This window comes from Schistocerca cancellata, chromosome 2, assembly GCF_023864275.1.
Source record: "Schistocerca cancellata isolate TAMUIC-IGC-003103 chromosome 2, iqSchCanc2.1, whole genome shotgun sequence".
Taxonomy (NCBI): Eukaryota; Metazoa; Arthropoda; class Insecta; order Orthoptera; family Acrididae; genus Schistocerca; species Schistocerca cancellata.
Genome location: NC_064627.1, coordinates 570,812,358 through 571,100,715, shown reverse-complemented (window position 1 = coordinate 571,100,715; position 288,358 = coordinate 570,812,358). Strand labels below are relative to the sequence as shown.

General features: G+C 40.1%; 1 protein-coding gene across 2 annotated transcripts; it reads right to left on the bottom strand.

Moving 5' to 3' along the window:
• Nucleotides 1-99,239: 99,239 nt before the first annotated feature.
• LOC126162177 (serine/threonine-protein kinase Pak) lies at nucleotides 99,240-255,648 on the bottom strand. 2 transcript variants are annotated; one of them, XM_049918488.1, is made up of 10 exons: nucleotides 255,212-255,648; nucleotides 254,916-255,114; nucleotides 177,250-177,409; nucleotides 161,649-161,881; nucleotides 150,132-150,415; nucleotides 149,599-149,785; nucleotides 144,831-145,023; nucleotides 142,510-142,706; nucleotides 129,164-129,301; nucleotides 99,240-109,689 (listed from the first exon to the last, which is right to left on the bottom strand). In XM_049918488.1, exons 1-10 carry the CDS (start codon nucleotides 255,265-255,267, stop codon nucleotides 109,606-109,608), a joined length of 1,731 nt encoding a protein of 576 aa, XP_049774445.1. In that variant the 5' UTR covers nucleotides 255,268-255,648; the 3' UTR covers nucleotides 99,240-109,605. The 2 variants fall into 2 exon arrangements, with proteins under 2 accessions (XP_049774445.1, XP_049774446.1); XM_049918489.1 differs by having other exon boundaries at nucleotides 161,649-161,875.
• Nucleotides 255,649-288,358: the final 32,710 nt, after the last annotated feature.

The window sequence follows — 288,358 nt, the reverse complement described above, 5'->3', positions numbered from 1 at the left end:
CCAGTACCCATTAGGAGGTTATGGTTCTTCCCCAGCAATGTTTCTTTCCAGATAGTAAGTAATATTTGCACCAAGTTTAGTTAAAATCAGTCCCGTGGTTTAGAAAGAGAGGTGGGACGTACATACAAACATACACCACACGTACATTGATATTTATAATATTTGTCGTTGAATATATAAGAATGTCTGAATGAAACATGAAAAAGAAAAAAGCTAGAATAGCTAAATGCGTTATTTCGCTGCAAGTAGTCCGGACAATTTCGGCATTATCTGTCAGCCTTTGAAGTTAAACTGGTAGATATTCAGGTCCCTTATTGAGAAATATACTGAAGCGCCAGAGTAACTGGTAGAGGCATGCGTATTTAAATACAGAGATATGTAAACAGGCAGAATATGGCGCTGCGGTTGGCCACGCCTATATAAGACATAAATGTCTGGCGCAGTTTTTAGATCGATTACTGCTGCTAGAATCGCTGATTATGAATATTTGAGTGAGTCGGAAACGTGGTGTTATAATCGGAGCACGAGCGATGGGAAACAGCATCTCCGAGGTAACGATGAAGTGTGGATTTTTGCATAGGACTATTTCAGTGTACCGTGACTATAAGGAATCCGGTAAAATATCAGATCTCCGACATTCGTGCGGTCGGGAAAAGCTCCTTCAAGAATGGGACCAACGATGACTGAAGAGTATCGTTCAACGTTACAGAAGTGCAACCCTTCCGCAAGTTGCTGCAGATTTCAAAGCTGGGCTATCAACAAGTGTCAGCGTGCGAACCATTCAACGAAACATAATCGATATGGGCTTACAAAAGCCAAAGAGCCAAAGAGCTGGTGTACCCTTGACGACTGCACTATACAAAGCTTTACGCTTCGCCTGGGCCCGTCAACACCGACGTTGGACTATTGATGACTGGAAACATGTTGCCTGGTCGGACGAGCATCGTTTCAAATTGTATCGAGCGGATGGACGTGTACGAGTGTGGAGACAACGTGATGAATCCATAAAACCTGGATATCAGCTGGGAACTGTTCAGACTGGTGGAGACCCTGTAATGGTGTGGGGCGCGTGCAGTTGGACTGATATGGGACCGCTGATAGTCTAAATACGAGTCTGACAGGTGACAATTACGTACGTATCCTGTCTGATCACTTTCATCCATTCATGTCCATTGTGCATTCCGACGGAACTGGGCAATTCCAGCAGGACAATTCGACACCGCACACGTCCAGAATTACTACAGAGTGGCTCCAGAAATACTCTTCAGAGTTTAAAAACTTGCGCTGGCCACCAGACTCCCCAGACGTGAACATTATTAAGCGTATCTGGGATGCCTTTCAACATGCTGTTCAGAAGATATCTCAACCCCCTTGTACTCTTACGGATTTATGGACAGCTCTGCCGGATACACGGTGTCAATTGCCTCCAGCATCACTTCAGACATTAGTCGATTCCATGCCACATAGTGTTGCAGCACTTCTGCGCACTCGCGGGGGCCCTACCAGTTTATTTGGCTCTTCAGTGGATATTAGGCAGATACGGGATGAAATGCCCGCTAAACCCGCTGAGCAGAACAGGTGATCAGGATTGTGGAAAACGCCAAATAAGGTTTGGGTCTGTTTCACCTTAAAATTGTAATTTATTGTAATTTAATAACACATCAAATTCCAAATCTTTCACGGCTGAAGGCCTCCAAACAATATATATACAAGATGCAATACAAGCAAGGCCCACAGTAAAATTTACAAGATTTTTAAATAAATTACTATAATCTTTCTATGCCAGAAGGCCACAATGTTTTTGTTTAAAAGGTAACTTAAAGAATAAGGTTTTAAGTCGCTGAAGGCCCACAACTGATTTTCCAAAATTCAAAAAACCATAAAACTTTAAGGGCAGAAGGCCGCATTATTTAAGCTTGAAAGGTAATTTTAAGAATAAGGTTCAAAGCAGCTGAAGGCCCACAGTTAATTTTTCAAAATTAAAAAAAAACTATAACCGTAAGTCTTAAGTTTTAGGTGGCTGAAACTCACTAAAAGAAAAGGCAACACAATGACAATAACCTTTCAGCAAATATCCACTTGCCGGAATTCAAACTTGCTTATACGCGGCTGAAGGCGTTTAATTTACAATAATACAATAAAACTAAGAATTTTATAAATCATTGGCTATGATAGATTATAAACAGACAATTAAACAACGGTGAGAAAGACAATAAAGACAGCCGGCCGCAGTGGCCGAGCGGTTCTAGGCGCTTCAGTCTGGGAACGCGCGATCGCTACGGTCGCAGGTTCGAATCCTGCCTCGGGCGTGGATGTGTGTGATGTCGTTAGGTTAGTTAGATTTAAGTAGTTCTGAGTTCTAGGGGACTGATGACCTCAGAAGTTTAGTCCCATAGTGCTCAGAGCCATTTCATTTCAATAAAGACAACAGCACTCAGAAGCCTCCATGGGGTCGGTCTGCCCTCGTTCACTTAGGTGAGACAGGTAGTGAGCCCAACTACACTTGATCCGTCGGTAACCCAACCAAGGGACAGCCACAGACCGACCGACAAAACGACTTGCTTGCCACCAACTGGTACATGAGAACTCAAACACAAAATGTTCAAATGGTTCAAATGGCTCTGAGCACTGTGGGACTTAACTTCTGAGGTCATCAGTCCCCTAGAACTTAGAAGCACTTAAACCTAATTAACACCTAAGGACATCACACACGTGCATGCCCGAGGCAGTATTCGAACCTGCGACCGTAGCGGTCGCGCTATTCCAGACTGTAGCTCCTAGAACCGCTCGGCCACTCCGGCCTGCTCACAAAATGTTACGAACGTGATTATCCACAATGAAATATGTATTAAGCTGTCAAAACTACACACCATGTTGGACAGCGACAACAGGTGAGGAAAGGACGCAGCCTGAAATTATGTTAATGGCCAGGACAGGTAACCGGAACACTAAGGGCCAAAAGGCAGAAAATTCCGCTGGTACACTTGAATTTGAAATACGGTGACTTAGTTAACTTCACCCAAAAGGAACACTGCTTGAATTTACGTCAGTGGCCAGTGCAGGTAACCAAAACACTAACAGACTCAAGGCAGAAAATTCCGCTGGTGCACTTGAAATGTAGTCAAATAATATGGTTAATTCCACCGCATGGCGTCTAAATTTCAGCAATACAAACACTCAGTGTTGCCCACAGGAAAACCTCCCCAATAGCGAAACGCCGAAACGAACAACACAACGTAACTGGACGTAGCGTGGGTACTTAAGACACCACTCAAATTTGACGTCCTGGGTCGGTGAGCCACGAAGCTCCTAGCGATCGGACAGCTTCACACATGCTCCGACACTGCGCAGGGACCGCCAGCGGACCCAGCCGCCTGCTCCGCGAGATTATCTTCCCTGGTCCGCAGCAACCGACCGACTCCCCTCAGAATGCCGACAACATCTAAAATAGTCGTCAGTGTAAATATCACCAACTACACACACAACCTGACAAACACTTGCACGAAGAACTGAACAATATCCAACAGCAACTAAGCACGCACGTACACAAATCGGGAGTTGAAGCACATACACACAGCCGACTCATGAACGATCGGCGAGGCAAAACGCGTCGTCCGGTAGGAAGACCGACCGACGATCCACCAAGATCGTGGCCCGACTCAGGTGATGCGTGGTGGCAATGGTCGGGAGAGCCAGGCTTGTGACAAAAACTGGGGCCTAAGCCCCAGGGGTATGCACTGGATATACACCACAGTGGTTAGACCTAGGATTTCCTATCGGGCCGTAGTGTGGTGGAAGAAGGTAGAACAGCGGGTTGCTGCTAAAGAGCTTGCTAAGGTGCAGAGATTAGCCTGCTTAGCCATAACGGGCGGAATTAGCAGCACACCAACCGCTGGAATGGAAGCCATGCTGGATATGCCTCCACTTCACCTTTGGGTTAAGATGGAGGCAGCAGGTGGGGCATACAGACTTAAAACTGGCCAAAACTAGGTCTCATTCGGATATCCATAATCACACACTAACATAGTGAGTGAGGTAAATATACTGTAGGTATGGCTGGGAAAATGCCCGCTGACTATATAATAACTCCGAACTGCTTCGACAAGCCTTACAACATAATAATTGGAAGCAGGGAGCAGTGGGAGAAAACATTTCGACACCGTACGGGGGACATCGTTTGGTTCATCGATGGGTCAAAAATAGATCAAGGCGTTGGGGCAGGGTTGTAAGAGGTTCAGCCAAGATTGGAGAGCAGTATCTCTCTAGGGAAACTGGCCTCTGTATTCCAAGCCGAAATTACTGGAATCAGGGCACGTTTGGAGGAGAATGAGTAGGTGCAACAATGACCGTAGCATCTACATCTATTCAGACAGCCAGGCAGCCCTGAAATCATTGGCAGCTCCTGCAACAAGATCTAAGATTGTTGCAGATTGCCACAGGGCTCTGGTGGAGCTAGGGGGAAGCAACAGGGTGTACCTAGTGTGGGTCCCTGGCCACTCTGGGATCTGTGGCAATGAACAAGCCGATATATTGGCTAGGATGAGGGCAACAACTCCATTTATTGGACCGGAACCTGTCTTGACAATCACCAAGGCTATGATCAAATTAGAACTACGGAACAGGCTTAGGAAACAGCACGTAGGATATTGGACCAAGGTCCATAAACAAAAACATGGTAAGGTAGTGATGCCCAACTGATGTTTTAAAAGAAGCTCTTTAATCCTGGGCCGGCTGGTGTGGCCGTGCGGTTCTTGGCGTTTCAGTCTGGAACCGCGTGACCGTTACGGTCGCAGATTCGAATCCTGCCTCGGGGATGGATGTGTGTGATGTCCTTAGGTTAGTTAGGTATAAGTAGTTCTAAGTTCTAGGGGACTGATGACCACAGATGTTAAGTCCCATAGTGCTCAGAGCCATTTGAACCATTTTTTGTAATCCTGGGATTGAACAGGAAAGAGATAAAACTTATGACTGGACTGATGACCGGCCATAGGAACTTCAAAAAACACCTACACACAATGGGTATAACGGAAGAGGACCCTAAATGTAGGATCTGTGATGAGGGTGAAGAAACTGCATCACACCTAATCTTTGAATGCATGGCATTGGAGAGTAAAAGATACAGAATCTTCGGGACAGCTAGACCTGAAGAAATTGTGTCTAACGAAAAACTGGTAGAGGGACTCCTTGCACTATTTAAGGGCACTGGTTGGCTTTACTAGATATACAGGGAGCGATACAGCACAATAAACCTAATTTCGGTGCGGGCAGTGGCGGGTTAGACCTAAGCTGTTTTAGCTCTCCTGTTAAAATCAATCAATCAATGGTCGGGCGAGCCATGTCGACGCAGACCTCACTGCTCCAACCTGACTGCGCTAGTGCCGCATTGCAACTTCCCGACCGGCAGGCCCGGACTGCGCTCCAGACGCGTTCCAACTGACCGGCAGCCCGAGCTCGCGATCCCAACTGGTCTACGACAGACAACGACCGGGAAGTAATAGCAGCCGAGCAAAGATACTGCGAGAGGGGATGTATCGATACGCACTGCTACGGCCGGTCACGTTCAGGAAAAAGCAGCAACTCAGTGACACCAGTAATTTAAATTAACGTGGTGAGGTGGAAGTACGTTAAAAACAGGGTGCAAAATACATGATTGCGGGAACATGAGCCACGCACGGTTCACGGGGGTTCTGCAAAAAGTAAGTTACACTTCATTATGGCAGGCTAAGTAACTTTTACTGATTACTGCACTACACTTCAAGTCTCTGTAATCACCGGTCGAAACGCTCTAAGCATTTTTCGTGACCTTCGTCTCGGAGCCGTTCGACAACCCACGTGTGAACATCCTGATCGTTGGAAAATCTCTCTCCCTCACAAGTTCTTTTGGCTTGTCGAGAAGATGGAAATTCTGTGGTGCAAGATCTCGACTTCCAGATCAGCATCAACCACGTCTTTGCGGCCTCGGCCAAGCTTTGGCACTATGTCACTACGGTTGAACGTGACATTGCATTTAGTACGTATACCGCCCGATTTTCGTGGTGAATCCGTGTGCAAATTAGAATTTTTTTCCCCGAAAGTGCTGTAACATTGAACTACGTTTCCAGTTGCCACGCCATTTGAGTGCGCCTATTGCCTGCGCCACAATAGAACTGGCTCTACAGGAAACCTGAGGATGCTACTCTCTTCTGACAATGCGCCACTCTTGTTATGTAATGATCTTAGCGTGGGACAGATAGTGTAACTTACTTTCTGAATTCCAAAGTAGTTACTACCTTGGAACAAAGTGGGCCTGGTGTACTGTCCCCAAAAGACAACTAAAACGTCTTAGTCTAACTGCCAATAGTGAGTTAACAAGATAGTTTCATCCCACAAATAAAAATACAATATACCACACTGACCCCCATTTGTAGGTGATTATTGCACTCATTTCTGTGGCACAGATTCACTGTGCTGATCATTTTGCCTTCTAATATTGTAATAGTAAATTTTAAGCGCTTTCCGTAATGGATAGATGATAATAAATTTCATGAGTGAATAAATATGCTGTAAGACCGTAGTTAATATTCCCAACTACTGAAAGGGATGCCTGCAAGAAGAACGTGTGTGAACTTCTTATACAGTCTAATTTCTTTATTTTTAGCCATTAATAATTTTTCCAAGTCATCATCGGGGCTCAGTTCGAACCGGGACTCATCACCAAACAACTCCAGGCCGAAGATGTGCCTACTCCAGGTCGAAGACATGGCTGGAGACGCCTCGGACTGCGATGGGATCCCAACTTGACTGTCGCCCACCATACGGCCCGACAACTAGTAGCGATGGTCTGGAGTGCCGTTTCTTTTCGTAGTAGATCTCCTTTGGTTGTCGTCCACGGCACCCTTTCAGCACAGCGGTATGTCGACGATATTCTATGCCCTGTTTTGTTGCACTTCATGGCAAGCCATCCTGGGATTACATTTCAGCAAGATAATGCCCACACGCACACTGTGAGAGTTTCTACCGCTTGTCTTCATGCTTGCCAAACCCTACCTTGGCCATCAAGGTCGCCGGATCTCTCCCCATCTGAGATCATTTGGAGCATTTGGGGAGGACCCTCCAACCATCTCGGTATTATGACAATCTAACGAGGCAGTTGGACAGATTTTGGCACGATATCTCTCAGGAGGTCACCCAACAGCTCTGTCAATCAATGTCAAGGCGAATAACTGCTTGCATAAGGGCCAGAAGTCGACCAACACGTTATTCACTTGCTCGATTTTTTATGCCCTTTCTCTTGAATAAATCACCCAACGACCAACACGTTATTCACTTGCTCGATTTTTGATGCCCTTTCTCTTGAATAAATCTCCCAATTTCTCTGCAATTGTAACCACTTATTTGTGTGTACATGTACATCATATCTACCGATTACGTCCAATTCGGATAATTCCTTCGTGGTGCGCCGTTTCCTTTTTTTTATTACTTTTTTCTTTTTTCTTAGAGTGTAATTCCATAACAGGCACTGCTCTTGTGTACTTCACAGCCCCACTTTAATGGCCATTAACAGGGGAAATGTCACCACGTTTCTCATTGACCTGTAAACCAGACTCGCGAACCAAGACCTTGCTCACCTTTAACTGTGTAACGCCCGACTCTAACATTTTTTAACCTCATTTCACCAGGTAAATACCGCGAACCACTTTCATCACGACAGGCAGCTCTCTACCGCCCTATAGAATGCCCGCGCCCCCGTCTGCGGAATCAGACGTCACATTAGCCCCAGCTGCCCTCGCTGTCCACCGTGGCGATGAAAATTTCTCAAAGCATTCTTGTTACATTTAATGAAATCTCCAAGAAACGGAAAAAAAGACTCTGCCCCCAATTAAATTTATTTCTGTCCTCTTTTTAATGTCACGCCCTGTGAAACTTAAAGGTGGCGCGATAAAAAGGAGAGACTGTGTTTGTTCAAAGAGAAAAGGCCCAATTAGAGTTTGGAACAAATAACCAGATGTAATTAAAAGAGGAATGCAATTACCCACCCGAAATGATGTCGGTCGCAGCACGTGCGACAGTTTTTAACGAGCTCCGCTCCACTCTGCTTCTTCCTTCCTCCCGCGTCTCCTCTGCCCTCCCCCCCCCCCTCTTCCACTTCAATCGCCTTTCTCCTTCCTGCGGTCCGTTACCGTCTCTCCGCCCCTTGACGCCTCACAACACGGACATTCGCTAAACGTCCCGCGGTTCGCGCCGTCCCACCTGGAAATTTCCCTACGACAGACCGCGCTCCGTACAGGACGCGCATCCAGGGAGGAAAAAGAAGCGAAGCTCAGAAGTTCAGCGTGCCTCCAGTCCACGGCTTCCTCAAATAATTATACAGTTTTCAGCAGAAGAAGGGACAGCTTCCGGTAATCTTGTCGGGCGTCAGAGAAACAAAACTCCTTCACGCGTTGCCCTACTTTCTGTGCCCGGCGGGAATTTAATTTACCTTCTGCCAGAAGAATGCGAAAGCGGAGTAGGAGGGAGTTAAGTTTCCATTGGCCGCGCGCGCCTTGAAGTGGTGCGAGCGGCGAGGAAGCCATTTGGAAGACATTTCGCAATATCGCAGCTTCTCCGGATCCACTTCCGCGGCGTCGGGAGAGCACTGAGAAATATCAAAAGAAAGTGTAAAGGCCGCACCCGTCGCAGCGCCATCAGTGCAAAAATGCCTGCGGTCGGAATCGTACCTATACCCTCCATAAGCATACGAAGTTCACATATTAATACATTGTTATCTGGCGCCAAGTCTTCAAGTTGACACTAAAAATAAAAAGAATGTACGTTCCGTAAATAGACGAAAACATTCGACGTCATTTGACCACAAACAGTCAAGAATATGCAGGATGCCATTCTCCAGCTGCAAAACCAAAATATTACAATAATAATTCTGTGTGTTTCAGCGGTCTGGTGCAAGTCTTTCAATTGGGCGCCACGTCGGCGACTTCCGTGTCCCTAACCTACCTGACTAATCTTAATATGGAAAGGGGACGTGCAGTACAACGTGGAATCCGAACCACATACCGTTTCAGGTGAATCGTTACATCACTGAGAGGTAATGGCTAGGTTAAGGACAGACTGAATAGCCTTTCAGTCGAAAAAGTTTCGAGACTGGATTAATAAAAAACGCGGAAAACTTAAGATGGTCGTTTTAATGCTTCAAGTATTTTACGTAGTCCCTCCACCCATCCCCTACCCTATCCCCACTTGGGCACAACGCACTGAACGTTCGTACAGTAATGTGAAACTGCCATAAAAAGCCTTCTCTGGGATATCTTCAATTCGCACGTGACACAGACTTTAATGCCGCTTATGTCGCCAAAGCGTTAAACCGTCAAGTGAATTTCTGCACTTTGTCGTTTTGTGAAATAGGTTCGTAATGACAACACCAACTCTTGTCACCCTATGACGATTTTTGTAAGAAAAGATATGTCCGCATTTTGCCTTTCAATCAATGACAACACCAACTCTTGTCACCCTATGACGATTTTTGTTAGAAAAGATATGTCCGCATTTTGCATTTCAATCAAGTCGTAACAGGCGTCCAAGCGTCGTTGTTTCTGTTCGGGAGTCATGTCCGGGACCAACATCGAACACACTTTGCCCTTCTTCGAAACACTCTGGACAATGTCTTGAACACTTGATTTAGATCGAGTTACCTTTCATTAGGAACGTAGGTGTACTCAACGAGTGTGATATGACTTTCAAATGACGTACTAGAACATGCAGTGATGCTATGAAATGGTGCACTGATAATGGCTAGGCACAAGCCGAAATCTAGATTTGCCGAATAAAACCTGCAATAAAGGACGACATATTGCTGTACTCTATCATTAGAAACATGAATTAGAGATATTTCTGCATTGCGATTTGTGACTCAACAACGTTGACGCACTAAGGCCGCACGCCCAGTATTTACCACTGCCTGCTCACAACTGACTGGTCGAACGCACAACCGTTATTTATGTTGCTAGATGAAGTTGTCACTGCGGGTACTACGCTGACGCCGGCTATACGCCAGGAATAAAAGCAGTCTCTGAACTTTTTCGACGGACGGTGTATCCCGCGGCCTTTCAGATTCCAGGCACGCGCTTCACCATGAGACCGCCAGACCTGGCTGCAAAGCCGAGAGACTGTCATTATAGGGGTTGGACGGAGGGGTGGGGTACTGGAACAAGTGCGAATCTATGGAACTGAGCCGTCCTAGGAGACATGTGCCGTACACAATGTGACCCAAAGAAGTGCCATATTGTCACTGATGAGAACGTCCGTAATGCGACTAGGGGTGGGGCAGAGTAATTGCAGGTAATGGAAGACTGGAAGATAAGCTGTGAACAATAAAAACACCTGTAAGAACGTGTCGCATCTCCTTCCGGCCTGCATAACAGTTCTTCGAAGAAGGTGACATATACACTACTGACGTTAAGGAGTGGAAGGACCGGGCTAAATAACGGTTGAAAATCTTTCGTATCAAGGATTTTAGTAGCACTTCTCAGCAAAAATATCTTTAACAATTGAAGCAACAGGACCTTCACATATTAAGACAAAACTGTTCAATTAGATTAAATTATCTGAAAACACTTAATGACAATTGATCAACAATTTTATCAGATATCTCAGTGAGATCATATAACAAAAGGTTGTAGTGTTAATTGAAATACTTGCTCTCAACTATCCAAAAGTCATCCACGGAAACATGAAATACGAAAATTTAAATTTACGAAAATTTTTATTCTTTCTCCAAAAATGTGCAAGTCTTGCGTGGCAAATGTTAGTATCGTTGAAATATTTACACTACTGTTCATTAAAATTGCTACACCAAGAAGAAATGCTGATGATAAACGGGTATTCACTGGACAAATATATTATACTAAAACTTACATGTGATTACATTTTCACGCAATTGGGGTGCATAGATCCTGAGAAATCAGTACCCAGAATAACCACCTCTGGCCGTAATAACGGCCTTGATACGCCTGGGCGTAGAGTCAAACAGAGCTTAGATGGCGTGTACAGGTACAGCTGCCCATGCAGCTTCAACACGATACCACAGTTCATCAAGAGTAGTGACTGGCGAATTGTGACGAGCCAGTTGCTCGGCCACCATTGACCAGACGTTTTCCGTTGGTGAGAGATCTGGAGAATGTGCTGGCCAGGGCAGCAGTCGAACATTTTCTGTATCCAGAAAGGCCCGTACAGCACCTGCAACATGTGGTCGTGCATTATCTTGCTGAAATGTAGGGTTTCGCAGGGATCAAAAAAATGGTTCAAATGGCTCTGAGCACTATGGGACTCAACATCTTAGGTCATAAGTCCCCTAGAATTTAGAACTACTTAAACCTAGCTAACCTAAGGACATCACACACACCCATGCCCGAGGCAGGATTCGAACCTGCGACCGTAGCAGTCCCGCGTTTCCGGACTGCAGCGCCAGAACCGCTAGACCACCGCGGCCGGCTCGCAGGGATCAAATGAAGGGTAGAGCCACGGGTCGTAACACATCTGAAATGTAACGTCCACTGTTCAAAGTGTCGTCAATGCAAACAAGAAGTGACGGAGACGTGTAACCAAAGGCACCCCATACCATCACGCCGGGTGATACGCCAGTATGGCGATGACGAATACACGCTTCCAATGTGTGTTCACCGCGATGTCGCCAAACACGGATGCGACACTCATGATGCTGTAAACTGAACCTGGAGTCATCAGAAAAAATGACGTTTTGCCATTCATGCACCCAGGTTCGTCGTTGAGTACACCATCGCAGGCGCTCCTGTCTGTGAAGCAGCGTCAAGGGTAACCGCAGCCGTGGTCTCCGATCTGATAGTCCATGCTGCTGTAAACGTCGTCGAACTGTTCGTGCAGATGGTTGTTGTCTTACAAACGTCCCCATCTGTTGACTCAGGGATCGAGACGTGACTGCACGATCCGTTACAGCCATACGGATAAGATGCCTGACATCTCGACTGCTAGTCATACGAGGCCGTTGGGATCCAGCACGGCGTTCCGTATTACCCTCCTAAACCCACCGATTACTTATTCTGCTAACAGTCACTAGATCTCGACCAACGCGAGCAGCAATGTCACGATACGATAAACCGCAATAGCGATAGGCTACACTCCGACCTTTATCAAAGCCGGAAACATGATGGTACGCATTTCTCCTCCTCTCACGAGGTATCACAACAACGTTTGACCAGGGAAAGTCGGTCAACTGCTGTTTTGGTATGAGAAATCGGTTGGAAACTTTCCTCATGTCAGCAGGTTGTAGGTGTCGCCACCGGCGCCTACCTTGTGTGAATGCTCTGAAAAGTTAATCATTTGCATATCAGAGCATCTTCTTCCTGTCGGTTAAATTTCGCGTCTGTAGCACGTCATCTTCGTGGTGTAGCAATTTTAATGGCCAGTAGTGTATATCAAATTTCAATAAGAGAAGCAAGATAATACTTCGCCAACTGAAGTTACATAACAAATTCCTCAAAGGCGCTCAGAAACATTCTTTAAATACAAAGGCCACAATATCTTCAGAATATGCTTCACTAAAATAAAACTAATAATTCAGGTCTATCTAAAAAGGAGTTCATTAAAAGGAAACAAAAACAATTAAGCGACCACCACGCGGCGGACAATGCAGTCCGTACGGCAGAGCATACACGCTGCTCACCACACTCCTTTGCCGTGTAATCAATGGGAACTCGCCCCAAGCACAAACATACAATGATAACCTGATGAGCAGAGAAGAAATTTTTAATTAAAACTTAAGTCAGCAGATTACACGCTGGCAGCATAGACAAAACATTTGTGAAAATCGTTAAAAGGTAATAAGATAAATGGCCGAGGCAACCACCGTCATTTACACCTGATAGTGAAGAAGTTCAGGGGCCAATCGAGATTCAGATTCAAATCACGCCACAGGGGGTGGAAATGGTAAATACTTATCTGTTGTGCAGGACGGAAAACATAGATGGAAGGAAGACGCGGAGAGTTGGCTGATGAACCTCTTCTACGTAAACAGAAGCTTGGCTTGGAAGTGTAACCCACCAAAATACAAGCAACAAGCTTTACTCCGGTGCGAAACATAATCTTGCAGCCTCCCTATACCTAAAGAAAGCGATTTATGACAGAAGGTACTAGGTAAGAAAATGGTTCAAATGGCTCTAAGAACCATGGGACTTAACATCTGAGGTCATCAGTCTCCTAGACTAACTACTTAAACCTAACTAACCTAAGGACATCACACATATCCATGCCGGAGGCAGGATTCGAACCTACGACCGTAGCAGCAGCGCGGTTCCGGACTGAAGCGCCTGGAACTGCTCGACCACAGTGGCCGGCACTAGGTAAGAAAAATGTTTTGGACGTCATGGTTAGTGACATTGAACATTAAAGAAATTTACATAACCTCATTAAATTAAAGCACACAATCAAAACGTAACTCTATGAGAGATACCAAATGGAAGCTATTATGTCTTGAAATGAGCGACACGCTCCTCAAATCGCCTGACCAGACACGAACAGCGAACAACACCACCACCAACAATAACAACAACAACAGGAGGCTGAACTGAGTCCGATATAAAAGCGGCACCGGACAAACATGCCCAGGAAGCGAACAAGTCGTAATTATCACGTTCACAGTGGAAGGCGTGGGAGGGAGAGTGGGCGGATCACTCTTTACGAAAGCCGCATGGTATTGGCACCGAAGCAACTAACTAAATGTACCTGACCGAGCATACGAAGCCGGTGTGGGATGACAAACAGTGGTCAGTCAAACAAATAGTCGGTCAAACGAATAGTGTCCACTCCCGTTTCCGGTGCACGTCCCTCATGTCTGGAAGATGCTCAGTCAGACCAACTTGGAAGTCACTCGAGTGGTAGAACAAACAGAACTGCGATGTCCGTGCTGCTTCGCTGACTGCCTCTTCCTGGAAAACTACTCTCTATGGCACTCGTGGCAAACGTACCGCGAGGAATGACTACTGGTCTGACACACGCTCGGTGCATTTAGTACGAGAGAGCATACTGTCCGTTGTACAGTGGATAAGGTGCGCGATCTGAGTTTGACCGAGGGCAGATTGTCATGGCCCATAGGATCGTCACGTGAAATTCGGGAACTGCACGATTCGTCGGGTGTTCGAGAAGTGCTGTGGTGAGTGTCTTCAACATATGGCGAAACCAAGAATAAACCACGTCCAGACGTCGTGGGGTTCGGACATCGTAGGCTGGTCAGACTGGCAAAGCAGGACAGACAGCCAAATGTGGCGGAACTAACATGCCAGGTAGAGTACACGTATGCCTGAACACACAGTGTACCGCAAACTCCTACCGATGGGCCTCCGTAGCCGAAGACCCATGTATGTGCCAATTGTAACACCAGGAAATTGGCAACTACAACTGAAAAGGGCACGTGACCATCAGCGTTGGACGTTGGCGCAGTGGCAGAGCGTTGCATGGCCTGATAATCTCGATACCTTCTTCATTGTGCCGGTGGGAGGGGCGAATCCGTCGTCTTCCAGAGGAACAGCTCCTTGACACATGTACTATGGGACAGAGACAAGCTGGCTAAGGCTCCATTATGCTCTGGGGAACATTCAGGTTGGCATCCATGATTCCAGTGGAGCTCGTGCAAGGCACCATGACGGCCAAGCAGTATCGTACGCTGGCTGCATACTAGTACACTCCTTCATGGCGATCATGTTTCCCGATGGCAGTGACATTTTTCAACAGGATAATGCCCCATATCACAAGGCCAGCAGTTTGATAGAGTGATTCGAGGAACACAGTGGCGAATTACAATTGATGTGCTGGTGTCCCAACTCGCCAGATCTGAACCCGATCGAACTGGATGTGATTGAAGTGGCGCCAGGGCTCACCGCTCCCCTCCCGGGAATTTACAGGGAGTAAGATGACTTGTGCGTGCAGATGTGGTGCCGACTCCCTCCAGCGTCCTACGAAGGCCTCTTTGCTTCCATGCCACGACGGGTCATCGCTATTATCCGTTTCAAAGATGGATGTACCAGTTATTAGGTAGCTGGTCATGATGCTCTGGCCGATCAGTAAATTAAATATCAAAACAAGGCAACAGATGCTACTTTATCATAAGACCTGTCTTCAGTTTTTGGTGATGACAAGGTGGGTCATAGTACTCGTTGTGTTGTTTCTGTCTCACCCCAGTCTTAAAGAGCTGAGAAGGAGGCTGTAGCGTGCGCAGAGGATGACTACATCATGCACTTATTGTGTAAGTCATCAACCAAACAAAATTCCCGTACTCGTTGTTCAAACTGTAACAGACGGGCTTGCCACAGGTGCACTGCCTTGCTTGTTTTCTGTCGCCGAGGCGAAAGTCAAGCGTTGCCGGCTAGAGTGTGCTCTCAGCCGCAAGTTTGTCAATTAACGAGAACGGAACACAGGGCTCGTTGGAGTGCCTTGGGTAGCAGCCAGCTTATGTACTGAAATTATGCCACGATCACGGAGAGACGAGGGCAGTCCTGATCTGCATGGCTCAGTTCCGTACGCGGAAGGCGGTACCCGCATGGATGTTGTGGCGTAACCGACACTGGATGCAGCATGTTAGTCTGTCACTACCTCATGCCGGATACGGTAGCGTGGAGCCACCAGCAACAATTACAAGCCGTCCCTTCCCATTTTCTCGCTGCTGTAAGATGTCAACGTACAGTCGTGCTCAAAAGTATCCGAACGACCTGAATTGCATTTCGCCGGATTCCCATGCAACCCACATAACGCAGCTGTCTAGTAGGTCCTCTAATCGCTCCTTGGTACAGTCGTTTGACTATTGAAAATGGTTCCAGCAAGTCACCAATAGAAAACACTGCTCTGTATCGCAATAACTCAAGATGTAAAGTAATACTACGATACTACAAATATCAGGGAACCCCTTATCACAGATAAGACTGTCCTTAAGGATTGTAAGCTCACATTTATTACAATAAATGACATACCTGAAACGTTACCACTCTAACTATTACGTCAGATAGGTAATGCACGTAGTAAGTTCGTCGTATTCATGATTTCCTCTTCAATGTAACATACCGTACTTATTATTAAACACAAAATGACATTAAAAATTTAAGTTATTCACGCACAGCTAGTTGAGAATATGTATGAAATTCAAATGTCACGACGAACCGTCTCGTTCTGCATATGGATTCAAACCCAGGTCATGCAGACTAAGCAAAGATTTCGTGACTGACGGAAACTAATACAGAGAGTCATATACTTCGATTTTAGACAGTATCAATTAGCAAATATCAGCTTTAAATTACATAACGCAAACATTTTTAACGGACGCGAATTCCTATCCAGCACCTATTGTCCCTCTTAACGAACTACGAGAGATGTTAAATATTGTTTCTCAACAAGTAACTTACCTGGAATGCCGTGAGGTAAACCTTTATGTTGGACAGGGGTACGAACCCGGAACCTAATAAGATAGTGTAAGAGGTATGCGCTGTCTGCGATATGAGAATCGCTGACCAGAGAGCAGTGTTGACTGCAGTACGAACTGTGTAACTGTAGCAGTTAGTTGTTGCTAGTCGCTTGTCTGAGGTGGTCTGCGCTTGTCTGCAGTCTGCTCTGGTCGGGAATCTGGAGATGGAGTATTTTTGTATAAGGTAAAGAAGCAGCGTCGCGCATATCTAGTAATGTATCTGAACTGTCACCCAAATGTTTTAAATAATGTCCTAATAATAATTTTGGTAATATAAAGTAATTTTTTTTAAAAAAAGCATTCATTTCAAAAAAAATCAGTTGCTTCCTTTCACAAATCACAAATGTATAGGGCAGCATTGCACGGAGCTGTGCCGGAAAAATGTTAAGCAAGAGCAGATATATTCGTCGGTTTTATTGAGGTAAGAATTTTTGCTTTTTATTCAGAACGATCTTACAAGGCCACGACGCAGCACTGCTGTCGTCCAAATTTTACCAGGTTACTGAATTTATTTCTTTTTATTATGAGGTTTAGGAATTTTTCTGTTTCGAGCTTACATTAAATGAGTAAAGAGTTTGAAAGGTCTCTGTTGGATTCCTTTCATGTTTAATTTCTTAAATCTGTTGCCATTTATGGAATAAATTCCTCTTCTAAATGTACTGTGGCGTTTCTGACTATCTGGGAGGAGACTGAGCAGTGGAACGTGTTACTTTTACACATAAACAAGAACGATCTGTCACACTACTACACTTTAAAGCACAGTTTATATGTAATTCTTATATGTAATTCATGTCACACAGTCTCATACGGAACCTACATCCGCTTTCTTTTATATACTGTATATGATAAGATACTGTCATCCCCCTTCCCTTTTGTGTGAGAGGATGAATGAGCATATGTACTTCTAGTTGCATGCTTGAGGGTAGCAGACAAGGCTGTCTGCTAGAGAACAGTAGGACCAACGTCGGAACAGGTAGCTACGCTTCCTAAAAGCAAAGAGGTTTCTATTCTTAGTATGGTCCTGTCCGTCCGTTGTCATGTTGGTATAGGAAGCTGCCCCTCTGGGCACTTCCGTTGGTCTTTGTGAGACCGAGGAAGCACGCTCGGAAGTGGGCAGTTGCAGGGTGGCCGTGGCGAGCGTCTGAAGTGGTAAGATCTCCGGCTAAGCGCGTGTCTGTTAAGTCCGTAGGACAATGGATTTCTTAAGTTCAGCCTAACTGAAAATTTAATCACTTTTATTTCGGGTTTAGGTCTAAAATATCCGAGGTTATCTTAAATTGCAGCGCAGTGGAATTATCGTGTGAAGTTCAGATTATTTTTCGGTAGTTGCTTTGTTACTACTTTGTGAGTAAAGTGGAACCACGTGTTGATCAGTAACTCTAACTAAGTTCATCAATCTTAAATCCGAATGTGCGTGAGATTATAACGTCTCGTCTTGAGAATATTTTTTTTAATATAGCAACTTTTCTTTATGCTTTTCTTTATGTTCAACCCACGTGGGGTGTACTTTGCGAGACCAGTACCACGTGCTTATATAACTGTTTGACCCATCAGGTTAATAGTAAGACGTTAGTAACCAGTTCAAGGTTTTTCTTTTGTCAATTGCTTTTCGATCTAATTTATTTTAATTATCAAAATTATTGTGGAGTTGTACGCTTTGTGTAAACCAAGTTGACCACGTGAAGCATGTGGTGTAATCATCAAAGTAGCCCTCAGCTATTCTTTTTGCGAAGATTTCACAAAGAGTTAATATGAATTTAGTATACCAGTGTGTGGTAATTACATGACGGACAGGATTGTGGTATGAACGTAATTTCTTTGGGTAAAAACTGAATCTGTTGGTTGTGCTTAATTTCTTCTTGCTTATGTTTCAATGTTCTTCGTGTGTTATTTTATGAATGTAGTGTGTATGCAGTCTCGCAATCTTGGCTCCATATTTTATGTGTTCCGTAAAATTACAATCTCACATTTTTTTAAATCGTAAATAAGGCACCAGCTCAGTTATAACTCACGTATAATACGCTGAAATTTCAATGAACAATCTTAAAATAAATTTCCAAATATAAACTGATTTCTTTCTTTTTATTTAAATTCTCCTTTTTATATATATATATTTTACCGGTTTTGTATGACTATTAAAAGATTATCATTAATGTTAGTCTACTTGGTAAACCTAGACTAAATATCTGATGAAACAGTTGCCCAGTAATCCACGGTTAACGTCCCCAGACAGATCACGGCTTTTAACCCACTTTCATTGTCAATTAGCACCGATTTCAGGATACCAAAATTAGAGTAACAATCTTACACATCAGGATAGCAAATTAAAGTAGCAATCTTACACATGGCGACCCTGTTCTGTGATTCCGCTAGACTCTGGAATCTCTGAAATGTTAGATTGCGAGCGTGTTATAATCTTAATTTTTTTTCCCTACAGCGCTCAAACAACTTCTGCGTTGTTTCCGAGCAGACTTTCAAAAGATTCACGGCGTTGTTGATCGGCGTTGCGTTGTTTGTCTTGTTGTGTTTTTTTATATTTGTGTGTTTTATATGTCTGTGTGTTTTTTTATTCTCGCTTGTAAATTCCACTGTTTCGATCAAAGATAAAAATTTGTTTTGCGTGTGAAAAAGTGTGTACTAGGTTGGGTATCTTTCGTGTGACTCGTAATTTTTGGGGGACACATTTATTGTGATTATTGTGTTGCGTACTGAGTATAAATTGCACTGATGCAAACACGTAACCAAGCTAAAAGTAAGCGGTCCAACAACTTAAGCAACATGGACCAAGGGGATAAGTTGATTTCCAATATTAACGCGTCGGGCGGTTCCGAAAATGCAATGGGGAATACTTCAGACGAAATGCAAAACAGCACGAACGGGCTCACATCAGAGCCAGAAATTAATTTGCCTCTAACTAACCAAATTGATGTAGCAGAACTCATGAAAGCCTTATTGCAACAAAATAAAGAAAACGCAGAGAAATCCGAGAAATCGATCCGCGAGCTAGGCGAACAAATGACGCAGAAATCAAAAAAATCGTTCCGAGAACAAAAAGAATCATCCGAAAAATCGATCCGAGAGCTAGGCGAACAAATAGACGAAAAACTAATCCAACAGACAAATAAAGTCGACAAGTCGATGCAGAGAGTGTCCGATGATATCTCACAAAGAATAAACAATCTGGCAAGTGAAATAAAAAGTGATATTATGAAAGAATTAGGCCGTACATTTGAACAAATCGATGATCGTCTGCAAGCTTTAGAACAGAGCAAGCGGAGGGGCGATACCGAATCTAAAGAAAGCGAAGAACGGCTGCTTAGGAATTTCCAAGAGCTGAGGGAAGAATGCCAAAGGGAACACCAGCATGTAATCTCGAGAGTCCAAGAGGCGGAAACGCATTGTCCCACGTCCATTAGCAACACAATAGCGGACAACAGTTTAGCGATCCACGCGTTGGAACAGCAAATAGAACAATTGAAGCAGACTGGGGCGGAGGAGAAGAGACAAATTGATGATAAGATTGCGGCATTAGCGGACACTGTAGGCACGATGAAGCTGACGGAAAGCGAGAACAATACTACACCGGTAGCGGCCGCAGAGACCGAAGAAGTGCGTTCGCTTCTTAGATTTCAGAAGGGACAGTTTGAAGTGAACAGACAACACAAAGCTGTAACAGGCGAATTACAAGAACGCGTGGCGCATCTGGAAAACCGCATGGCGTGTGATTCCGAACTCGCCAATAGCACTAAAAATAGCCGTACGAACAGTGCAGAGAGGGACTCCGGCCACGAGGGAGATTTTGACGACAGGGAAGAATGTAATTTGAGAGGCAGACATGAGAATAATAGAAACATTCAAGGGCCTCGCCAGGAGGAAATGCGGGGATTTGATTTCAAACATTTCCTCATGGTGAGAAAGTTTGAGATATTCCGAAATTCGCAAAAAGGAATACATCCACGAGCATGGCTCGAGCAATTTGAGTTCTGTCTTCCTCCCGACTGGGCAAGTTCACATAAGATAGAATATATGTGTGGCTATTTGGAAGGCGAACCGGCGATTCGCATGAGGTCGGCAGCGCGTCACTGCAACTCCACTCGGGAGTTTCGACAAGCCTTTCTCTCCGCCTATTGGTCGGAAGCGGCACAAGATAGAGTCAAACATGGCATAATTATGCTGCCAAATTTGAACCAGTCTGGTTTCGGCAGCCCTGCACGCCTATTCGACCACATGCTGCAGGCAAATCAATTCCTATACGACCCATACGGGCCTGTGGAACTAATTAGGATATGCATCACCAAATTGCCGATGCACTTGCGGCACGTCATTCTTGCGGGACGATGCAAAGAGGACGTGGAAACGTTTAAGACGCTTCTCCAAGAGTTGGAATACAATACAGGAGAATGCCCGCCTAATCAGGCACAAAGTTATTACGGGGCACAGCAACGCGATCGCAGTCGTGGCCGTATTACTAATCAACGGCGTGACTGGTCGTCGCGACGCGAACGGAACAATAATCGGGACCGGCCGTATAGAAACTGGGGTGACAGTCGCGAACACAGGTGGAACAATAGAAATGATCGAGGACGTAGACAGAATCGTGAAAGGAACAATAATCGGGACCGGCCGTATAGAAACTGGGGTGACAGTCGCGAACACAGGTGGAACAATAGAAATGATCGAGGACGTAGACAGAATCGTGAAAGGAACAATAATCGGGACCGGCCGTATAGAAACTGGGGTAACAGTCGCGAACACTGCTGGAACAACGGTAATGATCGGCAACGTGGACAAGATCGTGAACGCTACAGGTACGGCAACCAGAATCGATACTACGATGAATACGGTGGGAATAGGACTGTAGGCGGAGCACCTCATGATGTCGAAATTCGGCCGGCCAACCCTAGAAATAATCCGGCAAATGGAAATGAACAAAACCGGCAATGACAAACGATCAGCGCAGAAGGCACCCAATCGGAAGAAATGAGCGACATGGCAAATGACTAGAAAGGACAGTGCGAAGTAGAGAGGACGGTGAGGAGAAAGAATTGATTAGTTTTCATTTGTGATAAATGCATTTTGAATAATATGTTGATAAAAAATTAATGATAAAGCTGTTTCTGTGTGATGTATTGAAGTGATGTTTTAATTTTTTTTCTCTCCTTGTGCAATTAGGATTTAGTTTGATTCAAACGTGAAGATAAAAGGTTTCTTTGTGAACGAGTAAAATGCTGTTTATGTTTTTTTTTTGTGTGTAAATTGAAAAGAGTCGCTCCTGAGGAAAGCAAGATCGTTGCTGAATTAGTAAATAAACTCAGGGGAATATCCGATCTGTGGGTATTATGGGTCTGGCAAACCCAGGTCCCCAGCTGTTAGTAGCCTTGTTTCCGATTTTCTGCTTTCAGTGCTACTATCTATCTATTACTATTCTATATCTGCCGGTATAAATGAGGATCTCTTACTATAGTATGCGTGCTGTATGAATATTTTAAGATAGGAGAACTCTGAGAAAGGAATGAGTAAGTTTGGAATCTTGAAAACAGGATGCGATAATAAGATTGTTGAACCATTGGCTTCCAATATGCGATGATATATTAATATTGATTATATATGTCTTTTTTGTTCTTTATAGCTGAGTACGTAAAGTGCTGTCTGTGGATTTCGTAAGTATATTGATTCCCTTCAAGGTGAAATAAGAATTGTGGTTTGTGTAATTTACGTGGCTCTGAAACATTATTGTGGTAGTGAAATACGAGCAGCTTTTCAGCAAATGGAGAATGGAGCGGAAATATGGATCCTTTTTGTTGTCTTGATTGATGTTGAGCCAAAGCCTAAAAAATTATTCTGCGTTAATACTTGTCCTAGAAAAGCGACGTTTATGTGTTTTGCTGATGCTGTGAGCATTACAGCTTACTGTTTTCGCTGGTGCGGGATGCACTGCAGCCTATATGATTTGTACTGAGGAAATTTCCCTCTTGAAGGTAGAGGATGATTAAATAATTTGATTATGGGAACGAAGGAAAGCTTGGTTTAAGGTAATAAGGATAAAGCAAAACATTTGTCATTTAAACTACAGGAGGATTCGGATCTTTTGCGTCTGTTGTAAGTTCAATATGTTAAGATGATACTGTTTTACAGAATAGAGGTGACCACAATTTTGCCATTCATGAGAAATGAATCCAGAATAACCACCACAGGCGAAATAACTGATTTGGAAGCGAAAGGTAACGTAAAGAAGGAACGAAATCGCAGCAAAATGGGTAAGAAAATGTAATATAACCTGTATAATGCAAATATTTTTAACCTTCTCAGAGTCATCTGCGTGATTAATTGTTGTGATAACGTAATTTTAGGTGAAATTTTCTTACTGTTTTATGTGTGAATATATGAGTATGATAAATGTATAATTGCGAGTCTCTTTTCAGGTGTGCGAACTGGTATAAATGTTTTGGCGTGTAAATAACCATTGTTCTTTTTAATGTGTATGTTTAAGGAAAGTTCTCCATATTTATCATGTGACAAGACATATGCCGCGAGCGTCAAGAAGAGGACGAATTAGAACAATGTTGTAGTGGTATATACACGGTGTTGAAATAGCATTGAAGTAGCTTATTGGGTTAACTAGTAGTGGATAGAAGTAGAATATTGAGTAATGCATGTTTATGGGTAGTTAGTTTGTAGAATAGACAACAGGTGTGCATGTATGTGTGTGTAAATAACATGTGAACCCTATGCTGTCCTGACCTATACTTGCACAAGGCATAATCCTATTCATTTTAGTGAATTAATAAGTAGCATTTGATTTATTAAAACGTAAGTGAACCACATTAGTGATGTGGATTTAAATATTATATTGTCAGTTTATTTAACTTTTATTTTTTTTTACATTGTAAAGTCATTTCACTTTTATTTTTTTTTACATTGTCAAGTCATTTAAACTTTATTTTATATTGTCGATTCATCTAATTTTTTTTATTTAAAAAAAAATTAAGTCTCACTTTGTTCTTAAAAATTGTGAAAGACAATACTAAGTGGTATTATGTATGACATTGTGTAATCACATAAGGATGATGAAAAATTTCTGTGAATGCAGTTGAGAACGTGAAAGCGAACCGGCAAAACTCTTAAGAGACAGCGGGAGCAGCCGGACTAGTTGTAAACTGGCGGGTTTCCCAGCAGGACACGCTGTCAGCCAGGCCACTTTGGGAGCGCGGCCGACAACAAAAGAAGGTACGCGGCAAACACTTTCCCTTGTACCTGGAGCTAATGGGCGGCCGCCCCGGGCGACCCTTCCTCGAGGCGATGACCAGAGATGGGCGAGCGGTCCACCGCGCGGAAATCCATCTGCTGGCAACGCACCACACGCACGCGACCGTGACGAGACGGCCGCGGTGAAACAACACAAGGGGCGTGGAGCCTTTTGACAGGTACTGCCCAGAGAAACTTGCAGACGTCAACGACGCCTATCGACATTTCCTGATGGATGCCTACTGTCAAGCGACAGTAAATCTTGGTTCGATGTTCTCTGGTCGCTAAGGGTGGCACAAAAGAAGAGCCATTAAGTGTCATCCTTGCCCGAGAATATCAACCTGGCGTGTCAAACGAGGATACCGCACGAATTTGACAATACAAACATGGAACCAAATCGATATGTACGTGACACGAGAGAAACTTCATGAGAGGGCAGAGACGGCGGGATCGCACGCAACAGATGGACAAAAATCCCTACTGACAGCTGCGGCGACGAACCCCCCCCTTTCCCTTATATTGTGCCACGGAACAGTGGAACTACTGAGTGTGTCAGTGAACAGTGATTATACGGTTCTTAGTCCAGTGCATATACGTGTGTTTCTGTCAGAGAAACTCTGACTCGTGTGTTTTGCAGGAGTTCGATTTATTGGTGTTTATTAGACTGACTCTTGTATTTTGCAGGTGTTCTATTTATCTTTTTTTAGTCTTTGACTCTTGTTTTTTGCAGGTGTTTTATTTATAGGTGTTTTTTGTTTTAGACGTGACTATTGAACTTTGAGAGCTGTTTTATTGATCAATGTTTGTTTTTGTGTGATGTATTAGATTTGTGATATGTTTCGTAAATTCATTGCTGTGGCATTGCTTCGTTTATCAGTCAGATAGCTTTTTATTCTCATTGAACTGTGATCGATTAGCCTTTGCATGGGGCATATTTACTGTGAGGAACCCCTTAAGGGTAACAATCACATAATGATTGTTGTTTCAGTATAATGACAGTGCTCATTGTTTGCTAGCTAATTGAAATATAGTAGAGTAATTAAATAAGTGCCACATAGTTATTTTAATTCTACAAATTATTAGTTTTATACGATATAGATTTTTTTTTTTTTTGCGATAACCACTTTGTAAAACATGTTTTTTCTCTTATCATTTTGTTGCTTTTGCAGATTGTGCATAGTTATGTTCTGCTTTTTAATACCGATGTTATTTGATGTTCTTTTTTTTTAATTGCTGTGGCACCTTTGCTATTTTCATAAATTTTGCTTGTTAATAAACAGTCATAAATTTTCCTGTGATCAGTTGGCTCTTGCAATGAGCAAATACTGGTGAACTCCATAAGGGTAACAACCAGAAATTGTTTTCATATTAATGACACAGGAACCATTGTTTTTACTTGCTGACCGAATTAGGTCTACACTACCTTTTAAATAGGTGTCACAGATTGTGTTCTTTTTTTCTGTTTGAAATTGGTAGATTCTAAAGATGTGTTGAAATTATTGTGTTTTAGCAAGTAGCTGGTGTCCTTTTGCCTTTTCTTTTACACTTTTGGTTTAAGTAGGGTGTGAGAAGCCTGCTTGGGAATGTCCTAGCATGGCCAGAAAATTCCCTGCACAGTCTTTTCCCGGAGCGTTGGGGTTATGAAAGGTCTCTGTTGGATTCCTTTCATGTTTAATTTCTTAAATCTGTTGCCATTTATGGAATAAATTCCTCTTCTAAATGTACTGTGGCGTTTCTGACTATCTGGGAGGAGACTGAGCAGTGGAACGTGTTACTTTTACACATAAACAAGAACGATCTGTCACACTACTACACTTTAAAGCACAGTTTATATGTAATTCTTATATGTAATTCATGTCACACAGTCTCATACGGAACCTACATCCGCTTTCTTTTATATACTGTATATGATAAGATACTGTCATCCCCCTTCCCTTTTGTGTGAGAGGATGAATGAGCATATGTACTTCTAGTTGCATGCTTGAGGGTAGCAGACAAGGCTGTCTGCTAGAGAACAGTAGGACCAACGTTGGAACAGGTAGCTACGCTTCCTAAAAGCAAAGAGGTTTCTATTCTTAGTATGGTCCTGTCCGTCCGTTGTCATGTTGGTATAGGAAGCTGCCCCTCTGGGCACTTCCGTTGGTCTTTGTGAGACCGAGGAAGCACGCTCGGAAGTGGGCAGTTGCAGGGTGGCCGTGGCGAGCGTCTGAAGTGGTAAGATCTCCGGCTAAGCGCGTGTCTGTTAAGTCCGTAGGACAATGGATTTCTTAAGTTCAGCCTAACTGAAAATTTAATCACTTTTATTTCGGGTTTAGGTCTAAAATATCCGAGGTTATCTTAAATTGCAGCGCAGTGGAATTATCGTGTGAAGTTCAGATTATTTTTCGGTAGTTGCTTTGTTACTACTTTGTGAGTAAAGTGGAACCACGTGTTGATCAGTAACTCTAACTAAGTTCATCAATCTTAAATCCGAATGTGCGTGAGATTATAACGTCTCGTCTTGAGAATATTTTTTTTAATATAGCAACTTTTCTTTATGCTTTTCTTTATGTTCAACCCACGTGGGGTGTACTTTGCGAGACCAGTACCACGTGCTTATATAACTGTTTGACCCATCAGGTTAATAGTAAGACGTTAGTAACCAGTTCAAGGTTTTTCTTTTGTCAATTGCTTTTCGATCTAATTTATTTTAATTATCAAAATTATTGTGGAGTTGTACGCTTTGTGTAAACCAAGTTGACCACGTGAAGCATGTGGTGTAATCATCAAAGTAGCCCTCAGCTATTCTTTTTGCGAAGATTTCACAAAGAGTTAATATGAATTTAGTATACCAGTGTGTGGTAATTACATGACGGACAGGATTGTGGTATGAACGTAATTTCTTTGGGTAAAAACTGAATCTGTTGGTTGTGCTTAATTTCTTCTTGCTTATGTTTCAATGTTCTTCGTGTGTTATTTTATGAATGTAGTGTGTATGCAGTCTCGCAATCTTGGCTCCATATTTTATGTGTTCCGTAAAATTACAATCTCACATTTTTTTAAATCGTAAATAAGGCACCAGCTCAGTTATAACTCACGTATAATACGCTGAAATTTCAATGAACAATCTTAAAATAAATTTCCAAATATAAACTGATTTCTTTCTTTTTATTTAAATTCTCCTTTTTATATATATATATTTTACCGGTTTTGTATGACTATTAAAAGATTATCATTAATGTTAGTCTACTTGGTAAACCTAGACTAAATATCTGATGAAACAGTTGCCCAGTAATCCACGGTTAACGTCCCCAGACAGATCACGGCTTTTAACCCACTTTCATTGTCAATTAGCACCGATTTCAGGATACCAAATTAAAGTAACAATATTACAAGTTTTGTGGGTACATTAAATGTGAATGCATTTGTGCACGGAGATTATAAATGGGAACCAATTTTGTTCTGAGGTCACACAAAAATGAGAATCGCTATCCATAATAATTATTTTTAATTTCAATTTTAAATTTTTGTGGGGAGGTTACACTTGGCGACATCCGGCCAGGATCGTATTTCTTTGTGAATTTCTGAGAAGTAGAGATATATCTGCTCTTCTTTACTTAAATGTAGTTTGCATCTGGCGCAACGCATTTACTAATTTGTCACTCTTGCTTTCACAGATCATCGGCAATATATTGCTCTTTGTTGTAATTGTGTTTGTTCCATTTTTTTGCTTCGTCTTTGTTTCGTTTTGTGCTTAATTTTGATTTGTGTAAAAATGCCGCGAAAAACTGTTAACAGTACATCGCGATGTGCAATGAGTGAAATAGCCGAATCGAATAATTTGACTGATAATACTTGCGACACTCAGTGTCTTAATGATAGTCCTGCATTTACAGACAATCAGTGCGTACCGATCACTAGTAATGATTTTAATGCTAATGATGAGCAAACAAATTCAACTATGTCCACCATAAATGTAACAATTGATGACGCGGCATGTTCCGATACAATGAACACTGCGCAGTTTGACACACCCGGTTTGCAAAATTTGAATAGTGAACAGATAAATTTTTTTCACGAAGATGAACAATGTAGTCAAAATACGTCAGATTTATTTGATTCCGAGATAGTGACCAACAGTGCACATCCGATTGGCAAACCTTTTTGTGAATTACAGAATGACCAAATGGTTACAGAAAACGTGACAAATGCACATACACCATTACACAGCATAGAAAATAGAGTCGCTAATTTTGGCTTGGACAAGTTATGGCATTATTACTATAAAATAATGAAAATGTCAAACAAATTAATGAAAGTCTTAAACAGTCGAATGATAAGCAAGACAACAATCACAAACAACTTAATGAAAATTTCAAACAGTTGAATGAAAAACACGATCACCTAAATGAACAGAACAAACAACTTAATGAAAAATTCAAACAGTTGAATGAAAAACACGATCACCTAAATGAACAGAACAAACAACTTAGTGAACAGATTGCAGCCGTTGCCGCGCAATGTCGTGGTACTAAAGAACAATTACGTGAGGAAATTAAGGCTTGTGCTAGGAACAATAGTGAAGAAATTCGATCTGTGGCTCAAGAATTATGTAATACACATGCAGTCACAACTAAAGTACTTAGAGACGAAATTAGTGCAGTCGCTAAACAATGCTCTGAAAACGCAACACAGTTACGCGACGAGTTTAAATTAATGTCAGCAGAACTTTCACGCACACTGGATGCAAAAGTAGACCGAAATTTGACCAACAGAACAGCCAAATTGACGAACGCTTTAATCACCACTTGCAAAACAGTGAAACGCGTTACCGTAAATTTATACAGGAACAGAATAAAGTAAAGCGACAAGTCATGGAAACAATTACTGCACAGAGACAGGAAGATAAGCGTAAATTGTTTACGAAAGCAAAAACATACGTAGACAACAATATTGCTACAGTATCAGACGAAATTAATACTATCAAACAGTTGAACACCGAATTGCATGATGAAATCTCCGATCTTAAAGCAAAAACAGACACACACACACACACAATAGACTTTCAGACAGTGACCGACAGACTTGAACAATTAGAACTAATTCAGGATCTCGATGCCATCAAAGTAGACGTTAAAAAGTTGAACAAAACCACACGTAAAATACAAGAACAAATTAATGCTTGCGAGACTAAAAATGATGATCAGGTAAAAATACTGACTGAAAAATATGATGAATTGGCCAGTCGTATTGATGTTATCGAAAATAATAATGACACCAAATCGGACGATACTTCACCAGTTTCGTTTAATCAAACACCCGAATTCCAAAATTTACAGCAAACAATCAGTGACATAGGTTCGTCCAATAATACATTACGTAGAAAATTGTCAATTTTACAGCAAGAAGTGACAGAGATGAAAAATGTTTCAGCCTCTAACACATCACAGCATACGCCACTTTGCGAACATTTGTCAGACTTACACAGCCAGTATAATTTAGGTAATTTACAAAGAGTACGCGACTTAGAATCCGAAGAGACACAGACAAACAGATTCTCATTCAATCCTGAACCTGTTGACACATTCAGAGACGATAACGTTGATTATAAGCAATTTTTATCCGTAAAAAAATTTAAGGTACTTAATAATGACAGAACACAGAGTCACGCTTTGGAATGGATACAACAATTTGCTCTTGAATTTTCACCGGCATTGCCTGTAACGCAGAAACTAAAATTTATTTGCAGCGCGTAATTGACCTCAGGGGATTCATTACACTTAGATGAATATGTGCCGTAGCGTGCACAGGGCCCCGAGCCGTAGTAGTGCTGTTTCATCTTTAGTTTTCTGCACTGCTGCCTTCTCTTCTACTATCCTTTATATCTATCAACTCTTCAACTATCGATCTATCTAGAATTAGGAACGCGTAAAGAAAACCCGATATGACAAGTTTTACCGAAAGTGACAATTTTCATTAGACACTCCCGAAATGACAACTACCGCCGTAATTTTAATAACAGATAAAATTGTAATCATCAGTATGTACAACATTTTCAGCAATCGTCAAAATTATCAGCAACCGCATTTTTGTAACAATAGAGGTTTTTCTCAACAACAGCATCAAAACCAGCCGGTTAGCATACCTAACCAACAATGTAATGTACAAGGTCAACCAAGCTTTAATGTTTCGCCGCCTACACGTATAGCGTCAGCTCCAACAAATAGTAACGCACAGCAACAAGGTAATCAGTACGTACAGAAAACACACCATTTCAATTCCTATCGCAATGCACCGTATAGAAATGACTATCATGACATAGTTGAAATGCCACAGCATCCTCCCGAAAATAATAGCACGTCAGATAGAATTTGACTAGATACAGTACAGGTTGCATCTTACAGTAACGCAAGCAATGCTTTTGACACGCAGTATCTTGTTCACGAAAATGTTATTAATTTTGACGACATCCGAAGCACACTTTTGCATGAAAGACAGAATCACAACGTATGTAGACGACATTCTTATTGCAGAAGATAACTGGTCTGGACACAATCTTATTCTTGAACAACTGTTACGAACTTTACGTGCACAAGGACTCACAGTTAATCTTAGCAAATCGCACTTTGGCAAAACTTTTATAAAATTTCTTGGACATGTAATCTCAGTAGAAGGCATTGCGCCTGACCCGGAAAAATTTCAAGCTTTACGTGACATTACTGTTCCTACGACGAAGAAACAACTACGCAGCTTTTTGGGTTTAATTAACTTTTTTCGTAAATTTATTCATTACTCTGCTTTAGACACCCCTAGATTATGTCAATTGACGGGTAAAAACACTATTTGGTCCTGGGATAGGCAAGCACATTCTGAATTTATGAACCTGAAAGAAGCTTTGTTGAATGCACCACTTTTATCACATCCAGATCTTACTAGAAATGTTTCCATTACCACCGACAGTTCTAACACCGCTTTAGGCGTACACATTTTTCAGGAAATTGAAGAAGATGGCACTACAGTAATTAAAAACATCGCCTTGGCAAGTCGCTTTCTGTCACCTGCTGAACGCAATTATTCTGTTACAGAACTTGAAACACTATGTGTTGTTTGGGCATTTACGAGATTTCGGCATTTTCTTTATGGAAGACACACTACTGTTTACACAGATCATAGAGCTATACAGTTTTTACTTTCCGCTAAATTTACACACGACAAATTAAGCAGATGGAAACTTTATTTACAGGAATTTAATTTTACAATTGTTCACATTCCCGGCACACAAAATATTGTAGCAGACGCACTATCCCGTTTTCTCAGCAACAATCAGCAAGACATCGCAACCAACTTCTGCAAAGCAAATTTCAGCGTCATGTACATTCAACAAGTTGCATTTGAAAATTTCATTTTGTCGTCATTACAAGACATAGCACAAGAGCAGAGTAAAGACAACGTATGGAAAGAAATTAAACACCTTTGGCAAGATAGGAATAATGTTACCATTAGAAACCATTACATTATACGGAATAATATTCTGTGTCACCGCTCTCACCCTGACAGCAACAATTGGTTATTATGTATTCCTGACGAGCTTGTTAACAAATTAATTTGGTATACTCATTTAAGTTACGCACATTACGGAGCCAGAAAATGTTTTCTTATACTGAGACAGAACTGTTATTTTACCAACATGGAGAAACGTATTCGACGAGTTTTAGCGTCATGTAAAATCTGCCAGAAAGCTAAGTCAGATACGACTTCACATATTCCTCCGTTACATCCCATTGTACCTGTTAAATTGAGACACATGGCTGCTGTAGATATTTTTGGTCCGATTCCCAGAACTAATAGAGGTTTTTGCTACATCTTTGTCGCTGTTGAACTCACTTCAAAATTTGTTACCTTCACTCCGTTACGCAAAGCTACTGCTAAAACTATTTCGAAAGCATTTGTAAAACATTTTCTGTTCCATGTAGGGCATGTATTGAAAGTAATTTCCGACAATGGATCACAGTTTCGATCTGCTATATGGACACGTATGTTACGAGCTAGAAACATTTCTCCGATCTATATATTCAGGTACCATGCTTCTTCGAACCCTTGTGAATGATTAACGAAAGAAATTGGTAAACTGTGTAGAATATACTGCCATAACAAACATATTGATTGGGACACACACATACTCACATTCCAGGATGTAATTAATTCCATACCATATGAATCTACCTCCGACTGTTATACTGAAAAATGTTGAACCACCTAACAAAATTAAAGAATTAGTAACCTTTCCTACATCTCGTCGACTACGACACCATGAAATAATTGACATTGCGCTGAACAACATCAAACGTGCCGCAGAGCGCCGGAGTAGACAGCAAAAACAGGTTTGTACACGCCGTGACTTTCACATTGGACAGAAGATATTAGTATGCACACATTATTTATCCAACAGAGGAAAGAATAGGTGTAGTAAATTTGAGCTTCTATACGCAGGTCCATATCGAATTCGCAGCATTCCTCACCCCAATGTAGTACACGTCGAAACTTTGAGAACCAGAAAAGGTAAAGGAAATCACCATGTCTCCAATATTAAACCCTTTATTAAATGAATATACTTTATGATTTATCACACTGTAATGCCATTTCCTGATTTTTATATGACCAATGATGCAATTATATTTATGTGACTACTTACTGATGATTATCGTATTTTTTTTCTTGGCAAGTGCCCGGCAAGGTACGGTTAGCAGGTCGCTTTTCTTGTCGTTACACATCAGACCGTGCACATTTTTCCAGATAAGCTTACATATTTTATGACCAATTATGCAATTCTATCTAGTGACATATTAATTTTATCAAATTCTTTCTTCATTAAAGTCTTCAACTCTCGCCTCTATCAACTACACAACATACAAGCTGAACGAAGAAAGGCATTTCTTGTCGTTACACATCAGACCGTGCACATTTTCCATTCTTCATGTATGTATGATTGTTTTCCTGTTCTGTTCGTATGCACTATGAAATATTTAAGATATAACAAACACCAGTTGACTTTGACATTTTGCCTTATGATATCTCAACATCGTGACTATTAAAGATTTTTTTTTCTTTTTTTTTTCTTTTTTTTTTTTTTTTTTTTTTTTTTTGCTGCTACATTGTGATACTCGGTGTACATTTTTGCACCTGCACACTGTCTATGTTTTTGACATATTACGTTTTCTGTCATGCTATGCTGTATGCTCAATTATATCACTAGAAACCAGTTTTTATTTAATGGGTATATGATTTAAATGCAAGACATTAATCATTGTTCATCATTTTCAGAAAGCAATAACGTGTAAAAGAAATAAATTAAACAAACCACAGTGGATTGCTATGAAACGGGAGTTTCACCTTCGGAATGAACGAAAGAAGATGCAATACCTCGTCACGAAGAGTAAATGGATCAGAATTAACAAGAATATACTATACACATCGTATGATAGCGGTCTTAACTAATTTTTTTCTTTCAGAATACGAGGCGATTGATGCAGGCTGTCAGACAGAACTACACATCTTAGTTTTAGTGATGAAATATGCTAGAAATAAGGAACTCTATACTATGAATAGTTGTATGATGAAGTGTCTTTTTGCAGATGATAATGAATGGTGATGAATAGTGATGAAGAATATAGTAATATGAATAATGAAGTTTTTCTTTACAAGTGATGATAATAATGGAGTTATGGTGATATGAATAATGAAGTTTTTGTTTACAGGTGTTCATAGTGATTAACTTTATATGGCCACTAAAGGCACCACTTTTAAGTTTTTCTTTGCAGATGAGGATAATGATGAAGTTTATGTATTTATGCTATGTGGTTATTTAAGTATTTGTTGCAGTTCGTTTTGACAGTATGTCTTATGTCGCATGGTATGATGAAGGTTTTGGAAAGGACAGCTAGAGAACATACATACTTAATACACATTTCATTACCTGGTAATTCGAAGTTCACTACTTTTCAGCATAATATGCGTTTCTTCTTTCAGCTTAATAGTCCATTTTGTATTTTTTTCCAGGAGAAGCTATTCATGAAATTAATGTGCTATAAGCAGTTGGTCATTAAACCTGTTCTAGTACTTGCATTTTTTTTTACCCATTTGTGTGTGTCATTCATGAATGTGATCACATATACTTTATTTGTTTCATAACCTTGCTACAGCTGACTCATGACGAATGACATTACCTATTCTCATTTGCATCAATAAGTCAAGAGTAAATATTGTTATGCCCCAGCAATGCATTGCTAGTATAAAAAAAATGCATTAACAGTCCCAAATAATGCTACCAGTTTAGGAGAATTCTGAGTAATACTGAATGATGTTTTTCTAATCACAGACCTTTAGTAATAGTTACAGTGTGTTACATTTTAAATATGTCATATGTCACTTGAATGATGAGTTCTGAGTAATAGTGAATGATATTTTGTAATAATGCGTACATGCTCTACACTCTTTAACTCCTGTTTTGAAGGATGACTTCTGATGTTTTGTAACTGACCAATGAGTGCCAATAATTATTTTTAAATATGTCGTATGTCACTTGAATGATGAAAAATGTTTTGTAATATTCCATACTTGCTATATTTTTAGTAACTGGCCAATGAATGCCAGTGTTTCTTATATTTGTATTATGTCACTTACATGCTATATATGTGAATACTAGTAGCTTGATGCTACACTCATTAGCTCCTGTTTTGAAGGATGACTTCTGATGGTTTGTAACTGGCCAATGAGTGCCAATGATTACTATAACTAGCTGAATTATGTAAATAGTATGCCATTAATTAACTCTTGTTGAATGATCACTTTTGAATAATGCATAAAATGGTTTGTAACTGGGCAATGAGTGCCAATGTTCACTATAATCAGATGACTTATGAACATTATTCTGTAATACTTCATATATAGTACAGAAATGTTCAGTAACTAGGCGATGAGTGCCACCAATTACTCAAATCAGTTGATAGACTAGTGTAATTCTCAATGATGACTGGCATAAGACTTAATGTCCTTCACCTTCTGACCTAATTACCAGGAATTACTGCAATATCCGTTTGTCCTGTCTATCCTCATGATCATGGAGCACTATATCTGGTTTTTGCACTAATTCTACGTTGGTGTACCTTACAAGAACGTGGTGTTGACATGACATGCTGTCCACGACCTTGAGCGATGGAGATGTTATTATGGTCCCACTGTTTGGTGTACCTAATGTACTACCAAAATGATAACATTGAATATTAATACGACATTTCAGTGTCTTGGCTACACTGATTAATTCTTCAGGGAAGAGAACTTCAGATTGTCTCACTTGGTGTTGTGCTTCTGTAGAAAGATATGGACTTTCAGTGCAGCTACGTGCAACCTACTGTGCTACAACCATGATGCAATCCTTCCCTTTCCTATCCTAGTTCTTGTAAAATGGTAAAAGAAAATACTACAGTGCGTGTGCACTTTATGTCATTTGTTATCATGATTTGTACTCATTGCGTATACATTTTGTGATTTCCTGATATGTTCTGTACTCAGTGCATGTGCACTATATTTTATTTCATGTTCTGCAGTTATATATATGTATATATTCTGTGACTGTAAACTTAGTTAATTAAGAAAAATTTGTTGCTCATGGCAAGTCCAATTGACTCACCATCGCTGCCAAATTTTTGCCCCCCCCCCCCCTCAGTGGAGGGTTATGTAAGAGGTATGCCCTGTCTGCGATATGAGAATCGCTGACCAGAGAGCAGTGTTGACTGCAGTACGAACTGTGTAACTGTAGCAGTTAGTTGTTGCTAGTCGCTTGTCTGCAGTCTCCTCTGGTCGTGCATCTGGAGATGGAGTATTATTGTATAAACTAAAGAAGCAGCGCCGCGCATATCTAGTAATGTATCTGAACTGTCATACAAATATTTTAAAAATGTCTTAATAATAATTTTGGTAATATAAAGTTACTTTTAAAAAAAAGGCATTCATTTTTTAAAAAATCTGTTGCTTCCTTTCACAAATCACAAATGTATAGGCCAGCATTGCACGGAGCTGTACCGGAAAAATGTTAAGTAAGAGCAGATATATTCGCCGTTTTTTATTGAGGTAAGAATTTTTGCTTTTTTATTCAGAATGATCTTAAAGGGCCACGACGCACCACTGCTGTCGTCCAAATTTTACCAGGTTACTGAATTTATTTTTTAATTATGAGGTTTAAGAATTTTTCTGTTTCGTGCTTACATTAAATGAGAAAAGAATTTTGTGGGTATATTAAATGTGAATGCATTTCTGTGCGGAGATTATAAATGGGACCCAATTTTGTTCTGAGGTCACACAAAAATTAGAATCACTATCCATAATAATTATTTTTAATTTCAATTTATAAATTTTTGTTGGGAGGTTATAATAGATATCGAAGCACAATCAACTGTGACATATCGCATTTTCTCGGCAGTAGCTAGATGTTTTAACTGAAATGACGAGACGAAACATTAATTTTTATCTTCGCAGGACTCCAGCCCAGCACCTATCGCTGTTACATTCTAGAGAAAACGAACGTTAAATATGGGTTTGTTGCACCAGCAGCGACATGTGAGCATGTTTGAACTAGAAATAATGTGACGAAGAGTTCAGTGCTGACTGGGAATAGAACTCCACACATATCATTGCTGAAAACACACAATGAGACGCCAGCTACAAAATTTTTCTCCACCAGCAGCTCGGAATAACATTTTAGAACTTACAGTGATCTCGCAAATAGTTCTGTGTCTCATTGGGGGTCAAAAACGTCAAATATCGTTAGTGTGGACAACGAATGAAAATACATTAAACATCGAAATTATTCTCCACCAGCAGGTAGGTGTCCTCATGGTAGATCTTGAAAATACATAATGAAATCTTTAGTGCCAGGCCAGGATTCGAACCCATTCACGCGCAATATGTGGAGATGTTGAGGAATCTGCAGTTTTGAACAAACAACAAATTGCGGCCGAGCTGTATTGTCACGAAGGGAAAAAATTCCGCGCTAAGGGCGGTCTGAGTTGCATTTCCAGTTCAGAACCAATTTTATCGACATACAGAAGCACAGATAAAAGATGGAAGAAGTGTCATGTGATCCTAAATAGCGTTTGTTTCGTTACTAGAAATAAATAACTAGTACAAGAAAGGTTACTGGCGATAGAGTTTCTATATGTCGCCACTCTAGACTTTATTGTGGCTCAACCTAACGTCTACTTGGTAGAGAAGGAATATCATTTTTAAAGTGAATTTCAAACCACAATGCCATTATATCTTCTTCACTTGGTGTAGCCAGAAGAGAATGGAATGTCTCTCCCTATCTAAAATCACTGACCGAAGTTGGACTCGAACCCATACCATAGATATATGAACCTATCATCAGCACAACAGACCACCAAATCCTCTCCTCACTGGCTCATTTTTCTATCATAACACCGTTGTGCCACACTGGTTGAGAATTCTGACACACGGGCTGCCTGTATCAATTTGCAGCATGTTCAGTAAATTCATTTACTTGGTTGACCGAATCACCATGAACTAGATGCCTCGGCTACCCAGTGCATACATTCAACTTTATTTTGTAATCACCGAAATAAAATCACGTAACTGCCACCTACACAGAACTGCCAACAGTGTAGGATGCAGAAATTTAAATAGGAAGTGTTCCTTTCCACTTGAGCTAATGAGCGCTATCTGTTTGTTGAAAACGTCGTGTAGTGCAAAAGAAAAGGTGTAACTGTTTGTCTCTCATAAGTATTGACGTGGCCATATGCATTATCCCACAGCGCTGTGGAATGCAGAAGTTCTGGAGGAATTGTTCCTGACTTCTGGAGCCGTTATAGCTATGTGTCAGCTAGTAGCGTAATGCTACGTATCGCGCGCGGTAGACAAGGTGTATCGAGTTCGAGTGCATTCAGTGCTGTATTTTTTTAAAACGCAATTCTGCTGTCTGCTAAAGTTATCAATCTAATGGAACTTGTAGCATAATTCTCTTCACTTCTCAACCCAAAATAGTCGCATGTGGGAAAAGGGCTAACTTCTGTGACATTTTATTATTTTCAGGTTTAATAGACAACCAGGCAGCAGACACATCTCGAAACTTTTGTATTATGTATGGGGAGAGCGCATCGTGCCAAAATACGTCGGAAAAGTATTTTCTACATTAGCTGTCGTCTGGTACTGGCATTTTATTCTTCTTCAAACCTTGTTTGACAGCTTTAACTCAGAACAAGTTTTCTACATGCATGTAATCAATAAACCGCATGTGCATTTTCAGACTGTTATAGATAACATCAGAGAATTCGCATATATCGTTTATTATTAATTTCTCTCTCATGTTTACTATTGTTTTAACAACAGTAAAGGAAACCTTCGGAAAATTGTGAGCTGTATTATAAGAAATGTAATAAAACTACCCACAATAACCTTTCGACGAAAGTCTGTATTTATAAAACTGAGTACTTGCACACGAGCGTGCGTCTATCGACACGAATTGGTAAAATACTGCTCACTTAGATTTTGATTGGGTCTGTGTTTAATTGGTATGCTGTGTCATACTCAAGAGGTATGCAAATGAGGCATTTCATAAATAAAGTTCTGTATTCCTAGAAACCCAAAATTTGCTTGTCAGCAGCGGAAAGAGGCGTTACCTGCTGTGCAGCATTGTAAGTTTTACAGCATTGCACTATGAGCCGAAAATATTTTCTTGCGATTTCCTTATCGATGTTTGATCTGACTGTCTGTAGCTCTTTCACAGAAGGGATAAAAACGCTACACTCAGTGAGACTGGAACTGCGAACCATATCAGACACCTTTTTAGACGTCAGGACGTTACCACAGAGCTGGCGGAGAAGTATGTGGCTTAGCTTCCTCTTACAAGACCAATGGTGGCTAGAACTCGTAAACCGCTATTTGAAGGTCGAAATTAGTTGCGATTTCCACGTGCAACGACTTTCCTGGGCTGAAAACCGTAAATTTACAGTCTTTTGTTACACCTCAGGCGATAATAACTCAGATTATTCAATGGAAATGACTGATAAAATCAAGTGAACTTTGAGGCCTAATTCCGTGCGCACCATGAAGTAGCTCGTCGATCACAGAGTTGCCAAACATACATTGCCTTGTTGCTAAATCTGAGTTACAATACCAGCAGGAAGAAGAGGAACTGAGGTGATCTTATAGCGGGCTGGGAAGTGACCATAGCTGGTGTCTCCAAGTCGCGGCTGCTACGGCGTGGAATACGTAATGCGTCTGATTCGCATTTCTGTAACTAGGTTTAGGGACTGGAGCGTAGTTACTAATAATACTAAGAACTGACTGCAAACTAAGCATCATAAATCAGTAAACTGGTATTAGCAAAAATTTTGGTAATTCATGACTCTTCATGTCTAGTCATCAATATGATATGATTAGATTAGATTACATTAGACTAATTCTTGTTTCATAGATCATGAATACGATATTTCGTAATGATGTGGAACGTGTCATTTTAATGAATGATTTCTTTGCACACCATGATTCAATTTCTTTACAATTTTTTACTCTCTCTCATTCTATTTGATTTTTATCTCTCTCTCTCTCTCTCTCTCTCTCTCTCTCTCTCTCTCTCTCTCTGTACACACACAAACACACACACACTTTTTTCTTTTATTAGTTTGTTGTGCTCGACCATCGGCGAGGCACGAAAACGTCTGTGAATGAGTTTCTTAGTTTTGAGTACCCTTACGAAAGAAATATAAAAAAACTATGAGAGTTACTGATTTATGATGCTTAGTTTGCAGTCAGTTCTTAGTATTATTAGCAACTACGTTCCAGTCCCTAAACCTAGTCACAGAAATGCGCATTCGGGAGGACGACGGTTCAATCCCGCGTCCGGCCATCCTGATTTAGGTTTTCCGTGATTTCCCTAAATCACTCCAGGCAAATGCCGGGATGGCTCCTCTGAAAGGGCACGGCCGACTTCCTTCCCCATCCTTCCCTAATCCGATGAGACCGATGACCACGCTGTCTGGTCTCCTTCCCCAAACAACCAAACCAAACAGAAATGCGAATAGACGCATTACGTATTCCAGGCCGTAGCAGCCGCGACTTGGAGACACCCGCTATGGTCACTTCCCAGCCCGCTATAAGATCACCTCAGTTCCTCTTCTTCCTGCTGGTATTGTAACTCAGATTTAGCAACAAGGCAATGTATGTTTGGCAACTCTGTGATCGACGAGTTACTTCATGGTGCGCACGGAATTAGGCCTCAAAGTTCACTTGATTTTATCAGTCATTTCCATTGAATAATCTGAGTTATTATCGCCTGAGGTGTAACAAAAGACTGTAAATTTACGGTTTTCAGCCCAGGAAAGTCGTTGCACGTGGAAATCGCAACTAATTTCGACCTTCAAATAGCGGTTTACGAGTTCTAGCCACCATTGGTCTTGTAAGAGGAAGCTAAGCCACATACTTCTCCGCCAGCTCTGTGGTAACGTCCTGACGTCTAAAAAGGTGTCTGATATGGTTCGCAGTTCCAGTCTCAATGAGTGTAGCGTTTTTATCCCTTCTGTGAAAGAGCTACAGACAGTCAGATCAAACGTCGATAAGGAAATCGCAAGAAAATATTTTCGGCTCATAGTGCACTGGTGTAAAACTTACAATGCTGCGCAACAGGTAACGCCTCTTTCCGCTGCTGCCAAGCAAATTTTGGGTTTCTAGGAATACAGAACTTTATTTATGAAATGCCTCATTTGCATACCTCTTGAGTATGACACAGCATACCAATTAAACACAGACCCAATCAAAATCTAAGCGAGTAGTATTTTACCAATTCGTGTCGATAGAGGCACGCTCGTGTACAGATACTCAGTTTTATAAAAACAGACTTTCAAAAAAAAAATATGGTTCAAATGGCTCTGAGCACTATGGGACTTAAAATCTATGGTCATCAGTCCCCTAGAACTTAGAACTACTTAAACCTAACTAACCTAACGACAGCACATAACACCCAGCAATCACGAAGCAGAGAAAATCCGTCACCCCGCCGGGAATCGAACCCGGGAACCTGGGCGTAGGAAGCGAGAACGCTACCGCACGACCACGAGATGCGGGCAACAGACTTTCGTCGAAAGGTGATTGTGGGTAGTTTTATTACATTTCTTATAATACAGCTCACAATTTTCCGAAGGTTTCCTTTACTGTTGTTAAAACAATAGTAAACATGAGAGAGAAATTAATAATAAACGATATATGCGAATTCTCTGATGTTATCTATAACAGTCTGAAAATGCACATGCGGTTTATTGATTACATGCATGTAGAAAACTTGTTCTGAGTTAAAGCTGTCAAACAAGGTTTGAAGAAGAATAAAATGCCAGTACCAGACGACAGCTAATGTAGAAAATACTTTTCCGACGTATTTTGGCACGATGCGCTCTCCCCATACATAATACAAAAGTTTCGAGATGTGTCTGCTGCCTGGTTGTCTATTAAACCTGAAAATAATAAAATGTCACAGAAGTTAGCCCTTTTCCCACATGCGACTATTTTGGGTTGAGAAGTGAAGAGAATTATGCTACAAGTTCCATTAGATTGATAACTTTAGCAGACAGCAGAATTGCGTTTTAAAAAAATACAGCACTGAATGCACTCGAACTCGATACACCTTGTCTACCGCGCGCGATACGTAGCATTACGCTACTAGCTGACACGTAGCTATAACGGCTCCAGAAGTCAGGAACAATTCCTCCAGAACTTCTGCATTCCACAGCGCTGTGGGATAATGCATATGGCCACGTCAATACTTATGAGAGACAAACAGTTATACCTTTTCTTTTGCATTGACGACGTTTTCAACAAACAGATAGCGCTCATTAGCTCAAGTGGAAAGGAACACTTCCTATTTAAATTTCTGCATCCTACACTGTTGGCAGTTCTGTGTAGGTGGCAGTTACGTGATTTTATTTCGGTGATTACAAAATAAAGTTGAATGTATGCACTGGGTAGCCGAGGCATCTAGTTCACGGTGATTCGGTCAACCAAGTAAATGAATTTACTGAACATGCTGCAAATTGATACAGGCAGCCTGTGTGTCAGAATTCTCAGCCAGTGTGGCACAACGGGGCTATGATAGAAAAATGAGCCAGTGAGGAGAGGATTTGGTGGTCTGTTGGGCTTATGATAGGTTCATATATCTATGGTCTGGGTTCGAATCCAACTTCAAACGGCTCTGAGTACTATGGGGCTTAACTTCTGAGGTCATCAGTCCCCTAGAACTTAGAACTACTTAAACCTAACTAACCTAAGGACAACACAGACAACCACGCCCGAGGCAGGATTCCAACCTGCGACCGTAGCGGTCGCGCGGTTCCAGACTGCAGCGCCTAGAACCGCTCGGCCACTCAGGCTGGCAATCCAACTTCGGTCAGTGATTTTAGATAGTGAGAGACATTCCATTCTCTTCTGGCTACACCAAGTGAAAAAGATATAATGGCATTGTGGTCTGAAATTCACTTTAAAAATGATATTCCTTCTCTACCAAGTAGACGTTAGGTTGAGCCACAATAAAGTCAGGAGTGGCGACTTATAGAAACTCTATCGCCAGTAACCTTTCTTGTACCAGTTATTTTTTTCTAGTAACGAAACAAACGATATTTAGGATCACAGGACACCTATTCCATCTTTTATCTGAGCTTCTGTATGTCGATAAAATTGGTTCTGAACTGGGAATGCAACTCAGACCGCCCTTAGCGCGGAATTTGTTCCTTTCGTGACAATACAGCTCGGCCGCAATTTGTTGTTTGTTCAAAACTGCAGATTCCTCAACATCTCCACATATTGCGCGTGAATGGGTTCGAATCCTGGCCTGGCACTAAAGATTTCATTATGTGTTATCAAGATCTACCATGAGAACACCTACTTGCTGGTGGATAATAATTTCGATGTTTAATGTATTTTCATTCGTTGTCCACACTAACGATATTTGACGTTTTGTCTCCCAACGAGACACAGAACTATTTGAAAGATCACTGTAAGTTCAAGATGTTATTCCGAGCTGCTGCTGGAGAAAAATTTTGAAGCTGGTGTCTCTTTGTGTGTATTTAACAACGATATGTGTGGAGCTCTATTCCCAGTCAGCACTGAACTCTTCGTCATGTTATTTCTAGTTCAAACACGCTCACATGTCGCTGCTAGTGCAACAAACCCATATTTAACGTTCGTTTTGTCTAGAATATAACAGCGATAGGTGCTGGGTTGGAGTCTTGGCAAGGAAAAAATTAATGTTTCGTCTCATCATTTCAGTTAAAACATCTAGCTACTGCCGAGAAAATGCGATATGTCACAGCTGATTGTGCTTCGATATCTATCTTATTAGGTTCTGGGTTCGAATCCCTGTCCAACACAAAGGTTTACCTCACGGCATTCCAAGTAAGTTACTTGTTAAGAAACAATATTTAACATCTCTCGTAGTTCGTTAAGAGGGACAATAGGTGCTGGGTAGGAATTCGCGTCCGTTAAAGATGTTTGCGTTATGTAATTTAAAGTTGATATTTGCTGATTGATACTGTCAAAAAACGAGGTATATGACTCTCTGTATGCGTAATCAGGAATGACTGTTAGTTTTCGTCAGTCACGAAATCTTTGCTTAGTCTGCATGACCTGGGTTTGAATCCATATGCAGAACGAGACGGTTCGTCGTGTCATTTGAATTTCATACCTATTCTCAACTAGCTGCTCGTGAATACCTTAAATTTTTAATGTAATTTTGTGTTTCATAATAAGTACGGTATGTTACTTTGAAGAGGAAATCATGAATACGACGAACTTACTACGTGCATTACCTATCTGACGTAATAGTTAGAGTGGTAACATTTCAGGTATGTCATTTATTGTAATAAATGTGAGCTTACAATCCTTAAGGATAGTCTTATCTGTGATAAGGTGTTCCCTGATATTTGTAGTATCGTAGTATTACTTTACATCTTGAGTTATTGCGACACAGAGCAGTGTTTTCTATTGGTGACTTGTTGGAACCATTTTCAATAGTCAAACTAGTGTACCATAGAGCGATTAGAGGACCTGCTAGACAGCTGCGTTGTGTGGGTTGCATGCGAATCCGGCGAAATGCCATTCAGATCGTTCGAATACTTTTGAGTATGACTGTACATGCTATGACTGCAACATCTCGCATGGTGAGGATACAAAGGTTACGACATCACTTCAGCATGGTGCTCAGACGAGGCTGCAAGAGGTCGATCATGTGTGCGAGCGACTTTGTTTGGTTGGTCATTTCGGTTCGTAGGGAGTTGTGCGTTTTTCTACTGTTTTTTATGTCATGTCTCCATCATCCTTTGAGTGGTGTTAGTGTTACCTCTGTGAACTGTTTATGTGAGTTCTTTCGTCTCTGGTACAAGTGAGGGGCCTGTTTTTTTAATGTTGAGCCTCATTCTCGATCACTCCTGTTTTTGGAAGTTAGTGTTATGTTTGGCTTGTGGTTTGTTCGCCAATGCCTGTAACTAAGTGTTTTAAGTGGTGCAAAGGAATGTCATTTTTAATATAATCTTAAATTTTGAAGCTTTCCACCATTCCAGTACCTTTAGGTATTTATCGTGTTGGTAGCGCTGAGATTGTCTATCAGATGGTTTGACGTATGTTATCGCATTCAGGGTACCACCTTTCGATTCCGTAAAGTCTAGTGTGCCACTTGTGCCAACGTTATGTAAACACCTTGGTGTGTGTCAAGCTAATTGATGTACATTTCATGTATGTCCTTTTACTACTATAAAGATTTTGCTGATTGCCCCTTCACGATTCACAGGAAATTACTTCCATGGTACTAGAGGGAGCTGTAGAGGGCAAAAACTGTAGAGGAAGACAGAGATTGGAGTGCATCCAGCAAATAATTGAGGTCGCAGCTTGCAAGTGCTACTCTGAGATGAAGAGTTTAGCTCAGGAGAGGAATTCGTGGTGGCCCGCATCAAACCAGTCAGAAGACTGATGACCCAAAAAAAAAGAAAAAAAAGGCAGCAAAATAACCATTGACGGACGGACGGAGCAAGCAGGAAATCAAAAGCAGACTAGAACTGGTAAAAAGGGCATTTCTGCCCAATAGAAGTCTACTAGTATCAAATATCGGCCTTCATTTTTGAAGAAGAAATTTCTGAGTATGTACGTTTTGAGCACAACATTGTATGGTAGTGAAACATGGGCTGTGGGAAAATCGGAACAGAAGACAATGCCAGCATTTGAGGTGTGGTACTACAGGTGAAGGTTGAAAATTAGATGGACTGGTAAGGTAAGGTATGAGAAGTTTCTGCACAGAATCGGAGAGGAAAGGAATATGTGGGAAACACTGAGGAGGAGAACGGACAGGATCATAGGACATGTGTTAAGACATGAGGTAATGACTTCCCCTAGACTTAGAACCAGTTAAACCTAACTAACCTAAGGACATTACACAAATCCATGCCCGAAGCAGGATTCGAACCTGCGACCGCAGCAGCCGGGTGGTTCCGAACTGAAGCGCCTAGAACCGCTCGGCCACAGCGGCCGGTGTTCCGCTTTTTCTACATGATGAGCATCCCGTGGATACTTCAGTCTTGCAAGAACCCAACAACCATGTTCAGAAGACTGCACGCACGCATACATACCTAGTTCGAGGAACACTGAGACATCCTATTGCACGTCGATTGCCCGATCAATCACCCGATACTAACCCTACGGAAAACATTTTGAACTATGTTGACGGAAAAAAAATTTGAACACCAACAAGGAGTTGGGCGACATAAGCGAAAGATGGTAGGCGTGTTTCTCCATCTGAAAGATGATGTCTACTCAAATTTCACGCCAGTCGCATAAGAATCGTGCTGGGAGCGATCCTAGGCGGATGCAGATCAGTTTTGCTTTAAATGCACTCTGTAAAGGTCGTGAGCGTTAGTTATCTTTGAGATTGTATGTCGTGAGTTGATGTTAGTCTGCATTAAAGGCGACAAAGACGCCACTATCAACACCTCACTGAGTTTGAACGACGTCGAGTAATAGGGCTACGAGAAGCTGGATGTTCATTCTGCGATGTTCCAGAAAGACTTGGCAGAAATGTAGCCACTATACATGATTAGTGGCAGCGGTGGTCACGAGAATGTACGGTCGCTGGAAGACACGACTCCGGACGACCTGCCGGCCGGAGTGGCCGAGCGGTTCTAGATGCTACAGTCTGGAACCGCGCGACCGCTACGGTCGCAGGTCGAATCCTGCCTCGGGCATGGCTGTGTGTGATGTCCTTAGGTTAGTTAGGTTTAAGTAGTTCTAAGTTCTAGGGGACTGATGACTTCAGAAGTTAAGTCCCATAGTGCTCAGAGCCATTTGAACCATTTGAACTCACGGGAGGGAAAGCCATCGTGCCAACGTATGACTCTGCCACATCGTACTGCATCTGCAGCAACAGTCTGGGCAGCAGGTGGCACCACAGTCACACAACGAACTGTTAAAAAGCTGTTTCTTCAAGGACAGCTCCGTGCCAGACGTCCTGTAGAGTGCATTCCACTGATCCCAAACCATCACCACTTCTACTTCAGTGATACCAAACAAGAGCTCATCGGGGGGCAGCTTGGAGGTCTGTTGTGTTTTCTTATGAAATCTGGTACTGTTTCAGTGCCAGTGATGGTCGTGTGTGGGTTAGGATGAAGCCAGTTGGGAGCCTGCATCCACCCTGTCTGCGTGCTAGAGACATTGGACTTCTTGAATTTTGGTCTTTCGTTTGACAGCAGGAGCACTCTCTTGCTTATCCTACTTACCCTGACTGCAAATCTGTACGTCAATCTGGTGATTCGACCTTTCGTGCTGCCATTAATGAACAGCATTCCAGGGGTTGCTTTCCAGCTGGATAACGCTCTCCCATATATCACTGTTGTAACCCAACATGCTGTAGACAGCTGACATGTTGCCTTGGCCTGTTCGATCACCAGATCTGTCTCGATTCGAACACATTTGGAAATCATCGGGTGACAACTCCAGCGTCATCCACAACCAGCATTAACCATTACTATATTGAGCAACCAACTGCAACAGGCGTGAAACTCCATCCCACAAACCGATATCCGCCACCTGCACAACAAAATGCGTACACGTTTGTGTGTTTGCATTCAACATTCTGGCGGTTACGTCGCCTATTAGTGCACCAGCAATTCACATTTGCAATGACATATCTCGCGCTTCAATTAAGCTATGCTCTTCCAATGTTAATCACATAAATATGTTACGTAGACAAATGTATTCCCGAAATTTCATTACTCCACATTATTTATTTTTTGATGCTGCGATTTTTGCCTTCAGTGTGTTTGGATCAGAGTGTGAGACATAGCAATCAACAGCCCCCCAATTCGGTAACTTAGCCGGGTCTAACCGTCAGAGTGTGGTTTTAGGTGCATAAGGACTATCTGAAGTAACTTGCGGCCTCTTCCTCACCGAGGCCAGAGGCTAGAGGTGATGTTATGTAGTATTAGCGTAATATATCCGGGGACAAATTAATCATTTTGTCTGATGTGCTTAACAAGTGTGACACTATCTGACATTACACAGAGAGCAATGGACAGTGTTTTCACAGAAAGTGGCCACCTACCGTCAAAATGTAGCGATTCTGATTGTTTTGTTCAATAAATCCTACATAGGTTACACATGTAACAGCAGCTAATTCGCACCCATCTGAAGAGTTCGCCAACATCCTATTTCCCTGGTAATTTCGTTGCTCCTCAAGCTAGTGACATGCAGAGACACGAGGTGGGCATCGCTACCGCAGCTCTGAACCCATCCCGCCGACGAGCCACGGGCGCCTCTCCAATTACAGGCCACAGAGCAGACGTCGCACTAATTAGCGACACAGATGCACGCACTGTGAGAGGAAGACCGGCAGGGAAGGAGGATGAATTCTGGGGAGGGAGAGAAGAGGAAGAAGAAATAATAAAAAAAAATGGAACGTTGCTGTACATGCGGGCGCACAATCCTGTAGGGCTTCTGGTAGCTACAAAAATAGCAATTATCCTCCAGAACAGAATTTCTTTTTTTTTTTTTTTTTTTTTTGTAGAGTAGGAACTCATTATCAAGTCGACAGTGAAATCATCAGGAATGTGCAACGGACAGAGATAGTGGATGGCACAGATTATTAGTTAAGTACCAGTACACTCCCCGTTCTTTAAAGAATCCAGCTCTGTGTATAAAACACCTCCAAATTTCTGAAAAGTTACGAATGAGCTAACGTGTTAAATATTTGAAGTTAAGCTCGTAAGCTAGATAAATTTTAGAAAAGGTTTTAAATTATGTTTAAAGTTTGTTAGAAATTACTAAGTGCCATCATTGTCAAACGTTGGATGATTATAGTCCACGTAATTTGTGCTCCGTGTTGAGCACAAACTAGTCTTTCACGCATCTTAATGTTTATGATGTCATTCAGTGATACCAGTGCGTGCTCGCCACTGTACGATAACAATAAATTCCAAAAAGCCGCGAGCGAAATTTTAACTCTGTGGAACTTCGGTTTCAGTAAACTGGTGTAGCGAAGACTGTTTACCACAGCTCTTTCTCACCTGAAAATAGGCATGTGACTTATTGACCTCTATAACTGTACTGCAACAGTAATTTCTTTAGCAAGCAATGCATACTAATTACAGAATTTAATAGTGCCGTGGCTTCCAGGTATGTTTTTCCTGATGGCTCTGGTTCACTTCAGGACCCAGATACTGCAATATCATGCTGACACCAACACTGTACTCGTACTGGCCAACTTCATTGGCCTATCACTGGATTTTGTTATCACTGAAATGAAAGTCACATGAGCTGCCAGCACGAGAGATTTCAGTTGTTTCATACTTTCTTCCTGGGGGATTAGTTTTCTGGTCAGTAAGCTTTTCTCCTTCTAACGAGAGAAATGCGGCAAAATGCGGCCAGTAATCGCTTCACAAACGGCTACTTACTGTTCAAGATTTTTTTAACGTAGTCGTAGGTGAAGGACTTTAGTTTAACCTTAAAATATCTTAAGTAGCAACATTCACAAACTTAGTGAAAAAAAGTGCCTATTGTCCAGGTAGGAAAAGGTTTAAAAACAAAATTCGCACAGTCTGGGCCAGGTCGATCTGTTTCTTCTGATAGCACTGCATTACAGTTTCCCATGCTAAGAAGTACCACACGTTGTGTTCCTGTAGCTGTTGCAACTGAGTTTAACATCTAAGGGTGTGGTACTGCTAAGAATACAAAACGATTAACAGCCGATGGTCGAGTTCATTCTCAAACTGAGGTGTATTTGTAATTGGAATCCAGGGGGAGACCGTTTGTCCTCGCCTTCCTCCAATGAGCGTTGGAAGCCATACACACAAATTTTTACAATATTACGAGTACTTTGAACGTTGCGACTGACGTTTTCCTCCTGAACTAACAGTCCTTTGTTTACAACGAATTAAAATTCGTAGAACCGGCGGAACGTGATCCCGATAACAAGAGATTACAAACTCACTTTTTTATTTGCTCACTATCCTCTCGACGATATGAAGCGCTGTTACGGACTTCTGTGGTGTAATAAGTGAGGTAACACAGTTGACTAAAACACGTTAGCCGGAGCCGGCCCCTGTGGCCGAGCGATTCTAGGCGCTTCAGTCCGGAACCACGCTGCTACTACGGTCGCAGGTTCGAATTCTGCCTCGGGCATTGATGTATGTGATGTCCTTAGGTTAGTTAGTTTTAAGTAGTTCTAAGTCTAGGGGACTGATGACCTCAGATGTTAAGTCCCATAGTGCTTAGATCCATTTGAACCATTTGAATGTTAGCCGGAGCAACATGACATGCATCACAACGTTAATCTAAATTTTACTTTTAATCTCTGAGAATGGTGCCATCATAATAAACTGAAATACCTATTTTTAATATTACTTTTACATAATTCGAAAGGTACTTTGCCGTAGATGTGCACAAAGAAAAAGATAATGTGTATATATAGCCGTTAAGTGTGCTTAAAGGAAGTCGAACTTTCACATTCATAACACTGATGTTTCAATCTCTATCACGGATTGAAATCTTCAATTCCTGAATATCGAAAATGAAGAGCTACCAAAATGTGCGCTGCACACCGATCAGGTGCTATGGTAGAAATGACACACGAAAGTAACAACATTTCGTGAAATCGCATTCTAGGGGCTTTCATGTGTACATGGTTTATTTGCAGTAAAACATGCTTACCGAGCAGCTACAATGCGATAACTGTTAGGTCGATGATGTTGTCAGTAGTGAAAATCAACATGTAGAAACGAAGTCTGTAAATATCGTTGTATTTTGGCGTCGTTATTTCGCTTAGTTTTTTGCCAGAATAGCTGTGTGGTCATTCGCTGCCATTACCAGAAAATCTGAAATAAGTCTCTAATTTTTAATTTCTTCATTTTGAATAACTACGACTTCCGTCTTACCATATTATGCGGCAACTATATTTATTTTAGGCTATGCCCAGAAGGAGAACGCTAACGGGTCGAAGTGAAAGATGCAGAGCTACACATACACAATTTTTGCGTAGAGATAGCACTAGCAGTATGGACATTCATAATGATAATGCACCCGTTTTACTTAACGATCATGATACAAGCATCAAAAAACGTTTTGCGTCACCCCGGTTCCCAGAACTTCTGAAGATAGACGTTGTCTGTGGATATTGTATCACAGACACAGACCCTTTGACTATTCAGAGATATCACTAAACCCGCCCAAAGATATAACAACCATGCATTAGCAGCGCCTATTAGACGGAGGAGGTCCGACAGCCGATCAGTTCCAGTCATTCCACCAGGAAGGGCGTACACGGCTCGTGTTGTCTGTAGCTCACCATGCCTAGACGGTCAGTAGCGCGGTTCGATCGCGCCCACATTGTTACTTTGTGCCAGGAAGGGCTCTCAACAAGGGAAGTGTCCAGGCGTCTCCGAGTGAACCAAAGCGATGTTGTTCGGACATGGAGGAGATACAGAGAGACAGGAACTGTCCATGACATGCTTCGCTCAGGCCGCCCAAGGGTTACTACTGCAGTGGATGACCGCTATGGCTCGGAGGAACTCTTACAGCAACGCCACCCTATTGAATAAGGCTTTTCGTGCAGCCACAGGACGTCGTATTAGGACTCAAACTGTGCGCAATAGGCTGGATGAGCGCAACTTCAATCCCGACGTCCATGGCGAGGTCCATATTTGCAACCACGAAACCATGCAGCGCGGTACAGATGGGCCCAACAACATGCCGAATGGACCGCTCAGGATTGGCATCACGTTCTCTTCACCGATGAGTGTAGCACATGCCGTCAACCAGACAATCGTCGGAGACGTGTTTGGACGCAACCCGGTCAGGCTGAATGCCTTAGACACATTGTCCAGCGAGTGCAGCAAGGTGGAGGTTCCCTGCTGATTTGTGGTGGCATTTTGTGGGGCCGACGTACGCCGTTGGTGGTCATGAAAGGCGCCATAACGGCTCTACGATACGTGAATGCCATCCTCCGACCGATAGTGCAACCATATCGGCAGCATATTGGTGAGGCATTCATCTTCATGGACGAAAATTCGTTCCCCCATCGTGCACTTCTTATGAATGACTTCGTTCAGGATAACGACATCACCTCGACTAGAATGGCCAGCATGATCTCCAGACATGAACCCTATCGAACATGGCTGTGATAGATTGAAAAGGGCTGTTTATGGACGACGTGACCCACCAGCTACCCTAAGGGATCTACGCCGAATCGCTGTTGAGGAGTGAGACAATCTGGACCATCAGTGCCTTGATGAACTTGTGGGCAGTATACCACGACGAATACAGGCATGCATCAATGCAAGAGGACTTGGTACTGGGTATTGTGTACAGCAATTTGGACCAGCACCTCTGAAGGTCTCGCGTTATGGTGGTAGAACATGCAATGTGTGGTTTTCATGAATAATAAAAAGGGCGAAAATGATGTTTATGTTGATCTCTACTCCAATTTTCTGTACAGGTTCTAGAACTCTCTGAACCGAGGTGATCCAAAACATTTTTATGTGTGTATTAGTACGCTAGCAACGAAAACTGAAGTACCAGTTTGTAAAATTAATTGTACAAGGAGACCAATGAAGATATATAGTTCCAAAGGAACTTTGTCGTACATGTATACAACAAAAAAATCATGTGTATACACAGCAACCAGAAACCTAAAAGGAAGTGAAATGGTTCCCTCTGTCTCTGACATTGCTACCAACTTCCACCACGCGTAACGATTATATGCTATGGTGGCAACGACACACGGAAGTAACAACTTTCGTGAAGTTGCATTCTATGGATGTTCATTTTTAAATGTTTCAGTCAGTGCATTTGCAGTAATACACGAATACCGTACAGCTACAATGCCGCAACTGCTACGACAGTGGGAAACGAAACGTATAACGAAGCCTTCGAGAGCAGAAAACATTGTTTATTAGCGTCGTTTTTCCACTTGATTTGGTTTAAAAATCGATGGTACTAACATTGTGTTTGTTTGCCGCCGTCACCACAAAATGTAGAGTTTTCCTATTTTCAGTATCTTCAGTTTGAATCGCTACAGCGTCCCGTATTATAAGGAAACTGTATTTGTTTTAGGCTATGCCTCGAAGAAGAACATTAACGGGTTGGACTGAAAGACGAAGAGCTAGAGAGAAACAGTTTTGGCGCAGAGAAAGTAATAGGAATAATGCAGATGTTGATAACGATAATTCTATTGTCACTCTGAAACATACACTGAAGCGCCAAGGAAATGGGCATAGACATGCGTATTCAGATACAGAGGTATGTAAACAGGCAGAATATGGCGCTGCGTTCGGCAACGCCTATATAAGACAACAAGTGTCTGGTGCTGTTGTTAGATCGGTTACTGCTCCTACAATGATAGGTTATCACGATTTGAGTTTAAACGTGGTGTTGCAGTCGGCGCATGAGCGTTAGTACACAGCATCTCCGAGGTAGTACTGAAGTGGGGATTGTCCCGTATGACCATTTCACAAGTGTATGGTGAATATCAGGAATCCTGTAAAACATCAAATATCCGACATCGCTGCGGCCAGAAAAAGAGCCTGCAAGAACGGTACCAACGACGACTGAAGAGAATCGTTCAACGTGACAGAAGTGCAACCCTTCAGCAGATTGCTGCAGATTTCAATGCTGGGCCATCAACAAGTGTCAGTGTGTGAACCATTCACCGAAACATCATCGATATGGGCTTGTGTACCCTTGTATACCCTTGACGGCTACAGGACACAAAGCTTTACGCCTCGCTTGGGCCCGTCAGCACCGACATTGGACTGTTGACGACTGGAAATATGTTGTCTAGTCTGACGAGTCTCGTTTCAGATTGTATCGAGAGGATGGACGTGTACGGGTATGGAGACAACCTCATGAATCCGTACAAATGGTTCAAATGGCTCTGAACACTATGCGACTTAACTTCAGAGGTCATCAGTCGCCTAGAACTTAGAACTAATTAAACCTAACTAACCTAAGGACAGCACACACATCCATGCCCGAGGCAGGATTCGAACCTGCGACCGTAGCGGTCGCCCGGTTCCAGATTGTAGCGCCTAGAACCGCACGGCCAGAAGCCGTATACCTTGCGTGTCAGCAGAGGACTGTCCAAGCTGGTGGAGGCTCTGTAATGGTGTGGGCCGTGTGCAGTTGGAGTGATAGGGGACCCCTGATACGTCTAGTTACAACTCTGACAAGTGGTATGTATGTAAGCATTCTATCTGATTACCTGCATCCATTCGTGTCCACTGTGCATTCCGACGGAATTGGGCAATTCCAGCAGGACAATGCGACCCCACACGTCCAGAATTGCTACAGAGTGGCTCCAGAACCATTTTTCTGATTGTAAATACTTCCGCTGGCCACCAAACTCCGCAGACATGAATATTATTGAGTATATCTGGGATGCCTTGCAATGTGCTGTTCAGAAGAGTCCTCTACACCCTCGTACTCTTACGGATTTATGGGCAGCCCTGCAGGATTCATGGTGTCAATTCCCTCCCGCACTACTTCAGACATTATTCGAGTCCATGGGCCCTTGTGCGTGCTGGCATGTCCCTACACGATATTGGGCATATGTACCAGTTTCTTTGGCTCCTCAGTGTACATTTAAATGTGCATTGAACATAATTCTAAATAATTTTGAGAAACGTTATTGTTGTTTGATGAGTTTACATTGCCTATTTTGTGTGGTAAATTTACGCGATCAACGGCATTCACGTTGTGTTGTCATAAGGGTAAAGTTAATTTACCGCCAGTAACACAAAATTTATTTTTCATCGCAGTGTATCAAAAGAGACCTTCAAATGACTGAACAGTTAAAGAGAAATAAAAGAATTATTTCAAGAAGACATGTAGCTACAATGCAGCATTTGCCACGGATCAGTTTTGCGCCCAAAATTTCAAACACTTTAAGATACATCACATTTCAATGACAGATCAGGTCCACTGATACAATTGATCGAATTTCCACCACAGGCGATATTAGTTATAATTAGTACATGTGATGTTTAGAGACATAATACAAACAGTACTCGTAATGAATTAATTTATGAAATCTTTTTTCAAGGCACGTAATCGGGAATGAATTTGACTTCTGAGGCGGTGGAAGTACTTTCCGCCTTGTATAGCACTTCGTTTCCTCCTTTCTGGTCAGAAGATCCTTACTTCAAAATGTTACAGCCAAGGAATTTGATAAAAGTCGCAATGTTGCACTTTATGAAGATTGATACTGTACCAGCGCCATTTCCCGCGCCCTACGCTACAGAAAATCAACAGTACATCCTTAGGTGAAGAGGATGGCGGAGGAAGGCCACGCAATCGCCGTCGTTGCCCTCAACCTCCACGGGCTACCTCGGAGGATCAAGACAACAGTATACGCCTCTGCTGTGATGACGACCCTTTCAGGACTAGCAGAGAAATTACGATCATCCTTCAGATAAGTGTTAGCAGGTCGACCATCTGTCGTCGTCTCAACGAGAAAGGAAGATATGTACTAAAATCAACGGTTAAGGAACTGTTGAAGGAGGAACATAAGGCGGTCACATTAAACAGGCACTGCGACAAATTATATTTAGGATCGAGAAGGTGTTTTCCACTGCACCAAATACTTCAGTGCATGTTATCGACCAAGTGGAGCGAGATTCGAAAACAAATACGCCCATTAGAGGCAAAAGTGTGGCAGAACTGCTGTCATAATTTGAGGATGGATATCAGCCTGTGGTTGAGGTGTTCTGTGGCAACTGGACCATCCGTTTTTCAATCTTTACTACTGTGAAATACTGGATAACGGAATGTTTCCTTCTGTTCGTCAGAGATTTTCGGGAGGCACAAAATCTTCCAACATGACCTTCTCCTTTTCACACAGCGAACCTTGTAAAACATTGGTTTCGAACGAATGGAGACACTGAGCAGTTGGCCTTGCCTCCCACAGGTGGTGATCATAGAACACGTGTGGGCAGAGATGGGAAAAAAGTTATTAGGTGTAGAAGACCCGCACCGACAACCAAGCCAGGGTGTCCGAAGCAGTTCATGACGCATGGGAAGAGTTGTCACACTATAACAGATTCATCCGGAAATTTTTGCCTCAATTCCCCGACGGCTAAATGCAGTTGTAGAGGAGGACGGAAACTGGACACTTCACTGAATTATGTGTTGCTGGGGAGAAAATTTTATTTATGAAAAATGAATGTTTTGTTTTCCCACGAAGAAGACAAGCAGCTTATACATAAAAACTAGGCTGCCTATTTCACTCTTTCCGTCGATAAATAGACTCATGTCAGATGCCGCACGACTTTAATGCCAATGAAGGCGTCAAACAGAAAAAATGGTTCAAATGGCTCTGAGCACTATGGGACTCAACATCTTAGGTCATAAGTCCCCTAGAACTTAGAAATACTTAAACCTAACTAACCTAAAGACATCACACACACCCATGCCCGAGGCAGGATTTGAACCTGCGACTGTAGCAGTCCCGCGGTTCCGGACTGCAGCGCCAGAGCCGCTAGACCACCGCGGCCGGCGTCAAACAGAAAGTATTTAGTTTTTTTTAACTCGAGAAAACCATCATATTACTCTGTGTTCTTTTTTTTAGAATCAGGCAGGACGCCGATACCGACGAAAGGAAAGGAGATATCATTTTCTTTTAATGCCAAGCAGAAATCACGATAAATAAAGAGAAAAAGTGGTTCAAGACCGGCGACATAGACGTAGTCGAGCGTTTGAGTCCACTTCATCCTCAGTTATATACATACGAATTCTGTAAAATTATTAATACTTAATAGCTCTCGTTGTCCTCCTAAAGTAATAACTCTTGCCATGAATTAAAATTCGTGAAAGAGATATGAATCAGACCCCCTAACTGAAGATTAGAAACTGATCACCTTAACTATTACACCACTCTACCAATCACGGGCGTTATACCTACGGAATAGTATGATATGGTCTGCGATGTCACACATTTTCCATGGAAAAGAAGTCATATACCGAGTGAAAGCGACGCAATGCGTCTTCGGTGGAAATGCAGGCAGTGCATCTGACTTTTATTTCCATTACCGGAGTTATCAAGAATATAAGCAAACTGAAAGTGACACAGTAGATATCCTGCTAAGTTTTGTCAGATCTACTTGTTTTGGAGATGCCGTGTGTGTGATACCGTGGGGCCTTAATATCTGCTAACGCGAGTGTCATAAAATTTCGACACAGAGATAGCATAGTTACACATGTGGTAATATCTCATCCAGGAGCATATATTCTATCACCATGATTGAAATGGATCATAAAATGCAGTTGAATTGCGTACTTATCATATCTATCGTAAGGCGAAAGTGTGGTGTAAGGATAGAAAGCTCAGTGTTTGAGTCACGGTTCAGGGAGTTGGCACCATATCTGCACCTAATTCCCGTGAATTCCCGTGATGGGGACGACGAGCTCTGACGCCACGTTCAGTCACGTCCCAGATGTGTTCGATCGGGTTCAGATAAGCCGAGATGGGGGGCCAACACATCAGCTGGTATTCGCCACTATGTTCCTCGAACCACTCCATGACCCTCCTGGCCTTGTAACAGGGCAAGTTATATCGTTCAAAAATGACACTGCCGTCGGAAAACATGATCATCATGAAGAAGTGTACATGGTCTGCAACCAATGTACGACACTCTTTGGCCGTCTTGGTGACTTACACGACCTCCACTGGACCCATGGATGTCCACAGGAATGTTTCCCATGTTTCGCAGAGCATGAGCATAATGAAGTCGCCGCCGGCTTGTCTTCGTTCCACAGTATAGGTGTCAAGCAGCTGTTCCCCTGGAAGACGGCGGATTCGCGCGCATCCGTCGGCATGATCAAGAAGGTATCGAGATTCATCAGACCATGCAACACTCTGCCACTGCGCCATCGTTCAGTGCCAATGGTCACGTCCCATTTCAGTAGTAGTTGCCGATATCGTGATGGTAACATTGGCACATGCATGGGTCGTCGGCTGCAGAGGCCTATCGCTGGGAGTGTTCGTTCCACTGTGTGTTCACACATACTTCTAGTCTGCCCGGCATTAAAGTCTGATGTTAGTTACATACGACGTCCGACATATGTGATGAGGTTTGGCCGCCCAACCAGACGACGACCGGACGTGGTTTCATCTTGGTTCGCCACATGCTAAGGAAGCTCACCACAAAACTCCTCGAACGCTCGACAAATCGCGCAGTTTTCGGAATCCTCGGCCGAGCCTCCGGCTCATCACAATCCGCCCTCGGTCAAACTTTGATATATCGGGCGCCTTCCCCATTCTACACACGGACAGGACGCTCAGTGATACTACACTCCTGGAAATGGAAAAAAGAACACATTGACACCGGTGTGTCAGACCCACCATACTTGCTCCGGACACTGCGAGAGGGCTGTACAAGCAATGATCACACGCACGGCACAGCGGACACACCAGGAACCGCGGTGTTGGCCGTCGAATGGCGCTAGCTGCGCAGCATTTGTGCACCGCCGCCGTCAGTGTCAGCCAGTTTGCCGTGGCATACGGAGCTCCATCGCAGTCTTTAACACTGGTAGCATGCCGCGACAGCGTGGACGTGAACCGTATGTGCAGTTGACGGACTTTGAGCGAGGGCGTATAGTGGGCATGCGGGAGGCCAGGTGGACGTACCGCCGAATTGCTCAACACGTGGGGCGTGAGGTCTCCACAGTACATCGATGTTGTCGCCAGTGGTCGGCGGAAGGTGCACGTGCCCGTCGACCTGGGACCGGACCGCAGCGACGCACGGATGCACGCCAAGACCGTAGGATCCTACGCAGTGCCGTAGGGGACCGCACCGCCACTTCCCAGCAAATTAGGGACACTGCTGCTCCTGGGGTATCGGCGAGGACCATTCCCAACCGTCTCCATGAAGCTGGGCTACGGTCCAGCACACCGTTAGGCCGTCTTCCGCTCACGCCCCAACATCGTGCAGCCCGCCTCCAGTGGTGTCGCGACAGGCGTGAATGGAGGGACGAATGGAGACGTGTCGTCTTCAGCGATGAGAGTCGCTTCTGCCTTGGTGCCAATGATGGTCGTATGCGTGTTTGGCGCCGTGCAGGTGAGCGCCACAGTCAGGACTGCATACGACCGAGGCACACAGGGCCAACACCCGGCATCATGGTGTGGGGAGCGATCTCCTACACTGGCCGTACACCACTGGTGATCGTCGAGGGGACACTGAATAGTGCACGGTACATCCAAACCGTCATCGAACCCATCGTTCTACCATTCCTAGACCGGCAAGGGAACTTGCTGTTCCAACAGGACAATGCACGTCCGCATGTATCCCGTGCCACCCAACGTGCTCTAGAAGGTGTAAGTCAACTACCCTGGCCAGCAAGATCTCCGGATCTGTCCCCCATTGAGCATGTTTGGGACTGGATGAAGCGTCGTCTCACGCGGTCTGCACGTCCAGCACGAACGCTGGTCCAACTGAGGCGCCAGGTGGAAATGGCATGGCAAGCCGTTCCACAGGACTACATCCAGCATCTCTACGATCGTCTCCATGGGAGAATAGCAGCCTGCATTGCTGCGAAAGGTGGATATACACTGTACTACTGCCGACATTGTGCATGCTCTGTTGCCTGTGTCTATGTGCCTGTGATTCTGTCAGTGTGATCATGTGATGTATCTGACCTCAGGAATGTGTCAATAAAGTTTCCCCTTCCTGGGACAATGAATTCAAGGTGTTCTTATTTCAATTTCCAGGAGTGTATATGCACCGTGTGTTTGTGTCTGATTAGCAGTCATTTCTCGTAGGTGACGCTGCTATCGCCTGGACGGATTTATATCGGTATGTGGGTCGGTGGTCATAATGTTCTGGCTGAACACTGTAAATACACCTCAGTTTGAGGTTGAATTCAGCCTTCTTAATCGTTTTGTAATTTTAGCAGTACCATACCCTTAGATATTAAACCCGGTTAAACTGTTGGTGTCAGTATGTTACAGTACCCGTGGCCTGAAGTGAATCACAGCCACTTTACGTCAGGATTATACGGCACTATTAAATTCTGCAATTCGTATGCATTGCTTGCACATGAAATTACTGTTTCAGTATGGTTACAGATGCCAATAAGTTATATGCATATTTTTCGGTGAGAAAGAGCTGTGGTAAGCAGTTTTCGCTACGTCGGTTTACTGAAACTGGTATTCCACAGAGTTAGAATTTCTGGTTGGCGACTAAGTGTAAGGCCTCTGAGTCGTACGTCAGTTTTTCAACATTGAAATATTTTTTCTATCTTGTGGAAGTGGATACTACAGTTACAGTAATTCCGCGAAAATGTGAACTTTATTTTATTTAATGAGCCAATGGTCACTTCAGGTCACAGGGCTCTTATTTTGTTTGATCTTATGATGTTGAAAAACTTGGTGCCGGACTGGGATTCGATTTCGGATTTCCTCTTTCGTGGTATCTGGCCCACGCGGAAAAATGTAGCTCGATCTTTTCGTTGTTTTCCTCAAGACTGCAAACTCATCTAGGTCTCCACGAAAGGCATAAGTGTGGGTTTGACTCCTGGCCCAGCACAAAAATATTCATGGTTTTATTTGAAGCCCTAGTATATGCACAGCGAACTATTAGTGATACATAATTTTCACTTTCAATGTCTCTTCGTGTGTTGTCAACCATAGCGGTAGGTGCCGTTATTTCTAGTCAAACACGCACACATCTCACTACTGATGAGCAAACAATTCACGGACAGTAAATGGCGGCGGTAAGTACCGGATTCGATTCGCGGTCAGGCAAAAAAAAAAAAAATTGTTTCCACATTTCCAATTCAGACATCTGGCTGCTACTGAAAAAATTCGATATTTAATATCTGATTTTACTTATTTAACAACATGATTACGTGCTGGATTCGAGTCCCCACCACGAAATTTATCATGTGCAAAATCTGTTACTTGAAATTATATTAAACGTTTTCCGTGGTTAGTTAACAGGGAGATAAGGGTCTTGACAGGATTCCAGAGCGTGCAAAATAATTTCCAAGTTCAGATTTGCTAACTGATACTGGTGAAAACTTAGAAATTTCAAGATTCTTCACGCCTAGTTACCAGTGACGAACGTTGCTGTGACGGAGTCTGGATCAGGCACGAAAAGTTTGCTTCGCTACAGTGGCTATAGGTGCTAGGTTTCAATCCAAATCCAGAGCAAGAAAGTTCGTCACGTCGTTTAAGTTCAGACATGTGGACAAATAATTGCTCACTCACAAATACAGAGAAATTACTGGTGATACGATGTCAGTTCTGAGGTTTCCAAACAGAGCTTGCCGCTGTTAATCGGCGTCCTTTTAACTGGATAGTTCAACATCCAGTTTACGACAAATCGGTCGTATCAGAAACGCCGTTTCACGGGTGTGGGAAAAGAGCAAAGAAACTTCGAATTGTCAGAGAACTGTAGCTGTCCAGATATCGTCTCAAAATAGCGTGTTCATAAAAACATTTATTTTTGCCTAAAGATCGCTGTATTGACTTATGTGGCGGAGTTAGTTAACAAAAATTCTAGTGAGTGCGGTAGTGATCTTGAAATATCACTTAGTGTAATAAAATTGAGTTTCCAAGCGTTAAGGCCTTTCTCATCTCTAATGACACGTTTCCTAGTATTTACAACATCGTGATTTTGTTTTACCTTAAGATTACCTTTGATTACCTTAAGAAACAATGTTCTGTAGTGATCTCTTGTTGTATCCGTTTTGTATAGTCAAATGACTGTACTGCAAAGAGCTTAGAGGATCTGAAAGACAGCTACATTATGTGGGCTGCATGCAAATCAGGCGAATCGCGATTCAGGTCGTTAGATACTTTAAGGGATGACAGTACATAGTTTCTAAGCGTAATACTTGTTTTGCGGTGTTAAACCGTCAACATAAAATTATAGCTGTTAATAAGTGCATCATGACAGAATTTTAAATTTTTAAATTCGATAAATAAGTACATGAAATATTGTAAATCAAATTTTTGTTGCACCTGGATGCCGTTTGCTAGGCAACCTGAAACCGAGACTGTGCAGCATAAGCTTTGAACCAGGTTAGCTGTGTAGTGCTATAAATAGTATATACAAATCTAACTTTTCACTTAACCCACTTTTGAGTACCTGAGAAGAGCTCAAACATAAACATTAGCCCAGTCCAATCGTCATAACCACAGTATCAGTAAAGTATCTCTTTCTTCATCACATAATTGGCAACAATCAAGTTCTTTCAGTTAATCTAATGCGAAATGGTAAACATATATTAATATCCAAAAATAAATACAATGAACAAGAAATGAGACCATTCGAGAGCAAAATGAAAAAGTTGGTAGCCAGGAACACAAATGGCGTTAATAAAGATACAGTTTTCTTTTTGTTATGCTGGTACATGTTGCACAATAATGTAAAATAAGCTGCTAGAAGTGATGTCAGTTCTTCCCCGTATTCGATATACAAGATGTATCATAATTACTGACACAGCTGAAAATTTGCAATAATAGAACCAAAAACATTCTAGTAAACATGGGTCCGCATGTGATTACGAGCCGCCACTGACGTAAGTGTGAAATATTTTACTAGTTAGTACAAACGTGTTTGAAATGTATATCTTTCTCTCAAGTCCTTAACGAGAGTGACTTTAAATTTCTCCCGCAGCTGTAATATATTGCTCCTCCCTTGGCTTCGTCACGTCTCTTTCAATTTATTTTCGTGGTTTTACGCAGCGTTTTCATCTTCATTTTTTCTGCAGGTATCTTTCCTATCGATTTGACACTCACTCGATTAATTTTGTCTCTGCTGCCGTATCATTTTCAGTTGTCTTGAAATTGAAAACTGCAGATACAGATGTAACTAGTCTTTTCCTGGCGGACGCAGAGGGACATGCGCTCAGATTTTTGTAACAGATTTGCTTAAATAAATAATGAGTTCCAAAATACTTTGATGTAGATTACGTTAACTGGTAACCTATCCAATGATTCTATCTTGCCATAAAGACAGGAGTAAGACAGGGATGTAGTCTTTCGCCCCTACTGTTTAATCTATACATCGAAGAAGCAATGATAGAAAGAAAAGAAAGGTTCAGAAATAGAATTAAAATTCAAAGTGAAAGGATTTCAGTGACAAGATTCGCTAATGACATTGATATCTTCAGTGAATGGGAAGAAGAATTACCTGATCTACTGAATGGAATGAACAATCTAATGAGTACAGAATATGGACTGGTCGTAAATAGAAGAAAAACAAAAGCAATCAGAAATAGCAGAAATGAGAACAGCGAGAAACTTAACATCAAGCTTGATGATCACGAAGTAGATGGAGTTAAGGGGGTCTATTACCCAGGCAGCAAAGTAACCAATGATGGACGGGACACGGCGGATATCTAAATCCGACTAACACTGACAAAAATTGCATTCCTGACCAAGTGACGTATGTAACATAGGCCTTAATCTGAGGAATAAATTGCTGGGAATGTACGTTCTGAGCGCAGCATAATGTGTTAGTGAAACATGGACTGTGGGAAAATCAGAGCAGAAGAGAATCGAATCATCTGTGATGTGGTGCTACAGATGAATGTTGAAAATTAGGTGTACTGATGAGGTAAAGGATGAGGAGATTCTACACAGGATCGGTGAGGAAAGGAATATGTGGAAAACGCTAACAAGAAGAAGGGACAGGAAGACATGACATGTGTTAAGGCATCAGTGATTAACTTGCACGTTACTAGAAAGTAAACACCGTAGAGGAAGACAGAGACTGGAATGTGTCCAACAAATTACTATGGACGTAGGTTGCAAGTGCTATTCTGAGACGAAAAAGTTGGCACAGGAGAGGAATTCGTGGCGGGGTGCATCAAACCAGTCAGAAGAGAGATAACTCAAAAAACGACGCAGTCAGTTACTCTGAAGGGGAAGAGAATATTTCTACCGTCAGTCACAACATGTTACATGAGATGGTCTGATATATAATACAGCTTCAGCACATTACATGTTTCGATTTACATCTTCTGTACACTGTTAAGAAGAGGGCTCTTCCACTAGTCGTCCGTCATTGCAATTACATGTACACAGTCTAGTCACATTAATGTGACCATTGCCTGCGTTCGAAGTCAACATACAATAACCAGTCACAGACAGCAGGTAGTAGCGCTAGGCTTTAAACTCAATCGAAAATCTGTGTGACCTGGGGTCGGTATGGCTCCACAGCCCTTTGAGTACCTTCCAGAAACTCATTGACTCTCTTCCAGGACGTCCAGCAGCGGTCGGCGCTGCAAAAGGTGGCCATTCAGGCTTTTGACTGGTGGCCACAATGTGCTTGGACAGTGTATGAGATGGACTATCTTAAAAATAAATACATTACTGTTACAATTTACGTATTCTATTCCAAGTGTCATCCTCGCATTTGGATGTAATACTGAACTCATTTCTGCAGTGAGTGCCAAGCACAAGCTGCCCCCAGATTATCTTGAACATCCTGACAAGGCTATAAAATTTGCTGCTCTGTTTCTTCACCCATATCGATGGGAATGTCGCTCATTTTAGTTTTGAGATACCCCATACAGAAAAATCCACAGAACTGACGTCAGCTGATCTTGGAGGCCGAGGTACAAGGCCTATTTAACCTATCCATCTTGGAGTGTTAGATGTCGTGTTACATCAGCCGCGAAGTGTGCCAGTACAGCACGATGCATCTACCACATTCCCCTGTTATGAGCCATGGCTGAAATTCGAGCCCAGTTAGATGATGACTTTATCGGAAAGTTTCCATTTTAAATATTTTTGTACTAACTGCGACAATATTTCGTACTGAGCTCAGTGCTGGCTCGTAACCACACAAACATAATTATCCAGCAGACAGCTTGCATGTTTACTTCAACGTTTATGCACATATTTGCAATTCGCGACCGTGTATGCTTTCGTATGCTACACCCTGTAGGGTCTGAAGCACACCCTTCCAGATCATACAGTGTTTCCTACGGTCGAGAGACTTCACTTGAAGGCACAATCGACAGCAATAGCTTCATTGTGATCTTCGATGCAGTAATTTTAAAGACCTAATTTGGCATATTAGCCTTCATTCTACAATCTTCTGCTGTTGGTGCCATCACGATCAACGAGCAAGTAGACAAATTACAGTCACACTTACAGACGTTACGTAAGATGAAAGCTTTTGAGGTTGTTTTGACATATCAGAAGGCAAGATTTTGTTGTTGTATGTACTGAACGCTTCTCGCATAGCTGTCATACCGTTTTGACATCGTTATGATTTTGTTTTTCAGAAAGGTGCAATTCCGTTAGAATTTTCCGTGTTGTTCTCTTTTTACAGCAGCCTTGTAACATTGCCACAGAATCGTCGTAGATCTTTCCGATCCCAAACTACCTTCCATCTTAGAAATTTGTCTAGCATATGGACAAAAATTTCACCTGAGATTTTCAGTTTTTCCTTCCATGTTAAGCAGCTATCCTTTTATTTCAAGCCATTTTTTTCGCGAGTTCCATACCTTTGTTTGTCAGTCAAATCACATTCCAGAGACGCTTGCACGCGTAGTTCAAACATTGCTGCAGTAATTTTCGTTCTACTCGCTGACTATTAGGAAACATAAAAGATATAAACGCCATATCTCTCGATAGATTTTGCCTATGCATTACTTTAGCATTAAATCTTATTGATTCGATCAGATAAAATAAGTCTTGAGAATTGCTTCGTGGCAAATGTTTAATTCATCACTGTGCACGTAGCTATGCAAAATGCAGCCTTAGGTAACGCAAGTTTGCAGTAAATAAAAACCACAGATAATTGAGAATTATTTGAGGAATGAAAATAATTATAATTTAAAGCAATTATTAACTTAAGATATAAAGTGCAAATTTTCGTAACCGTCCCTGAGAGGCTAGAATTTCAGAGTTGATATTCAGACTACTTAATTTTGTTGCTCGATGATCCTGCTGGAAGCGTCAGTTTTAAAGATTCAGTTTAAAGCCTACAGTAAGTAGAAAGTTTATACAATGTCAACAGCCACCAGATAAGGCAGATGTTGTTATCATACACGTTAGCACTCGAAACTGAAGTACAGTCACCGCTACTTTTGTAGTAGTCTTATATTTATAATAATGCCTGGCAAGCACTATTAAACAGATACATTTCTCTACCTTCCTCAACTTTTCTTTGAACGCCAGTGACTAAAGTTCCCATTATATTCTGGATTGGATAAGCTCTTGTAACTGTACACCTATTAAGGGTACCGATAGCAGGAACAAAAGCGATAAACCTTTGTCTGCACTTTTCTTTGGGCAATTTCCATTGATGCTTCCAAAGGGCTTGTTGTTTCCTCAATAATACCATGTCGTATTTGTTGGTTAAAAAATTCTTCCACTGGTTGTGGGTGATGTGGTATATGACACTGCTAATGATACAATGGTTGTTCGTTCCCAGCTGGGTAGTATGCTGTGTCACTGGTGCCACTGGCTAAGACCCATGAAAATTAAACAGATCCTCATATTCTAACTATTGTCGATTGTTATATTTTCTGCTCTTTCCAAGTGCACTACCCTCTCCCGTAATGCAGCTAAACTGATGGCTTCCTTTAGTTTTTAGTGTTCACTGTCGCATAAATTGATCTTTAGTGGCTGTGCACATAGTCTAAATGTTTCCAATTGCAGCAGTGCAGCAATATCGCTAGTTTACCCCACATGGAACGACGTCCCATCAAATTCTACCATGCAGTGATCAAGGTCAATTTTAGAGTGATATTCAAGCAAGAAATCTAGCCCTAAGATTGTGCAATAATCATTGCCCATATGAGGCAAAACTTCCACACAAACCAGGAAATTTTTTGGCTTAATCCGAAAATTCAAGTCCCCTGAACCCAGAAAATGCACATCGTTCCCACCTCATCGTGATGGTCCCAGCCCCCTATTCCCCATGAGGTCCAAACTTGCCACGAATATCTGTGGACCAGTGTGTAATAAAAACTTTTGTTTCCTACTACTCACTAAGTTTTCTAGGCCAAATTCCGCCACGGCGCACGTTTCAGCTGTGTTTATATTTAATGGTTCAAATGGCTCTGAGCACTATGGGACTTTACATCTATGGTCATCAGTCCCCTAGAACTTAGAACTACTTAAACCTAACTAACCTAAGGACATCACACAACACCCAGTCATCACGAGGCAGAGAAAATCCCTGACCCCGCCGGGAATCGAACCCGGGAACCCGGGCGCGGGAAGCGTGAACTCTACCGCACGACCACGAGCTGCGGACTATATTTAATGGACACGACGCAAAGTGGTTCAGGAGTACCAAAACCATTTTACCATGAGCTATTAGCCCTACCCCGCCTTCCACTTGCCATAGCCTTTGTTACACTTTTGTCTGAAATCCCGAACTGGATGCCGTATTCACCTTCATTTCTCACAATGCAGTTCACAGCATTCAAACCATGTGGGATCCAGTCGTCTACACATACAACTCCTGCAGCAAATATTCCCTTTCTATTCCAAACTCAGGTCACCTTTTAGTTGATGGGAGGTTCCTCAGAAAACCTGGAGAGAAGAAAAGGAAGGGAAAAAAAAGCAGAAAACCGCTCAAATTTTAACGGTATATTCTTTATGCATTTATTTAGAAGAGACATCTTCCAGTTTTCAAACACCTTTATCTGTTATGAGCACCCCAAAATAGTGGCTTTTGGGTACCAAAACCGTGCCGCAAATTCTAAGACGACTATCACACCAAATGGCTAAAATGTTTACGGTATACTCCTAAGATCTCGATCCCCTACAACCCTGAAAATTTTCTTGATATCCTTATCCGTTTCCGAGATATTTACCCTACTTGTACACGTAAAATAAGCACGTAAAATCCGGTGTGAGCCGTAAACGTAGTTTAGCACTACCATTTGGGAACCGCATTTTGTAGTACTGAAACACATCTAAAATTTCTGTGCACATAAAATCCAATCTGAGGTGTAAAATTGCTTTTGCGTTATTTAAATTTCACTTGAATTATCTATCAAAATTTTACTGGTGCAGCAGGAAAAAGAAGGGAACCAGCAGAAAAAATACTCCTATCGGAGCACAAGAAAGACAAATATTTTCCTGTTCAGAACACTCCAACTGAAAAATAGGGGGGCGGGGGCAGCTGTCTCATTCTACCTTCCATAACCCCTTTAAAATTTTCCCCAAAAATATTGGCATGTAAACATATTCGCGCTTTTTTATGCCGGAAGAGAAGGAGACAGAGTCAGTGGGAAGGAGAAGGAAAAGTAATAAATACTGGAGGTAGTAGTGGTTGTGGTATTGAAAGAGTGAAGAAAACAATACCTGTGTCTGAGACAGAGAATCCCCATGGCAAAGCAGTACCTCAATTTCAACGCAGATTCAGTTACAATATTTGGTGCGGTGTTTTCTGTAACCAGTTACTAGGACCGTTTATCCTCCAGGGAAATTTAAATGGTCAGATGTACGGTAACTTTTTGCGATAAGACTTACAATAGCTTCTTGAAGATGTTCCTCTGGAAACAAGGCGCCACATGTACGTCCAACATGACGGGGCAGCTGCACACTTCCACCTTGTGGTAACAGCTTATCTTAATCAGCAATTCCCACATCGATGGAATCGATGGATAGGCCGCGGGGGCCCTATCAACTGGCCTGCCAGATCCCCGTATTTGACACCCCTAGATTACTGCATCTGGGGGGTGGATGAAAGACATTGTGTACGAAGTTAAGGGGGAAACGTGAGGAGAATAGATGCAACGTATTTTTGATGCCGCAATGTCAATAAGGAACGAGCATGTGAAGTTACGAAATACTACTCGCGCGGTTCACTCCCGTGCGAATCTTTGCCTTCAAATTTTGAACACTTGCTTTAAATCCACTCTGAATGCAAGAGGCTGCTACAAAATTCTTTAAATTAATTATTACGTGCATTTTTGATACTAAAATCCTACAATAAAAGTCTTTATTCTGCTATTTTCCTGAGTTTTTCCATTACTGTAGCTTTTTAATTATGCATCTGATCCCATTAGTTTATTTACTTTTTGTTCCAAATAACCTGAGTAGTATCCTGTAGAAACCGGGGGAAATCCTTGTGACTCACTCTGTATTTTTTCCAAAGTATTACGTGTACAATGTTACCGAATCGTGAGATCACACGGTTTCCAAACAATTCTCGCTCATATGCCATTCATTGCCGTGCAGTGTGTGATGTCGCTCCGTCCTGTTGAAACCGGGTTTCTTGAACTTCTGGAAAGTTGTTCAATGCAGGTGTAACGAAAGTTCGTAACATCTCCACGCAATGATCGGCACTGACAATTATGGTTTTTCCCTGTTCATTTGCGAAAAAATACGATCCGTTAATCCGATGTGATGAAACGTCACACCATATTGTCACTTTACTGGCGTGTAAAGAGCGCTCGTGAACGTCATTAGGATTTGTGTTTGCCAAGAACAGCAGTTCTCTTTACTCACATAACCTGTGAGATGAAAATGTGCCTCATCTGATACCCACAACTTGTTTAGAAATTCATCGGTATTCTTTATTTTTATGATCATTTGTTGACGGAATCCAAATCGTAACCGGTAATCGTTGTCCTTAAATTGTTGCACCATCTGTGGTTTGTAAAGATGAAATTTTAAATCAAAATGAAGAATTCTGCCAACACTCTCTCGGAACATTCCAACCACTGCTGCTTGCTTACGAATTGAGCGCCGTGGGCTCCCCCTAAGACGGACCCGCGTACATCATCAATGTTCGCTGGAGAACGCACACTTCTTGGTCGTCCTGTTGGTTTCCTCTTGAGGGTAGATCCAATCTCTTCAAAGTTTTGAATCCGACATTTTACCGCCAGTTTCGACGGAACGGCATCATGACGTCCTAAATTACAAAAACGTCGAAATTCCCTCTGCGCCGCTACCAAACTATCATTGTATTTATAAAACATTTTTATGACTAACGCATGCTGTGTCCGTTCCAATAATCCATGATTATTGAAATGGCGGACTGCTTACTCGCTGTCACAAACTTGCAGTGCTGCCACCTGCCCATGGCTGCCACTACTCATTTCAAACATTCCCGTTATTCTGTGTCACCCTGTACTACATCTGATTCAGAATCTCACAAAATAGGTTTTTCTATCAGTATACCTATAACATATACTGATGTCTGGTCTAATTTACTATATTGTGAGTAAAATGGCATATCTGTGGAGTGTGCTACCACCTAGCAGGATTTATGCCAAGCGAACGTGATAATAGTACGCTACAGTGTGCTATCAACTGCTGGCATTGACGTAAATTTGTAGTTGAGTGGTAAAGGCTAACAGTGCACGTCGTGAACCGCACACATCGTTTATCAAATCCATATGTATATGACCCATAAGGCAATTACATAACGCCAGTTGCGCATGCGCAGACGCTCCTTAAAACGTGCATAAGTGAAGGTGTTTGGGACCTTGATGCTAAGTTTCACCGAGACTGGAGCAGCAATGTGGCACAGTGCGGCAGATTTACTGCCGTGTATTTCAGATCACCGCATCTACATTGCGTTTAATAGCATTCAAAGAAAAATAACCAATAAATATGCAAGGTGTCAAAAGTTAGGGTGTTCACGTGCTCTTGTGATCTTACACAAGAGCCACCACTGGTAGTCACAACCATTCTATTATTTCATTCAGGCTATCATATTATACACGGTGAAAAAAATTTGCGCACTCGGACTTAGTAGCGAGATTCCTCAAATAATATACAAAAATACCTGTCACAAAATTTCGTCCTGCACATATTTTCGGCAGTAAAGCGACGTTAAAAATCATCAATATGGCAACACTGTAATCACATGTATGATAACTACCTCTATCAGCATGCTATGCGGTTGGTGCAGTGGATAGCGTTCTGGGTTAGTATGCACATAAGGAGACCAGGTCGTCTTCTAAACTGGAGGTATGTAAACTGACCTCGTCATCTGACATAAATTAATTAGAAACCTTCCAAAATAATGAATCAGAACTTCGATGACTATAATATGAAACAAGAATTACCATGAATTCGGTTTATTCTGTTACACTGACTCGTAAAAGGCTTGACATGGAACAATAATATCAAAGTAAAACCATGGCATATCTGATAAAAGGATCTGTGGTAAGTTTGTGATAATTGCGTAAATGAAACAACTGCAGCTGTGAAGTTGCAACGCGATGGTCGTAATGTCCGTATAAATCACAAATAGTATTAAAGAAGGGAATGTGTTGCATCTGTGTCCAGAGTTGAAAGCAAACTCATCATTTGAAACTGTATGCAAGTTTCAAACTGAAGCTTGAAATTATTTAAATTCCGTAAAAACGACTTTACTGTGTCCACACATCATCTAGTGGTCGTGGCTTGGTCTCGCCATATCAAACTGTAGGTGGAGGCTGAAGCAGCGGCAGAATCAGTCGTTGATGGCGCACCCATGACAATCGTCTGCAGCTAAGTCAAATCAGACAGAAAACTTTCTAAGCCCGTCAGCTCATTAGCACTGGAATAGAGGCTCCTGGATATCAAGCGATGAAGGGAGGTTCTCAGCGATAAAGACTTGAGGACTCCGAGTGAAGAAGTAATTTTGTATCGAATGCTTACTCAAAGGAAAACTCGTTTTTCTGCATTTTGCATTATTTACTCTGTTAGATTGTCCAGGCTACAGGCCTTCAAAGTGTCGACCTATAAAAATATTCCTGAGAAAATGATGGTCCCCTTCCCTGAGTGTTTTTTCGGGTGGTTAACCAGTCACGCATGTCTAACTATTTATCGAAGGAAGGCGCCGTCTCACACATTTCCTACTTCTTCCTTTGGCTAGTGAGGTGAGTCCACATCGGCACAGTTGAGTTTCTCTCCTTAAGCTACAGTTTATTTACATTAGCCAATTCTCGTGTGCATGAACATTTAGTTTTTGTGAAGTCAACGTTCAGTGGCATCTCATGCTTTCAAAGGCACCCCAAACTATGGGTTCTCACTCCATCACTCCATTTTCTATACGTTGCCTCAAGCGATAGAACGAAACACAGCTTTCTACGTTTTGTGTGCAGTAATACATTCCTGGACGTTGCTAAAAACAGAGCTCCTTCTCTTTCCATTTATGGGCCCTGAAACGATAGCTACTTCGGGCCTTACGTCAGATGATATCGTATCTTTGTTGCCTGCTGTGGGTCCACTACCTAAGGACGATACTAACAAAGAGTGTCTGGTGGACTGCATGGAACTGACCTGCCGCCTTCCCGCCAAGTCCTTAGAAAACTGCTTTGAGGGTAGTTCCTCTGTTTGCCAAATAACTCTGCTGCTCACCCTCATCCAACTGTGCTTTTAACGTCCTCGTATATGAAGCATGCAAATTCGAGTAAAATATACATTACGATAACTGATTGCCGACAATCACTAGTACTTTTATTTCTCGATGCCGATTAATTAAATATTCTATATACGTATTCAGATTGTATTTACGCTACAGAACAGTTTTGGAAAAAAAACAAGTCACTTAACATGCGGTATAAATCTTCGATATGGTGCCTCATGAATCACCGAACTCTTGATTATGGAAACACTCACCATACTAACACCAACAATTTGCCCACGTTCGAATTCACTTTGCTCATAATGCACACTGCATAATGCATTATGCACTCGCAACTACACACAACGTTGTCCTGACAGCCACTGACACTTGCAACGCACTGAAGACACAGGGCAATTGCCGTTCGTCGTGAAGTAGAACAGTGCAGGCTTGGCTAGCATGTCCAAGCATGCATTTTTCGCAGTGTTTACATATTTTCGTCCAAACCCTGTACATGCTGTCGACGATAACTTAGCCGATAAAAATAAGCCCCTCACGAGTTAAAAAATACCAACGAATTTAAATGAAACGAACTTACGCTGCACTGTAGTATTGAGGTATTACATCTGCGGCACGCACTTGTGGACTGTGCATATGGCGGGCGTGGCGGCGGCGGCGGCGACGGCGGCGCGGTGCATGCGATCGTCGATGTCGGCGCTTCTCATCGTTTTCACTAAAGGAGTACGGAAAATTTGTGTGTAGGAGAGCGTGTAAGCCTGCTTGCCCCTGCTTTTTAAATAAAGGGCTACTATCAACGATTCATTCGTTCTTAAAGCTCTGTGTTTTCCAGAGTACTCTTATTATGTGATTGACACATGAATAGAAGCGTAAACTCACCAAGTTAGCATTTTGCACTTTACAGCTGTTCTATGAGTGGCGCCAGTACTTTTTGTAGCGCTTACAATACGTAAGACCGTAGTGCCCATACAGGTAAAGCCCAGAATTTAGGCTTTAATCACTCATCACATTATATCTAAGTCATGTTATGAACAGCTTAATATGTGTAAATTCCCGAATGAGAGTTTCACTCTGCAGTGGAGTGTGCGCTGATATGAAACTTCCTGGCAGATTAAAACTGTGTGCCGGACCGAGACTCGAACTCAGGACCTTTGCCTTCCGCGGGCAAGTGCTCTACCAACTGAGCTACCCAAGCACGACTCGCCCCGTCCTCGCAGCTTTACTTCCGCCAGTACCTCGTCTCCTACCTTCCAGAAGTAAAGCTGCGAGCACGGGGCGTGAGTCATGCTTTACTTCCGCTAGTACCTCGTCCCCTGCCTTCCGGAAGTAAAGCTGCGAGGACGGAGCGTAAGTCGTGCTTGGGTAGCTCAGTTGGTAGAGCACTTGCCCGCGAAAGACAAAGGTCCCGAGTTCGAGTATCAGTCTGGCACACGGTTTTAATCTGCCAGGAAGTTTTATGTGTAAATTCCTGACTTCCATTTATAAATAAGGTTGAATTATAATATGTAGTTTTGTATGGCGCTAATATGGATAATGCCTTTGCTTCAGATATTTTTACTCTGTAATTTACGTACTTTATAGTAGGTATAGTATGTATAGTATGCATAGCATGTATAGTATGTATAGTATGTTAAGTAAGTGTTTGCGAAAGTGTGCTTTGCATGAGTATTTGATTAGCAGTAATAGTAAAGTTGTATTGTAGTATCAATGAGTGCTTATACCGTGGGACTGTGTGTGTGCACTGCTTGGGCAGCGCTATCTAGTGGCCGATTGTGAACCAGTAGAATCGCAACAGGTAAACCTGCGCGGAATAGGGCAGTGTGATGCCGACTGTTGTTAGTCGAGCACTAGTCATGTACCAGATAGTTTTATCTTGTGACTTCGGTTTTACATATTTTATGGAAAAGAATGGCCATGAGAGCAGTTTTTTATTTTTGTGACAATGATTTTACATCAGCTGGTCTGCCTCATGTATCGTTATATCCAACTGGTTTATAAATGTCAATCTACATTCAGGTATGTGGTACCATACTAATGGTAATGTATATAGTGTAACTCGTGAAAGGGCTCCCTTAAACCTGTCATGTTGTACCTTCACAGATCCGATGATGGCACCTTTAGTGTGTTGAAACCGGTTATCCAGTAAACAGTATTTAAGCGATCTTGGCTTTTGAGATATTTCTACAACAGAGTGATCGCCTCACTACGCAGTATGCATACACAGCGAATTTAATGTACATTGTTATTTATTTTCTTTATTATTCAGTACATTGTCATTGTTTACAATGTACGACAGTGGTGTAGAAGAAGTCGAGACGAATAATTTGATATAGGACAAGTGGGTTATCAACTCAGGAAAGTACCTCAAATTGGCTTCCAAAATGCATCGCTTGAGATCATTATTTGGTCGCTCTCTTCATATAAGTTACAAGTCCTAAATAAAGAATAATAGGATCTTTTTATAGGAAATGTAATGTAGTTTAATTTGCGACACATTTTCGCTACAGGGCGCGGATTTCGAGTAACTTTAAATGTATTCCATCTCAAAAAAACTTTGGAATAGGGCATACGTCCATACTTAGCTCTCTGCTTCAAATTACCATTCCTCCTGAGACAACCTGTACACATTGACTAACACGTATGTCAAAATAATCGTGTGTTACACATACTGTTATTTTTATAAAAAGCTGAACTTGAATGGAGAGGTGTTTAGTCAGGAAAGCAAGCTGTAAGCTGTCTGACTGTGCCAAATCACAGAGAACAAATTGACACTTGAAGCCACTGCGTGATCTGCTCCGCGCGAGCTCATCTGTGAACATGGTGCGGAGCAGTGAGCTACCTTGCAATCTGATCCGCAAGTGTGCTGGAGAGAACAGAGCTAGTGAGCTACATTGAGATCTGACCCCTGAGAATGGCGGGGAGCAGTGAACTAGTGAGCTACCTTATTATCCAATCCCTGAGAGTGGTGGAGAGTAGTGAACTAGTGGATGGCTTGTGCCTGATTGATGAGTGTGGTGGGAGCGCCGAGCTTTTGGGAGGAGAGTAATGCCCGGGTCGCCTTGCGATACTCTCCTACAAGGCGATGGCTGAACACCGAAGCTTATATGGTTGCTGATAACGCATTCAGAGTTCAATGCTAAGACATAAGATAAGACGTATCAACTAACTCAAAAGTATGTAAACGTTTATTTAGCTTCCATATTTACAGGTTTTCTTTTCAAATGAAGCATGGAAACATGATGCTGGAAGTGATTTCTACGTTAATGTACCGTTCTAGAGCGCACTCCTCATTAGTCTCAGTAGCTGCGTGATTAGCGTGATGGGTTGCCAAATGAAAGGACCCGAGTGTGATGCGCAGCTGGGTTGGAAATTCTTTTTTCACTCGGGGACTGAGTGTTGGGCTGCACTTACTTCCGTATCGTCATAACTGGAATTACTATTCAGGTGGCTGAAGAAAAAAAACTGGAACTTTCTTCATTTTCTGCTGTTTTCATGGACGAGAAAAGCTTCACGAACTAACGAGGTATGCAAATCCACATGTGGACATTGTCTATGGCACATTTTTTGTATTCTTCCTGCCCAATATTTCAACTGCGTGACTCACAGTCTTTTTCAGGTGCTGTGTGACATTGATTCCAGAGTGAAACGAGTTCAGTATTTATGCATTGCAGATATACCTTGCAAAAGGTGGGGTAGAAGATTTTATTTTTTCAACTCGTTCATATGGTTGGAAAGATTAGAAAACCGAGTTTTGCCAACAAAATTTCGCTTGGGAAAACTTTCTGCAGTCAAAAAACTTGGAAATTTTCGGCCTTTTTCAGTTTTTTCAAAATATCTCAGTTTCATTTGCTCCTATCGCTTTAACGTCAATTTTCTTTTTTAAAGAGCACAAAATTCTCTACAAATTTGATTCTTGCCATTTTTTTCTACTCCCAATATCTAAGGCGCTACAGCGCCTAAAAAAATACCAATTTTTCAAATTTTGAGCATAGTGGCAAGGTATCTTATTTTTGAACACTATTTTTTCTGTTCCTGTTTGTGTAGTATAAATACACTCCTGGAAATGGAAAAAGGAACACATTGACACCGGTGTGTCAGACCCACTATACATGCTCCGGACACTGCGAGAGGGCTGTACAAGCAATGATCACATGCACGGCACAGAGGACACACCATGAACCGCGGTGTTGGCCGTCGAATGGCGCTAGCTGCGCAGCATTTGTGCACCGCCGCCGTCAGTGTCAGCCAGTTTGCCGTGGCATACGGAGCTCCATTGCAGTCTTTAACACTGGTAGCATGCCGCGACAGCGTGGACGTGAACCGTATGTGCAGTTGACGGACTTTGAGCGAGGGCGTATAGTGGGCATGCGGGAGGCCGGGTGGACGTACCGCCGAATTGCTCAACACGTGGGGCGTGAGGTCTCCACAGTACATCGATGTTGTCGCCAGTGGTCGGCGGAAGGTGCACGTGCCCGTCGACCTGGGACCGGACCGCAGCGACGCACGGATGCACGCCAAGACCGTAGGATCCTACGCAGTGCCGTAGGGGACCGCACCGCCACTTCCCAGCAAATTAGGGACACTGTTGCTCCTGGGGTATCGGCGAGGACCATTCGCAACCGTCTCCATGAAGCTGGGCTACGGTCCCGCACACCGTTAGGCCGTCTTCCGCTCACGCCCCAACATCGTGCAGCCCGCCTCCAGTGGTGTCGCGACAGGCGTGAATGGAGGGACGAATGGAGACGTGTCGTCTTCAGCGATGAGAGTCGCTTCTGCCTTGGTGCCAATGATGGTCGTATGCGTGTTTGGCGCCGTGCAGGTGAGCGCCACAATCAGGACTGCATACGACCGAGGCACACAGGGCCAACACCCGGCATCATGGTGTGGGGAGCGATCTCCTACACTGGCCGTACACCACTGGTGATCGTCGAGGGGACACTGAATAATGCACGGTACATCCAAACCGTCATCGAACCCATCGTTCTACCATTCCTAGACCGGCAGGGGAACTTGCTGTTCCAACAGGACAATGCACGTCCGCATGTATCCCGTGCCACCCAACGTGCTCTAGAAGGTGTAAGTCAACTACCCTGGCCAGCAAGATCTCCGGATCTGTCCCCCATTGAGCATGTTTGGGACTGGATGAAGCGTCGTCTCACGCGGTCTGCACGTCCAGCACGAACGCTGGTCCAACTGAGGCGCCAGGTGGAAATGGCATGGCAAGCCGTTCCACAGGACTACATCCAGCATCTCTACGATCGTCTCCATGGGAGAATAGCAGCCTGCATTGCTGCGAAAGGTGGATATACACTGTACTAGTGCCGACATTGTGCATGCTCTGTTGCCTGTGTCCATGTGCCTGTGGTTCTGTCAGTGTGATCATGTGATGTATCTGACCCCAGGAATGTGTCAATAAAGTTTCCCCTTCCTGGGACGATGAATTGACGGTGTTCTTATTTCAATTTCCAGGAGTGTACATTATCCATCATGTTATATGTTGGAATTTACCACCTCACTTTCAGGTATTCAATTTCTCTGTATGCAACATGAGGATTGCTGGGCACTCAACTATTGTGATTCTTACATCACTACCTCAAGTTCACTACGGGGCACCTCTGCCCTGGTATTTGTAAAACTATAAATATAAAAATACATCATTAAGACACACACACACACACGCACGCACACAAAATAATTTGTCTCAGGAAATTGAACTATTATTAGCTGCAATAGGCAACCTAATTAGGTTGGTAATTATTCTTGTGTATAAAAGCCACGCAGCTGACATTAAAAATAAGTAGCTTTATTACAATTAAAATGGATTGTCAGTTACTAAAAAAATGTTGGCGATTCTGGGTGTGCAATACTTGTAATATCGCACTTTAGCACACTTGAGACAGATATGAGCATCACTTCCAACGTTTTGATGGGCCAGGTTCCTCAGTGTCACCAGAAATACCTTGAGTTACGGATTCAGGGTCTGTACATAGAGTTGATCCCAGATTGACCTCTTCTTTAAACAGCGAGTCAGCCTCAGCAAGTTCGTTGATTTCGTCAGCGGTTTCCTCAACATCCTCCGTAACATCTTCTTCACTGTCTTCATAAAAAAAAAAAATTTTAGCACGTTTTCACAGTTGACCCCAATACATTTCTTGCAAATTTAAGAACATTTCAAACCCGCTTTTCTACAGGAGCACGCTCCGCCACAGTTCAGCTTGCATGAACATGAAACAATGTGAAGAAGTGCTTCAGGTGCTCGATCTTGGCTCATTATAATGGGTATTGGACCGTGGTCACTGTGATTCCAGCCCCATTTCTCAGGAGGTTTCCAGTTTCCCATCCAACTTTGGACTTGTTGGTGAGTCCGCAACGAATGATGTTGTGCAGCATCTTCTGTAGGTGGCATGCGTGCAAGATTCAGTTTGCTTTTTGTGGCAGACTTGGCGAATAGCAGGTACCGCAAATGGTCTAGTGTGTGGGAACTGCTGACACCTCCACTATACAATGCGATAGTAACCTGTTCTCCTGCTGTTATTATTTCTACACGGGTAGCATGTGGTTTACTGAACGTGCAAAGCGCTGAGGTTAGGTGTTCATTTTTCGCAACAATATTGCAGCACTTAATTTTTCCTTGACCAAAAAAAGCGGATGTTGTATCACATCCACTAAAGGCGTAAGTGAACAGAATATATTCATTGTCAAACTTGTAAGCTGCAGTGGAAAACGACTTGTCTTCTGCATTTCTTCTTCCTGGCTTTAAGAAAAATAAGTTTTCAATGCCTTGCCCCAAACCGGCCATGAGCACAAGAAGGTCAACATCTTCTCCTACAATGACAACACTTCCAAAATCTTTGGTTCTTGAAATGGCAGATGTTACAATCATAACGTCAGCATCTTCTTGTGCCTGGAGCAATTCAATGCTACACTCCAGAAATTCCTTTTTAAGAAGTGTGGTCAAACGCATCTTGTTTCGTTCGTTGTACAAGAACTTATTCTGAGGGACTTGGTTCACCATCTCTGATTCAACCACAACGTCAACCGAAAAATGTTTTTTGGAGCTACGACTCCTCTCAGCACTCTTTGTGCTACATTTGTTTCCCTCACATGGATACCCATCAAATACAATAGCAAATTGAGATGCAAAATGACGTTGCAGGTAAGAAACATAGCTTTGGGCTATTGACTTGATGCAAACATTTCGAGTCCAAGTCACTTTGTGGATAAGGTACCCTCCATCAATGACAAAAAATTTACTCGGTCCACCTGACTTCACATCTTCCACTGGAACGAAAGCCAAAGAAAAAATACGCTTTTGTCCGCTAAAGAAGAATTCCTACACACTTTTTCTTATAAATGATCATTAACGTCAATCAACTGTAGAAAATGTACGGCACCTGCATGCAATCGTATTAGATATTGTAACACAAACTTCACGCAATCCGACGTGAATGTGTTCGTAGTGACTGAATATGATGCTGTTTGTCCTGGCCCTGCAGCAGAGTGAGATGGTAAATTCCAATGAATAACATGATGAGTAATATGTTTATACTACACAAATAGAAACTGAAATAACAGTGTTCAGAAATTAGGTAATTTGCCACTTTGCTCGAAATTTGAAAAAAAATGGTATTTTTTGACGTGCTGTAGCACCTTAGATACTGAGAGTAGAAAAAAATGGTAAGAATCAAATTTGTAGAGAATTTTGTGCTCTTTGAAAAAGAAAGTAGACGTCAAAGCGATAGGAGCAAATGATACTGAGATATTTTGAAAAAACTGAAAAAAGTCCGAAATTTTCGAAGTTTTTTGACTGCAGAAAGTTTTCCCAAGAGAAATTTTGTTGGCAAAACTTCGTTTTCTAACCTTTCCATCAATATGAACGAGTTAAAAAAAATAAAATCTTCTACCCCACCTTTTGCAAGGTACAGGAATTTTTTCTGACAGTTTCACTGGACTATATGTTGTGCTAGGCGCTCCCTCTGCGGTTCGCGCCGCGTCTGGCGGTCTGTCAGTGGCGTGCGCCGCGCTGTTCGCGAGGAGAGTGAATGCGCAACTGCTGCGACGCCGCCTCCAGCTCGCCTGCGACGAGCTAGGAGCATGGGCCGCCAAATGGTGGCTCAAATTCAACGCAGGCAAGAGCCAGGCGCTGATTTTCACGCGGAAGAAGGTGCCAGCGGACGTCAGGCCGGTGCAGATCATGGGTGGCCCCATACCATGGTCACTTACTGGTCGATAACTCGGTGTTGCCCTCGACAGGCGCCTGCCGTGGAAGGCACATATTCGGGAGGTGCGGGCAAAGGCGCTGGCCAGGATGCGCCTGCTGTACCCGCTGCTGAACCCAGAGTCGACACTACCTCCAGACTGCGGCAGAACACTAACACTAATCAGGCCAGTGTTGGAGTACGCTGCCGTTGTCTGGGGAAACGCAGCCGACACCTCAGTGAAGATGTTCCAGACCGTGCAGAACAAAGCCCTCTCGCTCGCACTGCAGCTGCCACGCGATTTCCCAACGAGGGAACTGCACGAACTTGCCGGAATACCGCCGCTCGAACGGCGCTTCCGACAAGCAGCGGCAAGTTTTTACGCGGCAACGAGTGAAGCCGACAAACTCGTCAGGGGACTTGGAAATCAAGTCCACTAACGACCGACCACACGCTGGCCGGACCTGTTGCGCGAGTAGCGACCACGCACCAGCAGCAAAAGAAGGAGAAGAAGGAGAAGAAGAAGAAATCACTAGTGACAACCAGACGACAATTCAAGAAAGAGATGGAGGAAGAACACATAGGAAGCTGTAGGAACAGCAATGTAGGCTGCTTAACCTACGTATCAACTAGGCAAGAAGCCTAATAGAAGTCACGGCAGCGCCGACCAATAGCAGTGGCTGTAGCTTTTTTCTTATAACCAAGGCTGTTCCTAACGCTGTGCGCGTACTTTGTGGTTATTGTCCGTTGTCAGTATTGCTGAATGAAGTTCTGAGTGACGTCCAAGCCGTGCTAGATGTTTCATCTTCCGGTTGTCGTCATTTCAGTCCTCCTGTGAATTAGGACTTTCTGTTGCATGGTGTGCCGTGTTAGGCGTCCCGTCCGAATATCTTGCCTCCTAGGAGCGGCTGCAGTGTTATTTTCAGGCCGATGGCGTTTAAATTGCCGCTCGAGACTCTGAAGAACGTCCTCAGATATTGTGGAGGAGGATATTGGTGTTTAACGTCCCGTCGACAACGAGGTCATTAGAGACGGAGCGCAAGCTCGGATTAGGGAAGGATGGGGAAGGAATTCGGCCGTGCCCTTTCAAAGGAATCATCCTGGCATTTGCCTGGAGTGATCTAAGGAAATCACGGAAAACTTAAATCAGGATGGCCGGACGCGGGATTGAACCGTCGTCCTCCCGAACTCAGATATTGTGTCTGTTGTCTGAGGTACTATTTCACGTGCGTCCTTTTGTTACATGTACTAATTCCATCTTCATACTTGTGTCCCTCGGTGTCTTGATGGTGCCTCCGTTTCGCCTTCAGAAGATCTAGTGCCGGGTTTCAAGCCGAGATCAGCTGGAAACTGGTGTTCCGAGATTCTCCGCGACCTTAATCTCAATAGATTCTTTGAGGCCGCTTAAAATCTTGGCTTTAATATACTTCGTAGAATGATTGAATCTATTAAGGTCGCGGCGGGATTGTCGAGTTGTGGCAGCCGCAGCGCGCGGGTCAGCGTAGCGCGCGGCGCCCCGCTATTGTGGGAGAGTTGGCTGTGAAGACCGCACTGCGCGCGGGGTGGCAAGTTGTCGTGCTGCTGTTTTAACAGCAAGAAAAGCAAGTTGTCGTAACCCCAGCGCGCGGTATGGTGAAAACGAAGGAAGCAAGCTAAATATCTCAAAAATTCTGCAATTAACTTGTCTCCGGGTCAAAGGATGCAGTAACTGTTTTATTGCCGTTGAACTACAGCTACCTGAGAAGACAGTAGCGGATTGGATAAGCTTCTGCGAGAAGTATGTATTGAGATGTGTGTCACACGAAAGTGAGAAACTTGGTGGGGATGGAGTCATTGTCGAGATCGACGAAGCTTTACTTGAGAGAATAAAATGTCAGAGGTGCAGTAAAAAGAGAGAGAGAGAGAGAGAGAGAGAGAGAGAGAGAGAGAGAGAGAGAGAGAGAAGGTGGGTTTTCGGAGGAATCGAAAGAGGAACCCACAAGTGTTTCTTCAAAAACATACGAAGGGCGGTGCTGTTCGGTGACATAGAGAGTACATCTTTCCACGGACGACTTTGACTTCCGAGTGTTTGTACGATGAAGGATTGAAGCATTTTACTGTAAACCATAAAGTGACATTTAAGGATCCCGAAATGGTTACACACATCAGTAGTATCGAACGCACCTGGAATGCCATAAAGCAATCTCTCCACGGCACCAGTCAGTGGAAAAAAAACTTTTTGACAGTTACTTGTTTGAAAACGTGTGGCACAGAACGTACTCTCAAAATCAGGATTTATTTATGCATTTTATGAAGAGTGAAGCAACAGTGTGCAAGCCCTTGTGTGATTTGGTGGAATTAAAAAAATCAAGGTTTTATTTTTATGTTTTTCTGGAATTCCTTCGTTGTTCCTATATTTTAATTTTCTTGGAGATGTAGTTAGTCTACGTAAGCAAATAATAGGATTTTTTGCCATACACGTATCGCTTCCTTTTATTTACGAAGTGTCATTTGTGACTTGTGATACATGGCGTTTCTTAAATACAAAGAAGCGGAACATGTATTCGATAAAAATAAGATCTTGTTTTGTTTCACAGACACGTCAGATCTCCAAGATTATGGTATACCACTTGTGATAAATGGTTTATTTCGTGTTTTGTGTATTAATGTTCCTCTGTGAAACGCACTACTTACACGTACAATGCTAAGGATGTTGTAAAAAATGCTATATTTGTTTCTCCCGCGTTTGAAACCAGCACATCGTTCCTATTGGCTACACAAATCAGCTCTTCCGCCATCTTCCATTCCCGTCACCGCTTGCGGCAAGCGTTAGCAACATAGCATTGACTGCTCTTTTTAAAGTTTCAATATAATTGCCACTATTAACGCTGTCGTGGGAAGAATTTCGACTACAGCTGTTATTGACACAGGTGTTGCCGTAAATGTGATGTCAGCAAGTCTTGTACTAGATGCAGGGGCAGTTAATCAAATCGGTGTTGTAGTTCGTACTAGATCAGAAAATTTAGACAAACGACTACAAAAAATTCATGGTGTTAAGTTCCTTAGCCACTCCTACATGGAAAGAACATATTGATTCTCTAGAGAGGACATTACAGAAGTTTTCGAACGAAGGAGTCACAGCAAATCTACAAAACTCAAATTTTGGGAACGACGAGCTCCTATTTCCGGGTCATGTTTCTTCGGCAGGTATAACCCGTGCAATTTCTTCTACAGGTATAGCACCAGATCCTGATAAGTTTAGTTCAATGAGGAATTTTCTCATTCCAAAAACTAGGTTCAAATGGCTCTGAGCACTATGGGACTTAACATCTTATGTCATCAGTCCCCTAGAACTTAGAACTACTTAAACCTAACTAACCTAAGGACACCACACACATCCATGCCCGAGGCAGGATTCGAACCTGCGACCGTAGCAGCAGCGCGGTTCCGGGCTGAAGCGCCTATAACCGCTCGGCCACCACGGCCGGCTCCAAGAACTAGGAAGCAGCATAACGCATTTCTAGAGTTATGTTAATTTTTAGACGTTTTCTGTCTGATCAACTTCTCATCAAGTTTATTAAAAACAAAAGTGCACTATGGAGTTGATCAAAGAACTGTCAAGAGGACTTTGATGCAATCAAACATACCCTAGCGAATTCTGGCATTTTACATCACTCTGACACGTCAAAAGATTTCTGTATTGTCACTGATGCCTCTTACTCAGAATTGCGGGCATCTCTGTTTCAGTTTTGTGAGGAAAATGATAAATATTATGTCCATGTAAGAAGTTTTCCTATTCATACACTTCCTGAAACTGAATGAGCCTGTTCTGCTGGAAACTATGTCCATAGTCTGGGCATTTAAAAAAATTAGTTATGTTTATGGGAAACACATTAAAATTTTCTGTTATCATCAAGCTAAGTTTTCTTGCGACGGGTAAAGTGCTTCACGCACACCTGACACATTGGTCCTTATTCATGCATTAAAAGATTTTGAAGTAGTATATGTTTGTGGACAATGTGATAGGGGATGCTTTCTGTCCATTACCACGGGTTCTACCAGAATTTTCAGAACTTGTAGTACAAACCACAGATTATTGAGTGTTACTGATAAAAAAAAAAAAGACAGCAATTATAGAAAATATTTCTTGTACATGTGTAAGAATATGGCAGCTTTACAGTTGTTGAACATCAGTGGAAGAAAGTTAAATTACTCCACAGAATCCCACTGAAAAACTAACCCACCATTACAGAATACATAATGTATTGTTCTAGTTGTGAAATGAGCAGTCTGACACTTTATACATCTACATCCATACTCCCCAAGCCACCTAACGGTGTGTGGCGGAGGGTACCTTGAGTATCTCTATCGGTTCTCCCTTCTATTCCAGTCTCGTATCGTTCGTGGAAAGAAGGATTGTCGGTATGCTTCTGTGTGGGCTCTAATCTCTCTGATTTTATCATCATGGTCTCTTCGCGAGATATACGTTGGCGGGAGCAATATACTGCTTGACTCTTCGGTGAAGGTATATTCTCGAAACTTCAACAAAAGCCCGTACCGAGCTACTGAGGGTCTCTCCTGCAGACTCTTCCACTGGAGTTTACCTATCATCTCCATAACGCTTTCGCGATTACTAAATGATCCTGTAACGAAGCGCGCTGCTCTCCGTTGGATCTTCTCTATCTCTTCTATCACCCCTAACTGGTACGGATCCCACACTCGCGATAAATATTCAAGCAGTGGGCGAACAAGTGTACTGCAATCTACTTCCTTTGTTTTCGGATAGCATTTCCAATGAATCTCAGCCTGCCATCTGCTTTACCAACGATCAACTTTATATGATCATTCCATTTTAAATCACTCCTAATGCGTACTCCCAGATAATTTATGGAATTAACTGCTTCCAGTTGCTGACCTGCTACGTTGTAGCTAAATGATAAGGGATCTATCTTTCTATGTATTCACAACACATTACACTTGTCTACATTGAGATTCAATTACCATTCCCAGCACCATGCGTCAATTCGCTGCAGATCCTCCTGCATTTCAGTACAATTTTCCAATGTTACAACCTCTCGATATACCACAGCATCATCCGCAAAAAGCCTCAGTGAACTCCTGATGTCATCCACAAGGTCATTTACGTATATTGTGAATAGCAACGACACTCCCCTGCGGCACACCTGAAATCACTCTTACTTCGGAAGACTTCTCTCCATTGAGAATGACATGCTGCGTTCTGTTATCTAGGAACTCTTCAATCCAATCACACAATTGGTCTGATAGTCCATATGTTCTTACTTTGTTCATTAAACGACTGTGGGGAACTGTATCGAACGCCTTGCAGAAGTCAAGAAACACGGCATCTACCTGTGAACCCGTGTCTATGGCCCTCTGCGTCTCAAGACGAATAGCGCGAGCTGGGTTTCACATGATCGTCTTTTTCGAAACCCATGCTGATTCCTACAGAGTAGATTTCTAGTCTCCAGAAAAGTCGTTATACTCGAACATAATACGTGTTCCAAAATTCTACAACTGATCGACGTTAGAGATCTAGGTCTATAGTTCTGCACATCTGTTCGACGTCCCTTCTTGAAAACCGGGATAACCTGTGCCCTTTTCCAATCCTTTGGAACGCTACACTCTTCTAGAGACCTACGGTATACCGCTGCAACAAGGGGGGCAAGTTCCTTTGCGTACTCTGTGTAAAATCGAACTGGTATCCCATCAGGTCCAGTGGCCTTTCCTCTTTTGAGCGATTTTAATTGTTTCTCTATCCCTCTGTCGTCTATTTCGATGTCTACCATTTTGTCATACGTGCGACAATCCAGAGAAGGAACTACAGTGCAGTCTTCTTCTGTATTCTCACTGCAGACCAAGATGTTTTGATTTGGTATACACATGCCCTTATATAGGATTCCTGATGCCCAGAAGCATAGCTGTATTTACCTGTAAAAATACATCGTCGGCAGCAGTGCCTTTGCTGAATCTGTCTGAAAAGTTTGTAGTGGAAACTACTAGGACTGAAATGGGGCCCACAGAGGATATGGAGTTCAAACACTTTACTTTCACTTTGATTGCTGAATGAACTACTGCTTATGGCCAGACTGAGTATCATCTACTACAATTTACGTACAGATAAACGGCTAGCCAACATACTACACTTGATTGATATCCTAGAATGTGATTGAACGAGTGCAGTAACCTAACACTGAAATGACACTATAGTTTATGTGTGGAAAATAAATCATTAATACATTCACTAATTGCACTGTCCATCCAAGTGGACACTCATATCTAAACAAACATGCGATGCACAGTAAGCATAATTTGGAAATAATGCTGCTAATATTCTGTTCCTATTATTACAGAGAGCACTACTGGTACCGCCTTTGATATTAATTACATATTCACGTCCAATCAGTAATTTAAAACAATCTCTAAGTTACAAAATGACCTCCCGAATGCGAAATTATTGGGAATTATGCTAACTTGTCTGCAATACGTTCCCGAATTGATAGACAAAGATCTTGTACTTTATCAATCTTCTGCACTGACTACAATGTCTTCCAGCAGCCTCTCTTTAAACTTGCCGTAATAAACTGAAGTGAGCTGCTGTTGTTTGCGTTTTTTTTTTCCTAAGTTACAATTAAAAATTCACATTCCTGATTAACCAAATAGTGGAAATATAATTTTTTTAACAGGGATTTTTAGACGTAACCCTGATTCCTATTGCATTACACAGCCTAGTTTGCCAAAATATGGGATTCTATTCCAAAAATACTCCAGAGCTAAATGAGCGCAGAACATGCTAACATATTTTCAACATTAGCTGTATAAATGCCACAGTCCTCTGCATGGCTTTATCATCTATATAATCAGGGAATTAGCAATCAGATATATGTTTACATATGAAAATTGGTAACAAAGTTTTATATTAGTGGTATTTGTAATCAGCCTGGTCTTCTAGGTAATTCCAGTTAACAAAAAGAATGTAATGGATAATAAAGTTAAGTTGGCTAAGCCCCAAGTTAACATTCAAGAGTTTTGGTACCGAGCATGCTATGAAAAAAACACTACTGAAGGTATCTGAAGAAGATTTTTTTTCTTTTTTTTTTGGGGGGGGGGGGGGGTGGAGGAGAGGGGATGGAGTGGCGGGGGAGGAGAGGAGCGAGAAACCCACCTGCTTTGTTACAGTCCCTGGGCAAAAAATCTCTTGATACAGTGTCATACAATAAATACAAACACTATAATTGTGCTTTTATTAAAATTAAAAACAGAAACAATAAAAACAACTTACATTACATTTAGAAAGATACCAAGGTCTAAACACTGATTATTTAAATAACAAGCAGTTTTTCCACTTCTCCTGTCATTTGCAAAGAAGTTTATGATTTCTTCATAGCCTAATATCACTGTCAAGTCTGATTCCATAGCAAGGACACCAAGATAACTAGGATTATACTGCCTTTGTGATGTCCATAAATAATTATTTATGCATCTTATACTTGAAAATTACCTTTCTGTTGAGCAACTGGAAGTAGGGAGTACCCAAGTATATTTGAAGGGCTAAGTTTAAATTTGCATAAACATTCTGTAAATTGCTACCTTCCAGTATCTTGGACAGTTCTGAAAAAGAATATGATTCATTTTGATTCTTTACATCAGAGGTTAGCGTAAACATTCAAGTATAAATGCTGGGTCTTCTAGATCCAAACTGTTAACTTGCTGAAGCCTGGATGAATCTTCCAAGATTTCAAGTGGATTTATATTTTTAAGATCTGAGAAAAACTTACATGGTTTATTAAATCCTGTAAGGAGACACTCTTTTTCAGTTCTCAGATAATTTATGCAGAAATAAAGGAAAAGATATCTCCAGCTCATCTGATTCATTGTTTTCTTCAATATCAGAGTCAGATTCATCAAAGACTGTTCTGCTTTTCTTATTGCATTTCTTATCCTGAACTTCACTTCGTTGAATTTTAGCAATATTAAAGAGAGATTCAATTTTTTTCTGACCTAGACTCTTGAGAACTTAATATCCCATTTTCATTTCTTCCAAGAAATCAACTAAGGAACTGTAAAACTTTAGAACAGTGGCTATGTCCATGTCTGCTGCTTGTAATTGCTTACTGACAACACAATATTTCAAGAGTTGAACCCCAAATTACAGTTATAAAAGATGTTTCAAAACCACACAATTTCTTCATTATGCCTCTAGCTTCAGATTTCCACAAAGACTTTTCACTTTCATTCTTAATGACTAACAACAGTGATTCGACAATTGCCTTGTCATCTTTGTTCAAGCTCATGCAAGCTGCTTCTCTAATAGATCATCAGGTTGTAGAGAGGGATTTAACAGTTAAATTGCCTTTACTGAAAAGTTTGCGTAAATGATTCCATATCACTGGCTAGAACCACTGAAAAATTAAACATTTCTTACATTCATGTTAAAACACACACATACACACACACACACACACACACACACACACACACACACACACACACACACACACACAGAACACATTGAATGACTACAGATAGGACATCCATATTCACAGGACATGTACTTTAGTATGTTCTGCAGAAATGATTAGCATTTCAGTCACCACAGTTTACCATGTGTCCAGCCTTCTAGTAGGCATAGGGTTCGCCATCGGCCCTGATAACTTGTTCCACGCGTGATGTTATCGATGCATATGAGGCGCAAATGGAGCCCTGTGGTGTAGCCATCCATGCTGCATTCATCTCGTTCCAAAGTTCATCTTTGGTGGCTGGCATTGGATCACAGCGCTGCACGCATCATTTAACCATATCCCACACATTTTCGACAGGCGACAGGTCTGGTTATTTGGCAGGCCAGGACAGAAGGCTGGCATCCTATGAAACCAAGAAGACACGAGTTGATGCAGCAACATGTGGTTGTGCATTGTCTTGCTGAGAAGCAGCGTCTGCGGTGTTATGCAGAAAGGGTATGGCTACAGGTTACAAGATGTCATTCATGTAGGTCACACTTGTTACAATGTCCTGGACACACAAACAACTATGATTTTCTGTTGTATCCAATAGCACCCTGTACCATAAGGCCTTGAATTGATGCTTTATGTCTTATGCGAATGCAGTCACTTGTGATGCCACTCCCACTGTCTGCGACAAACCAAAATGCGGCATCATTTGCAAACAAACAGAACTTGGATTCTCCTGAAAACACTATCTGATGCCATTCCCGTCCCCAGTGACATTGTTCCCTACACTATTGCCATCTAGCACGTCTCTGCTCATTTTTCAAAACTAGGCAGAGTAGTGGATAGCGTGCATATAACCCACAGTCTAATAAACAGCAGTGGACTGTCACCACTGATAGTGAATTATGTGTACACTGTTGCGCTAGAGCCAAGGAGGACGCAGATCTGTCCTGCAATGCCATTCGGATGAGATGTCAGATCTTGTTGGGTGGTCACCTGGGTGGTGCGACCTGGCCCTATCATCATGTTCTATGGCCTTCTGTGAACCATTCTGCACACACCTGTTGCACTGCCAAAACACTTTGGCCTCCATGGATGCATCACATTGAGTCAGCAAAGAATAATATTAAGCTCCAATAATTTCTGCCACTATTTATTCATCTATTCTCTCCCCCATGATTTTGATTACTTCCTCATACGTAGCAAGAGACAGGTATGTTGTTTTTCCATTTCCAGAATCCTTGTATTGTGACATGCGGCTAGAAGAAATGGCTCAACATCAGCAGTTAGTTCCACTTGTATTAAAAAGTTACCATTAAAAATACTTCCAAGTACTTCATCACCACCAATAACTCTTCGTAACGCATTACGCCAGTACTGCACTTCATTTTCAAGTTATGTGAACAATTTTCCAGCTGCCCTGACAAGAGCCGAGCTTCTGTTTTTAAAACTATAAACACAATCTCGGTGCCTCGAACAGTTTTCATGAGCTGCAATTACTTCTAAATGCTCCCAGTCTGAGAAACCATGAGGTCCCACGAAGTGTGATGTTCTACATCACCTAAATGGTACACAAAATAATGTCCTCCGACTTTCTGAATACAATAAATATTTTCACTTTTGTGTTTTTTTCTTCATTTTTGGTGGACGTGTTTTGTCTTGGCCTTCTACAGTTTCATTTGAGAAGTGTTTCTTCCCTACCTGAATTCTCTGGGCATTTTTTAAAAAAATGTCATGGTGTAGAACTTTCTTCAATGCTTCTTCTTCTCTTTTTATTTTTATTATTTATTTTATTTTGCCAGCGATTGATACTGAGCCCCACTTATTCACTTTCTTCCAGTCTTTTTTTTTTCTTTTCTTTTTTCATTAATGATGGGTAGGAATAATATTTGAAGTCACTTGCCATTTGAATTGACGAACTAAAGCAAATTACATTCAGTTATCTGCAAGAAAATCATACAGAATGCATCTGCTACTGTCTGCTATTACAGGCATGTGTGATATAAATTAGTTTAAAAAAATTTGATGGTAACATAATTCATCGTTTGACTCACTGAAGTCATAAAATAACAATATTATGAAAAGGATAGATTGCTACTTACCTTATAGCAGATATGTTGAGTCGTAGACAGGCACAGCAAGAAGACCACTGAACACACAAGCTTTTGTCGAGAAGGCCTTGTTCTGAAATAGACACACACACACACACACACACACACACACACACACACACACACACAGTTGCCATAGCAACTGCCCATTTGCTTTTCATTCTTCCAAGCATTCTGATGCTCAACACTGTTAGGGTGCATATAACCGTGAGCTTCTTGCGATCTACGAAGCTGTTTGGTATTTCCAACCGTCATTCGAAGGAAGAGTCTTTACGGACCACAGCCCCTTCCCCACAAGATTTTGAAGCAGGCATTTGGATCAGATCCCCTCCATAACATTTTCAGCTGAATGAGCATATTCGCAGTTCACTACCAACATCCGGCACGTCATCAGCATCAATAACATTGTGGCAGATCGCCTGAGCCATTCCTGTGACATTAAAATACTCTAACTTCCCCCCCCCAGCTTTCCGAAAGCAGGCCTCTGACAGCGTTCACCCGGTGTCACATGCCCTGGCATACTCACATATCTAGCTCTGATGAAACATTATGTCTGCTCAGGCATTGCACGACTGGAGCAACTGGGCCCGAACCAGTATTCAGTGCCGGTGTGCCAAGGTCAGCTGATACGTATATGCACCCGTTGCCGCCTTTTCTTCCATACAATACCAATTCACACATATACGTTTTGACATCGGTCCACAACCTTCCTCCAATGGCTGTCGATATTTCTGACAGTTATTGACTGATTTCTGCACTGGCCACAGACAACCCCGAACACTGGAACTTCAGCTGAAACCATTGCTGATGCCTTCATTCAGACCTGTGTCTCCAGTTTTGGATGACCCCACCACAGCACTTCAGATCACGGGTGCCAATTCAGCTCTGCACTTTCCAGTGCTTCGGCAGACACCTGTAACTCTAGTACCCATTTTTCTACCAGCTATCACCATGCTGCTAATGACATGGTATAACAATTCCACCACACACTTGGTGCCGTCCTACCCCTGGCACTTCTGGGCCTGCATATTGCACACAAAGCTGACCTAGAAACTTCTGCCACTGAGCTAGTATATGGACAACCACATGTTGCCCTGGTGGCTTTCTGGGAGCAGCCCCTCTTCCTCTTGACAGCATAGTCTCAGGCATCAAGCAAAAGCTCCAAAATTTCATGGCTCAGCTGCAACCCATACCTTTGCAGTATTATGGCAAGCACCACAGTTTCATTCACTATGACCTCTCAGCATATACCAACAATATACTTCAGGTGGACGAGCACCAGCTACCACTTCGCCCACAGTACTCACGCCCACTTGGTGTTGCAATGTAGGGACAAGACGATCTCCATTCCTTTGAACTGTCTCCATGAACAAGATCAAGCCAGTCTATGTCATGGAGTTATCCCTGGCCAACGAGGACAGCACCATTAACATGGATTCTCTCTCACCTACTGCAGGCCTCAAGCTCAATGCAGATGATGATGGCATGTCCAATGCTGCTTCCAATAAGCCACCACCCAGTACTACCTCTGATGTCGCTCCCAACCCGTCACGAGTCTCCTAACTGACCAATGAGTCTCCAAGGCTGGGACTGCAATGCTGCCAGCACTCTGCCCTTCACCCAGCCTCTGGCCACAGGTGCCCAACACGAAGCCTCTACTGCAGTTGCCACCAGTGCACATGCCTTTGAAGCTATCTTTATGTGCACCCAGCGACGCAAACAGGAGCTGCCCGTGTCCAGTTTCTGCTCTTTTCAAGAGGGTGTATCTTCACTACGACACTACTCAAAGACTAAATTATTGCCACAGTTTCCTCTCTGTTGGCCTCCATTTGTGCCATCTCCTGTTTCCTTCTTCTTATGTAAGAAATCTTTGTTAAAATGATGATGTACACAAAGTATTTATTCAATTTACCAACAACTGACAAGTTATGATTGATGGAGATTTTGCAAATAATAGTCCTGTAACATCTTTACTCTCTCATTTACATTCATTGATAATATTACAACATTTAAAGCTTCACATAAATTATTATTTCTTATGTATGTACAGGGTATATTATTTATTTAAATTCAAGTGGGGAACATTTTGGTAAAAGAAGTAAAATTACAAATACTGGTAGTGCAGCTAATAGTTTAGAGAACGGGGTGTAATGTTAGGAATATCACTCCTATTCACCATGGCAGCGATGTGACTGGTCCATTGCCTCACCCACCCCCTTCCTGCTCATACAATAATTTAATAACTTATAGCCAGTTATTGGTAAATTGATTATTGAGCAATTATTAAAATAACTGTCTTCTCCCCTCCCCCCAGCTGAAAGGAGCTTCACTGGCTGCTAATGTTTGGCGAGTACAGCGTGTCTGCTGCTTTAAGTGGAGGCAAATGAATACTGTTCTTCATTTCGAGAGAAACCACCACCAAGAGAGTAGGAGGTGCTTAAAACTGGCTGAGGATAACTGTTGAGCATCATCTTGATAACAGCTGAGCAGTGCTTTCCACCAACACACATCAGCGAATTAGATAGCATCCTACTGAGATACTTTAAATTGTAGTGTTCTCATGGTTCCACACTAAGGCTTTTTCTTTCCCTAATACACATTATTTGATTACAACTGTAGCATTGACATTAATATAATTACACATACTTGCTTTGAGAGCTTAACAATACAGCAAATTGTGTTTTCCAGAGATGTGGTTCATAACTAAATCTGCAAAAAAACAGTATCGCCTAAGCATTCCACTTTCAGAAATTTCTGTGTTGCATAAAGGTGTGGCCTATGAAACAGTATTTCTGATACAGTTGTCCAATTGCAGAAAATACTTTAATTACATTCCTATGAATATGAGTACACAAAAAACTAAGTTCCCTTATTAAATTACGCAAGTATTACCTTTGTTTTCAACATTTATATTGAGGAACTGTATCTCTGAATTGCCTTCACAATTTATACCATTCCACATTCAGACTTATCATTTACTAGGGTGAAACTTCCTGGCAGATTAAAACTGTGTGTCCGACCGAGACTCGAACTCGGGACCTTTGCCTTTCGCGGGCAAAAGGGCGAAAGGCAAAGGTCCCGAGTTCGAGTCTCGGTCGGGCACACAGTTTTAATCTGCCAGGAAGTTTCATATCAGCGCACACTCCGCTGCAGAGTGAAAATCTCATTCTGGATTTACTAGGGTGTTTGTCATCTATTCCTGAATTTCAGGTATTACTGGTGTCTCTTCATATGTCTAACATTGTATTGGTGTGTCTCCCTTAGATAACAGTGTATTACAGGACAACTGCAAAATATTACTGGAGATGATACTGATAAATGTGTGGACATAATTTTCAATCAGTATGTTTTACTATTAGCAGTTTTCTGGAGTAAGTTACCTCAGTGCAAATGTTAGCAACTATTCTATCTACTTGTATTTAATGAAACTGATGTATAAGATGCTTCCCACATACACAAGTATGCACATGCTAATTGTGTATGATACAAATAGATTTTAATTCCATAGCTTTTGTGGAATAATACTGATCATTCACTCCCTTTGTTTGCCTCCACTAACTGCAGCAGACAATGTGCTGCATTCACCAGACACGCAAACAGTGATGCTCCTCTTTCAGCTAGCATACCATCACATCTTCCATGCCCTGGTTTTGAGCTGCCTTTTCTCAAGAGGACTTCTCACTTTTCCAGGAAAGTCTGATTCCAGATGCCCTGTTTGTCCTTCCGGTATCAGCACTGGATTGATAAGTGAGTGTTCACCAGTTCAATGTAATTACAACCAAGTACCATAAAACTATTTTACCAGTTTCAAGTCAAGTCATCTGACATTCCTTTACTGCTAAGTGTGCCCAAAAACAAATTCTTTTCTGACTGTGCTACTCTCCTTCACTGAAAGAAGAGTCCATTTTCCCTTCCTTTTCTCGCACTTTTGAACTTGCTGATAGGCACAAGTATGAACACTAACCAGTGAACCTCTGTTCTTCCCCAAAGTAACAGGCTTCCTACATAGTGATTTCAATTTAATATTCTCTTCATGTTTCGGAACTACGAGATTTGACCACTGTCCCAATGATATATTTCATGACGGTTTTATTCAGTGTTCACTCTTATATATTACCATAGCGCAAGTTGCAATTACCAGATATTATCTCATCAAGCATTTGTAGTGTTCACCTAATTTGTTTCTTCGTTCATCATTTGTTGTCCTTGGTATCAATGTACTGGCTGAAAAACTATGGTGTGTCTACTGTCTACTGTAAATGATGTAGCCAACATATGCACAGTTGCGTTTCACAATCTTCTACTTTAACTTTTCACAACCCCCTGATAATACACAGTTATTTGGCCAGTGCACTATTGTCCTAACTTCCCATAAGCCTCATTAATAGTTACCAGGCAAACATCCACTTACTGCTACAATAGTTTCCTGTTGAACATCAACGAGCAGTAAAAACGTAACCACGTAATTTACAGTTCTTTTGGAATAATCAGATACATATGGAACAGACACTGTCATTGCTTTAACACAGGGCCTATTGGCATACAATTATTTCACTGTTAAGTTGATGCATTGTTGTTGTTCTAACCAACACAGGTTCCTCATCTGGAACTTGGATGTGGAATGACTGTCTCAGGACCAAAAATCGGGCCCTTATATATCCTCACAATAATAGGTACTGGAACTACACATTGCTCAAAGTTAAATTTACAGAAATTGCAATAAAAAAGTAGCTCATTAAATTAACTGAATACAGCGAAAAATTTGTTCTTTTTAACAATTTCTTCTACTACAAGGGTTAAGCCAAATTATTTGTTTAAATCATAAAATTAACATATAAAGTTATGCAAACAATACTTTTGACAAAACTGTTAATTACTTTAGAATTAATTAAGTGCTGGCTTTGGTAACATGTTTTCAAATAGTGTCAAATAGATCCTTTAGGAATACTTAAAACTTGTTCCTCCAAATGTTTATAATTAATACAGAATTTAAATTTGTTTATAAGTCAACAATAGAATTTAAGTTACGAAAGAATTACTGATTTTGCCCTATAATGATACTAATTAGTAATAGTTAAAATAAATTAAAAACCAATTACATACATAAAACTAAGCACATAATTAGATCTGGTGTATATTCTTTAAAACTGAGGGCCAACCTTTCTATTTTACGAACATGCAGATTATAATCACTTATGCTAATGGTAGTTAGTTAAAGGTGAAAAAACGAATTTAAGGATGCAGATGGCAAAACAAGAGGGGAACTAAAAATATCCCAGTTTGCTTCGTCACACATTCAAATTTGTCACTAACATCTACCTTGTTTCTGAACAGCAGTTCCAAGATTGAAGACTTAACTCCAGGAATTAAATTCATTTCTCTTATGAACTTCCTATTTTGTTGTTGTATCTAGATCTATGGAATAAAGTTGAGATCACTTTCATCAAAACCAACCTTAAGTTTCATTTCTACACTCATGAGATCATTTCATTTAGCTTCCATGTTCCTTTCAGTGTTTTATTGTTATGTTATTTTTTTGTACTTTAAATTTGTGTATGTTTGGAAGCATGCTTGCAGTGCTTAGGACATGGGACTAGTTTCCGTATTGCTAGTCACAAAAAATAACAGAATTGCTGTTCAATAAATATTTGTCAGGACATGCCATACTCTGAATGGCACTGGTACACACACATCTGATTACAAGTCAAATGAATGAAATGTACAAGAAAGGACACCCATTCTTGAGGGCCATTATAGGCCTCCTATAAGCCAAGAGCTCTAGGTAATCATCACATTTTTCCAATCATAAAATTCAGTGCAGAATCCACATTCATCCAAAAATAATTCAGTAGTATTGGAAACACATTTATAATTAATTTTAATTCATTTCTCAATCAACAAGGCTAAACTTTACGGACAATTACACCAGTTAACAAATGTACCTTTCGTGTTTCATCAAGACACAATGCAAAAGCTGTACGGAGACTGTGTCCACATGCATCATTATGTTTTTTCAGCATGACTGAGTTAATCCTTTGAGTACCAGTGGTTACTGCCTGCAACCACCATTTTATTAATTTTTTTTAAATCCTACCACTGCCTTTCACATGAAACTCTCAATGCTGTTGCAAGCCAGCAACCTCTAGTGGTACATAAGGTACTTCTAGGAATATAGCGCATTGTAGCAGTCACAGTGTTCAATGCAACCGTCGACATGGAGATTGTACTACGTGATTGTAGGACATTGTAACATCTTTTAGTTTTTAAAGTGATCATACTGAGATCACAAACAATTAACATAAAAATACCTTAAGTTAATATAACATATATTTGGGTTTGTACTACTGCTGTTACAAATGGTTTCAAAACTAAACCACTGGAGCTATATGTATTTTTTTTTATATAAAAATTAAATTTTAGGCCCATTTTTGCTTCTTATTTGTGATTCTTAATTGGCTTTTGGCATTATGAGTTTATAGCAGTTTTTAGATGTGGGACTGAGTCTAGTAAAAATGCAAAATTGCTTTAAAATATAGCTCACATAAAGATGAGTTGTTGAAAATTGCATGTCCAAGGCTTCCAAATTTAAGACGATTGTTTACTTTGTGCCAATTTCTTCTTGTACTCATTGCTTTAGTTTGATGATAAAGGTCAATTTTGTTAAAAATTTATTTATTTTTTTATTGCAGGGTTGGAGCTTAAAATGTTAAGTATCATACCCAAAAATACATGAAGATTCATTATTTATGTTTTTAAAAAACCTCATTTTCATCACTGATTTTAGAAAGTATTTATTTTCACCACTGCAATTTCTGGCTTGGCTATTGTCAAGTGATATGCTGCCAATGACTGTACTTTCCCCACATATCAAACTTTACAATTTCTCCAACATTTACACATCATCATGATATCTGAGACTTATAACAATGTTAAATACTTAGCATAAATCCCAATAAATCATTGTTTTTGATGCTGTTTAAGCTAAACTCCCTTACGTATATTTCTTGCAGAAGTGCTAGTCCCTAGCCACCAACAGCCTCCCGGATCACACCCCATTTCAGATTACCATTTAGGAAGACAGACTGAGGGTGATGCACACATATAGAAAATTAAAATGTGTTGAACTACTTGCTCACATGACAGGTGCCTTTACTGCTGCAATGACTTCTGAGGGACAACATGCCACCTTTCATGAGCTAAAAATGTAGCTAAGGGAAAAAGTGAAATTTTAAAAAAATCTTCTGTAGCATGTTTTTAGACTATTTGTGTTATTGTTGCCATTCTCCGAACTCTGCATGCCTTGGGAAATTTTGCCACTTGACTGTTTTGCCACTTGACTGTTTTGCCACTTGACTGTTTTGCCACTTGACTGTTAGTTAGAGAACAAAAAGTGATTTGTTAACACTTCCATGCAAGCAGTTAATGTACTCTACCTCAAAGAGTTTTCAAGATTTCATATCAATTTTCATCACAAAGAGGATCAGTGTCAACTCTCAAGGTGTCATATTCCACTCAGGCCTTCTGATGCACCCACAATAGTTGTGAAAGAGAATATTGTTTTACCCTGACTTCCGAATCTCCTTCAGGAAAGCTCCAGAGATGGAAAAGGAAGTCAGTACTGTTGAAACTGAGAACAGAGTGTCACTGAAAACCATGTGACACATAGAACAAGAGGTACAGCTGATGAGCAGAAAGATGTAATATTTCATACAAAATGTCAAAGAGTTAACATAACTAAAGTCAAGAAACCATTAGGTGAAATGTGGTGCAGTATGGACAATATGAAATCAACTGTAACATGTTCTAGGAAATACACTGAACCTAAACTTGTAGTTTCAGATGCATGCACACTACCTACTAAACCATACAGTATCACAAACTGGAGCTTATTCTGTAGGTGTTACGTCACACACAAACTCAGTTCACATCTGCACACATCATAAGAGCTGTAGTTGTTATACATATATTCTCTATTAGCAAGAAAAAGGAAAGAACCCCAAAGCACAAAAGACTTGTTTTTGTTATGTATTCACAAATTAGCAAGGACTTCATTGTCCTCTGGTGCACGATGAAATACTTGAACTTAAGATGTGAGAAGAAAAACAAGTAGAAACAGTAAGGAGGAGGGGCACTGCTAACAATTAGAATGGAAAGCATTAAACAAAAAAGTGTGCATACATTATACAGGTAAAGAAAGCTTACCAGTACAATAAATAAAAATCTAATCCGCATGTAATGGAAATACTTAACCCAGAACCACTCAGTAATTTTAATTGAAATATATTTTCCAGTATATTTTTCTTGAGATGAAAGAAACCAAAAATTATCAACAATCGAAGAGACTGTATTATGCTTATGATGGTTTCATGTACGCTGAAGGTGTCATGACAAACAACAAAAAATTCTAACATTCAGTCACATGACACATACCTGCAGAAATCAGCTCTTTATTTCAGTTTATACACTTACTAAGCCCTTGTCTCCATGGCTAAAATCATTACTAGACACAAATTTTACTTAATGAACTCTCTACAACAAGAGTTACCTGCTGTCTTAAGGCACAGATGTCTACAACATTCATTTCAAAATTAAAGAATAATTTTAATACTTTTAAGACAGTCAGATACTATTGTGTATTATTGCTTCAAACATTCTTAGAAGTAACTGTAGTAGTTGTGAATCAGCAAAACAGGAGATGAATATTTGTGCCAAAATAAAACTCCGATATATATTTTTGTTCTATTTAAATATGCAATGTGTCTTTTTTCTTTCATTATAACAATACATACCTTTCATCATATAAATTGTTTTGAAGTTTTATTTTATTTCCAACTATCAACAAAACATTAAACAAGAAAATTAAATCCAGTGTGATATTCAAAGAAAGAAGTGAGCATTCTTTAGTGGAAGGTCAGTAGCAATTAGAAAAAGAAAATATATCTCAATTGCTCTTTCAGCATTCACCACTTTTACTTACACAATGTGCTTACAAAAACAAGAACATAATAACTCATCAAATTTTCTAACAAATGTGAAATCAATCATGCTCTTCACTCATACATAAATAAAACATTATCCACACCACCTGTGAGGCATGTTAATTGATAGCAAACATGTGCAATATGCACATGAGCAACTGAATAATATGTTCTTAGTATACATAATCTAAATAAATGTATTAACATACCTTCTTTTGTCAAGTAAGTTACAATGTGACAAAACCGTCAGACTCAACTTCAAAATACTCAAAATCCGAAGCAAATATAGCACGTACACACAAAAAGATTACGAACCTATGACAAAACCTTATTTTGAAATAATTGATCATAAATTGAAAAGTCTGACAACAAACAGAAATACGGTGATATAATAAAAAATAGCACTATGAATTCCATAAGCATGAAATACCACATATTTAATTCAAATAAAATTTTTATAAAATGAGGCCTTAAAACTTTGGTCAGGCACTGAATGCAATTAACAATTTAAAATATTGCTGTCTATGTACAGATTCACGGCTGTCTTTATAAAGTGTTTTCAGTAGACAATTTATCGATTATTCTGCTGACAATTCTGATTTTTTGTAATTCATTGTAAACTGTATTAAGTAAACTAATCTATTATCATTAAATTCTTCTAGTAGGGAATTTCTTATCTTATTAGAGGCACAAAACTATACTGAATCTGACCAAGTAATGACACTGGCCAGGACTGCAATGTTACATGAGACAAATGTTACATACTGCAATTATAGACTTCCAGACGATAAACAAATAACCAAATTATTCTTAATATTTGTATTTCAGACCTCTCCTCAAAACGATTTCCAAATAATACAACTGCATTATTCTAAAAAGAAAATCCTTATTGTCATTTTAGATGTTTGTAATCCCATTAACACAGTGCTTTTACATTAAGGACCGGTAGAGATTTACCTTGCTGGTTTCTTTCAATATTTGCAGTCTCTACCTCTTAACTTAACATGGAAACATTCCACAAAAACTGACACTTAATAAGGAATATGCTGCAAGATCATTCAGTTATGAACTTGAGTATCTCTGTCAGCCCCTTCTACTTGGTGAGATTACCACAGTTCGTGACTACTAAAATATCTTTATAATCAGTATGCCTCAAATCAACAGGTGAGTTAATGTTCATTTGCTTCCTGCACAACCTAACATCTCATCATGTAACAAAGTTCCCTAAGGCTTCAAGCAGTGTGAGCAATTCGACACATGCAATATTCTGCTAATCATAAATCAATCTCAACAGCAAGCAAATCAGACATTGTACAGTTTTTGGGGTTATGCAGCAGCTGTGTTTTGCTCCTTAGGAAATAATTATAATAAATTTCCAAATCAGGGCATCAGTTTCAATGGTCCTACAGGGGCAACTGCCTGGATTTTTGCTGTAACCTCTCCTAAAATAGTATAATGAGGTTAACAAATGGTGCTTGTGATGAGCAAAAGCCTCATACATCAACTGCCAAATAATTATGTAAGATAAATGAAAGCAGGCTATATTTATTATTTGGAAAATTAGCTGGCAATACACAACACAAACAGTGTTATCACCAAGAATTTTCAACCAACAGGTACTTCATGTTATTGCTTGTGGCTTAACCCAAAGATAGTTGTTCATGACTACGATTCCAAAACTTCCTTCAGCATAGCTTACAAAAATATTTCAACATTAACTTCACCACTGCTTGACAGGAAGTGTTAAATTTTTAGCACACAGGTTGTGACGCAAAGCAAATGAACACAAGTAAATCACCTTAAGAAAGACTGTTTCACACAAGGTTAAAAAATATAATGGCACATCATCATATATAAAAGTAGATTTTTCTACTATATATTTCAATAGGTAATAACCAATTATTGAACTTTTATGTTCATATAGATTTCTGAAGTCTAATTTTAATATCGCTCACATGAATACAATGCTTTATCAAATCAGAGCAATGCATTCACATGGAAAGACAAAAATAAAGTATGGAAGAATTTCAAAGAAGAAAGTGGAAAGACTATTCTGTCAAATGACAAATGGAACCATGAAACAGTTAATGACAGCACAATGATGCAAATAATACAATTTCCAAAATTTTTAAGAATAGTGGATTTTTCACCACACAGATAAATGCTGCACAAACTACTGAGGAAGATCAGGTTCAATCCATTGCTGAAAATAATTCACCCTCAGCCTATTGTTTGTTATAAAGGGATATTTCACTTTGGCAAAACATAGGTTTTTTGAAACATTACATCATATACCAGTATGGGCCTCATTGCGTGTCTTCTGAGCCATCCCTACCACTCTTCCAATTTGCACAATTGTCCATTCTAATGCATATGCTGCAGCAGAGAAAAAATTAACTTATACTATGTTTATTAAACTTATGCTTGTTAGATGACATTTTCATATTGACGGACTGTGCACTGCAATAATCATTCATACAAGTTTAAGATCGAGGCTGAATTGAGGCTCATACATTGATCTGCCTTTGCAGCTAGTGTTCTTCCGGCTGAGGAAGGTTTAGAACGAAATAGAGTGAGCCACCAGCAAGTTGAAGGTTTGAGTCAGCCTGCAGCACACACTTGGGTGTTCAACTGGAAGAGCACTGCCTATCAAAGGTCAGTATTAAGACAACCACCCTGATCCATCACAGTTTGCCCTCCCACAAATCAACCAGCTAACTTGTACAAATTACCTCTATACATTCCACTGTTATTGTAACATTTCAAGGCCCAAGGGAGTTCACCAAAAGAACTTACAAGGGTACTCGAGATGTAGGAAGTGTCAGCTAGGAGGTTTAAAGAATGGTAATCGTATCCCAGTTTTTGTTAACTATCCTTACAAGTTTTTGTTAACTATCCTTACACTTCATTACCCCACACTTACATTATCCATCTCCCTTCAGACTGCACACTCATTATATCTTATCCCTTGGGCCCCTAACCATGCATATATAAACTGCTTACAATATGGTGTTAAACACCTCAAATTTCAAGTTCACTTCTCATTCCCTGTATTTTTAGCAACTTTAAAGCCAAATATTTGTTCCTATTATCTTCACTTTTCATCTGATCAATCAGATTTACATATCCTGATAAAATCATGAATACTTACACTTTCACTGCATTATCATTACGCATCATAGTTCCAGTTACCAAAGAGGATGGAAATTTTCCTGTATTGATTATTATTAAAGGTACGATGAGTCAATGTAAAAAGGTGTGTGCATATCATGAAATACACGTTGTTTGCAAATATCAAGATATATTCTATCTAGTTACCAAAATGTTGATGAAGTTACTATCTTTAGTACTCTTAAGATAATAATATTGATTCTTTACAGTGTACATCAGTACATTTCTGTGTAAGAAGCAGCTTATTACCTTCTAAATTGAGATATTCATCGCATCCCGGCCATGTCATTAAACACACCACCCTTAACAATCAAGACATAAGAATTAAGCTTTTAACCAACAATGTGCATGCCTCCAAGCACAGCCTGACATAGTGCACAGATCACGGATTAGAGCACTACTACATTACTTTACTTTACTTTACATACAACATATTACACTTATTCTCTCACTGAAAATGAAATACTTATATCACTAGTGATACCAGTTAAGAAGGAAAGGAAGAAGAGCAACGCCTTTGTAAATAATAATACTGAATAAAATTCACATAACAGTTTCAAAGATTAAATTGTTGGTATCAAATTCACCACAATAGAGCTGACTATTAATACTGGAAGTCACTGTTCGTGTTAAACTATAGATTACTTCACTTATGCATCTGACACTCGATTTACATTTATTTCATGCAGGGTCGACAACTCCCAATATAGAAGCAATATTTTACACAAATGAGTTTATAAAATTGCTGAAAATATTCTCCAAAATTACTGACACTGTAGATATTCATAAAATTACATTACATTACATTTTCATATAATAATGTTATGTTGTCTACTGGAACTTCAGAGGACTGTGCAAATATAACAATTTACGTTAAGGCCTAATACCGTTAAACTTACCACTACATAACTAAAGTGTTAGGAGGCAACATACTTTCAACAGGAAATTTCCAGCTTTATTTATTATATTACACACAGAACCACTATTTGCTTTCAAAGTGGAGCAGGGCTTTTTGAGATAAATAAATCATAAAAAGCTCCGTAACCAAAAATGTGTATGCAAATCTTCCTTTAACATGACATGTAGGGAAGTACAAGTCTATAAAAGGGAATGGACGGTTGTTATGACAGTTCAGAGAAGGTATTTAAAGTAAAAATAGAAAAATAGTTAACAGAATATGAATGATATTGTGACATGCAACTAATTAGAGAGAGAGAGAGAGAGAGAGAGAGAGAGAGAGAGAGAGAGAGAGAGAGAGAGAGAGAGAGAATAAGGGAGGGGTGGGGAGGGGAAGGGGACAACCTCCTTACAAGCCACCTGAGTGTAATGGTATTGTTCTCACAAAACAACAGATTACCATTGCTTCTTTCACATCCAAGATGGTCTTGTGCAGAAATATTAGCATCTTTAACATATCAGATATTACTATCATAATGTTACACTAAACAAGAAAGTAATTACAATGGACTTATTTCACTTTTGAAAGGCACTTGCTGACATCAGACACTCAGCACTTCAAGTTATTAAGACTGGATGCTCAAATAGCGGATGGAGAAAAACAAATACCAAAAGCAATAAAAAATAAAAATGGGAAAATGCAGTTTCAATAACATTTCTTGGCTACTGACGATAGCCAATTAATACATGAAAGAATTTAGAGAAGGTGAATGGCAGTAAGGCAAAAGAAGAAAAAACAGCCAAGGCCATCAGACTGGTTCACAGTTTAATATACAACCAGGATAGTTAATGATAAACTGGCAGAGAGGGTTGACATCATTAATCAAAAATACAAATGTATGTCTGTGCCTCCTGCAGCATTTCGGCGTTTCAAATTTATGAATATTTAATGCAACATTGTAAACCATGTTTTGATGCAAAATAAGGAATCTGATCAAGCAAAATGACAGATCATCATCATCTCGTGGCAATTAATAGATCACAATTCTGACATGTTCCACAGCCACAAGAATCATCTCATTTTTTGGGTCTATGGAACAAAAACTGAATCTAATCTAAAATGATGAAACTATGCGACAGGACTTCACAAAAAAACTATTTGACAGAACTTCACAAAGAAACAATAAATCTCATGGACTCAAAGAGAGCTAAGTTGGTAAGTTTGTGTTGCAGAATTTACCTGCACAAACACAAATGTATAAACCAAAAGTCAAAATTTTCAGTTAACATAAAGGGCCATGCTCCATGAATCTGAAAAAGCATCACAGAAAACCTCGTAAGGTCCAATTTATCCAATTACTGAGTTATCTATTACGTATTACGGTAGAATCCTGAGTGAAGTATCTACCACAGCTCATATTTCTAACAGTGCATAGCACAAACACGAACTGAAGAGAGAGGAATAAAAATAGAAATAGGGTGAATATCAGTTTTTTAAAAAGCTTTTAAACAAGGAAAAGGTTTCAATAAGACTATGAACACTATACCACTCATAAACACACACTGTATTGTTTACTGCACCCTAAGTTTCGGACATGGATAGGACAGCAACAATAATTTTAAACTAAGAAAGTATTAAGACTCAATAGGATAAACTGGAATCAGCACCAGACAGTGTTTTGTCTGCCAGTATAAGATCTAATAAGAATATGATAGCAAATGGAATTGGGGAAAAAATATGCATTCAGAGTACACTGAAAGGACTGAAGAGTGGATGAGTTTGATAGCTGCACCATGTCACCACCTTTCCATAAGGGCAACATTTTTTCATGTTGAAAGTAAAGGAAACTAGATGTACTATGCCCTGTTTTGGTCATAATAATCACTTAATTTGCAGTTCACTTGCTTTTTATTGTAATGCTGCATAATATTTCAGACGAGCACCAGAGAATTTATACTATCACATAATCAATGGCAACCTACATTCTCTATAGTGATGATTCTGAAAAACTGACTGTCAAATCAATCTCTCAACATCACACAGATTTCCCTCCAGTTCTTGCTGTAAGTTGTGCTACCAGTCATGAAAAACAATGTACAAACATCATCACTTCAAAAGAAGACAATTATTGAAAGAAAAAGCACCAAGTGGATTACTCTAAATCTATTTAAACAATTTCTCATTTTTGGACGATTGGATTCTCTGTTGAGAAAATTCAGCACATAAGAAAGAGATACAGCACTTGTGGGAAAGAGGGAACCAGGTCACATGGGTTAATTTCAGTCTCATTTTAAGTACCTTACAGTTTTCCTTCTGATGTGGTGTGATTCTTTCTAGCATTTTCCCTTTGTATTTTCTTGTATACAAAGTCTAATCCAGTCATATATTTCTCAGCAATTAGCTGTGGCATTCATGATCAAGAGCTCTCTGTATGAAGAAAATTTGAATAAAAACAGGAGAGGTTTCATTTTGTGAGTGTCAAGTTACTCACCCTCCTTTGATTAAAATTACACCTTTTCCAGATAACCCACACACTAGTATTTCATTGAAACAGGTCCCACAGAGAAATCCAGCATCTGTCAGCCCCTTGTGATCTGTGGTGTAATGAGAGAGGCTATGAATTTGCCTTATCTATACATATACATGAAATCAATTCATTTTTATGAATACTTTTATTTGTTGTTCTTGCTTAGATGAAGCAGAAAGCGTTAATGATAGTGTTTGTCACGGAGACAACACAATCTTAAGTTGGACTTACTGGAACCAAGAAAATAGAACTATCTTCCTCTGTTATTATTTGAGATTTTCATACCACAAATACTGGTACTCTGGCAAAACTATGCAGAAATAAACTGTTGTCACTTTTAAAAAATGTCACAATTGACATTTGCAACTGACATCTTAAATTTTAGGTGCTAAAACTAAATGCTCACTCACTGACTCAAATCACAGGCTACTAATTTTCATTTGAACAATGTAATTCCATTTTCAGAAAACAGTTAAAAAATAAAAGACCTTTTTCTTCTTTCTGCAAGCACCTAGTGGCTACTGAGTTAATCTGGAGACTTTTTTTCACACTTCATACAATGAAACATAAGCACAAATGCAAGTAAAATGACAACCAATTCACCACAATTCAATATAATTGTGACATGTAAGGAACCACTGAACAATGTTGTATTGTTAGCAACATTATTAGGAGAATGAAATGAGCCCTTACACAAAAAGCAACTACCGCTCAGCCAGTAGGATTATTACCATCGTTTTGTTAATGTGTTATAGAAGCCCAATCCAGGAAGCACGCCTTCGACAGGAGCTGATTGAAAATTTTATTGACTGCTGAGTAAAAGCACATACATAAACAGAAAAACAATTATTTTCTGAAAATATATGGTACAACTGTTTTATTTTTATGACTACTTTGAGAAAAAGCTACTGAATTCCAGAGCTAAAGCAGTTATTCGTCTCCTACTTACTCCATCCAATATGTTCTACGCTTCAGTTCACATTTCTTAAGTTCTGTGTTCTTCTGTAATATTGTATTGCTGTGTATGATGGTTAACACATCCATAAAGACATTTTTGATACCCTTACACATGGTATGAATTTACAATAAAATGGAACTTGAGAAAGATATAAGATGTTGGTAGACCCCTACATCATGAACATGACTGGGAGGTAGGTAAGGGTATTAAATAATTAAATTAATTTCTTTGATACAGAATGAATAGTGGCAATCTTTTGATCAACTTTTGTTTACAGGCATAAATGTTTTCTTCAAAAAATGTATCAACAAGAGCTTACTCACAGTACGAAGTTACATCTATGACATTCTCCTGAATATAATATCACGGTGATTAAGGTACTTTTGAAACCTGTTAACAAAGCAGACTGTCACGTGAATGTTAATCCATGCTATGAGGGGGAGGTTGAATCTGGATTTCATTCAAATTCCCAACACCAGAGTACAATCACAGTAGTGAATGTACATAAATTATTTACACATGCCACAAACATTCAAGACATTCAGTACCAACAGCCTTGTGGCTACACTGTTAAACAACCTGTCACCTAAAAGTCAATTTGACAAAAAAGGGAACAACAATAAATCAGAAGATATACTTCATATCACCAATAAAATTTCAACAAATCCAAAACAGAGGAAGATTATCTTTAGGTGACATCTTCCACAAGCCAACAAATATCTGCATACTGCTGAAGCAACTGCTATTCCTGAACAATTTAGGCATGTGCAATTTCTACATTCAAACTGGCCACTGAGTGACTTCTACCTTTTTCTGGATGAAAAGTGTTTTAACTTCAGCTCAAATGAGAAACTGCAGAACATATCATCAGAAGGCAAGAGACATGACAGCAAGCATCTTTGTAGAGGGTAGTAAGGGAAAACAAGTTCACTAACACAAGTGTCTAACACCACAGTAATTACATTCAGAATTTGGTTATGGAAGTACTTTTCCTACTGCATATGAACTCTGGTTGATAAACTCCTGTTTTTAAATTTCTGCCTTTCAAGTGATTAGAGAGAGAGAGAGAGAGAGAGAGAGAGAGAGAGAGAGAGAGAGAGAGAGAGCAGCAGCAGCAGCAGCAGCACAACATGTTTATAATTAACTTTTCTTGATTATAATTACTTTCTGAATACTTTCTACATTTGTAATAAGCATATCTCATCTTTAAAGTCTTAAGTGAGTTGAAGGTAGTCACTTTATCACTAAATGATATTCTGAAAGTAGAACAGCAGTACTGTGCATGCAAATGCTAGGCACAGGAACTACAGAGCAACCATTAAATTACAGGCCATGAAATTCTGTTTATTTTTGTTGTGAATATTCTCTAACACATCAAACAGAGTAGCAAGTCAGCAGGAACAGTGTGCACTCTTGGTCATCCAATGTATCCAGAGACAACACACACTGCACAATCAAACTGCTGACTTAGAGACACTGTAAGGAAATCACAAATGTCAATATCACATTCTTAGCTGTTCCTGTCATGTTTATTACATGATCTTTTTCTGGAGCAAAACATTTCACATTATATTATCATTCTGTCTAAACAGCTTAAAAATTATAATCACAAGAGGACAAAATATAAAAATATTTTGCATTTATTGCTGTTTGCAAAAAATAGTCCCAAATTGTTCACATATTTTTGAATGCAATGGCAATTATCTTTTACTCACATTGTCAAAATTATAAAATTCTGTACTAGCATCAGAATTCAGCTGATGATAATGACTAGGGCACATTTTCAGTCATTGTGTTGCATCCCTAAGCTGTTCACCAAGAAGCACGGAATGACTATTTTCCGTTATTTTTTACCAAAATCTGTATACAAATTGAAGTGTGTGATGGAGATATGACTGTCCAGAAACATTTAAAACCATAATAAAATGAACTTCCTATAACGTTATCATAGAATTATGTAACACTACTAGCTTTCAGGGATGCCTTTCCTACACAGATAATATAATACTGGTTTTTAGTATTACTGCAAAATTACAATCTAAAATAGTCAAGGAAATAAGAACTTATCTTTAAAAGTAAAGAAAAAAAGGCAGTGAATACGAAACTTAACACATCTACATCTCAAATATGGTTACCGACATGTTAATGGTACTCTTAAAATAGCAGCTCTCTCATTTCACACATTAAAATATTGATTACAGAACGTAGTGCACCTCCAAAACATTCCAATCAAAGATTTACCCAGCATGAACAAGATGTTAACTGGGTCAGAAGCCTTACTGTTTCAGAAAACACCTTGCATATGACCATTAATAAATCTAAATGCACCTCTTTGGTTGGAAGAAAAATAAGAACACATCTGACACCCGTGATCTGTGCTCCACATTTTAGTTACTCACACAACTACAGCACTGTCCATTCTCTCTCAACAGCATCACAGCATAAAAATGTGGCCTAGATGCAAAGCTATTTAAATATGTAAAATAACTGCATTTAGCTGCACAGACCCATGATCAGCTTTTGCATCGAGGGTCACATTCATTTTTCTCTGTGGACTACGTACCTCACAGCACTGGGTTCTCCAAAAAATATTCACAACAAAACTTTACACTAAGTGAAAAATGTCCTTGTCACCCAGCACAAAAAGCCAGGTACACAGAATTGCAAGAATTGTTCCCAGTGGCACAACACACAATCGACTGCTTCTACTTAAAGCTCTGTGGTCGCTGCATGTCAAAAGTCAAGTTCCATCATACGGCTGTGTTCCTGGTCTACAGCTCTAATGATTCCTGGCTGCATCTTTTGCAGCCATTATGAGAGGTGTCAGACTTGCTAGCGGCCGGGCAATTTTCAGGAAAGGGTGCTGTGGATAAGAACAAATACTATATCAATTAATACCCTCCTCTGTAACTAGATCTAAGATATTCTGAAAAGAGCCACCAAAATAAACATCAGCCACATTTCATTTACAACACAATAAACTGTTACTTATGTGCATCGTTCTATTCACTACTGCTAGGTGTGTCCACAAAGTAAAGCAATTATATAAGAGGAGAATGGTATCACTACGAACTAGACCTCTTTGGCACATAACCACTGATCAGCCAAAACATTATGCCCACTGCCCACGGTGACGTTGCATGCTGCCTGATGCTATTGCGGGCACCGACTCTTTGGTGAACACAACCAAATTCACTATCTTAGTGTGCCAGCTGGATCAGAAATATACACCAGAGATTGAAGATGTAATCACCACTCCACCTACAGCCGACACATATGAGAAGTTAAAAACGGAACTGATAAGACAGGTTTCACTTCAGAGAAAGAGCACCTCAGACAAGTCTTAATCCAAGGAGATATTGGCAACAGAAGACCCTCACAATATTTTAACACCTGCAGAATAAGGTGGATACGAGAACTGCTTCTGACAGTCTTTTGCACATGCAGTGCAAACATTGACCAAGTTTCATCAACTCTGTCCTATGAGGGCTGACCTTTTACTTCTATTATCTCTATGCCATTTTCGTTTCTTCTGCCTCTCCAGAGCAACACCAGCAGCATCTTACTCAACTCTACAGAAAACTGCAACCATGTGGTGTCACTCTAAATATGACCAAGTCTGTCTTTGGTCACACACAAGTTGATTTTTTGAGCCACAGGATCAAGACGCTGGGCAGCTACCCTTGTCGGAGAAAGCTGAAGCCATCCTGCAGATGTCCCTGTCGAAGACCTACCAGGAACTGCATCATTTCCTCAGCATCCTCAATTTCTATCACCGACATTTACCTCATGAGGCTGAGTTGCCTGTGCCATTAACACTGAGTCCCAAGCCCGAGTGCAGCTTGTGTTACAGGCACGCTGTGAGCATCCCACGCCCGAGCTCCGCTCGCCTTCCTCCATTTTTTTTTTCCTTCCATTGCGCTCACGTCTAATATTCAGGCGTGGCATGCTGTGATCTGCCCACTGCATGGTGCTGCCATCGTGTGGAAATTTCTGAAACTATTTCGGCACTGTCAAGGGCAATCCTCAGTTGTTCAAAACCACTGTACTGTCACGTAACACCGTAGTTATCGTGTATTTCTTGTTGCACTTGCAGTGCGTTTTGCAATAAATATGTCTAAGTTTTTGACTAAAACTGAGATTGAGAAGCTTTTGAACGAGACATTTGAAGATTCCAGTTCCCAAGGGGATGTTTCTGAAAGTGAATACAGTGATTTTGCTTCTGAAGCAGACTCAGGTACAAAAGTAACATTATTTTCCTTTCCATTGTTATACATTGTTCGGTGTACTAAGTCTGCTATTTAGCTTACATGTCCATTGTATTTTCAGACGAAATTTCACCTCCGTCGGTATATAATGTACTGCCTAATACTGAAGGCAGTACTTCAAATGCAGTGCCATCTACAGTATCACCACGCAAGAGGCGGCGTTCTAGTGTTCCAAAATCTTCAGGTGTGGAATTAGGGTGGACTACATTAGACGTGCAACCTTCATTGCCTGAATTCAAAGAGGAAAGTGGATGTGTGGCAGAAGTGGATGACAGCAGCAGTCCTTTCGATATTTTTTTTTCAATTTTTATTCCTGAATCAATGGTAAAACACATCAAGTCAGAAACTAACAGGTATGTGAAATCTATTGCAGATAAAATGAGAGGATCAGGCAAAATGAAACTCAATAGCATGTGGAGCTTATGGACTGGAGTACAGCTTCATGAAATGTAATTGTTCTTTGCTGCCATAATCCACATGTGCCTGGTGAAGAAAAATAGGCTGTGTGATTACTGGTCCACACCTTTTCCAGGTTCAGTTCTAGTTAGGAAAAGATTTTTTGCTATTCTCCCTTGTCTACATGTAAACAACAATGCCTCATACATTCCAAGAAACGAACCTGGCCATGATCCCATGCACAAAATCAGACCATTCCTGATTCATTTACTCACATAGCTGCCAGCATCGTTTTCACCTGAGGAAAACCTCACTATGGGTGAAGGTGTCTGTGGATTCAAGGGAAGAGTTATTTTTCGTGTCTATATAAAAAACAAACCTGACAAGTATGGTATCAAACTGTTTACCTTGTGTAATGCAAAGACATGGTATGTTTTACGCACTGAAGTTTACACAGGTAAAGGGCAGGAGGACAATTCAGTCACTGCCCTTTTTCAGAGACTTCTGTCTGGCTACCTCAAAAAGGGACATACTGATTATATGGACAGATATTACAATTCACCTGCTGTTTTTGATTTCCTGTGGGAGAATAAGACTAAGGCTGTGGGAACGTGCATGCCTAATCGTGGAGGACTTCCTAAGCAAGGTGTAGTCAGCAAAAAACTGAAAAAAGGTGACTGTATATTTATGAGGAAGGAACAATTGTTGTGCCTGAAGTGAAGGGACACAAGAGATGTACTGTGTCTTCACAAGATGACCAAAACAGAAGTAGAAGTGCGTAGCAAAATGGGGCTGACAAAGAAAATCAAACCTGATGCCATTCTAGACTACAACCTCGACAAGACAGGTGTAGACAGAAATGACCAACTATTATCTTACTACTCTTTCAAGAGAAGGCAAATGAAATGGTGAAGAAATTGTTTTTCCATCTTTTTATAAAGGCAGCAGTGAATGCTTTCACCTTGTACTGTAAAACAAGAAACACTTGGAACAAAGGCTGCCATTTGGCAAATTTTCTTCTGCAATTAGGTGAAGAATTTTCAAAGAAAGGTGCTGTATATCAACATACTGCTACTCCCCAAAATGTGTGTAGCAGCAGACTTCTAGGAAGGCATTTTGCTGACAGGATTCCTGCCACTGAAAAGAAGGCATATCCCACAAGAGTGCAAAGTTTGTGCAGAAAAAACAAATACGTCCAATGGAAAGTCTCCAAGAAAAGAAACAGTATGGTGGTGCCCTTACTGTAAAATTCCACTGTGCATGCCAGAATGTTTCAAATTGTACCATACAAGGGCAAATTATTGTTAAATGTACAGATAGATAAGAATCTGCACAGAATTTTTTTCCACTAAATATATACTGAAATGTAAAAAAAAAATTGTGTCCTAAATTTGTATTTAAATGAGCTTTATTTTACAAATGGATCACATAGGAACCTTTCCTTCTAAAAAGAAAAAAAAATGATTCCATATCTTTAAATAAGGTTCCAAGAATGAAATGGTAATTAATTTAAGAGAAGCCAAAAATGCCCGGGATTCTGTTATATGCGTGCTCCAAAGGGTTCTGGACTCAAAGTGTTACCAGCAGCACTCACTGGTCTGAAGAAGGGAAACTCACCAGTTTCATGGATGGATGAAATGATCTCAGCTCTCGAAGAAGCCAAGCACAGTGTAGTGGATGGACATTATTCGTATAACAACAACCGAGTGCACCATTAGCATTGGTAGTTGATGCGAGTCAGATGGCAATCGATGCAGCACTGCTACAATTTCATGATGGAGCATGGCAGCTGTTAGCATTCTTCTTGCACAAGCTGTGTCCAACTCAAAAGCAATGGAGTGTCTACAATAGAGTGCTTTCAGCAATGTACAAAGCCTTTAAATATTCCCAGTCTCAACTGGAGGCCAGACAATTCATCATCTTTACCTACCAAAAACCACTCGCATTTGCCTTCTGACAAAATAACGAATTGTTCACCTTGGCAACACAAGCAGTTAGTCTTCATTTCTCAGTTCAGTGCATACAGAAAGCACATACTGGAATAGACAATACAGTGGCTGACTGCCTCTCCTACATTAGCAGCATCACTTGTTTGATGGATTTCACAGAACTTGTGGTGACACAACAATCAGACAGGGAGCTGCATAACCTGCTTGAAGACTCTTGAATCACAGCTAAAAATTCAGGCAGTAGAGATTCCTGACACCAATGCAAAGTTGTGTTGCGATGTGTCTAATCGCGACAATTGCAAACCCTGTCCTTTCCTTTTGATAATATACATAACCTGTGCCATCCGGGAGTTTGTGCAACAACACAATTAGTCTCCAATCATTCTGTGTAGCCAGGAGTCAAGAAAGACTGCCGAGACTTGGCCCAGGCAGTATTAAATGCCAATGTAACAAAGTCTAGAGACATGCATACATGCTAGCAGGCAACTTTCCTGATATAACAACCACTCAGTTTGCACACATTCTATTGATGTGGTCAACCCCTTACCTTCACCCAACAGCCAGTGTTATTTATTAAGAATGACAGAATGTTTCACCTGCTGGCCAGAGGCCACACCAGTAGACAAAAGCCACACCAGTGGAGAACATCTCGGCAGAGGTCTTGGCTTCCACCTTTGTTTCTACATGGGTGTTATGTTTTGGCTACCCTTCACAGTTCATGATGCATTGCGGAAACCAGTTTGATTCTGACTTGTTCACACAGATGACTAAATTCTGTGGCACTGTGCATCACAGAATAATGAGCTATCATCCTGCCAGCAATGGGATGATAGAATTCTGGCAATGATTGCTGAAAGCAGCCCTGATATGCCGTGACACAAGTTGAACCGCAGCCTTACCAATGGCTTTGCTCGGTCTGGGAAACACTTACAATCCGGATTTGGATGCTTCAGCTGCCGAACTTCTGTACGTTGAAATGTGATCCACGGTCCTTGAAACTATCCAACTTGACAAATGGTGATTTTGCAAGTCCACAAGTAAGTTCTGTTTGGTTATATAAAACAAATGTGTACAGATACAGAAAAAATATTTATTGTACAAAAATCTGCAACTGTTAAACTACTTTTCTACATAGCTTCCAAACTTTTGTAGCCACTTGTCATAGTGTTTTTGTATGCCTTCTTCATAGAAGGTTTCCGCCTGTGTATTCAACCATGTAGTAACATGTTCTTTCAGCTCATCGTCATCATTGAAGTGTTGACCACCAAGGACAGATTTTAGGAGTAAGAAGAGATGACAGGCACTAGGAGTGAGGTCCGGGCTGTACATCAAATGTACAGTGAATGTGTCCCAGTGAAATTCTGGTAAGAGTTGGCAATTTATTAATGGTCTCTCAGTAACCATGTGCATTGATTGTTTGGCCTCGTGGTATGAAATCAATCATCAAAATGTCTTTTCTGTCCCAAAAAACAGTGCACATGACTTTTCGAGGTGTCAACATTTGCTTAGGCTTAACCTTCATTGGTGATGAGGTGTGCCTCCATTCCACTGATTGCCATTTTGTTTCAGGGATGTCATACGACTCCCAAGTTACATCTCCCGTGACTACCCGAGAAAGAAAACCATCGCCTTCTTCATTGTAGTTTGTCAAAAACTGAAGTGCACAGCCCATCCGTTGTTTTTTGTGTTGTTCAGTAAAAATTTTGGGTACCCAACGTGAGCACAGTTTTCGAAATTTCAGTTTTTCAGTAACAATTTCATGAATTAGTGATCGTGAGATTTGCGGAACTTCCATAGCAAGGGCACTAAGTGTAAACTTACAGTTGTGCTTAATCTTCTCTTGAATTGTGTGAACCAGTTCATCAGTAACCACAGACGGGCGTCCACTTCGTTCTTCATCGTGTACTCGTTCACATCCTTCACTGAACAGTCCGACCCATCTTCTAAGCATTGAATCACTCATAGCATTTTGTCCATAAACAAGAACCTTCAACATCGCAGCACGTCATCACTCATTGGTTAATATATTCAAAAACTAGAAACCCGCCTTAATTGCAAAAAAACACCTAGTGTTAACCTAGGTTTTGGCGTAGATAACTACACCTTCTTCAGAACAATAAAACTCACAAGTGCCTAAGAAGACCTTTGTCAATGATTAAAAGAACACCATAGCTATACATTTATAAACGAAAAAAAGGAAAACACAAACAGTACATAGTATAAAGTCTAAACCGTTTCTTAACTTAATGGTGTAACCTCCACCTCACACCTGCCTATGTTCGATGGGCCATGACCCACAGCTGCAGTTTATGGCGGGTCATGGCCCATCAAAAACAGGCCGGTGTGAGGTGGAGGTTACACCATTAAGTTAAGTAACGGTTTAGACTTTATACATATGTACTGTTTGTGTTTTCCTTTTTTTCGTTTATAAATGTATAGCTATGGTGTTCTTTTAATCATTGCTAAAGGTCTTCTTAGGCACTTGTGGGTTTTATTGTTCTGAAGAAGGTGTAGTTATCTACACCGAAACCTACGTTAACACTAGGTGTTTTTTTGCAATTGAGGCGGGTTTCTAGTTTTATAATATATTGTCCAGAAACATCGCAGATTTGGCAATGAATTTCCTTTTGTTTAATTTTCTTTGCATTCAGAAAACAAATCACAAATCTGATTTCACATGCAGCGGCAATTCCAACTACAGCTGACATTATGAAGAAGGACTACAAAGCACCTGTAAGCAGCAGCAATCTCAAAATGGTGTACATGTCTTCTCCTTGAGTCAGAGTAGCTGCCACGCATGCTCGGAACTGCGATCGTAGTGCTGCCATGGATAGAAATAGAAACAGAACTTACTTTGTGGACGACCCTTGTATTTGTCAGCTGAGAGAACACTTCTATCACATCCTTTCCAGGCAAACACCCAGACATAGCACAAATCCTACATATGTACACTGAGACCTTCACAAGTGCACACACACAATTCTATGCTCTGAAGGTGTGAAACCCCCCTTACAACCACTTTACCGCATAAAGTGGTACTATGAGAAGATTGTATGCTTGACTTTATCGTTAATGCAAAACCACTCCTTTCTCACTGGACAGTGTGAAACGGGCATACCTCTGTCCAGAAAAATGGCTCACAAGTACAACACAGCACAATCCCAACCCAGTTTCAACTGCTTCATCACCGCCGGCTCTTCTAACGGCCAATGAGAAGAAGCCGTTAGGAGACACAACATACTAAAGTTGATGGGTCCATTTGGCTACAAGGTTTTTAGACACTGCTCTGTTTTTCTGGTTGAGGCTGATAAGCAGGCAGAAGTGACACGACAGTGCAGTGCATGTTGCGTTGTTTTAGCACATAATTTTGCAACACTGGTGCTTCTGCACCAACCTCCAAGAGGTACTGTATTCTGTAACACTTGCGTGTTTACTCTTAGAATAGTTTCTCATTCTGCTGTTAATTAGTTACAGAGTTACTTTTTGACTATTGAACATTCTAGCTGTCGGGTTGGTTCCACTGGTATTCATCGTTAACTAATGCCCTGCACAACACAATAAAGTGTTTACTGATTTTGACATGAAGAGTCTCTTTTGCTACACTGGCAGCTAATAGCATGCATCAGTAATTTGTTTGGACACCCACAGACACAAGGTCACTCCACCAATCTTTTAACTGGTAGTATCTACCAACTATTGTACAGTTATTTTGTTAAGCCCCTATGGTATCAGAATTTTAGTTTGTGTATTTCGTATCATCGAGAACATTTTTCTGATTGTTCATCTTTTATGTATTATGGATATTTTGAAAGTGAGAATGATATATCTAGAGTGTCCTCCAATCTAAGTGTGTCTGAAATCTGATCTGCAGGAAGTTTCAAAGGATGAGGACTTGTTTTAATATGTAGTTATGCCTTCCAGAGTAGCTTTTCTACAGAATTATCCCTCACAATTGTTGAGTGCTTCATTTTGCTACTAAGTACGGAATAGGAAACCCATCTTTCCACAGAATCTATTCAGTCTGACAACATTCTCAACATTCCACATAGCTAACTGTAATTGAAATTCTCAGTGATCTGCATTAATTAATGTCGCATTGCTCTGACGTTAAAGTCAGTCTTTCTCGTGTTATGAAACATCTACTTTCACTCTGTCTTCAAAGTGATACTGATAAAGACTGAAAATATTGAGCTTAATTTTGATTTCTACATTCTCTGTGACTTCTGAATTGACGATTCTGTCCTCCCTCACTAGCTAAATAGTATAATCCAAGTTGTAATATTTTTAAGTACCTGTACTTATTCATATCAAAACCTTCTCATTTGTTGTGCATCTACTGTGTGTTCAATGCTGATGACAAGTTCCAAAGACGATGGCCAACATCTTTCGAATATCTTATTTGTTGCAACTTCACCCGTAAAATTATTGAGTCCCTGAGTAGAACTTAAACTGATGCAGTAGCTGAAGAGTTTTTGATTCATATGCGAAGTTAATATTACAGGTTCATGACCAAAATTGATGTTCCTTTTTCTTAACAAACAGGAAAAACATGCAGTTCTTCAACGTCATTATTGTATTGCATGCTCCTTCTGTGACGTAGCACTTCCCCCCTTCCTCATACACTCCACAGCAGTATAGTGCATGTTAAATGCCTTGGCCACTAGATAAGCATTCCACTGGGGATCCTTGGGGAGAGCGACAGTGGTGGGGGATCACTCAGAGCACTGTAGGGGCAACGCCAGGTGCTGGAGGGAAGCATCATTCTAAACTGAAGCCTACACCCACATTTCTGGTAAATATTAAGCATGGCCACTCTACATCCACACTTGCATGGTGACCATTCAAAGAGATTGCCACCTCTTATTTGGTTAATATCTACAAACAATTCCACTGAAAATAGAGAGATTTATTTTTGCTTGGTTTGTTAACCATTTACAACTTTCAGAGCTGATTCACGAGTGGAGGATTTTGAATACAACCTACACATTTCTCTTGTTGCCATGTTAAAATTTTCTTATTTTGCCAAAACTCAGTGGAGCTTAGACAGTCTCACCTCACTAACATGTTATGCAGACACAATTGTGACAAAATTCTGAAATCGTGGTTTATTATGATTATTAAGTGAGGAACTGAGGAAAGGTAAGGTCAGCATCTTAGGAAAAAGCACATCCTCAGTACAAAATAAATGGGTAATGATTTCACTTAGGTTGTTCCAAACCCACAGTATTTCTCGTTTCACCAGTTACTGATGGCTCTGAACTATTACATTCTTTCATCGAATAAGTTTGTAGTTACTGCAATAACACAATAGACAACGAAGTTTTGCACCATAACCCTATGGCAAAATCCTCTCCTCTTTGTGTGCTATCATTTACCAAAAGCTCATTTCAATATGTCGAAGCGTTTATAAAATATGAGGAATGTTGTGCATATTTCACCACGGATTTTTCACTGGGACGGTGCGACCGTAAATGAGTGTGATATGTCAGGTCAATTTTCTCGATACTGGTGACTGTTGGAGACCTCCAAGCAAGTGTAAAGAACAATTCAATATGTAAGCTAAATTTCATACATAGCAACATATTATGCAATATGTACCAAGACACAAAATCATAGTGAGCCCTATTTTTACTCATGAACTTTTTTGAATTTTGTGCAGTGTTTTACTTCCATGTACATGTCTCAATAATTAGTGCCGTTAACAAAATGACAGGCACATTGTAATGACCCTGACTTATAAAGCTACAAGTAAAGAAAAATGAATTTTTTTCTGCCCAATAGCTTACATAAAATCGTTTGAGAAAGATTGCAGGGTGTGCGAGTCGATTCTGCATTGATGACTGGCCGAAAGGTAGCAAACGCTTGGCGACCTGCCCTTCCGGGGAAAAAAAAAGAAGAAGAATGAACTTGCCCAGCTCTGGTGACCTCCCCTTCTGAAAAAAACGAATGAACTTGCCCACTTCTTTGGACAAAAACTGGTCACTGCACATCGACCACTGTATCCTGTGCAACCTGTACACCACTTTATCCACTTTACCCCTCTCCTCCTGCCTCCTGTGGAGCCACAGCTCATCAATATGAGTAATCTTCTCTCCCTTCTCCCTCTCCTCAGCAGCCATTATAATTTTGTGACATATGATGAGCTACAACTGCTGCCCCCAATCTTAAGAAATTGGGGGCTTCAGCACAGGCATTTTAGCCTAGAAATGTCACTCTGAATAGTTCTAAAGATCCTCAAACCGAGACACTTCTCAGTTGCCCAGCTACAGCAACGCACAACGTGTTTAGTGGGTATGCGTATTTGAAAAAATGTTTTGAGAAGGAGCTGAAGGAGCATAACAAAGTTGATGTAATCAAGGTTATTTAGGGCCGAGCGAAGTGAATACGAAACATTTGCCAAACATTGCTTGGATTTATTGTGGACAACAACAAACAATGCTGATACTGAGAGAATTCTGTTGTTGTTGTTTTCAGTCCTGAGACTGGTTTGATGCAGCTCTCCATGCTAATCTATCCTGTGCTAGCTTCTTCATCTCCCAGTACTTACTGCAACCTACATCCTCCTGAATCTGCTTAATGTATTCATCTCTTGGTCTCCCTCTACGATTTTTACCCTTCACGCTGCCCTCCAATGCTAAATTTGTGATCCCTTGATGCCTCAGAACATGTCCTACCAACCGGTCCCTTCTTCTTGTCAAGTTGTGCCACAAACTCCTCTTCTCCCCAATTCTATTCAATACCTCCTCATTAGTTATGTGATCTACCCATCTAATCTTCAGCATTCTTCTGTAGCACCACATTTCAAAAGCTTCTATTCTCTTCTTGTCCAAACTATTTGTTGTCCATGTTTCACTTCCACACATGGCTACACTCCATACAAATACTTTCAGAAATGACTTCCTGACACTTAAATGTATACTCGATGTTAACAAATTTCTCTTCTTCACAAACACTTCATATGCCATTGCCAGTCTACATTTTATATCCTCTCTACTTCGATCATCATCAGTTATTTCGCTCCCCAAATAGCAAAACTCCTCTACTACTTTAAGCATCTCATTTCCTAATCTAATTCCCTCAGCATCACCCGACTTAATTTGACTACATTCCATTATCCTTGTTTTGCTTTTGTTGATGTTCATCTTATATCCTCCTTTCAAGACACTGTCCATTTTATTTAACTGCTCTTCCAAGTCCTTTGCTGTCTCTGACAGAATTACAATGTCATCGGCGAACCTAAACATTTTTATTTCTTTTGTTTCCTTTACTCCTTGCTCAATATACAGATTGAATAACATCGGGGACAGGCTACAAACCTGTCTCACTCCCTTCCCAACTGCTGCTTCCCTTTCATGCCCCTCGACTCTTGTAACTGCCATCTGGTTTCTGTACAAAATGTAAATAGCCTTTCGCTCCCTGTATTTTACCCCTGCCACCTTTAGAATTTGAAAGAGAGTAATCCAGTCAACATTGTCAAAAGCTTTCTCTAAGTCTACAAATGCTAGAAATGTAGGTTTGCCTTTCCTTAATCTTTCTTCTAAGATAAGTTGTAGGGTCACTATTGCTTCACGTGTTCCAACATTTCTGCAGAATCCAAACTGATCTTCCCCGAGGTCGGCTTCTACCAGTTCTTCCATTCGTCTGCAAGGAATTCACGTTAATATTTTGCAGCTGTGACTTATTAAACTGATAGTTCGGTAATTTTCACATCTGTCAACACCTGCTTTCTTTGGGATTGGAATTACTATATTCTTCTTGACGTCTGAGGGTATTTCGCCTGTCTCGTACATCTTGCTCACCAGATGGTAGAGTTTTGTCGGGACTGGCTCTCCCAAGGCCGCCAGTAGTTCTAATGGAATGTTGTCTACTCCCGGGGCCTTGTTTCGACTCAGGCCTTTCAGTGCTCTGTCAAACTCTTCACGCAGTATCGTATCTCCCATTTCAACTTCATCTACATCCTCTTCCATTTCCAGAATATTGTCCTCAAGTACATCACCCTTGTATAGACCCTCTATATACTCCTTCCACCTTTCTGCTTTCCCTTCTTTGCTTAGAACTGGGTTTCCATCTGAGCTCTTGATATTCATACAAGTGGCTCTCTTTTCTCCAAAGGTCTCTTTAATTTTCCTGCAGGCAGTATCTATCTTACCCCTAGTGAGATAAGCCTCTACATCCCTACATTTGTCCTCTAGCCATCCCTGCTTAGCCATTTTGCACTTCCTGTCGATCTCATTTTTGAGACTTTTGTATTCCCTTTTGCCTGCTTCATTTACTGCGTTTTTATATGTTCTCCTTTCATCAGTTAAATTCAATATTTCTTCTGTTACCCAAGGATTTCTACTAGCCCTTGTCTTTTTACCCACTTGATCCTCTGCTTCCTACAATACTTCATCCCTCAGAGCTACCCATTCTTCTTCTACTGTATTTCTTTCCCCCATTCCTGTGTCAATTGTTCCCTTATGCTCTCCCTGAAACTCTGTACAACCTCTGATTTAATCAGTTTATCCAGGTCCCATCTCCTTAAATTCCCACCTTTTTGCAGTTTCTTCAGTTTTAATCTACAGTTCGTAACCAATAGATTGTGGTCAGAATCCACATCTGCCCCTGGAAATGTCTTACAATTTAAAACCTGGTTCCTAAATCTCTGTCTTACCATTATACAATCTATCCGATACCTTCTAGTATCTCCAGGATTCTTTCATGTGTACAACCTCCTTTTATGATTCTTGAACCAAGTGTTAGCTATGATTAAGTTATGCTCTGTGCAAAATTCTACCAGACGGCTTCCTCTTTCATTTCTCTCCCCCAATCCATATTCACCCACTATGTTTCCTTCTCTCCCTTTTCCTACTCTTGAATTCCTGTCACCCGTGACTATTAAATTTTCGGCTCCCTTCACTACCTGAATAATTTCTTTTATCTCATCATACATTTCATCAATTTCTTCATCATCTGCAGAGCTAGTTGGCATATAAACTTGTACTACTGTAGTAGGGATGGGCTTCATGTCTATCTTGGCCACAATAATGCGTTCACTATGCTGTTGGTAGTAACTTACCCGCACTCCTATTTTTTTATTCATTATTAAACCTACTCCTGCATTACCCCTATCTGATTTTGTATTTATAACCCTGTATTCACCTGACCAAAAACTTCACTAATTCCCACTATATCTAACTTCAACCTATCCATTTCCCTTTTTAAATTTTCTAACCTACCTGCCCGATTAAGGGATCTGACATTCCACGCTCCAATCTGTAGAACACCAGTTTTTTTTCTCCTGATGACGACGTCCTCTTGAGTAGTCCCAGCCCGGAGATCCGAATGGGGGACTATTTTACCTCCGGAATATTTTACCCAATAGGACGCCAACATCATTTAACCATACAGTAAATCTGCATGCCCTCGGGAAAAGTGAAGGCTGTAGTTTCCCCTTGCTTTCAGCCATTCACAGTACCAGCACAGCAAGGCCGTTTTGGTTAGTGTTACAAGGCCAGATCAGTCAATCATCCAGACTGTTGCCCCTGCAACTACTGAAAAGGCTGCTGCCCCTCTTCAGGAACCACACGTTTGTCTGGCCTCTCAACAACCTCCGTTGTGGTTGCACCTATGGTACGGCCATCTGTATCGCTGAGGCACGCAAGCTTCCCCACCAATGGCAAGGTCCATGGTTGATGGGGGTAACCAAAAGGTGGCGTTACCTTGAAGAAAGTACTGCAGAAATTGTACTCTTCTTCCTTTTGAGTAACAGAATTTGGTGTAACTGTACCAACAATGAAACTATTGCTGAAATTTGCACTCTTTTGAGCAATAAAAATACATATTTCAAAAACTCTGTTGTAAAGTACCCGTTTTCTTTCATTCCTCCAGCACACTGATGACACGGTAGTATTAAATGAAACATTTGCCAAGAATAGGATGTAACAGTGTGTACTCAGATTATTTTATCCATCGCATCACCGCCAGAAAAATAGACACTACTTTGGCCAAAAATAGATGCTAATTTGCGAAAAAATATATGGTTTTTCATCAAAAATAGATGCTACAAATTCTGGTCCCTACACAAAGCAATGAATGGGATCAGTTTTCTGTATTTAGTGAATCAAGTTTTAATGACCAAGAACAAGATTTAAACCACTGTTGTGGAATTTCACCACACAAATTAGGCTTTTGCCTGTGGGATCTGAGTAGCTTAATTGATATTTGTTGTCCCGAACATAATTTTTATATAATGAAGATCATTCCTATGTAATGACTTTAATAGAAGGTTACTAAATTGCTAAGAAGGATAAGGGCTACTACCTTCAATTCTCACTTCTACGGTCAACAACTGCATACAGCCAATGTCTGGCCAGTAAAATATTAGCTGATCGGGCCTTTGATATTCCTAGCCTTAAGCTCCCTAGTGCTTCAACACCCCTTCTCCCTCTCTCCACTATGTTTGGGCCTTACAGAAGAGGGAGCAATATTCATCTCACCTAACCAGTCTGATTGATATATAATTTTTTTAAGTTTATTTGTAATTTTTTATTCTAACCATTTCCTGTGATATTCACGTACAATTCATTGTAATCTATGTGCTGAGTAGGAGCATTTCTCAGCAAATTTTGGTTGTTCCTGTGAAATGTGATTTGCCGACAAGATGCCCACTATGCACCTGCTGAGGGCAGCAAACAATGAGCATGGGAGAGAAGTCACATGTTAATTGCTCGCTGTCATTTGGAGCATTCATTCCATACTGGATGTGCTCTCTGGCACCAGCTTCCAACTAGCAATGTCATGAATCCTCTCCTACACATCTTTTTCTCAGACTCTGTTCCAACACCAAAATTTTCATCATGTTATGACTGCACGACTGGCTAATGGTCTCTCAGGCTAATTTAGGTACATGTGTGTATCCTGTACACAGAACACGGTGAATTTATTAACTTTGAACCAACTCTTTCATTGAAAAAAATTCCGCCAACCTGACCAGCACCCTGTGCGCCTGTACACTGGTAATGGAGGGAATAGTTTTGTGTGTGTGTGTGTGTGTGTGTGTGGGGGGGGGGGGGAGGGGGGAGGGGGGGGGGGACAAGCTCGCACTTTTGGGAACCGTAAGTCTAGTGAAGATCTGCATCAAACTAGGCTTTGGACTAAAGGCTACAACAACATAAAAATGGCTCAAAATGAAACTATACAATACAAACATGATACACATACTGAAGGCAAAAAACTCACAGTGACAACTGCTACTGAAGTTAATAAGTCCGTCAAGAAGGCTAGGAGAATGACCTGCAAGAATATGAGCATTTATGCTGTTGTTAGCGTCCCACCTAGATAATGACTGGCTATCATTCAGTTCCAGTGTGATGGACATAGCAAAATTGTGGGGAAAGTTTAAACTGATTGTAAATCATGCTCTGGAGAAGTATGTGCCAAGTAAATGGATTAAGGATGGAAAAGATTCACCATGACTTAACAACAAAATCTGGAAAATGCTGGGGAAGCAGAGACTGTCACAATCTACGTTCAAAAGAGCATGTGCAAATGATCTTGCCAAAAACCTGAGAAAATTCTGGTCCTATACATAAAACTGCTGCATGGGTCGAAGACTTCTATCCAGTTACACACTGACCAATCTGGTATGGCAATGGAAGACAGCAAAAGGAAATCTGAACTTTTAAATTGTGCATTTATGGAATCATCTAAGCAAGAGGATGACCACCACCCAAACTCTCAAAAGAAGGACATAGTAACACACATCCCTGGCGTAGAGGAGCAACTGAAAGAGTTGAAGACAAGTATGTTCTCAGGTCCAGATGGAGTCCTCATTGGTTTTACAGAGAGTACACTTTGGCATTGGCTCCTTATTTAGCTTCCATGTATTCCAAATCTCTCATCTAGAACAAAGTCCCAAGCAACTGGAAAAAGTGCAGGTGATTCCTTTACATAAGAAGGGTAAGAGAATAGGCCTGCAAAATTACAGACAGGAAAGCATCTGTCCACAGATCAACATGGATTTAGAAAACATTGCCTGTATGAGACTCAATTTGTCCTTTTGTCACATGATACCCTGTGAGTCATGGATGAAGGGCAACAGACACATTCCATTTACCTTTATATTTTCAAAACCGGTTCAACATGGCACCCAATTACAGACTATTCATGAAGGTTCCTGCATATGGAATAGGTTCCCAGATATGCGAGTGGTTTGAAGACTTCATAAGTAATTGAACCCAGAACATTATCCTGTTAGCGAGTGTTCATCAGTGACAAGGTTATCATCAGGAATGCCCGACAGAAGTGTGATAAACATAAAAATCTGACGGACAGGATGGGCAACAATCTGTGGCTGTTTGCTGATGATGCTGGAGTGTATGGGAGTGTGTTGTTGTTGAGTTACTATACAAAGATACAAGACGACTTGCACAAAATTTCTAGATACTGTGATGAATGGCAGCTAGCTCCAAATGTAGAAAATTATAATGCAGGTGAGTTGGAAACACAATCTCATAATGTTCCAATATAGCATTAGTGATGAACAGCTTAAAACAGTCACATCAATTAAATATTCAGGCACAACATAGCACAGAAATATCAAAAGCAATGAGCACAAAAAGACACTAATAGGAAAGGCAAATAGTCCACTTTGGTTTATTGCGAAAATTTTAGAGGAGCGCAACTCATCTATAAAAAAAGAGAACATTTACAACAGAAGTGCAACCCTTTCTTGAGTACTGCTCTAGGGTCTGGGATCCCAACCAGGCTGAATTAAAGGAAGACAGTGAAACAATTCACAGCCATAATGAGATTTTCACTCTGCAGCGGAGTGTGCGCTGATATGAAACTTCCTGGCAGATTAAAACTGTGTGCCCGACCGAGACTCGAACTCGGGACCTTTGCCTTTCGCGGGCAAGTGCTCTACCATCTGAGCTACCGAAGCACGACTCACGCCCGGTACTCACAGCTTTACTTCTGCCAGTATCTCGTCTCCTACCTTCCAAACTTTACAGAAGCTCTCCTGCGAAACTGCAGAACTAGCACTCCTGAAAGAAAGGATATTGCGGAGACATGGCTTAGCCACAGCCTGTGGGATGTTTCCAGAATGAGATTTTCACTCTGCAGCGGAGTGTGCGCTGATATGAAACTTCCTGGCAGATTAAAACTGTGTGCCCGACCGAGACTTGAACTCGGGACCTTTGCCTTTCGCGGGCAAGTGCTCTACCATCTGAGCTACCGAAGCACGACTCACGCCCGGTACTCACAGCTTTACTTCTGCCAGTATCTCGTCTACTACCTTCCAAACTTTACAGAAGCTCGCAGGAGAGCTTCTGTAAAGTTTGGAAGGCAGGAGAGCTTCTGTAAAGTTTGGAAGGTAGGAGACGAGATACTGGCAGAAGTAAAGCTGTGAGTACCGGGCGTGAGTCGTGCTTCGGTAGCTCAGATGGTAGAGCACTTGCCCGCGAAAGGCAAAGGTCCCGAGTTCGAGTCTCGGTCGGGCACACAGTTTTAATCCGCCGAAGTTTCAGTTCACAACCATGCTACTAAATTAGTTACTGGTAGGTTCGATCAACACGCAGATATTAGGGAGATTTCCCATAAACTAATGAGAAACAGTGGAGGGAAGACTATGTTCTTTTCATGAAAGACTATTGAAAAAGTTTTGTGAGACAGCGATTCTACTGCAGTCAACATATATTACCTGCAAAGACCAGGAAAGAAATTCAGAGATATCAGGACTTTCACAAAGGTATATTTTTCCTTTGCTCCATTTGCCACTGGAATAGGAAAGGAAATAACTCATAGTGGTACTAGGTACCCTCAGCCAAGCACCATACAGTGGCTTGCACAGTATTATGTAGATGTACGAGGGCAAGTCAAAAATTATCTACACTTTTGCCATAATGTTTGTTACACTGCGCACCTTGTCTTCTGTCCTTGCACATGACATTGTTATACTGTGACAGTTTGATCTTATTTCTGCTATTGTTCTTCCTTCTGTTGCAGACATAACACGGCAGCTCCATTAGAAGTGGATCACCGCCCATTGTCCCTCTTTGGTGCACGACTCCTCTGGTCGGAGGGTGTCAAAGGGGCAGACATTCATCACAATATGGGAGAAGTGCATTATCAAGTAAGATTGTTTTTATGGATCGAGAAGTTTGAAAGTGGTCGAACAAGTTTAATACATGAAGAGGGAGCAGGATGGCCATCAACCTCCACTACAGATGACAACATTCAGTAAGCTTAAGAAATGGTTCTGGCGAACAGGTGAATCACTGTCGATGAGGTAGCATCTGCTTTGAATATCAGCCATGGCTCCACCCATCACATCATCCACCATGAGCTCGGTTGACAACCATAAGCTCACCCATGTTAGGGTCTGTCAACGCTTACTCACTCCAACAACGAAGGTGATGCATTTTTAAGCAGAATTGTCACTAGAGATGAAGCATGGGTGCATCACTACGAGCCTGAGTCAAAGCTCCAGAGTATGCAGTGGAAACACCCCAAATCACCAATGAGGGAAACATTCAAGATGGGGCCATCCACAGGAAAGGTTATGTTAACTGTGTTTTGGAACTCACAGGGGCCCATACTGGCAGAGTTCGTGGAAAAGGAAACTACTATCAATAGTGCTGAGTATAGTGAATTGTTGGAAAAGAAGCTGAGGCCAACAATTCACACCAAATGCTGCGGTTTGCTGTTGAAGGAGGTGTTACTGCATGACAATGAACAGCCACACACGCGTCACACTATCGAAACCATCAACAAGATGAAATTTCAGGCATTGGAACAACCCCCCCCCCCCCTTCAGCCCACATCTTGCTCCTTGTGACTTTCACTTGTTTGGGCCACTCAAGGATGCTTGGTGTGGTCGCAGATTTTCCTCAGATGTGGACGTGCGAAATGCGGTGCAAAAATGGCTTCATGACCAACCGAAAACCTTTTATTTGGAAGGAATACGTATGCTCCTTGACCTTTGGGCCAAGTGCATTGAGAAGGAGGGAGATTATGTAGAAAAATGATGTGCAATGTATATATGTAGCTTCATGTTAATAAATGGTAGAGTGAAAAGTGTAAATAATTTTTGACTTGCCCTCACAGAAGACTAACTGGGTAACAGAGGTACTATTGGGAATAAGTAGGACACTCTAAAGGTTAAGACAGAGAGAAACAGCCTTTCAGGACTGAATACAAATTCATAACAAAATGCCACCAGCAGATGAATACAGAACTGCTCAGTATGAAGTTTTGTCTAAACATCATATGCTTTGTCCTCTCAACAGACACTAATTTCTCCTGTTATGTCATTTTTTTTTTTTCAATTTCTTCCTGCCCTTTCTTCATTGTGCCTTTGCAATTCTCAATTTCCCTTCAGAAGCATTTATTGCTGCTTTTCATGTTTCATTTATTATTTATATAATTTCATATCCTCTAATCTCAGAGTCTCATTTGAATCCTTGTCTGATGCTAGCATTTTAGTAATTTTATAACCACTTTGCTTTTTTGTATAGAAAAATGAAATAAAAATAAAATATTGATGATTAAAAGTCATATTTTGTTTCGGTAAAAATACTAATGAGTAAAATTTCTGATTTGTAACTAAAACTACATATTGTACACAATTTTATTCTGGGTGCCACGGCCATCATCAGTTTATTTTCAAAGATGCAGAAATGCATATATAAAATATTGGAACATGTTACCTGGTGCTTACAAAAGAAAAAAATAGTCATACCTTCAATAATTCTGAGGCCGCTGCCCTTTTCTCTACCTCCACTTCAAGACATTGATCTAGAAAGTCCTGAAATATCTGAGAGAGTTTTTCTTTCTCCTTTATCTCAGGTTTTCCATTCGTTGCTATAAGATACAAGGCCTGAAAGTTGATCAACAATTTTAGAAACCAAGAACTGATACACCATTATGTTTTTTTTTAAGTGTACATTAAGACCATCTTATGTTGGAAAGATTTCAAAGACTTTCCTTCCAATGTTTCATTCTGTATCTCAAGCATGATTTGCATTACAGTTACTTAAAATTGAACTGTTGGCTTCCAATTCTTATACTACATATGTATCAAAGCATACAACACACACACTGCTGCACCAACACATCACACAACAATGAGTTCAGTTTTCTGCACATTTAACAGCATTAAAATTAGTCATCTCACATACAAAGGATAAACACTTTCACACTAATGTGTACTCTACGTATTTCCAGACATTTACAATGGCACTTCAGCTACCACACTCTGATCTAGTAATTTACCCTTATGCAATCACTGAAGATCTTACCTTTTATCTTGTGCTCACCATTATTTTCTAATAGAAGTTCTTTAATTCCAATAACATTTGTTTATTAATTATTTTTTATTTGTTTATTGGCTGGTACAGACATCTGGTCTGTTTCCTGTGTACTATAGCAGGATGATGTACTTTTGCTCGAACAACATGAGGATAGCATACAGCTCTGCTATGTGTTAGTACTTTCACACACTACACACATGTAAGTTGAAGAACAAAACAAAGAGATAGCAAGTGAACAAAACAAAGCAGCCGTCAGTTGCTATATATATAGCAACCGACGGCTGCTTCGTCAGGAAAGAGGGAAAGACGAAAGGATTGGGTTTTAAGGGAGAGGGTAAGTAGTCATTCCAACCCCGGGAGCGGAAAGACTTACCTCAGGGGGAAAAAAGGACAGGTATACACTCGCGCGTGCGCGTGCGCGCACACACACACACACACACACACACACACACACACACACACACATATCCATCCGCACATACCCCCCAGACACAAGCAGACATTTGTAAAGGCAAAGAGTTTGGGCAGCGATCTCTGCCCAAACTCTTTGCCTTTACAAATGTCTGCTTGTGTCTGTGTATATGTGGATGGATGTGTGTGTGTGTGTGTGTGTGTGTGTGTGTGTGAGCGAGCGCGCGCGCGCGCGTGCATCTACGGGCGTATACCTGTCCTTTTTTCCCCCTGAGGTAAGTCTTTCCGCTCCCGGGATTGGAATGACTCCTTACCCTCTCCCTTAAAACCCACATCCTTTCGTCTTTCCCTCTCCTTCCCTCTTTCCTGACGAAGCAGCCGTTGGTTGCGAAAGCTAGAATTTTGTGTGTATGTTTGTGTGTCTATCGATCTGCCAGCGCTTTTGTTTGGTAAGTCGGACCCTGCCATGGAGATGCACTCGCTCTTCCTACAACCTACAGACTGAGCATAAAAGGGGTCAAATTGTGGCCTTCTGAGTGGTGGGATGGACCTTTCAAAGAATTACCACCCAAGTTGGATGTGCTGTGTTGGTTGTGCAATGATGCTGGTGTCAGTGCTAACATGAACATTCTCACATCCATGAACAAGGTTCTGGAAATCCATGCAGCACCGAAGCCCACCAGAATCACTGTAAGGGTGGCAGTGGCAGATCGTACAGCTATCACAGAACAGGTAAGAGGGCTTGTGAGCCCAGATGTATCAACAAGAGTTGTTGTGAATCAGTTATTAGCAGTGGAACTACAGTCAGGTACACCTCTAGCACGTCTTTCACTCATGCCACAGCATTGACGTGCATGGCTTGACTGGTGTGATCAGAAAATCACTTGAAAGATGGAATCCCGTACTGTAGTCTTCAGCGATGAAAGCAGCTTCTGCCTGCAAGCAGGTGTTAGTCACTTGTACATAGACCACCTGGTGAGTGCTGTCTCATATGTGCATTCACCCACGACATACAGGCCCCAACCCAGGCATTATGGTTTGGGGTGAGAAAAGTAACAACACTCATTCACCTTTGTTGTTTCCAGAGGGGACACAAACCCGAGCATGGTTCATGCAAAATGTTGGACCCGTTCCTGCAACGGGAGGTGATGTGTTGTTCCAACACGATAATGCTCGCATGCATTCTGCCTGAGAAACTCATCATGCTCAGCAAGACGTGCAGGAACTTCCTTTGCGAGCAGTATCTCCAGACTTGTCTCCAACTGAGCATGTGTGGGATATAATGGGACAAGAAGAGACTCATGAGATTTGTCAAACAACATCTCTTACAGAACTAGGTGAACAGGTGGAGCAGGCATGGCATAATGCATCCCAGCACAGTATCTGTCATCTGTACAATCGCCTGGATGCCGGAGTCAGTGTCTACACTGCCACTTGTGGGGGCTACACCACATACTACTAAAGTGCGTGTCAATTATGTTGGCGGCCGAGTTTAGGTTCGTTCTGCGCATCTGACGTCACAAAACACAGTCAGCCAATGAAAAGAGAACGACATTGCCAGATCTCAACTGCAGTGCAGAGCATGGACGAGTGTCTTCAGTTTTAGAAACGCTCAGTCATAAATAAAGTAATAGAAAAAAAAGCAATGTCTTGATAGCAGACTTTCTTTTATAGAAAGTTTGGAAAAAGCATTCTTTATACCAATTGCTTCATATTCTATTAATTAATTAAACCAAACAAGCAATAAGACTCCTAATTCAGGCGATAGCAAGGAGAGGTATTTGTATCAATCTCACGAACCGCTTTTTCGCAATAAAGAACAGCGGTAATTGTTTATTTCCTACTGTACTTCGACAAAGCACGAGTAATTCATAGTCATACCAACAGTGTTTGTCAGTATTTTGCGTTTCGTGTTAGAGTCCTCATGGCGTTCTGTAGTCAGCTGCGTTAGCGTAATGGTTAAGGTGTTGGGCTTCTATGCGAAAGGTTATGAGTTCAAACCTTGTGCGGTACTTAATATTTTCATTATTTAAAAACAATATCGAAGTGCCTTACTTCACGAATTATATTCGTTTGAATGCAATTTTTTGAAATTTCTAGTGCTTTGTCTCTTCATTAACCCTTTCGCTGCTGCAGACACGTGCTCCCCGCATTGTCATCACTGCACTGCTCCCCTGTGCAGACACATGGTGTTCCCACTGCTTTGACACACTTATCATTTGATTTCACAAAAACTATTTGACCCAAAAATTTGATTTTTACACGTCTTCTTGACTGATACCTTCCCCCCATAAATGACTTAATTTTGTTTTGATGTTCAACGCAGTTATTATGCAGCATTAAATGTATTAAACCATTGCACGAAATTTTGAAGAGTTTGCAGAGGTAGAAGTCCATAGCGTATACTTTCTGTATGGTCGATTTTAGTTGCCACAATGTTGAGAATGAAATGTGGACAAGATACTTAAATTTCATATAAAATTTACTGTATAACAGTATATCATTTAATTTAAGTACCACATAGGTGTCGTATGTAATATTGAGAAATATTCCGTCTTTCGTGACTGTAATAAAAGTTTTATTTACACCGGACGCATTTGGCTTTATTTTAAAGCACTACAATCAATGAAAGGTATGGCACATACACAATGGTACTCATGTTCTCTTTCTTGTTTTTGTTCCACAGTCACAGTTTTACCAATGGTACTGAAATATATTCCTCTTCTGCAACTGTAATAAGCGACTTATTTAGACCAGACGCGTTTCTCTCTTTTGAAGCATCTTCAGTGGACAGTATTTTGTCTCCTCCATTGCCAAATCACCTTTCGTAGTTTTGTGCTGTTGTAACACAATATTCATCGTTTGTGTTGGCTGATCAGTGTTTTAGCAAATAAATGATGTTTGTGTGTGCCACACACAAAAATTATATTTGACATAGCTCAGAGCACTTCACTGATAGACGGTATATTCAAGTCCTGATGTTTTTGTAAGTCCACAGTTTTGTTTAATGTATTTTGTCTACTTCCTTTTGATTGATTGAAGTGATTTAAAATAAAGCCAAACGTGCTCAGTGTAAATAAAACTTTTGTTACAGTCGGGAAAGACCAAATATTTCTCAATATTACATACGACACCTATGTGGTACTTAAATGAGATATTGTTATACAGTAAATTTTATATGAAATTTAGGTATCTTGTCCACATTTCATTCTCAACATTGTGGCAACTAAAATCAACCATACGGAAAGTATACTCTATGGACTTTTACCTCTGCAAACTCTTCAAAATTTCGTGCAATGGTTTACTATATTTAATGCTGCATAATCACTGCATTGAACATCGAAACAAAATTAAGTCATTTATGGGGGGAAGGTATCAGTCAAGAAGATGTGTAAAAATCTAATTTTTGGGCCAAATAGTTTTTGTGGAATCGAATGATAAGAGTGTCAAAGCAGTCTGAACACGATGTGTCTGCACAGGCGAGCAGTGCAGTGACAAAATCGCGCACAGCGCCGAATGCAGGGAGCACATCTTTGTAGCAGCGAAAGGGTTAATGCGGCCGTGGTGGCTTTACTTCATGAACTGCACGCTCCCCCCTAAACGTAAGCTTGCGAACTATGCTATACTATGGCGCTGATTCTATTGGCGCGTGCTTCGTGTGCAACTGGCAATGCAGCAATCTCCCGCGTCAGGGCGGGCATGCGTGAGCCGCCAAGATAAAAGAATTGAACTATAGCATGTTTCAGCATGGGTCAGTATCTGGTAGCTCAGAACTGCTTGTGCTATTGATCTATAAATGTAACCATTTCACGTAATCCATATGAACTGTTGCAATAATAAATCTTTGGTGTATTGTAAGCCTCTAAAAGGGTGTGTCAATTTTTATTCGGCAGTGTATATTGGTACATATAATGACCGTTTCAACTTCGAAGAAAATACCCTGTGCAAAATAATATACAGACATAAGAAACTGTGAAAATTTTTTGTAACAATGGATAAAAATCAATATCTTCCACTGCCAATCCAAAAACGCTGTGTACCCGAAAACTCTATCTCTCAAGAATGCCATAATAGCTATTATAGCTACACTTTCTACAACTTGTTAAATGAAGTATGTAATTTGTTTATGTATTGTAATTTAAAGTAAATATACAACAACATTATTGAAATGAAATGCTGGTTGCCTCACGAAGTGAGTAGGTGGTGATGCCTGACCTTAGAGAGGCACAATTCACTCTCATACAAATCATAGATTTAAAGCTGTAATACAATGCATGTTTTCAAAGTTGTGCAACGTAGCAGTGTGGCACATTGTAAAATTATTTTGTCTTTGTGGAATCTACAGATATAAACTAGGCAACTGTTAAGTGTAAGTTTTTGTTTACTACTAATATAACAGAAAATCACCATACAATTCCAGAAGCAATACTATTGAGATGGATAGATTTACAGAATAACAGGTGCTCCAGGATTTCACAATGTCACAATCTTCAGCAAATGTAGCAGAACATGTTTGACAATGATGATGATGATGATGATGATGATGATGATGGTTTGGTTTGTGGGGCACTCAACTGTGCGGTTATTAGCGCCCGTAAAAATTCTGAACCTTTGCTCAGTCCAAACTCACCACTTTCATGAAAGATGATGAAATGATGGGGACAACACAAACACCCACTCATCTCGAGGCAGGTGAAAATCACTGACCCTGCCGGGAATCAAACCCGGGACCACATGCTCGGGAAGCGAGAATGTGACCACAAGACCACGAGCTGTGGACGAGAACATGTTTGAGTTGCAGCAAAATATACAGAGGTGCATTGTCCAGAGTCTGATCAACATTGTGTACAAGTGTTTTTGTAAAGCAGTGAATAGTGACATGGACTGTAATTTCCTTTTATAAATGACATGAAAACTGTCAGACATTACAGACAATGTTTACTGAGTATTGTTCCAAAATGACTAATACTAGTGAAAATCTGTGAGTAACTGAGTAAAGAGGACTAGCTGTTAGGAAATTAATTGATATAAAAACAACTAATGATTCTGAATTTCCAATAACACACATCTGGAAATGTGCAAATCCGGTAACCGTTTACTGAGCTCAACATGAAGGTGTCAATTGCAATGCCCAGGCAAGGTTCTACAGTAAACAGTAATGACACACGGTTGTAATTAATGATGGAAATGCATAAACTGTTCAAAGAAACTGAGGAGGAACTTCAAGAATCTTTCAAGGAACCACTAAACACAGCATGAACTTCATTACACATTTGAGTTCTTGAATGAAGCATTTCAATTAATTACTTCCAATAAAGCAAACTAAATTGTGATCAGAGTTTCTGGGCAAGCATGATGTGGTACAAAAAAGTAAAAGTCAAAATGCAGCTTTCCAATCATCAGCTACAACCTCGCAAATCAACTGAGAACATCGATGTTCAAGTAAAAACACACAGTGTTGAATTTGTTACTGTAAAAGATGACTGCATGTGAATCAGATGCACCTCAATTAAACTGGTCAACTATATTGTCTGGAAATCACAAAAGAACTGCTATTAAGAATGTTTCTTGTTCATTAGAAACCATCTAAAATGTATTGTGTGTGGAGGTAGATTCTGCCTGAAAAATAAATCTCATGAACTCTGATTTACAATTCCAAATTCAGTAATGGATAATGGAATGAACATCCTAAAATTTCAGGACCAAGTAAGGGAAACCATCCAGCAACATTTATCAAGTACTTTTGAAATACTTTGTCCAAACTGTGCCTGGAGTGGTAAGAGATTGTTTATATGAGCTACGTTACGACAGCATGTTTATATGGAAATATGCATAGTGTAACATTTTTCCTGTTGCAGGGAATTTGAAATTTTATAAATAAATACAAGGTGCATATGAAAAGTATGGTCATATGTTAACTAAAAAGCACATTGATTAGGATGAGGTGCACGCACACATGCAGTGAGACATGTCACCTAGTGCCACCATCATGCAGATAACTGAAGTGAAGTAGTGTGCACACTCTAACAAAGCTAATACTCAGGTTGAGAAAATGGCTCAAATGGCTCTGAGCACTATGGGACTTAACTTCTGAGGTCATCAGTCCCCTAGAACTTAGAACTACTTAAACCTAACTAACCTAAGGACATCACACACATCCATGCCCTAGGCAGGATTCGAACCTGCGACCGTAGCAGTCGTGCGGTTCCAGACTGTAGCGCCTAGGACCGCTCGGCTACCCCAGCCGGCAGGTTGAGAACTCTTCACTGTAAAATCTAGTGCAAAATGAAGAGAGCCATTTCATTATGAATTTGTGATGTGACACAATAAGTTACGAAAGACTCAAATTATTTTAATGAATAGTTGCATGAGAAAAATAATGTAGTGAAGAACATGTGCATATCCCAAAACAATGGCTTTAATTTTTTTTTTTTTTTTTTTTTTTTTTTTGCACGAAAAGGAATAGTTTTTGTGAGAATCTAACCGCAGAGATTTGTATCATCTGCATTAAAGCTAGAACACCATTATTGTATGAAGAAGACATGATGCCACAAAGAAAACATGATGCCACATAGCTCACTGAATCGCATCTGTTACCACTGAGTCACACACACACACACACACACACCACGGTGCACATCACATCACTTGGTACACCACGTCAGTGGCTACAGATAAGCTTCCTAAGTACCTTTGTGTTGAGTTAAAGCTAACTTCTCCCACATAGTCAATGGCAATAATATAACAATAAGCTCATCACCTTCGATTGGGTCACTGAGACAATTTGTGGATGGTGACGCCATTTCTGGTCTAATTAAGTTGTGTGAGTAAGGGTTGTCTCACTACTCAGGACTATTTGTGCGATTAGTACAAGATGCAACTGAAAAGTTTGGTGAATGATCTCGAGAAAGAAAGGAAATAAGAGTTACAATGTGTATTTACTGATCTTCAAAGTAATCACCATTAGCTACAACACAAATCTGACAGCTGTAGAGCTGTTGGAAACTGTAAGCAAATGCTTCTTGTGGAAATGCTCAAAGCACGGTGAGCAAGCATTGTTGGATACACCCAACATCTGCAAAGTGTAAGCCTTTCAGGGCTAGTTTAAGTTGCTAAAAGAAGAAGTAGTTTGGCAGCGCCAAATTTGGAGAATAAGAAGGGCATTGAAGAACAGTCACCTTGAGTTTAGTGAGAAAGTTGAGCATGTGGACTGCAATGTGCTGACAGGCATTGTCATGGAGGAAATTCAACTGTCCACAAAGGTGAAGTTCAGGGCAAACCCACCAGTTCTTGCTTAAAAAAAAAAACATCATGTTAAGCTTGGATTTAGTAATCTGATATTTTTGGGAGGCAGGGAAGATGATGAACACTACGCCATTGACTGTTGCTTGGTCTGATGACAGTGTTGGTAGCATCAGATCTCTTTTTTTGTAGAAGTAGTTTCCAAAAACTGCATATTCCAGTCAGACATATCAATGAAATCCCAAGACATTTGTATATGAATTAGCTTCTGCTCATCGTTCAGCCTGTGTGACTGAAACTGGTCACAAATTTTTTGCCTTTTCAGATGTTCATGAACAGTAGTACTTATACTGTCTTTGCTTATCTTCTACTCTCCTGCTCAGTTTCAATGACAGCTGCCGATGTCTGTAAACACCCGTCACACTTGTTCGGTGTTGTCTGGGATTGTGCTTGTTGACAGTTGACACAAACATGACTTACCCTTAACACGTACCATTCCATCTCCGAAGTGTTTAAACCATTTACACACACCTCTTTTACTCACTGCTTCAGCAGCGTACACTTATCAGTTACTTAAGGTTACTCCCAGTTTCTCTTCACACAGTGCCAGGTCGGGCTAGTAAGGTACATGGGGCAGTGGGATCATGCCATTTTTAGCCAAAAACTGTTAACAGAGATGGCTATGTGTGCAGGCGCATTGTTGTGGTTGAAGAACCAGTCTAGTCCAAGTTGACGCAAGGGGGGCCATGTTCAGTGACATACATTGCTGTTCAGTGTTTACCTCGCCTTAGCCTTACAGATGTCAACTCATAGCTAGGACAGTTAGCTTTGTGGAACTTCGACTTTAGTCAGCTGCAACAGAATTATAGTAAGGAGACTTACAATTGTGAATGACAATGCCTTTAGTAGGCAAAGGACTTTGTACTGCACCACATGCAGATATCAATGTATACATTGAGTATTCTCAATATAGCTGTTTTACAGCGATATTTATTTATTCACTCCATGTTTGATTTGTGCTTCCACTTCCATGCACCTTCCTGAACAGTACTGTATTTTGTATGTATGTCCACTTGGAACCATACGAGGGGGTACAAAAGAAAACCAGCATCATTTATTAAAAGTTACATTGTTTTCAAAACAACTTTATCCTCTTGAAAATGCTCTCCATTGCAACTAATACATTTGTCCCAACGGTGCTTCCAGTGTTTGAAACTTTTTTTTTAGTTATCTTTAGAAACGGCTGACAGCTCCTCCCTTGTTTTTTTCTTGACTTCTTCAATGTTGTCCAATCGGTGTCCTTTCATGCCCAGGAATAAGACAAAGTCACACAGAGCCAGGTCAGGTGAGTAAGGTGCATGGGGCAGTGGGAGCATGCCATTTTCAGCTAAAAACTGTTAACAGAGATGGCCGTGTTTGCAGGTGCGTTGTGGTGGAAGAACCAGTCTCGTGTTTGCCATAAATTGGGTCTTTTATGACAAACACTGTTCCATAATCTTCTTAAAAGTTCTTAAAATGGTCTTTGAGCACAAGCTCTAGAATTTTTTCAATATTTTCATCAATTCGGGCAGTTGATGGACATCCAGAATGAGGTTTGTCATCAATCAACATGTCGCCATTTTTGAATTGAGCAAAATACTCTTACACTTGAGTTTTTCCAATAGTGTCACATTGGTAAGCTGTTTTCAGCATTAAAATAGTTTCAGCAGTATTTTTAGTGAGCAGGAAACAAAATTTCATAGCTGCACATTGTTCACCTAAACTTGCCATCATAAAAAATGAAACAAGAACAAACAGTGCTAGCAAAAACAATCACTGCAGACAAACAGAGCTAGCCAGGTTGGTGGCACTGAACTGGCAATGAGATGGGCTATGCCCACGTAGTGGCACAAATGCATAGTACACATGCCCCCAATATGGAGGGGTACCCCCTCATATTGCTTGGCACTAACACTAAGCGCTATAACAATGATGATGACAATCTTAACATAAATCTTTCAGACATGCTGAAGAATACAATATAGCACCATCTCAATGTGTGGCAAATTCAAAAATAAGAAACTGTTCTAATACGCCAATGCTAACAATTCCTGTAGATCCAAAAAAGTAAGAATATTTGTACATCTACATTCAATGATGTGGAAAATATAATTGTAAGGAGTTTCAAGGATCAAAGTCGAAACATTGCTTTAAGCAGAAACATACTGCAAGAGAAGACTCGTGAAACTGCTCTGAAGATTGGCATTGAAAATTTTAGTGCATCAAACAGCTGGTTGAATAGTTTTGAAAAACAACATTTCAAAGTTCAAGTGGAGAAAGTGAATCTTTGGTCAAGGAAAGTGGAAACTATTGGAAGAAAATCACATTTCCATGAATGGATACGAGATTATGAGCCCAGATACATGTTCAATGCTGACAAAACTGACAACTTTTATAGTTGACTTCCTGCATAAATATTATTCTGTTAATGGAGAGAGAGTCATGGAGGTAAAGAAGTTAAGAAAACATCATAATGCTGTTATGTGCAAATAGAAATGGAAGTGACTTCCATTATTAATTCCCAGGTGTTTCCCAAACACAAAAACACTATCTTGTACTTATGAGTACAGCAGTGTTGAAAGCGTTTACAACTTTTTTGGGTGTTTAGATGCCAAGAAGGGTACAACAGGAAGGAAAATTGTATTTATTATAAATCTATGCTTTGTATGACAATATTATGGAAATGGAAGAGGATGTAGATGGAGATGAAATGGGAGATACGATACTGCGTGAAGAGTTTGACAGAGCACTGAAAGACCTGAGTCGAAACAAGGCCCCGGGAGTAGACAACATTCCATTAGAACTACTGACGGCCTTGGGAGAGCCAGTCCTGACAAAATTCTACCATCTGGTGAGCAAGATGTACGAGACAGGCGAAATACCCTCAGACTTCAAGAAGAATATAATAATTCCAATCCCAAAGAAAGCAGGTGTTGACAGATGTGAAAATTACCGAACTATCAGTTTAATAAGTCACAGCTGCAAAATACAACACGAATTATTTACAGACGAATGGAAAAACTGGTAGAAGCCAACCTCGGGGAAGATCAGTTTGGATTCCGTAGAAATGTTGGAACACGTGAGGCAATACTGACCTTACGACTTATCTTAGAAGAAAGATTAAGGAAAGGCAAACCTACGTTTCTAGCATTTGTAGACTTAGAGAAAGCTTTTGACAATGTTGACTGGAATACTCTCTTTCAAATTCTAAAGGTGGCAGGGGTAAAATACAGGGAGCGAAAGGCTATTTACAATTTGTACAGAAACCAGATGGCAGTTATAAGAGTCGAGGGGCATGAAAGGGAAGCAGTGGTTGGGAAGGGAGTGAGACAGGGTTGTAGCATCTTCCCGATGTTATTCAATCTGTATATTGAGCGAGCAGTAAAGGAAACAAAAGAAAAATTTGGAGTAGGTATTAAAATCCAGGGAGAAGAAATAAAAACTTTGAGGTTCGCCGATGACATTGTAATTTTGTCAGATACAGCAAAGGACTTGGAAGAGCAGTTGAATGGAATGGACAGTGTCTTGAAAGGAGGATATAAGATGAACATCAATAAAAGCAAAACAAGGATAATGGAATGTAGTCAAATTAAGTCGGGTGATGCTGAGGGAATTAGATTAGGAAATGAGACACTTAAAGTAGTAGAGGAGTTTTGCTATTTGGGGAGCAAAATAACTGATGATGGTCGAAGTAGAGAGGATATAAAATGTAGACTGGCAATGGCAAGGAAAGCGTTCCTGAAGAAGAGAAATTTGTTAACATCGAGTATAGATTTAAGTGTCAGGAAGTAGTTTCTGAAAGTATTTGTATGGAGTGTAGCCCTGTATGGAAGTGAAACATGGACAATAAATAGTTTGGACAAGAAGAGAATAGAAGCTTTCGAAATGTGGTGCTACAGAAGAATGTTGAAATTAGGTGGGTAGATCACGTAACTAATTAGGAGGTATTGAATAGGATTGGGGAGAAGAGAAGTTTGTGGCATAACTTGACTAGAAGAAGGGATCGGTTGGTAGGACATGCCCTGAGGCATCAAGGGATCACAAATTTAGCATTGGAGGGCAGTGTGGAGGGTAAAAATCGTAGAGGGAGACCAAGAGATGAATACACTAAGCAGATTCAGAAGGATGTAGGTTGCAGTAGGTACTGGGAGATGAAGGAGCTTGCACAGGATAGATTAGCATGGAGAGCAGCATCAAACCAGTCTCAGGACTGAAGACGACCACCACCACCACCACCACCACCACCACCACCACCACCACCACCACAACAACAACAACAACAACAACATTTTCCAAATCATTGAATGTTGACACGCGAATGTTCTTCCTGTTGTATCTGACAAACCTCTAGTTTTGACATTTAAGAACACTTCCTTGTTTCTGAGTATGCTGCACAATAAAGACAGCACCAAATCGTAGATCTTCACTATTTTTTTTTTTTTTTTTTTTACTGTCTTCGCCATTGTGGATGATGGTAAGTTTTCACTGGACTGCAAGCTTGCCGTGTTCGCAGGGCACAGCTCTGTACAGGCGAAGCTGACAAAATTGTTGGTACAAGACTACATTTCTCAGGTCACACTTCGTACACTCTGTGACTTCTATGCCAGATCAAGTGCCCAATGTCGCAAGCTACACAGGACCGTACCCAGTCAGTTTCCGATTCATTAAACTACAATAAAGGTATGCGTCATCTGAAAGAATAGATTACCATTTGCTGCCATCACTACACACAAGGTATGAACTGCATGAAACTGAAATAAACTGGAAATTCACTTTGACATATTAGGAATTGCGTAAAAAGTGGCTTTTAATTTGCAGAATGATTCATGTTTATTCCTTAAAAGTAGACTTCTTCTTTAAACAGGGAGGAATAACATTGTTCTCAAGGAAGTTTCACGGGAACCAATGGAAATATTCATTAAACGCAAGATTTCTTTTAAAGCGGTTTGTTAATTCAGAGTTTCAGTGCAACAGTTAGACTGCGTATATTACAGAAATTAACTCTGAAACACAAAAGATAATTCTTGATAGAACAGTTATCTTTGCTTAAATTTGACAAGCAAAATATATAAAATATACGTACCCGGAGAGGGTTCTCATTTAAATATGGAGGTTCACCTTCTATCATCTCAATAGCCATAATTCCAAGAGACCAAATGTCAACTTTGGGCCCATATTGCTTCCTAGTTACAACTTCTGGAGCCATCCAGTATGGTGTCCCTACCATAGTTGTACGTTTTGACTGCTCTGGTGAAATTTGAGCACAAAATCCGAAGTCAGCTGTTGAAAACATAAAAATGTTTTTTAGTACATGTAATACATGAAATAAGTGAGATTACTATCAGAATTAAAGATTACAAACTCTGTCCAACAAAATTCCAAGCAGAGTTCCAACAACAATGAAAAACTTCATATAGTAGCTTGTCCACTCACACACAAAATAAAACCATTCAGCAAATATCACAAAATACATGATAATGTACAACCTCTTATTTCAGAGAAGTCATGATTCAAAAACAGCATGTTGTTGGTGAGAAATTGATTTTATAGGCATGTATTGTTATTTAGGGACATTAAAGTGTAGAACTCTAGTTACCTGAAGATGGGTTATTTTACCTGGAAGAATTTAAAATAAGATCGTGCAAATATGAAATTAAAAAGGATGTAATGACCCTAGACCATTATAGCATTAGAAGTCACCATAGACTCTTCAGATTCAAAGCGAAAATATACATACAAAGCTATAAATAACAGAATCATCATCAGGTAGGAAGCCAGAAATGGTAAACAAAGATAATTTATTTATGGATGAAAAATATGTTACATTATGATCCTACTTTAGCAACTTAGACAATGCAGTTATGCATAGACAAAATTGGCAGTTTTTTAACTTAATATAAACAGTGGAAGTTGCAGGAAGTTCACAGGAAGAAAAAGAGGAAAAAATCTAACATGGAATGTGGCAAGCAATTGGAGCTATTATAGAAACAGTAAGTGTTTCCAAGCAAATTGTAATAGGTAAATGATACAATATGTTGGATTGGGGAGAGAGGTGTGCAAGGTTAGTCTGTGCAGTTGTGCAAAGCCACTACTATGGCGTAGTGGTTAGCACATCTGCATAGTGAGAAGGAGACCCAGGTTCGAATCACAACCTTGGTACAAATTTTCATTCACTGCTTCAATCAGCAAGATACTTCACTATTTTATATTTTCTGCCACACATTTTGAAATATTATATCACCATCATTAGGTAGAGGCATGTGAATTAATATGGCATGGATGTATTGTAAGCATAACTTTTGGGTAATCTGTGGCACTGCCTTTCAGCAGTCACAGGCTCATTTTCCAGTTGCATTTATATAATATACTATACATTGCAATTTGTATTTTCGCACTGTATATTTAGAATATAGGACATTCAGTTCAACAGCAGAATCAAACCACCAACACAACAATCACTTGACACAGAGAACTGGATAAAAGCCAAGTAGAGCCATCTTAATGAGTCACTGTCTTTAACTATATGTATCTATGTTGTTCCCACATATCTCTCAGGTAAGTTTCTTGTTACCTCTTGGATTCCATCTAAAAATTTCCTTACTTGATCTACTATTCACTATACTAGATCTACTATATACTATACATGCTCTGCCTGCCTCCACTTCATTTTTGTTGGAGTATTAACATCTTCGACTAGTCTGTTCCCTGATCAATTCATTCATCTGCCTGTTTCTTATAGTAACTACATGTATCCATTCATTGTTAACAGACTTTTCTATGTCTCAAGTCCTCCAAGTTAACTGGTGGGGAAATACAAAGTTATCATGATGAATTATATAAGTCAACATGGGTGAAAAAACTATGCATTCTGGGACTAACGAAATACAAGGAAATAAAATCAAGTACAGATGTTTTTCTAAAGCCACAGGTTGAACAAATTTTGTATTCCATCCTGCATTTGGCAATGATATATTCCACCTTATAGGCATCTGTAAATAAATAGATTTTTTTGTCATCTTAATAAAGGTCAACATGTTAATCATTATGTGGGATGAAGAATCATTTTCTGTGTATAAAACTTCTTTTTTAATTTATTTGTGACCTCAGTTACAAATTGTTGTGCTATTTCTGGCAATCCAGATCAGCAGAAAACTTTCTAAGATGTATCAAGTTTTTACTTGGATCTGAAGAAGGCTAGTGAGTAACCTAGACAAAACTGGTAACTCCAAAATTTTCTGTTGCAATTAACACCATGAATAAATTTTATATACAAGTGAAATCACTGTCGAAACAGAAGAAACACAATGACAGTTTGTAAATTTCACAATTAATTTTTAAGAATATTATTAAAAAATACAAAATAACTTATACATATAAACAATTACTGAGTTACAAAATACTTACTCAGTTTAACACTGCCATCCAGACCTAACAGTATATTGTCTGATTTAATATCACGGTGTATGACCTGATTACTGTGCAGAAACTCTAAGGCTTGAAGAACTTCCCTACAGACAGATGCAATCTGTCCTTCATCCATACAAGTTTCTGTAACCACGTCTGTCAATGAGCCGCCTGGCAGGTATTCCATCACCACCTGTAATAAAATGACAAATCGGAAATAGAAATCACACTCTTTGCATTACAGAAACTTTTTTTTTAATAGCTTACATTCCAAGTCCTCTACATATTCCACCTGCCCACTGCGTCTACCTCTCCACCCTCCTCTGACCCTCTTCTCCATCGCTCTTTCTGTACATCTCCTCTCCCCCTCTCTCCATCCATACCTCCTCACCCTTTCACTGTCCATCTCCCCTACACCATCTCTCTGTCCATCTTCTCCCCCATACTCTGTCCGCCTCACCCCCCCCTACCTACCTACCTCCCCTTCTCTCCTTCCTACCACCCCCCCGCCCTCTCTCTCTCTCTCTCTCTCTCTCTCTCTCTCTCTCTCTCTCCACCTCCCACCCTCTATCTTTACCACCACCTCTCCCCTCTCTCTGTCCATCACCTCCTCCTCCTCCTCCTCATCTATCTACTCCCCTCCCTTTCTCTGTCCACCTCACTGACCCTCTCTCTCACTCATTTCTTCTTTCCCTCTCTGCTCAGCCATGTCCATCCACACAACCCCTGCAAGACATGCCAATACTATCCCAAGCATTTCTGTAATGCAGGGCAGACTACATGTCGGAGGTAGGGATGGACACACACACACACACACACACACACACACACACACACAAAAGTGACAGATCAAAGTAAAATGCATACAATTTAAAAAGTAGGAAAAATTAATTATTTGCTACATTAATCAAAATACAATTTAATATATTGTTTCATACAGATTGGCAGCTCTAATTTTTCTTCTGTGATGATCTCCTCGATCCACAAAATCTCATGAACATACTGATGATCACACTGTGACAATAGCACTGTTGCCTTTTATTAATGTGACTTAGTAGGTGCAGATCTTATTTTCTTATCCATGCAGACCTCTAACAACAGTTTATTTTTTCTCTTTTCTCTCATGCTTCTTTAATTTGAACTGTCTTAATGCTAAATTGATGCACCCATGGTCTAGGGGTGGAATCTTTAATTAGTAATCAAAATATCATCGGTCCCGGGTTCAAAAACACACCACCACTTAAATTTTGATTAATAATCAGCAACGGCGGCCGAAGACATACAGCATAAGAAGTTACCATCATTCTGCCAACTGCCTTATCAAAGAGCGTGGAAGAGAAGACAGAGGTTCAGAGCACCCTCTTGTCCTTTGTGTGGGAAATGCCCCTCAAGGCAGAAGAATCAGCAATGATGAACGGCGTGAGGATGCAGAATGGAAACCACTGCATTAAAGACACATAACGTGTATCCACAGGACATGTGGCCTGTAATTGGAGATGAGTCACGATAATCTTTCCATTGGCAAAAGATTCCAGAATAGCCTCCATTTGGATCTCTGGGAGGGGACCGCCACAGGGGAGGTGACCACGAGAAAAAGACTGAGTAACCAATGAAAGGATAACATACTATGGGTCAGAAGCTTGAAAAATGGTAGGGAAATTAGAACATCTGAAAAGGGAAGTGCAAAGACTCAATCTAGATATAGTAGGGGTCAGTGAAGTGAAATGGAAAAATAGACAGATTTCTGGTCAGATGAGTATAAGAAAATATTAAATGATATAACAGGAGTAGGATACATTACAAATAGGAAGGTAGGGCAGAGAGCATGTTACTGTGAACGGTTCAGTGATAGGGTTGTTCTTATCAGAATCGACAGCAAACCAACAGTTATACATGCTGATGTTGCAAGCTGAAGATGAAGAGATAGAGAAAATATATGAGGACATTGAAAGGGTAATACAGTAAGTAAACAGAAATGAAAATTTAATAGTCTTGGGGAACTGGAATGCTTTTGTGGGGGAAGGAATAGAAGAAATGGTTGCAGGAGAATACGGGCTTGGGCGAGGAATGAGAGGAGAAAGACTAATTGAGTTCTGTAATGAATTTCAGCTAGTAATAGGTAATACCCTGTTCAAGAATCACATGAGGAGGAGGTATACTTGGAAAGGCCAGCTGATATTAGAAGATTTCAGATAAATTACAACAAGGTCAGACAGAGATTCCAAAATCAGATACTGGACTGTAAGGCATACCCAGGGGAGCAGATATAGACAGATCACACTGTAGTAGTGATGAAGAGTAGGCTGAAGTTTGAGAGATTGATCAGGAAGAATTAATACACAATGAAGTGGGACATAGAAGTACTAAGGAAGGATGAGATACAGCTTTAAGTTCTCTAAGGCTACAGATACAGCAATAAGAACACCTCAGTAGACAGTAAAAGTGAAGATGAATGGACATTTCTAAAAAGGGCAGTCACAGAAATTGGAAAGAAAAGCATAGGTACAAGGCGGTAACTGTGAAGAAAATGTACATAACACAAGAAATGCTTCAGGTGATCAATGAAAGCAAAATTCAAAAACGTTCAGTGCTCAGGGAAATTCAGGAATACAGAAATACAAGTCACTGAAGAATGAGATAAATAGGAAGTGCTGGAAAGCAAAGATTAAATGGCTGCACAAAAAAATTGAAGAAATCAAAAAAGAAATGATTGCTGAAAGGACTGACTCAGCATATTGAAAAGTCAAAATAATGTTCGATGATATTAAAAGCAATGGTGGCAACATTAAGAGTGTAATGGGAATTCTACTGTTAAATGCAGCGGAGAGAGCGAATAGGTGGAAAGAGTACATTGAAGACCTCTATGTGGGGGAAGATTTGTCTGATGTGATAAAAGAAGGAACAGGAGTCAATTTCGAAGAGATAGGGGATTCAATATTAGAATCAGAATTTAAGAGAGCTTTGGAGGATTTAAAATTTAATAAGGCAGAAGGTATAGATAACATTCCATCAAAATTTCTAAAATCACTGGGGGAAGTGGCAACAAAATGACTATTCACACTGGTGTGTAGAATGGCGACATACAATCTGATTTTTGAAAAATATCAACCACACAATTCCGAAGACTGCAAGAGTTGAAAAGTGTGATAATTATCGCACAATCAGGTTAACAGCTCATAAATCCAAGTTGCTGATGAGAATGATATAGAGAAGGATGGGAAAGAAAATTGAGGAAGTGTAAGATGATGATCAGTTTGGCTTCTGGAAAGGTAAAAGAACCAGAGAGGCAATTCTGACATTGCAGTTGATAATGGAAGAAAGACTAAAGAAAAATCAAGACATTCATTCATAGGTTTTTTTTTTTTTTCATTATACCTTGAAAAAGAGTTTGACAATGTAAAATGGTGCAAGATGTTCGAGATTCTGATAAAAATAGGTGTAAGCTACAGAGAGAGATGGGTAACATACAATATGTACAAGAGCCAAGAGGGAATAATAATAGTGGATGACCAAGAACAAAGTGCTCAGATTAAAAAGGTTATAAGACAGGGATGTAGTCTTTTGCCCCTACTGTTCAATCCATACATCGAAGATGCAATGATGGAAATCAAAGAAAAGTTCAGGAGCGGAATTAAAATTCTAGGTGAAAGGATATCAATGATACAATTCACTAGTGACGTTGCTCCCCTGAGTGAAAGTAAAGAAGAATCAAATGATGTGATGAATGGATTGAACAGTCTTGTGTGTATGGAATATGGACTGAAGGAAATCTAAGAAAGACGAAAGTAATGAGAAGTAGCAGAAATGAGTACAGCGAGAAAATTAACATTAGGATCGATTGTCATGAAGTAGATTAAGTTAAGGAATTCTGCTAGCTAGACAGCAAAATAACCAATGACTGATGGAGCAAGGACGACTCAAAAAGGGCATTCCTGGTCAATATAAGCCTACTAGTATCAAATATTGTCCTTACTTTGAGGAAGAAATTTCTGAGAATGTACGTTTTGAGCACAGCATTGTATAGTAGTGAAAAATGGACTGTGGGAAACCTGGAACAGAAGAGAATCGAAGCATTTGAGATGTGGTGCTACAGATGAATGTTGAAAATTAGGTGGACTGATATGGTGAGGAATGAGATGGTTCTGTGCAGAACTGGAGAAAAAAGGAATATGTGAAAACACTGGCTAGCATAAGGGATAGGATGATAGGACATCTGTTAGACATCAGGGAATGACTTCCATGGTACTAGAAGGAACTGCAGAGAGCAAAAACTGTAGAGGAAGACAGACTGGAATACATCTAGCAAATAACTGAGTTTGTAGGCTGCAAGTGCTACTCTGAAATGAAGAGGTTGGAACAGGAGAGGAATTCATGGCGGGCAGCTTCAAACCATTCAGATGGGTGGTGACTTAAAAATAAATAAATAAATAAATAAATAAACTGACAAAAGCAGATGATACTTTATGCTGATAATATGGTTAACAGAAAATCTGCCAAATCAATCATGAAATACTTGTTGTGCTCCCCAGATCTTACTTCAAAGTGCTATAGACTGATATTTAGAGAAACGCAAAAAAGAACTAAATAAGCAAATGCAATGGGACAAACCTACAATGAATGGCACATTTTCAACAATTTTTCAAATTGTACCAATATCAATCCAAGATATCTTTTGAATTCTTACTTAGCTAAAGCATCAAAAAATCTCTCTTCTTATTGGCTCTGTCACTGAAATCCAAGTGCAGATCACAATTACAATCAAACTCACCCAAAGCTCTTCCCCAACTAGATAACTGTCCAGGTAATTAACAACATTGGGATGTTTGTTTTCTCGCATCACCAATATTTCATTAATGATAAGCTCTTTCTTGGGTTGTTGCGATAGGTTCATCTGCTTGATAGCTACCTCCATCCCCGTGGAAGTCTCAATAGCAGTGTACACCGTCCCTGATGCACTAAAATGAGTGTGGTAATCAGCAAATGTTCAAGCTACATTAAATGTTGTAAGAAAAAATAGATCTGTGATTAAGTACAGGTAAGAAATCACTTAAACTTCAGGTAAAGACAAAACTCTGAGATATCTAAAATACGAGAGAAAAAAGAAACATAGAATTTCATTTATTACAAACTTTTATGTGAGTAAATATATAATTCTAACATCATTTACCAAATCTTAAGTAAATTTTATGGCAGTTTAGAATTATTTAAACTGTAGCAGATATGTATTTCTGCACAAAATCTGAAAAAAAATTCTGTTTAAATAACCTGTCTGTGTTCAGCAATTACAATGAATTTACTTACCCCTGCCCAATCTTCTCCATCTTTGTATACTTCCTATTGGGATCACCAACACTGACTATAGTTCTCAGTTTTTCAAGTATTTCTTCATCACTCATTTTTTTCTTACGCGCTTTATCACTAGGTGTCCTTGCATCTACACCAGCACCTACACTGACGTTATTATTCCTATTCTTGTCCAGTGTGCCATTTGTTGTGCGCGGTGCAGCAGCCACTGATGTGGTTGTAGTCGCTGTTGTTGTAGCTGCTGGGGCTGTTGTTGTTTCCTCTTCTATTGGTTTGGTGTACTGAAATTGCAAACAGTTAACTTGGTGGTATACAGCGCACAGCATAAATATGTACATCAGACAGTTCTAATCACACTTAAGGGATAATATGTTTATTATCTCTTACGTGACTGGCACACCTCAGAGACTAGATGGTGACAGCTCATAACTGCCCACTGGTCCACAATGATGAAAGTAAGACAACCAAATCTAAAACTGCACTCATTTCTAACAATAATTTCAATTGTTAAGTTCTAATACCTTATTCTTTATCAGAACCTTAATATCTGTTAGAAACGTAACACTATAGAAAACTTATTTCAACCAAAAAATAATCTGCAGCAGAGTCGTACACACACTGATTCAGCACATTATGAACTGAAAGTAAAGAACTCGGATCCACTTTTCTAAGTACAATTAAATTTCAAACACACTGTGATAGCACGCATATCCACACTACTAGAGGCAGGAACAGAAATCTTTCTGCCGAGTTTAATGTAATTTTCAGCGTAATTTTCTGGAACTACTACTTATGCATCTCATTCTCCAATGGTGTTCTCATTCTCGTAGGCATTTATCAATTTTTGCCAAGATCAGAAATAGGAGGTATGAGAAAAATAGATAGTGAAAGCAGTAAAGCTAACAATTTACTGTATTGTTAATGTGGTGAGACACTGATAAGCAAATACACTAGACTGCGGGTGCAATCAAGGCCTTTCTATTACCACACCCGGAATGAGATAAAAACTGTTTTACTGCAATTTTTGTGAGCAGATGAACTGCACTGAGAAGTAGTGCACTGAATTTCAAATACAATGTTAAAAATGGAACCTTGCAGTATTTTATATGATAATTTTAAATGTGTGTTATATATACATTATTTAAACACCACATTAATATAAAGAATGAACTGTGATAGAAGTTAGGAGTAACAGATCTTCCCATGATTTTACAGGAAGTTTGATCTGATAAATTTTCAAAAAATAATATATAACATTTTTCTCAATTTTTTTTTGTCTTGGAGCATAAATAAAAAAAAGAAAAAATTCATTTCATTACATGAATGCCATAGATAGTTAGTAGAACTGCTTTGGCAGGAAGTATTATATATAAATCACAGTGAGAGAATCTTACTTACCTGAAGATCGATACTGACTAGGTAAAACTGCCATTGCAGCAACCAGGCAATTTACAGACTTTACAGAAAAGATCAAGATATTGGCAGAGCAGGTTAAACAGTGATTTAAAAAGTTAGGGTCAGTGACTTATGAACAAAACCATTTGATAGAGGAAATAAATTCCATTTCCACAAAATTAAAGGCAGAGCAATAACATACAGTCAAGAAAATAAGTTCTGTTTCTGCAGCCACCATGAGAGAGGTACCCTATGAATAGAGTGATAGGACAAAAATTCGATATCTTCAGGGGGAGAGAAGCTGTTGAAATTTAACAATGATGATTAGAACAAAATAGGGAAACGAGGACAATCATTCAAAATAATAAACCAAAAAACAGATAGACAAAGTATAATCAAAATGTATTTCTGAACTAAAAACTGAATATGGTGTGGAAATGTCTGAGCTATGCAGCATCAGTGGCACTTGCAGTCAGACTCACAGTTGGCTAATTTGAGCTATGAGCACCAACTCACAATGTGAAACAAAGTTTAAGAGTCAATCTGCCACTACCGAATTTAAGAATTTTGCAATTCAAAGTCAATGACTTTTTAAGCAAATGCAGCAGCTTGCCATACATCTTATAGCTCCTCTTGTTGTAAAACACTATGCTTAAAATTCACATTTAGGTTACGAAATTGTCACCTATCTGCATGCAGAGATTGGTAGGCTAAAGGATCAAATAAACCAAACTGTTACCAAGCCGCAACTGCAATATTGTATAGTAACAAGGCCTGGGCAGCTGGCACCTGTGTTTGTAGTGGAGGACAGCATACCAAGGCATCATCATAAAGTACCTTAAGAACAACACAGTAGGACACACAACCAGTTGTGTTTTCAGAATCATTCTGAGGTATCCTTCCCAATAGCTGGAATAACATTCAAAGATCCCCTTTCTAGCTAGCCATATGCAGAGAGTGGTTCCAGTCTGTAGGATATTGAAGCTGCAGAAAGTTATTTACACTACACTGACTTCATGCAGTGCTTTCTGGTGAAGTATTCATTCCAAGGGGTCTCAAATAAATCTTCACACTGGAGTTCCAAATCAAGAACCTTACAATAGCAGATACAGCATGACAGTCTGCATAGATGTTTTGAGAAGTATTTGAACAAAATCGAATACTGAGACAGAATAATAGCTCAGGCAGACTACTAAGAATTTTAACACAAACTGTGCAGGAGCAGCACATCCAGTTTGACAATGGGAACCATGGCCAGTTGTAAAGCAGCAGAGTGGCATAGGAAAGTGTCTATGATGCATGGCATGGAGGGGCTGCAAATTGCAATCAGAAAGACCAACATAAGGGTGCTGCAACTATGATCAAGGCAACAGCTGGACACAGCAAATCAGAAGGGAGCAACAATATGGTTCTGTATACAAAGGACCCATTAAAGAATGACCAAACAGCCATGAACAGGCAAATGAGCAAACATGGCATTCAAATTTGTTATGAGGGTACGAGACGTTCCAGATTTTTGTAACCAAAGTTTGGAAATAAATAATTTTGTTGAGTCAAAGTGAAATCTCATACTACTTTTGAATATAAATAAACAAGCTTTATTAGTGGAATTATATGCATTTTTGTTATCCAGGATAATTGTTCAGAATATAAAGTTTTAATTATTATGTAAGAAGATTTACGACAGGACAAGTCCTGTTCTGTGTATTTTATTATTAGCATGAGAGATTCAGCCTGGTCTCCATGCCATTCCAAGGGAGTTGAAGACATACATGGAGTCTTTACAGGTAAAGTTGTCAAAGGTAGCAAAGAGTCTTCTGTGCCAGCCAGAAATACCAATGACCATAAGTTTATATCAATAATGTATATACTTATGTATTCAAAAAATGCTTGCTATTTGCTACCCAGAGGGTCTCCTGTAATAAGATACTTATAATACGTGTTGAATTTAAAGGTGCAACAAAGGCCTTAAAAGATCGGAGTTGCCAAGTCCTGGGTTTTATTAAGTTATTCTACAGATAAGAAGAATATTTAACAAGTTGGGGGTTTGCAGACTATTCCAAGGTAATTTGAAATATAAACAAACCCTTGCAGATGGAACCATACAACTAGCTGATATAGAAATTAGGGCTGCATCCACTGAACACTTGGTTCAATACTATAATGGAAAATTAATGAAACATTGTTTCCCTGAAAAGAAGTTCAATGAAGAGCTAAAGCAGCTGGAAATCCCAAGCTACAAGGAATTCTAGCTACTGTGTGGTGTATAAAGTCATTACACATTTAAAGAAGGCAACTGATATGAAGCTGGTAGAAAATATCAGTCAGCACACTCACTTCATGGACAATTTAATGAATTTATTGAAACAATATACCAATGTATTAGAAAAAAGACAGGGTTTGATTAACATATTTCCATTCAAACTACGTGGGAAGTCAAAAGAGCCCTTTTTTGTGGAGTCTTATCATAGGCAGTTGTTAAGGAGAGCTGTGATGGAAAGAGATGTTAACGAATGGCAAAATAAGAAAAGTTGCAATGTTATAGACAGCTATTCCTTTGTTTCCATCATAATTTATTTAGATTTACTTAGATTTAACAAGTCTCCAGTACATGCTTCAGATCTTAGGCAATTTTGTGTAATCTGTTAGAGGATTTACATTTAACTGGGTTGATTAGACAGCATACAGTTAGGATTTCTGGTTATGGTTGGCACACACATATTATGTATGGTTTGCTGTTTCACCTTTCTACTTGTGCAGGGTACCAACAATTAGCACTGTAATCTTTTAGCATGGATTTTGTATTAATTTTGGCAGACTGGAAAATCAATCTTCTTACATTATCGTATTCGCAGGACAGAAGCGCAGTTTCAGATTAGTTATTGGCGAGTTGTGAAATAAGCTCAGGACTGTATTTTCTTTTTTTTCCTTGCTATTAGTGATGATAAGTTGACAAATTTGTGCAAACAGGAACAGACAGGTGAATGCAAGGAGCAAACAATACTATTTGTATTAAGGTCTGCAAATGAATTCTCCATCCCCACACCGCAACTGGAAATTAGTAGCTAGTGCTTACCAAACACTGTAATAACACTGTGGAGTGTTTTGTAGATACACAGCCACCATACCAACAATTTGTGCAAGAACACTACACACAAGGAGAAGAAGGGAGAGAGAAGTTGTATGATACTATTTCACTAGTGCATTGGAGTTTAAGTGGATGCACAGCCCACAACACAATACAATACAAATCAGAATACGAAAACAAAAGCAACTGGCAACACCAGTTCGATATGGCATGTGCGTCACTTTCAACCACAACAACTTGGTCAGAAAAATTCAAGGGCACTTTTGTGCAAAGAACAATTACATTTCAATCAGTAGGGATTACAAGAAAAATGACTGCAAGATAGTTCAAAGCCAGACATCGCAATGGTTACGCTGTGTTTACATGAAGAACATGTGGTGCTGTGATGTAGCCACAGCACACTGTTTGTAAAGACTTACATGGTGCAAAATAGTGCTTGTTCTCTTATCTCTCATCCTCATGGATCAAATTAATTAGGCCATGTTATGGGTATATTGTGCATTTTCTTTCTTCTTGGTTGGCTGATTAGTGTCACCAAATCATCAGCGTGTGCGACAATCCTATATGTAAGTAGACATCCTATATTTAGTATAGTATTTAAAGTACATATACTAAATCTATATTATATGGAGTGTAGTAAGTAGAAATGTGTATGTAGAATCTGGGCACAGAGGCCGGAGACAGTGTGGTGTTTTTTTTTTTTTTTTTTTTTTTTTTTTTTTTTTTTTTTTTTTTTTTTTTACAGAAAGTTATGCTATTGATCCCTATTAAAGGCGTCTGAACTGTTCTGTTCAGAGAAAGGTAAGACTTTGGTGAAAACCTATTTGAAACAAACCTTGTACCAAATGTTTTGACAGAAAGCTTTCCCAGCCATGGCTTTTGTGGAGCTTCTCATGGGCTAGCACGCTAATTTAAGGCAAGGAATATTCATACCATGAACCACAGTTGAAGCAACACCACCTAAATACACAAGCCTACACACAGTGACCATTTTGGAGCACGACTTCACTAGCTAAGGACCATTTCTTATATGAAGTTTCAGGTCACGAGTGTGTTGTGTGGAAAATGTGTGCCACTTGAAATTTGTTTATTTCATACAGTATACATTTGTAGTTCTTGTTTAAAGCCTGGGACAGAAGTGCCATGTTCCCTATTGCCAAGGAAATTGTAAATCACAAGAAGAAATTAAAGTGTACATGTTCCAATTTTCCAAATGCAAGAAGCTGAGAAATCACTGACTCACTGCAATACCCAGAAAGGATTTTGTGCCTGCACCCCATTTAAGTCAATGATGATAAATCTGTGGTTTGTCATTTGTTGCCACTGTACCACATTTGTCAGTTTTTAAAAGCAGTTCTGTGTAGAGTGCCAAGGCCACTCGCTTCTTAATTCAGCACCATAGTTGACAAGATTAGTGCAAAGCTGGCTGTAGAATGTTTGTCCTGAACATAACTGTTTTGAAAAAGGATAGTAATACTGACTTTGGCGTGCTGTTACAGATTTGTCGCAAACATTTCCAACTGGAAAGTATTGTTTGAACAACAAGCTACCATTATGAGAAAACAGGGCCCATTTTAACTGTCAATCTCAAATGACTGAGGATAAAAGCAGGATGAGTTCCATCGATATTTTCTGGTTGTACAGCCATCATCTCAACCGGCTTTCTGGGAAGCGCCTGACAAAAACTGAATGTGTTTGGAAGCAGTACAACTTCAGCAAGCCATGAAGGGAAGTCGAATGTTTTTTATTCCAGTCTTTGATCACAATATCAGTTCTTTAGACGATGACTGGTTACAGTCCGTAATGACCATCCTCAGATCTACAATATACAAAACATATACACCTAGTGCACAGTGTGTCTCAACATAATACAGCAATACGTATCACAATATACTATCATACAACCAGGAAAACGTACAGATAAAATAAGGTAAAACTTAACTTTTTTACACCATGTCCTAAAGTAATAAGGCCATAATGGCATCGTCGAAACATATAATCAGCACAGCATCGTCACATATATCTAAAATAAGGTGTAGAATAGGCCACATTGTCCACACAGTCACTATTGCAAGTAGCTACTGAAGTACAGTAGCTACCAGAAATCTGTTTGCCTACATCCTCCCTAGATGTTGCTACTGTGGGCTTAGATGTAGTCATCATTTACGCAAAAAATATAATCTGCCTCGCGTATTTATACCTAGCCTTACTTGATGATTAATGTCGAGAACAGTAGGCATTTGCCTTACTTCCATACATTAGTCGCTCTAATCCTGTAACTGATTATGTCCTACGTATTCATGGAATGTATAACCAGACTATGTAATTTAATTTATTGACTGTTAATATATTATTTAAACGTTTTCTGTGGGGGGACATATCACATTGTATGTAAAGCCCTCTAGTGGTTAAATTCTTACGATTGGTGCGCATCTACATAACATCCCGGCGGCCGACCCAACAGAGGATGCTGATCATTGGTCTGTCTTTTTTCAGCTATCATATAGACACTTTATCTTTCATAGGCAATTTATAGGTTGCTACAGGCAATGTATTACATATATTAATTGTTGACTGTAAATTCACCATAAAAAGGATTGGTCCTATTCTCTTCATATATTTCCTTTTAATAATTTTATATGGGTAACTGTATTCGTCTTTTAATGTATCACAATTGGTTTCTATGATAGTTATCAATTTTAAAAGTCTGCTACATGTATTTTACCTAATGTGTTTTTATCAGATTATATTTTTTGTGGAAATGATGACATCATCTAAGCCCACAGTAGCGACATCTAGGGAGGCTGTAGCCAAATAGATTTCTGGTAGCTACTGTACTTCAGTAGCCTATTTTATCTGTACATTTTCATTTTCATGGTTGTGTGATAGTATATTGTAATACATATTGCTGTATTATGTTGAAAGACACACTGCTCACTAGGTGTATATATTTTGTATTTTATAGATCTGAGAATAGTCTTTACGGACTGAAACCGGTCATCGTCTAAAAAATTCATATTGTGATCAAAGACTGGAATAAAAACATTTGACAGTATTGGATCACTGTTTGTATACGCGAATCTGTCGCAGTTGGTGAAAATGAATGGAATTGTGAAATCAACTGAACAATATTAAAGTGGAAAGAAAATTTCAAGTATATTTCAGTTAGTAGGAGAGCATAAAATCGACTTGTCTTCATTCTGGACCATCACCAGCATGACAGACAGTCTAAGTTTTGTTAACATAGATGCACTACCAGGAACTATACCTCTGTTGGTTATTCTGTAGTTATTAATGGAAAGTTGGAAGTTCCAGTTTTTTACAAGGAAACTTTGGTAAATAATGTGTCGAACTTATATAAGTTTCCTATGAATGTAAATTGTTTACATTGTACTGAAGGTATACTTAAGTGTGTTGAAACCACGCATCTCCAGATTTTAACAACAAAAAAATAGCACTTATTACAGTTAATGCAAGATATTTTAGATATGCTTGACTCATTGAAGTCCATGGCCTGGAATTTTATTCCACTTTTTATGTATGTAGCCACTGCTCCTTTCCTTGCAGTATGCCTACAGTAATTTGATACCGTCTACTACACTTTCAGGTGCATCTGTTCAATTTCTGTGACTTCTAATGATGTTTTGTGGCACATATTACAGCTATAGATCTATCTTTTAAATTTTCAGTTACTTTTAGTTATATGAGAAGCTCTTCTTTATTATGTATCATGCTTGTTGTGTTTTCATGACAAAGTCCAAAATTATTTCGATAAAGTGTTCCACAAAGTAAAGAATGAGCACAGCATAGTTTTACTTAAGTAAAGTTTGTATTATTGTCTGCACACAATTTCCTTCAGTGATACAAATAAAGAGCTTTGTTTCTACAGTGAGAGAACCATCTCAATATCTTGTGCTGTACTGCTATGTGTGTTATGTATCTGTCTGAGTTCGTGTAATGGCTTACCGATTCAGATTGTCATACAACTTTTCTGTGCTGAAGGGTAAATTTTAATTCGCCCTATGGTTCATAAATATTTAGTATTCCTTACATTCTTACTGGATTTTTGGGTTTCTAGGATTTTTACTTCAAAGAGCTATAGGATTATTTTGCAATTATACAAATATCTACAGAATCATTTTGGTCATTTATACAAATACAGCTTTTTCTGATGTAATTTTGGACTTAAATAATCTATGAAATTAGTTTTAATGAAGTCATTGTTTAACAGACTACACAATACAGGAAGAAAAATTATGAGATACTTAGTTTATGATTAAATTGGTAGCACCCTCTGACAGAATATTCAGTGAAGAATATAAAAGCCACATAATTTTTTTGTGTTTAAGGTTCTTATGGGCCTGGAAAATTATAGAAATAAAAGATCTTTGACATGTTATTTTGATTTAATGAACACTGTCTCAGGAGATGCCCCATTTCATCGAATGATGTGGGTTTTTTTGTGCAGTCAGCACATTTTTAAGGTTGAGGGGAGGCAAAAATTTACTAAAATAACCCAGAAAATAAATTCTTATATTCTGAAGGAACTGTGTTGCTCGATTTCAAAAGGGAAACGTCTATTTATTGACTGATATTATAATGAAAGAAAAGTTAAGTCCCTGAAGTGAAAGAGTAAACACAAAATTAAAATTACAGTTTGTCTTCATGCCCACTGATGTGCTTTCACCATCTCAATTTGGACACATTTTTTGTGATTTCAAATCTAAAAATTTTTACACATGACTCTGTATAAATTGAATGGGAGCACTGTGCTTTGTGAAATCACATAGTTAATGGTAACTTTCAGGTGGCACTTTGTTACACCATTGATTGCATTCATTGAGGATACACCAGTTAAACATTACTATGGTATTAATGTTAATCATTGGCAGTACTCTTATATAACAATCAATGGGTAGTGTTGGTCAATTTTTATCCAGTTTGAGCAACAGAAAGAAGTGGTCATTTTGCAGTCATTTTGGTGAGCAGATGAGTCACAAAAGAAATAACGTATTTAGTTTCAACACCCAGGGAGGGGAAAAAAAAAGCACCACACAAAACCTAACTGCATAATATAGTGTGATTCAAACAAATGTTTACAAACTGACGTGGCACAATGGGCTTACAACAAGGGTCAGTAATATCATATGAACAGGGGTTCGCAAATGCCACGAGAGATAGCTACGGTCACAATAGAAAGGTGCTCTCATTGTTTTGAGAGCATTCACAAACTCATTAAACAATAATTTGAGTTTGGGCAGCATGATATGTGAAATTTCACACTTTTATTAAATTCCTACTCTACAAGTGTAAACTATTCATTTACTATTTACTAAAACACTATTTAGGTGTTCAATAGGAAAGAGATTCAATTACATATATCACATTGTTTATGTCTGATACTTGAGTACAAATAAATTTTTGTACACAGTCTGAATCATGCAGTCTCATATGATAAACATTGTTACACGAAAATGATAATTAAAATAATTTCAGATATCATAGGTTGCTTTTTTCAGATCATGAAATTACACATCAAGAGAAAAAGGGGCCTTTCTGATAAGGTAGGGAAGTCACTCAGGCTAACTTCAAGTGAGTACAGCATGTGAGTGCAACCAATTATGAAACTCACCAGCAACACATGCGAGATGAAAAATTGAAAGGGTCAACAAGAATAGCTGACAAGTCATGAGTAATGAAAAGAACTGAAAGCCTAAAGGAGACAAAGATTGTCAGTGACCGAACAAACTGAAAGACAAATGAAATCATGGAGAAGCAGTTAACAATAAAATACAAAAGAAAGGAAATCACGATAATAAGAATTTCTAGTACACAGAATACAGATACCAAAACATCACTTAAATAAATAAATAACTTAAACTCATGGAACTCACTAGAATCCAATGTCGGTGTTCAAACTTGCCCATTAATTTTTGAATGCAAGTTTAAAACAGGATTAGGATGAAGATAAATGTCTCAGCACCTGTTAGATATGAAAAGTTATGTTATATTATACTTACACAGAAATATTTGTATTTGTTACTGCCCTTTGGAGCTCCTACAAGAATAGGCATGACTTAACAGCTCAAGTTGCCTGAAGTGAAGGACCAATAGGTATCAAACCTCCACTGCAAGGCACTGTTCACAATGAGGCAGACATCTTTGAATTATTGTCTTGGGAGTAAAAATAAGAAGTGAGAAATAAAATTTATTGTTACATCAAACAGATCTATTGAACCTGACATAAGATTTAATTACACATCCAGATCATCCCTATCCCTTCACTGCCTAAAGAAACCTACAACTGAGTTTTCAGTTAATTCACAGTACAAGTTAATACATGACTTATAAAAATGGTGTGGTGTCAAGAGTGTCTAATCACAGTTCAGCTTCTGAATTCTGGAGGAGTAGCTGGTGCTTTCATTAGGTCACATTAGGTGACATGTGAAAGTTTACAGCAACTATTAAGGCAGTGGAAGGCAGAAATTCTCACACTTTAGTCTACATCTACATCTGCATTTTGTAAACCACAAAAGGGTGTGTGGTGGAGGATACATAGCTTAGCAAGATAGTCAGACATATTTCCATATTACTGCTCCAGAAGAGAAGTCCAATGTTGCAATCATTTTAATACTTCATTTGGCGCTTTGTTAGAAAACCATCATGGTGTTCACCTCAAATGGTTTATGCAAACCAAGAAAAACTTACATCAAGATAACCACTCATCCCAAAAATTAGTCTAGGCACTATGCAGCAGGGACAAGAATGACCATGATGTAAAAGCAATAACTCAAAAACAATGCAAAGCGAATACTGGGAAGGGTGGGTCACATCTTCTAAATATTTCTTCTCTAGTACTAGATGAAGCAACATTTGATAGAGACATCAGTTTAACCACCATGTGTTGATGTATATAATTGTAACTGCCTAATTTAGAAAAATTTCTGTCCAAGATCTTCTCCCCCTGACCACCTCTTTATCAAATTCTTTCAATCAAACTCAGAGATTCAATGTGCAAGTCTCGTACTTACTATGGATTTTGTACGTTCTGGCCGAGCAGCAACAGGTGGAGGTGGGGGTTCTTCATCCACTTCACTGCTGGTTGGAGCCGAAGTGACATTTCCTCCTCCCTCTGTATCAGGTGTTGTTGATGAAGGGCTGCTACTAGAGGGCTGGCTGAGGCTATGCTGGCTATGGCTTGACCCAGATTGCGTTGTCACTTGCCGCAAACTGGGTCTTGGGGATGGGGCTAATTCAGCTGTTGCTGTCAAAAGTCACACTCTCACTATCTCGACTACACAAAAAGAGGCATTTCTTTTTGCAGTTATTCCTTACACAAAATGTCACATTTTTATACGAATGAAGTTACACATTATGTAACACATGTAGAAAAAGCAATGCATAGTTATAATACAGCGAAGCATGACTTAGAACAACAGGATAACACAAATGATGTGATGCATCAACACATCAATTAAGAATGACATTATTCATTAAGGCAAAGCACAGAAAAAATGAATGGTGCATATTTTCAAATGCCACTTTAAAAAGTACAGGATTGCAAATGGCATAAATAGAAAGATCTAATGCTTCTTAAATTAATGAAAACCCACAAGAAAATAAAATTCACCTGCTCTCAGAATTGTTAATTACCTCAAAAATTGAAGACAACCACACTTTTCATGTGAACAGTTATTTATATGTGATTTTTATGTTTTCAACAACAGCTAAAATTCTAGAAATATTAATAACTATCAAATAAGATATAAACTGATAATGCTTAATGCAGATGAGATTCCTTTATTACTAGAACTAAAGCCCAACAGAAAACAAGAATGCTGATACTGGTTCTTGAACAGATGAGGTAAAAGACTACTTCTACAGAACATAGTGAGGAAAGGGAAGATTTACAATTGTCATCCCACACATATGCTTATATTTGTCATTCACCCCTCTCCCCAAACTACGAGCAATCCACTTCCTGCAACACTGTTTTACATGACAAAGCAGATCAACATTTTGTGTGTGTGTGTGTGTGTGTGTGTGTGTGTGTGTGTGTGTGTGTGTGTGTTTCTGTGTGTGTGTGCGCACGCACATATGCGTGGGTGTGGGTGTGTGACTTGCTCTCATATGTCCCATCCTGTGTTTCACAATTTTTTGTGTTTCCCACCAAGAGAGATAAACATGATTATGGAGCCTATATCATGGTACTGAGAATGAAGAAAGTGTCCCTTAATATCCTCCTGCACAAGATATCTCAAGTCAAATACATACATAGAGAAAGAGATAAAACAAGGCTCATATCCAGTATGTTACTCTGAAACATAAAAAGCAGCTACAGAGAAATCAGTTATCATACTAAACACGACAGAAAATTAAAAAAAGACATTTCTCAGTCCGAAGAAACAAAATAAGGAGAAAATAAAAATACGAAAGACAAAAGATATGACATCATGAATAATAAGGAAGGTGTAGTTGAAACAATCAAATAACTGAACAACAGAACACTAATTAATGAGAGTAAGGAAATTGTCATGAAAGATCAAGGATGCTTAACAGCAGTAGCCTACAAGGCTGTGGCTCTGTGACAGATTTGTGAAAGATCAGATTCATTGATCTGTCTAGTTGTGATATGTGACGTTACAGCAGAGTTTGGAAATGAAAGAGAACCAAGATAAATCATTTGGTAATAGTTTGAACTCAGTCATTCTATGAAGTATAATGATGCCAAGATTTTAACACAACCATCGAGACACTGGGACAATGTCATCAAAGAATCTATTGAAATTAATATCAAGGAGTATCTTATTAACCGTAACATCCGTTTCCAGATGAGCTCAGCTTGGAAGCCACCACACTATCTTCTGAAGATGCAATGGAGGCAACATCAAGACTCCACGGGACACAAGCATGAAGATGGAATTAGTACATGTAACAAAGGACGCATGTGAAATGGTACCTCACACAACAGACACAATTCCTGAGGACATTCTTCCGAGTCTTGAGCAACAATTTGAAAACCATAGGCCTGAAAATAGCACTGCAGTTTCTCCTGGTGAGCATGGACTTTGGACACAATGCCTGACATCGTAAGAGAATGTCCTAGATCACAGGAGGACTTAAATGATAACAATCAGAAGATAAAGCATTTTGCACGGCTTGGACGTCATTCAGAACTTAATACAACAAGATTAACAATGGATAATAACCATAAAGTACACAAGCAGTGTGCAGAACAGCCACGGCTAGAAGAAAATGCTACAGTCACTGCTAATGGCCGGCGCCCACCACAGACAGAGCGCCTGATGCAGCTCAGACAGAGGGAGCACCTAGCACAACATACGCATGTATACCAGACTCGTTCCGCACTGGGATCAGCACCAGACAGCACCTGAAGAAGACTGCGAGTCCCGCATTTGAAATATGCAGGAAAGACGTGAATAACTGGCAGAAATCCGATTATTCAACATGACAAAACCTTGCCGGGAAAGCATGAAGAATTACATTAGAAGGCTCTATGGGGAGGAAATGTATGTGAATATCAGAAAGCTGGATATGCTTCGACAAAGAAAGGGGAGACTTCTCAGTCCCTTTCTGTTTCCTGCTGTGATGCCGAGACGAGAACGTAGTTCCAGTGTTTGCTAGAATTAAACAATCTCGGCAATTCCAGAGTGGCCAACAGAATTAAACATCAAGTGAGATTAGCATTGTTCAGGGTAAAAGTACATGACATGCACCACCAACTTGATGTGATAGCCAGAGTGTTGCTGTCTCTACATCTTTTTATGGCAAATTCTCTAACCAGCCTAGACTGGGAGCACGTTAATGGCACCTGCTGGTTCCTAGAGAGTGCACGAAGAAAACATCAGCATCTTGTCAATTAGCCATGTTTTGAATATCTTAACAACAAGATACAGCAGAACACTTGCACAGTCATCAACCTGAGCAAGAAGGAACTCAATGTGACCACCTAGAAGGTATGAGTAAAGGTGTTTACTTTGCAGTTACCCCCAAAACCTTCCTGTTGTGGCCTTCATCAGTGCAGTGGAGCAGGTGGCCCTGAAACTTCCTGCCAGTGATGCTTAAGAAATCTGATGAGAGACATGCAGGGTGCTCACTAAAACCAAGCTGCCCCAATCAAACACCTCCAGTGACAAGAGGTTGGCCCTCAAACAACTCCAGGAAGATGACATCATTGTGGGAATGCTACTGTCATCCTACAGAAGGCAGATTATGACAGTAAGGTGCGACAACTTCAGGGCGACCCGGTATACAGACCAGGTGTGGATAGGAAGACCAGTGCTATTCTAAATGAAACAGGCCTTCCAGAAAAGATCGTTCAGCAGCTAAGAGCTAAAGTGCCATTATCACCCAGACTTTATGGTCTGCCTAAGGTGCACAAGGAAGGGGGTTGCTCTACATCCAATAGTCAGCAACAATGGTGCAGCCACCTACCTCACTGCTCAACATCTTGGGAAGATGCTCTCAATATGTCGGGAAGTGTGTCCATCACATTCACAACTCAGAGGATTTCCTACAACTCTTCAGGCAGCTACAGATCACGGACTCTGACATGGTCAGTTTCGATGTGGCCTCCCTGTTCACCCCCATACCACTGAATACCCACTTGAGTTGATTGTAGAAAAGTTCAACAGTGCTCTCCTGGACTTATTCAGGCACATAATGACCTCAACATATTTCCTATATGAGGGTCAATTCTATGATCAAATGGAATGGGTGGCAATGGGTAGCCCTCTCTCACTGGTGGTGGCTAATCTCTTTATCAAAAGATTTGAAGAGGAGGCACTTACGTCTGTCCCCGATCAACTGAAATGCTTTTTTAGGTATGTGGATGACACCTGTCATATGGCCCCATGGAAGAGAAAAGCTCAATGTTTTCTTGGACCATCTAAACTCATGCCACCCTAACATTAAATTCACCATGAAACTAGAGGTGTGCTAGTCAAGAGGAAGGCTTGGTACCTTCAATCACAATGTGTACAGCAAACCCACTCACACCGACTTGTACCTGCTAGCCAGCACTTGCCACCATGTCACAGAAAAATGGTGTACTCAGAACTTTGGTCCACCGGCACAAACTCTGTCAGATCTCAATAATTTGGCAATGGAGATAGAACATACATATTCTGTGTTCTACAAAAATGGATATCCTTCTCAAGACGTTCAAAACACACTGCACCCTGTTTCCCTGCCAGATGTTTCTGAAGAGGTACAAAAAGAAACACAGAAGGTTGCATATTTGTCACATGTCGTGCTGATATCTGCCAAAATCAGCAGAATTTCCCTAAAACATAATATCAGAAGCACGTTCCATCCACCCACCACAGTTAAGGGTCTGCTAGGGAGCATGAAGGATGATCTGTGTCTACAGAGACTGGGTGTTCAGCATGTTCTACGTGAATGTGGTATGGCATGCATCGGCCAGATGACAATAACTGTTGATATCAGATGCAAAGAGCCCCAAAGGGACACCAGACAGACAGGCAACCAATCCAGCAACTGTTAAGCATTGAGTTCTAAACCAATCATTCTACGAAATCTAATGAGGCCAAGATTTTAACGCAAATGCTAAGATACTGGGACAGCATCATCAAACAATCTATTAACATTAAGGTCATGGAGAATCTTATTAACTGTGACATTAGTTTCCAACTGAGCTCGGCTTGGAACCTGGCTCTTCTGAAGATGCAACAGACGCAAAATCATGGCCACAAGGGACACACATATGAAGATGGAGTTAGAGATAACAGGCCAGTACATGTAACAAAGGACGCAGGTGAAATGGTACCTCAGACAACAGACACCATACCTGAGGACATTATCTTGAGTCTCAAGTGGCAATTTTAACACCATCGGCCTGAAAACAACATTGCAGCCACTTGTGGTGGGCAAGGACTTCAGATGAAACACCTGACATGGTATACCATGTTAACAGAAAGTCCTAGATCACGGGAGAACTTTGATGATGACAATCTGAAGATAAAAAGTATAGCACAACTTGGACGTCATTCAGAACTTAATACAGCAAGATTGACAATGGATAATAACCACAAAGTATGCACAGAGTGTGCGGAACAGCCGTGTCTAGAAGGAAATGCTACACTTGCTGCTATTGGTCAGCACGTACCACATACAGAGGACCTGACGCGGTGCAGAGTGCAGAGGGAGCACCTACTACAAAACAGGCATAAATACCAGACTCGTTCCACACTGGAATCAGTATCACACAGCACCTGAAGAAGACTGCGAGCCACACAGTTGAAATAGCATGCAGGAAAGATGTGAATAACCAGCACAAACCTGATTATTGAACATGACAACACCTTGCCAGGAAAGCATGAAGAATCACAAGTGCAAAGACATTAATCTTACAGTTTCGCAGACATTATAATCATAATTAAATGCTGTTAGTGTGTAACAGATAGCAACACTGACGTTTGAATGACGGTTCAAAACATTCAAACAGACAGAAACACTTCTTAGAAGATGATACTGCAATGTGAATGTGTTAATGAATTACAGAAACTGATACAACACAGACTGATATGAGTAAACAATGTTGATGTGTGAGGTGTGATCATAAAGAAACAGAAAACTTTATTTATTTGTCATGAACTTTGTCACTTTCAAAGTAATCCCTAAAACTTAACTAAACCAAACTAAACTCTGCCCGAACACGCCATGAAGGCCCAATGGTAATGAGCAGCCGCCGCGTCATCCTCAGCCACTGGATGCTGATATTGAGGGGCATGTGGTCAGTACATCGCTCTCCCAGCCATATGTCAGTTTACGAGACCACTACTACTCAATCAAGTAGCTCTTCAGTTCTCCTCACAAGGGCTGAGTCCACCCCTCTTGCCAACAGCATTCGGCAGACCAGATGTTCACCCATCCAAGTGCTAGCCCAGCCCAACAATGCTTAACTTTGGTGATCTGATGGGAACCCTTGTTGCCCCACTGCAACAAGGCTGTTGGCTTTCAAAGTAATCCATATCAGATATAATACACTTGCACCAGCACTTTTTCTTATCGTGGAAGCACTTCTGGAACTTACTTTTCATTATGGTGTTTGGCTCCTTCGGCAATTCTGTTGTTATCTCATTAATGGTGGCAAAACAACATCCTTTCATGGTTCTCTTTGGTCTCGAGAATAAAAAGACATCACAGGGGGGCATATCTGGGAAATATAGTAGCTAAGGCAACACAAAAGTTTTGTTTTTTGCCAAAAATTCACAAACAAGCACAGAGGTGTGAATGGGTGAACTATCGTGATGCAATTTTCACAAGTGGCTCTGCCACAATTCTGGTCCTTTTCTTTGGATTGCTTCACACGGACATTGCACAACTTCCAGGTAGTATTCCTTATTGACCATATGACCAAATGGCATGAACTCATGATGCACTATCCACCTGTAATCGAAGGAAATGTGAGCAAACTTGTCAAATTTTTTTCAGTCTTTGCTCTTCAGGTAGTTTCCAGTGGGCGACTGGGCCTTTATTTTTACATCATACCCATACACCCATGTTCGTCACCTGTTATACTTCCTTTAGAGGTTTCATTGCTGACTTCATTCAGCAACTGCTGAATGCTGTCTTTGCAATGTTGTTTTTGGTTGAACTTCATCAATTTCAGAACAAACTTTGCTGTTACACATTTCATTTCCAAAACATCCAAAAAAATTACTTGGCATGAGCCAAAGGATATGCCAACACTACCAGCAACTTCTCTGATGACGATTCAGTGATTTTCCAGAACATTTTTTCTTTACTGTCTTCAGTAATTGATGTCCAAGGTGTTTTATTGTCTTCAATGTCTTCTTGATCCTCTTTGAAACATTCATACCACTCATTAACTCTTGTCTTACTTATAACAGACTCACCAAAAGCCATAATCTACAGTTTGAAGCAGTGCTACACTTTATTCCATTTTTCAAGCAAAATTTAATGTAACTTCTTTGTTCCATCTTTTCCGGAAGTAAAAATTAGCCAAGATGGAACGTGTATATAACCGTTTCGACTGTCAACAATAAACAAAATATTCAAAACTACTGGAAATGCAAACATACATCAGGAACATGTGTACCAACAAGATAAAAAAATAAATTTGAAAATCAGATGTATAAAGCTTGTGAAATAAGGAGATTCCAATTAATTTTTTATCGTACCTCAATCCGCTGTGGATTATAACAACATACAATATACCTGAATATTCACAGGTGAAGTCATGAAGACATTAAAGCTACCAGTATGAAAGAAGATGCAAATACATTCAGCGTGGTACACACTGAATTTAATATGTGAAGAACTGTGTTGTTGGAGAAAAACACTTTTCCACTCCTCAGACCACACTACAGCCCAAAAAGTCAATATGTATTCCCATAAGACATCCACAAGTTATGGCCCATCTTGCTGCTTGCTGCTATTTCAACTTCTAATCTAGATGTGTGAAGTTACTGAAGGTGAAATAATACAGTAAAAACAATAGTGAGTACAGAATAAGGACAGTGTTTTAAATGTACAATTACCCACAAACCGCTTGGATGGAGTTTAGAAACCATATTTCCCTCTTTTCACCTGTAGTAGGAATTATGGCACATCGAATATCAATCAATACTAATTTACTCAATGCACAAATAATAAGCAACTAACAGAAAATTATAAAGATTCAAAAATATATAACTGTAAGAAATTTCTACTTACTGAGAAAAATGTGCAAATACAGTCAATTTCAACCCAAAGCATGTATTCTGACTCCTGAAATTCATACATTTAAATAAAAAAACAAAAAAAAAAAAAAGAGAGAGAGTAGTAGAGAGAACTGCGGAAAGTAAGACGATGGGAAAAGTTGCTAAGAACCAGAAGTTGAGAAAGATTTCCCTAACAAGTACGCAAGCAAATCAAGCAAACATACTCAACACTTGAAATCCAGAATCTTGATAAATTAATGACTCTTAAAGACACAATGTCTAATGAGGTTGTGAGAAATGGGAAAGATAGTCGATACTAGATAGAGCAATGTCAAAGATGATGATGATGAAAATCAAAACCAGCAGGTAGAAAAGATAAAATGTGGCTAAGGAAATGAAAATAAGGAGAGTAATAATAGGGGGGGGGGGGGGGGGGGGGGGGGGGGGGAATCTGGTTGGAAAAATCTGCCTAAGTGCCAGTGGAACTCACGCACCAAATGTTCTGTACAAATTGAATTATGTATATGGATTGTTCACCCACACTGAGAATCAATAATTTCACCAATTTTTGCCTGTTATTGATATAGATACTGACATACATGGCCACATCTTTTGATTGCAGTGACATAGTAACTTAAATATTTTACACTGTGAAGGGACCGTGGCCCTTAATATGTGACACTAATTTCAGCTGGGTATGTCTACACCTGCCTGAGAAAAAATGGTCTTAACAGGTAGACAGACGGACAGATAGCAAATGACTTTTTTCTCTTCTTTTATTTCCAGAGTTTTTCCTTTACTTTTACTGTCAAAGCTTTGTTTGCCAAATTTCATGATTCTAGATCACTGGCGAGTACCTTATAGATTTTGATGATTGAGTTTGCAAGTATAAAAATTTGTTACACAAATGGCCATATCTTTTGACTGCACTAACTTAGAAGTTCTAACTTTTTACATCGCCAAGGCACCTTAGACCGTAATATGTGGCATAAATTTCAACATAATATGTCCACCTGCTCCTGAGAAAAAGACAGACAGGCAGGCAGGCAATGAAGTAATCCTATAGGGGTCCAGTTTAGGGATGGGAAAAACCTACAGGTTAAAACCGATGCCGGTATTTTCTGGTATTTATTTGGTTTTGGGTATAAAAGGTGTTTTTTTAATAATTTTTTACTAATAAATGATTAAAAAACTCGAATACAATTGGTCATGGCGGCAGTGCTAAAATTTTTCATTTTCAAACAAACCTTTTTTAAAAAAAGGTGTAATTTTTATTTGTTAACAATTGCACTTGCTTAAAATATTGTTTCATCATAGAAAATGGGACAAGTGAACAGCAACATTTTAATAGCAATGTACATTTAAATGAGTAACTAAACGTGGCATAAGAATTGGTTCAGCCTTGATGAAACAATGATGTCTCGCCTGCCACATGTTGCGGCTTACTGTATGCGTGTACGAGCTATGTGCAAGATGTGTCCCCAACCACTCTATACGGTAGTCTCTCACTGTCATTGCCAGGCTTCAGTTGTATTGCATGTGCAAGATGTGTCCCCAACCACTCTATACGGTAGTCTCTCACTGTCATTGCCAGGCTTCAGTTGTATTGCAGAGTGGCACCAACCCTAACTGGGAATATTTTTACAAAGTAATGTAGCAATGAAGTACGATGCTTAATTAGCTTTAATAGAATAAAGATTTGTCTGCCCTTTCCACTAAATAATTGTAGAGGAAGGAAATCAATTAACTTAAAACTTGACAACAATTCATTCATAATATACAATAAAAATAGAAAATAGCTGATATGCTGTCTGTGTCTACATAATATGTCTTTATATGCTTGTAGCCCTCGAAAATGGATGAATGAACATGACAATCAAGCTTCTTAAACCTCGGTATTCATCCTGCAGCCCGGCGACTAGCGTGAGTTTTGGTGTTCTCGTAAAGATAAGTAATTTTAGATTATAAAACATATAGTTTACTACTGATTAAGTGGTGAATAGGTGTATCAATGTGCCTTTTAAGTGTACCATTAAAGGTTTCATTTTCCTTTACGTAATATAGCAGAAAACACGAAAAGATTGTACAGTCGTACTTTCTGTTTACGTTTTGCTGCAGCAAATCTATAGAATTTCGTTTCGTTGTTCTTTGCTCTCTCCAGCAATTTAACTGTAGCGAACCTATTCATTACTTAACTAGCATTTCCGGAAAGTAGCATAAAGTTTAAGTTGTTGTTTCAGAAACTTTGCACTATTGTTTTTGTTTACACACCGTTGCATATAGGCCAAATTTGAGCAACCATATTTTCGTGTTGATCTGTAATTTAACTGACTTATTCTTAATAAACTATTACGTTTATCATGAGTGAAAGTGCTTGACTTGCCGCAGAATTGTTAGGTCGGGGCTTTGGTGTGATGGGTGCTGCAGTTTTTTCCATGTGGGCGACTGTAGTGGTGTGGGAATAGGGGAAGTAAATGAGACTCATCAGTGGTTTTGTATGATCTGTAGTAGAGATAGGAAGATACTAGAACAGGAGGAGAAAATTGCCACCCTTCAGGCTGAGTTAGACAAGGCCAGGGGAGATCTTGACAGGTTAAGGAGGGAGTGGCAACAGGCAACAGGAGGAACAGGCCTAGAACTTTGTCTGACAGCTTCATGGTGAATGTGGAAAATAGATTTGACCTGTTGCTTCAGTTAGAAGCTGGTGAGCCTAAAGCAGTTGCAAGTGTAGACAGGGCACAACAAACTTTCAGCAGCAAATTGAAAAGTAAGAATGTAGGGAAATCAGTAAAGAGAAAGAAAGTGGTGTTGTTGGATAGTTCCCATGGAAGAGGTGTTGGCCAACTTTTGCAGGATGAACTAGGTACAGAATACCAGGTCACCAATTTTTTTAAGCCTAGTGCTGGTCTGGAGCAGGGAAAGAGAATTTAGGATCACTGCAAAGATTTCACTAAGGAAGACACCGTGGTTATAGTGAGTGGGGCAGGTAATAGTATTGACAGAGTCCTGGGTACAGTATAGAGCGTGACCTGGCAAAGATTGCATCAGCATCGAAGCATACTAGTGTTGAGTTTGTATCTGTTCTTGGGCACCATGACCGACCTCATTTGAACTCTTCTCTCAAGAGGGTTAACTTAGAGTTGGAACCGCTTGGAACCACATTGGTGTGGTTCCTGTTCATTCTCTCAATAGGTGGGATTATACTAGGCATGGCCTTCACCTCAACAGGAAGGGGAAGGGTAAACTGGCTGGGGAAATAGCAGGAAAGTTAAAGGGGGGAGGTGCTGTCATGAGTGATAAAATACCAGTAGTCATAGGGTTCAGAAGAGACCCTTTTTAGGGTAGCGAGGACAGAAAGAAACCAAATTTTAAGAGAGGTTAGGACTGAGACAAACCTTCAGTTTGAGAAAGAAACCAAAAAACATAATTCTAGCTTATTACGTCAGCATAAACAGCTATTGGTTAAGAATTTTCAACAGTCAGCAGATATTTTAACTCAGTCAGTGTGAAATGTCAGCTATCTTTATTGCATCACAATATTAGAGGACTGAGAAATAAAATTAATGAATTAATTATCTGCATAGATGAATTAGAGTCTTCAAAAGCCCAGCTGACATTATCTGCCTCTCTGAACATCATGTGACCACTGGTATAGAACTTTTAAGTGTTATAAGGTTTAGGTTAGCATCTCACTTTTGCAGATCAGAAATGGAGAAAGGAGGAGTTGCCACGTTCATCAGGAACTGTCATAAATTTAAGAACATAGAAATTCATAAATTTTGCCTAAAACAGCATATGGAAGCATGTGCAACAGAAGTAGAATTTCACAAAAAATCCTTCATAATATTAAGTGTATATCGAGCACCTGCAGGTAACTTTAATCTGTTCATAAACAGAGTTAGTAACACTATCATTCAACTTAATTCCCACTGTAAACTTCCCCACTAGGGTAGCCAATTGCTCTCAAACAGCCATTGATAATATCTTTATAGAAAAGTCCAATGAACAAAATGATATAACAAAACCAATAGTCAATGGCCTCTCAGACCATGACATGCAGTTCCTTCCGTTAAATGTTAATACTGAACAGGATATAAAATCTGTTACATCTGAGCTCAAGAAGGGAATCAATAAGCCAAAAATTGATTATTTTAGGATACTCCTCTGAGACATTCACTGGACTTATGTTTACAGTGCTCATGGCATGAATGAAAAATATAACACTTTTGCTAATAAAGTGCTTATCTTATTAGAACACTGTTTTCCCCCAAAACTTACCAAGGTTAGAGCAAAGTCTACAAAGAAGCCATGGATTACTCAAGGAATAGGGGTATCTTGTAAAACAAGTAGAAAACTGTTATCTGTCAATACGAAACAGTTCCGATGTTGATGCTATAGCACATTACAAGAAATAATGCAAAATATTAAAGACTGTACTACAGACATCAAAGAAATATATTACAAGGAGAAGACAGTCATATCAGATAGCAAGATAAATACTATATGGGATATAGTGAAGGAGGATACCAGTAGAACCAGACATGAAGAGGGACAAATAGCATTAAGAGTAAACGATACATTGGTGACAGATGTGTATAGTGTTGCATAACTTCTTAACAAACATTTTATAACTGTTACTGACAAGATGGGGTTGTCAGGTTCTGTAGATGCTGCTATGGAATACCTCAGACCAGACATTTCCAGTAATTTCTATAATATGAATTTGCCCCTCACTACCCCAGCGGAAATAATGTCCATCATAAAATCTTTAAAATCAAAAACATCTAGTGGGTATGATGAAATATGAACAAAGTTAATTAAAGAATGTGATTCTGAGTTAAGTAACATATTAAGCTATCTGCGTAACCAGTCGTTTATCAGTGGAATATTTCCTGAATGGTTGAAATATGCTGAAGTTAAGCCAGTGTTTAAGAAGGGAGATAAAGAAATAGCATCAAATTACAGTCCAATTTCACTTTTGCCAGCATTCTCAAAAATTTTAGATAAAGTAATGTACAATCGGCTTTATAACCATCTTATCTCAAATAACATACTGACAAAGTCACAGTTCGGATTTCTAAAGGGTTCTGATATTGAGAAGGCTATCTACACTTACAGTGAAAATGTGCTTAATTCATTAGACAAAAAATTATAGGCAACTGGTATATTTTGTGATCTGTCAAAGGCATTTGACTGTGTGAGTCACAATATCCTTTTAAGTAAATTAAGGACGTTATTAGGAAAGAGACATGTATTAAGCTATCAGGCATCATCAAACTGGGAACTAATTACGTGTGGGGTCCCACAAGGTTCCATTTTAGGGCCCTCACTTTTTCTTGTGTATATCAATGACCTTTCATCAGTAACATTACCAGAAGCCAAGTTTGTTTTGTTTGCCGATGGTACAAACATTGCAATAAATAGGAAATCAAGTGTAGTCTTAGAGAGGTCAGCTAATAAAATATTTGTGGACATTAATCACTGGTTCCTTGCCAATTCTTTGTCATTAAACATTGAAAAAACGCACTACACGCAGTTCAGAACTTGTAAGGAGTGTCCCATGAGTATATGCCTAACATACGATGACAAGCAGATAGAAGAAGTGGGCAGTGTTAAATTCTTGGGATTACAGCTTGATAATAAATTCAACTGGGAGGAGCACACCACAGAACTGCTGAAGTGTCTTAACAAATCTCTATTTGCAATGTGAATTGTGTCAGACATAGGGGATATAAAAATGAAAAAGCTGGCATACTATGCTTACTTTCATTCCATAATGTCACATGGGATTATTTTTTGGGGTAATTCATCAAGCCAAGCTAAAGTTTTCCGGGCACAAAAATGTGCAGTAAGAGTTATATGTGGTGTGAACTCAAGAACATCCTGCAGAAGCCTGTTTAGGGAACTAGGGATACAAACTACTGCTTCCCAATATATTTATTCCTTAATGAAATTTGTCATTAAAATACATAACTTTTTCAAACCAACAGCTCAATTCAATTTATGGAATCAATACTAGAAATTAGAATAATCTTCACAAGGATATCAAGTCACTTAGTCTTGTACAAAAAGGTGTGCATTATTCAGGAACACACATTTTCACTAACTTGCCAGCAGCCATAAAAAGCTTAACAACCAATGAAATTAAGTAAGTTTAAGAGAAGCCTAAAGGATTTATTGGTGGCCAACTCCTCCTACTCCATTGATGAATTTCTCAGTAGAAACAACTGGTTTGTGTATCTATAAACATCTGCACCATTTCCGTGCAGCAATGTGTTCCTTGTAAATAGGTATTATGGTAGTTGTATTACATGTTTATTACCTTATAATTTTTTTTATTTTAAATTCAGTGTATTAGTATTTGTAAAATGATTCTTTCATATAGCGTTCATTAAAAAATGACGACCATTCCACTTAGGACCTGTGGAATGGTACATTAGCTTATTTGTTTGAGCTGTAAATATTTGTCATGTATTGTTGTTTTTCTGACATGTTCTACATCTTGGAGGACCTCCTCACTATGGATCAATTGGAATGAAAGTTAATGTAATCTAATCTTTTGCACTAACTATTCAAAATGTCCAAATAGTGGTAGTATCCCCAATTACATGATTTTTAAACAGAGGTTCAAAAAATTAGAATCAGTAGAAGAATTGTGGTGATCTTTTGTAGTATTCAACCATTCACCACTTTTCAAAGAAAGCAGTGAATGTGGACAGATCAACTTTTCTTTTAATTTGCCTATTTAATTTAATGCTTTTATTCTGTATCTTGAAACAAAGTCAGAATGGTCAATCTTTGTTCAATTTCTACGTTTATTACAGAAGTACTAGGAATCAAAAATCCAAAAATCAGTTATTTCAGAAAATACTTATTTTGAGTGGCTTTATTAGTCTGGTTAAATTGGCATTGAAAAAACTGATATACCTGAAAACTGGTTGTTTCTGTAATAACCGCCATCCCTAGTTCAGTTTTTACCGAGAGGGGTACAGAACGCCAAAAAGAATAAGATACATAAGAGAGAAACAAAAACAGATGAGACAGTATACAAAAAAGAAAGAAGAAAATACAATTTGAGTGGCTTTATTAGTCGGGTTAAATTGGCATTGAAAAAACTGATATACCTGAAAACTGGTTGTTTCTGTAATAACCGCCATCCCTACTTCAGTGTTTACCGAGAGGGGTACAGAACGCCAAAAAGAATAAGATACATAAGAGAGAAACAAAAACAGATGAGACAGTATACAAAAAAGAAAGAAGAAAATACAATAGAAGAAATTAGCAACAAAACTTATGGGAAACTTCTGAAGCTGGAGGAGAGCATTAAGATGACCACCATCTAGCTCTCTATATGATCAATGAACACACACAAGCTTACATGTTGGTAGTACTTTATGGCCCAAAATAGTCAGCAATGTTGTGCACTTTATCCCCTCAGCCATCTTGGGACTACCAACATTTTCCACTTTCCATAGCTGTGTTACCTTTCAGACTAGCCAATTCATTTAATTTCTGCAGTGCTTTATTAACTACGAAATATTTTAATTCTCATTTTCTGCTCACCAGTCTATGCCTTTCCCTCTCATTTATACTGTGTTTTGTGTAGTGTTTCATGTAATGTTTGGAGTGCCTTAATGTCATATTTCACAGTTAATGAGTTTTTTCATCCTCCACTTTCATAATTCCCTGGTGACAGATTAGCTTCAAAAGTTAGAAACTTGTAATAGTTTTTTGTGTGACTGACAGCTATAACTGATAGTTATCTCATAAGATAATTACTTATTTTTACTGTGTTGGTAACAACTAGTTATGAATGGCTTGAGTTTGGAAATACAATCTTCTCCACCAGTGATCACAATAGTAAGTCTGCTTATTCAGATACTCAAACAAAATGATACCGTCATCACTTTTACATGGTACTCACCAACCATTTTAGTTGTTGTCATGTACTTTGAACCCTTGGTTTCTTTGCTTGAGTTATCAAACCAGTTGAGGACATCTAACACAGCTTGTGGGTTGCTCTTCTGCTCCTGTTTGCTGATGTTTGAACTCATCAGTAACCTTGCCCATGCTTCTGGCATACCCTGTTAAGATTTTAAAATACAAATTAACAGAGAATATAATTCATTAAGCAAACAAAACAAGTTAAACAACTCTGATAAAAAATGTCAAGCTGATAAACTGAAATTACACTATACCCCTCTGCAAAAAAGGAGTAATTACATAGGCAAATACAGTTTCACTTTGTGTCTCCAAAAACATTCTGAAAAATGCCACTAAGATCTGGAATATCACAACTTATCCAAAAATCTAAATGGAATGCATCAAATAGTGACAAGTGTTTCTGAAGCCTGTGTTGTTGTTGTTGTGGTCTTCAGTCCTGAGACTGGTTTGATGCAGCTCTCCATGCTACTCTATCCTGTGCAAGCTTCTTCATCTCCCAGTATCTACTGCAACCTACATCCTTCTGAATCTGCTTAGTGTATTCATCTCTTGGTCTCCCTCTACGATTTTTACCCTCCACACTGCCCTCCAATGCTAAATTTGTGATCCCTTGATGCCTCAAAACATGTCCTACCAACCGATCCCTTCTTCTAGTCAAGTTGTGCCACAAACTTCTCTTCTCCCCAATCCTATTCAATACCTCCTCATTAGTTACGTGATCTACCCACCTTATCTTCAGCATTCTTCTGTAGCACCACATTTCGAAAGCTTCTATTCTCTTCTTGTCCAAACTAGTTATCGTCCATGTTTCACTTCCATACATGGCTACACTCCATACAAATACTTTCAGAAACGACTTCCTGACACTTAAATCTATACTCGATGTTAACAAATTCCTCTTCTTGAGAAACGCTTTCCTTGCCATTGCCAGTCTACATTTTATATCCTCTCTACTTCGACCATCATCGGTTATTTTACTCCCTAAATAGCAAAACTCCTTTACTACTTTAAGTGTCTCATTTCCTAATCTAATTCCCTCAGCATCACCCGACTTAATTTGACTACATTCCATTATCCTCGTTTTGCTTTTGTTGATGTTCATCTTATATCCTCCTTTAAAGACACTGTCCATTCCGTTCAACTGCTCTTCCAAGTCCTTTGCTGTCTCTGACAGAATTACAATGTCATCGGCGAACCTCAAAGTTTTTACTTCTTCTCCATGAATTTTAATACCTACTCCGAATTTTTCTTTTGTTTCCTTTACTGCTTGCTCAATATACAGATTGAATAACATCGGGGAGAGGCTACAACCCTGTCTTACTCCTTTCCCAACCACTGCTTCCCTTTCATGCCCCTCGACTCTTATAACTGCCATCTGGTTTCTGTACAAACTGTAAATAGCCTTTCGCTCCCAGTATTTTACCCCTGCCACCTTCAGAATTTGAAAGAGAGTATTCCAGTTAACATTGTCAAAAGCTTTCTCTAAGTCTACAAATGCTAGAAACGTAGGTTTGCCTTTTCTTAATCTTTCTTCTAAGATAAGTCGTAAGGTCAGTATTGCCTCACGTGTTCCAACATTTCTACGGAATCCAAACTGATCTTCCCCGAGGTCGGCTTCTACCAGTTTTTCCATTCGTCTGTAAAGAATTCGCGTTAGTATTTTGCAGCTGTGACTTATTAAACTGATTGTTCGGTAATTTTCACATCTGTCAACACCTGCTTTCTTTGGGATTGGAATTATTATATTCTTCTTGAAGTCTGAGGGTATTTCGCCTGTCTCATACATCGTGCTCACCAGATGGTAGAGTTTTGTCATGACTGGCTCTCCCGAGGCCATCAGTAGTTCAAATGGAATGTTGTCTACTCCCGGGGCCTTGTTTCGACTCAGGTCTTTCAGTGCTCTGTCAAACTCTTCACGCAGTATCTTATCTCCCATTTCGTCTTCATCTACATCCTCTTCCATTTCCATAATATTGTCCTCAAGTACATCGCCCTTGTATAAACCCTCTATATACTCCTTCCACCTTTCTGCCTTCCCTTCTTTGCTTAGAACTGGGTTGCCATCTGAGCTCTTGATATTCATACAAGCGGTTCTCTTCTCTCCAAAGGTCTCTTTAATTTTCCTGTAGGCAGTATCTATCTTACCCCTAGTGAGACAAGCCTCTACATCCTTACATTTGTCCTCTAGCCATCCCTGCTTAGCCATTTTGCACTTCCTGTCGATATCATTTTTGAGACGTCTGTATTCCTTTTTGCCTGCTTCATTTACTGCATTTTTGTATTTTCTCCTTTCATCAATTAAATTCAATATTTCTTCTGTTACCCAAGGATTTCTATTAGCCCTCGTCTTTTTACCTACTTGATCCTCTGCTGCCTTCCCTACTTCATCCCTCAGAGCTACCCATTCTTCTTCTACTGTATTTCTTTCCCCCATTCCTGTCAATTGTTCCCTTATGCTCTCCCTGAAACTCTGTACAACCTCTGGTTCTTTCAGTTTATCCAGGTCCCATCTCCTTAAATTCCCACCTTTTTGCAGTTTCTTCAGTTTAAATCTGCAGTTCATAACCAATAGATTGTGGTCAGAATCCACATCTGCCCCAGGAAATGTCTTACAATTTAAAACCTGGTTCCTAAATCTCTGTCTTACCATTATATAATCTATCTGATACCTACTAGTATCTCCAGGATTCTTCCAGGTATACAACCTTCTTTTATGATTCTTGAACCAAGTGTTGGCTATGATTAAGCTATGCTCTGTGCAAAATTCTACAAGGCGGCTTCCTCTTTCATTCCTTCCCCCAATCCATATTCACCTACTATGTTTCCTTCTCTTCCTTTTCCTACTGACGAATTCCAGTCACCCATGACTATTAAATTTTCGTCTCCTTTCACTACCTGAATAATTTCTTTGATCTCGTCATACATTTCATCTATTTCTTCATCATCTGCAGAGGTAGTTGGCATATAAACTTGTACTACTGTAGTAGGCATGGGCTTTGTGTCTATCTTGGCCACAATAATGCGTTCACTATGCTGTTTGTAGTAGCTAACCCGCACTCCTATTTTTTTATTCATTATTAAACCTACTCCTGCATTACCCCTATTTGACTTTGTATTTATAACCCTGTAATCACCTGACCAAAAGTCTTGTTCCTCCTGCCACCGAACCTCACTAATTCCCACTATATCTAACTTTAACTTATCCATTTCCCTTTTTAAATTTTCTAACCTACCTGCCCGATTAAGGGATCTGACATTCCACGCTCCGATCCGTAGGACGCCAGTTTTCTTTCTCCTGATAACGACGTCCTCCTGAGTAGTCCCCGCCCGGAGATCCGAATGGGGGACTATTTTACCTCCGGAATATTTTATACATTGAAAATTTTGTCAATACCAAGTATCATTTATTTACTAATACAGCACACAGTTCAGTTGACCTAGTTGTTTGAAACAGTGCAGTGACTATTATCAAATGTTTCACTCACATTACCTGACACTTACCAAAAAATGATGTACATAATTACATTATTACCCAAATGATATTATCCAATACCACTAATTTATTCAGTCCAAAAACATACTCCATTAACTTTACCTGATATTTTAGGATAGTTGCAAACGCTACGTGCCGTTGTGGAACTATACAAAATTAATTCAAATCTTCCCAACATAGTTTGTAACTAGTTATTGTTACAGTTTTATTTTACTCTTAGACAAAGAATGAAAACAATCTCTGCCTCATTATCAAAACCAGAATACAAAGTACTAAACACATTACAAATTACAGTTTCCTGCTAATTACAAACAGCATAAGACCAAACAGGTACCTGAAGAAGTTTTTAAGTATTTCATCTAGCATTATCAGACAACAGAACACAAGGGCACAAACTGTACTAAAAGACAGGATTAAAGTGGTACAGGTAGACTAACAAGAACTTCCAAACCAATCCATGGTTCAATAGCACATTCATGGTTCACACTTAACAGGAGAACCATGTCAAAAATGTGATATACATATCTCAATATGCAGATATTTTTTTCAGTAGCACTGGGCACTAATTTAAGAAACTGATTAAAAATTTTAATGCAGCCATAGTGCCTCAAAAACTGAGTCAATGGAAGGTAAATGTAATGTTAAATAACATGTTATTGATTGTTTAGAATAGTGTTTTTATTAACTGTTAGTGTTCATGTCATGGTGCAGATTTATCATTAAGACTTAAACATCTTAATGATGTAACTCCTCTATTACTTTAAAACAACTGATATCTATGCATGTGGAAGAATGAAGTCAGTTAAAAATATTTTTAAGTTAACAGCATTGTATCACAACTGATGCACTAATTAGGATGCTGCACTTCAACATATACAATGATAGACAATGAAAGCACTAAATTCTAAACAGACTCAATGGAGCTTATCTTTACCTTTACATTTAACTGCCAACTTCTTTAAAATGAAAAATGTGTGGGTACAAAATTTAGCTGGCTTACAGTCATGATATCCTGTAATTATTAGAGGTGTGAAGTTTACTGTACCCTTGTCATGTATAAATGAGCAAATGTGTCCATAATTTTATTGTAAAGATTATGATGTTTAACTACCATAGACGTGGATCATTTCTATGTATATGATATTCAGTGTTAGTTAAAATATTGTTTTTTTATTTGTTTGAGGCACTCTTTGGGTGGCATGTGGCCTTTTCAGTTCACCAGCAGATGTCTGCATATCACAGCAGGTGCTGCAAGGAGCTACCAACAATACTGCAAAAACTGCCAAGGAGAGTCTCAGAATTCACCGGAGTACAGAAAAAATATGATAACTCTGAGATCAGGCTCTTCTCAAAAAGATTACAACAAAATCTAAATCTATTATTTGCACCTGTAGTGTCAGCAATACGGCATGTGAAAGACATTTGCGATGTGTGTTTATTTTTTTAGTGAAGTCAACAGTTCCCTCATAAATCTAAGTTAATACAAATAATAATGATACAGTTGATACCTGCTGCTTCTGAGATACTTAAATTTAAATGCATATAAAGTTAATATCTGATAAACAATAAAGAATGGATCTTTAAAGATAGAAAAAAGGTCCATAAAGCACAACCACTGAATTCTTCCCTTGGATATAACATACAGCACCTGTCCTTCAACTTAATTATTTACACAGTATAACTGTACTGTTCAATTATTACCTTAAACTTAACATGCAGATCCAATTCTTCCATTGCAAAAATCACTTCAGTACCATTAACAGCCATTCCTACAGTAAACTTCCCTGCCTTTACTTGCACTGAGTTTAAATCTTCTCAGTAGGTTTATCTGCCCTTATCTCTTGTCAGTTCTTAGAAACCAAATACAACACTGCTACTCTTTTATCAACAGCAGAGACATCAGTGATTTTATGACAGAGCCAACTATGTAGTAAATGAGCAAAATAGCAGCATAAATTAACAGTCATCGAGTTGTAAAGATGACAATTTTGACTCCAGACAGTCTTTAAAAAGCTACCGCAAAAACATATTTTCAAAGGTAGCTGCCACTAAGACATGCCTACAATTCTACCCAAAACAAAAACTTTTAGTATTTCTGTTGAAATTCTGACTTTATTCAGCCCTCAAAACATTTTGGTCATGAAGTTGGAATTCAAGATCTCATCCTACTCACACAGGCCAGAGAAATGAATATTTTTTTAAGTAAATGGGTAAACAATCTTTCTTAAAAACTGGATTAACAATTTAGGTGTCCCTAATGAAAAGAATTACAAAAAACCATAACAGCAAAACCCCATTCACCCATCTCTCTCTCTCTCTCTCTCTCTCTCTCTCTCTCTCTCTCTCTCTCTCACACACACACACACACACACACACACACACACAGAGAGAGAGAGAGAGAGAGAGAGAGAGAGAGAGAGAGAGAGAGAGAGAGAGAGAGAGAGAGGGAGGGGGAGGGGGGGAGGGAGGAGAGAGAGAGAGAGAGAGAGAGAGAGAGAGAGAGAGAGAGAGAGAAGAAAAAGTATTTCAGAAAGTCGTACAACCTAAATTTCACGTGAACAATGGTTTCTTTTATATGAGCTGCAATAAACAGCATCTTAGTTTCCACTGCCTTAGAATGTTTCATTTTTTTATAGCAATCAATTTTATTAAATTTGGTGGAATTTTAAACAATACAATATGGATATGAGGGAATCAGTCACAAACTATAACTGAACACATGAACTGTCATTTGTTGCAAAGCAGCAAATGGAAATCCATAATTAGTAAGCACCGTTACACTTGAATAGTTATTACTACTGTCACAAAATATTAGCATATACATTCTATGTCCTAGCTCAGCCTAGCCAGCAGTTGTTACAGTGTATTAACATCTGTTTCTTGTTTCACTTACAAAACAGTGTCCTTAACAAGGTAAGAGACAATACATTGACAGTGAAAAAAAAAACTTTTCTGCAAACTGAGAAATATTATATAATCAAGTATAGATAGAAGTGTTAGAATGTCTTTCTTGAAAGTATTTGTGTAGACTAAAGTCTTACAATGAAGTGAACCACACATATGTACAAGAAGTGAGCAAAAGTTTTGGAAATGTGGTGCTACAAAAGAATACCAAACATCAAAAAGATATGTGATATCTAATGCAGAAGTAATGAATCTAATTGGGAAAAAAAGAGCTTTAAAGTACAACTTAAAACAGGGGAAAAATTGGTTGGAAACATCCTAATATAGTGTGAAATAATTAATTTGGTTATGGAGGGAAGTGGAGATGATAAAAATAGTAGAGGGAGACCAATGCTCAACTATAGAAGGCAGGTGCAAGTGGATGTAGGTTGTAACAATTATGCTCAGATGAAAATAATACACAGGATAAACTAAAGTGGAGAGCTGCATTAGATTAGTCTTCAGACTGAAGATAACAACAACAATACATCCAAAGTACCACTAATCATGTTCATTAATGAGAAAGATTTGGGCAAAGTGACAACACACAGGTCACACTTTTGACTGGTTTGTCAGAATTTTTTTCACTTCATTTAGTCAGAACTATTTAATACCTGCTTGTAGAGAATCTACTTTGTAGACACAGAAAACAAACACAAATGTAGTGAAGCATAGCAGGAGTGAGAAGAATCAGAATTTAAGCAGTAACCCTTACTGCTATATACAGAGAAACCTAACAGAATATGAGCAAAGCAAGGAACATGCAGACAAGGTTGATACATGGGAAGAAATGTTTCTTCAACAACAGAAATCTATTAATGACAATATCTAGTAATGAGGGAGGAAATTCTAAAACTGTACACTGAGAGTACAGCAATGTAAGCAAGTGAAACTTGCACAGCATAAAAACTGGAAAAGAAGTCAATGCTTACCTTTTAACACATGATGCTAAAATAATTTTGCTTTTTATCAATTATTTGATAGATAACTAACAAATTGAGTACTTATTTACTTCCATTAGTGGGGCATGTGCTGAAGATTCCAGGTCAATTTGGCCTGAAGAACTGCTGACTGACAAAACACGTTAAATAACTTAACGAACACAGTGAATAATATTCTCTGATGATTTGATGTCAATGCCAAAGAATAAAAGAAAATGTCATGGTTTATTACATTTAGGGACATTCCGAATAAGTTAAGACAAAATTTCCACTTGATCCCATCGATGTTACTTTGCATCAAATGTTGATAAATGATATATAATTTGTACAAAAACAAAAAGGTTCAATAGTATTTGAATCCAAAGTGGGATACTGCTGCACTCTGTATCATTCCCCATTATATATGCAGGCACAGTAAAAAATAACTACATGAAATGAAATGAACACAGAAAACCTATTGTAAGCAGAGCAACTGCAGAGGAAACTACATATGAGACCTTTACGCGACCTAAGCTAGAAGGATGTTTAAGTATCTGTGACTCCCACCACCAGCAAATTAAAGAAAGATATTGAAGCAATTCAGATGTGTGACAATTTTGTTGGAACCCACTGATTCAGTCAGTGCAGGAGTATCTGGACACACACAGAATTTGATTTGAGATCATTGAAATAACATTAAATTCCTCTCATAAAAGACAGATGGGAAACATTTTTTGAGAGGCTATAAAACTATACATTGTGCAATAAGTCAGAATTTACTACATAAAAGTAGACTTGCAGAAAAACTGTTCAGAACTCACACCAAGTGGAATATAACACAAACTGCTGCATTTATTAGATGCTTGGGGATGTAGAACCACTGGGTCTAACCTTCCCCACCTCCAATAATATCACTGCCCTACCTCAGCAAGAAGAAGTGTATCTTTGCCAGATCAGTTCTCTCTAGTGTGCAATCTACACTAAATGCATTGTGTATATGCTGCGAGACTAAAAGTATTGATAGTAAATGACGGGAGTGCGAGTTATTATTTATCATCCTAATTATCATGCCTGCTCCCCACTACCTACAGGTGTAAATTGTATGCAGAAACACAGGTATTGAATAAAGACAAAATAAATGGAGAATGTCACCAAAATACCCAGATTACTTTTACATCAGAATAAATGACAGAAGGTTTTAGTTCCTAGGAAACAGTGTGGTAGATAGTGACTATGGACTGTTCATGAATACAGTGGAAGAGTGCAAGTGAGTTATGATCAAATTTTTGCTTAGTGGAAATTTCCCTCTTCCTTCATGGTCTCTTAACGCTAATAATCTAGAAAGCTATGAATGGTCAGATTAAGAGGATGTACTTTGACTTCTGATGCTTTCAAAACAGTATATAACTGTCACCTTATTTACAAAAAGAATGGTTGTGGAATACCAGACCAGGTATATGACTTATATGAAGATTTTCTTCAGCAAACATTTCACAGATTATAGTTCTTGATGATTAAACATAATCAGAAGCAGCAGTAGCATTAGTTGTAATCCATGAAATGCAATAGAATCTTTAGTCATTCACTACCCACAATACTACACAAACAGCTCAAGATACCAAAGCAACGTTTTCAGTATGCGACTTACTTTTTATGCAGCACTTGATGAACTGAAATAAGGAGACTGTCATTTGGCGCAGCCTACTGTTGATAAACACAGCCTAACACAGCTGGTACTGTGCTGTGTTGTGCTGTTACTGTGCTGTGTTGTGCTGTAAGTCTTCAGCATCAAATTTAACATGTTTTTAGCTATTGGTTTTTTTTTTCTTCAAATATCCTGTTTCAGTAGCTTGAACCTTTTACAAAATAATCTGTCTGTGATTGATATCTGTGATACACTGTACAAAAAAGTGTCTGTTAGGCAATTTAGATATCTCCCAACTGTCTATAGTGAGGTCACATTAACAGAAAATTTCTGAGGAGTGCAGAAAGACCTGAAGAGGATCCATACTTCATGTAAGAAGTAGCAGTTAAGTGTCAACTTCACAAAATTTAATTTAATTTAATGTTGATAAATAGGTGAAAACCTGATATTGTTGGATTATACTAAAACCAATAAACAACTGGAAAGCCACCAAATTATGCACAGCTGGGATGATTTCAGTTAGATTACACACTTAAAACTTGAGAAAGTAAAACATTATTTAGAAACCTCTTCATGGTCCAGAAATGAATCAAATCGTGGAACACATTGCCAAAGGTGCATAATGAATGGGGTAAAATAAGAATCAATGCAGAATTACATTATATTTACCTCAAATATCTATATAGGGAAAACTTACTTTCCCTATAAACAACTGACATATCATCCATACACACTCACTCATTCACACAGCCTTTTGGCATATATGGCCTACAACTATACCAAATCAACACTTCATCTAGACTAAAAATAGAGTTTCTATGTCCCAGACGGAGTATACGTTGTTAATCTTTTCTTTACACACACAAGCAAATGTTTGGAGCTTACATGTAATGCAGCCCATTTTCAACCACCATGACATACTCCAACAGGGACAAAAACTCCCTTTGCCTTGAGCTAGTTCTACACCCCGATGTTTGAAACGTAGCTGACATGCTACTCTATCACCAATACACAATGGACATGAAGAAGGAGCCAAGCTGCCTCTGAGGTCTGGTCATCTCCCTGAGTAGGATGCGCAACTGGCCATGAAGCACTTTCCACCCACAGGCGAGCGACCTTCCGGGGCATACTTCACCCCCTCCCACACTGCATGACAGAAAAGCGAAAGTTCTCAGCACCCAATGATCATTATCTTTACTGTAAGGAGTCTGGGAGTGGTTGCTGACTCAAACACAGAGTCAAACTGTAGATAAGAAGATGTATGTAGTTTTGCCAGGTGAAGGGGCGCTTGCTACGAGTGGTTTTTTTAACGTCTGCATGCAGTACACTACAGTTAGAAGTTGTGGGAATGATCGTCGACCCAGACACACACTGTTAAGATGCAATGAAAGGAGATGTGAGCAGGTGGAGAGGCAGAGGTAACAGATGAGCCAACAAGACACAGGACATCCATTCTCAAATGGCAACATGTAGTATGTCCAGTGAAGGAATTTCATCTACAATGAAGTTTGCATGTGGTCTTCCTTTCCTTGGATGACAATTTTGGACGACAAAATTTTTAACAAGCATGTTGAACAGCAAAATGAATATGGGGTAGCCAATTACACATATGACCACAGCCGCAGAGACAATTCTTGAGACCACAAAGAACTCATCCTGGAGACACAGTTGTCATCAAGACCGTGAAGGGGATTCTTCCTGGTTGGTGTCTGAGCATCAGCTGTCTCTGCATCACTGGACATCCACCACTGGCAACTACCAAAGACATTTGCATCGCCCGCCACACTCTTGCTACTATAACACTGGAAATGTCAGCACTGACGTCAGCACATCTTCCTGCTGCCTTCACAATATTAAATTATTAGACTTACGGATGGAATACATGAGTGTATGTTGTATATTGTCTGAATATGGCTCTCATTTGAAGTATTGTTTGAACTGTCACACCATGTGTTTGATATTTTGTGTCATTTGTGTCTTCTTGGTATTGCATATCAGCACTGTGTTGATCTTGTTGTTGTCTGGTCTTGGAGAGAATTAGGTTAAGTGTATTGTTTAGTTCAACAGAGAGAGAGAGAGAGAGAGAGAGAGAGAGAGAGAGAGAGAGAGAGAGAGAGAGAATAAAAATTGACAAGCGAATTTCGTCAATGTTTCTTGAAGTCAGTAATGAATAACGACGAGTTCAGGTGAGGTGAGTCAATGGTTAAAAGTTAGTTGTACGGAGGGGGCGTTACAAGGAAACCTGAAAGACAGACAGAGTATCATAGGAGTAGAGAGGTAAATAGAGCATTCTGATAGGGAATGAAATGTTAATGAAGTTGTATGCAATGTTAAAGAATGGTGCAGTTCATAGAGAGCCACAACTCACAATAAATGGCTATGAACTCCTCTCCACGGGACACCACCTTGACGAAGCACTGGGACGTCAGCGGAGCTTCTTAAGACTGCAAAGATATAATTATGGGTACCCAGGATCCTTAAGGAAGTCTCTCCCAAGACTCTGTTCAGGAAAATAGGGGCCCAGAACCCGAAAGTCCTGACAGAAGAATGATTAACCAGAAGGTTGCTCCGGAATGATGAATCCTGGTGATGGAAGTTGGTGAGAAGTCCCTGAAGGCGATGCAGGAACAGGACCTGAAACTGTTTTTAGGGTTCTCTCAGGTCACCGTCAGGGTTCTCAAAGACCTTAAAGATGGCAGTAAGACAGAGCCTGGAGCTGCTGCAGATTAATCTGTCGCACAGTTGAGGGGCCTCTGCTACCCTGAGCTGCTGCCTGGGGAGACAGGAAGTGGACGTGGCCCTGATACAAGAACCCTATTTATACAAAGGGGGTGTATCGGGCCTCAGAGGCACTGGAAGTAAGCTGATTTATGCTAGGAATCTAAGAAACTCCAGAACATGCATCTATGTTAGAAACGGCATTTCTTTCATGCCAATAATGATTTCTGCTCTAGGGACTTCGTAACCATCAAAATGCAGCAATGTGAGGAAGGTATCACGAGGGAAATTGTCTTGGTCTCAGTGTACCTTCCTTACGAAGACAGTTCTCCCCCTCCCTTGAAGGTGAGGAGACTCGTAGAGACTTGCCATCGGCAAGGTGACCAACTGCTGGTGGGGTGCGACGCCAATGCCCACAACCTAGTGTGGGGCAGCAAAGACACCAACAGTAGAGGTGAGTACCTTCTTGAATTCCTCTTAGCTAACAACTTAGAGGTCCTGAATAGAGGCAATGAACGTACATTCAGGAATAGCAGAAGGGAAGAAGTAATTGATGTAACATTTGGTTCCTTGATGATGGGTAGCTATGTCAAACAATGGCATGTGAGCCATCCTCGTCAGACCACATGTACATTAAATTCAAGGTTGAAATGGGAATCAGACAGACCATGACTTATAGAAATCCCAGGAAAACAGACTGGGAGACATATGGGAGGGACCTTGACTTAGGCTTATCGGAAATTAAAACCACGATAAGGAAGCCAGTAGAATTTGAGGAAGTAGCAGAGGATGTTATCTCTGCCATAGTGACCTCATATCAGGACAACTGCACAATCACCAGGAAGTGCACAAATAGGAGTGTTCCTTGGTGGAATAACTAATTGGAAACGCAAAGAAAACAGGTACGGAGACTGTTTAATATTGCGAGACGTAAAGGACAATGGGCTAAATATCGTGAGGCCCTTGTCAGTTACAATCATGCAATAGGACAAGCAAAGGAAGCATCCTGGAAGGCATTCTGTGACTAAGTGGAAGGCACGGCTACACAAGCCAGACTTCACAAGATTCTCACTAGAGTACCAACTAATCCAGGAGGTACGCTGAGGAAGGAGGATGGGGAATATACAAAGACAGCACATGAGGCGCTGGAATTGCTCCTCAAAACTCACTTTCCTCAATATGATCTGCTGGATAACACAGACCAGTATGTGACCCCAGAGAGACAATGGTTCTCAGACACTCTAATAGAGGACTGGGAATTGGTCGAGGAGTGTGTGAACTTCAATAAAATCCAGTGGGCAGTGGGAACATTCCAGCCGTTCAAGCCACCTGGCCCAGATGGAATTTTTCCAGCTCTCCTGCAACAGGCAGGTGGAAAGCTTATAAGAATCCTATGCAGGCTACTTAGGGTTAGCTTAGCAGTAGGAGTCATTCCCAATGTTTGGAGGGCAGTGAAGGTTGTCTTCATTCCAAAGCCAGGGAGAATTGATCATACCAAGGCCAAGGATATGAGACCAATCAGTCTGCCCTCCTCCATTCTCAGAACATTGCAAAAGCTGGTTAATGTATATGGTGGGGAGAGAAGGCTAAGTAGGGTCCCTCTACACCCGAACCAACCAGGTAAATCATGTGAGACAGCCCTCCACCAACTCGTCGGGAAGGTGGAAAAAACACTTCACGTCCAAGAAGTAGCCCTCTGCATCTTCCTGGATATCGAGGGAGCCTTTAGTAACACGACCTTCGATTCCATGGTAAGGGCAGCAGAGGTGCATGACCTGAGGACCACTATATGTATGTGGACCAGAGCCATGCTTAGTGGAAGGAAGGTAGAGGCCACCTTGATGAATGAAAAGATGGTAATTAAGACCACTAGATGCTGCCCACAAGGAGGAGTTTTGTCTCCTCTATTGTGGAATCTAGTGGTGAACGAACTCATTGAGGAACTAAATCCCAGACAATGCTTCTGCCAAGGATACACAGATGACCTTGCATAGTAATACTTGGCAAATTCGCTGACACAGTCAAGAATATGGCACAAGGAGGGTTGGACATTGTGCAAAAAATGTGCATTAAACAGGATCTGTGAGTTAATCCTAAGAAGACTGTTGTGGTGCCATTTACGAAGAGACATATTGAGCATGCAAGTTGGAATCTAAAGCTCTTTGATGAAACTCTACCTGTGAAGGGGACAGTGAAATATCTAGTGGTAACCTTGGATGAGAAGCTAACTTGGACCCCTCATATTAAGAGTATCTGCTCCAAGGCAAAAAGTACTTTAGTGAGTACTAGGAGGGCTTGTGGCAAAAACTGGGGCCTAAGCCCAGGGATATGCACTGGATATACACCACAGTGGTTATACCTAGGATTTCCTATGGGGCCGTAGTGTGGTGGAAGAAGGTAGAACAGCAACAGAGCTTGCTGAGGTGCAGAGATTGACCTGCTTAGCCATAACAGGCGGAATTAGCAGCACACCAACTGCTGGAATGGAAGCCATGTTGGATATGCCCCCACTTCACCTTTGGTTTCAGATGGAGGCAGCAGCTGGGGCATACAGATTTAAAACTGGCCAAAACTGGGTCTCATTCGGATATCCAGAATCACACACTAACATAGGGAGTGAGATAAATATAGGTATGGCTGGAGAAATGCCCACCAACTATATAACTCCGAACTGCTTTGACAAGCCTTACAACATAATAATTGGAAGTAGGGAGCAGTGGGAGAAAACAGTTCGACACCATACGGGGGACATTGTTTGGTTCACCGATGAGTCGAAAACAGATCAAGGCGTTGGGGCAGGGTTGTACGGGGTTCAGCCAAGACTGGAGAGCAGCATCTGTCTAGGGAAACTGGCCTCTGTATTCCAAGCCAAAATTGCTGCAATTAGGGCATTTGTGGAGGAGAATATGAGTACGTGCTACAATGATGGTAGGATCGACATATATTCAGACAGCCAGGCAGCCCTGAAATCATTGGCAGCTCCTGCAACAAGATCTAAGATTGTTGCAGATTGCCACAGGGCTCTGGTGGAGCTAGGGAGAAGTGATAGGATAAACCTTGTGTGGGTCCCTGGCCACTCAGGGATCTGTGGCAATGAACAAGCTGATAGATTGGCTAGGATGGGGGCAACAACTCCATTTATTGGACCGGAATCTGTCTTGACAATCATCAAGGCTATGATCAAATTAGAACTACGGAACTGGCTTAGGAAACAGCACATAGGATATTGGACCAAGGTCCATAAACAAAAACATGGTAAGGTAATGATGCCCAAGCCATGTTTTAAAAGAAGCTCTGTAATCCTGGGATTGAACAGGAAAGAGATCAAACTCATGACTGGACTGAAGACCGGCCATGGGAACTTCAAAAAACGCCTACACACAATGGGTATAATGGAAGAGGACCCCAAATGTAGGATCTATGATGAGGGTGAAGAAATTGCATCACACTTAATCTTTGAATGCATGGCATTGGAGAGTAGAAGATACAGAATCTTCGGGACAACTAAACCTGAAGATATTGTGTGTAACAAAAAAACTGGTAGAGGGACTCCTTGCACTATAAACTGGTTGGCTTTACTAGATATACAGGGAGCAATACTGCACAATAAACCTAGTTTTGGTGCGGGCAGTGGCGGGATAGACCTAAGCTGTTTTAGCTTTCCTGTTAAAATCAATCAATCAATCAATCAATCAATGGCTATGAAATTTTCAGAGATGCAAAACACTCTTTCTAATGATTTCAAACAAATCCACGATGAGCCTAATTACAAATCTTGGAAGAAAATACTCTGAAGATGCGACAGATAAAGTGTACTAAAATTCCACACATGAAATGAATAATGCAAAGGAAGAGCAGCAAACAGAAGAGCAAATAATGTGCAACACCTGCGAGGTGATGACAATGTTGCTCTACATTAGGGAACTAATTTGTCAGCACAAAAAAGTTGTGCCACAATCCAAAGCTGCAGAGGGAGATAGCATGAGCCATACTAGAGTATGCATCAGTCCTGGCTCGCGAGTAATTGACAGTAGTGAGATGCTCAGTCAGAGAGTGTGGTTTCACAATGTCCCATGTTTTGACACAATAGCAGAATGAAATATTTTACACAGCACTGGAGAATTCATTCCTCACAAATTTTAGAAAATCGAGCTAAAAAATTTGTTAACAATCAAATGGAAAATGGGTTTGATATAGGTGTGATGTCTGACAGTTTGTATTATTTTTGTATTACTTTAAAGATTGAGAAGTGTGGAGTATGCCAGATAAATAGTGATAAGAGAAAAAATTGATGACAAAAGTTGAAATTGGGGAACAGTTTAAGTAATAAGATGGGAATAACTTTAAGGATAGGTATTTATTCAGACAGATCAGCAGTAGATATATGCAAGGTGAGCAATGTTTATGACATTTATTTGTGAGTTATATATTACAACTGGCATTTAAAATACAATTTAAAGGTAAAGACTGAGATAATTTAGTAAAATGACAGCACCCACAGTATGAAATTTTCATAGCTGTAACCCATCTGGCCATGGGAGCAGCATATTATTACAATTATTAATTTTGTTGAGGAAATATTGAAGATGGAGAAAGTGATGTAAGAGGAATATGCTTTGGAAGAGAATCATCATAGTCAATATTTAATTATGGTACCTGATTTATTGAGTGCGTTTTTGAGGGGAACAAAGTTCTGCGAGGAAGAAGTTATAGCATATTGTTAAAAGTTATTAACAGACCAGTAGGCATTGGCATTATGCACCAGTGAAAAACTCAGTAGTGAAACCTCGGCCAGGCTGGACATGATTTTTAAGAGATTTCCCATATCCTAGTAGGTGAATGCTGGATTGTTAGCCAAGTCTCACCTCAATTACTAGACCCCCATGGACTTCTAAAACTTTTTCTGATTTTCATACAAATAACGCTACACAACAACAGTTGGGGTCCACACATTCCGTCCCTGGTGGGTAACGGGGGAGCGATAAGAAGGGCATCCAGTCACCAGTTAAATTAATATGCCGAATCAGTTGCTCACCATGCCAACCCTGCAATGATGCAGGAAAAAGAAAAAGACGAATTCTGTAGTGAGAATGCACCGAGTTACTGAGCACTGGAAGGTGAGTCAAGGAAAAACTCTGAAAGAGAGCAGCACAAATTCATTTGAGTGATAGAAGAGGTCAGTATCTGAAAGAATATACCATTCCTGAGAAGTATATCACAGTCTCGACAAACAGAACTGTAATGATGGAACAGACAGAGATAAACTATTTATGCACCACGACAGAAGGATGATGACACTGCAAATGAAAAGCTGGAAATGTCATGAAATTGACTGATAATGCTCATGAGCAAACACTCAGAAATGGAATATACAAAAAGCAAGGTTCAATCTGATATAAATGTCAGAGAAAGAGAGAGAGAGAGAGAGAGAGAGAGAGAGAGAGAGAGAGAGAGAGAGAGAGAGAGAGGAGATGAAAAACTGCAAACTAGCTGATGCACATAAACATTTGTGGCTAATATTCTAATGTTCTTGTAGGTAGCACTCCTAAACCTTTTATGCAGAATGCAAATGCTGCTCTCAGGTGCAATTTAATATATGAGGTGTGTGAAAAAAGTAATGAGACTGATTTTTATCTGCAAACGCTTTTATTTTTTCAAACAACAACATCTGCCCCTTCAAAGAAGTTCTCTTCAGCAGGTATGCACCAGTGGAGCCGTCATTCCCACTATAGGTAGCAGCTATTCCTGTCAACCACCGTGCCGTAACTCTTCTTAGAGGGAAAAATTAATACACATTTTCTTAGTGGTTTGGCATGGAACAACAAGCCACTTCATAACAGGCCTGGTACACACAGATACTGCCTTGTCAGATCACCAATGTTAGCAGTGGCCGGACACGAAACACTCATAATCTAAAGTCTACTGACACTTAGGCCCTATAAGCTTCATCCCACGCAGAACCAGGGGTGCCTTCATTCAGGGTGTTGTGGACAAACTATAACACAATGCCCAGATACATCATGGAAGAATTCTGTACCATCGTGAGACAGATTAGATATTACTTTTGGGTATTAAGTAAATGCAAAACCTGATGATTCTAATATCAGTGAATCACAACTGGAATCTGTCAACTCATGCTAATTCCTGGATGTAGCAATAGGAATCAATCGCCTCAAGGGCAGGTGAGAGGGCAAAAGAGTTCAGGAGACAGGAGCAGACCGAGCCCTGTAGCCTACAAAGACAGTCTGTATAAATGGTCTAATGGACAAAAACCATGAGTAAAAATCACCCGATCCTATTGGATGGGAGTTGAAACATCACACCTGTATCAGTCACCCATACAAAATTTCAAGACAAAATTTCCCATTAAAATAGCCTCAGATGAACAGGTTGGTCTCTCTCAAAAAATAAATTTGGCATGGACAAGGATAATGAATATCAGTGCATGGAACACCCAGAGGATTGTCACTTAAACTGAGGAAGTATTTCATGAAAGGAGGAAATATAATATGGATGTAGAAGCCCTAACTGAAACAAGGATAATGGGCAAAAGTACTGAATAATGGAATAGTTACATCCATACCTACAGTGGGGTATCTATAAAGAGGAGAGAGCCAGAAGTGAGGTTTCCAGTAGTATTAGGAAAAAACTATAAGAAAGATATAAAATCCAGGAATCAAATTAGTGAAAACATCCTGCACTTGCAAATGGAATTATTAAGCCACTCAGTCGCTATCGTGGCAGCGTATGAACCAAATGATGATGCCACGATGAAGGGAAAAAAAATTAAGAGGAACTGACAGAATCACTGGGGAAAATGGTAAAGAAGAAAAATCTAGTTACTGGGGACTCACATGTACATATTGGGTGAACTAACGACCCCACTGTTGGACAGTATAGGAAAAATGTATTAAATGACAGTGGTGATAGGCTGATGGACTTATGTCACCAAAATGCTTTGAAGATAACGAATGGATGGTTTAGGAATAAGTCAATACATCAATATAAATGGAAACAACTGACTCTTATTTTAAGATCAATTACTGACTATGAGATAACATGCCAGGAAACAAGACTGTTCATCAAGGACACGAATTTCAGAGTGCCCCAAATGTGGATCACACCATTACTTAGGTTTCGAGAATATACTATCCCTTTAGACAGAAGGAAGTAGTACGTGAATAGTTGCCAAGTGTGAAGTCATCGGAGGTCTGGTATAATCTGTTAGTTTGCAAGAGGATTCAACATGCTTCCTCTATTAAGTTAGACTGATGGCCAAGGCATCACATATCAAGGATGATACTGCAGAGAATATTTATCAGTCTGTTAAAGCAAGGATACATAAGGCGGTCTTTGAACCTTTGGGGGACAAAACCAAACTGGGAAAAGAAAGGAGGAATCCATGGTGGAATGAGGAAGAAGAGAAACTGGTGAAGATGAAAAGGAAATCCTATAATAAGTAGCTGAGCAATGAGCTTGATGAAAACTGTCAAATGTATGGAACTAAACGAAAGAAGCACAAAGAGCCACTACTGAATTAAAGTATCAGACATGGCAGAAAGTCTGAGAAAATACAGAACAAGAGGAGTGTAGAAGATACTGAAGATGATGAGAGTTGAAAATAAAGATATAGTGCTGGGATTACTCTAATAAGGTTGGATTAATGGTTAAAGTATTACCAAGCCCTACTCATGGAGAAGAGAAAGAAATTTTAAATTTGACAGAAGAAGAGGAATATCCATGTGAGTGATAGGCAACCTTGCAAGAAATCTGTAGAGCTATGAAGCATATGAGAAATGGGAAATCACTAGGTTCGGGTGGAATAAACATAAAATTAATAAAGGCAGCTTCCTTGATTGTGTACAATACCTTGGCCCAATTGTATAGTAAGCATTTGGGAGGGGACCAGGTACCAAAGGAATGGAAAAAAAGTCCATTATTACTTCAGTCTATAAGAAGGGGTAGAGGCAGGACAGTGGAAATAACTGGTGTGTAAGTGTGATGCCATCACTAGCAAGGTTACATGGAAGAATCTTAAATGAAAAATGGAGATGAAGACTTTAATGTCTGAAGAACAGAATGGTTTTAGACCAGGGCACTTCTGTGTTGATGGAATATACACGTTATAGACTCTAATAGAGAGGGGAACCACCAAAGGCATAGAGACCCATCCCTGTGGAGGATGAGATCTTTTACACATTTCTCTTTGCTGACAACCAGGTCATCATAGCAGAAGCCCAGGACAATGTTGAGTACGTACTTTGGAAGTTAAAGGAGCCATATGAGAGATTAGGTCTCACAACAAGCATGACAAAAATTTAATATCTGAAGGTTGACAACAATACCTTAAAGGATCTGGAGGTTGGAGTCAATAAGATCACATGATCTAACTAGTAAGTATCCAAGGGTTGTGCCATTATCGAATGGAAAAAAAGAGCAGATGACATAAATAATGAACTAGGGCAAGGCAGGAACTTGGTTCTTTGGATAACAAAACAACAAAAAGGACCAAACAGGTGACATATCCTTCAGTTGTTACAAACATCACTATGTGTGGAGCAGAAACTTGGGTAATCAACAAGCATCAGAGAAACAAGTTGCTTGCTATAGAAACAGACTTTTGAAGATAATGTTGTGGCATATCCTAGCTGAACTGTGTACCAAATAACAATTTAAGAGAGGCTATGGGTATCAATAAATCAATAATAGGGTCACCATAGAGATGAAACATCTAACATGTTATATGCATCTGGAAAGGATGGATGATAGCCAGTGGCAAAAGGAAGTGCAGCAACGGACCTCAGTAGAAAGAAGGAAGTATGGATGATGTGGGAGGAACTGGAGTCTAGAGGCCCAGGACATGATGGATACCAAAGGACTACAATATGGAGGCTGGCACGATTGGAAGAAGTGGAGAACAGGAAATGAGAAGCAGTTCCAGCTGCAAAATATTCACAAGATGACAATTTTAAATACTGTGTGGGCCTCTTTTCAACATTCTTGTTGGTAACAATTCCCACAGCTCTGAGAACTTTAAAAAGGAATATGACCTTTCATTCTGAATGCTAAAACACTTCTGAACAATCACAGAACAACTGTTTAGTTAAGTGCACGCATATGTCAATGCACAAATGTGTCCATAGGGAAGACTGGCACTAGTGTGGACATGGGGTAAGAGTGAACACAATTTTAATGAAATAGTCCTTGAAATATTTGTACATTCATGTTGGTAGTTCCTAAGGATGCAGCAAACAGTTACACAAAACTTGGCACTAGTATGGTTATTGTTGCAGGCAAGAGAAGTTCAAATACAATAGTCCATTCATCTCTGTTTTTTTTGTGCTGAGCAAATTGCAAAATTAGTCCAAAAAATTGGTACTGAAAATATTCTAAGTTGTGGTTTATGAATCTATAAATAGCGACCTATTTTTTTCTTGTGTAACATTTCATTTAAATACAATACATTCCCTACACTTTGGTCTCGTGTCCAAAGTGGCCCCATGGGGCACATGTGGGCAGTTGAAGAGGGTAAATGTGGACAACGTGCACTGTTGCTTTAGTAGTGATTCAGAACAAGATCAACTTTCAGTTTCACAATTTTACTTTTGTAAATGAATTTAAGTGATCTATCTATATTGTAGAGGGTGAGGGCACACATCTGCAATTCTAACAGGGCTAATATTGATAAAGAAGTAGTTCAATGAGTGGCGGAAAAGGTTTTTGTCAAAACAAGGAGAATTCAATGATTTACAGAGAAAACTGGGTTTAAGGCGCCTATGCTGCATAAACACACCACCACAGCTAAGAAATATTCAGCTGAAATCATTCAGATTTATCCAGACGAGTTTTTCAGGACGCACATCCCATTTCCTTTACCCAAAAAGATATCACTTCTGGGTTCAAGGCGCCTGGATTGTGGCCACTTAATAGGTTGTCATTCATATACATGTCTGAAGCACAGGCACCATTCTTTATCACGCAGCCATAAATATACCTGATGAAATGAAATACATTCTGACATTGGCCACAACTGGGCATTGAAATGAGTTCAATGGCGGCAGTTTAAAATCTGTGCCAGACCAGGACTCCAACGCATATTTCCCACTTTAGGTGAGAAGTCACCTTAACCATTTTTACTATCTGAGCATGGTTTCTGTCCAGTCCAAATTCCCTATGTGTTATGCACTACTTATGCAATGCTCCCTATCCAACACATTCCTTGCTGGATGCATAATGCAGGATTCCTGCGAGAATTCAGGATGCAGCAACCAATGAGTATGGTGGACAGGGGCTGCTACATAAGTAGTAGGCAACAAGTTGGGTATTTGGATCTGACAGTCAGTGTGCTTGGATAGCCAAACCAACTATGGTGACTGCTCGTGTAAAAAGGGAAGTCTAGGTTCGAGTCCTGGTCTGACACAGGTTTTCACTTGGTGCCATTGAATCCATTTCAGTGCCCAATTGCAGCTGATGTCAGAATTTATTTCATTTCATCAGTCTATCATCCACTGAATAAGATTTTAGGCTATCAGAAGTAAATGAGCAGTCAGCTGCCTCTACAGGGTGTGATAAAGCTGCTTCTGTGCAACCTGCAACTTCGTGTGATGCTTCACCTTCCAATTCAGGTGCAGACATAACTGAAATGCCAACATCTGAAGATTGTAGAACCTTCTCAAAAGTTGCCAGGGGAAAACCAAAATGGAGGCAAAAGAAACCTGCAATGTACACTAGCACTCAAGCCAAAAACGAACTGGAAGCAGTGGTAGGTAAAATGAGACCAGCTTTAAAGAGATATTTTTCCAGAGCAAGAAGGGCCAGAAAATTTTGCAAAAAAATAACACCGATGATGATACAGACAGTGAATCAGAAACCATTCCACACAGTGTGCTGGACTCCGAGGATGAGGGATGTCATGAAAGAGAAGATGATGAATCACAAACCTTAAAAAAGTTGACAGATGACAGAGTGAGGATTAGTGATTTTGTTTTGGTTCATTTCACCACAGGGAAGACTTAAATACACTCCTGGAAATGGAAAAAAGAACACATTGACACCGGTGTGTCAGACCCACCATACTTGCTCCGGACACTGCGAGAGGGCTGTACAAGCAATGATCACACGCACGGCACAGCGGACACACCAGGAACCGCGGTGTTGGCCGTCGAATGGCGCTAGCTGCGCAGCATTTGTGCACCGCCGCCGTCAGTGTCAGCCAGTTTGCCGTGGCATACGGAGCTCCATCGCAGTCTTTAACACTGGTAGCATGCTGCGACAGCGTGGACGTGAACCGTATGTGCAGTTGACGGACTTTGAGCGAGGGCGTATAGTGGGCATGCGGGAGGCCGGGTGGACGTACCGCCGAATTGCTCAACACGTGGGGCGTGAGGTCTCCACAGTACATCGATGTTGCCGCCAGTGGTCGGCGGAAGGTGCACATGCCCGTCGACCTGGGACCGGACCGCAGCGACGCACGGATGCACGCCAAGACCGTAGGATCCTACGCAGTGCCGTAGGGGACCGCACCGCAACTTCCCAGCAAATTAGGGACACTGTTGCTCCTGGGGTATCGGCGAGGACCATTTGCAACCGTCTCCATGAAGCTGGGCTACGGTTTTAGGCCGTCTTCCGCTCACGCCCCAACATCGTGCAGCCCGCCTCCAGTGGTGTCGCGACAGGCATGAATGGAGGGACGAATGGAGACGTGTCGTCTTCAGCGATGAGAGTCGCTTCTGCCTTGGTGCCAATGATGGTCGTATGCGTGTTTGGTGCCGTGCAGGTGAGCGCCACAATCAGGACTGCATACAACCGAGGCACACAGGGCCAACACCCGGCATCATGGTGTGGGGAGCGATCTCCTACACTGGCCGTACACCACTGGTGATCGTTGAGGGGACACTGAATAGTGCACGGTACATCCAAACCGCCATCGAACCCATCGTTCTACCATTCCTAGACTGGCAAGGGAACTTGCTGTTCCAACAGGACAATGCACGTCCGCATGTATCCCGTGCCACCCAACGTGCTCTAGAAGGTCTAAGTCAACTACCCTGGCCAGCAAGATCTCCGGATCTGTCCCCCATTGAGCATGTTTGGGACTGGATGAAGCGTCGTCTCACGCGGTCTGCACGTCCAGCACGAACACTGGTCCAACTGAGGCGCCAGGTGGAAATGGCATGGCAAGCCGTTCCACAGGACTACATCCAGCGTCTCTACAATCGTCTCCATGGGAGAATAGCAGCCTGCATTGCTGCGAAAGGTGGATATACACTGTACTAGTGCCGACATTGTGCATGCTCTGTTGCCTGTGTCTATGTGCCTGTGGTTCTGTCAGTGTGATCATGTGATGTATCTGACCCCAGGAATGTGTCAATAAAGTTTCCCCTTCCTGGGACAATGAATTCATGGTGTTCTTATTTCAATTTCCAGGAGTGTATTATGTTGGTCAAGTTAGGGATACAGTTGGGAAAGGTGAAGCCTATGTTTCATTTCTGCAAAAGAAAAATTCATAGTTTGTGCTTCCTTTTGTCTCGGATGAGTCAATAGTGGAGAGCTCTAATATTACTTGTCTCCTGCCTTCTGCAAAAGTAACTGGGACACAAAGCAACAGAGGATGCCGTATTTAATGTTAATTTTGAAATTTTTGTTAAAAACATTTTTTGGTTAATTTATATCAATATATGAAATTAAGTAAGGAAAAAATAAAACGTTTTTGGGGAAATTTTAGCCCTATTTATAAGAAGAACATGCTATTCAGTTTTACCCCATGCAAATTCTGCCAATGATCGCACTTACCCCACCTTGGGGTAAATGTGGACAATTTTTAGCTGGGGTTCAAAATGTTGAAGATATAAGCAAGAGTACCTGTATGATAGTTTTTAAGGGGTGGAGGGAGGGGGGCCAAGACCTTGTTCAGTGGAATATTTTAATATTTTGGAAGACAAATGCTGAGTTGTACGCAGCCATAAAAAGGACCAGCTCCATCCCTGTTAAAAACCTATGTAATACCAATTTTTCCATAATTATCTTGAAAGAAAAACAGCTGACTACACTGTAACTTAAGACCTGGGAGTGGCCGTGGCCCCATTTGCCCCTGGTTATGGGCACCCGTGGATACAAAGGACTGCTTTAATGCTTCTCTTAATGTGGAAACTGGTTAATCCAAAGATATTAAATTCCAAAAATCTGCCTCAAATAGTTTTAAGATGAAATATTCCCTATATATGATTGGTCAAGCACACGGTACAATTCCACCCATGACGTCCTGTGTAATGTCACAAATGTAATATGAAGAATGTAAGCAGCCTGTTATTAAATGTTGTCTTTGAGTGTCTTCATAACTACTGTAATCTATAATGTTTGTAAACTAGGCTGTTTATTTCAAATACACTGTGATATTCGAGGGTGTGTTTATGGTGGAACCTGAAGAGCACAGCTTAAATTGATGACACAGAATCTATTAGAGATTATATTTTTATTTTTTTCTCTGCCACGGTTTCTGGGTGTATGGTTAAGCAGGAATATAAGATCATAACTGAAATTGTTGTGGGTGAATCACAATTATTTGGCCATTTAAGTAGTGTGTAATTTTGTTGAAGGTGAGGTTAGCCAGGAACTGCAGTGCAGAGCTCATAAGTTTTTTTTTGTCTTAAATTCTTAAAGGGGTCATATTATTGTAACCGATGGCTCACTCAAAGGATGTTTGTGTTATAAGTTTTTGAACCGTTAATTTTCGTTCGTAATGTGATTCCCATTTTTAAATTCTTTCGATTTATTCTAGAGGAATTTGTGTGTGTTATTTTTCGATTAAATAATCGTTTTGTGAGGTTGTGGGTGGTGTCGCTGTCTTCAGCATGTTATTTTAAATTGTGGTTAACTACAGCCAAACTTCCACATTTTGAAATAAACAATCCGCACTGGCTATAAAATACTTTTTATTAAATGTCACGACCGATTTCGCGCCACTAGAAGACACATTCTCAGATGATAAAGATTATAGTTTAACATCAAGTTGTAAAAAAACGCGAGCTAAATGCTCCACGAGCGGGAACGTGGTTGAGCGGCAGCAGGCAGAACAGTACTTTTAACAAAGAGTATTCTACAATCAGCTACTTATTTCAATATCATTGTCATCGTTTGAACTACGAAGGTCATGTGATAAATTCGATCCCAATTTTGTGTTTTTTTGTATTTTTTGTTTGGTTTATTCAGAAGGAATTCGTTTGCATTATTTTCCGATTATGTAGTTGTTTTGTATGGGGATGTCTCATATCGCAGTCTTCATTTGAGCTATAGAGGTCAAGAGAAAAATTCTATTCCTACTGCGTGCTTTTTTAACTTTTTCCTTCGGCTTGTTTTAGAGGTATTCCTTTGTTAATTTCTGGAGGCTGTCTGGTATCGCTGTCTTCGTTTCAGCTACACAGAATATTTTTGTTCATTTTATTCTAGAACAATTCGCGTGTGCGATATTTCGATTTCTGGTTGGTTTGGAATGATCTTAGCTTTACTGACCTACTTTTAGTTTGTCCACAGCCAAACCCTCCTCATTCTCGCGGTTGTCCGGTTAGTTTCATTTTATTAGCTGATTGAAATAGTTCGTAGGTTTTTTGCGTTCGTTTTCGACCGTGGTCACCATCTTGAATGATGTAATCTGTCTGTTATTGAATGTTATCTCTGGTTGTCTTACAAGGGAAACTCCCCATCGCACGCCTATCAGATTTAGTGGTAAGATGGCCCACTGGATAGCCGGTCAAAAAGTGAACACAGATCAAGCATGAAAACAGAATGAAACGGTGAAAAAAATCGAAATAGAAACACTTTACGGTCTAAGTTCAAGAACTGCAACATGAGCGAACTGGAAGAGCAGCCGTATCGTGGTTATTTGATCACGGTGTTGGACTGTAAAGTGGGAGATCCGTGTTCAGATCTCCCTCGTGCCTTTTATCTTCCTACAAAATTATGAACTGTCCGTCCAGTCACTGAATTGTCTGTTCTCCTTCTGTAGTTCTGTAGTCTTGGCAATTGTCATACTATACACTGATTAAATAATATGAGTCATATGGTAAGAATATTCTACCGTCGCAATTAAACGTGATGAATGGTGGGAGCAGGTGAGATGCCGCATACACCTCTCACTCAAATGAAAACAAATGAACGGGTATGAAGTATGTTACAACAAAGGAATTCAAGAGTCAAAATTTCCAAAACGGAACAGAACAGGGTACTTGTATAGAACAAACACGACGTACATTGGCCTACGTCAGAAGGTCCCTTCCTTACACCTCGTTGTTGCAAACAGACGTTACACCACGACACAGTCACAAATTTGAATACAGCAAACAAACGCGACAATGACTATACAAACTGTAATTAATTATGTGAAAAAAATATGGGGATCAAGAGAGATTTGAACACGGATCTCCCCCTCCAACACCGTGACCACACAACCGCGATGCCGTGGCAATTCAAATTTGCTCGCTGTTGCTTGACCCACTCGCTGCTTCTATGCTGCTGCTTTTTTCACACATCAATACATCTTCTTCCTCTTTTCATGCTTGATCTGTGTTCAGTTTTTGCCGGGCTATCCACCCGATCATCTTACCACTAAATCCAGGGGGCGGGGGGGAGGGGGAGTTTCCGTCGTCGTTAGTAACTTGTATAAACTATGCTCTTCACGAGAAACTAGACATCATGACATCATGGGTCAAAGGAGAGAGGTGGGATTGAAACTTGCTCCACTCTATGGTTGTCGGCTGGTAGGTGTACAAGCTGATGGAAGGGATAAGAAAAGCCAAACAAGAATCTGAGAGTAACCACATGGCTTGAACTTTGTGTTGCCAGTCACTTCATGTGAATAAATATATTGCGGCTAGCGTCAGATTACAGTCTGTGTGCTAAGAACAGACGTTTTGCCCTTATTCTGCATGAGACTTATCTGGTAGGCTTCGTGACTAGAACGTATTGTTTTTAACTGCTGACATCCGTAGCGATCAAACAGTTATTGTATTACAAATGATTTATTTAATCATGGTTCTTACTACACATTACGTACCACATATGAACATAAACGTCCCTTAAATGCACGTCCGTAAAACTTTACGCACTTAACATACAAAGGTTTTGATCTGAGTGTCTTGGACACCTTTAAGCAAATACGTCTTTAACTGATAGGCTTAAAAAGTGCGATTACCGCCAGTAATCGATATGGCAGCCTAGCTGGTTTTTCCTTTGAGAATTAAATAAACCTTAAAGACTTTGAAACTGCCGTCGGAATTCTTAACTCGAGAGATTACGTTTGTACTGATAGCTTGTATGAAGAATTCTCTGAATTCAAGACCAACTTACTAGAAAACTTTAACAAGTTCAGTAGTGATGTATCAAAGCGGTTCGTTTCTTTTCAGCTGTATCAGAACATAAAGGGCCAAATATTTATAAGCTAGAGGAAGGGGAGGGGAGGTCTTGTTCAGAATACCAGGATTTAATGCTTATAAGGAAAGGGTGTTCTCACTGATTTTAACTAATGGAATGAGAGAAGAAATGAATATGATTCGGAACTGATCGGGGCAAAGCTACAAAGTATGGTGAGTTTTAATCCGTCTTGTACAGAATTTTTTGAATACGTAAAACAATATCTTACATTAACGCGAAAATATCTACAAAAAGTTAAATGAACTTGCATAAATGTTTATCGCATTTTATAACGTACTCATTTTTCTCTCTCAAAACAGCTAGAAAATTCGAAAATACTCCGATTTTTTGCTCTCCAAAAACTGTGTAGCTTCGAAAATGCTTCGTTTTTTCGCTCAATAAATTAGACAACCCTAATTGAAATGCAGTAACCAACAAGTAAGCTGAAAACCCAACGAAGATCCGCGCGCTTGTGTATACGACTGCTGTCCAGTCAAAATACTATCACACCGAGTGTATGCGCTCCTTCACAGTTCTCATTACCACTTCCGCACAACTAAAAGTTGCACGTATTATCCTGCTTGAAGTATCATGAGAAGTTCAGAGAGAGAGAGAGAGAGAGAGAGAGAGAGAGTCGCTGCCGTTTCCGGCATTGTAGCCGGCGTCAGCTCCCGGCCGGCTTTATCTCGAGCAGGTTGGCACGTGAGTCACAGCGAGCCGCGACCGGTTATGCTGTGGTGTCGTGTAGCGTGGCTGCGGTGCGTCATGCGGTTCGTCGCCCACGTCGCATGCCTCAGTCTGCGCGGCTTTTCTCACGCCTGCTCAGACTGAGCTACGGCCGCGGACTAGTCTCTCAACTCAAAACTACCTACTTACAATACAATACATGTACTCCAAACAGAGCTGTCACTTTATTATCGATCAACATTTTACACACTTGTCGATTTTCACTGGGCTTTACAGCTAACGTCACTGCCACCGTCAAATGTTGGTGTCTTCACACTACGCGGAACATCAGGACCTCACTTCGCTTAGCCCAGTACCGAACGGTAAAAGCGATGTAAATTATCGGAATATGCAGTCATAATTAAGGAACTAGTAATGGTTAAGTTAAGTAATGGACAAAGCTAAACTCAAAGTATCTCCGTGACAGAGTGCTAAACTGATGAAAAGTAAAACAACAGGGAAAGTGTCGTCCAAAACCATTTAAAAACATGGACATTTATTTGCTGAAGGAAAAACACATATATACGAACACATCAAACGATATTTACAAAACAATACGTAGACCCCTTTCTGCTGTATCCAAGGTGTTTTTATTCTTTCTAAGTACCAAATAAAGTCAAAAACAGCTGTAATATTTTCCTTCATTACAGCTTACTTTTCACTATTAAAAAAAAAAATGTGTTGTTCTTGTAGTCTTCAGCCCAAAGGCTGGTTGCTGCAGCTCTCCATGCTATTTCAGGCCCGCATCTCGTGGTCGTGCGGTAGCGTTCTCGCTTCCCACGCCCGGGTTCCCGGGTTCGATTCCCGGCGGGGTCAGGGATTTTCTCTGCCTCGTGATGGCTGGGTGTTGTGTGCTGTCCTTAGGTTAGTTAGGTTTAAGTAGTTCTAAGTTCTAGGGGACTGATGACCATAGCTGTTAAGTCTCATAGTGCTCAGAGCCATTTGAACCAATCCATGCTATTCTATACTATGCTGTTAAAATGTTATTTAAAGAAAACTGTTTCATGCACAATGTAGGCTTTACCTAGGTACTGTAAAACATAGATCATTTTACGCTGTGACGTATTTGGCCTCTTTCGTAGAAAAACGCTCAGAAGACATATCCAAGTCCTCGTAAAAATTACTGTGATGTGTCAAGAAAACAAGACAACGATTACGACGCCGAAGCACAAAATCCACTAAAATACAATGAGTGTGCGGCCGGAATAAGTTAACTTCCACAACGTTAGCAGAAGACGCCAATGTCGAAGCTTTCTTCCCGAAACCCCGTCCCGTCTCCCTCTTTTCGACTGATTGTGTGTGAATAATCCCACTTGAAATATATTGTGGAATTTTGGATGTTCCATTCCGTTAAAGTGTAAGCCGACCCTAACGCTAACACTGTACGTAGAAACGCCCACAGTGATTTTCCTCTTCCTTCAGAAATACATAATGAGGTGATAAGGAATTACATTTACGCCCCTCTCACCTGCATTTTTCATTGATTCAAAAATTAAATTGGGAGAAAGACTGATAGAATTCAACAAAAAAATGGGCATTTCTTATTTGCTGCACGAGAATAAAGTGTGAACTCCAACAAAAAGGGAAAACTGGAGCGCGAAAGAGAGATTCGTAAAATGGAATGCTGATAACACAAGAAAAGGGGGGAAAAGAAACACAAAATTACGGGAGGGGCTACAGACACAAATTCTTATTTCTGTAATACGCAAGTGGTCGAATGCGTGCCTAGGAGTCTCGATTGAAAGATCTGCAACTCAACCTAGTAGTTTGCAACAGACTGCACAGCTTAAAGCGCGCAAAAATATTAACCTGTACAGCATGTGTACATGCATCAAAATAGTCGCTGTAGATTTCTACATTTCTTAATACAACTTCCCTACATTCACCCCACAATTTTATTTATAAAGAAAATACCATTAAATATGTACTGAACGTATACGTCGAATTTGTGGCGGTATCGATCGCCGAAATCAATACCGTATACACTTACAAAATCGGTATTACAAACTGTGAACGAGTGTCTCTTTTTGTATTGATTATTGGCTTTGTATTTCTGTATCGTTATTGTCTTGCTGTGTACTCGTAAGGGATGTGTTTGTATCTGATTGTGCGTGGATTTGTGTGAATAAAATAGTACGATTCGTGGCAAAAGTACCCGCATGTTATTCGGAGCATGTCTTCAAAAAGTTGAAATACAGTATTAGCATCATTTAGTAACCTTGATTAGCATTAAGAATCTAACAAAGTAGAGTTCGTTGTAAAAAGTACAACAACGGCGGGTTTTCTGCCTTATCAATGTCTTACCCATTATCTACCAGTGATCTATTTTTACTATTGTTTACCATTTTATTACTAATAATCGGATAACTTACATTGAATTCTAAATATTATATCATAAACCTGCATTACGGACAGTAATTGTCCTTTTTTGTCAGTGAGCATACAAACAATGAGATTTTTTGGTATTTTAAAACGATTGCCACAAATGCAGCACGTTACTTTTTCATATCCTCTATGTTTACCAACAACTTCTTACTTAGGGTCTGTTGATTCTGTTTGTGCAAGTCTGCCACTGTCTAGATTGTTGTTTAATATCTATTTTTAGATCACTGGGTACGGTTGCTATTCGTCCCACAATGTATCAGGACCGTCATCGTTTCGACCTTATTATCTCGACAAAACCCAATTTTGTCCCGGTTTTGTAAGTACTGTTACGAGCTATACTCAAGAATTGAAGTAACGCCAACATGCAAATCTAGCCTCAGTATTATTTATGTCAACGAGTTTATATTGACAAGGTCGTCTCACAGATGGCGTTGCTTGTTTCGTAACCTGTATCGACGATGGAAGCATATTCGAGGTCTAGCATCATCATTCGAGAAAATACCGGACGTCTCCAGTAGTAAATGCTGCAGAATATATTGGGGCATCAAGGATTGCCCTGTCTGAAAATAGAAGTTCAAGCCATGCGTCTACGCCTTCAATAATAAAAAATTAACATTAAAACAATAGCTTTTTGGTTGTCATATATTTTTCTGCTTTTAAATGATTTAAAATACGTTGGCTGTATGATAATTTTTTTAACATTTTTTATTTTTATTTTTTTTTTTTTTATTTTTTTTTTTTTCGCTCACACCTTCACACATTATATACATGTACTCACATACATATACAGTTAACACATTCTCACACTCATTCATTCACCTTTGTTAAAATAATAATAATAAATAAATAGATGATAAATACAATAAAATAAGGTTAAAAATTATGATAATTAAAATAAAATTAAGATAAAATGAATTGAGTTAAAATAAATAAAATAAGATAGTAAAATTTAAATTAAAAAATTTAAAATTATTAAAGTGTATAAAAAATATATACACAAGATGTCTAATCTCATTATTCACGTAGGTCATCGAGCCATCTAGTGGAAGCCAGGTAGTGCACCCTGTGTCCAAGTTGTCGAACAAGTTCGTTTTCTGACTGTTGCGTGTTCTCATAGAAGGTTTTTGCACTGGTTCTAAATCGGTCTTTCAAGTAGGGTACCCCTGCGAGTTGGTGAAGCTCATTCGTTGGGAACCGGTATGGAAGATGGAGTGCTCTTTTCAGAGCACGATTCTGAATTCTTTGTAGCCGTTGTATGTGAGTTGGAGCAGCACTGCCCCACACGACAGCAGCGTAGTCTAAGATTGGTCGCACCAGTGTGAGGTACAATATCACCCCCAGTCTTGATGGTAGTGTTGATGCTGGATTTAATAATGGATAGAGCTGTACCATTCTTCTCCTGGCTTTCTCTCGAATATCTTCTATATGAGGTTGCCATGTCAATCGCCTATCAAGGGTCACACCCAAGTATTTTGCTGTTTTTGACCACGTAACTGGGGTGCCCCTTATCTCAATGGGCTGGATGTTAGGTGGAAGTGGTCTTCTACAGATTGCTATTGCCTGCGTCTTTGTGGCGTTAAAAGACAGTCGCCATTTCGTAGCCCATTCACTCAGCTTATTACATGCTTGTTGCAGTCTTGCCTGGAGGTGTGCAGCATTCATACTTCGGGAGTAAATGGCTGTGTCATCGGCGTATAAGGATAGGTGTGTTCTGGCCGTCGATGGTAGGACGGATGTATACAAAATGTATAACAGTGGTCCCAGAACGCTGCCCTGGGGTACTCCTGCTTTGATTGGTTTGGTGGACGATATACCGTCTTGAGTGCGGACATGAAAAGTCCGGTTTTCTAGATAACTCTTCAGGAGTGTTGCGCGTGACACGGGAACCCCTATATCTAGGAGTTTATAGAGGAGTCCCTCGTGCCACACGCAATCAAAGGCACGAGAAACATCCAGAAATACAGCCCCGAAGAATTCTTTCCTTTCCATGGCGCTGAATGCTTCCTCAACTAGGCGTAGTAGCTGCTGGGTGGTGGAAAGGCCTTGGCGAAAGCCGAACTGGACGTCTGGTATGAGATGTTCTGCTTCCACATGCTGTTGAAGTCTCTTTATGTATAAACATTCAAAAAGTTTCGATATGGCAGGTAAAAGACTGATTGGTCTGTAACTAGCAGGTGATCGAGGGTCCTTCCCTGCCTTCGGTATGGCGACGATCTCTGCATGTTTCCATGTGAGGGGGAAGTCGCCAGTTGCCAGGATCTCATTGAACGCGGCCGCTATTATTGGTACTGCAGTAGGTGGTAATTGCTTCAACAGCTCATTAGTTAGAAGGTCTGGTCCTCCGGCCTTCTTTCCGTTTAATTCTTCGGGCTGTTTTGTAACTTCTGCTGTCGTGATCGATTGAATGTGGTCATCTTCGGCTCGACTGGCGAAGAATCTTGGAAGTCTCTCGTTGACTAGGCCAATGTGGTCAGCGTCGGCAGGGTCATTCATCGGTGTGAAGTTTTTTGCGAATACATCTGCCAAAGCATTTGCTTTGGCATCTGGTTCGCTGATTATATGGTTGCCCACATGTAGTGGGGGTAACTTTTGTCCGCTTCTTAGTAGAGACTTCGTCATCTTCCAGGCCGATTGGTCTTGTAATTGTAGCAGTGCAACCTTATCTGCCCAGACTTGATTCCTGTGTTTTTCTACTTCTGCCTTAATTTCTCGTTGTAGACGATTTACTAGTCGCTTTGTGGCTGGATTGCGCGTTGCCTGCCATTCTCTGAATGTTCGGTTTTTTTCCCTGATGGCTGCTATGATAGGTGGGGGCAGTTGGTGAGTTTTTGGTGGTAGAGGCCGTCTCGGAGGTATGGCTTCTGTTGCAGTGTCTAGTGCTTTAGATGTTAGGTATAATAGAGTGGCTTCTGCTCGTGCTGTCCCTAGGTCTGGTGCATCCAGGAGGTCTCTTTCAAGCAGTTGACGATACATTTCCCAGCTGATTCCTCGAATATCAAGATAGTGTCTAGGCGGTTTATTGATGCCGACGAGGTCGACATCAAAAATGACAGGTTCGTGGTCAGATGTAAGGGCCCTTCTGGTAGTGGCAGTAGCACCATTGGGAAATTCCTTAATGATGGCTATATCCAACACATCGCTCTGGCCTCTATTCGGAAAGCAAGTGGGGTCGTATGGTCCCACGATGATGGCGTGGTTCCTTTCAGCAACTCGCAGGAGACGACGTCCGCTGATGTTAGTGATGCGGCTATTCCAGTTGGTATTTTTGGCATTAAGGTCACCAGCAAGAAAAAGATTTCCTTGTTGTGACAGTAGCACCTCAAAGTCTGCTTCTTCTAGATGGCCACGGAGGGGCCTGTACACTGCAATGAATTGTACGCGGCCTCTTGATGTCTGGACTGCAACTGATGTGGCTTCTACTGTGGCTAATGCTGGAAGTGGCAGTTGGTGATGCATCAGGGAGTTTCTTACATATACTGCTGTTCCTCCACCGGCAGTCGGCCGGTCCATCCGGAAACAGCTGTAGTTGGCGACTCGTACTTTGATGTCGAGTTTCAAGTGTGTCTCGGTGACCAGGCACACCTCGATTCTTTCATCTTGGAGGAATTGACGGAACTCTCCTACTTTATTGCGAATTCCATTGGCGTTCCATGTGCACACAGTTAGCCCAAATCTAGCTGCCATGTTGGGTGGTGGAGGCTGACTGTGGAATGGCCTGTAGGGCAACTTGAACTGCAGCAGAAATCTGTTGCGGAATAGTAGCCATGATAGCCTGAAGGGCATCAGTGATAGCTTTCGTCATGACTTGCATGACTGAGGTCAGATTAAACTTTTGGCAAGAGGTGTTGTGTTGTGCCCAAGTTGCTGGCGGTCCGGCACTGATTATGTCCTGCTGAGATGCAGCAATGGTCGGAGGAGGTGGGGCTGGGCGATGGAGAGTAAACTGAGTACGCCTATGGTGGTGTAGGTTGATTCTTTGTATGCCTGCAGTGGAGGCATTGGCCTTAGAGGATGAAGCATTATTGGTGTTGGTGGTTGCTAGATTTGTATTTCTCCTAGCAGCGGCAATAGCAGCATAAGTGAGGCCCTGGTGAGTGGTTGCCTTTTGTCTCGTCCTATAGGCTTTAATGACTTCACAGCCAAGGTAGCTAGCAGGATGAGCTTGGTTGCAACGGACACATGTGGGAGGAGTGTCTTTGTCCTTAGGGCAATCTTTGGAAGTGTGTTCTTGGCCGCACTTCACACACTTGAAGGGCATTGCACAGTGTCTGGCTACATGGCCAATGCCTTGGCATCGATAACAGATGGTGGGGCCACGTTTGCACCGAGGCTCCTCAATTGTGACGTCTGTGTTGGCTATGACCTTCATTGTCAGTAATTTTCGGTTATCTGGCGTGTTGGTGAGCACTACCATAAAGAGGGGGGGTGTCTTTATGAGTTCTAGGCAATTGCACTCTGGAAATTGACCTAGGAACAATTCCGATGGCTTCCAGTTCTTCCCTCAGATCATCACACGAGAAAATGAAGGGAAACCCTCGAATGACTTTCTTGAAGGGCTTGTCAGGCGAATAGGTATAAAATCCCCATTGCCTTTTTGAGATTTCTTCTGTAACTTTCATAAAATCCGTAGTATTTACGGTTTGAAGCTTATAGAGGTCTTTACCAGCTGTTCTGAATTGAAAAGGGTTGCAAAGAAGGCCCTTAATGGTTTGCAATGGTATCTTATACGCCTCCTTGAATTCAATTATGATGGGAGGAGGTTTCTGTGCTTTTGTAGAAGTCTGGGCCGAGGTAGCCAAGGTGTCACTTTGGTCGGTTGGTTCGGCGTCCATAGCCGCGAAAGAGTTGTTTGTTGATATAGGAGCAGCTCTCGTAATCTTTCGGGCTGGAGCCGTCCGAGTGGCTGGAATGAATCCATCCTCATCGGCGATGGGGCGGGACTTCTTGTGTCGGTTTTCGCTAGCTGACGAGTTCGGGGTTGTCTCGTCCGTCTTTTTCCTCTTGGCAGGTCCAGGAAGTTCTTCTGGTGGCGTAGAACACATATTAGTCGTTGGCATCAAGTCGGTAAGAAGCTTCAAGCTTTCACTTGTATCTTGCTCGGATTGGTTGGACGTTGCATTGCCAGTGTGATGCAAGTCAGTGTCTCTCTTGTAGTATGGGACTGGAACTATTTAAGAAGCGTCACTTAGAAGAATCAGGCTGTTCCCATTAAAATAGCGATCTGATAAGACGATTATTTATGAACGTAATACGAACAACGAATGCATGTTAGTAATTGTTTGAAGTGCTTACAGTGGGATCTATGGGGTGTGGAGTGTATAGTGAAGTGTACTTCAATTACTAAAGTGTTGTTATCGACTATTTAACGTCTAATAAACTTATATAGCTCACAACAATGCCTAACGTGGAACGAGAAAGTGTCACTTTTCGCGTGATTACACAAAAGAGTGGTCTTTTGTCAAGAAGTGACGTGCTGATGAAGCGTTGGGTGGGATTTGTAGCTGTTTCATCTCAGTAACATATGGAGGCAAAGCATATGTGAGGCATCACATTTCTACTAAGAATCATACAAATAGATTCGCAGTAGCATCGACATTAAAGCCTGTTTCTACATTCATGACTAAAGAAGATATCAAGGAAAAATTGCTCTTTTGGAGTCTTAACTATCGACATTGAAATAATCATCATGAAAATATTTAATTATTTTTCAATGTACACAGTAAGGACAGAGAAACTGAAACGGTTCCACTTATACGTTGATGACATATTCAGACTATTCTATCTCACTCAAAAACATGATGGCTGATTTGGAGTCTATTAAAACAATTTATTGATGCCAAAGACAGGGCACCTAATATAATTTCAGATTTTTTAAGTAGTCCGATCACTGAAATTTATTTCTGTTTCGGCAGTCAAACTTGCCTCTGTTTGAAAAAAACATAAAAAGCGTGGAGGAGAATGAAGTCTCAATAACTGAAATAAGAAATATATTAATCAACACTCAAAAATGCCTGAGTGGAAGAAGGACTGCAAATTTTTTTTGGGATACAAACCAAAATGAAGCTGAAAAAAATTAATTAACGATAACCCTAACCAAGAAATACATAATTTGAGGAATGGACAATGGCTTTTTTTCACAGCATTGTTGTTGTGGAGGTGGTGGTGGTGGTGGTGGTCTTCAACCCAGAGACTGGTTTGATGCAGCTCTCCATGCTACTTTGTCCTGTGCAAGTTTCTTCATCTCCAAATTCAAATGGCTCTGAGCACTATGGGACTTAACTTCTGAGGTCATCAGTCCCCTACAACTTAGAACTACTTAAACCTAACCAACCTAAGGACATCACACACATCCACGCCCGAGGCAGGATTCGAACCTGCGGTCGCACGGTTCCAGACTGTAGCGCCTAGAACCGCTCGGCCGGCTATCGCGAAGTACCTACTACAACCTACATCCTTCTGAATCTGCTTAGGGTACTCATCTATTGGTCTCCCTCTACGATTTTTACCCTCCAATACTAAATTGCCGATATCTTGATGCCTCAGAACATGTCCTACCAACCGATCCCTTCTTCTAGTCAAGTTTTGCCACAACTTTCTCTTCTCCCAAATTCTATTCAGTACCTCTTCATCTTCAGCATTCTTCTGTAGCACCACATTTTGAAAGCTTCTATTCTCTTCTTGTCTAAACTATTTATCGTCCATATTTCACTTCCATATAGCGCTACACTCCATACAAATACTTTCAGAAAAGACTTCCTGACACTTAAATCTACTTGAAAAAAGAGACAGCATTGGTCGTATATTTTTTTCTATTGCAAAATCGATTTTCTGTCACTGAGTGACCATCTTCAGTGCTATATTGTATAACAAATTGGGATGCACTGTTGTCACTAAGCTTACGGCAATCACATGAGTCTATGTGATTGCCGTAAGCTTAGTGACAACAGTGCATCCCAATTTGTTATACAATATAGCACTGAAGATGGTCACTCAGTGACAGAAAATCGATTTTGCAATAGAAAAAAATATACGACCAATGCTGTCTCTTTTTTCAAGTATACCTGTTACCTGGTCGTAGTGCACAAGACAACATGGAGTCGCCAATCAATAAAACTTAAATCTACACTCGATGTTAACAAATTCCTCTTCTTGAGAAACGCTTTCCTTGCCACTGCCAGTCTACAATTAATATCCTCTACTTTGACGATCATCAGTTATTTTGCTACCCAAATAACAAAACTTATCATCTACTTGAAGTGCCTCATTTCCTAATATAATTCCCACAGCATCACGTGATTTAATTAACTACATTCCATTATCCTCATTTTGCTTTTGTTGATGTTCATCTTATATCCTCCTTTCAAGACACTGTCATTCCGTTCAACTGTTCTTCCATGTCCTTTGCTGTGTCTGACAAAATTTCAATGTCGTCGGCAAACCTGAAAGTTTTTATTTCTTCTCCATGGATTTCCATTCCTACTCCAAATTTTTCTTTTGTTTCCTTCACTGCTTGCTCAATATACACACTGAATAACATCGGGAATAGGCTACAACCCTGTCTTACTCCCTTCCCAACCACTGCTTCCCTTTCATGCCCCTCGGCTCGTCATCTGCTTTCTGTACAAATTGCAAATAGCCTTTCGCTCCCTGTATTTCACCAATACCACCTTCAGAATTTGAAAGAGAGTATTCCAGTCAACATTGCCAAAAGCTTCCTCTAAGTCTACAAATGCTAGAAATATAGGTTTGCCTTAACTTGATCTATCTTCTACGATAAGTCGTAGGGTCAGTATTGCCTCACATGTTCAGACATTTCTACAGAATCCAAACTGATCTTCCCTAAGCTCGGCTTCTACCAGTTTTTCCATTTGTCTGTAAGGAATCCGTGTTAGTATTTTGCAGCTGTGACTTATTAAACTGAAAGTTTTGTAATTTTCACACCTGTCAACACCTGCTTTCTTTGGAATTGGAATGGTTATATTCTTCTTGAAGTCTGATGGTATTTTGCCTGTCTCACAAATCTTGATCATCAGGTCGAAGAGTTTTGTCATGGTTGGCTCTCCCAAGGCTGTCAGTAGCTCTAACAGAATGTTGTCTACTCCCAGGGCCTTGTTTCGACTTAGGTCTTTCAGTATTCCGTCAAACTCTTCATGCAATATAATTTTTACCATTTCATCTTCATCTGCGTCCTCTTCCATTTCCATAATATTGCCCTCAAGTATACTGCTCTTGTATAAAGCCTCTATATCCTCCTTCCATCTATCTGATTTCCCTTCTTTGCTTTGAACTGGTTTTCCATCTGAGGCTCTTGATATTTACACAAGTAGTTCTCTTTTCTCCAAAGGTCTCTCTAATTTTCCTGTAGACGGCATATATGCCTCTCTCTAGCCATCTCTGCTTAGCCATTTTGCAATTCCCAGCGATCTACTTTTGAGATATTTGTATTCCTTTTTGCCTGCTTCATTACTGCATTTTTGTATTTTCTCCTTTCATCAATTAATTTCTATATTTCTTCTGTTACCCAAGGATATCTACTAGCCCTCATCTTTTTACCTACTTGATCCTCTGCTGCCTTTACTATTTCATCTCTCAAAGCTACCCATTCCATTCTTCATCTACTGTATTTCTTTCCCCCATTCTTGTCAATCGTTCCTTAATGCTCTCCCTGAAACTCTGTACAACCTCTGGTTTAGTCAGTTTATCCAGGCCCATCTCCTTAAATTCTGACCTTTTTGCAGTCTCTCCACTTTTATTTAATCTACAGTTCATAACCAACAGATTGTGGTCAGAGTCCACAGCTGCCCCTGGAAATGTCTTGCAATTTAAAACCCGGTTTCTAAATCTCAGTCTGATTATTACATAATCTGTCTGAAACCTTCCTCTCCATGCCTCTGCCATGTATATAGCCTTCTTTCATGATTCTTATACCAAGTGTTGGCTATGATTCCGTTATGCTCTGTGCAAAATTCTACCAGTTGGCTTCCTCTTTCATTCCTTACTCCCATTCCATATTCACCCACTATTTTTCCTTCTCTTCCTTTTCCTACTATCAAATTCCAGTTCCCCATGACTATTAAATTTTCGTCTCCCTTTAGTATCTGACTAATTTCTTTTATCTCATCGTACATTTCTTCAATTTCTTCGTTATCTGAGCTAGTTGGCATATAAACTTTTATTACTGTGATAGGCGTGGGCTTCGTGTCTATCTTGCGTACAATAATGTGTTCACTATGCTGTTCGTAGTAGCTTACCCGTGTCCCTATTTTTTATACGTTAAACCTACTCCTGCATTACCCCTATTTGATTTTGTATTTACAACCTGTATTCACCCGACCAGAAATCTTGTTCCTCCTGCCGCCGAACTTCACTAATTCCTACTATATTTAACTTTAACCTATCTAATTCCCTTTTTGAATTTTGTATACCTACCTGCCCGATTAAGGGATCTGACATTTCACACTCCAATCTGTAGAACACCAGTTTTCTTTCTCCTGATAACGACATCCTCCTGAGTGGTCCCCGCCCGGAGATCCGAATGGGGGTCTATTTTATCTCCGGAATATTTTACCAAAGAGAACATCATCATCATTTAACCATACGGTAAAGCTGCACGCCCTCAGTAAAAATTACAGCTGTAGTTTCCCCTTGCTTTCAGCCATTCGCAGTACCATCACAGCAAGGCCGTTTTGGGTGATGTTACAAGGTCAGATCAGTCAGGTCAGATCTGTCAATCATCCAGACTGTTGCCCCTGCAACTACTGTAAAGGCTACTGCCTCTCCTCAGGAACCACATATTTGTCTGGCCTCTCAACAGATACCCCTCCGTTGTGGTTGCACCTGCGGTATGGCTATCTGTTTGCTGAGGCATGCAAGCCTTCCCACCTACGGCAAGGTCCATGCATAGTTCATGAGGGAAAGGGGGGGGGGGGGTATTCTCAGTATTACTTGTGATAGATGGGCCATTTCTTTTAATAAATATCAGGTATTTGATTGGATTATGTTATCTGCAACCCTAGATTGGGCGGCGATCAAAAACACTGTAATATACCAGACTAAAAATGGTGTGAAGATTTTAGGCAATATTGTTTTCAAGAATGTACGTATCTGAGAAACTTTTTAGAAATTAAGTGTGACACGGAAGAATGGCTGTCTAAAAATTCCATGGAAGAAAGGTGGACTTACTTTCTTCAGGAAACAGAAATCAACCTTACTGTGCCAGGTTAACTGCAAGCTGACTTGCGAAGAGTTTTATATCTGTGTAAAACGGAAAAAAGTCTTGCTGAAAAAGGTGAAATCTTCTGAAAAATATGGTGTATCAATTATTTCTGCTGCAAGAAGTTCCATTAATTGTGTTCTAAATAAAAAGTAATTACATTAAATTTTTTGCTTCATTTCTACATATCCTATCTCAGAGTGTCTTGATGAGGTCCCAGCTAGATATGGCATCCCTATCACTGGGAGGAGACAGACAGTACCGACTGCTGACACAGCTGTAATAAAAGTAAGCAATACAATTGTAATACTTCAGTTTTTGAGTGTTTATTTAGTATAGTACAATGAATCAGAGAAAACGCAAGCGAGCTATGACATAGGATTCAAAGACATTACAATGGCTACAGTTTTAGACATCATAAGTAATGTTTAAATAATTTATGGTAATGCAGCTGGGTGACATTGTCGACAACCACCGGTATTTCAACAGCAGCCCACCCTGCCATTTTCAAGGCAAAACTGCAGCAAATAAGCACTGTGCAATCGAATTTAGAACCTCGTTTCACAGAAACTCTGTGAACACAAAACACACATAGTAAGCACTAGCTCCATCACAAACTATCAGGGTCCGAGATGACACAGGCATTACGAATACGAAGTATCCCTTCACATTGGGCCGGATGGTGACAGCTGTCAGATTGCAGATACAAATCAGCGGCTGAAGTTCGCAGAAACTCTGTCCCTCTCTTTTTTGCCAAGTAAGAGAGCAGGTTTCCATGCAAAATTCAAACAAAAACCACAATCTCTGTTTATAATGTTACTTGCTAATTTAATTTCAACAGCTTCATTAGTAACACTACCCCAGTAAGTGGAAGTGCGTGCCAGAATCTCTGTGTTGCTACGTTCCACAAGATGACTGGTGTCAAGACAATGTTCTGCAATGACGGATTCACTCCGCTGTTGTAAGCGAGTGTGACACTTATGCTCAGTACACCGGTCCTCCACAGTCCTGATATTCTGACCAATACATGACATCCCGCAACTACAAGGAATACGGTGACACCCGCCTACCACAAATCAAGATCATCCTCCACGGAACCTAAAAGGGCCCCGATCTCAGATGGTGGTCAAAAACACACACTTCACATCGCATTTCCGCAAAATAGATAGGATAAATCCTTTCAAAATGCTCCCTGCGTAAGGCAAAAAGGCCGTAGACTTTGGTGCCACCTAGGTATTATCACCACTCAGCCAGTGCACAGTTAGTCGATAGCACAATGCACGTCTAATCTGTCTTTTATAATCATTCTGACGAAAGGTGACTTCGAGATGGGCTACCTCAGGAGACAAACTATCAGGGTCCGAGATGACACAGGCATTACGAATACGAAGTATCCCTTCACATTGGGCCGGATGGTGACAGCTGTCAGATTGCAGATACAAATCAGCGTGAGTAGACTTCCTATAAGCAGCAGTCCCAACGTACCATTCACCACCTCCTGACCAACACATCAAGGAAGGGAAGACAGCCATCTTTTTCCACATTCATCATGAAAGAATATTGGGGCGAAATGAATTCAGGTGTTCTAAAAAATTGCTCAAAACATCACTGCCTTGAGGCCAAAGAACAAAAGTGTCGCCTAAATACCATAAAAAACACGTAGGTTTCAAAGCCGCAGGCTCCCAGCCATGTTCTTCAAGATCTTCCACAAACAAATTGGCAATAATAGGTGACAATGAGCTCCTTATCACAACTCCATGTTTCTACTCGTAGCACTGGTCATGGAATAAAAAGTAAAAAGTAAGTGGAAGTCAACACATATATAAATGGGTTCGTTAAATCAGCACCAAACCTAACCTCAATCGACCGTAACGAATCAGAACAGGAGTGAAGAGAGAGACCACATCAAACTTACTGGAATAACGGAGTCATTAAAACGCATTCCCTCTAATTGACGCAAAAAATCCTCTGAGTTCTAAATGTGATGCTCACATCAACCTGCAACAGGGCTCAACAGGGTACCAAGATGTTTTTCTACACAATTTGCGGGAAACAAATGTTACAATCGGATGAAGAGGAACCCCTTCCTTGTGGACTTTAGGGTAGCTATATAACCTACAGGGAACAGCACAATAAGAACTGGTACACTTCATAGTTTCCTGCGATCAGGAACTCTTTCCCTCAACACTTTTTATCTTTTTATGGGGTCAGAACCGATCCTGCGATACGTTGACAGTGAACAGGACGTAATCTCGCCTGTTCAAAACAAAGGTGGCATGTTCATGGTAAAACAACAATATCCCGATCAACTATAAGTGAACGTAAAGCAGGCCTCTCAGCTGCTGTGGTTATTAGTCCTGGGTGGACGTACCCATTCAACACACAAAATGCCTCCTTCCTCCGAATCATCAGGAGGTAGTTTGAAAACACCATGTTCAATAGAGCTAATAAAATCACCCACTGACAAACACCTGGGAATCAGTGCAAAACTTAAACGTTTCTCTAGCACAGATAAAGCTGTGTCATCAAAAGCTTCCTTTGTGAGATTTATCATAGAAAGACGGGAAATACTATTGGACTCCGAGACTCAGAAACATTCAAACTTTGCCAAATGCCAGGCAGTTACAGATTGAAATTCACAGTCAGACTGTTACAATGAAGCACCATTCAGCCAACCCCAAGGAAAACCCGAAATTGTAGAAGCAATCATTTGATGAAACCAAAACAGCACCTTGGAAACAAAATCCAACTGTCAATGAGTGTAATGGTTCCTTTCGCAAACAAGAGCTTGGCCAGCATGTTGCTTGATGTGATTGATGGCAGGAGAATTAGTATGATACACAACTTCCAGCGAACACTGGAACAATATTTTGATCACGACACCTCAGTAAAAATGATAACGCAATCTTATCCTTCTGCTGCGAAGTTTATCCAATCTCCGCAAACTACGATACATTTCCTCCCCTACAGTTACACAATGTGAGGCATTCGGTTTCTCCTGATGTATCACACACACACACACACACACACACACACACACACACACACACACAAAAATAACCTGGCTCCATTCCCGAAGTTATTTGAACATTGTTTACGCCAGGAGAAACTAAGGTCTCACATTATAAATAATGACTGACTGAGGAAGGCAATAAAAATGCTGATGATGTTGCTCCTTTGGATACCGATGCTTTGACAGATGAAGATGAGGCAGATGATGGTGCAACAGATACGGTGAATGTTCTGGATGTTCCTGGATCGGAGAAAGTTTAGCTTCAAAGTACTGAAAATAAATATTTGGGGACTGCAGATAATGAAGTAATGGATGCTGAAGACAGAATAAACTCAAGAAAACAGAAGAAACTTTGCAGCCAACTGCCGACTTACAGTAAAATGAAGCCAATATATACTGCAACGCCTAAATATGACGTTTCAGCTGATGTAGCTCTGGAACAAATGAAAAACAAAATAAAGGATCTCATGCCATTTGAAGTTAGAGAAAGTATCTTGATTTTCAATAATGCATTTTATTATATCGTGAGAGAATGAGTGCTATATGCAAGTTGTTCTAGGAATGTATACTGTTTTGACATGGAAGAACTGAAATTATTCCTATTCCTAGGCTTATTACTTTTGTAAGGGTACTACAGACTTCCATCATAAACACATTATTGATCTGAAGACTATGAGTTAGGACTGGAAATCGTCACAAAAGTTATGCTGTGAAATAGATATTAGAAGAAACAAGCTCAAGACAACAAACATGACAGAAGGTTCAAGGTTAGCTGCTAATTAAGATGCGTTCTTCTAGCAGTTTGGTTTCTTTTTGGAAAACTTGAGTGTCGATGAAATGATTGTGAAGTATTATGGCCATCACACACTAAAACAGTTAATTCGAGGCAAACCATTTCGATTTGGCTATGAACTATAGGCCCTGTGTGCTTCTAATGGATACTGTTTCAATTTTGATTTGTATTGTGGCAAGGGAGTGACAAATAAAAATACAGACCTTGGTGTTCGATCTAAGGCATTGCTAAATATACTTGAGTTTATTGAAGATCCTCAGGATCATACTATTTGCTTCAACAACAATTTCACTTGTTGAGATCTCTTTCTGCATCAGTGAAACATTTTATTCAAGGCAGCAGGTACAGTGCGAGAAAACAGAAATAAAAATTGCCCTCTTCAAGAAACAAAGGAATTGAAATGGTGATGATGTTTGGTTTGTGGGGCGCTCAACTGTGCGGTCATCAGCGCCCATACAAAGTCCCAATTTTTACACAGTCCAATCTAGCCACTGTCACTAATGATGATGATGAGGATGAACTAATGAGGACAACATAAACACCCAGTCCCCGGGGAGAGAAATTGAAGCAATTGAAAAAATTGCCTTATGACACTTATGACTTTGCATTTGATATAAGTGATGGAATCCTGTTTGTCAAATGGAATGATAATAAATATCTCTTTATTGGCACCAATTTTGATACTGTGGAACCATTTACTACTGCAAATAGTTTGAATAGAATAGCTAAGCAGAAAATCAACATTTAACAGCCACAGCTTGTAAGGAATTACAATATAAATGTGAGAGGAGTAGCCCATTGTGACTAGCTTGTTGGGTAATATGCCACTTCTTTATGCAGCAAGAAATGGTACTGAGCTTTCTTTACAAGAATAATTGATATGGCTGTTGTAAACAGCTGGATCATGTACCACATGGTGCATGGAGCAAGATTTCTGGAAAAAAGACTGTCAGTTTGCCGATTGTAAAGCAGACCCCTGACTTTTGTACAAAATGTAAAATTACCCTTTGTCACGACTCCTTTGAATCTTACCACACAAAATAAGATGGAACAATGTAGAAGCATAAATAGATTGTTAGAACTGAAAATCAATGGGTCATTGGTTTTTACAATGATAGGTCCATGTACAGCAAATTTTATAAGTAACAAAACTTTATCTTCTAAAACTGAAAGTTATCCATCATAAAAAAGGATAATAATAGTAATAACAATAACAATATGAGTTTATGTACTTGTGTTTAGTATCTGTAATTTACCTTTACAAATAATAAAGCTGTAATAATTTACTAATGAAAGTGAACATTCAACAGAAATACAAAAATCTAAATGTTTAAGCAAACATTAGATATCGTATAAACATTTCCATTTCCCAGAAAATGGGTTAACCTTGTCTGGTGTGGCAGTGCCAAGGGCTAAATAAATAATTACAGTAATTAAATATCAATATATTTCTTTAATACAAATAACTTCTACCTGTAGGGCACTACATAAGCCCAAACCTACTGTTGACAATAGACATCTGAAAGGACAGCTTACTTAAAAGAGATATACCAAACACCAAACGTAGATTCAGATGCAGTTGCAGCTGCCATCGACAGGTGATCAATGATAATAGCTGACCACGCAATGAAACTTTGATGTTTTTTGGTGAAAATGACTATGGTCATAAAAGAATCAAAAGTAGTAACAGACAACAAGAAATCACAGCATGTTGGACTATGAAACGTTCTGTAATCGACAAATGCGAAGAAGCAGTTATAGTTGCACAAGGTGCACAAAACCAAACTAACAACCAAAAAACATATGTAATGTGGACAAAGGGTCTGTTTCAAGTTTTCACGGCTGGGGTTCAGAGTCATGCAGAACTTTTTTAAAATACATCTTTTTTGCAACTGACTGTAGAAAGTATTGTATTTTCACAATTGCAATTTCGACCTTTGGCCCATAATCAAGTGGTGTGTTGCAAACGACTGTGGTTTGCCATATGTCAAACTTCAAAGCTCCTCCAACACGTACACATGTCGTCGTCATGTCTGAGCTTTATAACAATGTTTACATCCTTAGCATAAATCCCCATAAACAACTGTTATTGTACACTGTTTACATGTGAAATGCAGCAGTTGGACAAAGATACATTTGCAGGTCAACTGCCTCAGTTCACAAGTAAACAATGTACAAAGACAGTAGATTATTGAGATTTATGCTAAGGATGTTGACATTGTTATAAGGCTCAGATACAACAATGAAATGTATACATGCAGGAGGACTTTTAAAATCTGACATGTACTGAAGCAAAGTCGTTTGCAGCACACCACTTTATGATGGCCCTAAGGAAAAAAATTGCAATTGTGATGATGAGCACCTTCTACAGTCAATGGTGAAAAATGCTGACATTTCAAGAAGGGTATACTTTATTTTTTTATTGATGATGTGTTTACCTATGTACAATGTAAAGGGAAGTGTACAATCCAATCTTCAAACTGTGAGCCATGGTAAAAGTTCAGTAGTGATATGATTGGTCATATCATGTTTCCAGTGGGCTCTCACTGGAAGGAAATGTAACTGGTGTGGCATGTAACATTATTTTGGACAAGTACAGTATGTTTATGCAGAATCACCGACATTATTTCTGACCAAGGATTGCTTCTTGCAATAAGATAGTGTCACCACTGAGACAGCTGGACATGTCCAAGTTTAGTATGATAAGGAAGATGATGCAGTAACATGTCATCACGGTCTCTATGGTCCCCGGATTTGAACATCACTGAGTTGTTTTACTGTTTATCCTACAAGTTCCCAAGGATGGTTTAGTCTTGGATGAACAGTGGATAGTAACAAACATTAGTTTTTCCAGTTCCCATGAGAGTGCTAGCCAATTATACCACAGCAAAGCCACAGTTTAGGCTAATTTGTTTCTCTTATCTTAGCCTGACAAGCACAAATTTTATCACAATACCACTTCAGCAGTAAATGAATCAACTGTGTACAGCAGTGGGGTCCATTAATCGGGCTAGAGCAAATGATTTGCGTTAGATGCATCACATATCACGAATAAATCATGAAATGTATCATTACAGTCTCACCCGTTTCAAATTATAAATGGCTTATCAGTAATACTGGTTTCCCTTTATTTCACCATTTAAAGGCAATTGGAAGTCTACATCTAGATTTACAATACATTCCAAGAGCCACTAAACTGTGCATGGCAGAGTGTACCCTTTCCTGTACCACTTTCAATTGGAGCGAAAGAGAAACAAATTACCTATATAAGTGGCTGTCACACTGCGCCGCATGCAACCTGGAGGTTCTAAGCCCTGTTTTATAACATGCATCTAGCAACTAACAGCTGAATCTAAAAACGTCAATTAACATTAATGACTTCTTATGAGTGTAAGTTTCCTGCTCAGTAACAAGCAAAAATACTTAAAATACTTAGAGACAGTAATATTTTACCAACTTTGATTCCATAAGAAACAGTTGTGCACAGTGATTGTAGATTAATTAAGGGAGGATATGGATACAGCAATCAGTTGAAAATCCACTGTTGTTTTTATTATTCTTGCGTATCCATATTCCCATTATAAATAGCCATCTTCACTGCTCAAATAAAACAAAATTACAAAATCAGAACTGAACAATGGAAACTCCAGGTGGGAATATCAACAATTTAGGAGAAGATAGATTGCTACCTGCCATAAAGATGACAAAGTTGCAGATAGCCACAATTAAAAGGCACTTACACATAAGCTTTTGGCCACAACCTTCACAGAACAAGAGAAACGTGCCATTCATTCACACAAGCAAGTACACTTCATGCATACATGACAGCAAAATCCGGCGGCCCGAGCTGCCAGAGTTAGCGGTCATGTATGCGTGAAGTATGCTTGCTTGTGTGATTGACTGGTGCATGTTTTTCTTATTCTGATGAAGGCCTTGGACGAAAATTTGTGTGTAAGAATCACAATTGATTTACATAAAAGAATGAGGGGTCCGTACACATGCACCAATTTATCGGCTGACCAGTCAACCGACCAATTTCATGGCAGCTTACAAATGTGGCTAGCGACTTCACTCAGCGGTTACAGTGCTGCCACGTTGTGATTTGTTTATCTTAAGTTTACTGTTTTTATGGCCTACGATTAGATTTTACAGAGAAACGAAAATGGGGTCTGCCTTGGCTGTTTTAGAGGCGTAAAAGGAAAGAAATTCACCCACGTTCTGATAACTTGGTAAATGCATCAAATCATCTCATAAATACAACAGATACAATAATTGAAGCACTTCACACCTGTTAGACCTGCAAAAAACAATCGCTCATTTTGCTCTTCATTGCTGAGGGCTCAGATATAAGCTGGACTTCCTTTAACACTTGTAACAATGAAACAAGCACATTTTACAAATTAACGTCCACTGAATGTCAATATTTTGGTTTTTATTAGTGTCAGAAATAAAACCTAAAAACAGAAATACAGAATGTCGATAGACTTACATCCTCTCTCTTAAGTTTCACACAAATCCATTACCAATTCGTTAAAAAATGAAAAAAAAAAAAAACTATTTCTTGCATCTACATTGCTATACTCCGCGCACAACGTAACCCACAAACATCAGCCATCTTTAAATTTTTACAGAAACACTACCCTTAAGGTTTCGTCCACCTCACGTCCTGTCATGTATATTAGCATAGCATTTTAACACTGTGTGCAGTGACAAAAGACCAGTTTTTGTCAGGAGGTTGGCACAACAGCACTAGATGTGTTAAAATTTGTTGGATGGAGTTATGTGGGCGGTCAGCTGTTTGGTAGCCCTACCAGTCTGACATCCCGACAAGGAATGTTCGGTCGGTCGGTCAGTCGGTAGGTCAGTCAGTCAGTCAAAACACCTACACACGTCCAATCTATCAGTCGGCCAGTGCGTCTGTAGGGCCATTACGTGAAACACCATGCTATCCAATAGCAATGATCCAGTCTAGTCAACATACCAGTTGAGTCAGTCACCATTCCAACAAATTCGCAGCAGTGACTTACTAGTGGACAGGCAGAAGGAAACTGAGTTTGTTGTTTAGAACAAGTACACCAGCCTCACCACTAATATATGAACAAACACATTGTAAATCGGCATTCCTTGATATATTTTGAAGGTGATATGCAAATATAATTGATCTTATTTATTAAGAAGCGGTTTTAAACTAGTATACTGAAATGAAACTGGGTTAGTTATTATTGTAATATAGAGAGCATTACTTATACTACATGACACAAAGATGCTGTACACCTGCCTAATATCTTGTAGGACCCTCGCTAGCATGCAGAAGTTCCACAACACAATGCATGGTGTCTATTAATGTCTGAAGTAGAGGGAGGGAATTGACACCTTGAATCCTGCAGGGCTGCCCATAAATCCGTAAAAGCATGAGTGGGTGGAGATTTCATCTGAACAGCATGTTGCAGCACATCCCAGATATGCTGAATGGTGTTCATGTCTGTGGAATTGGTAACCAGAGGAAGTGTTCAAACTCCGTAGCAATTCTGGACATGTGAGATGTCACATCGACCTCCTGGAATTTGCCAACTCCGTCGGAATGCACAATGGACATGAATGGATGCAGGTAATCAGACAGAGTGCTTGTGTACATGCCACCTGTCAGAATTGTATCTAGACATACCAGGGTTACCTTATCACTCCATCTGCACACTCCCCACAGCATTACAGTGCCTCAACCAGCTTGAACAGCACCATTCTGACATGCAGGCTCCATGGATTCAGGAGGTAGTCTCCATATTCTTGTAAGCCCTTCTGCTCAATACAATCTGAAACAAAACTCGTCCGACCAGACAACAAGTTTCCAGTCACTAACAGTCCAACGTCGTTGATAGGTCATGCGAGGCGTAAAGCTTTGTCTCGTGCAGTCATCAAGTGTACATGTGTCGGCCTTCGGCTCTGAAAGCCCATATCAATGAGGTTTCGTTGAATGGTTCGCATGTTGACACTTGTTGGTGGCCCAGTATTGAAATCTGCAGCAATATGCGGAAGGATTGCACTTCTTGTTACATTGAATGAGTCTCTTCAATCTTAATTGCTCCCGTTCTTGCAGGATCTTTTTCAGGCCGCAGAAAATGTTTGAAATTTGATGTTTTACCTGATTCCTGGTATTCATGGTACACTCGTGAAGTGATCATATGGGAAAATCTCCACTTCATCATCACTACCTAGGAGGTGTCGTGTCCCACCACTTGAGCGCCGAATATAACACCTCATTCAAACTCACTTACATCTTGATAACTTTCCATTGTGTATGGGACCCCTGATACGACTGTGACAGGTGACACATACGCAAGCATCCTGTCTGATCTAACAACTGCGCCAGACACTTGTTTCCTTATATAGGGGTTGCCGACCGCAGTGCCGTATTCTGCCTGTTTACATATCTCCGTATTCAAATATGCTTGCCTACACCAGTTTCTCTGGGGCTTCAGTGTACTTGTGAGCAGTTTCCTTCTGCCTATACACCAGTTAAGTCATATGCTGACATGTACTATTTCGAGTTTGTTGGATGGTAACTCACTCAAATGGTATGTTGATTAGAACTGATTACTGCAATTGGATAACGTGGGGTTTCGCTTACTGTTTTATGTAAATTCTATTCTGTAATTTCCTTGTATTTTATGAACAGAATATGCAAGGGAAGAAAAGAAAAGAAAAAAAGGCACAGTGGGATTGCGACTGGCTGCTGTGTCCCTATCCTTCCTTAAGTAATATTTTAAGATTTACTTAATTTTAGTTGAGTTGGTGAATTCACCCATGACCTAAGTACGGTTGGTCGCTTATCTCAGGGGCAGAGGGGTAAGTAGTGAGGCCATTGTAAAACTCACTGGCATGCACGACTCTTACCGATCAGCTGCCATGGCATAACTTTTGACACGTAATCTGAATTCGTGAATGTGCATTACAGAGACAATCATCTTCAAATGCGGTACTTATTTGTAGCAAGGAATATATTACATCAAGGATATTTTAATGCCATTTAGTAAAAATTTCGGATAGTGTCTCCTATTGCATAATTCATTCAAACAGGATGATTACTGTTATTAATAAATCAATAATCTGCTCCCACAGACAATATAACACTTCATCAGGCTATTAGTGTCACAACCTTGTGTGTTCCGAATGGTGTCTACTTTTAATGACCAATACCTGGGAGCCAGTGGCCAACTATCTTGCCCGTTCTATAGCTAGTCTAGACATACGTCGGTGGTGTCCTCGGAACTTTCTCAATGTTGTTTTGCAAAAAGAAAGTCTTATTTCCTCCAGGAATTCTTCACTGATATCACAGTATTACCATAACATCTGCATGTTGATTGTATCTACCGGTGACAAATCTACGCAGCATGCCTGTGAACTGCTTTGACATCCCCCTTTAATCTGAGCTGCTGGAGATCCCAAACACATGAGCTGTACTCAATAACAGGTCTCGTAATTGTTATGTACACAGTGTCATTTGTAGATGACATACACTGTCCCCGACATCTCCCGACAAATTGACCTTCCCTACAACACCCCTCAATTCCTCATTCAATTTCATGTAGCTTTGCAATGTTACATCTACATTTTTGATCTGTGTGACAATGTCAAACACAGCACACCACTAATATTGCACTCTAACATTAGAGGATAGTTTTCTTTACGCATCTACATTAACTTCTATTTTCCCACAGTTAGAGCACGCACCAAATTCATCACACCGTTTGGGCTATCTGAGTTTCACATGAATGATGCTTTCTAAATCAGTGTAGATTTGTGGATAGATGCTTTTTCTTCTCAATGAAATTTATTATATTTGAACTTATAATATGCTCAAGAATTCTGCATCAAACTGAGGTCAAGTATATTGGTCTGTAATTTTGTGGGTCTGTTCTTATGTACAACAGTGACCTGCAGTCCATTGACACTTTGCACTGGGCAAGAAATTCAAGCTAAGTACGGAGATAATCCCGAAGCACACACTCTGCAGAGCCGCAATGGGATTCCATATGGACTTCACGAATTACTTGTTTTTCTACTGTTTCGCTGCTTTTCAATGGCAGCCATGCCTATTTCTAAGTCCTCCACATGAGAATTTGTGCGGCAGTCAAACAACACTATGTCTTGTACGATCCGCCTGTGTGAATGACTTTTTTGAATGTGAACCCCACGTAGAGTCTGAAGTTATCTGTGTAGATACAATGAAGTATTAGAAGTAATTAAACTATGTTACTGCATTAACAATGTGAATAACACAGCAGTTTATATTATGAATTTAGCAGTCCATCTCATGCAATTGTGGAGTGTGGTACAGTCAGTTTGTGAAAATTATCTATATACATGTAACAACTGTGAATGACAACTACAATCATGAATGTTCTACAGCAGTTATATTCAAGATGTCTTCAATTGATTTTAAACAATAATACTGCTTCACCTCTCCCAAACTTTGCCTAACCAACTCAACAATTTATCTGTATTTCCAGCTCAATCATTTACATCCTACTCACCCACATTGCTTATACGTATTTAATTTACTGTATTGTAAGTTGATAAATAGTATTCTGACATATTATACATTCTATCTAGTTTGGTGCAATTTTTTGTATTTATTTATATAAATCTAGCATTATCTGTAACACACAACAGCAGAATTTCGTTACTTACAAATTCATACTTAGTTTAGCAGAACTTCAACCTATAGCTGAATTTTTGTTCACTGCACCCCTTACTCCACAAAGTTTAGCAACAGACCTTTTGTGTATTTGGGGGTGGGTGGTGCACACTTGTGCTTTGTGCAAAAATAGACCAAACCTCAATATTGCATCAGAAGTGAATTATTTAGCTTTCCACATATCTTGTAGTGCTTTGGAACATAATGTCTAAATATGGGTTGCATCTGTAGTACTGTCAGGGTTCAATGAGGGGGAGACAAAAAATTCCACATTTTAAATTAGGGTCCTTAATACATTGCCATAAATAACAGTTCAAGATTTCTTACATTACATGGTGAGGCATTGTCCCATTAAAACTTGAGAGCTGGAGTACACTCAGTTCTCAATATTCAAAAAAGAGGTAACTGATACACCAAACATCTGCAATGTGAGGTTATATTCTTTGGTTATTTGCAAATTTCATGTTGTATTGATCATTTTGTAACTAGTTATCACAGACCAGCATATAGATTTAACTTGTCACAAATGATCAATGAATTGCACTCAGCGAAGAAGTAAAATGATACCACCCATTCTCCTCCCCAGGACCAGTCCCACTGTATCACGTACATTATGTGGAAGAAAGAAAGATTAGGGTTTAACAATCTACTGAGAACAAGGTCGTTATGAAACAGAGCAGAAGCTCAGATTCAAAAACAAATTGTCATTGCCCTTTTGACAGGAAACAGTCCTGCATTTGCCAGAGAGTTGGGGAACCACAAAAAACACCTAAATCTGGATGGTGGGCTGGATATTTGTAACACAAGCCTTCCGAATGCACGTCTAGTATTTTAATAACCCCATCATCTCATTCTGCATCTCACCACAGACTTCAGGAGGAATAAAGAGGAAGTGCTAACTCATTGCCCTGCAATGATTATTTGTCAAGAGCAACTGGGTGACTCAAGCACAAGAGCGCTGCCAAAAAACCAAAGCTGTGAGATCCTTCAGCATAGGAACCTAGAGTGATAAACAATACTACAGAATCAGTCAAAAAAGAATTTTGCGAGCTATCACTTTCATGGATGAGTAACATTTACGTAAGATCCTTCCCGAGAATGCCTTGTATTTTACTATAATGTCTCCAATTAAGTCACAAAACTGGCCCAATATTATATTTTGTACATAAAACTAGGTGAAACTGCTGTATTGAATGAAACATCATTGGGAAGCTGAGGGACACAGCATTAATCTGGGTTCCATTAACTGTTGTCTTCTGGATGATATGGATAAACAGTGAAACTGAGATTTTCCAGAGCAAATATTCAAACTTGAGGTTCAAACAATGGAAAATGCAGGACCAAATAACAACATATTGTGAAAAGGATAGAGTGCTACTCACCATACGGAGGAGATGCTGAGCCACAGACAGACGCAACAATAAGACTGCAAAACAAGTAAGCTTTCGGCCAAAAAGTCTTCTGAATGAGGCAACATATGTGCACATGACCACTGTCTCTGACTGCTGAGGCCAGTCTGGTCTTGGAGCTAAAAACATTGGTTATTTGTATCTGATTTGTGTTTACATGAATGTGCAAGTATGTTGTCTAATTCAGAAGAAGGCCTTTTGGCCAAAAGCTTACTTGTTTAGTAGTCTTTTTGTTGCACCTGTCTGCAAATCAACATCTCCACTATACAGTGAGTGTCAAACATCACCTAGTGCAAGACTCAGTCATATGCAGTCATCTAATACATCTGCAGATAAAATTTTGTGCAAAAGTAAATGAAGCTTCAGCACAGTGAATTATTTCCTCTGCAAGAAGTCACAGTTACATTCCCATGACACATTGCCAAACTACATAGTATACAGAATATTAACTTTTTCCTGCAGGGAAAAAGCTCTATGATTGATCATCCATGGCACAAAATCATTTTCTCATTAGCTCACAGTGTCATCTGTAACTCAGTAACAATGAATTAAAGACCTGGATCAAAGCAGCCTGACAGGTGTCACTCACTCGCCCACACACACACACACAAAATCACAATGACGATCAGCTGTCACACAATCTTCAAAGTAAATATTTACAACACTATACATGCAGTATTATTGCAAGCAAAGATGGAAGCATGTACCTCATTGATAACTACAGCATTGCTTGTACAAACATTAACTAAAGAAACACATTCAAAAGAAGGAAATTCATTCAAAATTAAATTACTTACTTTCAATGGCAGCTTGAAACAAAAAAACAAAACAAACAATCGGTCTCTGTACCAAAATAGAAAAAGCAAAACTTATTTGTATGGTTATTTACTGAATATTTTATAAGAATTTAACACTGCAACAATTGTCAAAACAAAAAAGAAAACCTAAACTTTCATCCTTCGAACTGGCAGATAAAGCAGTAGAAATGCAGTGATTTAAGCAGCAACTGTGCGCAAAATGCGACCAACATGGAGCAGAGAACTGGGTAATACAAAATTAGTGAGCCAAAATGATAGTGTTTCAATTATTCGTAAAAACTGCCTTAATTACGATATGTAACTACATAAACTCTCAGACTGAACGAGTTTATATCAACAAGGATAGCAATGTTTTATGAGCATGCAGACTTAATAGCTGTTCAAAAGCTTTAAGTCATAATACTAGGTACAAAACACGCTAATGTAATTGTCTAATTTCATAAAAGATACTATTATTATCTAGTTTCAAGACTCAGGAATTACAGAAAAAAACAATAGTGTTTCCATGACTGATTTTGGCTTTTCCATTCATAATACTCTCAAAAGCTAGTTTTAAAATTAGCTGTACATTGTTTTCACAATAGAGAAAAAAAGAGATAAATTCTTTTTTCGATCTTCCTCACAAAAGGCAGATTTAAACACTGAGTAGGACCCACACAGTGACTGAGCGTAATTCAACACCTTACAAAAAAGAATTTACACAGGTTACTAAACATGGCTTGTAATACAATTAGTGACTATTGATGGCATTCATTTTCAAAGTTGAAATAAAATATCTGTAATTACCTAAACCAGCTAGAGGAGACAAACAAGCCAGAGTTCCAAGAATAAACAACAGTGGTTATAGACTGACTGAGGCAGGGAAGGGGAGGAGGGTTGTGACATTTCTGTCTCAAATTACAACTGTTCTCCCCACAACCATTTTCTTCCAAATACACACTGTTCCAGGAATTAGGAATACTTGGAACAGTGAACTGAAAGTGCCTTTTGGTACAGTATGTCATATTGGGTATTAATGATAATAAAACTTCATGCTGCACTAGCACCAAGATGTGGTCAAGGCTCTTCTAACTGAACCATCCATGCATGCTGCAGAGATTATACATACTCCATCCTTTTCATTGCAAAAGTCTGCCGAGGCTCTTGTGTGAACTCAGTTGAACCAGAAACGTTGCGACAGAATGAAATTTTTCACTCTGCAGCAGAGTGAGAGAGATATGAAACTTTCCGGCAGATTTAAATTGTGTGCCAGACTGAGACTCAAACTCAGGACCTTCGCCTTCTGTGAGCAAGTGATCCACAGACTGAGCTACCCAAGTACGACTATGACCCATCCTCACAGCTTGCAGCTTGGGTAGGTCAGCTTAAATCTCAGACAGTCATACAGTTTTAATCTGCCAGAAAGTTTCGTATCAGTGCACACTTTACTGCAGAGCAAAAAATTTCATTCAAGAAACATCCTCCAGGGTGTGACTCTGCAATATCCTTCCTTCCAGGAGTGCTAGTCCTGCAAATTTTGCAAGAGAACTTTTGTGAAGTGGGGAAGGTAGGAAATGAGGCACTGGCCGAAATAAAGTTGTGACGATGGGTTGTGATTCATGCTTGAGTAGTTAAGTTGGCAGAGCACCTATCCACGAAAAGGAAAGGTCCTGAGTTCGAGTCTCAGTTTGGCACAAAGTTTTAATCTGCCAGGAAGTTTCAACTTTGTGGTGGTGCATAGTGTGAAAGTTTATTACAATAACAGAAATTCCTGACTCAAATACAGAAAAAATTAGCAGATTCCATTTCATGGAATTTCTTGGCTATCCTGGTTTCTTTTATTCATTTCACATTAGCATACCATCTTAAACTAGATTGGTGGAGACTTACCAGTACACCGAGTTTTACACCTACATTCATTCTGTTCCCTTCAATCCATTTTTGCTTACCTCAGCATAGATCTAACAAAATTTATTTCAGCAGCTTGGATTTTCTCTCTCTCTCTCTCCCCCCCCCCCCCCCCTGTAAGTGTGTGTGTGTGTGTGTGTGTGTGTGTGTGTGTGTGTGTGTGTGTGTGTGTGTGTCAGAGCATAAGTCTCCAACGTTTAGGTCAAAATGAGAACATTGAATGTATTGAAGTAGGTTACTTTTGCCTTGTACAGCATCTGGTTCTGACAAAGACAGCATCTTAGCTGACTGTAAAACTACGCAGCTTTGTGTGTATAGTTTAGAACTACACTTAGAGTTACAGTTTTTACAATGTAACACACTGGCCAAATATGGGAAATATTGAACATTCACCAGGGGTCTTTCATTCGGTTGTAGCTCACACCATCCTCCTCATGCTTATTATCATGGCTACAGAGAGACAGACATCAGAATTTAACATCTTGTCGACAGTGAGGCCGTTAGTAATTATGGGAGGAGGGGGGAAAGAAATCGGCCATGCCCTTTTAAAAGGGACCATCCCGGCACTTTTATGTGGCAATTTAGGGAAATCACAGAAAGCCTAAATCTGGATGGCCAGATGGGGATCTGAAATGTCATCCTCCTGAAAGCAGGTCTGTGTCCTCACCACTGTGCCCCCTTGCTTGGTATCATGGCTACAGTCTTTGATTCACTGACAGACCAAACTCTGTGAAGTTACTCATAGATATATTCAGTTTTGTGTACTTCATTTGTGTCTCTCCTTATCACGTCACCCTCTGTGATCACTGCTTTCAATGCAAGCACAAACTGTTTTTTATCTTTTTCATGATATTGCCCATCAGCCATCACAATGACGACGAGCAGTGGAGTTAAGACACTATCTTGCTGGACTCCACATTTGGTCTCAAACCATTGGCTCTCTCTGTTTCCTACTCAAACACAGCTGTCACAAGTAAAGCAATCATTACTTTCTCTGTCAGTACATTTCTTCTCTTTAGGCATTCCCAGATTTTGGCTCTCAGTATACAGTCACAGGCATGGGCTTAGGGGAAAAACTAGTGTCATGCTTTTATCCCCTTCCAAATATTTTCTCAGAAGTGTTCTTGTTATAAAGCTCAGATCAATTGTACTCCTGTTTTTCCTGAACCCATACTGCTGTTCTTCCAGGAGAGGTTCAGTTATCCTTTGAAGTCTCTTTTCTATGACCTCCGAAATTTTTTGACTCCATATTTCTTTATGTATGAGGGTGGTTCAGAAAGTAACCTCCGATCGGTCACAGTGCGGGTTGTGGGGGGAGTAGCGACGCCATCTGTGCGTTCACGCACTCAACAGGTCAGTCGGCATCAAGCCGTGGTCGAGTGAACGTCGTACCTGCGCTAGTTTAGTTTTTGTGGCAGTTTGAAATGTGTGCTGCAATAGAAAACCCCACCAAATGTGAAGTGCGTGCTGTCATAAGGTTTTTTACAGCCAAAGGATATTCTGCAGCAGCTATTCATCATGAGCTTTGTGCCGTGTACGGATCAAGAGTTATGAGTGAAGGAGTTGTCCATGAATGGGTACGTTTATTTAAAAGTGGACGAGAAAACGTTCATGACGAAGAGAGGAGTGGTAGACCATCATTGGTGACTGACGAACTCGTTCAGACAGTTGATGTAAAAGTTCGTGAAAATCGACGTTTCTCAATGTCGGAGTTGTCTACTGGTTTTCCACAGATTTCTAAGACTCTCTTGTACGAGATAGTGACAGCAAGATTGGGTTACCGTAAGTTCTGTGCACGATGGGTGCCCAAAATTCTTACCGACCACCACAAAACTCAAAGAATGGCCTCTGCATTAGACTTTCTGTCACGTTATGAGGACGAAGGAGAACCATTGTTAAACAGTATAGTGACCGGTGACGAAACTTGGATTAAGTACGTGAACCCTGAGACAAAAGAACAATCAAAGATGTGGGCACATTCAAATTCGCCTACCAAACCAAGAAAAGCCTCGCAAGATTTTTCTGCCAGAAAACTGATGGCAACGGTGTTTTGGGATGCCAAAGGGGTGTTGTTGGTTGAATTCATGGAACGTGGTACGACCATTAATCAAGACGTGTACTGTGAAACAATAAAAAAGTTACGACGGGCTATACAGAACAAACGCCGTGGTATGCTGACTTCCGGTATCGTTTTTTTGCACGATAACGCCCATCCTCACTCTGCTCGCAGAACAACGGCCCTTCTTGAGTCCTTCAAGTGGGACGTTATCAACCATCCACCTTACAGCCCAGACCTGGCGCCAAGTGATTATCACCTCTTCATGCATTTGAAGAAATGGCTCGGGTCACAGCGGTTTGATGACGACGAAGAGCTCAAAGATGCGGTCACAGGCTGGCTCCAGGCACAAGCGAGTGATTTTTATGCAGAAGGAATTTCAAAGCTTGTGAAGAGATACGATAAGTGCCTCAATCGCTATGGAGACTATGTAGAAAAATAGTGCAAAGATGTAGTTGTAAGATGTATATATTAAAATATTTTTATTTAATTTGGTGTATTTTTTTAAATCAACCTGAGGTTACTTTCTGAACGGCCCTCGTATATGTACACTGAGGTGAAAAGTCATGGGATACCTCCTAATATTGTGACAGACCTTCTCTTGCCTGGCATAGTGTAGCAGCTTGATGTGGCGTGGACTCAACAAGTCGTTGGAAGGCCCCTGCAGAAATATTGAGCCATGGTGTCTCTATAGCTATCCACAATTTCAAAAGTTTTGACAATGCATAATTTTGTGCACAAACTGACATTCCAATTAAGTCTCATAGATGTGCAATGGGATTCATGTTTGGTAATCTGGACGGCCAAATCATTTGCTCAAACTGTCCAGAACGTTTTTCAAATCAATCATGAATGACTATGGTTTTGTGACACTGTGCATTGTCATCCATAAAAATTTCATAATTTTCTGCGACCACAAAGTCCACGAATGGCTGCAAATGGTCTCCAAGTAGCCGAACATAACCATTTCCAGTGAATGGTCAGTTCAGTTGAACTAGATAACCAAGTCCATTCCAAGCAAACACAGCCCACACTGTTACTGGGTCACCAAACTTGCACAGTGCCTTGCTGACAGTGTGGATCCATGGCTTTGTGGGGGCTGTGCCACACTAAAACCCCACCAACTGATACAAGCTCAGGAGAGACACTGCAGGCATGCTGTTAGCAAAGGCACTTGCGTTGATTATCATTTGCCATACACGAGAGAGAGAGAGAGAGAGAGAGAGAGAGAGAGAGGAAGGGGGGGGGGAGGGGGAATCATCATGAAATTCCAAGTATCTAGGCATACAGGAAGGTGATTTTGACTTTCAAAAAATGCATTAATCCTGTGACTTTGTTAATCCCAGGTCATCTGAGGAGAAATCAGTGTTCATGTTTTTTATTGTTCTTCTTGCCAAGTGTAGCCCTGTTACATTGGATTATTGTCTACAGGGACTCCCACATATATTAGCAGCCACCAACCCTATACTTATCCTTCAGCCAGGGCATATCAACAGATAATTTACTCATTTGATTTACAGAGGGCAACTGTTACACTCAAAACTGGACTGATCGTCCATGGTGTTGATTGTTTCATGTATCATTACATTATCTCTACTGTGAAGATTCAGTTGCAGAATATGGGTGTTACATATGGAAAAGGCTATAAAAGAGGATGTCAACAGGCAATGGTCCCCAACTCTCTTACTCGTATCACCAATAAATGTCAAAAGCCTTTTCTACAGAAAAACCTTGGAACAGCTGCCACAACACATATCTACCATTGTACATTTGGGAAGCTAGTCCAACACTGTAGAAGTGAGGGGAAAAAAGGCAACAAAAGAAGAAATCAGTAATAAAAACGTCAGGAGACAAAGATGAGTTGCTTTGATACGAGAATAACAAGAGCAATCACATTGAAGGAATTTAATAAAGGCAACCATAAAAATACAATACAAAAAAGGAAGAAGGCTAGGAATTAACATCTCCTTGACGGGAAGGTCATTAAAGACAAGCTCAGGCTGGAAAAGGATAGCACAGGAAATCACACTTTCCTTTCAAAGGAACCAACCTGGAACTCACCTTCAGCGATTTAGGGAAATCACACATCTAAATTTGGATAGCCAGATGGGGATTTGAACCATCGCACACTCAAATACAAATCTAATGTCTTATCACTCAGCAACCTCACTTAGTAGCAAAATAAATGGAAAAAGAGAAAACATAAAATGAATTCTACAAAATCGTTTATGTCCTGGGGAGGGAGGGTGGGTTGGAGACATTTTGAGTACACTATACATTAGCATCAAAGTTAAAATATATTCTGTGAAACAGTATTCCACTTATTATCCAACAATATATATGTCATACCAAAGGCAGTGTCTAACCAGAATGGCGGAACTGGAAAAAGAGAAATTTTTATGCATTTGAGTACACTGTCTTACGTAGTACACAAGTGTTTATCATCATCACACATTGCACAAACCACGAGGTCATCAGGAAACTACGTGAAGTAGCTCAGGAATAGAAGATCCTGGGATTCAAAGAAATCTACTATATTTCTAAGTGACTCCAGAGCTCCAGAGGTGTTTTGTGCAACATAAAGCTTTGTTATATATAGCAGAGCTGCCACCATATGCCACCTTTTTCTCAGGTTCATCATACATAAAAGATTTATTACAAGGGTATAGGCTGATTACGAGAGGAGGAGGAGGAAGTTAGTGTTTAATGTCCCATCGACAACGAGGTCACTAGAGACGGAGCACAAACTCGAATTAGGGAAGGATGGGGAAGGAAATCGGCTGTGCCCTTTCAAAGGAACCATCCCGGCATTTGCCTGAAGTGATCTAGGGAAATCACAGGAAACCTAAATCAGGATGGCCGGACGTGGGATTGAACCGTCGTCCTCCAGAATGAGAGTCCAGTGTGCTAACCACTGTGCCACCTCGCTCAGTGCTGATTAAGAGAAAACATTATAATGGCTTCAGAGGCATGAGCTTAATTAGGACCTCAATAATGCCTTCTCTCAATAATGAACAGTGTTGCACAAACAAATTACTAGAGAGCAGTAAAGTTACAGAATGACGGGCAATGGTCACAGACTGAGAAGAGAGAGGAAAGAGGAGAAGGATTGGTAGTTCTCAGGAAATCTGCTTAGATAAGAATGTGGTCAAATAGTTTTCTACTGCATACAAAAGTTAGATTTCTTCAGCTGTCATATTGTAGAGATAAAGAACCTAAAAAAATGCAGGTGCATGGAAGCCCCAACAAACTTTGAAAGCACTTTCTCATGGGGTTCTGAGCAAGATTAAGTTTAAAAGAACATGTTATTCCAAATTCTAACTTCAGGAAATTCCTCAGCAAGCTTGAAAAAACATTAATCGCAATTCTTATTCAAAATAACAACACAGTAGTATTTCGAGTCTTCTGTAAGACTTTCTGGCACTTTCTCTTGGAAAAAGAAAAGTAGAATATCTCCCTTGCTCTTTCAATTTACTTACCACTTCAGTTCCACACAAGAACCAATGAAAACACAACAGTGATAGATATTTACACTGATGTCTCACTAGTAGATTCGTTCAATGTAAAAGAGACTAACGGATTAGCAGATCACAAGTCACTGATCTGAGCACAGGACAGTATTAAGACTGATATGAAGAACACACATTTATAGCCAACTATCCCACTGCATCAAAATCAGTTGCAAAATCCCTGAAAAACCATTAACAGCACATGTGCACAGTACGTGTAGCAAAAGCAATAAATATAATACATTCCCAGAAATGTTTATAATATTTTATGACGGTTCATTTCCACTAAGGTACATGTAGAAGAAAGGAATAATTGTGTTAAAAGGTTATAGCACAATCATGAGTTAGCAGCATGTCATTAAATTCAATACTTTAAGGTGCTCAAAAAAGTTATTACAAAAGATAAGGGAATGAGGTATGATGATAACCTTATCAACTCTGGGTACACTATCCCACATTGTATCTCATATAGTGTCTCTTATGACCTCTCATAAAATACGTTTACAAGAGAACCACTGGACTCTGGTCTTTCAGAGACAAACAGCAAAGAAATTGATGAATTGCTGAAGTGCAAGGATTGCAATAGTTATGGCTGTATATGGCTGTATACAAAGTTGAATTTTAAATACTGTGCACCTAGTTTTTAATGCAAGTAGTTAATTATGGAAAACACAATTTATGGTCAATTTTTACCAAGATAGATCCATTGCATGACCTCTAGACAAGAAAAGAAACGCAGACAAAGAACAGAAATTGAGAAAGCATGCTACAGTAGAGCCGCTACTTACTTCGGATACTACAACTATTAAACAGGACAGGAAGATCAGCATGTAACATTTCATTGGTTAGGAAACCTTTAGAGGAAGAGTGCAAGCTCTGGTTTGACACGGATATGAAAGGAAACAAAATGTACACTTTTCAATGGAATCACCTCGACTGGAAGAGGTTTCCATTCAATGAAATGGCAATTTACTTCTTCCTGTGTGAAATAATAAAAGATTTTTCCATTTAAAATTATTACTATAGCATATATTTTGCAACTTAACAAATGCTTTTTAGCTCTGCATATCATAACATAGTGCAGAACAAATTAAACTCTTATGGAATTAGGGAAAAGTCATACTGTTGGAATCATGCCTATTTAGATGGCAGGAGGCACCAAGATAGTGTAAACTATCATGTAACAGGAAACAAACATGCATCTAGCTGATGCCAAGTAAACTGGGGTGCTCTATAGGTTCCACAACTGGACTACATCTCCCTTTCAAGTACATAAATACCTTGTCATCAAGTTTACTCGACAATTCCAAAGCTTCAAGAATGAAACTATCTCTCTGCAAACGAAACTTACAGGCAGATGGATACTGTGATACTGGATTCATTTTAATTTGCCAATAAGTTTCAAAACTGTACATACTCTGCAGCTGAGATTCATTTTGTGAACAATTCCCATGTCTGAAGCCTCCAATTTCTCTGCAATATGCTTTATTCCAGGTGTGATAGTTGCACAAGAATGCTGGAGAACTTCTGCAAAGTTTGGAAAGTAGTACGGTAGTAAAGCCATGAGATCTCATCATAAGCCATACTTGGATAGGTCATTCTGTGAAAAGTACTGACTGTGAAACGCGCCAATCAGGGTTTCCGACCCATACTGATACACAGTTTTGATCTGCCAAAAGGCACTATGAAAGAGAGAGCGGTATATTTAAATAAAGTCAAAGTCTAGTTGACAAACAAAAGCTGAATGAAGCAAAAATGACAAAGGATAAAAATGCAAGAAGCATTCGATGAACTAAAAGGTAAAATACTGCCAATCCCTCTGACTAAAAATCCTAAGAATTTTTGTTCCTGATCATCAGTGTGGCTTTTGTGAAGGTAAAAGCAGATAACTGAGCCTGCTAAGGGATGCGATTGATTCATTAGATTTGTTGAAATGGAAAAAGCAGTCGGTAGTGTAAAATGGTGCAAAGTTTTTAACATTCTGAGAAATATGTGAGTAATCTTTAGGGAAAGATAGGTAATACACAATATTTACAAGGACAACATGATATTTGCTGGTGACACTATAACCCTCAGTGGAAGTGAAGAAGAAGTACAGGCCATGTTGATGGGTATGAACATGTCTAATGAATATACAATATGAATATAGAGTGTACCCATGAAAGACTGAAGTAATGAGGAGAAACAGAAATGAGATTAGTGATAAACTTACTAGTTAGTTACATGTTCGATAGATCATTTGAACAATTCTTTTCATGCAGAATGAGTCAGTTTACAGGATTTGTATACATGATTAGTGTTAACATTATGAATATAGTTGCTCATGCAATTACACTTAAAAATCAGTTTTTTGACAGGTCTCGAGTTTTATATAGAAATTCATGCATGGAATAGAAAGAATAGTCCTGGAGAAATGATTTTAGGTTGGATTTAAAACTTGCATTGATATTGTCATATATTTTACGTTATTGGTCAAATGATCAAAACTTTTTTTGTTGCCATGTATCTAAGTCTTTTCTGAGAAACTGATCATGTTCTAGATATTGACATCACCATTCTTCTCAAATTGTGATGGATTATTTATGAAGAATTTCATTAACAAATACATGTACTGTGACATGCAGTTACAATGCCAAAACTGAACTCTGCAAAACTTCCTTTGTGATTTCTCTCCAATCTTGACAATTTTCTACCCCTCCAACAGTGTCTTATTTAGCATAACATTCTGCATTTGGGTTGTTAAGTAGGATTCTACCAAGTTGTGTATAAAGCCATAAGTTCCATAAAATGTGGGTTTTTCTGAGAGTGTAACATGATCTACAACAATCAAATACCCTGGAAAGTTCACAAAAAATACCAACTGGCAATATTTTATTATTTAAGGCTTATAATATCAGATGAGTAAATGTATAAACAGCATTCTTAAAATTGGTGTCTTCAAAGTACTTTATGTTCAAGAATTCTGCCACCTTTGAAGCAAAACAAGACATTATGGAAGAAGTAAAGGTGGCATTCTGTGAGGACAAACTAAGCTAAAGAGGGCATTCTTGTTCAAAAGTAGTCTACTAGTACCCAGGGTAGCACTTATTTTGAGGGGAAAAAATCTGAGAATACACATTTGGAGATTGTGTGGTAGTGGATCCCGGATCATGGGAAAACTGTATAAGAATTAAATGTTGGGATATGGTGCTATATTTTGCACATTAGGTGGACTGGTAAGGAATGAAGAGGTTCCTCACAGAATTGCTGGAGAAAGGAACATACACAAAACACTGACAAGATGGAGGGACTAGATGATAGGACATGTTAAGATATCAGGGAATAATTCCCATGATACTAAAGCGAGTTGGAAAGGATGAAAACTAGAGGGGAAGACAGGGCTTGGAACACATACAACAAATAATAATAGAACATACTTACCATATGTTCCATTCCGTTACTGAATGGTACTTTTTCAGGGTATTGTTTAATAAGTTGAGTGTGTTAGGGAGGTTACACTATAAAACAGACACAGTGCATCACAGAGAGGTTTTCTGTTGATGTTTCAAGAGCATATGTTCCAAGAAAGTGGGCAACATATTACTTCATCCCATATACATCCCACAGAATGACCACAATGAGAAAAATCACAGAAATTAAAGCTAATACAGAGATCTATCAACAGTCACTCTTGCCACATACCATTTGAATGAAACATGGTAGGAGGACAAGATAGTCCTCCATTTGCGGGGTACAGCTATAGACAAAGCAAATAATGTTAGTGGAAGGCAGTTACAATAAAGCAAAGGACATTCATTTCCTCTCCCACAGTTCTCTTAGGAGTCACTTAATATTTCCTATAATTAGCACTATTAGGTAAACACTTTAAAGTGGCAGCTTTGAGTGGTACAAAGCAGCCTGGATTATCTCGTTTATGAGAGTGCCAGCCTCTGCAAGCGACTGTGTGATAGCCATTATCAAATAATTCTGTCTTCACTTTGCTTTGGGCTGTGCTTTGCTTGTTATTTTCCTCTCTTATTTTGAAATGAGTCAAGATACTAATCTTGGTACATCACCATGTTCAAGTATGACTCACACTACATCAGAAGGGCTTGTCATTTCTCCTTTTGCACAAAGACAGAAAAAGGGTGTAGGCTGCCAGCCCTATGAGAAAAAAATGGGGCATGTTGCTTCACACCTCTCCTCTACCCTCTGACTGTCTGAGTTTTCATTGTGTGTGTGTGTGTGTGTGTGTGTGTGTGTGTGTGTGTGTGTGTGTGTGTGTGTGTTTTACTGATGAAGTCTCTGGCCAAAAGTGTCTCAATTGTGTCTGTGCGCAAGTCGATGTGTCTTATTTACGGCAAGTAGTAATCTGTCTTTTCCTACATTGTTGATATTCCTGCCTTGAGTTTCCATTGTTTGAGAGTACATATTAAAACAAACTTGTACTTGGCGTTACAAAATATATTTTATCCTCATTTTTCTGATTTCTGACATTCAATATACTACACCATACAATCTGGTTAATATATATATTTCATCTTCTTTTTGCAAGAGGTTAATGAGATTAAATTGGACAGACTGTTTAGAGAAGTGTGTCAAGCCCACAACAGCTTTCAATTAATGGAGTATTAAGTGCAAAGAACCAGCGTAAGGCTTAGGAAAAATTAAAGTTATGACCTTATTCGATTAAAATGCTACATTAGGTGGTACCTATTCTCAAGACTAGGAAACATTTGACACATGATTATTCAGGCAATTTCTTATGTCTTGCTGAACTTATACCGCACAACAACATAACTGGCAGCTAGTTCCAGTAAACTGTCAATTTACTTACACAACACCTTGCATTAATTTGAGGGGTCTTGTTACGATGCCAATTTTGTTTCAAGTCTATAGTACTCTGCCTTTTTTCCACAGACTCCCACTAGCATGGATTAATTTTGCTAAACCAGATTTCCTCTTTGTTTATTTTTATTCATGTCAAGTAGGTAACAATTTTTTAAAATATGAATGACCTGGAAGGTAAACTTAATTCATTTTTATCTATTGGAGGGTTTCTTCCAAAAAAAAATCAAGCAACTCATTGAAGGCACTATAAACAGGAAGGAAGATTATGGTTTAACATCCAGACAACGAAGAGCTCATTAGAAGTAAATTATCAGCTTGGACTGGACAAAGATGGGGTAGAAACTGCACAGATTAATGGGGTGGGGCCACCTTATGGCACTATGAAAATAAAAAGTTGTGGGATTATCTGTGCAGAGATGTCAAACCAACACAATGTACTGAAGTTAATATTCACTAACTTTTAGGTGTTTTTATTACGAAAAGCGAAAGGGCAGGAAATGGTGAAAAATAAAGGATAAGATGAACAGTATCTTCAGGAATGGAGACGTCAACCCAATCGTCGATTATAAATGATTTAGCAGTAAAGGAGACCACTCACTGAATAACAGAAGCACTGAGTCATCAATAGGCACACACAAAAAAGAACACAAACTTGCTACCTTTCAGAATACATCCTTCATTGAACTAGAATGCACGCATGCACACACACACACACGCACACACCACACGCACGCACGCACGCACGCACGCACGCACGCACACACACACACACACGCACACACACACACGCACGCACGCACGCACGCACACACACACACACACACACACACGCACGCACGCACGCACGCACGCACACACACACGCACGCACGCACACAGACACGCACACACACAGACACGCACACGCACACACACAGACACGCACGCACGCGCACACACACACACACACACACACACACACACGCACGCACGCACGCACACACACACACACACACACACACGCACGCACGCACACACGCACGCACGCACGCACACACACACACACGCACGCACGCACACACACACGCACGCACGCACGCACACACACAGACACGCACACACACAGACACGCACACACACAGACACGCACACACACAGACACGCACACACACAGACACGCACACACACAGACACGCACACACACAGACACGCACACACACAGACACGCACACACACAGACACGCACACACACAGACACGCACACACACAGACACGCACACACACAGACACGCACACACACAGACACGCACACACACAGACACGCACACACACAGACACGCACACACACAGACACGCACACCTGTGGGGCTCCCTGTATTGGGTAGTTACTAGGGGCTCAGACAGAAGCAGCATATCTGCTGGCTATGAATGCAGGAGGGAGGGATGAGACACGCACGGGCTAGGCAAGTGATGGACAGGTGTGCTGGAGCTTGTGGAGTGTTGTGCATGATGTACACGACATGCAATGGGATGTGGTGATAGGACAGAGGAAGAAGAATCTGTTGTATAGAGGATGTGTAGACAATGAGTTAATGGACACTGAGACCAGTAGGTTTATGTGAGAGAGGAATGTGTTGCAAAGATAATTCCCATCTGCATAGTTCAAAAGCTGGCCATGAGAGGAAGGATCCATGGCCTACACTGTGTAGCAGCCTTTGAAATTGAAAATGTTGTGACACTGGGTTGTCAAATTTGTTCTTGGCCACAGTTTGGCAGAGGACACTCATTCGACTGACAGCTGTTGGTTGTCATATCAACATTAAAAGATGTGCTGCGATTGCAGCAGAGACGATACAGTAGGGCCTTGATAATCCTGATGTTCTGTGGTCTGTCAATACTGGATTATCGAATATGCCAGATTCTCAAGGTCATTTTTAGAAATCTGGTTTTAAAAAAAATCAGTATTTGCAGAACCTAGTTTTAATGTAGAAAAACAAGTAATAGTTATTTACTAAGTAGAACAGGACAGAAAAGAGTATAAAAAATTACAACCATGTATTACTTTTCTGCAAAAAAACAAAATTCAATTAACAATCTAGCTTTGTACTGCTATACCCAAACAATTTGATGCTCAAAGCTTCAGAAAAGTTTGATATAGCCTACACAAATAATATTTTGTACACCATTTACAAATGAAAAAAGCACCACTGGTTTGAAAAGATCAAGAACAAGGTAATGAACAAAAATTGTTACTAATGAATTGGCGCAGTTAAAATAGAATCACTGGCAGAGATATCTCACATTATCTAGGGCATGGAACATGTCAGATATGTATCACCAAGGATGGTATAGCTGAAATTTTATTCCGAGTCCTCTGGAACATTGCAGGAATGTTGACTTGTTTCCTGGATTGAGCACTATTTTGAAGAAAAAAGTCATATGATGGGCCAATTCATAACTACAAAAGAATTCAATTGTCAGCTACTCTCGGTGAATTTCACAAAATTTTTTAAGGCTCCCGAAGCCTCAGCCCAAGGGATGTGAGCTGATGGCTCCCATTCTGTTTCTAGTGCTTCCGGTGGGTTGAAAACACTTTGCAGAATCACCTGGTCAGTTATCTCTTCTTCAATAGCTAAATTTTTGTCAATGTCGATCCATTCATCAATTTCTTATGTTGAAAACACTCAACTGATTGGTGGATGCATAATTTATCATTTATAGTATTTAAGAGCGAACAGTTGTCGACTAATCCTCATTATTTACGATGCTTCCCCAACTTGGCTTCTGCAAACAGTTTAGGCCATAGTTTTTTCCAGACACTGTGTTAAATTGCTATTTTCACTTGTCTTTGGTGTTAATATTTTGTTGGAACTACGACACTGGACTCTGAGCTTAGCAGCTTTTGCACAAACATTTCTCTGTACCAGCATTTGAGATTTTGTATGACCCCTTGCTCCATGCCGGACTATCAGGCCTGTCAGTTTGCCAAGTGTCACATTATCACGGTCTTACCATATATGCCATCACTGCTTTCACAGGTAGAACTATCTCTGATAGGGTAGGATATGCCTGTAACAGAAAATGAGTAGGAAGTATTGGGTGGGTGGGTTGGGAATGGCCGGCCGCGGTGGCCAAGCGGTTCTAGGTCCTTCAGTCGGGAACCGCGTGACTGCTGCGGTCGCAGGTTCGAATCCTGCCTTGGGCATGGATGTGTGTGATGTCCTTAGGTTAGTTAGGTTTAAGTAGTTCTAAGTTCTAGGGGACTGATGACCTCAGATGTTAAGTCCCATAGTGCTCAGAGCCATTTAAACCATTTTTTGATTGGGAATGTCTTGCACCAGGGTCTCCCACAGAGATGAACTCGGTGGCATGGAGTTGGGAGTAGGAGTGGTATGTTGCATAGATTGGGTGGGCATCGGAATACTACTTCATGAGAGGTGGGAAGATTATGGGTGGGATGACCCTCATTTCTGAGCATGACAATAGATAATCATAGCACTGGTGAAGGATATAAGGATATGGTTCAACTGTTCCAGTCCAGGGTGGTGGGGTGGGGGTAGGGGAGGGGGAAGGACTCCTTTGTAGGTGATGGGATGATAGATGATTCTTGGAGGTGGTAGGAGAGTTAAAGGTCTATGAGGATATGGCATGGGAAATACCTTCCTGTGAAGGCCCTCATGCCTCGGAAAACTTTACAGGTGAGGAAGTTCCCATCATTGCAGATTCGCCACCCACAGCTGGGCAGGCTATATGGGAGTGTATTTATGTTCTGTATCAGGGAATTGTACTGGATTAAAAGAATTATCTAAAGTGTTCTTCCATACAGAACCATTCAAGTAAGTTCCTAATCAATAAATAATATCCTCGAGTAACGTCACAAAATGAGAAAAACAATACCAAAGATATCCCACAGTAACCAATCTCTTTCATCCAACTCCCATAGCACCGGTTTTCGAACCCTCTACTTTTCATCTGCCACAGCTCTTACCCCCAAGACTCACCTCACTGCACACTAGGGCGTATGGATCCTGCCAATAACATAAACTACACTCCTATCCAATGTCAAAACATGTCATTGATACAAGAGTTACCTATCAGGATAAACACTTCTGAATCCTTTCTCATTTCATTTTCCTATCAAACACAGACTTTAAAACAACTTTTATTTATCTTCAACACCTTCTGTCTTTCTTGTTTCCTGTCTTTTCCATTTTCCAGCAAAAGTTCTGAATGTTCCTTCTGCATTTGGGTTTCAAATATTTTGGTATCTTTATTTCATAATTTTTTTTTTTTCTTGTTTACTGTTTCTCTCTCAATTCCCTCATTACCACCTTATTTACATTTACGAAACTGTCGTACACCTAAAGCACAGAGTATCAATAAGTAACCTCTTCAGCTCTGACCGATGAATTAGAGGTACCTGGTTCATGTCCTGATGAGAAGAAAAAGTTCCATTGCCAGTATTTTGCCAGCAAAGAGGGAGAGGGATAAAATTCTTGAGAACCAGACTTCCAGGCAAGTCATTAAATTCCATACATTTGTGTCATATACCATGGAGAGAGGGAAATGACTTTCTTGTTGGTGAGATGTCTGTTACATGGGAATTTTTTCCTTATTCAGTTAGAAAGTATTTAAGTTACTGCTTTCACTCTCTTAAAATTACCCAAAATCTGTAATTTTTTATGACACTCAAACTCTGCCCATCACTCTGAAAAGTTCCTTTGGGTGTAATTATTTGCATGTGTAAAGGAAAACTTGCTCTTCAAGAACAACTTTCCTTTTTATTTGATTAATTTATCAGTTCCCACTGGATCCTGTGAGCCAAAACTACTTAATCAGTTTACAGGAGGCTGGAAGCCTATAGAAAATGGAACCTACTGAATACTTTTGTATTCAACACTCAAGGAAGTGTTATCTAAGCTAAAATTATTTTTTATCTATGCTCACTGGATGAATGCTGCAGTTTCTTTCAAATGAAGCAATACTGTCAACCACAAAACCCATGATGGGGTGTAAGTGCAGGGGTGGCAGAGTTAGAATTCTGGTTCAAATAACTATTATCTTTCATTTTCCTGAGGAAAACTGGGAATTTAAAGTAATTTAAAAAAAGTTCCTATTAGATTTAAAAATTTATTAAAATAATACTACATGCTCCAGAATTTCTCTATCCTCACTAAAACAACAACTGAGTTTCAAAGAACATTGTCAATTACATGTTAGGAAAAAAAAGAGAAGATATTTGCTAAAACTAGGGTACAGTTATGTTTTGTTTCTCTCCAGTTTCTGTAAATTAATTTTTAAAAAATCCCAATGCAGCCTTAAACAAGGGCTACATGTTTGTTTCGTATTCCATGTCAAGCTTAAGCACAATTTTTCCAACAAGTTAACTACAAGTGAGATGTTATATGACAGCAACAGAAATGTGAAACACCTTCACAGATAAATTTCCGGACACAAGGGAAGGTTACCACTGTTGGTCTCGCAGGAGAGATCTCAAAATTCCAAGAACACTACTGTTATTGTTTTAATGCTTCACAAATAAATTAGTAATTCAAGCAATAGTTGAGAGTTTCCGCAGAAGAATCAAATACTTAATCTAATCCAGTTTAAGAAGGGACCTTCCAACTACTGTTGCTTATTAAATGTACTTAGATGAAACAGTAAAACATTCCATCAATTTACCACTTTGGTTAGACTAATTATGAAAGCACACATTATAAAATTCTGTCTGCCATCAATTTTGGAAACACATCACTCATTTTATATGATAATTCAGGCCTTCATGACAAATTTAACTGATGATAAATCTTTTTAGGTTGTCTCAAGTTAAAATGGAATATTAAAGAAATCCTATGACAAGTAAGCCAGTAAAACTCTGACACACAACAAAAACATTATGTCCTATACAGAAAAAATTCTATAACATTGAAAAGTCTTATAGCAGTAATATATTTGTTGCTAAGCAAAACATTTCTTCTGAGTAAAAAAATATTAGTTGAATAATGTTTACCCATTAACTGAGAATAAAAAGGGGAAAACACAGCTGATGAATAAAATAAAACATTCAACTGAAAGCCCTTTTCCCAGAAACAAATCTACAAACTTGATAAGGAATCAGTGACTTGTCCTGCACTTTCCTTTACTGTAGTCTGCCTTTAAAAACGTATTTGATATTCACCAGTTTACGGATAATGTAGGGTTCTATCTGCTAATGATCTGCATATTACCATCTGTCCAACCAACACAGGTAAATGATAAAAATAAACTGATTTCACCACACAGGCTGTCTTGTGAGATTAGAAAGGAACAGGGAACTCAGTTCTACACCCACTCAACATTCTAGAAGACTCAAAAGTGTTCACAATACTGTTTCACAAGGAAACGCCAATAAAAACTGAAAATGCCTCTGAAACATCTAAACATGTCATTCACTTTATATGCTACACACAATATTACATAAGTGACACAAATATCATATTCACCACCTGTCTCTATTAACAGTGTAAGAAAATACCAACAGATGCTTCTTTTAAATTTCGATACATTCTCGATTAAGCAGACAAGTAATGAAATAGCACAAATACTCCACATATTATTTTACCGTAATTTGTAGCAGCTCTAGCTAATCCATGTTATAATGATAATCCATGTTATAATGATAAAAAAAGCTAACTCCTCTTCAGAGCAAAATTCTCTTTTACATTCTTTCTACCCTCCTAAGAGTTTCAAGAACAGCATGCAGTGACACATAAAATGAGTAAATGAAGTTGTATTAGTCGAGAGAGCCTTGAGAGTGTACAAACTACCTACTTACTGCCAATATTTCAATAGGCTCAGAGATGATGTTGCTCTACAGAAACTAAACTGTGGAACTGGTTTCCATGAATTATGTTCAGTATTGTATTTGGCAGCTGCACACTATCCACTTCCCAGAAAGATCCCCCTGAGTTTTCAGTTTTGATCTCATAGCTCATCTTTCATTATGTCAGAATAAAAAAATTCTTAATTATGGATAAGTATCTAGTTATACCTCTATCATAAAAAAAGCAGATGGTACTCAAGGGGGGGGGGGGGGGGGGAATTACAGAGCTATATGCTCAGAAACTCCACTTATGTTATTACTGATAGTGAAAGTCACAGTCAGGGCCTTAATTTTTTGATACAGCTGTAGGAACAAAAATTATCTCAGAGGAAATGAGCATCTTAAAGCAACTCAGACTCCTGACATGTCACATGTTGCTGATACTGTCACATGAGACAAAACACGAAAACTTACTAAACAGAGCTTGGCAGCTATAAACCAATATATACAATAAAGGAAAGTAGACTGTCACTAACAGAAATTTAACTGCACTATTCAATTCACACTAATAAATGGCAGATAACCTAAATCATCAGGTAATCTACCTTCCAACTTTTAGTCTTAAACCCCCCCACACACACGCTGCTCCTTTCCATTTTTATGCACAAGGGGCAGTTAAATGAAAAATGAGACAGCTGGAAAAAAGTAAGTACACTGTTTAATATTTCAAAAGTAACTGCTATAACTGTTAATACATTTTATGCAACTTATTGCCAAGGTTGTTTGGATCATATTGCAGAAGATTCACTGTGAAACCCTTACACATCCTCCATACAATCCCAGTCTATCCCCATGCAATATCCATATTTTTGGAGCCCTGAAGGAAGACATTTGAGTGTATCGACTGGATTCAGATGAAGAGGAATATGCCTGAGTACAATCACGGTTCCCTAGGCAATTGCAAAACCTTAGCTGTCTTGTTTCACAGTAGGCTAAATGTATTAACAGATATCATAATTACTTTTGAAATAATGAATGCTTTAATTTTTTTTCCTTCACCTGTCTGGTTTTCATTTGAATGTCCCCTATATTAACACATTCATGAATCTAGTACGTCCAGATTTATTATGCAATGTATATATCAGTGGCACACAAATTTTACACAACACACCGTGTCAATCTATTTAGTTATTTTTCCCACACAACAGTATACAAAGTAGGATAGGATTAGGTGAGCTCAGGGCAGAAAGTCATAAACGGCTTTACCAACTTAGGAATATCATGGAAAACCAAAGTCACAATGACTGGACAGGACAGAACACCACCTCTCGAGTGCAGGTCCAGAAATCTACAATCAGGCCTAAGTTAGAGTTAATCATATTTCTGATTAAACTTTTCTATTTGTGTGTAAACAGTAGACTTGTGAATTTTTTTTGTCCTCCTTACTGAACGTAAGTTGTCTCCTTGCATTGTAATGGAACCTGCTTAATACATTATATAAGTTACAATCATCATTTACAGTCAAGATTCTCTCCTCTCTGCGTTTATCAAACATATTAGTTCTCATCAGAATTCAATCTTATGACGCAATCAGAATAAGAAAGACAACAACGAAAACTTACAGCAATAAGTGTGTTCAAACATCTCATGGCAAATTCTGCAACAGAATGTTATGGCCAAACTACAGGCCATGTCATACCAAGTATGCCAAAAATCAGTATTTTCTGCAGATAGTACCATAGTGGAAGGATGAGAACTAGAATGAAAGTAACTAATGTGTTTAGAAAGACAGTATTTATTGCCAATGTTTTTACTGGTATGGTGATTATATACAGATGTAGTACTTCCTGACAACTGCTATACTCTAAACAAAAGCTATTCTTCTATACACTGTGCCATTTGTCACAAAATGACTTTAGTGAAATATTCACTTTTTTTGTCAGCCTCCATACAAGAAAAATGGATTGCATATGTCAAAGCAACTAAAAAGTGGACCCCCTCCCTTTATCTACTACAGTGATGATTCCATTTGCTTTAATCATATCATATTACATAGAAATGGGCAACAATAATAACTGACAAAATGTGTATAAGCAGGCAGATTGCCACCAGTTGCAGATATGTCTTTGAAACAGTGATAGTAAAGCCTTCAGTAAAATATACTGGACTCAAACAGATATTTGTTCCATCGACAAACAATAAATTCACTTCAATTGTCGAAGTAAACAAACACACAAAAATTAACTTACTAGCTATATTCCAGCTCACTGACAGTCTCTTCATCTAACTAAGCAATACTTGCCAGCACCTAAAGTGCAATTGTATGGCAACTGTCAACATCGAAAGCACTACAGATATCACGAAGTTACAGAATAAACATTCCAAATCGAAAGTTTATGCTGAACTTACCGTAAACTCGCCTGTAACTGCATCAAATCCCACATGCACTGTATGTTCAAAGTTCGTTGGGTATGATATATTAGGTTTCTCGTTTTCCTTAGCTTTTTGCTTGATCTTTCCTTTCAACATTTTTTTCTTCCTGTCTTCAGAGTCTGGTTCTTTCGGAAGGGGTCGCATATCTACCGGTAAATTCGGAGTGGAATCGCCCCTAAAAATACCATAAGAAATCATCATGTACTTGTCAAATGGTGTATTAATGATCTCATCTACACATTTACTGACATTGCTCTACATAAATAACTCACCTATTGCTTGTCAGTCTAACAGGAGGTGCTGGTGGCTTATCCTCGTCGTCTGACATTTTACCAGTTTAATTATCAGTGAGTCAAAATCAGTTTCCCCCAGGCTAAAGACCGCCACTTCTACAGTCCGTGCAAGATGCTATAAATTCACTGTGTCGTTTGGAAGACTGCAAAAAACACAGTCACCTTATATCATTCGTTATTGCACCTAATCACAAGTGAACTGAACACCACAGATGAATATTTTGGATAGGAATCGACGTGCGCGAGCAGTCAGCATGGTTACAGAGCCTCCGCCTCGAACACTTAATCAGTGAATGTCACGAAGGTAATGTCCGTGGTAAACACCAACTCCCAAGTTCCACCCACACAAACACCATGCGTCAGATGTCAGTTATTTCACTTGTTCCCACACAATCCTTGCAGCCGCCATCACCCTACCCCCTTCAAAACAAAGATGCTGTAGATCGAAGTGCTGACAAGACGTACCTTTGCTCACTTCAAGTCTACCAACTAAATTCGGTCGTGACAAAATCACGTTTCTACGCTCACATTTACAATGGACTTCAAGAAGATGGTTATTAGTAGCTTTCCGAGTGCAATCGAACGGCATGATTTTTTCTTAACACAGAACAGTCAATCATATAGAGCTAAAAACCGATTTATCAGCAAACGATACAATGCAGTTGGATGTTTTAGTCTTGGATGACTTTCATTAATGCTTCTATTATGTGACAAATACTGTACGTTTGTGAGGTTATCCGTCGATGAATAAATAAATAAACAAGTGAAAAGTACTACTACACAATGCAAACACTACGCTTTTCTTCGATTGATTGCTTGTTCATTGACACATTAGGTAATTTAAGAATCACTAGAAAAGTGACAACCTGTAAATTTCTTAAGTTATACAAGCTGCGACGTGGTCGCGAATTGAACAGTGACCCAAAAGTAGAATGAATTTCCTTCACTTCGCATCTATGGTCAGAAATTTTTATCTCATCAGACATCTTCAGATCTGTTTTATAAAAACTTGTCCTAATATGCTTCTGTGACTCCAGTGTAGTATTAGGACATGTTTTTTATAAAACAGATCTGAAGATGGTCATTATGGACCGAAACGGTAGTCTAATGACATAAAAATTTACGACCATAGGGGCGAAGTAAAGGAAATTTATTAAGTAATAAACAGTCACCAAAAATATTTCCATGATAATTAAGATTTTTAAGCCTATCCTGTGCGAATTATAAAATATTTATTGTTCGTTTAGTAACCTAGGTACGTTTCGGTACTTCCATTCCATCTTCTGCAAATATTAATTTACTTGAATATTTTCACCTGCTCCACGGCAAGAAAATCTGAAGATGTGTAGGTTCCCTACATGTCGTTGTTTTTATATATTTTGAGTATGGTACTTGCTCTGTACTTATCTCAAAGTTATGCCACTTAGCGAATTGAACGTAAAAATGTTGTTTGAAAGCTGCTAATTATTGCTTTCGAGAGTGTTTATATTTTTCCCGAAGCCATATAATAACTTCTATACAGGACAGCCAGCCTGGAATGACATTGTGAAGTCATCGTTGTATCACTTTTATCATTTGTTTGCCATAGTTTCTTACCAGTATTCCATTTAATTTGTGTAGTTTATTGTACCCTCTACTGTGTCTGTTGGTTTTGAGAATTGTGGCTGTCCATATATACAATATCTGATATGGTATCTACACTAATATTATATTATTGAGTTGCTGGTAGTTAGTTTGTTAGCTACTTCCATTTTTCGTGTATCATTTTGTACAATTAATCATAATGCTGTTGAACAATTCATTTCACATTCTATCACAAATTAATTTCTGAATATGGTTGCACGCTGAGCATTTGTAAGTGTTTAAAGTGCAGATATGAGTTATAATCCCTACCCAGCATTTTAAACATGACAATAATAGAAATTCTTCTGCAGAATTGCAGGTGTTGTTAAGGAGGACCTTTTTCAGTTGTTTTCAAGTTTTACTTTTCTGTCAGATATTTTATATCACTGGGTAAGGGATAAAAAATTTCTGTTGCTGCATTGTGCACGCCTTTTTGTGCTAAAGACAAGTCATTGTTCCTTTTGCATAGTAGTAGATTATTTACCACAAACTTCATAAGGGAAAGTATACTGTGAAGCAGTAGTCAGAATGCCCAACTAAAATAGATACAGAATGAGATTTTCACTCTGCAGCGGAGTGTGCGCTGATATGAAACTTCCTGGCAGATTAAAACTGTGTGCTGGACCGAGACTCGAACTTGGGACCTTTGCCTTTCACGGGCAAGTGGTAGAGCACTTGCCTGCGAAACGAAAAGGTTCCGAGTTCGAGTGTCAGTCCGGCAAACAGTTTTAATCTGCCAGGAAGTTTCCTTAAACAGATGTCTATAAATAATCGTGGGTAAGCCCCACATATTATTCATGGAACACATATTTGAGCAATGAAGACTTTCTTTCTTGGACATGAGTTAGCCAAGAATTATTCCATATGCCATTATTGAATTAAAACACATAAAGTATCTCAACTTATTGATTTGTCTTTCCCCAAGATTTTCAACGATTCTAAGTGCAAATGTGGCTGCACTAAGTTGTTTTAGGATTTCCAAAAAGTGCTTTTTCCAGTTTAAATTCTCATCAATGTGGACATCTAAAATTTTTGAAGTTTCCACCCTATTTATTACTTCCCCACCACCTGTTACACTTATCATTGCTGTAGTATTCCTTGATGTGCGGAACTGAATACATCGTGTCTTTTAAAATTGAGGGTGAGATCATTTGTAGAAAAACAGTCAATGATACTTTTAAGAATTCTGTTCACCATTTCTTTTATTTCTGTATGTGTGCTTGGATTAATAACAATACTAGTGTAAAAAGGACAATTTCTGCTTGTTGTATCTTAGACAGAAGACCGTTTTCAGATAAAAAGAGCAATAGTGGACCTAAGAATGTGCCTTGAGGATCCCCATACTTGATTTCTCCCCTGTCAGCATTACACCCCCAGACTATATTGGCTGAATTACTAAGCACAACCTTCTTCATTATTTTAATCAGATATGACATTATACATTGGTTGGCTTTACCAACAGTCCCACATACCTTCAATTTATTTAGGGGAATACTGTGATTCATGTAGTCAAACGCATAAGATAGGTCGCAGAAAAAATCAAATAGTGCTATTTTATTATACAATGCTTGTAAAATCTGTTGAATAAAAATATAAATGGTATTCCCAGTAGAGCAAATCTTCTGAAACCTAAATAATGATTTGCTGACGATATTATTGTTGCTAAGGTGAGATACCATTATAGAAGACATCACTTTCTCAAAAATTCTGGAAAATGATGTAGGCAGGGAACGGGTTGGTAATTACTGACATCTCTCTTATCGTGAGATGAGGTGAGGTGAGATACCATTATAGAAGACACCACCTTCTCAAAAATTCTGGAAAATGATGTAGGCAGGGAGTGGGTTGGTAATTACTGACATCTCTGTTATCACCTTTCTTAAAGAGTGGTTTAACAACAACATATTTCAGTCTCTCTGGGAAAATGCCTTGAATTTGTGGTGCGTTACATATTTCAAGTAAGAAATGGGAACAAATCTTTAGCACTCTATCGAAAACACCATCAAAACCAGATGAACTTTTATTTTTGAGGGAATATATAATTTTCTGGATTTCAAAAGGAGATGATGGTGATACATCCATACTGCTGTGATTTTTCTCTTGACCTGTTGTTCCTATACTTTGAACTATATTTAAGAAAGTATTATTAAATACATTTGCCACCCGTGACTTATTATTTATAGCCCTTCCATTCAGCTCAACAGTGACATTATCCTTTTCTGTGGCTGGTTGTCCTGAGTCTTGTTTCACTACATTCCATGTAGCCTTAACCCTCCAGCAGGCGTGCCTATGTATAATATGAGCCAGCACAAATAACAATGTCTTACAACATTCCATTTTTGCTTCTACAATTTCGAACCTGTACCTGTTCCTTCATTATTGCTTCAGCTAATGCAGTGATAAGTTGCGTTGTTATATATCCAGCTGGGCAGACATAATATCAAATAAACAGCAAGGTATGTAAGAAAAAATCTATGATCCATGTATGAAAATGACCCAGTTTCTGATGTAGGAGCGCAATCCCACAATGAGGCAGTTGTATATGAGGTAATTAGCCATCTAGTAAGTCCTTGGGTGGAATATGATCCAACTGAGCAGTTTAATGCTTCGAATGGGTTATTACTGTGGAGCGACACACGTAAGCACCAACAGAGTGATGTAATGAAAGTTTATTTTATTATTGTTTAGTTAAACAGTGATTTAGCTCATTTAATGTAAGTATAGTTTTTTGCAGTGAAATTAAACTAAAGTGAAATTGCGATTTTGCTCTTACATAGTTATCTTGGTAACATAAAGATACTTATTTTTTACATATGTACAAAGTATGCTGCATGCCTGCTCGTGATATAAAAAACAGTGCACATGTTAAAAGTTTATAACTGTTGTCAGATTTACAAGTTTCTGATGCTACACACATATTACTTTTCTTTTTAATAACCTATGCGATTCTGGATATGGGTCATAATATATGCAAAAACAGTTCCCAAGTTTTCTATATACACATATATTTTACCATAAAGACTGATACACATGAACACTGCATGAAGTACAAAGGCAGACTGAATTAAACATGGCGGCTCGTTGGAGCAGTTAATGTTCCAAAGATTGTCATTTGTGTGTTCGATGTGACCTACCGACGCCACCCAGTCTCCCCACTACAGTACGGAGTACGGCCTATGAGCCCTGAGGTAAGGGGGTGGGAGGGTCGTGTGGGTGTGAGCATCGGTGTGAGTGGTGCGAGGTGGCAGGCACATGACCGGAAACTCCATCTCCAACGGGTCAGAGTGCGAAGGAGTGGCGGGGAGCCGCCAGTCCAACTCGTAATTCGCAACCCAGAGGGGAGGGGGACTGATGTGTTGGCCAGCTCGGGAGTAGCAGCATGGGAGAAGCGCCAGTGTGTGAGGATGCCTTCCCGAATGCATACTGAGCTGACCGAAGAAATGAAAGCCTGAACACATGATGGGTCACACTCTTGTGGGAGGCACAAGCTGTGCATTGACACTGAGTTCCTTGGTGAGGGTCAGGTTTGTGCTGTCGGTGAGCAGTACAAGTATACAGTCATCTAACACCATAATCGATATGTCATCGACACGGTCAGGTGGTATGTTGCAGCACAAAATGAATGTTTGGGCATCCACGTTTCTAGTACCTGAATTGTCTTCAAAGCCTGTGAATGGGGATGATGATGACATGCCTGAGGAACCCGCAAACAGTGGTGGTGACTTATTGGACGGAGAAAACCTAACCATAGGTTGAAAGGGGTCGTTAGTGGGTTTGTCAAAAGAACATGTGCTCGGGCAGTTCAACTGGGACGGCAGAGCTGTGTCAGAGTCTACGAAGGCAGGCTTGAGCCTATGTAGAGAAACGGTTTGTGGGCGATCTTTTATCATGATGTCAAACGTTGTCTCACCCCTCCGGAGTACTTCAAAGGGGCTGAGGTAAGGGGGTTGTAAGGGTTGTCTGACAGAGTCATCCCTGAGCATGACGTGTGAGCAAGTGCTGATTGCGCTTGGCACATAAGTGTCAGGTGGGGAATGGCTGACAGGTGGGTGTAGCCAGATGTTTCTAAAGTGTGAATGCATCCTTCCGATTAAGTCTGGGAGGGAGGGGGAATCCCCGGGATCTTGGGGGAGAATTAATTCCCCAGATAAAACCGGGTTTTTGTCGAAAACGAATTCGGAAATCATCCCATGTAAATCTGGTTTAAATGTAGAACGTAGCCCCAACAACACCCAAGGAAATGCCTTGGACCAGAGACAGCCATGGCACCTGAGTGCAGTTTTAAGGGTGTGGTGCCATCGTTCCACCAACCCGTTGCTTTGTGGGTGGTAGGCTGTTGTATGGACCTTTTTAATACCGCAAACATTACAGAGAATCGTAAAAAGTGCAGATTCGAACTGTCGACCCTGGTCGGTTGTGATGGTGGATGGGCAGCCGAGCCTAGTGGTCCAAGAAGAAACGAATCCTTTTGCCACAGTTTCTGCTGTGATTATGGGTAAGGGGATGGCTTCCACCCAACGAGACATTTGGTCTATTGTGGACATGATATACTTGTGGCCCTCCGACGGAGGCAGGGGACCGATAAGGTCGATATGTACATGACAGAAACGTCCCTTAGGGATGTCAAACTTGCCGAGTGGTGGATAGGTGTGACGTCCTATTTTGTTTCGTTGACAGGAAAGCAGCTGCGTGCCCATGTTTGACAGTCCCGTTTCACATCTTTCCACACAAAATGCTCAGTGACGAGGCGAATGGTGGCTTGGACGCCGGGGTGGGCGAGATTATGCAAGGCGTCGAAAACCTGTCGGCACAGTGTGGGCGGGAGCAAAGGCTGCAGAATGCCCAAAGAAGAGTCGCACCACACTTCGTCCGAAATGCCCGGGAACGAGCAAAGACTGCAGGCCTTTGAGCAGACCCTGAGTGTCCTCATCCGAAGTCTGTAGAGCAGCGAGGTCGGATAAATCGACGATACTTGAAACGCCATTGACCCACGAGAGGAAATCAGCAGGGATGTTCTCCATGCCTTTGATGTAGCATACGTCTGTAGTAAACTGAGAGACCAGGTCGAAGTGACAGAAGTGTCGGGGGGAGGATCCTCTGGCCGGTTGCAGAAGACATCCACCAGCAGTTTGTGATCAGCAGTAAGAATGAAGAAAGGATGGCCTTCGATGTCAGTGAGGAAATGTTTGATGGCCTCGTACATCACCAGGAGCTCTCTATCAAAAGTTGAATATTTCTTCTGTGCTGTAGACAGTTTTTTGGAGAAGAAACGAAGTGGTGAAACTGTGTCACCTTTGCTCTGTTGTAATACTGCCCTGACAGCGACGTCATTAGCGTCTGTAGTGATGAACAAATCAGCAGTCAGATCAGGGTAGGCAAGTATGACTGCGTGAGCTAAAGCTATTTTAAGAGCCCTGAAACCCTCTAGCATTGGTTCAGTCCAACGGACTGGTTTAACGCCCGAAGTTTGTTTGCCGGAGAGCGAGTCCATCAGCGGGGCCTGCACGGCAGTGGCAGAATATAGATGACAGCAGTAGTAATTTATAGTACCTAGGAAACATCTGAGTTCTTTGTGCATAGCTGGGGGTGGCAATGACGTGATAGTCTGCGCGCAGGATTTGGGGGGCTGTATTCCATCTGCGGAGACAGTGTAACCCAGAAATGTCACAGAAGACTGACGCAATTTGAATTTTTCTTTGTTGACCTCGACATTGTTGGATGCCAAAGTCTGGAGGAACTGGGATAAATTACCTTCGTGGCCTTCAGTTGATTTGCTGAAAATGAGTATGTCATCCAGGTATGCAAAGCAGAACTCAAATCATCGTAAGATTGGGTCAATGAAACGTTGGCACGTTTGTGCCGCTTTCTTTAAATTGAATGGCATGAAGTTGTACTGGAACAAACCGAGCGGCGTGATGATTGCAGTCTTTGGAATGTCTTCCAGCGCTATGGGAATCTGGTGATAAGCATGTTTGCAATCAATCACACTGAAGATTGTGGCACCCATAACATATGAGTGAAATCGTTTATGTTGGGCACGGTGTAATTTTCCATGACAGTGCGAGCTTTTAAACGTCTGTAATCACCACACATTCGAAAAGAACCATTGTGTTTGGTCATGAGATGAATTGGTGAAGACCAACTGCTGTCCGATGGCTGTAGGATGCCTGACTCCAGAATTTCGTTAATTTGCTGCCTGGCCACACACAACTTAATGGGGTTGAGGTGTCTAACCTTGTGTCTAGTAGGAGGGATGGCATTGGTAATTATCTTATGTGTCTTTCCGTCAGTGACAGAAGAGACTGAGAACAGCACATGAGGCTGAGTAACATTCTGACATGGAGTTTTGGGGCGAGTGGGGCACGATGAGGCGTAGCCGTTAGCACAAGTGGGAAAAGGCAGCTCGAAAGTCACATGCCTATTACACAAGCGCGGCGTGCGCTTGTTTGTAGAGGTCAGCTGCACGCGCAGCATGGAGTGGAGTGGGGCACACAGCGACTGTCTGTTGTTAACTTTGCCTTGGGCAACCGGCGCAGGTGAGAGAGGCGCTGACGTAGCGCGAGGGAAAGCGATGGACACCGAGTTGCTTGGCTGACGTGTGGGAGAGGGGGAATGTTTATCAACAAGCGGGGCGGCTGCCTGCGTAGTGGGTGTGGTCATGCTGTCCAAGCGACTGTTATTACAGACACTGTTTGAAACACAAAGCACTGCATGTAGTGGGTGCTTGGGTGGTGCGGAGGTCACTGAACGCAAATCGTCACACGCAATGAAAGTTTTTGAACTAACCTGATCAGTGTTTGGACTGATGCTTGGCTATGAAGTTCAATCCGGTGAAGGAACTGCAGACTGCAGTTTCAACAGCGAGGTGCGGGCCACAGCGAGCTCATTGTAAGTGTGAGCAATGCGTTCTTTCAACTCATCACTCTCCCAGCAGAGGTGAACCACTGAGTCATATTCTGAAAGTAGGTTAATGATGCAGGTCACATTCTAGGCCACGAGGGTGGAACACTCACGAACTAAATCCCATGTTGCGGTGGAAGCAGAATGAGGAGAATGGGTGCCGGAGCATGGTATCTGAGTGTTAGACAGGTCGTGTAACACTGAACACTGGACTACATTTGGGGAGAGCTTGTAATGGGACAAAAAATCCAGACCAAAAATTAGTTCATCAATGTCGACGATGTAGAAGGTCCACGAGAAATGCAGAGAAGGGGATAGGTCCATCAACACTTTCACAGAACTGACAGTTTGTAATGTTGATGCATTGATAGCTCGTAGGATAGACTTTGTTGGTGAAAAGTCAGTAGGAGCCAACGAACGAGGTATGATAGACATGTCAGCGCCAGTGTCAATTAGGTAGACAAACTGTGATGAAATGTCTGTCATGTATAAACGACCGCTTGAGCGAGGGGACGAGTGGATGGATTGCAATATTATGGGATGCCTGTGAAGTTCCCCACAGGACTCTGTATCACTTAGTTACTGTGGTCAGCGTTTGGGTGTTGGCAAGGTAACCTGGACTTCTTGCCCTCAGCCCCAAAAATCTTGTGGTAGCAACAGTACGAATGAGCTGGATGTGGCGGTGGCAGTGACTATGATAGCATGGGAGGCTTGTCCTTGTTGATCTGTTCTGGGACATAAAACAGGATGTATGGAATGTGAACGATTCTTCAGTGCTCAGAAAGAGAAGAGAGCGAATAAGTACTGCCTGGTGGTGTAGAAGGCGTGGAAGTGGAACGGGCCCTGCCCCTGCTTGCAGACAGCCAGTAAACAGGAGGAGTAGTGTCACACAGCGATGGTGGATGAGCTCGGTGTTTCTGGTGCAGGAGCGCATACAGCTGATCTGCAATGTGTAGGCGAGAACTGATAGACTCAAAAGAGTGCGGCAGTAGGTGTACCTGTAGGTCGGTAGGTAACTTGACAGACCACACCACCCATAGGGTGACATCCGGCATCGTGTGTTCACTCACGAGTAACCTGAGGCGGCGCCAAAGTTGTGATGGAGTGCGGTCCCCCAGGTGCTCCTCATACAGAATCTTGATTATCAATTCCTGTGGCAAGCAGGCAAGTCGGTCCAATATCGTTTTCTTGGCAAACTCGTACTTTGGTGGCAGAGGAGGCGAAAGTAGGAGATCACAAATTAAATCCGCGTGGTCATGAAGGTGTGTGACCAAACATAGGAACTTGGAGTTGTCATCAGTCACTTAATGCAGCTCGAAGAGGTGCTCCACCAGTGCAAACCGTGAAACTGGATTGTCCTCTTATAGGGAAGGTAGCTTGGATAGGTGGCCTGGAGGTGGAGACGAAGGTGGCTTAGGCATGTCTTGGAAGGCCTACGGTCCCACTACACAAGAGTTCATGCTGGGATCCAGCATCACCAGAGCGGAAATGTTACTAACACATACATTCGGAACAACAGCTGGTTGTAATGTCTCTGAAGACACACGAAAACATGATGCGGCAGGCACGGTTGGAACCGTGGAAGTGAACAGGCAAGCGGCGCGTAATGAGGGCTCGTAAACTGGACCAGAAAATGCAGTTATAGCGCTGACATTGTCCAACTCAGAAATGACGCAGAAAGCCAGTGCGGAAGATGCAGACAGTAATGCAGAAGGAGTGAGCGGTTGTATGGTCGGAATCAAGGCCCCCCATGGGTGAGGGAGTGGGAGTTAGGGGGGTGGTGGCCTGGAGCTTAAAGTGCTAACACCGAGAGTTTTTGCGCACACTGGCCACACACCCTTTGTGGTAGGGCCATAGCCCGCATCTCGTGGTCGTGCGGTAGCGTTCTCGCTTCCCACGCCCGGGTTCGATTCCCGGCGGGGTCAGGGATTTTCTCTGCCTCGTGATGGCTGGGTGTTGTGTGATGTCCTTAGGTTAGTTAGGTTTAAGTAGTTCTAAGTTCTAGGGGACTGATGACCTAAGATGTTAAGTCCCATAGTTCTCAGAGCCATTTGAACCATTTTTTTTGTAGGGCCATAAAACACTGGTGAAACCTGTTGGCGGTCACACTATCATAGTACAACATTGCTGGGTGAAGAGGCTATGTTGAAAGCATTCGTACCCATGTGGCCGCAAAACTGGGCCACTGATCTGGTGGTTTGTTCTGGCAAACTGGATGCATAAAAATGTCTCTTACTGATTTGTGAGGAAGGCGAGGCTGGCGTAGCTTGGTAATAGTTGACTGCATGTGTGTTTTGCACAAATGGCAGCATTGCACACAGCACTACTGTAACCAACGTCCTGGCGCATAGAGGATCAAAGCACGTGTGTGAATTTCAGTCCCTTTGAACTTCATACAAGCGATTGATTGTGACACTATTTAGTAGATTGTTCAATTCCCTTTTCACTTGTTGTTGTGTGTAATCTGGCAAAACAAAACCTGAGTCCATTGTCTGAGGTGACTGCGTAGCACTCAGTTGTTGTGGAGTTGCTAAAGTAGAGGTTATCCTCATCGAAGATCGTAGATCATTGTCCGTTACCTGCGAAATAGCTGACGAGGTGGTGTTGGACTGGTTGTAAGTGGTGGGCCTCCAAATCTTTGTAAAGAATGTTCGGTGATGTAGCCATGGCATCATACATGAAACCTGTTGATTCTATACGACCGGCGCGGAAGTCACGGAAGATGTAGAACTTTGGGGTCACCAATATCGGATTCTGGATATGGATCATAATATACGTGATAAACAGTTCCCAAGTTTTCTATATACACATATATTTTACCATAAAGACTGATACACATGAACACTGCATGAAGTACAAAGGCAGACTGAATTAAACATGAAGGCTCGTCAGAGCAGTTAATGTTCCAAAGATCGTAATTTGTGTGGTCGATGTGACCTATCGATGCCACAAACCCTTACTAGTAATTCTGAGTACTTTTTTATTTGCAACTGCTACTGGATGTCTACTTGTTCATCCCAACAGATGCAATTCCTCTTTGCTTTCTTAATGTACATTAATTCCTCTAATGGCCCATAATTTTTTACACAGCTGTTCAATGTCCTGGCTTATTAGTTATGCAGAAAGTTATTTTCAGTTAATGATATGAATTTATCATGGAATAGATTAAATTTTATATTAGAATTTGGTTGACTATAAATTTCATCGCAGGTCATCTCTTGTGAACTATTCTTAAAAACATTTGTCCTGGAGTCCTTAATTATTCCAACTAATTTCCCCTGAGCTGTACCCATACTGTAAGGCACTATGTAATTTACCCTAACTAAATGTGCATCATGGTCAGAGGAAGCATTTGTTACTGGGTAAACACTCAGTTTCTTGCTTTGAGCTTCACCAAAGAAAAATATTATCAATTAAGGTCCTTTATCTGTCCATATTGAAAAGTTAATTACTGAGATCAAATTGTAGGATCCTTTATCTATCCATGTTGGAAAATTAATTACTGAGATCGAATTGTAGGATCCAAATAAGATTTCCAGATCATTTTTTCTGTCATAATCCTCTAGAAAATCTGCACAGTCACCACAGATAGTTAAATACTTGCTGCCATCTGACAAATAGCACATTAAGAAATCCAGATTTATCATAAACAGTTCAAAATTTCCCACTGGTGATCTGTATATATTTACAATTAAAAGTGACTGAAGTTTTACCTTGTGAAAGAGTTTTCCAATTACAATGATTGTCTAAGTTTTGCTTTCCAAAATTTTCATACTGTATTACATTTAATGACAATGTTTTGAATGTCTTAAAAACCCTGGAGTGGGTGTGCTCATTTTCATAACATGAGCGGGCGCACAGTGTACTTTGTACGCATGTAAAGAATAGCTGTCATTGTGTTACTGAGGTAAACATGTATGAGAAAAATCCCACATTAATCACAATTTAATTAAAGAATGATAAAATATCCTTACATTATATGAGCTAAATCACTTTTTCATTAATGTTAAAAGAAATTTTCATTGCAGTGGTATCACTTTGTTGGGGCATACAAGTAGTACCCCACAATAATGACCCACTCAAAGCATTAAACAGCATAGTTGGATCAGTTCCCAGCCAAACACTTATTCAGTTACTAATTATCTCATAGAAACTGATAATTAATATTTATCAGTACACTCTCTTAATTTTTTTTAACTTTGAAGCCATACTGTGTGAGATACAGTAAAACCTCATCATATAATTAATGAATATGTTTCTCATCTTGCATTTTATTATGTAATAAGAAGAACACAGTTGCAGTCCTTGATGTACTTTCACTTAGGATGCGCACAATTTCAGAGATCATGGATGCATACAGTTCACAGGCCTGCTTATAGAGGCCACCTGGGTCAACCTCCTGGTGCACTCACGTAAGCAGCCAAAGAAACAGTATTATTTGAGCAATCGTAAATGAATGCTCAGCCTATTCTGTAACCTGTATTACTGTAGTCTATTCAATGCATTCAGTACTATGAGCAGCCTGTACTTCACTGTGTCTTACATGGATCTACAAAGTATTATGTTCCATAAATTGTGATTGTTCTTGCTGTAACAAACTTGTTGACAAGTAAGGGTTACATTTTCTCTGTGTGTTATTGTCAGGGCTAAGTCAGCTGACAAATGACTCAATGGAAGAAATACTCCAACATTTCATTGCCCAGTAGCAAGCTTTAGCAGAACAGTTCCCCACAGTCATTTAATGAACAAATTAAGAGCATATGGACTATCAGACCAGTTATGTGATTGGATTGAAGAGTTCCTAGATAACAGAACACAGCATGTCATTGTCAATGGAGAGAAGTCTTCCGAAGTAAGAGTGATTTCAGGTGTGCCACAGGGGAGTGTTGTAGGACCGTTACTATTCACAGTATACATAAATGACCTTGTGGATAACACCGGAAGTCCACTGAGGCTTTTTGCGGATGATACTGTGGTATATCGAGAGGTTGTGACAATGGAAAATTGTACTGAAATGCAGAAGGATCTGCAGCGAATTGACGCATGGTGCAGGGAATGGCAATTGAATCTCAATGTAGACAAGTGTAATGTGCTGCGAATACATAGAAAGAAAGATCCCTTATCATTCAGCTACAATATAGCAGGTCAGCAACTGGAAGCAGTTAATTCCATAAATTATCTGGGAGTACGCATTAGGAGTGATTTAAAATGGAATGATCATAAAGCAGATGCCAGACTGAGGTTAATTGGAAGAATCATAAGGAAATGCAATCCGAAAACAAAGGAAGTAGGTTACAGTACACTTGTTCACCCACTGCTTGAATACTGCTTACCAGTGTGGGATCCATACCAGGTAGGGTTGATAGAAGAGATAGAGAAGATCCAACGGAGAGCAGCGCGCTTCATTACAGGATCATTTAGTAATCGAAAAATCATTACAGAAATGATAGATAAACTCCAGTGGAAGACTCTGCAGGTCAGCTAAGTACAGACTTTTGTTGAAGTTTCGAGAACATACCTTAACCGAGGAGTCAAGCAGTATATTGCTCCCTCCTACGTATATCTCGCGAAGAGACCATGAGGATAAAATCAGAGAGATTAGAGCCCACACAGAGGCATACCGACAATCCTTCTTTCCACGAACTATACGAGACTGGATTAGAATGGAGAACCGATAGAGGTACTCAAGGTACCCTCCGCCACACACCGTCAGGTGGCTTGCGGAGTATGGATGTAGATGTAGAACACTGGTAGGCTCTCACCACCACTCTCAATCAAGTAGCATCTGCATGTTCGTGGCAGGTTACTTTTCAGGCAGTACAACCATTGCCCTCTGTGGCATATGAAGAATCGGCTGAAGATTGGGATTCCTACAAGACATGGCTATGCCAACATTTCCAGGTTTCTTTCATGGGAGATGCAAACCTGTGTAGGGCTTTCTTTCTTTCCTGGCGTTCACCATACATGCATCCACAGGCGCCAACTCCGTGGGGCCTGAGGGGGCCCGAGCCCCCTCAAAAATTCGTTTGGGGAGAAGGACCCACCCCTCCAATAATTTAATAAAATTATTAGTTATATTGTGCTAGGTAAAATCACAAAATTATGTTGGAATTTTTTATTTTCCTTGTTTGACGATAGTTACCTTTTAAAATACATACAGTAATGAGTTGAAACAAATAATTGTTATGGTAGTAAGCAGGTTAACTGAAAACGAGTGGTGTGAATTGTGATAGTGTTATGGTGCTGTGGGCACACTTAGAATTTGTCCTGGTGCATGAACCTTCAGGTAAAGTCTGGCGCCAGGAGGCCACCACTGCTGCTGTGCCGACATCAAAAGGACTGGAGCAGAAGTGCCTGAAACCCTCCTCATCACATTGCCTCGATGTTTCGAGACATTACAATGCCACAGCTATATAAAGCCCATCTGGCTGTCGCATTCATTCAGTGTGGATAGTTCCGTTCAGCGCATGCTACAGAGATGTTTAGTGTTCCAACTTTAGTGTCTAGTGGACTATTTTATATGACTATATTTTATTCATTACATTTAGTCTCTTAGTGTATTGTGAATTAAGTTTGCAATGGATAAATTTGTTACCAAAAAGGCGCGCATGGTAGTTGATGATACTGTAAGTCAACCTCCAACAATTGTGTCGTCAATTGCTTCATCATCTTCAGGCAAGAGCTGTTCACTACTGAAACCTGGGCAATCTGGTAATGGAAGATCATTTCAGAAGTCTTGGTTTATTAAATATACATGGCTATAATATGAAGCATCTACCAAAAAAGTTTTTTGCAAAACCTGCAAAGAGACAGATGCTAAAAATCTATTACAATTTTCTTCAAAACAAAGAAGATGCATTTGCTTCCACAGGGATTTCCAACTGGAAAAAGGCTTTGGAAAAATTCCATCTTCATGAAAATATGTTTATGCATAAAGAAGGTGTTCTGAAACTAAATTCTATCACTAACCGAAGTGTGGCCTCCAAATTGAATGAACAGTTAGATAGTGGTATGAAGAAAGGCCGTTTAGCTCTTGAGACAGTTTTTACTACCATGCAATTTCTATGCCAACAAGGACCGGCAATTAGAGGGCACAAAGATGTAAACTCAATTTTTTTTCAATTGTTGGAATTCCGAAAGAATGACATACCTGAGTTTAAAGATTGTTTATGGCATTCGGGGTGTAAATGGATGTCCCACAATATTCAAAACAAGATCATTGATCAACTAGAAAAGCAAGTGTTGAGAAAGGTATGAGCTTCAGTCAAGAAGACTGAACATTTTTCTATTATGGGTGACAAAACAAGTGATTCTCCGGTTCATGAACAAGTGTCATTTTGTATTCGTACTGTCGATGATTCCTTAATCATCAACGAAGACTTTATTGGCTTATACAAGACCCCAACAATGAATCACAAACTCTGTTTAGTATTTTAAAAGACGTTTTTGCTCATCTTTATTTGTCAATGGATAACTTAAGAGGACAGTGCTATGATGGTACCTTGAATATGAGAGGTAAGTTCAAAGAAATAAAAAAGTTAGTTTTGGATGTACAACCAGAAGCATGTTATGTGCACTACACTGCTCACAGTTTATACTTGGCAGTTGTAGACAATTTCCGCCATCTTAAATCTATGAGGGATATTATGGCTTTAGCCAAGAACTTAATAAGCACTGTAAGGGAATCCAACAAAAGATGGGACTTTTCAGAAGCATATGCTGTGAGAACACCAACAACCAAGCTGGTCTATGACCCCTTTGCCCGACTCAATTGACTATGTGAGCTTCTAGTATCTTGAGAATATTTAAAAACTTTGAAGAACTTCTAGAGTTTTTTGAAACATTTTCTGCAGAGGACAAAACAGAGGCAGGTTACAAATGTGCAGGCTACCTTGAGTCAGTGTTACAATTCAAGACTTATTTATTTTTACATCTTTATTGCCATGCAATGAACCCAGTAGAGGAAGTCAATGAAAAAATTCAATGCCCTTATCTAAGTGTTGCTGAACTGGAAAAAATATGGGCTTGATTTGTATGTTGAATGGAAGGCGTGATAGTTTTGAATGATTTTGGGAATTGTGTTTAAAAAAAAAACTTCACAAGTTGCTGATCTTTCACTTCCTTGGAATCGAAGTATACCAAAGAAGTATGATGTCTGGCTACTCTTCAGCCAGGTCAGCATCTCATGTTGGCTACAGATGGATGTTATGCCAAACCGGCCCCTCATCACTTCTGCCCCTACTCGCCAGTGCCTGCCCACCACATGCTGTAGCAGCTGCCGTCATCAGTGTTTTCCATGACTAGTAACCTCAAAGCCTTGTGAGATCAGTACTTTTCTTTTTTTCATGGCACCAATGCATTTTTCGGTACCACTGCATTTTTTTTGTATCATGCATTTTTCCTGTGTCTACTGTTTTTATGCACATAAGTCCTTTTCCCACCCCTAGAATGGAGAAGTGATATACTTTCACTCAGAATGCACATGATTTCAGGGATTGCATGTCCATGGTGAGCCACCAAAGAAACAGTATCATTTAAGCAATCGCAAATGAGTGCTCGGTTTAGTCTGTAACCTGAATTACTGTTTTCCATTCAATGTGTTCCTTGCTATGTGCAGCCTTTAGGCCATTGTATCTTACGTTGGCTCTATAAAGAACTATGTTCCATAAATCATGTTTGTTCTTGCTATAACAGTCCTGTCTCATCACCAGTGCCCAGTCACTGACCCATTACTGTGTGGCAACTATTGTACCCAGGCCATTATGGGCCAGTAATGTGAGACATCCCTTGATACAGCAACAGCAGTGGTGTTGCTTGGTCTGCACTCTTGCTGTTGGGGCCAGGATGGAAGGACAACACTCTGGGAGATGTCATGTCAGTTTGTTTTCCTTGGTCACCAAGGATCAATGCCAGCAGCATCAAAGATTGAACAAATATAAATAAACAGTAAGAAAGAATTTCTTGTATTCATGAGCTGCCTTCTTCTGCACCACCCACATCCATCTCTGATAGAGAAATACTGCCTACACCAGGCCATCCTAGACACCCTGTTATATTTGGTGTCTGAAGATGAAGATGGACAACCAGTCAAAGCCAGCAGTCAGTTCCATGGTTCTGCACCAGGGGCTTTCTAAACAGAATTTGAGTAAATGCCAGCTTTACAGTTTTCATGGTCCTGTGTGATTGTTTTTCCTATCCTTTCTTCTTCCTTATTATTTTGGGTAAACCATGCATTTTTGGAGGTAGTAAGTGAGCAAAATGTCTAAACAGAGTCTATCTCAGGATGTGATTCAGCATCTGCTGGATCAAGTAATTCAGCTACAGGTGGAAATAGAAAACTAAGAGAACAAACAGTCACATCCCTGTGTACTGTCCTTGATGCTAACATCACTTCATTGGTAAGCCCACATTTGAGTAAATCCAGGAAAGATATGTTTGTATTCTGTGTTAATTTGGATACAGCTGCCAGGTTGGGAAATTGGAATGATAAGCAATTTAAGTGTAACTAGACTGAAACTAGTAGGGAATGATATGGCTTATTTAATGTGTGACAAGAAATTAAGAGATGTACAGTCATTTGACATCTTAAGAAAAGGATCAGCAGAAATATATATGATGACAAATACAGAAAGGTTCCACAGTTATCAGCTTATGGAGGTATTTCAGAAACACAAAGAACCAGCAGAGAGTTTTGTAGACTGCATTTGGAAAATTAGTATTAATACATATCAACTGACTGAGAATGTCAATGCAAATAAGGCCATATTACAGGGAACTGAACAGAGAGCACTGTATTCATTTTTGTAGAGTTTACCCCTGGAAATGTCACGTGTTGTATACATGGAATTCTTAAATCCTGAAATCATTGAAGTGATTATGAAAAGGCAACTAAGTGAACACTTCGAGAACAGTTGCCTCTTAAGTCTGGTCCAACAAGGATTTTGTGAAGGTCAAGCTATGGTTAAAGCAGTGCAGGATATTGTTTTATCTGTCTTAAAGGGATCTGAACAGAAGTAATATACATGTGATGCATTGGTTGATCCAACTAAGGCCCTTCACACAATATCACATAATATTCATGTGAATAAAGTTAAACGGTATAGAATAATTGATAAGAGGTTGGTATTACTAAAATCATACTTGTGCAGCAGGAAGCAAATGGTCCCAAGAGATTTAATTAATATATCAGGCTTTTGGAACATCATAAGACTAAAGCCTCAGGGATCATTGCTTGGACCATTTTTGTTCATTGTTTACGTTAATTATCTGCCTAGCCTGCTGCCTTTCGAACCTGTAATGTATGCCGATGGTAAATATTTATTACTTCCCATGATGACAGAAATACTATGGATGAAATGAATAAACTTACAATGGACAAGGCATCTTGCTAGTTTAAAGCAAATGAATTAAAATTACACAATAGCAAAACTGAGAATATAGTTTTCTTCCTAAAAGATAATGACTGCCATGGCAAAGACTGTCAAATTACTGGGTCCCCACTTTGATGCAAAACTGAAGTAGACCACACAAGCCTGTGTTAATGCAAAACAGCTACTCCTTGCCTACTATGCCTTTTTCCAGACACACATAAACTATGGAATAATGATGTGGGGTAACTCTGCTGGAGCCAGAAGAATCTTTCTTTGCCAGAAAAAATCTATTAGATGCATGTATGGACTCCATGCAAAATGTATTTTATTGTTAACAAAATAGTGACTGTTCCAAGTCTATATATATATTTCATACTCCTATGCACTATGCATATCAAAAAGAACTGGGATAGCATGATAAAAGATCAAATGTTCACTCTTACAGCTCTAGGAAGAGGAGCTCTTTGAATATTCCCAGGACAAGATTTACAAAAATTCAAGAAACTTCTCTGCACACAGGAACGTCTCGTTTTAACAAATTACCAAGTGGGATGGGGCAGTCAAATACTAATAAATTCAGGAAGATTATAGAATCCTGGTTGGAAGAAGCAGCTTTCTACACTGTTGATGAATTTGTAAACAGTGATCTAAGTGATCTAGCAATAATTACAAAAATTGTTGCTATATTTATTATCCATCAGTTTAATGATAAACAAACAACTACTATTATTATTAGTCTTAAGAGTGTGGATAGAAAAACTTTGAAACTAAATTTAACCTAGTGTAATTACAAAACTGTACAATTACGTACTGTGCAATACAACCTGTATTTCAGAGCACATAACTTACATATACGAATTGTGGGTGGTGCCTTATGCAGTGTGAAAGCTTTTTATTGGCTAATGAGTAAATGAATAAAGACTTTGAATGAAGCAGCAGACACTGTTGCAGCATTAGCCAAAATTGATGATTCCATCAAACCATGGGAAAAGAAAGTAATGTGTTTTAAATGCGGGTATCCAGGTCATATTAAGTGTAATTGTAGGTAATAACAGTGTCCAACATGTAAACAGTTTGGGCACTCCAAATGGAATTGTACATATAAAGGTTCACAGAAACATGGACAGTAGACACAGACTGGACCTTGTGAACCTCTGTTATACAAGAGCAGGAGGTGTTGTTGCCACTGTACAAGTAAGGATTAGCATGGGATTGCTCTCTGTGAAATGTGTGGCAGGCTTTTTTCTGACCAGCTATATGAAAGGAAAATTACACAAATTAGTGTTAGATATAGGGTGCAAATATTCGTGGCAAGTAAACATATAGTTAGAGAATTAAAAGAGAGTGTGCCATGCTGAATGTTAAGAGATAGAGACAGAGGTGGGGGTGATGTTAATTCGTTTTCTTTGACAATAGTGAGGTTCTGAGAGGGGGGAGGGGGAACAACTTTTGAGTTAGTGTAGGAGTTCTCCCTGTAGTTTTCAAGCAGTTATGAAGTTATACTTGGTTTAGATTTCCTGGTTGCACATCATGCCAAAGTTGACTCAAACAGCAAATAGCATCTCAGTTTTATGGCTGAAAAACCAATACTCTCACAAGGATTAACTCTAGCCTATGGGTGGCCACCTAACTTGAATACAAGGTCCCTTAAAATCAACTCATGGGATATCATACCAGAAGAAAATGACTTTGAGTAAACATAGTAGCTGCAGTGCTGATTAACACTTTGTGTATGATTGAGCCCTTGTCTCATAATGAAGAGTTAAATAAAGCACATAGTTAGTCCTACATACAGGAAGTTGGCAGAACCTGAGTTGTATATGTCATCAGAAGGAGCTTTGGTTCCCAAGAAGTAAAGCTATTTGATGATACTCTAATAGCTAGCTTAAAAGTACTAGATGAAGATGAATTAAATAGAGGTTTCATGTCAGTCTATATGACACTCAGACAGTCTGTCAGTTTAACAGCACTGAAGAGGAAAGTATCACATTTAGAGGGCTAGGATGAGCAGGATATGGAGAGACTGTTAGAAGAAAATGCTGAGTTATTTGATTCCCTAGCTCCTGCCACACCACTAACTCAACATCATATTTCCATGGGGAATGAACTACCTGTCTATAAAAAAACTGACAGGGTCCTTCACTATTTGCAACTACTTCCTGAAGAGGGGCAGCAGCCTTTTCAGTAGTTGCAAGGGCAATAGTCTGGATGATTGACTGATCTGGCCTTGTAACAATAACCAAAATGGCCTTGCTGTGCTGGTACTGCAAACGGCTGAAAGCAAGCGGAAACTACGGCCGTAATTTTTCCCGAGGGCATGCAGCTTTACTGTATGATTAAATGATGATGGCGCCCTCTTGGGTAAAATATTCCGGAGGTAAAATAGTCCCCTATTTGGATCTCCGGGCGGGGACTACTCAGGAGGACGTCATTATCAGGAGAAAGAAAACTGGCGTTCTACAGATCGGAGCGTGGAATGTCAGATCCCTTAATCGGGCAGGTAGGTTAGAAAATTTAAAAAGGGAAATGGATAGGTTAAAGTTAGATATAGTGGGAATTAGTGAAGTTCGGTGGCAGGAGGAAAAAGACTTCTGGTCAGGTGACTACAGGGTTATAAACACAAAATCAAATAGGGGCAATGCAGGAGTAGGTTTAATAATGAATAGGAAAATAGGAATGCGGGTAAGCTACAACAAACAGCATAGTGAACGCATTATTGTGGCCAAGATAGATACAAAGCCCACACCTACTACAGTAGTACAAGTTTATATGCCAACTAGCTCTGCAGATGACGCAGAAATTGAAGAAATATATGATGAAATAAAATAAATTATTCAGATAGTGAAGGGTGATGAAAATTTAATAGTCTTGGGTGACTGGAATTCGGTAGTAGGAAAAGGGAGAGAAGAAAACATAGTAGGTGAAAATGGATTGGGGCTAAGAAATGAAAGAGGAAGCCGCCTGGTAGAATTTTGCACAGAGCACAACTAAATCATAGCTAACACTTGGTTCAAGAATCATAAAAGAAGGCTGTATACATGGAAGAATCCTGGAGATACTGACAGGTTTCAGATAGATTATATAATGGTAAGACAGAGATTTAGGAACCAGGTTTTAAATAGTAGGACATTTCCAGGGGCAGATGTGGACTCTGACCACAATCTATTTGTTATGAACTGTAGATTAAAACTGAAGAAATTGCAAAAAGGTGGGAATTTAAGGAGATGGGACCTGGATAAACTGAAAGAACCAGAGGTTGTACAGAGTTTCAGGAAGAGCATAATGGAACAATTGACAGGAATGGGGGAAAAATACAGTAGAAGATGAATGGGTAGCTTTGAGGGATGAAGTAGTGAAGGCAGCAGAGGATCAAGTAGGTAAAAAGACGAGGGCCAGTAGAAATCCTTGGGTAACAGAAGAAATATTGAATTTAATTGATGAAAGGAGAAAATATAAAAATGCAGTAAATGAAGCAGGCAAAAAGGAATACAAACGTCTCAAAAATGAGATCGACAGGAAGTGCAAAATGGCTAAGCAGGGATGGCTAGAGGACAAATGTAGGGATGTAGAGGCTTATCTCACTGGGGGTAAGATAGATACTGCCTACTGGAAAATTAAAGAGACCTTTGGAGATAAGAGAACCACTTGTATGAATATTAAGAGCTCAGATGGAAACCAGTTCTAAGCAAAGAAGGGAAAGCTGAAAGGTGGAAGGAGTATATAGAGGGTCTATACAAGGGTGATGTACTTGAGGACAATATTATGGAAATGGAAGAGGATGTAGATGAAGATGAAATGGGAGATACGATACTGTGTGAAGAGTTTGACAGAGCACTGAAAGACCTGAGTCGAAACAAGGCCCCCGGAATAGACAACATTCCATTGGAACTACTGATGGCCTTGGGAGAGCCAGTCCTGACAAAACTCTACCATCTGGTGAGCAAGATGTATGAAACAGGCAAAATACCCTCAGACTTCAAGAAGAATATAATAATTCCAATCCCAAAGAAAGTAGGTGTTGACAGATGTGAAAATTACCAAACTATCAGTTTAATAAGTCACAGCTGCAAAATACTAACGCCAATTCTTTACAGATGAATGGAAAAACTAGTAGAACCTGACCTCGAGGAAGATCAGTTTGGATTCCGTAGAAATGTTGGAACATGTGAGGCAATACTGACCCTACGACTTATCTCAGAAGCTAGATTAAGGAAGGGCAAACCTACGTTTCTATCATTTGTAGACTTAGAAAAAGCTTTTGACAATGTTGACTGTAATACTCTCTTTCAAATTCTAAAGGTGGCAGGGGTAAAATACAGGGAGCGAAAGGCTATTTACAATTTGTACAGAAACCAGATGGCAGTTATAAGAGTTGAGGGACATGAAAGGGAAGCAGTGGTTGGGAAGGGAGTGAGACAGGGTTGTAGTCTCTCCCCGATGTTATTCAATCCGTATATTGAGCAAGCAGTGAAGGAAACAAAAGAAAAGTTCAGAGTAGGGATTAAAATCCATCGAGAAGAAATAAAAACTTTGAGGTTTGCCGATGACATTGTAATTCTGTCAGAGACAGCAAAGGACTTGGAAGAGCAGTTGAACAGAATGGATACTGTCTTGAAAGGACGATATAAGATGAACATCAACAAAAGCAAAATGAGGATAATGGAATGTAGTTGAATTAAGTCGGATGACACTGAGGGAGTTAGATTAGGAAATGAGACACTTAAAGTAGTAAAGGAGTTTTGCTATTTGGGGAGCAAAATAACTGATGATGGTCAAAGTAGAGAGGATGTAAAATGTAGACTGGAAATGGCAAGGAAAGCATTTCTGAAGAAGAGAAATTTGTTAGCATCGAGTATAGATTTAAGCATCAGGAAGTCATTTCTGAAAGTATTTGTATAGAGTGTAGCTATGTACGGAAGTGAAACATGGATGATAAATAGTTTGGACAAGAAGAGAATAGAAGCTTTCGAAATGTGGTGCTACAGAAGAATGCTGAAGATTAGATGGGTAGATCACATAACTAATGAGGAAGTATTGAATAGGATTCGGGAGAAGAGAAGTTTGTGGCACAACTTGACCAGAAGAAGGGATTGGTTGGTAGGACATGTTCTGAGGCATCAAGGGATCACCAATTTAGTATTGGAGGGCAGCGTGGAGGGTAAAAATCGTAGAGGGAGACCAAGAGATGACTACACTAAGCAGATTCAGAAGGATGTAGGTTGCAGTAGGTACTGGGAGATGAAGAAACTTACACAGGATAGAGTAGCATGGAGAGCTGCATCAAACCAGTCTCAGGACTGAAGACCACAACAAGAACATGATGGTATACAGATGAGAGTAACAACCACTAGACCACACTAATTGTGCTTGTGCCTAAAATATCATCAAATGGCAGTAAAGCATGTGGGTTTTGTTGTGATCAAACCAGAGTACAGTTACAGATACCTACCCTATACCTAATATAATAGAGACCTTAGATAATATTGGCCAATTTCATTATTTTCCAACTATTGACATACAAAGTGCATGCCATCAGTCAGAGATAGCTCTGGAACATCATCCAAAGACCTGATTCATGGTTCTGGCATATCATTATCAGTATTATTTTATGCCGTTTTGACTGTGGATACTCTTGTCTCCAGTTGTGGATGTAAATATTCCACAGATGTGTAGATTGTTAACAATTCCTGGACATACCCACTCTATTGTCATTGAGCTGGAGAGAATTTCTGAGAGGAAAAAAGCAAGGAGTTGCCAGGCCTCATTATCAAACTGTTATAATACAGTGCCAATGGGTACCCAGATAGTGTCAACCATTAGTGTGAAGCTGCATCTAAAACAGGAGAGTAAGAAGTGCAACCTCAGCTGTGCTCTTCTATGCAGCCTCAAAGGCATCTATCATTGTCTGTGACCACTGCATAGGCACCCAGCCTTTTTCTTTTTTTTTTTTTTTTTTTGCAGACTGACTGGAGCTGCTTTTTGAAGTTCTGCCACATTATGCAGATGGCAGCAGTAGAAATGACCACTCCAAGGAACCTGTGTAATTTGTTGACTGCCTCTGGCTGAAGAATATTCAAAATTGCATCAACTTTCTGTGGTAAAGGGTGTGATCTCACTGTCAAAATAAAGTGCCCTAAAAACTTTGTCTCCAGTTGTCCATACATACACTTCGACATGTTCTTAACAATGGTGTATTTTTCAAGGTGCTCAAAAACTTCATTGAGATGCTGCTCATGTTTCTCTGGCATTGCTGAGAAGAGGAACATGTCATCAAGGTAGACAAAATAACATGGTAATTCTCATAACACAAGCACGAATGAGCTTCTGAACAGACGAAAAGGCATTATAAGGGCTGTCTTTTGGATGTCTTTCTCAGCAATTGGGATTTATGTGTATGTTTTGGCACAATCCAACATGCTAAATACCTGTTTCCACAAAATGCGTGGTTATAGTTTTGTACCATATGCACTGGATAATGGTCTAGGATAGTTCTCACGTTTAAAGCATAGTAGTCACATCATTGCTATCATGTACTATTCTTTTTTGGGACTAAATGCAAAGCTGATGACCACAGACCTTTAGACAAGTGAATGATGTCATCAGTGGGCCTGCATGGAATTGAAGGGTCTGCCATAATATTAATGTATCGTGACATAACTGTTGAGGAGCTCCCAATGGCCTTGTGAGAGCATTAGCTGGTTGAACAGCTTGGCATACCACTTCCTGTAGCTGGGGTCACCTTTGTGTCATATGCAGCAATGTGACACTGAAATCCAGTGGCGGAAAGCTTGGTGACAGTGTCCAGTAGCTGAGCATTGGTAATGTTGGGCATCAGACAGTAATGTGCCAAGGAATCTGCACTGATGATAGACTCTGTCACATCTGCAATTATGAAGTTCCATACCAAAGCACACCTCAGTCCCAGGTCCAGTTCCAAATGCTGCATTCAGTACATCATGAGAGCAGAGCTGTTAGCAGCTGACATTCAAACTGTGGTGAACAGATGGTACTTGTGTGACTTGTCACACAGCAGAATGTTGAGATCAGATCCTGTATCTATCAAAAACTTCTGCCCCAACTTGTGATCCATCATGCATGGGCATGCAGAAGGACAACCTGGTTCGACAACCTCTGTCTGACGTTTATGGCTGACATACATGCATGGCAAATTATGTTTGTGTGCCTGGACTCCAAATTGCTGGTGCTATCAACATATGCTTGCTTACTGTGAGTCGCCAGTGGAGGGTGCATCTGATGAAGAGCAACTCTGCAATCTCTGTTGGGACTGTCCTTTAATGTTACAGCTGATGAGCAGAACCATGTATGTGTCAACTATATTTCTCAAGTGAAGGAGGTATTGTCACAGTCTCTTGTTCCCAATGTCCTCTTGTGTTAGTAATTATCATACTCTGTCTTCTTGTGATGCCAATATCTGCCATATTAATTTTGTCTTGAGTTTCAGGTATACTCATGTGTGGGGTGGTGAAGTTATAAAATCTTGTACTTTGGCAGCACACCACTGAACCAGTTGACTAACTACTAAAAAAAACTTTGTGGAATCAGCTATCACATCACACAAAGGATGCTTGCTTGAATCTGCACAAACCAAAGCACAGGACTGTGAGGCCAGAGCAGAGGTAGCCATATTACCAGTCTTGAGACTGCAAGTACATCTGTCTCTGACATGTTTCTGTTGTTGAATGTGATGTTCTTCAGCCTTTTAAATCATATTCTTGACTGTAAATAACACTGGGTCACCACTGTCACAAGTCTTGTTGTGCACAAGGCTTAATTTCATGTTCCCATTGTGGAGGAATTGCTTTCAGATGGGCCTACTTTATTTCTGTAGTTAGAATGCATCCATGTTACAGGAATCACAAGGAAACATGAAAATACAAAGCTAGAAATTGAGCTAGTACAGGGCTTTAAAGACCATGAATGATGTATGGAAACTGACATTCGAGTTAGCCAAGATGAATGAAATTCACAATGATAATGATAATGATGTTCCTTGCAGATACTGTCATGATTTATTTAATCACTCTAAAGCAAAATGGACATTGCTCAGATGTGTTAAGTGTCACAATAAATGTGGTGGGTTTTCACAAAGGGAAAAGATGTTTACATGTGACATTTGCAAATGAAAGTGAATATCTATAGAAGATACATGGAAGAGCCAAAGAAACTGGTACACCTGCCTGATATCTTGTAGGGCCCCTGCAAGAATGCAGAAGAGCTGCAACACGACATTGCATGGACATGACTAATGCCTGAAGTAGTGCTGGAGGCAATTGACACCATGAATCCTGCATGGCTGTCCATAAATCAGTAAGAGTATGATGTAGTGGAGATCTCTTCTGAACAGCACGTTGCAAGACATCCCAGATATGCTCGATAATGTTCATGTCTGGGAAGTCTGGTGGCCAGCGGACATGTTTGAACTTGGAAGAGTGTTCCTGGAGCCACTCTGTAGCAATTCTGGATGTGTGGGGTGCCAATTGTCCTGCTGAAATTGCCCAAGTCCGTCGGCATACGCAATGGGCACAAATGGATACAGGTGATCAGATAGAATGCTTACATACATGTCACCTGTCAGAGTCATATCTAAAAGTATCAGGGGTCCACATCACTCCAACTGCACATGCCCCACACCATTACAGAGCCTCCACCAGCTTAAACAGCCTCCTGCTGACATGCAGGATCCAGGGATTCATGAGGTTGTCCCATAACCGTACATGTCCATCCACTCCATTCAATTTGAAATGAGGCTCGTCTGACCAGGCAACTTGTTTCCATTCATCAACAGTTCAATGCAGTGTTGATGGGCCCAGGTGAGACAAAGAGCTTTATGTGATGCAGTCATCAAGGGTACATGCATGGGGCTTTCAGCTCCGAAAGCCTATATCAATGATGTTTCATTGAATGTTTAGTACACTGACACTTGTTAACGGCCCAGCACCAAAATCTGCAGCAATTTGCACTTCTGACACATTGAACAATTCTCTTCAGTCATCATTGGTCCCATTCTTGGAGGATCTTTTTCAAGCCACAGCAATGTCAGAGATTTCATGTTTTACCAGATTCCTGATATTCATGGTACACTCAAGAAAAAGTCGTACAGGAAAATTCCCACCCCACTGCTACCTTGGAGATGCTATGTCCCATCACTCGTGCTCCAACTATAACACCATATTCAAACTCACTTAAATCTTGATAACCTGCCATTGTAGCAGCAGTAACTGATCTAACAATTAGGCCACACACTTGCTGTCTTATACAGGTGTTGCTGACCATAGTGCCATATTCTGCCTGTTTACATATCTCTGTATTTGAATACACATGCTTATACCAGTTTCTTTGGCACGTCATTGTATAAGAGCATGTTATTTTGCCCAATGATTCTAATGACATGACATTATGTAAGCTTTCTAATAACACATTGTAATAATGATATGAAGTGTAATATAGTTTTCTTTCATGAATCACTGTGTAGTTAATAGTTTTTAATGTCAGCTTTCCAAAAAAAAAAATGAATCAAATAATTCAAAAAATGTGTCCTCTGCAGATTTTTTTCCCTTATGGTATGTCATTTTAGGACACCATCCCCTATACCAACTAGGTAAATCAATTGGAAATGTGGAGAGACGCAGTAGCAAACTATGCATAATGGAATGTGCTGGGGCAGATGCAGAAGAATGGCAGGAAGCACAAGGTGCTGACCCAGACCAGACAAGACCAACAGTTGGTGAAGCAACCACAGTTCAGCACAGAAGATGGGATCCTATATAGAAAGACAAAATGTGATTTGCACGTGGTGGTACTAGCAAAATTATTAAATGAGGCATTCAAGGAGACTCATAATTCAATTTTAGCTGAATACAGTGGCAACCAAGCCTCAGAACACAGAGCTGCACAAACCTGCTGGTAGAAGACATGCAAGGAAGATGTGAAATGTTGTGTCAAGAATTGTTCCCTGTGCTTGCAGAGAGCAGAATTCAATCATCAAAAAATTACATTACAGAGATTACCAGAGGCAGATAAATCATTTCAGATGATTAGCAGGGACACACTTGGACCATCTGCTCAAACACTAACAGAGAAACCATTACATTCTAACAATCATTGATCATTTTTACCATTTCATGTACACGATAGCCATACGTAACTATCAGGCAGAAACAGGGGCACAAGCAATGGTTAATCAATGAATACTTAAGTTTGGAACACCTGAGGCACTTAGAATGGACCAAGGAACGAATTTTATGTGAGATTTAATAAAGCAGTTGGGTTGATTATTATGCATTAAAAAAATTATGACCAGTCCTTAGACTGGCAGCCAAGTGGATGTATGTAGAGGTTTCACTGGACAATAGGAAAAACATTGAGTTACCACATTAACAGTCACCACAACAGCTGAGACTCCCCACTATCTTATGTAGTTGTGGCGTTTAACTCAAAAATCTGTGAGTGTACATGTATGTCCCAATAGAAGGTTGTTTCTTGTCAAAAAATGCCATCTCCTTCTGAGTCTTCAGGGAAGATATATCATCAGTTTGAAATTTTTCAAAAAAGTTAAAAAAATATTTGGTGCCAAGTTAAACCCTTAATGCCTGAATAAATTTCTTCATGGAAGAAAAAAAAAACAAATTTCTGTCACTTTAGAAGTACCTGAACCACTCAGGACACGGCAGCACTTGTCAGAAGCATTGGTAGCTTTGTGTAGAATCTGCACCTAACACAGGCTGTTCCAGCTTGAGAGCTCAGCTGCAAGCAGTTGGGTGTCCATGGGCACTGGAAGGAAGGAGTGAGTAAATAGCTTGTGAACTTGTGTGTAGAGTCACAGGTGGACAGGGCTAGCCAAATAGCTTACATGCAGCACTGTGCACAAAACAGTGATTAGGCTGTTCTTTCCAGACAGGTATCTTCCCTGAAGCTCTGAAACTTTCTAAAGTAATTCGTGTCTTCAAAAAAGGTGATAATAAAGATATGAATAACTACAGGCCTATCTCAATCTCATCCTGCTTTTCTAAAGTTTTTGAAAAAAATATGTACAAAAAAATGATGGACTTCATCGAAAAAAAAAAAAAAAAGATTTGCTAAGTTTAGCTCAACATGGGTTCAGAAGCGACAAAGCTACTGAAGCTGCAGTATATGATTGCATAAATACGCTTTTAGAACTGTTAGATAGAAAACAACCCATAACAGGCATATTTCTGGATCTGTCAAAGACTTTTGACCCTGTTGACCACAAAATATTACTGGAAAAATTAGAACACTACGGTATCAGAGGATTTGCAAACAACTGGACTGCTACATTCCTAACCAATCAGATGCAGAGAGTCAGCATGAAATATACTAATAGACAAAGCAACTCAATAACCGAAATACTATCAAGTAATAAAACTGTAAAGCAAGGTGTTCCACAGGGCTCAGTATTGGGACCCCTACTTTTCTTCCTCCTGTATATTAATGACTTGAGCCTGAATGTTGATGCATACAAAACAATAATATTTGCTGATGACACAACTGTACTCCTCAAAGGGAAGAATACAGAGGCTGTGCAAAAAGCTGTGAACTTGGCCACTGAACAATCAGCAACTGGGCAAAAATCAACAAATTAACTATCAACACCAAAAAGACAGCTTCCATGAACTTTCACACAACACAAAATGCAAATTCCTCTCAGCCATTTGTCACTATAAATACCCAGTCAATAGATACTGACACTGTTTTCAAATTCCTGGGTCTGTGGGTTCAAGATAACCTGAAATGGAATACACATACAGGAAAGGTAAATGCCAGGATTTGTACTGGGTGTTATGCATTGAGTGTACTGAAAACATGTGCTAGCCTGAAAACATTAACCAGTGCATACTACACTTACATACAAGCCCACCTAAAATATGGAGTAATATTCTGGGGAAATTCTCCAACTGCTCTGAGCACATTCAGAATCCAGAAGAGAGCAATGAGGATTATTACTGGGAGCAAACCCAGAGACTCCTGCAAACAATTCTTCAGAAAGTTGGAAATTCTTACACTGCCTTGCCTCTACATTCTTGTGACTCTAAAATTTTTCAGAAACCACATAGTGCCAACTGACCCCAGAGTCATAAAAAATAATGAAATACATGAACACAACACCAGGAAAAATGCAAACCTGCATGTTATATGTACAAACACTCAACTGTGTAAAAAGGGAGTTTTCCACATGGGCCTCCAACTGTTCAACAATCTTCCCACTAGTATTAAGTCCATCGAAGACAACATAAAATTTAGCAAAGCCATGAAGTCATATTTGTTGTGTCACTGTTTTTACTCTGTAAATGAATACTTAGAACAGTAATCTTGCTATTTGTGTTAAATTGAAAACATTGAGCAATATAATACATTAAGATACTATAGGCCTATGTTAATATATGTTAACAATGTTAAATGATATTTTCCGACATCTGCAACACAGTGTGTACCATCAGATCACATGTAATAAATAAATAAATAAATAAATAGAGAGGACCATGTACAATGCAATACAGGGTGACTAATTTTGATTAACAAAAAACACTAATATAAGTCAAATGTACAAACATTTTATTTAGTTTGAGAAAGACATTTCCATTTAGTCACAATAAATGAAATACTGGGTGTCAGTCCTTGAGCTGCCCCAAGATGCAAAATACTCTTAAGTGTCGGGTTGTGCATCTGGGACCTTTAGTTTCCTCAATATAGAAACCATTTATTCACAACCATATGTTGAAAACAGAGATATGATGTCAGATGCATTCCTGTGTAATCTGCGAAAGTCTTCTGCTTGAAGATCGTGGTACCATCTTATCAACTTCATTGTGTTCTAATATTTGTCCTTAGCAGTGTGCTGTTTTGCAAATCTATTGGTTCTAGTTGCATTTCTGAAGGAACAGTACATCTGGTACAACTGAAAATGGAGTGCTAAACAGTTTTAACTCATTTTGTAGGCATCACATGTCATGAAACCTTGCATCAAAACTTTGATGAGGTTGTATCATAATTTGTTGATAATCACCAGAACTTGTTTCTTCAGGTCAATGAAGGGATGAGAAACACTAAAAAAATTGTTTCCACTACCAAGTTGCCTTTCAGATAGATGAAGTATGTCCATTAATGCATTAATTTTAATGCACATATCAGCAATTAATGGATACTTTCCTTTAAGTGATGTATTTAAGGTATTTAAATGTGTTGAAATCTTAGTTTGGAAGGCCAGGCCCACAACCCCTCTCTCGTTGCTGAGTGATGGTCGCTTCTCTCCTTTCATTTCCATAAACAATGCAATTTCTTCCCAAATTCTGAAAAATACATCATGAACTTTGCCTCTGCTATGGCACTGAACTGTGCAGTGATTAAGAATACCACCATAGGCTGTTTCCATGTCATGCAAAAAGCATTTCATCTGGCAGTGGTTGACATGACATCACCTTACAAAATTTACATACTTTACCAAGACCTTCATGATGTCAGCGCATTTCACACTTTGAGCACAAAACAGTGTATGCTTGATATTTCTTTCCAAAGTTCCATCTTGAATTTGTCCTTCAGACAAGTCATGAAACCTTGCTGGCTCCCAAACACTTGTGGTGAACCTTACGTTGCCACAGAGTAAGGCCCGTCCCATGGCAAGCAGGTGTTTTCTACACACTCACAAACAACTTCAAATATGTTGTGACCTGTGGTCGTGCAATCCTCCAGTATCATGTCTAGCAGCTCCTCAAACACCTGTAGTTCCAAATTGATGTCCATCACAAATATTATGAGCTGAACAACATGTGTGACACATGTGGTTTTGGCAAGGGCTAACAAAAAAGCTGTAAAAGTCTGGCACTTCTGCTGCAGTTGATTTTCCAAGTCCGTGCTCAGATCCAATGAGATACCATTTACTTGGAGTTGCAAACTCCTTCAAATTTCATAATGTCTGTTTCCCCTAAGCATCTGATGATGGTGAACAGACATGATTTCTCCAAGGGACCCATTGAGAATGGTGTTCCAGTTTCTGCAATGACGTGGGTAACTATGTAGGTTGCTTGAAGCACTGCATCAGTTCAACCTTCATTAACATCAGCAATCTACACTAGTTGCATAACACATATGTAAATCAATACATATAGAGAGCACACAGAAATAGTACACATTCATTTGTTACATTTATTTTGCATCACATTTACCTTTTGCTGAACTTCACCCTTCAGTGTGACAACGA

Excerpts from the sequence above, each read along its gene's own strand:
- LOC126162177 (XM_049918488.1), bottom strand. The coding sequence starts at position 255,267 with ATGTCAGACGACGAGGATAAGCCACCAGCACCTCCTGTTAGACTGACA. Across the intron at positions 149,786-150,131 it reads ATGGAGAAGATTGGGCAGGG|TGCATCAGGGACGGTGTACA; the intron begins GTAAGTAAATTC and ends CACTCATTTTAG. Across the intron at positions 145,024-149,598 it reads TAGTTGGGGAAGAGCTTTGG|GTGGTGATGGAATACCTGCC; the intron begins GTGAGTTTGATT and ends ATTTTATTACAG.